Source organism: Stegostoma tigrinum, chromosome 1 (assembly GCF_030684315.1).
Source record: "Stegostoma tigrinum isolate sSteTig4 chromosome 1, sSteTig4.hap1, whole genome shotgun sequence".
NCBI lineage: Eukaryota > Metazoa > Chordata > Chondrichthyes > Orectolobiformes > Stegostomatidae > Stegostoma > Stegostoma tigrinum.
The window spans coordinates 103,491,800-103,780,157 of record NC_081354.1 but is presented as its reverse complement, the minus strand read 5'-3'; the positions used below and the strand labels follow the sequence as shown (position 1 = coordinate 103,780,157).

The following is a 288,358-nucleotide window of genomic DNA, read 5'->3' as shown; positions in this document are numbered from 1 at the left end:
CATGGTTGTTTAACTATTGTCATGTAACCCCAGCAGTAGCAAGATGTTTAGGGATCTTTGAGTTCTTGGTGAATGGGTTTTTCTCTTCTTTGCTTTATTACTGGGTCTGCTTTGAGAGATATGGAGGGAAAAAAATAGCCTTTCATCTTCTTTCTTTATGCTCTGTACGAGAATCTATTACCTGAAATATAGTCCCTTTGTTTTTTCTAACGTGGCTTCATTGTTTTTCCAAGTTGCATACCTGCAGGTGACTCTCATCCCAGTAGGTGGAAATTCCAGAAAGGTCTGAATTAAACAGGAAATACAAATTTGAATAAAACCAGTTTCAGTCATTTTGATAATATGTCAATTTCATTCAATCTGTCTTTTTTAAAAATTCATACATGGGATGTGGACATTGCTGATTGACCAGCATTTATTGCCCAAACCTAACTGCCCTTGAAAAAGTGTTGGTGAGCTGTCTTCTTGAACTGTTGCAGCCTACATGCTATAGGTTGATCCACAATGCCATTATAGAGAGAATTCCAGGATTTTGATCCAGAGATGGTGAAGGAATGACAATAAATTTCCAAGATAGGATGGTGACTGTCTCAGAGGGGAACTTGCAAGTGATCGTGTTCCCATGTGTCTGCTACCCTCATCCTTACAGATGAAAGTGATCATTGAAGGGCCGAATGGCCTCCTCCTGCTTCTCTCTTCACGTTGGAAGGTGCATCCAGATATCCTCTGTGAATTTCGGCAGCGCATCTTGTAGATAGTACACACTGCTACCACTGAGCTTCAGTGGTAGAGGAAGTGGATGCTTGTGATGCAGTGTCAATCAAGTAGACTGTTTTGTTCTGGAAGGTGTCAAGCAGTGTTGGGGCTGTACTCATTCAGGCAAGCGGGGAGTATCTCATCACAGTCCTGACTTGTGCCTTATAGATGGGGAGCAAGCTTTGGATCCTCAGGAGGTGAGTTACCCATTCCTGTATTCCCAGCTTCTGACCTGTTCTTGGAGCTATCGTGTTTATGTGGCGAGTCCAGTGGAGTTTCAGGTCAATGGTAACTCCAAAGTTGTTGATGCCATGGGATTCAGTGATGGTAACACCATTGCATGTCAAGGAGCAGTGGTTAAGTTGTCTATCATTGGTGATGGTCATTGCCTGACACTAGTGTGGCACAAATATTATTTTCCACTTGTCAATCCAAGCCTGAATATTGTTGCATTTGAACATGGGCTGGTTCGGCATCTGAAGAGTTGTGAATGGTGCTTATCATTGTGCAATCATCAGCGAACATCCCCACTTCTGACCTTAAGAAGTTATTGATGGTTTCTTTAGCTCAACACAGCCTGGTCAGCTGATCACTGTATCTGTGCCTCTTAATTAGTGCTTTTCACTTCTTAAATCAATTTTAGCCCATGAAAAGACTCCTGTTTTGAAATGTAATAGTCTATTTTTTATCCAAATCAAAACAGCCTATGGCAGGAATCATACTTGTGATTCTCTGATTTTTATTTGGTTGCATATGTGACCACCATTGTAAAGACCGTTTTGAAAATTCTATATTTCTTTCTGTTATAAGATTCGAACAGATAAAGTAGCTCATATTGAACAGCAAAGTCCCGCATTACTTTCCAGACTGCACAACATACTCAGGTTAGTCAGGGGAGCCAATGGTTATGTCAAAATTGCTCTTTGAGCTCTAAGATTAAGGAGGGAAAGATTGTCCTTGCTTTCTGATCCTTTGTCACTGTCTAGGACGTGTTGTGAGCAGGTCATCTGTATGAATGTCAGGTAATGATCATGCTGAGCTTGTCTGTATTACTCCAGTGACAGAGTAACTGTGGTAATCAGTAGCTGTTCAGGTTTAGAAATGGATGAGATGTGGCTCAGATACCTGAAAGCTGATGTGCCACATCTAAGAATCAATGTCTGCAGCAAAGAAAAAATATTGGGGTGGGGGGGCATGGTAACAGGGGACTGGTGGTGATGGTGGAGAGGACCAGGTTTATTAGCAAAAAAAAATTCCAGTATTTAATGGAAAAAAAAACAATTTCTCATCATTATCTCAACATTTGCACATTCATTACATGTATTGAGATTCTCCCAGCAGAAATTCTCTTGCACTGTGTCTTAAAATATTTTGTTCATATTTTACACAAATTTGGTATTTTAACATGGAGGATTATTCATCAATATTGGAATGATGAACTGCACTAAATTAATATAAATTATCATAGAATCCCTAAAGAGTGGAAAAAGGCCATTCAGCCCAGCAAGTCCACATAGCTCCTCCAAAGAGAATCCCACCCAGACCCATTCCCCTGCATAACCCACCCAACCTAAACATCCCTGGACACTATAGCATGGCCTAACCCACCTAACCTGCACATCTTTGGACTCTGGGGCAAACCTGTGCAGACACAGGGAGAACATGCAAACTCCACACAGATAGTTACTCAAGGCTAGCATTGAGCCCAGCTTCCTGGTGCTGCGAAGCAGCAGTGCTAACCATTGAGCCACTGATATGATATAACTTTATTAAGCAAGCTATTTTCACACTCTATCAGGTTACTCTGTCTTTTTTTTTACACTGTATAGTTCACATATAGACATATATAGTTGTAATGCCATGATTTTTCAATGTGGATAGTTTTCTAGCTGGTTGTTAGCCGTATTCTTATTATAGTTAATGTTCGGACTGCCAAGTTTTCCGCAATATATTTTACAATAATTTTCTTGTTTCATGAAGGAGGTTTAAGTGAGAAAAGCGGTCAGCGCAGTTTCTAATGTATTGTTAACATATTGACAACAGTAGCATGCCCTCAACATTACAGATCAAATAAAATTACATTTGACTTGAATGGGCATTTTTTTAAAGAATGAGTATATGTCACACTGTATAAATGATTGATTTTTTTGTATATAGACAGACCACATAACTATAACCAGATACAATTATTCACAACCAGTCATAAATGTGAGTGAAATAAAAATGTTTTGCTGCAAAATAAATGGGATGTGAAGATTTGCTCATGCTTTAGTTGTTATAGGAAACGCAGTCTGCTGAAGGCAAGTGCAGACAGTGGGAGTTGATACTTTTTCTATTAATATTTGTCATTAATGCTGAACAGTCACTTAACAAAAGGCAATATTTAGTGAGTTTATCTGTCAGTGGTACAAAAAATTACAATATCGAAAATGAAGTAAAATGCACATTTTAAAAATATGTCATGTTTAGAAGGTATTGTGAGGATGATACAACTTTAAAATAGGAAAATCAGATAGATGTTGGATAGAAAATAATTGGATTGTGAAATAAATACAGAGTGCAAGCAAAGAATTATCTCTCAAACATTAAAACAAAATAAATTACTTTTAATTTTGAGACTCTTTTCTAACACTAACGACTGTGATACTCTAGTTTTTCTGAACGGTTTGGTGAGCTATTGAACTCAACTGAATAGTTAATCACAATACTCAACTTGGAAAATGAAATGTGAGAGACCACTACTTCACATGGTCATTGCGAAAAAGCACACCTTACGAGGGGTAGGTGATGGCCTAGTGGTATTATTATTCAACTATTAATCCACGAAACCCACCTAATGCTCTGTGGATAACAAAGTGTGAAGCTGGATGAACACGACAGGCCAAGCAGCATCTCAGGAGCACAAAAGCTGACGTTTCAGGCCTAGGCCCTTCATCAGAGAGGAAGGGTCTAGGCCCGAAACGTCAGCTTTTGTGCTCCTGAGATGCTGCTTGGCCTGCTGTGTTCATCCAGCTTCACACTTTGTTATCTTGGATTCTCCAGCACCTGCAGTTCCCATTATCACTAATGCTCTGTGGACTAGGTTTTGAATCCCCACACAGCAGATGGTGGAATTTGAATTCAATTTTAAAAAATCTGGCATTAAAATCTACTGATCACCATGAAATCATTGTCAAAAAAACCCATATTATTCACTAATGTCCTTCAGGAATGGAGACCTGCCATCCTCATCTGGTCTGGCCTACATGTGATTCCAGATACTCAGAAATGTGCTTGGCTCTCAATTACTCTCTGAAATGGCCTAGTAAGACATTCAGTCATACCAATCATGACGCAGTCTCAAAGAAATGAAACTGGACAAATTATGGTATCATCCTATGCACCAGAAAAGACAACGATGGAATCAGCCCTGCAAGCGATGGCCACTCTTACCGATACTGTCATGGAAAAATGCAACTACAGCTGACAGATTGATAAAGATGTGATCAAGTATGTTTTTCCCTCTAGTTCGTTCCCTCACCACCTGCTGCAGACACAGTTCAGCAGAAGTCCTCCTCAATAACGTCTGGGGTCTCAGTGCCAAAATTGGGAGAGCTGTCTCACACACTGATCAAGCAACAGCCTGACATAATCATACTCACTGAATCATACCTTAAAAGGCAATGTTCCAGACATCACCATCACCGTCCCTGGATATGCTCTGTCCCATTTGCAGGACAGACCCAGCAGAGGGGGCGGCACCGTGGTATACAGTCAGAGGGTGTTGCACCGGGAGTCCTCAACATTGACTCTGGACCCCATGGGGTCCATGGCTTCGGGTTAAACATGGGCAAGGAAACCTCCTGCTGATTACCACATGCTGTGCCCCCTCAGCTGATGAATCAGTACTCCTCAATGTTGAACAATACTTAGAGGAAGCACCGAGGGTGGCAAGGGCACAAAATGTACTGCGGGTGAGGGATTTCAATGTCCACCACCAAGAATAGTGCAACAGCAGTACTACTGATTGAGCTGGTTGGGTCCTAAAGGACATAGCTGCTAGGCAGTGTCTGCGGCAGGAGGTGAGGGAACCAACAAGAGGGAAAAACATAATTGAACCAATCCTTACTAATCTGTCAGCTGCAGTTGCATCTGTCCATGGCAGTATCAGTAAGAGTGACCATTGCACAGTCCTTGTGGAGACGAAGTCCCACCTTCAGATTGAGAACAACCTCCATCGTTTTGTGTGGCACCATGACTGTGCTAAATGGGACAGACTTCACATATATCTAGCAACTCAAGGCTGGGCATCCATGAGGTGCTGTGGGTCTTCACCAGCAGCAGAATTGTATCCAGTGCAATCTGTAATCTCAAGGCCCAGCATATCCCCCACTCAACCATTACCATCAAGCCAGGGGATCAACACTGGTTCAATGAAGTGTGCAAGAGGACATGCCAGGAGCAGCACCAGACATACCTGAAGATGAGATATCACTCTGGTGAAGCCACCAAACAGGACTACTTGCACGCCAAACAGAGAAAGCAGCATGTGAGAGACAGAGCTAGGTGATCCCACAGACAACGGATCAGATCTAAGCTCTGCAGTCTGCCATATCCAGTTGTGAATGGTGGTGGACAATTAAACAACTCACTGGAGGAGGAGGCTCCACAAAGGTTTTCAGCCAGAAGTGCCGAGTGAATGGTCCATATTGGCCTCCTCCAGTGGTCCCCAGTATTACAGATATCAGTCTTCAGTTAACTTGATTCACTCCATATGACGCCAAGAAATGGTTGGAGACACTGGATACTGCAAAGGCTATGGGTCCTGACAACATTCCAGCAATAGTACTGAAGACTTGTGCTCCAGAACTTGCCGCTCCCTTAACCAAGCTGTTCCAGTACAGTTACAGTTCTGGTATCTACCCAATAGTGTGGAAAATGGCCCAAGTACATAATGTATAGTAAAAGCAGGTCAAATCCAATCCAGCCAATTACCGCTCCATCAGTCTGCTCTTGCTCATCAGTAAAATGATGGAGGGTGTCACCAACAGTGCTATCAAGCAGCACCTGCTCAACGATAACCTGCTCAGAGACGCCCAGTTTGGGTTCTGCCAGGGCCACTCAGCTCCTGACCTCATTACAGCCTTGGTTCAAATATGGACAAAAGAGCTGAATTCCAGAGGTGAGGTGCAAGTGACAACCCTTGCTATCAAGGCTGTATTCAAACAAGTGTGGCATCAAGGAGCCCCAACAGAACTGGAATCAGTGGGAATCAGGAGACAAACGCTCCGGTGGTTGGAGTCATACCTGACACATTGGACGATGGTCATGATTGTTGGATGTCAATCATCTCAGCTCCAAGACAGCCTGCAAGAGTTCCTCAGGGTAGTGTATTCAGCCCCAACCATCTTCAGCAGTTTCATCATTGACCTTCCCTCCATCATAAGGTCAGAATTGGGGATGTTCCTCAATGAGTGTTCCATGTTCAGCAGCATCCGCAGCTCCTCAGATACTGAAACAGTCCATGTTCACATGCAACAAGGCCTAGACAATCTTGCTGACAAGTAACAAGTAACATTCATGCCACACAGATGCCAGGCTATGATCATCACCAATAAGAGACAATGTAACCGCTGTCCCTTGACATACAATGGTGGTAGCACTGAAACACCCACTCTCAATATCCTGGGGGTTGTCATTGACCAGAAGCTGAACTGGACTCACCACATTAACACAGGAGCTGTAAGAGCAGGTTAGAAGCTAGGAATACTGCAGCAAATAACTCACCTTTTGACTCTTTAAAGCCTGTCTGCCATGTGCAAGGCACAAGTCAGGAGTGTGATGGAATACTCCCCACTTGCCTGGATGAGTGCGGCACCAACAACACACAAGAAGCTTGACATCATCCAGAAAAAAGCAGCCTGCTTGATTACCACTAAATCCACAAGCATTCACTCCCTCTACCACAGATGCTCAGTAGCAGCAGTGTGTACTATCTACAAGATGCACTGCAGAAATTCACCAAAGATTGTAGGACAGCACCTTTCAAATTCATGACCATCTCCATCTAGAAGGACAAGGATAGCAGATACATGGGAACACCACCACCTTCAAGTTCCCCTCCAAGCCACTCACCACGTTGATTTAGAAATATATTGCTGATCCTTCATTGTCACTGTGTCAAAATCCTGGGATTCCCTCCCTAAAGGCATTGTGGGTCAACCCACAGCAGGTGGGGGAGTGCAGCAGTTCAAGAAGGCAGCTCACCACCACCTTCTCAGGGGCAACTAGGGACGGGCAAGAAATGCTGTCCAGCCAGTGACACTCACATCCCACAAATGAATAGAAAATAAAAACTGTTGACAGAATGACTGTCTAGTGAAGGATTCTTTGTAAGTTGGAATGGGAGCAAATAATCCCATGATCAATGTGTATCATACCGCACGTAGAAGAAAGTGCACCAGGAAATATCTGACAGGAAACAAATTCCCAAGAAAAGTAGCAACGCTAGCATTGTGGAAATTCCAACTGTATAATGCACAATAATTTTCTCAGAGCTGCCCACACTACAGGTTGCCACTAGCATTCACATAATGTAACATCAGCAGACATCAGCCTTGCATTGTGTACAGCACTTGATATTTGTTGCACCTCAGTGAATAGAAAATGTAAGTTGTTTTTGTTGTTGTCTTTCATGTGATGCGGGTGTCAGTGACAAAGCTAACAATTGTTATCCATTCCTAATTGCCCTTGAAGTGAGTGGCTTACTGGGTTGTCTCAGAAGACGGTTAAGAGTTAATGCACCATTGACTCGTAAAGAAAACAATGGGAGTTTCCAACTTGCTTCAATTTAACCTGACTCCTACTGCATTGTCTCCAAATAAAGAGCTCTTCAATCAAAGCCTGCTATGTTTGTTCTACATTACTGATGGTTATCACTGTCCTCCATATCCTTTTCCTGTGGCTTAGCTTACTGTGGCTCATACAAAATCCCAGAGGATACCAAATATTAGGACCATTACGTGAGTAAATATTCATTTGGATTGCCTTTGCTGATAGCTGAATTTATGTTTGCTGTCATCTGTTGTCTGAGTTTTTGGCTATCAAGCCTATGATAACTTTGAACATGGGAAAGAAATGGATGATGAAGGTCCTTCTCATCTCAGTTCTAAAAGATCGTCTCTTCACTCTGAGGATGTACCCTCATGTCCTCGTCTCTCCTAAAAAACGGACTAAGTTAGAGACTCAAACTGACCACATGGACTCCCACCCACTTGGCAACCCCTACTGGACAAACATATGTCCCTTCCTGATGCACCCGATGCATTTTACAATTGGTTCAGAGGCAATTCAGTGAAATAATAGATAGCCTCAGGTGCACCTATTCCCTAATTCACCACTGCAGACATCAGATTGGCTTTCCTGAGGGTGAACCCACAGAAAGCAACTGGCCCAGATGGAATACCTGGCCATGTACTCACTTCCTGTGTAGATCAGCGGGCAGGACTATTCACTGACATTTTTAATCTCTTGCTAGGATCTGAAGTCGCCACCTGCTTCAAGAAGACCACCGTCATCCCGGTAAAGAAAATACAAAGCACCGTGCCACAATGACTACTGCTCATTGGCTCTGACCTCCATAATTATGAAGTGCTTTTAGAGCTTAGCCATGGCTCATATCAACTCTAGCCTCCCAGACTGCCTCAATCCCTTGCAATTTGCTTATCGACACGACAGATACACAGCATCTCCCTGGCCCTATACTCATTTCTGGAACATCTGGATAATAAGGATACCAATGTCAGGCTTCTCCCATTGACCACAGCCCTGCCTTCAACACTATAATCCCAACCAAACTAATCTCCAAATTCCAAGATAATAAAATGTGAGGCTAGATGAACACAGCAGGCCAAGCAGCATCTCAGGAGCACAAAAGCTGACATTTCGGGCCTAGACGCTTCATCAGAGAGGGAGATGGGGAGAGGGAACTGGAATAAATAGGGAGAGAGGGGGAGGAGGACCGAAGATGGAGAGTAAAGAAGATAGGTGGAGAGGGTGTAGGTGGGGAGGTAGGGAGGGGATAGGTCAGTCCAAGGAAGACGGACAGGTCAAGGAGGTGGGATGAGGTTAGTAGGTAGCTGGGGGTGCGGCTTGGGGTGGGAGGAAGGGATGGGTGAGAGGAAGAACCGGTTAGGGAGGCAGAGACAGGTTGGACTGGTTTTGGGATGCAGTGGGTGGGGGGGAAGAGCTGGGCTGGTTGTGTGGTGCAGTGGGGGGAGGGGACGAACTGGGCTGGTTTAGGGATGCAGTAGGGGAAGGGGAGATTTTGAAACTGGTGAAGTCCACATTGATACCATATGGCTGCAGGGTTCCCAGGCGGAATATGAGTTGCTGTTCCTGCAACCTTCGGGTGGCATCATTGTGGCAGTGCAGGAGGCCCATGATGGACATGTCATCTAGAGAATGGGAGGGGGAGTGGAAATGGTTTGCGACTGGGAGGTGCAGTTGTTTGTTGCGAACTGAGCGGAGGTGTTCTGCAAAGCGGTCCCCAAGCCTCCGCTTGGTTTCCCCAATGTAGAGGAAGCCGCACCGGGTACAGTGGATGCAGTATACCACATTGGCAGATGTGCAGGTGAACCTCCGCTTAATGTGGAATGTCATCTTGGGGCCTGGGATGGGGGTGAGGGAGGAGGTCTGGGGACAAGTGTAGCATTTCCTGCGGTTGCAGGGGAAGGTGCCGGGTGTGGTGGGGTTGGAGGGCAGTGTGGAGCGAACAAGGGAGTCACGGAGAGAGTGATCTCTCCGGAAAGCAGACAGGGGAGGGGATGGAAAAATGTCGTGGGTGGTGGGGTCGGATTGTAAATGGCGGAAGTGTCGGAGGATGATGCGTTGTATCCGGAGGTTGGTAGGGTGGTGTGTGAGAATTGTGTGAGAAGTATTGTTTTGCATGCAATACAGACCAAATGTAATATGTAAAACAATACTTTTCACTGTATATGGGTACTTATGATGATAATAAATAAAATCAACTCAAGTCAAAATACAAGTGGAAAAATCTTCACTACATCCCCTGTATCCAGGCCTCTCTATATTCTGTAAAATTCAATCAGATCCCCATCCTTCTAAATTGCATTATGTGCAGACCCAGAATCCTCAACCACTCCTCATACGACAAGTCATCATTCCCAGACTCATTCTTGTGAACTTCCTGTGGACTTCTTCCAAGGTCAGCACATCCTTCCCTAAATAAGGTGACAAAAGCTGCTCACAATATTCCAATTTTGGGATGACCAGAGCTTTACACAGCTTCAGCATCACAAAGTTAAAAAAAAAAATCAAGGAAATGTGGATGCTGGAAATCAGAACGAAAAACGGAAATTGCTGGGAAAACACATTAGGTCTGGTAGCATCAGTGGAGAGAAAACAGAATTAACATATTGGTTCCAGTGACGCTTTTACGTAACTGACTGTGGTAAGGAGCAGGTTGTCCCTAACACTGTGTGTTCTTATCACAGCCTGCCATGTGGCACCATGTTTTGGGCCTTCTGGAAATCCAAATGGATCACGTCCACCAGCTCTCCTTTGTCTAACTTGCAAATTATTGCCTTGAATAATCCTAACTGATTTGTCAGGCATAACCTCCCTTTGACGAAGTTGTATTGAATCAGTCCTATTTTTACCATGCACTTCCAAATATATCATTAGAGTGGTCAGCACTAAGACTGACAGATTGAAGATTATGATATTTAATCCTCCTTCTCATCGCTTACTTTCTTGTCATCTCACACTGTCTTCAGATTAGCAAGGTGCAGATGTTTGAAGCAAGCACGTCTTCTTTACTCCAACTCCCTGATCATTAACAAACTAATATAGGACAATAGATAAATGGAACTGGAGTTGGTCATTTAGCCCATTCAGTATGCTTTGCCATTCAATATGAGCATGGCTGATCATCCAGATCAGTACCTTTCTCTATTTAGCTACTCAAGAATGGTCATGGAGAACTGGTGGGTGGCTAATGTTGTTCCTCTATTCAAGAAGGGAAATAGGAATAATCAGGACTGGTGAATCTCACATTAGTGGTTGGAAAGCTATTGGAGAGAATTCTTAGGGATAGGATTTACGCACATTTGGAAAAGCATGGCCTATTTAGGGACAGTCAGTGCAGTGTTGTGCAGGGCAGATCATGTCTTAGTAACTAGATTGGATTTTTCGAGGAGGTGACAAAGGTGATCAATGATGGCAGAGCTGTGGATGTTGTTTACTTGGATTGTAGTAAGGCTTTTGACAAGGTCCCTCATGGTAGGGTCATCCAGAAGATTAAGATGCATGGGATCCGTGGTAACTTGACTGTGTGGATTCAGAATTGGCATGAACATAGAAGACAGAGGGTAGTAGTGAAAGGGTGTTTTTCAGGTTAGAGGTCCGTGACTAGTGGTGTTCAGCAGGGATCAGTTTGTGATATGTACAAATAACTTGGATGAAGATGAAGATGTAGATGGGTGGATTAGTAAATTTGCAGATGATACAAAGATTGATGGAGTTGTGGATAGTATAGAAGATTGTCAAAGGATACAGTGGGATATAGATCAGCTGTAGATATGGGCAGAGAAATGGTATATGGATTTTAACCTGGGTAAGTGTGCAATGCTGCATTTTGGGAGATCAAATGTTAAGGAAAAGTATACAGTTAATAGCAGGACTCTGAACATCATTGATGGATCTTGGGGTTCAAGTCCATAGCTGCCCGAAAGTGGCCACAGGGTGGTAAAGAAGGCATATGGCATACTTGCCTTTATTGGTTAGGAAATTGAGTACAAAAGTATTAAAAAGAGACTTAATTAGATTGTGTTTAGGTTATAGTAGAATACCATGTTCAATTCTGGTCACCACATTACTGGAAGGATGTGGATGCTTTGGAAAGGGTGCAGAAGAGTTTTACCAAAATGCTGCCTGGATTGGAGGGTATGAGTTATAAGAAGAGGCCAGAAAAAACTTGGGTTGCTTTCTCTTGACCAGTGAAGGCTGAGGGGAGACTTGATAGGAGTCTATAAAATTGTGAACTACATAGATAACGTTGACCATCAGAATCTTTACCCCACAGTTGAAATGTCTAATATCTGGAGGGATGCATTTAAGGCTAGAGGGTGAAAGTTCAAAGGAGAAGTGAGGGGCAAGTCATTTGCACAGAGAGTGATAGGGGTCTGGAACGCGCTGCCTGGGGTGATGATGGAGGCAGATACAATATGGGCATTTAAGGGACTTTTAGATAAGCACATAATTTTAGATAAGCACATAAGCACCCAGCAGATGTTATCTATCTAGACTTTCAAAAGGCCTTTGATACAGAGCCTCCCGGGAGGCTGCTGAGCCAGGTGAGGGCCCATGGTGTTCGAGGTGAGCTACTGGCTTGGATTGAGGATTAGCTGTCTGACAGAAGGCAGGGAGTTGGGATAAAAGGCTCTTTTTCGGAATGGCAACCGGTGACGAGTGGTGTCCCGCAGGGTTCAGTGTTGGGGCCACAGCTGTTCACCTTATATATTAATGATCTGGATGAAGGGACTGGGGGCATTCTGACGAAGTTTGCCGATGATACGAAGATAGGTGGATAGGCAGGTAGTACTGAGGAGGTGGGGAAGCTGCAGAAAGATTTAGACAGTTTAGGAGAGTGGTCCAGGAAATGGCTGATGAAATTCAATGTAAGTAAATGTGAGGTTTTGCACTTTGGAAAAAAGAATACAGGCATGGACTATTTTCTAAACGGTGAGAAAATTCACAAATCAGAAGTGCAAATCAGGAGTGTTGGTCCAGGATTCTCTAAAGGTTAACTTGCAGTTAGAGTCCGTTATTAAGAAAGCAAATGTAATGTTGTCGTTTATCTCAAGTGGGTTGGAATATAAAAGCAGGGATGTGCTTCTGAGGCTTTATAAGGCTCTAGGTAGGCCCCATTTAGAATACTGTGTCCAATTTTGGGCCCCACACCTCAGGAAGGACATACTAGCCCTGGAGCGTGTCCAGCGGAGATTCACATGGATGATCCCTGGAATGGTAGGTTTAACGTATGATGAATGGCTAAGGATCCTGGGATTGTACTCATTAGAGTTTAGAAGGTTGAGGGGAGATCTAATAGAAACTTACAAGATAATGTATGGTTTAGAAGGGGTGGATGCTAGGAAGTTGTTTCCGTTAGGCAGGGAGACTAGAACCCACGGGCACAATCTTAAAATTATAGGGGGTAAATTTAAAACAGAAATGAGACGACATTTCTTCAGCCAGAGAGTGGTGGGCTTGTGGAATTCATTGCCGCAGAGTGCAGTGGAGGCCAGGACGTTGGATGCCTTCAAGGCAGAGTTCAACAAATTCTTGATCTCAGAAGGAATCAAGTGCTACGGGGAGAGTGCAGGGAAGTGGAGTTGAAATGCCCATCAGCCATGATTTAAATGGTGGAGTGGACTTGATGGGCTGAATGGCCTTACTTCTGCTCCTATGTCTTATGGTCTTATAATTATACAAGAAATGGAGGGAAATGGACCAAGAGCAGGCAGAAGGGATTAATTTAATTTGGCATCGTGTTCGGCATAACATCATGGGCTGAAAGGCCGTTCCTGTGCTGTAAAGGTCTATGTTCTATGTTTTATGTCCTAATGAGTGATGAACCAAACTTAATAGGTAACATATATGTGTGTGAACATTTATCAAATAGTGATCAATACATCTTCAAGTTCAATGTCACATTTGGAAGCATAAAGCAAGAAGCAGTTACTAGAGTTTAGATTTAAGTAAGGCTGAATTTAATGAGAAAAGACAGAGAATTATAAACTGGGAAAGTCTGTTTGTGGATGAAAGAGTTGAAGAACAGTGGAGAAGTTTAAAGCAACATTTAATGTAACAGAGAAACATTTTATACCCATGTGAGGGCACAGCTCCATTTCATTAAAAAAAATGCCATGGACAACCAGGAAACAGGTTCAACACCAAACTTCGAAAAAATAGTGCAAAAGAAACAGCACTGGCCCTGTCAAATGGAAAAGTCACAAACACCAACAAAGCCACATAAACAGCTTATAAGAACTACAGTAAGATATCATGAAAGGAAACTTGCAAGCATCATCAAAATCAACAAGAAGAAATTTTATAGTGATCTAAAAGGAAGCCAGGTGGTCAGGAGCAATGATAATGGGAACTGCAGATGCTGGAGATTTCCAAGATAATAAAATGTCAGGCTGGATGAACACAGCAGGCCAAGCAGCATCTCAGGAGCACAAAAGCTGACGTTTCAGGCCTAGACCCTTCATCAGAGAGGGAGATGGGGAGAGGGTTCTGGAATAAATAGGGAGAGAGGGGGAGGCGGACCGAAGATGGAGAGAAAAGAAGATAGGTGGAGAGTACAGTACAGGTGGGGAGGTAGGGAGGGGATAGGTCAGTCCAGGGAGGATGGACAGATCAAGGAGGTGGGATGAGGTTAGTAGGTAGGAGATGGAGGTGCGGCTTGGGTTGGGAGGATGGGATGGGTGAGAGGAAGAACAGGTTAGGCAGGCAGAGACAGGTTGGACTGGTTTTGGGATGCAGTGGGTCGGGGGGAAGAGCTGGGCTGGTTGTGTGGTGCAGTGGGGGGTGGGGACAAACTGGGCTGGTTTTGGGATGCGGTGGGGGAAGGGGAGATTTTGAAGCTGGTGAAGTCCACATTGATACAATTGGGCTGCAGGGTTCCCAAGCGGAATATGAGTTGCTGTTCCTGCAACGTTCGGGTGGCATCATTGTGGCACTGCAGGAGGCCCATGATGGACATGTCATGTAAAGAATGGGAGGGGGAGTGGAAATGGTTTGTGACTGGGAGGTGCAGTTATTTATTGCGAACCGAGCTGAGGTGTTCTGCAAAGCGGTCTCCAAGCCTCCGCTTGGTTTCCCCAATGTAGAGGAAGCCACACTGGGTACAGTGGATGCAGTATACCACATTGGCAGATGTGCAGGTGAACCTCTGCTTAATATGGAAAGTCATCTTGGGGCCTGGGATAGGGGTGTGGGAGGAGGTGTGGGGGCAAGTGTAGCATTTCCTGCAGTTGCAGGGGAAGGTGCCGGGTGTGGTGGGGCTGGAGGGCAGTGTGGAGTGAACAAGGGAGTCACAGAGAGAGTGGTCTCTCCGGAAAGCAGACAAGGGTGGGGATGGAAATATGTCTTGGGTGGTGGGGTCGGATTGTAGATGGCGGAAGTGTCGGAGGATGATGCGTTGTATCCGGAGGTTGGTGGGGTGGTGTGTGAGAGCGAGGGGGATCCTCTTTGGGCGGTTGTGGCGGCGGTGGAGTGTGAGGGATGTGTTGCGGGAAATGCGGGAGACGCAGTCAAGGGAGCAATGCTGGCCAACCACAGGTTGAAAGTAAGGGTTTTGTCAATGACCATGTGGAATGGCAGGCATTTTGAACAATTACTTTGCCTCAGGATTTCCAGTAGAAAGGGATGAGAGCTTTCCCAAAGCCCTGGAGAAAATTATAGTGGATTGAGGCCAGGTACTGAATAAAATTGACATAAGTAAAACATTGAAAAAGTGGAAATTCATGGAAATAAGGGGTGACATATCCCCAGGACTTGAGTAGTTTTCATCTAAGAGTATTAAAGGAAGTAGGGAAGCACACATACTAATTTTAATCTTTCAGAGTTTCCTAGATACAGGAGTCAAAACTATAGCAGATGGAGTTCAATGGAGGCAAATATGAGGTTATCCATTTCAGAGTGCAAAGAATAGATCAGGGTACTATTTTTCCCAAACCCTTACCTCTTATCCTGCAATTCATTTCCATTTAAACAATCATCTAATGTCCTCTTGAATGCTTTAACTGGACTTCCGGGTTGAATCAACTCCAACACAATTTCAGGCAGTGCATTTCATACCTAACTACTTATTGAGTAAAATTTTATTTCTCACATCTCGTTTAATTCTACAGTAAAGCACTTTAAAAATCTTCATATTCTTGATCTATTTACAAGTTTCTCCATACCTACTCTGTCCATTTCATTCATGATTTAGAAAACTGTAATTAAATCTCCTCTTCATCCCCAATGAAAACAGTTCCAACCTCTACAACCTTTCCTTGGACATGAAGTTTCTTATCTCTTAAATCATTCTCATAAATCTTTTCTGCACCATCTGCAATCTGTTCACATTCTTTCAAGGTTGTGGTATACAGAACAGTACACAATTCTTCAGCTGGGTCCAATGAGTGTATTTTACCAGTTTGGCATAAAATCCTTGTTGTAGTACTTTATGCTCCTATTAAGAAAGCTGAGGACACTGTATGCCTTATCAACTCCAGCCAATCGCACACTCATTTATAATGATTTACGCACAAATACACACGGACATCTGCTCCTGCACACTTTTCAGAGTAGTTCCTTTTATTTCATCACAAACTTTACCACACTGAACTTCATTTACTGCTTATCAGCCCATTCCCATTCCTTAGATAACTCATCTTTATCCATGTAATTAATAATTTTATCCCAAATTTATTGTTTCTAAAACTTAAACTAACTAATCTGTAATTGTTGGGATAATCCTGACAATTTCTTTTATCAACGTTGTAATGTTTGTAATTCTCTTGTCCTCTGGCACCAATCTAAGCCCAAGTAATACTGAAAGATTATCGTGCCTCTGCAAGTTCTAGCCTCACCTCCTTTAATTTTCTTGGATGCATCTTATCTGGCCTTTTCAACTCAAAGTAACAACAGTTTAAAAAAAATCTACTTTATTAACAATTTTGAAACCTTCCAAGACTGAGTTCCCTCCTTTGTCACCATAGCCTGGGTAACATTTGCTTTCATTGTAAAAACAGGTACAAATATAGAATACTCTGTCCTTTGTGATGGCTGCCGGTCATTTTTTTCTCATACCCAAGAATATGGAGGTGTTTGGCACCAAATTAGCGCTGAGGTTTGCACAGGTAACATAACCTCTCCAGATGGCCGAATGCCAAGCGATAACAACATTGGATTGCAAATGTTTTCACATCCATTACAGCATAAGCGGAAACCAACCAATACCTGTGTGCTGCAGAAGAAGTGAAGTCTAAATTTATCCAAGTTCATCTCTCTGAAAATGACAGCATTCATCCTCCCACCACTGCCATCCACAGTTGTCCAAGCTGCTCTTGCCCTGGTCAGATGGTGCAGTCAAAGTCAGGTATTGTAAGCCGAGAGTGTATTCTAAAAGGTATCATTTCTTTGCTGCAAGTATAGCTACTGAGCATATACAAAGGGAGCTCTGTAATTGTGGTGTCAGATCACATGGAACTAGAGTTTTGTTATTTGCTGTACTCTGAATCTTATTCGGATGCCTCTCTATATTTATTATTACTTGTTGGGGTTTTCCTCTACCTATGAGTGAGTTCCAACTTTGGTGTTTTTCATCAAAACTCTTTTGTTGAATTTATAATACACTGAACATTTCAATATAAGTACATCTCCCTCGTACAGGTGAGCCCATTTTCCTTATCAGATTCTTTTACATGATGCCTAATGTCATTATCTTATCATGCTACATGTCATTATGCTCTACACCTCCCCTAAGTATAACCTCAACATTTTCATAATGCTCCTAAACTATTCTCTGTAATTATTTATACTCCCACTAACTCTATCTAAAGCCCAAACTTCACAGGTTAAGCCTTTGTGGTGTTTTCGCACCTCTGCCATGTCTTGTTTGTACTATTGTTGACCAAAAGTGATGGTCTCCAAATAAATTACTGAATTAATGACTTCCTTAGCCTTTTTGACATTTTCCACCAACTTTCATGGCAAAATTCAAACTAGATTCATACTGAAAACAACAAATACTGGAGATCACAGCCGGTCAGGCAGCTTTCATGGAGAGAGAACAACCTAACATTTTGAGTCTAGACGACTCTTCATCAGAGCTGAAGTCCACTTTGATGATAATGCCATTAGGGCCTCGCCTGACATTTGTTCTTGCAGGCTACCAACATTTGAACTTAATAAAAATAAAAAGGACTGCAGATACTGTAAATCGGAACAAAAACTGAAGTTGCTGGAAAAGTTCAGCAGGTTTGGCAGCATCTGTGAAGAAAAATCAGAGTTAACGCTTTGAGCCCAGTGATCCAGTTTGGAGGAAGGGTCGTCAGACCCAAAACATTAACTCTGATTTTTTTTTCACACATGCTGCCAGACCTGCAGAACTTTTCCAGCAACTTCTGTTTTTCTTCAACGCTTGAATTTTTAAAATTTACCCTGAAATATTTTGAATGAGAAGGGGATGTGGTTGTTCAGTTTGTTTGACAACTGTGCCATCAGGCTGCCAATCTTTGACCAATATCTTTTGAGAAGATTACCTCAGAGTTCAATGGGACGTTGATCAGATAGACCAATGGGACAAGTAGTGGCAGATGGACTTTAATTTAGATAAATGTGAGGTGCTGTATTTTAGAAAGGTAAATTAGAGCAGGACTTATACACTTAATGGTAAGGTCCTGGGGAGTGTGGCTGATCAAAGACACATTGAAGTGAAATTGGAGTCATAGGTAGACAGGATAGTGAAGAAGGCATTAGGCATGGTTTGTGGCAGCATGGTGACTCAGTGATTAGCACTATTGCCTCACAGCACCAGGACCCAGGTTAGATTCCATCCTCGGGGAACAATCTGTGTGGAGTTTTCGCATTCTCTTCATGTCTGCATGGGCTTCCTCGGATTACTCTGGTTTCCTCCCACAGTCCAAAAGATGTGCACATTAGATGGATCGGCTACGCTAAATTGCCCATAGTGTCTAGGGTGGGAAACGCAGAGATAGGGCAGGAGATGGCTCGAGGCGGGATGCCCTTCAGAGGATTGGCGTGGACACAATGGGCCGAATGGCCTGCTTCAACATTGTAAAGATTCTGGTCTCCCTGTCACAGGAAGGATGTTGTGAAACTTGAAAGAATTCAGAAAAGATTTACAAGGATGTTGCCAGGGCTGGAGGGTTTCAGCGATAGACAAAGGCTGAATAGGCTGGGGCTATTTTCCGTGGAATGCCGGAGTCTGAGAGGTGGCCCAATAGAGGTTTATAAAATTATGAGGGACATGAATAGGGTGTCCCTGGGGTGAGTGAGTACAGAACTAGAGATATAGGTTTAAGATGGAGAGAGGAAAGATTTAAAAGGGACCTAAGAAGCTATTTTTTCACACAGGCTGTGACGTGTGTATGGAATGAGCTACCAGAGGAAGTGATGGAGACTAGTACAAATACAACGTTTAAAAGTCATCTGGATGTGTATATGAATAAGAAGTGTTTAGAGGGATAAAGGTCAAATGCTGGCAAATGGTACTAGATTAATTAAGGATATTTGGTTGGCCTGGACGAGTTGGGCTAATGGGTCTGTTTCCATCCTGTGCAGCCGAATGACTCTATGCCTCTATGACCTGGTAGTGATGCTGTTAAAGTCTTTATGCTATGCATAGGACTGTTTGAGTTCTTCTGCTTTTCTTTTTCATCATTCTCCATACTTCTTCATGGTCCCCTGGCGTAATATTCAATTTTAGGTTCTGCTTCAACAATGGAACGTGAGTTTTCCATCTTTGGCCCTTAAGCCACTCCGTTGGTAAGAATCTACACATATGGTTGTCAGTTTATAATTCAGCAAGACTAAATCCCAATCAGCATTCTTGTGGTCTTAGATTTCAAGGCTGAGACACGCAGATTTTTAATCAGTAAGGGAATCAAAGTTTATGGGGAAAAGGTGGGAAAGTAGAGAGGAGAATGATCAGATCAGGAATGATCTCATTGAATGACGGAGCAGACTTACTGGGCCAGATAGCTTACTTCTTCACCAAGGTTTTATGGATTTAAGGCATTTGAATGATTGTCAATTCTCTAGATCTCTCAATTAGCCTGTAGATGAAGAGGAGATCCAATAACTTAATCAATTTTATGTCTTCTACAAACTTCTTGAAGTCTTCATTTACGAATGGTGGGTCATTGTCCAAGACAATTTCAGCTGGAGAAGCATGAACTGAAAAAGTATGATTTAATGCTTTTATCAGCGTTTTGGTTGTCCTGGTGACACCACCTTGAATAATAATAAAATTCGCGAAGAACTGTCCAAAAAACTAGATGGTCATAAAGATTTTGTTGGTGATTGACTATTAATTGTACATTTACGACATGTCAATGTAAAAACTTCAAATGCTTGAGAAATTCAAGGTCACCACAGTTTGCTGAGCACTATATCTATACTTCACTATTGCCAAGAAATCACGTGGGTTCCATGACGAATCTTCTCCCCCATAATGTCCCTGTCCTGGGTATTACTAACTCATGATTGAATATGAGAAGATCGTCCTTTATCATTAGACTTTTTCTCTGCTATAGGCTTTTATTTCTACTTTCCCTGGTCAATTAGGCCACTGCGGATTATCAATAACTCAATGTAATTCAAACAATGGAATCTACCCAAATGGCCAGGCCAGGCAGCATCAGAGGAGCAGGAAATCTGCTGTTTGACCCGAAACATCAACTTTCCTGTCCCAGTGATGCTGCCTGGCTGCTGTGCTTCTCCAGCTCCACACCGTTATTTTAGTACACACAACAAAATTTTGTTAAGATCACAAATTCAGCTGGTAAATAGTTTATATTACCATATCAAATTCTGTTTTAAACAAAACTTCAGCTTTACCAGAGTCACTGTGACAGTTCAGTCCATTACTGCTGTGTTTCAAAGCATGATGTAAACACATGCACGTGCTTTCAGCAAAGCAAAGGAAAATATAACTTAAAAGCTGGTGACCTTTCTAATCATTAAGACAACACCAGACTTCATAAGGTAACAAAATGTGAAGCTGGATGAACACAGCAGGCCAAGCAGCATCTCAGGAGCACAAAAGCTGACGTTTTGGGCCTAGACCCACCAGACTTCATAAGTTTCCTTCTCATATTTCATAACTTCATTTAACTTTATTCTGGCTAACCTAGCAAATTTTAGGCCAACAGCTACATTGCCCATGATATTTCTGTAAAAATTTATTGTACAGATTATATTTTGCTCGGACTTCTTTACAATATTTCCTTCTTTCGGATCATTCCATGTCTTCCTTTTTGTGATTTTTTTGTTTTTTGTAGTTTCTTTCACAGAAGTTTAGAGTATGTTGAATAATTTACACCTTTGAAATAAGTGCTAACTCTCGGGTTGCTTCTAGATCAGTCATGGCTCTAGATATTGTGCTTGCCATCATCTGAGTTTTGCCTCTTTTTATTCTTCTATGAGAATTTGATACTGCTGACAGAGCTAGCATTTGCTGTCTATTCCCATAAACTCTTGAACTGAGTAGCTTGCTAGAGAAAAGTGAAAAATCATGAATTATTGTGGATTGGAATCATATCCAAGCCAAATGTAGGGATGGCAGAATTCCTTCCCTAGATGATATTAGTGAAACAGATGAGATTTTACAACAATCATTGTTTATTTGCATTAACATTGAGTCTAGCATAATATTTCCACATAAAACGAAAAGAACTGCAAATGTTGGAAATCAGAAATAAAAACAAAAACTGCTGGAAAAGCTGAACAGGTTTGGTAGCATCTGTGGGCAGAAATCAGAGTTAACATTTTGGGTGCAGTGTCCCTTCTTCAGAGCATGTTTTTGTTTCTGATGACAATTCCACATTTATCTTTATTAATTAAATGCAAATTCTGTCAGCTGACACAGTGGGATTTGAACCTATGCCTTCAGATATAAATTAGACCTCTGGATTACTTTTCCAATGATAGCACTGATACTCCATCATTAAGGGTGAGGGTATATGTGAAGCCTCTTCCTGTTAGTTGTTTGCTGGTCTGCCATCATTCTTAACTGGGTATGAAAGAACTACAGAGCTTGGAGCTAATCTGTTGGTTGTGGGATATCTTATATCTGTCTTGAGCTTGCTGCTTCTGCTGCTTAGCTAGGAAGTAGTTACGTGTTGTAACTTTATCACGTTGACAGCTCATCTTTAAATATGTGTGGAGCAGCTTCTGGCACTTTTGAATCAGCATATGTAAGATGCTAAAGGCGATTGACAAAGTCAACACAGAGAGGCCATTACCTATTGTGAGCTAACTAAGGGATGACGCTGAGATTATATGTCACTCCTACCTGTACTGCCATGGACAGACACATCTGAGACATGTGGGTTGGTGAGGATAAGGTCAAATAAGTTTTCCCTGCTGTTGCTCTCTCCACTACCTATCGCAGATGCAGTCTTGCAGTTATTTCTTTTAGGCTGCTACCAGCTAAATCTATAATGGCACTACTAAGCCACTCTAAAAGTGGCAAATTCTCGCTCCAGAGAATATCCTGTGCTCTTGTTACCTTTAGTAATTCCTTCAAGTGTTGTTCAACACAAAGGAGTACTGGTTCATCTGCCAAAGGTGTGTGGTAATCAACAAGAGGTTTTCTTGTCCATTGTTAACCTAATGCCATGAGACCTCAATCTTGAGGACTTCAAGACAACTGCCTTCTAACTGTTCACCACTTTGCTGCTACATCTGCTGGGCTTGTCCTGTCATTGGGACAGGACATATCCAGGGATGGTGATTGTGATGCCCAGGACATTGTCTATAAGGCACGATTCTGTAAGTATGGCTTTATCAAACAGTTGCTTGCTTTGATTTGTAGAACAGCTCTCATAGTTTGGTACTAGTCCTTAGATATTAGTAAGGCTGACTTTGCAGTGGTGACTGGGCTTGGTTTTTAGTGCATTGCTTGCCAGTGTCGCACACTAGAAGAGATCAAACAAAGTTTGACTTTAAGACAGTGCAGAATAATGAGATATCTGCTGTTGGAACTTACATTTAGAATGTACTTGAACCTTTTGCAATCACCAGATGGTGCCACTGAATTGTAACTAGTTACTAGGTTTGATTCTTCAGCAATGATTAACTTCATCAAAAATAATATGTGATTTCTCAACACTGGGGACTAATTAGCCAATCTGTTTTACCTCATAAAATATCTGAACAATTAATTTAAAAATATAACTATTGAAAATTGAAATAGCTCCAAACAGCATAAATTAACAGTAACCAGTAAAATTTACTTGTGGTGATATAAGCAGATGAATATCTTGTGTTTGTGTAACATTCCTCTGCTCACCACTTTAAATGGCTCAACATCAATTAAAATAAAGAACAGAAGATTGTCATTAAACCACTTTGTGTTCATCTGTCTCAGTCAAACTTTACATTTGTGGCATCTATTAGCTCATAGGCAAAATTAATTTTATAAGTGCTGGATGTAACTTCTGAGTTATTTTTAGTATCCTGGTAAATTAATTTACATAAATTAAACTCAGAGCTATTTTGAAATAGGCAGTCTTACCATTGAGAGCAAAGTAGCAGAAGGAATAGATTCATATAGTACAGAAACAGAACTTTTGGTCCAGCTGTCCATGTCAACCAATTTTCCCAAACTAGACTCGTCAAACTTGTATGCATTTGGCCCATATCCCTCTAAACCTTTCCTAATCATGTCTCTGTCCAACTATGAATAAATCTCTGTAAATTACTTGTGATACCACAGGCAGTATGTTGCCAAGGGATTTTTAAAGAATTGTTTTTTTGAAATGATCAATAATCAAGGTTGACTGTTGCCAAATTAAACTCAGAGTAAATTTGAATTCTAGTTTCATTAACTATCCTTGGCAGAGTCAAGACGTTGATTTTGTTTTATGTTTGCTGTGTCAGATCTTTACTGCAATGATGTTCCAAACTAAGCACAAGAAAAATTTAGTTTAAAACTGAAACAACAGAGGAGAAACATCAGTTTGATCTCTTATAGATACTGTCTGTGGTTAAATCAACTATTACTTAAATTTAAGATAACAAAGTGTAAAGCTGGGCGAGCACAGCAGGCCAAGCAGGAAGGCTGACATTTCTGCCCGAGACCCTTCTTCAGAAAAGGAGGAGGGGAAGGGGGTTCTGAAATAAATAGGGAGACGGGGGGAGGCGGATAGAAGATGGATAGAGGAGATAGTGGAGAGGAGACAGACAGGTCAAAGATGCGGAGACAGAGCCAGTAAAGGTGAGTGTAGGTGGGGAGGTAGGGAGGGGATAAATCAGTCCAGGGAGGATGGACAGGTCAAGGGGGTGGGATGAGGATAGTAGGCAGGAGATGGGGTTGGTACCATAGGGTTAGGGTTAGGGTAAGTGTTAGGGTTAAGGTTAGGTTGGGGTTAGGGTTAGGGTTAGGCTAATCCTAACCCTAACCTACTAACCTCATCCTGCCCCCTTGACCTGTCTGTCCTCCCTGGACTGACATACCTCATCCCTAACTCCCCACCTATACTCACCTTCACTGGCTCCATCCCTACCTCTTTGACATGTCCGTCTCCTCTCCACTTATCTTCTTCTCTATCCATCTTCTAACCGCCTCCCCCCTCTCTCTATTTATTTCAGAATTCCCTTCCTGTCCCCCATTCCTGAAGAAGGACTTAGGCCTGAAACGTCTGCTTTCCTGCTCCTCTGACGCTGCTTGGCCTGTTGTGTTCATCCAGCTCTATATCTTGTTATTGCAGATTCTCCAGGATCTGCTGTTCCTACTATCTCTGAAACTATTGTTTAAATTTAGTCTGCAAGATAATTTGAACAGATTGTTACAACTGAGACTGAGTACTTTCCTGATTCTGTATGCTCACTGGTCACAAGAAATCTTGAATTTAAAATAAAGGTGATATTGCCAATTATATTTTGGTTTACTGTACAGCTGGTTTGTGAAGCAGAGCAATGCCGCACAGTTTGGGTAAAATTCCCATACCTGCTAAGCTTACATGAGAGAATCTCCTTTTCACCCTCCCCTCATCTGAGATGTGGTAATCCTCAGGTTAAACCACTACCAGTTATCTCTCCATAATGAGAGAGTAGGCCACCCTATGGCACAGTAGGATTATGGTGAATTTACCTCCTTTGTACTGTGCACAGCTCAATAGCAGAAGCAAGCCCATGAGGTTCCTAAAGTATAGAGTTAGTAAGTAGTTTATTGCAAAGAAAACTGAGAGTTCAGGAAAGAAAATATTCTTCAACTTGTCCAAATGTTGGTCTGCAGTTCTGAAGAAGAGACAACTAGGTCATTAACTTTGAGTTTTTCTCACCACCTGCTGGGTTTTTTGAGTACTTTGATTTTATTTCAGATATCCATCATCCATGGTATCTTGTTTTTTTTTAGTTTTAATTGAGAGCAAAGAATGCAAGCAAAATTGGAGTCATTGGACATCAAGGAGAAACCCACCTGCTAGATGGACTTATATGTAGCATAAAGGAGATTGTGGTTGTTAAAAATCAATCATTTCACTCCAGGGCATCTCAGCAGGAGTTCCTCATGGTGTATGGTTCTTACCTAACCTGTCTTCTGTCGCAGGTTGGGCTTGAATCTGGGTATTCTGGTTCAGATGTAGGGACACAGCCACAGTACCATAAAAGCCCTTAAAATTTCCTCAAAGTATTTTGGCACAGACAGTAGACAATTCCTTTCCCTGACTGGCCTGTTCAAAGATGTTATAACACACCTTTGTGCCAGGTGGGACTTGAATCTAGGTCACTTGGCCTAAAGATGGGAACATGACAATTATACCATGAGAGTTCCACCTCACATACAGAGGACATAGTTTCTAACCAGCCTGGTCAGATATATTATGACACACCTTTGGGTCAGGTGGGACTTCAACCTGGGCCACCTGATCCAGACATAGGGACACTGCTGCTGCACCACAAGACCCCTTCCAATTCCTCAGGCCATTGTTTCACCACATCACCATGTTAACCATGGTATTCCTCGGGCAGTATCCTGGGCCCAGCCATCTCCAGCTGCTTCATCATTGATCATCCTTGAACATAATGTCAAAAGTGGAGACATTGGCTGATGGTTGCACAATATTCATATCCTTCATGGCTCCTCAGATACGAAAGCAGTCCAGTCATTGGAAATGAACTCCAAGGTCCCCATATTAGTTTAAAGATCATAATGTCTAGACCATTAGACCTAAAAACCAAAACCATAACAGAAACAAGCCCTTTAGCCCACCATGTGCCACAGCATGATACCTTTCTAAAGTAAAAACTTTTCAGCTGTGTATAAATCTTTTCCCTGGCAATCCATATATCTACAAAGATATCTCTTAAATGTTGCTATTGTGTCCACCTTCACCACCTCCTCTGGCAGCACCTTCCAGATACTTATCACCCTCTGTGTAAAAAACCTTTCTCTCACATTCTCTTTAACTTACCCATTTTTACCTTAGACTTATGCTCCCTAGTATTTGTCATTTCTACCCTGGGAAAAAAAAACTCCAACTATCCATACCTCTCATAATTTTGTAAACTCCCACCAGGTTGTCTCTCATCCTTCGATGTCATGAAAACAAACCAAATTCATTCAATCTCTCCTCACAGGTAATACCTTTCAAACCAGGCAACATTCTGTACCCTCTGCAAAGCTTCCACATCCTTCAGATAATGTGGCGACCAGAATTGTACACAATATACTTAATGTGGCAAATTAAAGTTCAATGCAGCTTCAATATGACTTGCCAACTCTATGCTTTGACCAACAAAGTCAAGAATTCCATATGCTTCCTGAACAACCTTTTCCACTTGTGTTAGCACTTTCAGGGAACTGTGGATCTGTCCATCTGGTTCCCTCTGTATGTTGGTGCTACCAAGGGTTCTGCCATTTGGTGCATATTGCTCTCCTGCATTAGATCTTCCAAAATATATCATATTGTATTTGTCCAGATTTGACTCTATCTACCATTCCTCTGCTAAGTCTTTGGCCTATCAATATCCTGCTGTATTCTCTGGAAATCTCATCATTATCCACAGCTTCACCAATCCTTGTGTCATCTGCAAATTTATCAATCAGGCCACTTACATTCTCCTCCAAATCATGTATATATTACAAATAAAAGGAATCCCAACACTGATCCCTGCCAAATACCACTGGTCACAGATCTCCACTCCTACTACCCCTACTGCTAGTTTCTATCTCCTATGACTAAGCCAAGTCCATATCCATCTTACCAACTCACCAAGGATCCTGAACAGGTTTGGTAGCATCTATGGATGTAGCCTTGACTAGTTCATGCTTTTCTAAATGACCAGGTATGCTGTTATGCATTGGTAATACTATCTCAATCAAGCCGAGAATGAACAAACTAAATATGCTTAAGTTAGCATAGGGGACAGGAATAAACCAAATTTAAAGAAAGGGCAATTATTTACAAGATCAAGCTACCCAAACTTATAGCCTCTGAGCATATATCTTTAACAAATCAAACATACATACTAGAAACTGTGGCTTGATGAGACGAACTTACTCATCATAGTTTGTGATGCATGAAACTTTCCTGGGCTTTATGGCTAAAATGCCATTGGACGATATGACAGAAACATTGGAGTCAGCCCATATACTGATTGTCTCGGATTGAAGTGAAGCCAAATTTTAAGGCAATGCAGGAAAAGTTGAAATGAGGTTTACCGAAGAGCTGGCGTTTGCGTATAAAATAATTTTCAGTAAATTAAATTGGCAATTCATTGTACAACATAACTGAGCAACAAGAATAGAGACTTATCAATAATTGGGGTCACAAGACTAAAGTCAAGAAGATTCATGTCAAAATTTTTATTTGCGACTATATCTGGGATTATTTATTTGCTACCATATCTGGGATTGTTCAAAGACAGATATAGTTTATTTTGCAACTGTTGAAATCCTGTCAATACCCAATAAGCATAATGTCTAGTCATCAAGCCACCGTTATAAATGAGACACGTAGCAACTTTATCAGGCCAGGGAGCTCATTATACTCAATAGTCTGTTAGATCTGTCTTGGATATTTCTCTTGTGATTCTCTCTAAAGCATTGTGGTTCCACTGCTGCAATTTGCTATTTTATGCCTAAGGCCAAGGCCATCAAAACTCTTTTCTTAGAGCTTTCTAGGCTTCAATTTAACTGCTGACAATGACAACAAATAAAGTTCTAGCTAAAAATAAATGTCAAATCAGGATTTAATAAAATAGTCACTGATTACAGCTTTCGGTAAGACAGTGATTGCAGTTAGTATTACTGCAGTGATGAAGTACAGAACCAAAGTTGAATGCAAAAGGACCGTTTCATATTATAGGGCACTACTGTAATGGCAGTAGCACGGCATTATTTTATTATCTCTTTAGGATGGAGAGTCAGACATGTCAATGGAACAAAAGCAATGCTTTAAGCTATAACATGAACAGAAGTAAGCCATTCAACCCATTGAGCCACCTCCACAATGAGATTGTACTGAACTGGAAATCCTCAACTCCACATTCCTGCCTTTCTCTACCTACCTTGATTCCCCTACTGATTAAAAATCTGTCTATCTCTGCCTTGTTTAAATTTGAAGACCTAGCCTCAACAGCCCTCTTTGGGAAAGAATTCCACAGATTCACAACCCTCTAAGAGAGAGAAAAAAACTTCCTCATCTTTCGTAAATGTGCGATCCCTTTTCCTGATATCTGCCCTTTGGCCTTAGACTTGCCTATGAGTGGGGCCTTTCTGCAACTAGTCTATCATGTCCCCTAAGAACCTTGTATGTTTCAATAAGGTCACCTTTCATTTTCCATTTTACAACAAGTGCAGACCCAATCTACTCAACTTCTCCTCTTAAATCAGTCCCTGCAAACCAGGTATCAGTTTAATGAACCTTCTCTGCCCTTCCTTAGACAGGGGGCTCAAAATTTTCACAGTATTCCAGCTGTGGTCTGACTAGCATGTTGTATAAGTGAAACATTCCTATTTTTAAAAGACATAGGTTGGAAACTTCTCAAGCCTGGAAGAGCTGGGTTATGGTGAGAAAGAGCCGCCGAGATGTTGAGTGAGGCCTTTCTCCACATCAAGACCAACAAATTACCATTTCCACTCAAATCCCAAATGTCAAGACAAGATTCACTTCAGTGGTTGGTGAGAGGACTACCAGCAGGGTTATCACTCATTATTACCCTCTTTACTATGAATCTCATCTCATTAATATGCACGTTTCCATTCTCCTACTGGATAAAGTCTAGATACAAAGAATTTGAGACATTGAAGTCAGATCAGGTGACACATGCTTTGCTGTTCTAGACCTCTGTTGTGGACATCTGGCACCAACATCTCCAAACACACACCGGGTACTGGCTGCATGATTCTCACATCCACAGACATTGGCATCCAGCCTCACCACATCATCACAGCACAGCTCCGTCCACTTACAGTATAATTTTGTCATTCAATACTGTACTTTGGAGTGCATCGGTACTTCTCATTGAAATACACCAACAGGATGTTTTGCATGCAGGAACAAGCATCACACACTACACCTCAGGGCTGCTCACTTGCTGTCTTAGAACACAATTCCTTGTACCTACCTTGATACTCACACCATTGCCTTCTCTTGCCCTTGCCTTTTTTTTTCATTTTGACACCCTCTTGTAGTCTTTAAAGGGAAACAGTACATGTATCTTGAGTTGACTTTTAGTGCAGACACAGAGCAAACATGCCACATGCGTGTAATGACTCATAAGGTCTAACTGGAAAGGAGCATCACATTGTTGAGCACCAAAATAGAACCACTACTCTCAGCATTAATAGGTCAGTCGCAGCCCAGGACAGACAGTTTTACAGACTCATCCATGGGTCTGTTTCATTAATTTTTTGATATCAAAGTGTATGGTTACACACATCCGCATTTCTTTCTCATCAGCAAACACTGGGGCATTTTCTTTTTGTTCTTCAACTATTAACCAATGCCAATACATCACCCATGCAGTCAATTGTATACTTAACAAGCAAAGCCTGTTAAGGGCAATGCAATACATCAGGCTGTAGGTGACAGACATGGTGGTCAATGATCCTTTGAATGCAGAGACTGGTGGGATGGATAGTGAGGACAAGCACAATCTAATCATTGTTATCGGAAAGAGCGCAAGCTTTGAGAGAAGAAGTGCAGGAAATGGATCAGACACAGCTGAGGGTTTTGTCAATCATGGTGGCAGAATCCTTGGTTGAGTATATAAAATGATATTTCAGGGGTACCCCGGTGGAAGGTGGCATCATTGCAACAAATCAGAAATGGAAAAACCAGGAGAATGGAATGGAGTCCTTGCAGAAAGCAATGTATGAGAAAGTGTAATTAAGACAACTGTGGGAGTCAGTGGTACACCCCAAATTGTTAAGTTCCAGGGTGTGGATGAATGAGCTTACTTCCCTTCTTTATCCATCCAGCCCCTCAGTTCATTGCAATAAGTTTAATATAAAAATTGATTCTTTCCCTTGTGGGTACCTTTCTCCTGGATTCAAATAAATTTATGTTTTAAACAGAACCAATTTAACTTGGCTTTTTTGAATTAACAAAAGGAGTAAGTGAGAAGAAATTGTAAACAAATAAATACAAAGATTAGAAATAAGAAAGTGAGTCCAAAAGGATGTTCATAAAAACTGATCAGTCTCTGAATTGATTGTGAAGAATAGAATGTTGAACGTTGCAGTGCAGGTTACTGGTAACACTGACATTGTAGGTGAACAGTAGCCTTCAGAATCCTTAGATTTGTAATTGATATTCAGGCATTCGGAAGCCTTTCAACAATGATTGCATTCCAGCATTCAGGGTGAGAGGGAGTCTTTAGTTAACCTGTTTCATTTCTAATTGGTTTTCAGCACTCAAGAGTTAGAAAGCCTCTTTACCTTCAATGCAAGGGCAACTAGGGAATAGCTGTATGACTGTGACAGCATGTTAATACTCAGACCGAGGCAGTTGCACACAAGAACATTCAGTCCCACTAGTCCATGGCAGTAGAGTTGAAACCATTCTTTCAACACGTGTCCATGTGTATTCTTAAAAGGGAAAAGCACAAAATAAATCTACAATTTGGAGCATAATCCAGAGAAGGCAGTTTGCTGTTGTCCAGGGAGTTGTCAACTTGTCATTATCTTTGTGGTTGCAAAAAAATCACAGTCAAGACAGTCTGAAGATTTTTTGACATTTTAAGTGTCATAACCCAAATATCTCACTCTCTGGACAGCTTAAATTGCATCTACAAACATTTTTGACTATATCATTCATTTTTCTAACAAATAAATTTCCGAATTACATGCCAAAACTGTCCCCAGTCCTTTGGCATTCTGACCCATTGTCTTAACATTGGCATCCTGCTTGGAGAATAATTCAGATCCTGCCACCTTGAGCTTTAAGCTTTCTAGTAGTGGAATCTTATACATCTCTTCACACAATGAGGATTGGGGGTAAAGGATTTAGGATAGAGATGAGGAGATATTTGTTCATCCAAAGAGTGGTGAGCCCGTGGAATTCATTGCCACCGGAAGTAGTTGATGCCAAAACATTAAATGTGTTCAAGAAGTGATTGATGTAGCATTTGGGGTGAATCAGATCAAAGGTGATGGGGGAAAGAAGGATTAGGCTATTGAGTCAGATGATTCGCTATGATCATGATGAATGGCGGAGTGGTCTTGAAGGGCTGAATGGCGTCCTCCTGTTCCTATCTTCTGTGCTTCTATGTTTTAGATCTAAGTATAACCTGCTTGCGCCATTCTCATTCAACACTCATAAACGAACAACAAGATTGCCGATGTCTTTTCAGCTAAAGAACACAATTTTATTTTACACAAAAGAAAGGTTAAACAACTTATATGTATGTACATGTTATATATAAATATGAACAAATTAGAAATATCTTAAGATAAAAAGCAAAAAAAAATCTTGTCCCAAAATTCACATCTTACATTCACTTAATCCCAGTATCATTCCTATCTTAACGTTTTTGTCAAATGACTCTTTTGAGTAAAAACTGAAAGAACTGTGAATGCTGTAAATCAGCAACAAAACTGTCTAAGGAGTTCTTCTCCTTCGATAGTTGAAGCAGCTTAAAACATTTTTTCAGCTCTGGTACCCTGAAAGCCTTAAACCTTCTGGAGATTTCTCACAGCCTGGAGACTGCTACAAACTAACCTCTAACGATCTGCAATTTGTACAAACTATAAAACTGCCTTTCTGCAAGGAAAACTTCCTCAACCTATTAGTGACCACCTGTTACTGTATAATGAAAAAATCCAACTTTATAAACATTCAAGATGGATTGGCAAATGAACCACTCAAAATCAAAAGGATCCATCATGCAATATACAAATAAGGTCTAATGATGTCATTGGGTCTGCATTGCAATTTTAATGCAAGTCGTGGCAAAAAAAAACAAACATCTTAACATTTTCCACTAGCCTGAACATTATGAGAAGCCCCTCAACAGTTTGATGATCAAGTCTTTTAATATGAGTCACAAGCTTTCTTGGAAAAGCTGTTAGTTCATTGCTCAGAATGATTTTCTGACTTTTGTTATTAAAAGTCAAGTTCATAGAACTGAAAGCTAGAATCTATTTTTTCAACACTTTCAAATCCACATTCTCAAATAATCGCAATACAATACAAACCTATGTCCCACTGGTGAAGGTAGTTCAGCCTCTTATAGCACAGAAACCAAGTTTCTTTGAATGACTCCACAACAATTGACGCCTCTGCAAACCCCAACCATGGGTTTTGTGTTAGCTAGGAGGCCTCTTCTGCATATCAGCTGGCAAGACAACTTCCTACTAATTATTCTCAGTTTAGAGGACTTGCATGGTGTATCTCAAAGTGTGACATTTGTAATTTCACTCTGTGACATGTTTTTAACACCAATTTAAACTACAAGCTTTCGGTATCTTTCCCATTCCTCTTTACCTCTGCTGTCTCAGGCTGAAACAGACTGCTTGCAATATCAATGTCCCACTTGATATCAAGGTAGCCTTCCAACCCCAGGCCGATCGGCTAAAACATATCCTCTCTTAAGGCCTTTTCATCTTCCCAGGGACTTCTCTTAATGTTCAGGCTTGTAGAAAATGTTAAGATGTTTGTTTTTTTTTGCCACAGCTTGCATTAAAATTGCAATGCAGACCCAATGACATCATTAGACCTTATTTGTATATTGCATGATGGATCCTTTTGGTTTTGAGTGGTTCATTTGCCAATCCATCCAGAAGTTGCATAATAATTGTGGGACAAAATTGATTTCAAAAATTGCATAAATTTAATTGGTTTCATTTTCTGGATGAGAATGTTTAAAATCACTCCCATTGTTTAGAACAACCTTCTGTAACAGAATCAAATGAGAGAATATTTGTGTAAGAGCCTTATGATAAAACTTGTTTGCCAACGTTAGCAATGGACAAATAAGGGCAACATCTTTGTGTTCTATTCTTGCAGTCTCAATGTATAGGCACAATAGAACCTATAATATAGTAGAATCACCCACTTCCCATATCACTAATTGTGTATATATCTATATTTATATGTATAGATAGATATAGATATACATTTGACATCTATTGTTTGCTTGAGACTCTTTGTATGCAAATAGGATTGGATCTTACAATGAGGTAGGGAACAAGCTCCCTAGGGCACATTCATAATTTAATACAACTGCCATGTGCTGATTTGCAATACTTACTACAAATATTTGGAATAGGAAATAAAAGAGGTGGTGTGTTTTTAATAAGATTCAGCATCCTTGGGCTTGGCACCCCATAGCTGGTGTCCATTCATCACATATTTTCTAACCACTTGGTGATAATGGAAACCCGCAGCTATCAACTTCAAACTTCCAAAATATCATGAGTCATGCTAAAGGATCAAAATATTGTGCAACTGAGTAGGTTGCAAATTTCTATAATGTTAAGCTCATTTATGCATAGACAGCCATGTCTGTTCACATGGTTTCTTAGCAATTGACAATTTCATCTGTAAGCACAGTATACCATCCACATTGACGGCTCTGCCTTCTTTTTCTACCATTCAGTTCAATGATGGTCCTTTACTTTCTGATTGCTTTTCATACGTTGAGTTCTAAAGGCACCAGAATTTTTTTTGACTCAACAGCGACTCAACAAGAATGATTATCTTGTCTTCTGACAGCACTTGGGTTCATCAGCCTCTTTGGTATTCCGATCGGGATAAAATAGAGGTAGACAATGTCAGAATATTGTTCAGCTTCAAGCTACATTTTAGCCTGATTTGTAATCTGTTGCCAAAATTTCCCCGCTTGTCTACTTACAAGCCTGCCTCTGCCTTCATCAATAACTGAAATCCCTGTTGTTGTCTTCATAACCTCACTTATTTTTTATGTTTCATTGGATATGAACCAGCATTTGTTGCTCATTTCTAATTGCCTTTGACAATAGTCTACCTCATGGCTTCCCATTTCCACCATAAGTCAAAAACTGCAATATTTCCCTTTCTGCACAAGGTCTTATATCCCTTTATCCCAGTCCTTAGCAAGTTTCACACTGTGCGCAAATCACTTCACAATCCTTATTTTCCTTTCTATCCATAGTTTTGCTCTATTCTATCTGAAAAATCTTTTCTGTTGGTACACGCCTTTAAGAAAGTTTCATTCCTCTAACACTAGATTATTGTTATAGCACTGAAGGCTCTCCTCCCCCACCTTGTAAATTTTGGTCATCTTTCCGAATAATGCTTCCTTTTTCACTGAGTTCAAATTTAGATACGTTTTATGACCATTTTAGATACATGGTCATTATCGAGAAATCTCTTTCCAACAATAATATCACCTGATGGTCTGCCAGTGACACAATATTTCAAATGTAGAATTTATCCTTTTTTTAACTAAGAAACTGCCTGGGCAGATATTCTTTTTGAACAGTGAGAAACACAATGTAGACAGAAATTCATCACAGCACTATGTAGTGCCCAGAGCATGTTTCTTTGGCTAGAATGAAACACACACTCCTGATTCAAAGGAATACATGTCACTGAATGGAATACAAACAATAAGCTACACTTTGTCATGGGTTAATTCTTAGAGTTTCCAGATAGATGCTGCTGAAACTTAAGCAACAAAAGCTATGCTATTTCCCAGCAAAACAAAAGCCTTGCATTTATACAGCATCTGTCATGACCCCAGGATTTCACAATGTGCTCCACAGCCAAAGAAATACATTTAAAGTGTAGCCACACTGTTATAATGTTAGGAGCATCACAGCTGATGCTTGCACAGCAGACAAATGGCAATGTACCACTGACCAGATGATGGGTATCTTCAGTAAAAACAAAATAATGCAAATATTGGAATCTGAAATAAAATCAGACTGTACTCACTTATAGACAGGAAAATGAGTTAAAGCTAAAGGGTGGTTGTGGTATGAGGACTGTTCAGGCCTCATTTCCAAGAAAGAGCAGAGATCATTCAGACCATTGTAATGTGGAATGAACGTGAAGAGAGGTCACACATCTGTGGTGAAGAGGGACCACCTGAGCCAAGAAACTAGAAATTATGAAATTGTCATAAGGGTCGAAAGAATCAGAAACATTCACCCTGCCTTCATCTGCTTCTCACTCCCACTCTGACCCCTGACTCATACACCCGCTACACACACACAAATGGTCTTGTTTGCATAGGCTGCCCTAAGTAGACCCGATCTGTTTTTCACTATTCACACTAAGTATTAACAGCTAGTCTGCACCTATATCTATATCCATCCTCTATTACCGTTAGCTCTGCCTTTATCATTTTCTCGAGGCATTCTTTCATTTGTCCCAATTGCTCCTCTCTCCCTGTGTCAAGAGTGTAGAGGCCCTCATTTTTCAGCCCTTTTCAGTTTGATGATGAAGATTCATATCAGTCTTGAAATTTAATGTTTGGGGATCACACATGACTTGGGAGATTTTTAAACTGTGAAGAGGACAGCGTAGAACTTCAAAAAGTCGGAGATTAGTGGTATAGGTACCTCGGTAGAAAATGAAGTTCAGTGCAGAGAAACGTGCAATGATTTTGGTACATGGAGAACGTAGAAAGATAGTATACAATGAAGGTTACTATTCCAAAGACGTGCACAACTATAGAGAACTGGATTTGCATGTACATGAAAACTAAAAGTTCAGGACAGACAGAGAGAGCTGTTAATAATGAATATGCTATTCTCGGTTTCATAAATTGGCATTGAATACAAGAGCAGGAGGGTTCTGATAAAATTTTACTGTCACTGTTTAGACTTTAGCTGAAGCATTGCGTAGAGTGTTTTTATATATATACTCCTAGACGCAGCTATCATTAGTTGGGCTAGAATTTATATAGTTGCTAGTGAGAAAGTGCTGGGGAGCTGCCTAATTCATACTTTGCAGTCCATATGCTGTTGGCAAACTCACAGTGTGGTCAGAGGGTAAATTCCAGCATTTAGACCCGGCAACAAAGAATGAATGGTAAAATAATTCCAAGTCAGGATAATTAGTAACTTAAAGGGAAACTTGCAGCTAACAGTGTTCCCATTTATCTGATGGTACTGGTTATGAGTTTGAAAGATGTTGCTTAAAGTTCTTTGATGGACATCTGTGGTACTTCTTACGTGGCAGACACTGCTGCTAATGATGATCAATGGTGGAGGACATGGATATTTATGGATGTGGTGCCAGTCAGGTGGGCTACCTTTTCCTGCATGGTGTCAAACTTACTGAGTGTCGTTGGAGTTGAACTCAACCAGGTAAGTGGCAAATATCCTAGCACATTCCTGACTTGTGCCTTGTTGATGGTGGACAGGCTTTGGAAAATCAGGGGATGAATTCCTTGCAGCAGTCTTCCTAGCTTTTGACCTGCTTTTGTGATCCATTGTATCTATATGGCTAGTCTAGTTCAGTTTTGAGTCAATGGTAACCTCCAGGGTATTGATAGCATGGAATTCAGTGATAGCATTGAAATTGAATATCAAGAAGCAATGGTTAGATTGTGTCTTGTTGGAGATGGCCATTGCCTGGCATGTACATAGCCTGAATGTTACTGCCATTTTTCATTCAAACTGAGATATCGTCCAGGTCTTGCTGAATTTGGATATCACTGCTTCAGTAACTGAACAGTTGTGAATGGTGCTGAATGTTGCACATCACTTGCAATCATCCCCTCATCCGACCTTTTGATGGAGGGTAAGTCATTAATGAAGCGACTAAAGATGGTTAGGCCCAGCATACAATCTGTGTTGCCACGGTGAATGAGTTGGAGACAGTGCAGAAGAGGTTTATGATAATGATTCTAGTGATGAGACACTTCAGTTATGAAGGAAGATTGGAGAAGTTGGTACTGGTTTTCTCAGAGAAGAAAATGCTAAGGTGGCATTTGATCGTTTTGAAGTTTCCAAGATCATGAGGGGATAGAGCACACAGGGAGAAACATTTCCCATTTATAAACTAATCGGACACAAGAGAATATAGAAAATGTTTCACAAAGGAAGCAAATGTGAAGTGAGACAAAAAAAAACTTTTCCATCCAGCTAATAGTTAAGGTATAGAGTGTAGCATTTGGAATTGTGCTGGAGGCAAGTCCAATCGAGATACTCAAGAGAGTATTGGATAATCATATTTAAAAAACAACATATAGGGATACTTGACAAAGACAAGAGATTAGTACTAAGTCAAAATGCTCAGAGAGCCAGTGCAAGAATTCTAGGCAGATTAATCTCCTCTTACACCATAAAACTTCTGTGATTTTGTTCAATCTATTATTTTTCTGTAAATATACAACTGGATATCCAATCTATAATGAAGTTTCTGCTATTTATGATTCCGCCTACTGGGCTATATAACCTTAAGGTGTGTACCCCGATTTCATGTCAATTTAGATTAATAAATGTTCCTTGCTCAAAAACACAAACTTTGCAACTGCTGTTTTGAGAGACTATAATGCATGTACCAACTGCCAGAAATAAAGCATTCCAGCCATCAGCTTCTGTATTGTGCTGCAATCGCTTTTCACTTCAGTTCAAAAATGCAACCTTTTTTTAAATAAAAGCCGTCTTAGAAATTTACTTTACCTTGAAAAAGACATGTGCTTATCGAATGGAAAGCAGCTCTGTTTTGGCTAACTGTAGTGAATTGCCTATTTAGAAATTTGTACAGCAGTTTGTATTAACAAAAGCTGATGCTAAAGTGTGAGAAATTCTTCCTTTTCTTTAATTTGTTGTGTCTAAAACTGTTTTCCAGTTGGTTTTCAATTAGTTATCCAACAAATTACCACCAAGATATTGGAGTTTGTTGCAGTTAATTATTAGTATGGAGTGAGTTCACCTCCAGTATGGTGTTTTATCTGATGTGGCAGAGCCTATGTTATCTCCCATAACATAAAACATGAGCAAAGAACAAAGAACAAAGAAAATTACAGCACAGGAATAGGCCCTTCGGCCCTCCAAGCCTGCGCCGATCGAGATCCTCTGTCTAAATTGTCATCTATTTTCTAAGGGTCTGTGTCCATTTGCTCTCCACCCATCCATGTACCTGTCCAAATATATCTTAAAAGATGCTAACGTGTCTGCGTCTACCACCTCCGCTGGCAACGCATTTCCAGGCACCCACCACCCTCTGTGTAAAGAACTTTCCACGCATATCTCCCTTAAACTTTCCTCCTCTCACTTTGAACTCATGACCCCTAGTAATTGAGTCCCCCACTCTGGGAAAAAGCTTCTTGCTATCCACCCTGTCTATACCCCTCATGATTTTGTAGACCTCAATCATGTCCCCCCTCAATCTCTGTCTTTCCAATGAAAATAATCCTAATCTACTCAACCTCTCTTCATAGCTGGCACCCTCCATACCAGGCAACATCCTGGTGAACCTCCTCTGCACCTGCTCCAAAGCATCCACATCCTTTTGGTAATGTGGCGACCAGAAGTCATGGTTGAAGTTACTTGCAGAATCCAACTGAGATTTATTACAAAACTCTTATGTACAAACATTATATTTGCCAGGCTTAAAAGTGTCTGGTTTAACATTATGCAGGTAGTTTACAATGGAGGAACATTCTTCTCCAAAAACATCATGCTTCAGGTGAAAGTGATAATGGGAACTGCAGATGCTGGAGAATCCAGGATAACAACGTATGGAGCTGGACGAACACAGCAGGCCAAGCAGCATCTCAGGAGCACAAAAGCTGACATTTCGGGCCTAGACCCTTCTCTGATGAAGGGCCTAGGCCCGAAACATCAGATTTTGTGCTCCTGAGATGCTGCTTGGCCTGCTGTATTCATCCAGCTCCACATTTTGTTACCATGCTTCAGGTGAATATGCCTTTGTGGGTAAAAAAGTCTAAGTTTTTAATTTGTACAAACCTAATTCAATCTAAACTACAAACTGGGAGATTCTGCATAGTGGCAGTGTCTGTGAAGAGAGAGCAAAATGAATGTTTCAAGTCCAATGTGACTTTCCTTCAGTGCTCTGCATGACAGGATTAGAAATGAGGTTCTGCTGAAAGAATTTGAACCGTTGGGGAAAAATTTTAAAAAAAAGGAACCTCCAGGGTATTAGTCTCAGGATAAATTCCTGAATCATGGACAACTGGAACAGAGTAAATGAAGTGAAGGTTTTAAAAGTGTTGCTCAAAGGTTAGTGTGGGAGGGATGGGTATCAGTTCATGAGACATGGGTACCAATCTGGGGGTGGGGGTTGCTGTTCTAGGAAAATAGGCTTCACATGAACCATGCTAGGACCAATGCCCTGGAAATTTGAATTACTAAGGCTGCAGAAAGGTCTTTTAACTAACCAGAGTTGGGGAGGTTTTCATCGAAGGAATATCTAGGCTTAGAAACCTAAAGGATATGGTAGCATTGCAGGCAGTTACACAGATAATGATATCTTGTGTGAGACAGGAAGGGACCGACTGTGCGATCATGAAACAGAAAAATGGCAAAAAGGGTTAAGTGTGAAAAAAAAGTGACAAAAAAGGGCAAAATTATTGGCTTGTTGTTTACATGTGCATAGCACATAACTAAGGGTAGTTACAAAGAAGCAAGGTCAGAGCTGGCTGGAATAGACTGGGAAAGGAGCTTAACAGAACATATATTTGATGTAAAATGGCAGAAGTTTAAGAAAATAATTTATGCTCACAATAAAGATATGTCCCAGTGACAAAGAGTGGTTCTGCAAAGGGAGTGAATTGACCATGGGTAACCAAAGAAGTTAAGGATGGTGTCAAATTGAACGAGCAAGAACACAACATGGTAAAGATTAACCAGAAACAGGAGGATTGGGCAAGTTTTAAAATCCAGCAAAATATGATGAAAAAAAATGATAAGCGTAAATTAGGAAGTTACATAAAACTGTTAGTAAGACTTTCTTCAGATACATAAAGAAAGAGAGAGGTTGAAATCAACATAGGCACCGTAGATAATGAAGCAGGGGTTATAATAACAGGGAGCCAGGAAATGTCAGAGGAGCTGAATAAATAATTTGCATCAGCTTTTATATTAGAGGACTTTAATAGCATTCCAAAAATACTGAATAATCTAGGACAAAAAGTGAGGTGGAAACAAATGGAATAACGTCTGCTTGAGGATTAGGTGACCTAATGAGGTGTAGAGCTAATAAGTGTTCTGGACCTGTTGGGTTGCATTGTAGGGTATGAAAGAAGTAGCTACAGAGATAGTGAATGTACTGATAGCATTCTTCTGTGATCATTCAAATTCTGGAACAGTCTCAGAGGATTAGAAATTTGTCAACGTAACACTCTTATTCAACAAGAAAGGGGAGCGAAACTGCAAGTAATTATGGGCCAGAGATAGTAAGAAATGCCGATGCTGGAGTCTGAGATAACAAGATGTGGAGCTGGGGGTAGCTGAAGCCAGTAAAGGTGAGCGTAGGTGGGGAATTGGGATGGCGGTTGCCCAGTGTGGAGGGAGAGGTGGGTAGGTGGGAGGGAAGATGGACAGGTTAAGGAAGCAGGGATGAAGCTGGTAGAGTTGAGTGTCGGTAGGAAGTGGGAATGGGAGTTGGTCAGTGAGGTGTGAGGAGCAGATGGGGGGAGAGAAGTCAGGCAGGTCAAGGAGATGGGGATGAAAGCGGGCACTGGTCTTGGGATGAGGTCGGAGGGTGGGGAGATTTTGAAGCTCATAAATTCCATGTTGAGACCATTGGGTTGAAGGGTTCCAAGGTGGAATATGAGGTGCTGTTCCTCCAGTTTTTGGGTGGCATCATTGTGACACTGGAGGAGGCCCAGGATGGACATGAAGCCCAGGGAGTGGGAGGAGGAGTGGAAGTGGTCGCGACTGGCAGGTGCAGTCATTTGTCACGAACCGAGCATAGGCGTTCCACAAAGCGATCTCTGAGCCTTTGCTTGGTTTCCCTGATGTAGAGGAGCCCACATCGGGAACAGCAGATACAATATACCACAATAGCAGATGTGCAAGTGAACATCTATTTAATGTGGAAGGTTTTCTTGGGGCCTAAGACGGAGGTGAAGGGGGGGTGTGACCAGCCCCCATCCCAACTCCCTAGCTACGCTCACCTTTACTGGTTTCATCCCCACTTCCTATTCACCAATCTGCTTCTCCATTCACCTTCTATCATTGCCTCCCCCTCTCTCTATTTATTTCAGAGGCCCCTTCCCCTCCCCCATTTCTGAAGAAGGGTCCAGACCCGAAATGTCAGCTCCACACCTTGTTAGCCATAGGCCAGTTAGTTTAACATCTAATATTGGGAAAGTGTTGAAGTCTATTCTAAAGATGTAATAACAGAGCATTTAGAAATGCGTAAAATAATCAAGCAGAGTCTGTATGGCATCATGAAGGAGAAATCATGCCTGATAAATTCATTAGAATTCTTTGAATAGTTTACAAGCAGGATAGATAAAAGGGAATCAGCAGATGTGATGACTTGGATTTCCAAAAGGCATTCAAAAAGGTAACATACACGAGGCTTCTTAACAAGATAGGAGCCTATGGTGTCAGAAGTAGTATATTTTCACGTTTATTGCATTGGTTAACTAATAGAAATCAGAGTGTTGGGATAAAAGGGGTATTTTGAGGACGGCAACCTGTAACTAGTGGAAAGAATGGGAACCAATGCTGAGACCACAATTATTAATAACTTGGATGAGGAAGTGAATGTACTATAACTATATCTTTACTCAGAGAGTAGTAAGGGAATGGAACGCTTTGCCTGCAACGGTAGTAGATCTGCCAACTTTAGGTACATTTAAGTCGTCATTAGACAAGCATATGGACGTACATGGAATAGTGTAGGTTAGACGGGCTTGAGATCGGTATGACAGGTCGGCACAACATCGAGGGCCGAAGGGCCTGTACTGTGCTGTAATGTTCTATGTTCTATGTTCTATAAATCTCTTCACATTCTCTCTTATGGGTTCATATTGTTTCAACTGTGTGACTTCCAAAACTTTACTCAATCCAGCTGTGGTCTAACAAATGTCTTGTAAAAATTCAGTTAAATATCCCTTGCACTTGCGCGCTATGCTGCTATTAATAAAGCAAAGGATTGCACTTATTGGCATTTTCAGTGATACATCTACAGGATGGCAGTGTCTGTGAAAGCAAAAACAATAAGTATTTTCACATTATAACAAAGTGTGAAGCTGGATGAACACAGCAGGCCAAGCAGCATCTCAGGAGCACAAAAGCTAACGTTTTGGGCCTAGACCCTTCATCAGAGAGGGGGATAGGGAGAGAGTTCTGGAATACATAGGGAGAGAGGGGGAGGCGGACCGAAGATGGAGAGAAAAGAAGATAGGTGGAGAGGAGAGTATAGGTGGGGCGGTAGGGAGGGGATAGGTCAGTCCAGGGAAGATGGACAGGTCAAGGAGGTGGGATGAGGTTAGTAGGTAGGAAATGGAGCTGTGGCTTGAGGTGGGAGGAGGGGATAGGTAGGAGGAAGAGCAGGTTAGGGAGGCGGGGATGAGCTGGGCTGGTTTTGGGATGCGGTGGGGGAAGGGGAGATTTTGAAGCTGGTGAAGTCCACATTGATACAATTGGGCTGCAGGGTTCCCGAGCGGAATATGAGTTGCTGTTCCTGCAACCTTCGGGTGGCATCATTGTGGCATTGCAGGAGGCCCAGGATGGACATGTTGTCTAAGGAATGGGAGGGGGAGTTAAAATGGTTTGCGACTGGGAGGTGCAGTTGTTTATTGTGAACCAAGCGGAGGTGTTCTGCAAAGCGCTCCCCAAGCCTCTGCTTGGTTTCCCCAATGTAAAGGAAGCCACAATGGGTACAGTGGATACAGTATACCACATTAGCAGATGTGTGCAGGTGAACATCTACTTGATATGGAACGTCACCTTGGGGCCTGGGATAGGGGTGAGGGAGGAGGTGTGGGGGCAAGTGTAGCATTTCCTGCAGTTGCAGGGGAAGGTGCCGGGTGTGGTGGGGTTGGAGGGGAGTGTGGAGCGAACAAGGGAGTCACGGAGAGAGTGGTCTCTCTGGAAAGCAGATAAGGGTGGGGATGGCAAAATGTTTTATTTTGGAACAAACTATCTGCAAAAATTGACCTTCTCAAAAACTGAAGTTGTGGAGAAATACAGTTTAAATATGCCGTGCTACCTTTCTTCTTGTTAGAAGAAATAAAAAGTATTTATAAATACGCTATTAGAGAACTTGAAGCTCCTCCAGGTTAAAGAAACAGCAGCTCTGGCATTCAGAGGTGTAATGTTGTAAACTGTTGTTGATCTCTCTTAAGTGGCAACCCTCTGCTGATCTGAAAGTCAACATCACTAATTAACGATATTCTTTGAGATAAATTGTTATATTTAGAAACTTCCTATTGTCACAACCACAACAGGGCTTTGCAGAGTGGTCCATGAGCTGGAAATTTATAGAGCTGATTTAGTATTTTTATGCGTGTGTTCCAATTTAGAAAGTGAAGCTTTGTCTTAAACAAGGGTAATTTGTGATATAGTTATTGCTAAAAGTTAAGAAGTTTAAAGTGTGAGACAGTTATTCACTGTAATGCAATTGCAAAGATTAAAAGATGATACATTAAAAGATACCTAGGCAGGCTGAGAATGAGATCACAAAGTGTAGAGCTGGATGAACACAGCAGGCCAAGCAGCATCTTAGGAGCACAAAAGCTGACATTTCGGGCCTAGACGCTTCATCAGATAAGGGGGAGGCGGAGAGGGTTCTGAAATAAATAGGGAGAGAGAGGGGAGGTGATCGAAGATCAACAGAGGAGAAGGTAGGTGGAGAGGAGACAGACAAGTTACAAGACTTGCAGTGGGGGAGAGATCCCCTGAGGTTTGACCGGAGGGAGGAGGGTAACTTCTTCAGGTTAGGCATCCCTAGAAGAGGCCTTGCAGTGAGGTTAAAATTGTATCAGAGATAATGAGAACTGCAGATGCTGGAGAATCCGAGATAACAAAGTGTAGAGCTGGATGAGCACAGCAGGCCAAGCAGCATCTCAGGAGCACAAAAGCTGATGTTTCGGGCCGAGACCCTTCATCAGAAAAGGGGGATGGGGAGAGGATTCTGAAATAAATAGGGAGAGAGGCGGAGGCAGATCGAAGATGGATAGAGGAGAAGATAGGTGGAGAGGAGACAGACAAGTTACAAGAGACTTGCAGTGGTAGAGAGATCCCCTGAGGTTTGACCGGAGGGAGGAGGGTAACTTCTTCAGGTTAGGAATCTCTGCGAATGAGATCAATCTATTCTCAGTATATTAATGAATTAAAGGCTGCTCTGCCTGAACTGAATAGGGTTGTAAGTTGGAAGTCTAAATTCAACAGCTGTGAGAGCTTTCATAGTTGAGTGATTTGTGGTTTTCGCACAAATAGACTGAGCAGAACAGGTTCTAGAGGTCTTCCTTATTTTGCTTCTATAGCACATATGGCACAAATTACCCTTGGTTCTTGGTGGCCTGGTTGCACACAGCAAGCCATCGCTGGTTTGCGGTTTCCCCTTAGCTGAGAACCCTCATTCTAGTCATTTCTCTCAGAACACTTCTTGGTTTTATCTTTCAAAAATGATGTCTCAGTCTGTCTTACAAAACTCACAGTGGCTGCTATAGGAATTCTGATGTATCATTGTCCCACAGAGCAAAGTAAATTACACAACAAATCCCTATCAGGGTCCTTCCAGTTTCTTGTTTGTTTTCCGAGCCTTTAAATTCTGGCATCTTGAAGGGGATTTATTGTGTTGTCCATGGATTAATTGAATTCTAAATATCTACTGTTGTTGCTGATGCTGTGATGACACATCACTCTATCTGCCTTTCTGGCTGAAGTATATTGAAAACACACAATCCCACAGACTCTTTAGAACCACCTTTTTAAGCTCCTTGCACCCATTTAAAGAGAGATTAGTTTTGTTGGTAAAATATATTGTATGCATTTGGGTAAGGGACAGCTAGGCATTTATGTAGCTATACTGGATTTTAAGAGTTGGCATAGAGCCAAGCATCATTTGTGTCATAGCTCGCTTTTTACTGCAAAATATCAGTAGCGTTAACTTCAAGGCACACAGCCAAAAACACAGAATTATTAATGTGCTGAGGGAGGCTATTCAGCCTGTTTACCAAATACCAAGTCCCTGCCTTTTTTCCATATCCTTGCACACTATTACCATCCAAAAAAAACCAACACTGTCTTAAATTCCTCAACTGAACCTGCCTCCACCACATTTCCAGGCATTGCATTCCATGTCTAAATGGAACACAATCTGAAAAAAACTTCTGACAATGCCCTTGTTTGGTATGCGCATCATTTTAAATCTGTGCCTAGTTCATTAAGCCTCACATGAGCAGTTGTGGGACAGTTGGACATAGCCAGAGGAAGCATGGTTTCTGGGATTTTGGAGCAGAGTGGGAATTTGGTGCAGGAAGAAGAGGGGCTTTTTGCTTTCTTTGTGGTTTGTAATTTGCAATGACTATTCTATAATAACAAGGACTAGGAAATAGGACCCTGGAGTAATTGATGTTAATTGATATTATACATTTTCCAGAAGATTTAATTTAAAGAGCCAAGTCATGACATGAGAGTTCAAACCAGTGGTGTGCTCTTCGTGCTTTTTATGGGAAGCTCGGAATATTTCCAGTGCCCAGGACAAGTATATGTGCAGGAAGTGTCCCCAGCAGCAGCTCCAGGAAGCTTGGATTTTGAAGATGACAAGGTAGCTTGGGACACTGCAGAGCTTTGGTGAGATGGAGAGTATCTTGGATAGCACCTATAAAGAAATTGTCACACTGCAGGCTAAGACTTCACAGGCAGAATGGAAATAGGTGACTGCCAGGCAGTGCAAGAGGACCTAGGCAGTTAGTGCATGAGTTTCCTGTGGCTATTCCCCTGTAAAAACAGTTGTACCACTTTGGATACTGTCATTGAGTCTTCTCAATGGAAAGCAACAACAGCCAAATTCATTGCTTCCATGGTTGGTTCTGCTGCACAGTGTACCAGGGCATCATGGGGGCTGAGTCCTGGGGCAATGAGTGGCTGAGGGAGCTCTACGGCAGGAAGCGGCTTCAATGGGCTCCGGAGCGGTGGTAGCGTTTTTGGAGGAGGCTGCTGAGTCGGTTGGCTGACCTGTGAGGTCTGGAGTGGGGCTCTCATTTTCCATGTGGAGTAGGCCTGCAACAGCAGCATGGCACGGAATGGTGTAGCCCGGAGAAGGACACTCCTGGCAGCATGGCGTGGACTGGAAAGCTCAGAGCAGGGCTTTTGAGGCGGTGAAGCTATGAAGAAGAAAGCTGGACTCTCTTTAAGTTATCTTTCTTTATTTTATTCTGTAAATGGCATTCGTGTATGGTGCAGACCTTTCACTGCATTTTATTTTGAATGTACATGACAATAAAGAATATTAGAATCAATTCAGGGGAGGAGTAAAAGTTATGGGAATGCATGGGTAAAGGGGATTAAACTGTAAGGGGAATAGCACAGGCATTTTTATGGCTGCAAACAAGAATCCAGGTTGGTATGTTGACTTAATGGTGGTAGGATCAAGGGTATCCCAGAGCAGTGACTGCACATTCTTGGTGGGAGTGGTGATGGGTGGTGCGTTGGAACAACTAGTGGTCAAGGTACACATTGGCACAGATGGTATTGTTTTAAAAAAGAATACAAATTGAAAAGTAGGATCTGAGATGTACTGATCTCAGGATTACTATCAGTGCCATGTGCTAGACAGATTAGAAATAACAGAATGTATTGGATGAACACATGGCTAAAGAGATAGTGTGAGGAGGAGGGTTTCAGATTCCTGGGGCATTGGGACCAGTTCCAGGTGAAGCGGGACCAGTAAGAACTGGGTGGGTTACATCCAGGTAGGAGCAGGACTGATGTCTTAGGATAGTTTGATTCGAGTGTTGAGGGAGGCATTAAACTACAAGGGCAGTGGGATGGGAACCTATATACAGAATCAGAGGAAAGGAATCAAGGACAAGGACAGAAAGACATACAGGAGAACAAGAAAAGTACCCTGTTAACTTGGTGATTACCCCTGAGTGCTCCCCAGTGGTGATTTCAGGCAGCCCTCTGATTGTTCTCACTGTTTCAGTACGCCCTAACTGTGTCAGTTGATAGAATAGCCCTCCAAGAAACAGATAGCAAAAAGAAAGATCTTTCTCTTCCCACTGATAAAGCAAAAACTTGCAGCAGGTTGAGCTACATAGGTCCATATTAATGCTAAAATCTTAGCAAAGATCAAGATCAGGCTAATTGGTCTACAGTTTCACATCATCTGCCTCTCTCCCTTCTTAAAGAGAGTTGTTATATTAGCTATTTTTCAGTTCACTGGGACCTGACCTGATTTCAATGATTCCGGAAAGATCAATGCTTCTAAGATCTCCTCAGTTCTCTGTTTCAGAACTCTGGAGTGTAGTCACAGAGTCATGTAGGTCCATATAGGCATTGATCAATACAACATGGAAACAAGCCCTTTGGCCTAAACCTGTCCATGCTGACCATCATGCCCACTCAGCTAGTTCTAATTGACAGCATTTGGTCCATATCCCTGTAAGACCTTTCAACCCATGTTTCTATCCAAATTCTTTCTTTAATGTTGCTATTGCACCTGCCTCAACTGCTTTCTCTGGCAGCCCATTCCATATATGGACCATTCCCTGCATGAAGAAGTTGCCCTTCAGGTAGTCCTCAAATCTTTCCCCTCTCTCCTTAAACCTATGCCCTCTTGTTTTCAACTGCCCATTCCTGGGAAAAAGACTTCATATTTATCCTATCTATGTCCTTCATGATTTCATGCACCTCAATAAGGTCACCTCTCCTTCTCCTACATTCCAAGGAATAAAGTCCTATCCTAGCTAACCTCTCCCAATACTCAGGCCTACTAGTCCTGTAAATTTCCTCATAAATCTTCTTTGCACACTTTCCAGTTTAATAAAATCTTTCCTGTAACAGGTTGATCAAAACTGTATGCAATACTCCAAGTGTGGCCTCACTAATGGCTTATACAACTACAACATAACATACCAATGCCTCGACCAATGAAGGATAGCATGTTAAATGTCTTCTTCACCAACCTGTGTGCCTGTAACACCATTTTCAATGAAGTATGTACTTGCACTCCTAAGTCCCTCTGTTCCACAACACTCCTCAGGATCTTAACATTTACTGTAAAGGTCCTACCATGGTTTGACTTTTCAAAGTGTAAAACCTTGCACTTATCTGTATTGAATTGCATTTACCAATCCTTAGCCCACTTCCCCTACTGATCAAGATCCCTCTGTAATTTTTGATAATGTTCCTTGATATCAATTATACTTCCTAATTTTGTAACATCTGCAAACTTACTACTTATGCCTTGTACATTTGCATCCAGATTATTTATGTAAATAACAAATAACAAAGGTCCCAGCACCGGCCCCTGTGGTACACCACTAGCCACAGGCCTCCAGTCTAAGAAATAAACTTCAACTATCACCCTCTGCTTCCTACCATGAGCCAGTTTTGAATCCAATTAGCTTGCTCTCCCTGGATCCCATGCGACCTAAGCTTCATGACTAGCCTTCTGTGCAGGGCTTTGTCAAAGGCCTGACTAAAGTTTATATAGACAATATCCACTGCTCTAACTTCATCTAACCTCTTGAAGAGAATGGTTAAAGAAAGAGTAGGGCCGATCAGGGATAGCATAGGGAACTTGTGTGTGGAGTCTGAGGAGGTAGGGTAAGCCCTAAATGAGGTTTTTGCTTCTGTCTTTACGAAAGAAACGATCTTTGTATTGAATGAAACATTTGAAGAGCAGGTGTGCATGCTGGAATGGATAGAGATAGAGGAAGCTGATGTGCTGAAAATCTTGTCAAACATTAAGATTGACAAGTCGCCAGGCCCGGACCAGATTTGTCCTCCGTTGCTTTGGGAAACGAGAAATGCAATTGCTTTGCCACTTGCAAAGATCTTTGCATCCTCACTCTCCACTGGAGTCGTACCTGAGTACTGGAGAGAGGCAAATGTAATTCCTCTCTTCCAGAAAGGAAATAGGGAAATCCCCGGCAATTACAGACCAGTAAGTCTCACGTTTGTTGTCTGCAAGGTGTTAGAAAGGATTCTGAGGGATAGGATTTATGACCATCTGGAAGAGTATGGCTTGATTAAATGCAGTCAACATGGCTTTGTGAGGGGCAGGTCATGCCTCTCAAACCTTATCGAGTTCTTTGAGGATGTGACTAGAAAAGTTGATGAGGGTTGAGCTGTGGATGTGGTGTATATGGACTTCAGTAAGGCATTTGATAAGGTTCCCCATGGTAGGCTCATTCAGAAGGTCAGGAAGAATGGGATACAGGGGAACTTAGCTGTCTGGATACAGAATTGGCTGGCCAACAGAAGGCAGCGAGTGGTAGTAGAAGGAAAATATTCTGCCTGGAAGTCAGTGGTGAGTGGTGTTCCACAGGGCTCTGTCCTTGGGCCTCTACTGTTTGTAATTTTTATTAATGACTTGGATGAGGGGATTGAAGGATGGGTCAGCAAGTTTGCAGACGACATGAAGGTTGGAGGTGTCATTGACATTATAGAGGGCTGTTGTAGGCTGCAGTGGGACATTGACAGGATGCAGAGATGGGCTGAGAGGTGGCAGATGGAGTTCAACCTGGACAAATGCGAGGTGATGCATTTTGGAAGGTCGAATTTGAAAGCTGAGTACAGGATTAAGGATAGGATTCTTGGCAGTGTGGAGGAACAGAGGGGTCTTGGTGTGCAGACACATAGATCCCTTAAAATGGCCACCCAAGTGGACAGGGTTGTTAAGAAAGCATGTGGTGTTTTGGCTTTCATTAACAGGGGGATTGAGTTTCAGAGTCGTGAGATCTTGTTGCAGCTTTATAAAACTTTGGTTAGACCGCACTTGGAATACTGCGTCCAGTTCTGGTCACCCTATTATAGGAAAGATGTGGATGCTTTGGAGAGGATTCAGAGGAGGTTTACCAGGATGCTGCCTGGACTGGAGGGCTTATCTTATGAAGAGAGGTTGACTGAGCTCGGACTCTTTTCATTGGAGAAAAGGAGGAGGAGAGGTGACCTAATTGAGGTATACAAGATAATGAGAGGCATAGATAGAGTTGATAGCCAGAGACTATTTCCCAGGGCAGAAAAGGCTAACACGAGGCGTCATAGTTTTAAGCTGGTTGGAGGAAAGTATAGAGGGGATGTCAGAGGCGGGTTCTTTATACAGAGAGTTGTGAGAGCATGGAATGCGTTGCCAGCAGCAGCTGTGGAAGCAAGGTCATTGGGGACATTGATGAGGGTTGAGCTGTGGATATGGTGTATATGGACTTCAGCAAGGCATTTGATAAGGTTCCCCATGGTAGGCTCATTCAGAAGGTCCAGAGGAATGGGATACCGGGGAACTTAGTTGTCTGGATACAGAATTGGCTGGCCAACAGAAGACAGCGAGTGGTAGTAGAAGGAAAATATTCTGCCTGGAAGTCAGTGGTGAGTGGTGTTCCACAGGGCTCTGTCCTTGGGCCTCTACTGTTTGTAATTTTTATTAATGACTTGGATGAGGGGATTGAAGGATGGGTCAGCAAGTTTGCAGACGACACAAAGCTGAGGAAACATAGAGGAACCTCTGGGCAAAGTGGGTGCATTAATACTGATGTAAAGGGACTCAGATGAAATGGGGGACAGTTAAAGGTCTTCAGAGCTACAGAGAAATCTCATAAAAGAGAACATGCACAATGAGCAAATATTATGGATGCAACTTGCAATTCCCTCACAGAGGGAAATTGTTAGAGAAGGTTTTTAGACACAGGATTTACCCACATTTTAGAGATAGTCAGCACTGATCTTTGTGGAACATCACTGGTCACAAACCTCCAGTCAGACAAACACCACTCCACCACTACCTTCTCTTTTCGATGGCCAAGCACATTTTGTATTTAACTTGCCAACTCACCATAGAACCCATGTGACTTAATCTTGCTCAAGTTTTTTTTGAGGATGTAACAAAGACAATTGTCGATGATTGTTGGATGTTGTCTACATGAACTTTACGAAAGCACATGACAAAGTCCCTCCTGGTAGGCAGGCCTGGAAGATTAAGTCACATGGGTTCTATGGTGAGTTGGCAAGTTAAATACAATATGTGTTTGGCCATAGAAAAGAGAAGGTAGTGGTGGAGTGGTGTTTTTCTGACTGGAGGTTTGTGACCAGCAATGTTCCACAAAGATCAGTGCTGGGACCCCTGTTGTTTATAATATATAGAAATGATTTGAAAGAAATTGTAGATGGTTTATTAGGAAGTTTGCAGACAACATGAAAATTGGAGGAGTTCCGCATAGTGAGGAATGTTATCAAAGGATACAGTAAGACCTAGATCAGTTAGAAAGTTGGCTGAGGAAATAGCAGCTGGAGTTTAATTCAGACAAATGTGATGAAATGCATCTCAGGAGGTCAAATACAAGAGAAAAGTATACAATAAAAGGTAGGATATTTAATAGCATTGATATAAAGAGTGATCCTGGAGTGAAAGTCCATAACTCCCTGAAAATGGTAACACAAGTGGATAAGGTGGTAAAGAAGGTGTACGGCATGCTTGCCTTCATCGGTCAGGGCATTGAATATAAAAACTGAAAAGTCATTTTGCAGCTGATACCATGCTCTCAACTTTAAGATGGGTCCTTGAGTAGAAGGATGTGTGCAGGCCAGGACCTGGCCCATTTCCTGGACATGCTCTTTACCCTCAAAGGTGTCGCTGTAATTTGCAGGACCTTGGCAGCAATCTTCAAAGTTAAGCTTATAGGATCTCTGACATATAAGGCTACCTGTCATCAAAGACTCCATTGCTGGTGGGAGATGAGCAATCCTTGATGATTTGCAACATTTTACATCCTTGGGATGTATCTCTCATCAGGGTCAGTCTTGATAAAACTAAAACTACAGTATATGTTGTAACAGTGTAAGTTAAAACATATTGACAATAGTGATTGGTTATTTACATTGATGTAGCATCAAAGCTGGATATGTGCTCTCAGTATGTTTTCTTCTTCCTCTCCCTTCCACTAGGGCTAGATGTTACAGGGGCTGTGTTGTTTGGTTGGCCCTGTTAACTTGGAAAACGTAGTGATTATCCCTGAGTGCCTTCCAGCATTGATCTCCAGCAGCCCTCTGAGTGTTCTTATTGTTTCAGTACGCCCTAACTGTGCCAATTGATAGAATAGCCCTTGAAGAAGCAAGTAGCAAAAAGAAAGATCTTTCTCTCTCCCCGATAAAGAAAAACTTACAACAGGATGAACTAAGTAGATGTCATTTAGTAAAGAATCTTTCGAGAACTTGAGAATTTTCCAAAAATCACCACTGTAACTTCCTCATGAACTCTGAAAATTGAACTGGTTCTTCTAATTGACTCTTATATAAACTAAACTCTGATATAAAGATCTCCCATTGATTCGACAGCTGTCAGGAGCATTCTCAAGGACAGGAAATCAATTGGACTAAGAGGTTTGGGAGATAGCAAGAACCTCAGAGATGCTGGAGTCAGAGTTGATACCATGTGGAGCTGGGGGAACACAGCAAGTCAGGCAGCATCAGAGGTTCTGATGAAGGCTATAAACCTGAAATGTTGACTTTCCTGCTCTTCTGATGCTGCCTGACCTGCTGTGCTCATCCAGCTCTCAATGGTTTTGGACAAAGAGATCTGCCTTCCTTTTATCCTTTGTGTATGTGCTGTAAGCCCAATCAGGTGTTTTTCTCATTCGCCTTCCATTTAAAATCTACAATATCTCAGAAGATTTGTATCCTCTAGTCAGTCATGTGTATGCAAATGTTTCAGATTAAGAGGATATACGCTGATCCTCATTTACCATGGATCCCTGTACTCACCAGGGTGGCCCCCATCATGGCAGATTGTGCAGTACTTTTGGGTGATAGATAGGTTATCCTCACCCATGAGTTTTCTGCAATTTTACTGATAGCCTGATTCCTCACAGGTAATGAGGATATGGGATGGTTTAATTCAGAGTAATAGCTTAGTTGTTCACCAGTTTTACCACTTACTGTATGAATGCATTTGTTTATAATAAATGAGTTATTTTTGAGCTAATTACAGAAGCCCAATGAACATTTCTTTCATTACGGGTTGTGCAAAACAAAACAAATTGACAATTGTATTGAAGTCAAAGTTTCTCCTCCATCTAGGGTCTTTGAAAGTGGATAGCCAAGCTGTAAATGGGGAAGGAAAGAAAATGAGATATTTAGTTTTATTATTGGAGCACTGGAAAAATAAATGCATGGAATAGTGAACAGCCTGTGTTAATACCTTGTTGGTGTTCTTTTGGAGTAATATATTGATGCTGGGCACCACCGTCTAAAATTAAGTCATGACCTTCAAGTGGATACAGAAGTGATTGGTCAAGATGAGGTTTTGAGAGGCCAAATAATGAGAAGCAATATTTCCCTTGTCAAGTGGTTTACAACCCAAAGGTCATAGCTTTAAGTATAATTGGTGCAAGAGTTAAAGAGAACAGATGAAATGTTTTTCTGTAAAGAGCATTCTGTGTGAGAATTTTGCCCATCCCTGCAGGAGGGCTTGCAGGTGTGATTCCACGAAAAAGGGGACCTAACCTGAATGCCTGCAGGTAACAATGTTGGGTTTTGGGTGAAAGGTATCAGGGGAGGAGCGTTACCCCCTTGAAAGACACTCTCTTTCAATCAAAAGCTCCCTGCCATACTCCTGAAATTCCAGCAATTCTCATTCCAGAGCCCTGAATACTCTAGCCCGTTAACCCCTCACAGTGACCTGCAAGCCTGACTTCATCAATAACCAAACACCCTTCTCAATTTTCCTTGCATCCAGTTTCAACGATGAACAATGTTTGGGAGTGGATGCAGCTCTATCAATGGACATCACTCCTAGTGCTGCTGTTGTAACAGAAGAGCTGTCAGTAATCCAATTGACTGGCGGTTCTTGGAGGTCTAGCCTGTCACCATCCACAGGAATGTGATGGAATACTCCCCACTTGCATGAGTGTAACACTCAGGAAGCTTGACACTATCCAAGGCAAATTGGCACCACATCCACAAACATTTGCACCCTCCATCACTGATGCTCAGTAGCAGCAGTGTCTACTAGCTACAGAATGCAGTACAGAAATTAACTAGGGGTCCTCAGATTGAACTTTCCAAACTCATGCCCAGTGCCATCTATAAGGAGATAACAAAGTGTGGAGCTGGATGAACACAGCAGGCCAAGCAGCATCTGAGGTGCACTGTTGCTTGGTCTGCTGTGTTCATCCAGCTCCATACTTTGTTATCTCGGATTCTCCAGCATCTGCAGTTCCCATTATCTCTGACACAATCTATAAGGATTAGGGCAGCAGATACAAGGGAAGACTACAAGCTGCAAGCTCCACACCCCCTCCCCACCCCCCACCCCTCCCAAGCCACTTACCATCCTGACTTGGAAATGTATCACCGTTCCTTCAGTGTCATTAGGTCAAATCATGGAATTGCCTAATTAAACAGCATGGCAGGTGTTCCGACAACAAACAGATCGTCACCACTTTCTTAAGGGCAACTAGGGATGGGCAAAACATGCCCTCATCTCCTGAATATATGGGGAAAGGTTCAATTTAAAAGGGGCTAGATGGAAAATTTACAGATAAAGGTGCAAAGGTATGAAAGTGAAAGGGAGGTATAGAAGGATCTTGGGTAATGGAGGTAGGAGACATACAGGCAGAGACAGAGAGCAGAGTCACAGTGATGGGAAAGGCAGGGAAGAATGGGAACTTATTTTGAGAGTGGGGAATTGGATTTGAAAATGCTGTGAGCTCCTGAGGGTTAAGGAACTGGTGAAATTAATAAAAGGCAATGAAAAGCTAAGGTTGGGCTTGGGGATCTGGGTGGGTCTAGAGGGGAGATTATGTATGTCAGGGGAAATTGTGGCTGGGGCCACAGTTACAGGGGCAGATTGGAGCATAAAAAAGGAACACCAGAAGAAAGGAAGTGACTGCTTCCAATGATGTTTGCTTCTACACTAGTTGGTCAAGAAATATTATTCCAAGTTATAGTTGGATTTTTAACCCTCATTACAGCAGGAGCAGCACCAGGCATGCAGTAAACACAGCATTGCTGGTTCACATGACAATTCTTATTATGGAGGGTGCGTGGTAGAAAAGTTACCTGTCAACACGTGGCGGGCAAAAGATTCAATTTCTAAATATCCATTTTAGGCTAATTGACAGGAATTTTCCAGTTAACGCCCAGATTAGACCATACAACCATAAGATATAGGAGCAGAAGTAGGCCATTCAGCCCACTGAGTCTTTTCTGTCATTCAATGAGATCATGGCAAATCTAATAATCCTCATCTCCACTTTCCTGTCTTTACCCCATCACCTTTGATTCATTTATTGATTAAAAATCTATTGATCTCAGCTTTGAGTGTGTGTGATGACCCAGCCTCAACAGCCCTCTGTGCTAAAGAATTCCACAGACTCACTCCCCTGTTAGAGAAGAAGTTTCTCCTCATCACTACTTTCAATGTACCACCCCTTATTCTGAGATTAAGCCTTCTAGTCCTAGACTCTTCCACAAGGGGAAACAACCTTTCCATGTCTACCCTGTCAAGTCCTCTTCAAATAAAATTTTTATTGCAGAAGACGGTTTGGATCCATCAACTGCTGTGCCATGGCTCCAACACAATCCCACTGCAACACTCTGTTAGCACTCTGCAGGTTGCTGCTGGCAACAAAAGAGAGTTTTGCATCCAGGAAGTGGACTCTCAATGGTAGGCCAGGAGGTCAACGCTCCAGATTGTGTAAGAGGGTCTCTCTGCGAGCCTGGATACAGAAGCAGTCAGCGTTTGTCCTGTGTCAGGGTTCTCTGATAATCCCACCCACAGCAGTCGCCTGGTTGCAAAAAGCTATTTTATATTTATACTCTGAAAAGATTGGACAGAGGTGCTTCCATCTCGAAAGATCCTTTCCATCACTCATCTGCCTGCAGTTGTTTTCAAGTTAGGAGGCCTTTGATTGGCACTCCATCTTTAAGGCCCAAAATGTCGTCTGTAATTGGACATTGAACAGCCCACTGGGTGTTAATCTGTCACTGGGGGAAGACATACTGAGCGACTAATGGCACGTATGTGCGTTCTCTGAGCCCTGTCTGATTTGACAGGCCTGGTCCTTCAGGGAAAATCCTGATCCTGAAAGTTGACTCAGCAGACCGCCATCTACAGGAGACATGCTGCATTTGCGATCAAATAACCATAAGGGTTATTCAATAAATCACAGAGGTTGCAAAGTCCAAATGTGGCAATATAATGCACGAAATATAAGTCAGGATTAAAGATGCATCAAAGGGAAGTTAAGATGAAAAGTACAGATAGGATTAAGGGAGACCAACAACAAAAAAAAGAACTTCTAAAAAATCAGATCATGAGTACTATTTAATTCTCTAGTAAAGAGGCTCCACATGGAAAATTAAACTTTCAAGGTGAGAAAGCTTTTTCCTAAATTAAGTATAGCTTATTGTCTCATCAGCTACAATGATAACAGATACATGAGAACACCATCACCTGCAAGTTCCCTCTAAGCCACACACCTTCTGACTTGGAAATATATAATTGTTCCTTCTCTTCATTGAGAAAAAAACTTGGAACTCCTTACCTATTGTGAGTCTCCCTACAGCACATGGACCACTATGGTTCAAGAAAGCAGCTCATCACTACTTTTTTGAGACCAACTAGGGGTTGTCAATAAATGCTTGCTCAGTGGGCAGCACAACATTCCGTGAATGGATAACAAACAAAACTATAAAATGCTTCAGTCTCAACTGTTCCCAGCTCAGTATAGGGCATATTGTGTGTCTAACTATCCCAGGTTTCTAGTGCTACAGTTATTTTAATCCCAAGGCTATCAGCAAGCATTGCAAAAGTGCACCTTGTAGGTGACTGGTGTTACATAAAACATTTTGGATATCCATATTTAAATATGAATGTGCATATGCTGAAAATTCTGTCAAATTTCCTCCATTAGAATAGTGAGCACTGATAGTATTGCTAGCGTTCTCATTGCAAATTCTGAACCAACATTAGTTACCTGTGAGAACCAAAAGAACTGCAGATGCTGTAAATCAGGAACAAAAACAAAGTTGCTGGAAAAGCTCAGCAGGTCTGGCAGCATCTGTGGAGGAGAAAACAGAGTTAACATTTCAGGTCCGGTGACCCTTCCTCAGAACGGTTAGTTACCTGTTTAGTTACCTGTGAGCAGATTTGACACAGGCTTTTGGGAATGCAAAGCAGGGAAAATGAAAGGTGAATGTCGAGACAAAAGAAATGGGAATAATGCAAGTTCTCCTCCCTCAAAAGATAATGAATAACAATTCTGTCAGTAAAATAATGGCCACGTTTGGCATCAAGTGCTGAGTTTAAAGTTATATCGAGATAAGCATAATGTAGGCTATGGGTTTGGTAAAGCTTTTCCATTGTTTCTCAGGAATTAAACAACTTGAAGAACCAGTGCAAGATATTCATTTTCTTAAACATATGCTGTAACGGTTCCTTTGCTTTGAGATTTCCAAGTTTTCTAAATTACTTGTGAATTGAGGTCATTTTACCAATGCTGAATTACACCATACAAAGAAACCTTTACTTCATTGTCCTTGTTTAGAGGTAAACTGAGGCTTAACACAATTCTTTGTAGTTTACCAGGAAACCATATCCCCAAATTGAACTTCATTGTTTTTTTAAAATTTTCTTTAATTTTGTTATTTAAGTATGTTAATAAGTTATCATTTGTCCTCAAATAATGTTTTCAAATATGTGTATCTATCTTTAAAACATCAAATAACTTCAGAATTATTTATAGTTTAGAGCATACAAGCTGAACACTAATTCAGTTGCATGACAAATAGATTTAGCACGCAACTGCTTCCAATGAATGGATTCAATCCTTGTTATCACAAAGGAACAGAAATATTCTAAATCACAAGAAATCAGTGCAGCATTTCTGCACTGCTGCCTTATTTATTGGATTGGCAATATTCAGATCAAAATTCCTAACATACCTCTTTTTGCCCAACTTCTCCACATGTAAATAAACGGATTATTGATCAGGCTATTATTTTCTGTGCATTCCTTTCAATAAATTCAAAGAAACAACCTAACCACATTCTACTTAAAGGGAAAGGAAGTTCTAGAGTTTGGAGGAGATGGCTTGAGTTGAACACTTTTGTTCCAAATGTTTCCCAATATTTCTTTTATTAGTGTCATTGACTAGACCAGCATTTTTTAGCAATCTCTAATTGCTTTTAGTGAATCATTGTTAATCTGGGCTATGGGTACATGCACAGAACTGTTAGGAAGGGATTTTCATCCAGCAACAGTGAGGGAACAGTGATATAGTTTGAAGTCAGAATGGCGTGTGGCTTGAAGAGGAATATGCAGGTTGTGACGGTGCTTCCAATAATTGTTGCCTTTGTACTTCTAGGTGTTGGAGGTTGCAGATTTGGGTGGCGCTGTTCAAGGGGTCTTGATGAATTTCTACAGTACACCAGCAGGTGGAACACTGTGCTGTCACTTTGTGCCAGTGGTAAAGGGTGATGGATTGGATGATATTCAAGTGGAATTAATTGTCCTCGATAGTACCATGGTTCTTAATTGTTACTAGAACCAAAGCAAAATGGCAGATAAGGTCTGGCGTGTTAGAAGTTGACTTATTAATCCTAGAGCTCCCAATCTCCAATCTGATCTTCTACTCAAGCTGACCTCATTAAATTACAGGTTAATTGGAACCCCCAGGATGTTGATAGTGGAGGATTCAGTGATAGTAATGTCAAAAATGTTGAGTGAATGATTCATCTCAGCCTTTTCCTGATGTCGCCAGCATTTCAGACACCAATCTGACTCATTTACTGCAGCTTTAATAACTGGCTGAAGGCACTGGACACAGGAACAGGAATGGACCCTGACAGTATTCCTGTAATAGTACAGAAGATTTGTCCCACAGAAGACGTTATACACCCCTTGACAAGCTTTTCCAGCTGAGCTACAACACTCAACAATGTGGAAAATGTTCTATTTCCGAAAAGCAGAACAAATCTAACCCAACTAACGACTGCCCCATCAGTCTTCTCCTAATTTCAGCAAAGGTATTTTTGCCAATGCCAACTGTATGATTGTATGATTCTAAGATGGAAGGAACTGCTGATAATGTTATAAAGTAGTACTTGCTCAGGAATAGCTCATGCATTAGCTGGAGGTATAGCAGTGCATCCATGAGGCTGAGAGCAGCATGGATAGAATATTTTTACATGTGGTCATTCTTAACTGAAGTGTAGTCGGAGAAGGAATGGCTGACCCTCAGTCAGAAGCAGGCAAGCAGCAGGACACAGGAAAGCCCCAGAAAGCATTGCTCTCAAGAACAGTTTGTCTGTGTTGGAAACTGGTGAAAGTAACAATTCCTCTGGGGAGTGTAACTGGAGTCCAGTTGCACAAGAGGAGACAACACACAGAGGAAGAGTGATAGCAGTAAAAGAATAAATAGTGATGGGTGCAGCCAGGTATCAAAAGGTTTTCGATTCCCAGGTCACTGGGTTCATTTCCGCGCATGGTGGGACCTGTACAAATCTGACAGGTTGTACCTGAACTGGAAAAAACCTGTCAGGAAATTTGATAGTGTTGTCAGTCAGAATTTAAACTAATTTAATTGGGTGGTGAGATAAATAGGAGACATTCAGTAGGGAGAGATGCACAAACAAGTATGGAAAAAAATCAAGTCAGGAAATTTGATAGTGCTGTCGGTGGGAGTTTAAACTAATTTAGTAGGGTGTGTGGGATAAATAGTAGACATTCAGTACAGAGAGATGCACAGACAAATATAGAAAAAAAAAACAAATCGGTCTGGAAAGCAGATGGCATTTGGTTAAGTTAAGGCACAAAGAGCATGCCAAGGTTGGATGGCATTTATTCTATTGCAATAAGTCTTGGGAGTAAGACAGATAAGTTGAGGGTCCTTATTAACACATGGAAACATAGTATCATTACTATCACAGACACATGTTTGGGGGAGGGGCAGGACTGACAATTCAATATTTCAGAACATTGAATCTTCAGACAAGATTGGGTTGGGGAGGTTGTTGAAGAGGAGGTGGTGTCATACAATTTATTAAAGAGTCGATTACTGCAATAATGAGAAATGATATCTTTGGGAGTTCCTCAACTGAGACTATATGGATAAAACTTAAATTTAAAAGGAGGCTATCACACTATCAGGAGTGAATTATAGATACCCAAACAGTCACGGAGAGATAAAAGGATAGAATTTTTTTTAAATGGATGGTATCTCTGGTTGGACCGGTAGTAATTACCCATCTCTAGTTGCTGTTTGGAAGGTGGCGGTGAGCTGCATTCTTGAGCCGCTGTAGTTCATGTGGTGTAGTTGGATCCAAAATATTATTAAGAAGGGAATTCCAGGATTTTGACCCAACAATACAGAAGCAGTATATTTCCAAGACTGAATCATAAGTGGCTTAGAGTTCCCTTTTATCAGCTATCTGACAAAAGAGGGGTCAGTGCTGTTCCTGATTGAGGAAATAAACTGGGCAAGTGGTGGGAGCGTCAATGAGGGGACATTTCAGTGATACTGACCAAAACTGAGTCAGATTTAAAGTAGTTATGGAAAAGGACAAATATGAACTGAAAGTAAACATTATGAATGGAGGAGAGGCTAATTTTAATAAACTGAGACAAGACCTCACCAAAATGGACTGGGAGTAGTTAACAATAGGAAAATCTTTATCAGAGAGAATCATTCCAAAATGAAATAATGAGAGTGCAGGGACATGTTCCTGTAAAGGTGAAGTGTGCTACTAACAAATCCTGAGAACTCTGGATGTCAAGAAATGTACATAATTGGTTAAGGAATAAAGAGGTTCTTACAGCTGATACTGAGGGCTCAAATGAACAGTACTTGTACAGGAGTATAGAAAGTGCACAGTTACTTAAAAAAAATCAGAAAAGCAAAATGGGAAGAAATACTGGCAGATAAAATAAAGGAAAATCCAAATCTTTAAGTATATTAGAGGCAATAAGATAATAAGGGAAAAGGTGAGATATCTTCAGGATCAAAATGATAATCTATGTGGAGCCAGAAGATGTAAATTGAGCTTTAAATCAGTATTTGCATCACTATCCCCTAAAGAGAAAAATGATGTAGACATAGAAATAAGAGAAAGAGTCTGTGATATACTTGAACAAATTAGCAGAGGAGTTTGAGTAAGATTCAAGTTGAATAAGCCCTGAAGCCAAGGTGACATGTAACTTCACCTGAAATGTTGTTTTAGGCTGGAAACTTGACAATATTTAGCAAGTATATGTCTCAGCAACCGAACCTCTATTGCACATGAGGTTACGGATCATGTGCTGGGAAGTGAGGTTACTGTAGATTTAGACTTGGTGAATGGGGCAAACACATTGGGCCAAATGGCCTCTTGTTGTATTATGAACCTTTATGATATGCTGCTTGTGATGTCTGGTATCCAACTCGTCCTGTGTTATAGCTTCATCAGGTTGGCACTTCAAGTTGTTATAGCTGGCACTCCTCTTAGTATGCCCTTCTGTACACGTCAGTGGACCAGGGTTAATCTCCCAGCTTGACGGCAATGGTAGAGTGGGGAATCTGAAAAGCCTTGAGGTTACAGATTATGGCTAAATGCAATTCTGCTGCTGAGGGCTCACACTGCTCCATAGATTTGGGTTAAAAGGCTTTTCTTTAAAAAATGCATTTATTACTCTACTAATTAGGCTTATTTAAGTACACCCATTTCTTATTATCTACAAGGGAGACATAATGGAACTACAGGTATCTAATACGTGCAACAAAAGGAAAACGTCATTCAATGAATTGAACAATACAAATAATATGTTTAATATTCGTACAGCAATGAAAACGCGACCAGAAATAAATAACAAAAGAAAAGAAAGACACCAACATGTAAGTTCTGTAATAACAGTTAACACATCCGCTATCTTTGTTCTCCTCTTCTGCTGTTTCTCTATCTTCCCTGTCAAGGGAGGCTGTGAAAATACAGGCATTTAATTATTCATAGGGAGTGTACATAGACAGAATTTAAATGACTGATCCCTCTAACTTGAAGTGTTTTATACTAGCGTTAAGTGCCGTAAATCAGATTATAAAGTATGTTAAAAAGCGCCGTCTCACTTCATGGATTTGCATGTTTTCCACATTGGGTTACCGTTTTTATGAATTTACTGTCCAGTTAGATCATTGTCGTTCATTCTTCCTTCACAAGACAAAATCAGAGTTCCATCATAACTAGCAGCGCAAACACGGACAAATACATAAACAGAATAATAATGTGATAAAACTTATAAATGTTAACAAATCATTTTAGTAAAACTAATGTATCCATTCAATTTGTCTACAACCTGCAAATGAAAACATACGATGGCTCATTAAATATAATAGAAGAATCACGACATTATAAGCAAAGGAGGTGACAGCTGCAACAGAAACGACTAAAGGGCCCCCGGACGATTGTTCGGAAAATCGGAAAGGGAGCGATCAGGTTAGGGAACGGAGAAAATACTAAAACGATCAGATTAAGATCCTCGTATATGTCGTGTGTTTGCGGATAACCAGTCAAGCCCCCAAAAGCAGAAGCACATTTCATGAGAGGATCGCATATTGTAGTTACATTTAAGAAACATCGATGATGAGCATGAAACTGCAAAACCCAGCATCCAGCTGCACAACGGCAGCACTAGTGCCAAGAGATAATTAAAGAAATATTCATACTTATCTAACTTGCAACGTGAAAGTGGCAAAAGGGCGATGAATGCTGAAATTGCTCACATGGGCTTGGTGTGGCTGAGGGGTGGGGGTTGGAATCTGATTTGCTCGCGGAGGTGGTTGGTGAAAGAAGGAAGCTGTGTTTTTGGGGATGGACGCGCGTTCAGCCGGCGTGCGTGGGTTTCTGCGGTTGGCAACTGTGGTTAGGTGCGCTGGTAGCTAATGTGGGTGGGTGTGTTTAATCGGGGTGTGTGAAGTGTGGCAGGATATGTATAAATGGAGTGTGTGCTTTGTGTGGGTGTGTGTAACTGGAGCGGGTGGTGTGTTTAACATGGTATGTTTATTTGGGCTGGGAGTGTTTAATTGACGTGGATGTTTTGTGGGTGGGTTTAACGGTGTGTATGTAACTGAATGAGTGATATGCGGGTGTGTGTTTCACTGGTTTGGTGATGTGTGTCTGTATAACTGTGGTCTGTGTATGTATGATTGGAGTGTGTGGCTTGTGCGTGTATAACTGGAGTGTGGCTGTGTGGGTGTTTAACTGGAGTGGAGTGGGTGTGTCTGTGTCAATAGGGTGAGTGGTGAGCCTGTGTATAACTAGGTAGGGATGTGGTGTGTGTATAATTGGGATGGATGATGAGTATGTGTATAATGTGTTTAACTGGGGTGGGAGGATATACATGTAACTAGGCTGGGTGCATTTGCACTTCTGACAGTGCTGGACTGTGTGTGTGTGTGTGTGTGTGTGTGTGTGTGTATAACTTTTTAAACATTCATTTGTGGAATATGGGCTTCATTGGCTGGCCAGCATTTCTTGCCCATCTCTAGTTGCCCTTGAGAAGGTGGTAGAGAACTGTCTTCTTGAACCACACAGTCCTCCTGCTGTAGGTTGACCCACAATGCTATTAGGGAGGGAATTCCAGGACTTTGACCCAGCAATAGTGAAGGAATAGTGATATATTTCTGAATTTCCAAGGAATTGTGGCTTGGAGGGAAATTTGGAGGTGGTGATGTTCCCATAGGTCTGCTATCCTTGTCCTTCTAGATGGAAGTGGTCACAAGTATTGAAGGTTCTGTCTGAGGGTCTTTGGTGAATTTCTGCAGTGCATCTTGTGGATAGCACACACTGCTGCTACTGACCATTGGTGGTGGAGGGAGTGGATGCTTGTGGGTGTAGCGCCAATTGAGCGGGCTGCTTTGCCCTGGATGGCATCAAGCTTCTTGAGTGTTCTGGGGGCTGCACTCATCCAGGCATGTGGGGAGTATTCCATCACACTCCTGACTTGTGCCTTGTAGATGGTGGACAGGCGTTGAGGAGTCAGGAGGGTGAATTCCTTGCTGCAGTATTCCTATCTTCTGACCTGCTCTTGTAGCCACTGTATTTATGTGATGAGTCCAGTTGAGTTTCTGGTTGATGATAACCTCCAGGATGTTGATAGTGGGGTATTCAGTGATGGTAGCACCATTGAATGTCAAGTGCTGGTGATTAGATTATCTGCTATTGGTGCTGGTCATAGCCTGGCATTTGTTTGGCTCAAATGTCACTTGCCACTTGTCAGCCCAAGCCTGGATATTGTCCAGATCTTGTTGTGTTTGAACATGGACTGCTTCAGTACCTGAGGAATCACAAATGGTGCTGAACATTGTGCAATCATCGACAAACATCGCTACTTCTGACCTGAGGATGGAGGGAAGGTCATTGATGAAGCAGCTGAAGATGGTTGGGTCTAGGGCACTAACCTAAGGAATTCCTGCAGAGATGTCCTGGAGCTGAGATGATTGACCTCCAACAACCACCATCACCTTCCTAAGTGTCAGGTATGACTCCGACCACCAGAGAGTTTGCCCCCTGATACCCATTGATTCCAGCTTTGTTAGGGAATGTATCTGTGTGTCTGTGTGTGTAATAACTGGAGTGTGTCTCCGTGTGTAATGACTGGATGCATCTGTGTATGACTGCAGTGTGTGTATAACTGGAGTGTGTCCGTGTGTATAATTGGAGTATGTGTGTGCATAACTGGGAGTGTGTCTGTGTATGTGTATAACTGGAGTGTGTGTGTGTAACTGGGAGTGTATATGTATAACTGGAGTGTGCCTGTGCGTATATTGGGAGTCTGTGTGTGTATAACTGGAGAGTGCGTGTGTATTTGTAATTGCAGTGTTTCTGTGTGTGTGTGTATGACTGGAGTCTCTCTTGTGTGTATATATAACTGGAGTCGGTGTGGCTGTATAACTAGAGTCTGTGTGTGTAACTGGAGTGTAGCACTGGAGAATGTAACTGCAGTGTGTGTGTGTACGTGTGTGTGGCTTTCGAATGGCCCGGGAGCGGTGTCCCGGAGCCGTCCCTGCAGCAATTGGATCCAGGTTAAAGAGAAGGGGACGGTCAGCACCCGGGGGCAACCATGGCTCAGCATTAATTAACGGTGCCGGAGGTGGTGTCAGTGTAGAGAGGCGCGCCCCCGAGTGCGCGCGGCCCCGAGCCGGCCCAGTGCGCGTACTTGTGTATTGCCCGCTACCGCTGCAGCATCGCACTCGGAGCAAGGCAACTTTCCGGGCTCAGGGCTGCTTCTCTCCTCCTCCTCCGGCAGCAGGCTAAGTGCAGGAGCCCAGCAGTTCAGCGGGATCCCCGGGTCCCTGTCCCCCTCCCTCCCCCCTGAACTCCCCCACCCCCAATCCTCTCACCCATACCCCCCGCCCCCTCCCGCACCTCCCTCGGGTACCCAGGTAAGAGTTGCGAGCGCTGGCAGCAAACACTCTGTGCTTCTCTCACTGAGGAATCCCGAAAGGATGGGGCGGGGGTTGGGGGTGCTGGGCTTTGGGGGTAACCATTTCACCCTGCGCCGTGCGCTCGCCCCTTGCACACTTTGGCTCGTCTTTTGAGGTAAATAACCTGCAGACTGCAACCATTCTTAGCTCTTGCATCGTACCCTGTGTACGATTTGCAAACCCAGGCTCCCAGATTTACAATAAGATAAATATTTCAATGCAGGATTCAAATTGTCCTAAAGTCTCTAATATTCCAACGGCTACCAGTTGTCTAAAATACAGAGATACTTCGAAAAATCATTTTCTGCATGCGTATATCTATATATATATAAACGCTAATACATCTGATTTTAAAATGTACGCTTTCTAATTATCCCGAATGCATCATTTCGCTGATAGAGAATAAAAAAACTACAGTACTTTATGGATCATTTTATAAAATGGGCTTTGTCACATCAATTAGCATTAGGTGCTGAAGTCAGTGAAAGCTAACGAGCACGATTCCGACACTTGTAGAGGCTTACGTAGAATTACTGCTTCCCTTATTCTTTAGATGTGCTGTTTAACTTTTTTATTTTAAAGGAGCAGCGATGAAGAGAAATCTGACCATGAACAAATTTCTGCCTTCAGCGCTTCTTAGTCTGGCGTTGGTGGTCTCCTGGTTGGCAGGGTGAGTAGGAGAGTGATGCATTTAAATGTTTTTCATCTATGGCTTCATGCTAACCTTTTGTAAACTTCGGTTGTGCCAAAAGCGATGAAAGGTGCCAAACAAATTTAAGCAATTGTCAACCTTAAATCTATGAAATATACTTTGTGTGTTTCCACCGTACGCACTTCAATCAAAAACTGAAATAACTATTTTGTTTAAAACGTATATTCTGTTTATCGGACCTGAAGGCTTTTCTCAGTCCAGTGTTTTAACTTTTGGGCAGGGATAGAAAAATGTCAACGTCAGGATATAAGACCGGCTAAACATAGTTGTAATATGTTTTAAATAAAAGCTGCTGATAGAGTTATCCAAAATGACACTAAAATCTGAAAAGTAAGGAGTTGGCTGTAGTTTTCTGAATGACAGAATTACACGTTTATTGCACAGAGGAAATGGTCAGAAATGGACAGTAGCATGTCTTTGTATGAAAAAAAACATTAATCATACATAAGCTAAAATGTAACTGTTAATTCTAATGTACTGTATTAGCGTGCAAGTGACAGTACATTTAACTGTTCATGTTTCAACAAGACTTAAAAAAATTAAGGGCTTCAAGGCAAACACTTCTGCTTGTAGCTTCTAAATTGAAATGTTACTAATGTCAAAATATAAATAAATCTTGTGGTTATTTCATGTCAGTGGAGAAATGTAATATTAAATTGATCCAAAGTTGCTATGTATTTCAGTATTAATAACTATGGTTTAGTGAAAATAATCATGTTTATTTTCACCTCTGCTCAGAGAAATGAAATGCTGCTACTCAGTCAAAACCTCTAGGTGGTGTCAGCAGACAGCTTCAGCAAGGAAACCTGTTATAGCTGCTTGAATGAGCAGAGTTTATGTTAAAATTGTGAAAACTGGCTGTTTGATTATTGGTATTTTAAAAAAATACTAAAGGGAAAATTGTTTGAATTTACCCGTGGAACACTGCATTAATATTTTAGATGATATACTGCTTATTGGAACCTATTTGAGATTGTACTGGAATGACTGTGACACTACCAGTTATTGTTGATGTTCTGACAGAGCCTGTACAAGATGGGTACTAGATAAGCAAGGTTAGTCAAGTCAATTATTAAGTTAATTTTTAAAATTCTTTAACAAAATACATCAAATAACTAAAAAAAATCAAAATCTGTGCTAAAATATGATTGCTTAATTACCCTCACAAACAATCTCGAAATCACTATGTTATGATTAACAGTGGAGAAATTCATGTTTATGTGCAAACTATGTGGGAATATTTCCTGCAAAATCAAAGTTGTTGCTTTAGGAATATAAGGAAGAGTAAATTCTCAGTTCAAATAAACTTTTAAGAATTACTATTTTCCTTTGATTTGAATAGGACATATTTTGTTTAATACACTGAGAATATTTCTATCAATGAAATAATAATGACCTAGCTGACCATTTTTTTGACATGCAATCAGGCCGGTTTATCCCATTTTAAACCTACAGAGAATCCATGAACACTGTCAGAGAGGCTAATTCAGTTTTATTTCTACTTGTATTTGTTTCCCATGATTTCATATTTCCCTGATTTGTTCCAAACAAATTTTTGGAATTTTCAGGTTAATAACAACTGACCTTGGTCTGGTCATTTCATTAATGGATGAATTCTGAATTGGGGATCTAAACTCAGTTAATACATGGAGTTTGGGAAATTTTCGAAATTTAGGTGCACATTGGAACTGTGCATCTGGGCTATGAGGCTCTGTGGAATGTACCTAAACTTGAACATTTCTGCAAAGTAAATTGAAATGAGTATTATATGTTTTACAAAATGATGATTATATTTATAATTGTTATTGCTAATTGACATTCTATTTAGTTATCCAAATATAATTCAGGGAAAAGTATAATTCAGAATATCAGGTATGTCATGTATTGTAGTCACTTATATATTTTCTCTATAACTTTATAAATAATTCACACACCAGCTGTGGAATTGTGAAATAAAAATAGAAAATGCTCTTAATGCATGGCAGGCCAATCCATGTCTGCATTTGAAAGACAGGTTAATTCTTTGCTTGGGATGCTGTGTCAGAACTGACGCAAAGGAATCATGCCTGATTTCTCACAGTGGCAGGCTTATTGATATACTTGCATATCACAATTAGCAGCTGGAATTACTGGTGACATTTAAGTCTGTTAAATGTGCATCAGAATAAGTTTGTGTTGAGAGGTTTCATTTGCAATTATTGTTGTATTTATTTTAAATAAGGTGTGTGTCAGTGCTTCAGCTGTATTGAATGGCATGTTATTTTGCCATGATGAGTAACATGATTGAGTTTAGTAATTTTCAAAAAATTCATGGAATATAAGTCCATAGTAGTTACAATAAAAGACAAAGTAATAATAATAATAGACAACAATAATCAAATGTGTTTTATATAAAAATCAAATATTTGTCTTGTCAAACTCTGCAATAGTCATTCAGGTTTGACATAAGGCATCCACCCCCCTGAAACTGTGGGTGAAACAAGCCTGTGCTTTGGCACCCATTGAGCTATGCCAAGCAGTACATTCTGTTCTTTCTGCCTTTAGAGTAGATGTTTTACTAACAACTTTAAAAAATATATGTATTCAACATGGTCAATCTAAATAATATGTTAGAAACATTCCACAAACGTTCAGCATTGTAATATTTTGCGAGGTAGTCCTTTTTTTACATGCAAAAGATTCAGCGTAGAATTAGAATCTTAAATATACAAAAGGAATCCTTTCATATAGTGCAATCAGCTTAATAAGAACAGTGTAAAAATATAAAATGCCAGTTAAATTAATTGTTGACTTATACAGTTTTAACTTTAAATGGACAGAGGTATGACTAGTAGCCATGTATCAAAAATAGTTATTGTCACATATTGGTCAATGGTATTTTCTGGAAGTCATGCACCCACTATTGAATGTCACTGAGCAATGAGAAGAGACTAATGCTATTAAGTTTGTCTGACATCTGGTGCCCTTCTTTCAATCTGGCTTTGAAATAAATCATTTCCTTTGGTGCATCGATAGGTGATGAACCACAAGTACTGAAAGTCAAAGCAAATTCTCATTTGTCAAGATGATTACATTCACTGGTGACTATTTATATAATCAGATTACTCTGAGCTCTTTTATCAAAAGAAATAGGCGCCAGCAATATCAGTGTATTAATGTTTCAAATGTGACTTGGAAGTGTGTTATAAATGCAGTTAATATAAAACAAAAATGGTTGCATTTAAGTAACAAGCTTACCCCGTTACTCTGAGTTGATTTCTTTTTGCGCTTGTCACGATATGAAAAATTTCAGATGAGTTTATAAACCAGTCTATTGATTTGTAGTTTTCATTTAAAAATATAGACTTCTGATATGATCCTAAACCCCAGAAAAACAGTATAATTAAAATAGAGGTCAACGTGTTGAGTCATCATAAATGACTGGGTCCAATTACAAATTGAAAAATATTAAATGCTAGTTTTGAAATGCCAGTCAAATATTCCAAACCTTGTTCAAAAAAGTTGCATTTGCCATATTCACCGAAGAAAAAAGCTCTGGATATAATTCACAACCAAATGGACCCGGGTTTTCTTGCTAATTCTTATTAGCCCTAACCACATCCTGAAATGTCGAATGCTTTGATTATTACGTTGCAGAAGTTACAGTGTTGGTCACTTTGTGCTAGTTTGAAAACAAACAATATCAAATGAAAGCCACAATGCAATAATGTTTGTTTAAAATAAATCAGAGATTTACCATCCTGTAAATGTTGAATGTCTGCCAGTGAATTATAATAATCTGTGATGAAGATAAATCACTTGAGTTTAGTTATAAATTTATAGTATGATTTAAAGTACATGATTTGATTATTATCTCATAAGCACCTGAAGAGAAAAAATATTACAGTTACGGGGTAAATGGGGAGTGGGACAAATTGAGTTGTTTTCACAGAGCTTTGGCACGGACGGCACTGGCCAAATGGTATCCTTCTGCACTACGCTGCTTCTGTACTGTAACTGTTCTTCACCAACAGGCATCCAGTACTTTTTGGTGAATATATTCATTTGGAAATGTTCTGAAATAATACCCAGATTGTATGGTACATCTGTAGAACATAGAAAATCCATTCGCTGATGATCCATGTATTTAAACATTATGCTTGCTGGTTCAGCAATTTCAAGAAAAACCAAAGAACATATGAACAATAATTGTAATGATGTTAGAGCCCAATCTTCATTCCATGCAGTCTGGTTGGACATTCTCCTCATCCAAGAGCTGTCAAAAGTGTGAACATAAGTGATTAGATCATTAAAAGTGTGCTTCCAAATGTAAATTAGGTATCAATCAAAAGCTGACAGATATAACAACCACGTAAATATAGTGAATGTGGAAGATAACTTTATGAAGGAGATGCACACAAAACCTCTGAATATAATGAAACATAGGCTTCCATGACCAATTGTTGATACAGCATCAGATCAAATATAATGGGTCCTGTTGTATGAAAGGCAAGAGTGCATGGCACACTATTCTATATTGTCATTATTTGCGGAAGAATTGGTGTCTTCGAGTAGCAGTATTGTTTTGAGGACAGTAATGACCCCGAGCCTTCAATACTTTCATGAGTTGTTTAATCAAAGAACACCCTAAAAATATACAAGGCATAGTTTGAAAAAGATAATTCTGCGTTGGTTTGATAAGTAGTTGATTTTTTTTCCTCTTTTGAAGTTCTAAGGGGTGACTGAATCCATTTGTCTGACTCTAGAGTTGCCTTGTAATATTGATAAGATAAAGCTAAATGAGGAAATGGAAGAAAGTAAAAATGACTTTAAATTTGCTATGAAAACTTGTATTCAAGATTGTTTGGCATTATGTCGATTAGTACATAAGCTATTGGTGTTTGGCATTATTTTATAGAAGTTTGTAAGAAATAAACAAACTGAACATATAATGCATGTTTAATAACATAGATATAATTCATGTGCTTTTGTTTGCATTATTAAGTTTCTAAAATTATTGATAGCAGTACTGTGTTTCAATATTTCAGAATTTGTTTTCTTGGTTATGCATTTTCATCATTATTGCCAAGATATTACTGTGAAAGTTATTGGGATTTCATTGTCCACTTATTCCTTCCTGAGTGTTTCCAAATTGACTATATAGCAGTCTCAAGCACCTAACGATACAAAATGAATTATGACATGCATTCACAATTCACTAATTCATTAAGGGCATTTTTTTATGATAGTGGGTCAGGTAAATTTATTGCCTCATTTTTCTCTTCAAATAATTATTTTTAAAATAAAATCTTTGCTTACTGTCTCAAATTATTCCAGTAGGTTAATTTTACAATTCATAAAGTGTACAACAGTTTTGTTGTATAATGAACTTCGCTTTGCTGCACCTTGTGTGCAGATAATCTAATAAATACCATCAGTATGAAACAGAAATTGGCTAGTTGAGAAGTATCATTATTCTTCATCTGTTTTCTTATTAAAGGAATCAAACAGCTGCATCATTTTCTGGTCTTTTGTCTTTTTAAAACTCTGCCAGATTTTCCACTGGTATTCAGTAGAATGTACAACGTGCTCACTTTACTCTTGAATAGAATGCATTCCATGCATGAAGGGAAAAAAAGACTGAAATGGAAATGCAGGTTGTACATTTCTTTAACCTCCAATTTAACTCTGCATTCTTGGACTACAAGCTTTACTTTCATTTCTTTTTCTTTTGTCTTAGCTTATTCTTTTATGATGAACTCAGCAGGGTAATGGAAAAATGGCTTCCTGTCACATCTGTAATTTTAAAAAAAATTCTGTTTCTTGTATTTTTGAGCATCCTGCAAGTATTTGAAAACATTTCTGAAAGTATCAGATTGATTTTTGCATTAATTAAAGGTCTTGAATTTATATAGGCATCTTTTAGTGGGTTAGGAAGTCTCAAAGCATTTAAATACCCAATAAACTACATTTGAACTGTAACCACTGCCAGACATAAAGTGGATCACTTGCCAGCGGTAGAGCACAACTGATTTTCATTACTTTGAAATCACAGGTTGGGCAAGTGGAAAAATGAATCATACTTATTAATAATGGCTGATATCAATAAAGCTAATTGTCCATATTGCGGGTAATGATGGCATGACATAATTGTCATATTCACCAACATTACTTAAGTTAAAGTGACAAAACTTCTGGAATTCAAAGAATACACAGAATAACATGGAAATTCAGAAATTACTCTCCCTAATTTCATGATTCCTAAGGGGGTGTGCAGGTGAGTCATTCCTAGGCTATAATCAATGGGGTAATCAATTGAATTCACTAAAAAACAGTTGAAAAAGTGACATTGTTGAGAGTGTGCATGATTCAGTCCACATTTGGGTTTTTAATGGTATACTGATTTCGAAGTAGGTACTGAACACCCTCAATAGCGTCCTGAGAGGCTACTTTTATATTTGTGGAATGTCAAAGTTTTCCATAATGGTAAAACAAATCCACATTTTAAACTCTTTTTGTTAAAGTTTGTTCATCTTTATTTCAGCTTCTAACATAATCATTGTTCATTCAGAAATCTGAAAATTTAGATTTAACTGTGAAAGACTTTGGGTGCTTTTCATTTCGTGCATTGCTGTTTGTGAGTATCTACCTGTTTGCTGACATCACTGCTGCATGCCAAGATGATCCTTGACCTGGCATCAGCTTTGAACTTCCATTGGGAATGTAGGAAAACAAATCCACATTTTAAACTCTTTTTGTTAAAGTTTGTTCATCTTTATTTCAGCTTCTTACATAATCATTGTTCATTCAGAAATCTGAAAATTTAGATTTAACTGTGAAAGACTTTGGGTGCTTTTCATTTCATGCATTGCTGTTTGTGAGTATCTACCTGTTTGCTGACATCACTGCTGCATGCCAAGATGATCCTTGACCTGGCATCAGCTTTGAACTTCCATTGGGAATGTAGGAAATCATGCCACAGAAATCATGGGATTTTTGTTGGCAGCTGTGTGTGCTTGTATATGCTTCTTTTTATAATATGTGGTAATATTCACCAGGTGCCTTTTTTTCAAATTTTCATTTGTTTGGGTGATCTGCTTAATTATATTTTTAATTAAACATTCTTTTTGTTTAGAGACTAGTGTTAAATATCTATGTGCAATCCATTTTCCTCTGAGCAGAAAAATGCATTTATTCAACAAGTTTGCCCTTCTTCTGGTTTTCATATTGAGTGCTATAGTTTAGCTATAGTTTATTACAAACTTTCCAGATGCTATTTTGAACACCAGCATGCATCAAGTGTAACTTTTATTGAAAGTGCTGCTTTCTTTCAAGTAAGAAACGTGATTTTGAATGCGCCAAAGAATCAGTTCCTGTCCTAATGTTGTTCTGGTAAAATCCCATGTCAAATTGTCTTTTGAAACGCTTTTGTTGGAAACCCTGACACTGCTTCATGGTCATTCACCCCAACTGGCTAAACCAAGTTGAACACTTTTTTGTCCTGGTGAATACCAAGTGATAGAAAGTGATTTACAAAACCAAGAGTTGAAATTGGTGAGCGCTTTAAAGTACAACCTGATTTAAACCTATTTTCAGGAGATTTTCTTAAATAATTGGTTGACTTTTTAATGACTATGAAAAATGAGTACCACATGACTACATAATTGTGCTACAACTGATCATTGATACTTAAGAATATTTTTAAGTGCTTTCAAAATAAATTTTTACATCAACGTTGCAACATACTCCTGAGAAGCCAGCACTCTATTTAAAATACCATTGAAAATTGTGACGTAGTTATCAAACAACCAAATTGATTATTATCTCATCAAGCGTGCTTTATAAATTTCTCAACAGTTTCAAAATAAACAAAGTACTGGGAATTTGAACTGACTTCAGAATGATGGAACTTGAGCGGTTGAATGTATGTAAAATACAGGGTTATTACCTATAGTTTATTGCGAACTTCCACAGTCTTTTGAATAATGAATTGAAAGATAATTATTTCAAATGAAGTGTTTAGTTTTTGGTGAGTTAAGAGTATATCTAGGATATTTTGCTAGTGCTTTTCAGTGAGTTTACCTGCCTGTTTTGGCTGAGTCTGGAACAAATATCAATGCTTGAGAGAGACCTTTGGAAGTCTTAATGGGGAAATGTTCTGGAAATATTCTAACCATTTTATCCAGCAGTGAGTTGTTCCAAAATGTATAGGTGTCGATTTGTGTTTTTGGTTTTAACATTTCCATTGCTTGAATAACACTTACAGCTGAGTATTTATTTATTGTTGTCAGTGGACCAGCTTCAGAGGTTTAAAATTCCACTTGCAGAATTGCAATGACTGCATGTGCACGTTTTATCGATAATTAGTGATTTACTTCAGACAACTACAATGCCTTAAAATGGTACGATCAATCATAGCTGAAATGTTATGTGTGGATCAGCCTCTCTCTGTTATAACATGATCTTATAGTTTCTGATCAAGCTTGAATCACAGATGCGTGAGATGGCAAAGGGGAGGAAGGCTGTTAGAATAGCAGAAAAATAGAAACACCTCTTTGTTTTTCTGAGCGGTTCTTAAACATTTCTATCTAACCAGCCCCTGATTATGTTTACTGAGAGTGAGATTGGATCCATTAGATGTGTTTGACTGATAGTTCAGGATTAATCAATGTTAACTGATTTATTTTAGTTGCCATTTATAGAATAGATTAATAATTCTTCAGAGATGATAGGTGGTGTGTGAGCCTACTTCCACTGCTCACTGAATCATGATGATTCAGTGCATATTATGCATTTTATTAAAAATGACTTTTTGTCACAGCTGGTAATTGCTTTATGTTTGTGTAATAGTTCATGTCTATACTGTGAGACTAAGTTTTTCTTTAGAGTACAGGAAGGTGTGAAATGTAAATGTCAATAGATTTGTGAGTATTTATAATTGGCTTCCAGAAGCATTTTCTTTCAACAGTCTGATGATACATAAAATCTTTGTCATTCAAGATCGTAAGTGCTTTTCAATCATCATTTTCCCTGTAATGCAGCAAAACCTGGACTGTGTATCAATGGCACAAAAAAATCCCAGACAACCACAGATACCACCAACAGTGCTTCCCTGCTCTCTCTGGATTCAATGAGAGGGCCACCAAGCAAATGCTATTGCATATTTTTCTTGAAGCCAGATCCATAAACATTCAGGCAAAACTCCTGCAAAATCATCTATGTTGGAGGACAAAGGAAAGACATTCTGAATATGTCCTTGAAGCATAACAGCATTGATATTGATGACTGACTGACTGGGAGGAGTTTGCTACCAGTCACTTAAAATGATGGCACCTCATCCAACATGCTGCATCATATTTTGAGTCCAAACACCTTTTAATAACAAGGCAAAGAGGTGGCAGAGAAGAAAATAAAAGGAAGCAAATCCTGCACTCTAGATCCCACTGCCTTGGGGGATGTCCTTTGCTATGTGTTCAATGAAGTGTGTGTCAGGAATTGACCCTGTTCACATGAAGATCTCTGTCTACAAACCCTGACTAGATATCAAGCTTGAGTTGTTGGACAGATGACAAATAAAACACTGTGCAGGATTTTAAATAATATATTACTTAGTTTGGCATCTAAGTAGTTTTGCAAACAAATAAGCCAATGTAAGTATCTGACTTGCATTACAACTTTTCATATACTGTTTACATTTTGCAGCACAGGTAGTAACGGAGGTTTATATAACTGCAGTTATATCTTATGCCCCAGAAGAGCTATAATATTGAAATAGTCAGCATGGTTTTCAGATACTAGAACTTCTTAGGAAACAGTAATTGACAACTGATTGGCAAAGTGCACTGGACAGCAACCTGATTTAAACCCACAGCGACATGGTCCATTTCAAGGACTAGCCTTGACTTAAACTGCCAGGACTTCCTGACAGAAGGGATAGTCTTCTGCTGTGACTACTCCCTGAAGACTTTGAGACCTGGCTGCATGCTTACTGGCTATGTAATATGTTTGCTGCATAAGCTGCTGGCCCATGGTAAAAGTATGGGATTAACATTGGCCACTGCCACATACAGCAAGATGTACCCTGCCCCATTTGACTGAGCACTGCTGACCAGCAAGGATGTGTGACTGTGCTGATTGGCACAGCAAGGCAAAGCATGCAAGCTTGTATGTAGGCACTTATTGAGTGACTACTTAAAACAAGTCAGCAGGCCCAAGATGCCACCTGGTCATATCCTTCAGCTGGGTGCCTGCCCATGCAAGCAGTGAGTCCATTTCATGCGTTTTCAATGTTAGTTGCTGCAATCTGCAATGAGGTAATCTAATCATGGTCATTTAATAAATTGTCTATGAATTCAGGTACTGAACTCTTCTGTTGATTCTTGCTCTTTCAAAAATTTTACCTGTTCTGGGAATGAAGTAACTAGCTAAGATTTGCAGAACTTAATGAATATTTTCTTTTAACCATGTGCCTTTATGTGCTGTATCATCAACTTATAGTCCCAATTGAATAGAAAAGTGAATTTGCTTGCTAGCTTTCTGACTTTAGTATTTAATTTGGATGCATCTCTGCATCTTGTGAATTGTTTTCTCCAAGATGTTGAATTCTGTGTTCTATTTGCCCCATCTCTCAAATTCTTGGAAGTGTAATTTCAGCTGCCGTGTCTTCCTAAAGTGAATATTTATTTTGTTTCAAAGGCATTTAATTTGACCAGCTGAAATGCAGATACCTTGTTCTGTTGTATCAAAAGCTTTTCCTGTGCTTTTGTGGCTAAAATGGGCAGCTTCTGTCTTCTGTGACTAAGGTGAAGTATTTCTGCCTTCCTCAAATCTCTTTTTTAGATTCATTATGCAATGTGTGGCCTGTTTCTTTAGGCAATTTTCCCTAGATAATTCTCTCCCATTTTGTTGTACCACAATCAATCCCCATTGCTTTTACAGATATTTCCTGGTTGAAACCCACTGCGTGTCATTTAAATAAATGCTTGCCGCCTTTCATGTGGCTTTAAGTAATGGATCACCCACCTTTTCTGAAGCCTCAGTAGCTTCCGAAATATTTCTTGTATTACACTTTGTTTGCTCCAGTTTCAAATTTGCTCTTTATCCTTTATTTCTGGTTTGCCATTTTCCAAAGTCCACAGCTTTGTTTTAAATAGCTTTTGTAGCCCTTGATTTTCTTTTTGTACAGCAATGCCACATGGTGTCCACTCTCTGTGGTGGAGGCACCTCCTAATTTTGTAAGTACACTGATTTCTTCTTGCTTTACTAGCCAGTGTTTGCCTTTTACTTGGGGAAAAAAGTTTTTCCTTTGTCTGTCAGGGATTTCAACTTTCCTCAGAGAGCCTTCAAAATCTGTTTGCTCTCAACATGGGACTGTCCCTTTGATACATGATGAAATCTTTAACCATCTAGGCACGAATCATCATCCAGCTCGTGAAGTGTCTAGGTAATATTTGCTTCTGCTCTTCTCTTACTAGGTCTGAAATTCCTTCCACCAGTAACTGTAGATTCTGCCTTGTAGATTCTTACCACAAGGTTCTCCCCTTTCAGGGTTGTTGAAGGCTCCCATGCTTTCAGCTGCTGTCTATTTGTGTGAGCTGCCTTCTTAAAGCTGTGACTGGAGAAAGTTTCAGCCTTGCCCTGCTTCATATCTAGTTGTAAGTCAACGTGAGGTTGGCGCAGTGTTGTATGATGGATCCTCATTCACCTTGATGGAAGTGCATCTGGCAGATTTGTTCTCACGATCCTCTTTCCTGGCAAATCTAGTGTGTGGAGGAAAACCACTTGCGGGGGTTTAAAGAGAAGAGGCAGTAGTTCTAAGCAAGACGTGGGTAACGGCATGCTAGCAACTAGGTGCAAAATACATTGTCACGAATGACATTGCTACAGATGATGGTCATGATCTTGTTTGACAGAATGCAGTATCAAGAAGCCTGAGTAAAGTTTAAAATTCTTAGGAATGGTTGTGGTCCATAGTGGTGGGTGCTAGAAACCTGCATCTGTAAATTAAGAAAGATGAAGATGTTTACAGTAATAAGGCCATCTTTAGCCACTTCGGTTAATGATCTTCCTTCCATGATAGGACTAGAATTGAGGATGCTTGCCGATGACTGCAGAAATATTCAGTTGTGCCAATAACTCCACACATGGCGAGGCAATATGCTAAAACCGGGGCCAAACTTTGGACTGGACTGGTGGGTAGGAAGAAACAGCCTGACTCTTGTGCACCATGAATGTGATCATCTATATTCAGAGAAAATGTGACTGTTTCTCTTTGACACTCATCGGGATTAATGTCACTGGACCAACCCCCTACAGGACCCTAACACCATGGAAACCCATTCTTCCCCATGTTGAGGCAATCTTTGTTTTTGCTCAATTTTCAAAATCATTTAAAGAATTATTTCAAGCGCATGCTACAGTGACAATGAAACTCCTGTTTAAGAGGTACACGATGGATTTATGGAATACAGGTTAGTTTTATCTGGTGCTAGCCATTGATTTTGGCTCTTCTGATGAAGTGTGGAGACTGAAACATTTACAGCCCCAAACTACCAGCAACAGAAAAAATGTGTTTTGCCTGCAACATATTGAACTGCCCCAGATTTATTGCACATTCAGACTAATTTTTGAGGGCTAGCAAATTTAATCCCAGTTAGTCTTTAAAACCATTGCCAAACTTGCCTGTTTCTGTGAATAATCCTTAATTTATGCGATTTTAACTGATCAAAGTCAAAATACAGGCATGGTATATGATGTAGTTTTCTGAATTCATTGTTGCCGGAATATAATTGTCATTATGGTACTTTTGCACTTCGGGTACTTAGATTTTCACATAATACTTGTCATTTAAGGTTTTTTTTATTAAACTTTGTACTTAACAGCAGTGTAATAAATTTGCTCATGAAGCTTTAATGAAGCTCATTTTAGAGATCTGGACATAGAGATAGGGAAGAATGGAAGGCCTGGTATTTTTACAATATACCTTATGCAGCCAATTAAGTACCTCTGAAATATAATCATTTGTTGTCATGTAGGGTACACGATGGCCAATTTGTACACATCAAGGTTCCAAAAACAGCAGGGAAATTAATGATCAGATAATCTATTTTAGTGGTGTTGGTTGAGAGATAAATGTTGTGTAAAACACCAGGAAACTACTCTGTTGCTTCAAGTAGTCCTACAGCATCTGTTTGAGCCAGCTGCGAGGGCAGACGGGGGATTTGGGTTGACATCTCATCTGACAAGTACAATATATAGGCTTTAGTGAGTGTGGAGCTTGAACCCATAACCTTCAGACTGGACAATGAATGCTGCTGTTAACATAGTGATTGTACCAAGGCCACAAATACAGTGGTCTAAGTGCTGACAAGTAAATTGACAACTACAAGGTGGCAACAATATCGTCAGCAGACTATCTTCTTTCTCATTGGTAGTCCCTCAAGGCTGAGGATGCTTTTCTTCCATTCTAGAGTTGTTTGACCTGAGGTGACAAAATAGTCCAATATTGGATGTGCACACCTTGCCACTCGTGGGGCAGTGGTTGTTGAAGAGATGGGTGGGACGCTTGGGCTATTGCATGCTCCTTCCACCATGTTTGGCCTCTGCTTGGACCAGACTAAGATGCTCAGTGGTGGCTGGCCTACCTTTAAATCCATCCACTATAAAGACTATTATGAGGAGACTCGGTTTCTTTACCCGAGTCAGGAAACTTGAAGACTGGTTCGTCAAAAATGACCCGGAGATCCAGAAGCTAGATCTCCTAGCTTCTTAATGTTCCTGAACTGAAAACCCAACCAAACCTCGAAGGAACGAAAGTGAGACTACAGACAAATGAAGGTTGATGTCCAACAAAAGCCTGCAACCTGGTGTGCAGAAAGTTTGAAATTCAGCAACTAACCAACAGCCATGATGTACGTGGATTCTTCAGCAAAGCTTAGACTGTCTATGACTCAAGTAGCAAAGGACTTACCTCAGAGACTTAAGATGGATTGGCGATCATCAAGGTCAGAGGCGTAGTCAGCAGTAAACAAAGTAAACTTTGAGGATCTCTTCAACAAAGACTCAATCCTCGAAATGTATTCCCCAACCAACATGCTACATGCCACCATCAAACCTGACCCTAAAATGCGATTGAAAAGACCATCCAACACATGAGAACCAGCAAGACTGCTGGTACAACTGGAATTCCCACCAAAATACTGGAATATGGAGTGAAGCACTCTTGGCACATCCATCTCCCTTACCTGGAAGGAGGAGATAATAGTGATGGCCGTAATTGTGGTCAGTGTCAAGAAAGGAAATAAGACCAATCATAGCAACAACAGCAGGCTTTCCCTATAGTTCGCCATGGTGAAGGTCAGTGCAGAATCATCCTCGATCACCTTTTCCCAGTGACCTCCTGCCGGACTCAGGATTCTGTTCAAGTACAGGCATAGTGGACATTATAATCACAGCAAGACAAGCTCATGAAAAGTGGAAAGTCCTGTATGACCATTTTTTTTAACCGCATGGCCTTCTTGGACTTCATAAAAGCCTTAACTGGGAGAGATTATGGATTGTTCTTCTCAAATTTGGTTGCCTGCAGAAATTTGCCATCATTCTCTGCCCACTGCACAGTAACGTGCAAGCCAACAGATCCGCCACAGACCCAGTGCCTGCAAACTGGGGTCAAGCAAGTTGTGTCAGCAACACTCTTCTCCATCTTCCTTGCTGCCACACTTTACACTGCATTCCTTAAGCTTTCTGCTGGAATGGAGCTTCTGTAACTGGACTAAAGGAAACTGTTCAATCTGTATCATCTCCAATCCCAAACCAAAAACACCCCAAACTTTTGTCCACAAGTGTCAGTATGCAGACAGTTTCTGTACATGCACACTTGGGTAGAGTTCTGAACCATCATCAAAGCAGTCTGAAGGGAATGAGACAATGGGCCTTAGGATAAGCATCTGCAATCAAAATGCCAATCAACTCAGAGCCCATGACTAAACAGATTTCAGAGGAAATGAACATTGTAAATAGTAAATTAACTAGTCCTAGTATTAAGGGAAGAAATTGTATCAAATTGGCACATTTTTGGACACTTAGGAAACTCATTAAAATGAGTTTTAATAATTTGCTGTCATTTTTTTAAAGAAATTACCAGGATGAGCCTATCACAATAGACTTTGTTGCTTTAAAAAGATACATTTGCCGAAGTATTTTATCTTGCACATGAGCAATTTGCAAGGAAATATCAAAGTGATGCGACATTTATTCTGTAATCCAGAGTGCATGCAAAATTATGCTGACAACCAATCTGGGATTGTCAGTTAGGTGTGCAGGGGGAGAGTGGGGTTAAAAAACTCATCAGCCATGATTGAATGATGGTACAGACTGGCTGGACTGGATGGCGTAATTTCTGCTCCTGCGTCTACTGATTTTACAGTATACCCTTCAACATCTCTACCAATCAACACTCTTATCTCCTCTTGAACAGTATAAGTTGTTTTCCCTTTTCTTTGGTATTTCTTGTGAATTGTCATGATGAGTGCAAAATTAACTGCTTCGACTGCACATGCGTTTATTTGGCAGTATCCAAGTTCTATATCACTCATTGATTGCTTGTAAACTTTGATTGCTTGTATTTTCAGTGGGTCTTTGAGAAGATATTGTCATACATCTGGCAGAATCATGTTGTGTCATTGGAATAAAGCTGTAATAGATTAAGAATTTGCTACACTTCCACAGGGTGTTATTCGTGGCTGTGGATCTGCTTAAAGGCAGACACCATGATATCCCGCAGGGAGTGTTACTTTTTGCAAATGGTTAACTAAATTAGGAGAATGGGTCTGCAGATGAAGCAAAATTGTATACTTATTGGGAGTGTGAAAAAAATTCACTGCAAACACATCTACATGTATGAAGAGAGGAGGTCAAATTTAAGGATTTATTTTTACCCCTGCATTTATTATGCATTTGGGTAGAACCTACAGCAAAGTAACTATTAATAGTGGTGGCAGAGTTTGCCATCGACAAGATCCCTTTGCCAGAACCTTCGAAACCTGTGACTTCTACCACCTAGAAGCACAAGTACAGCAGATGTGTAGGTGCACCACCAGTTCCAAGTTTCCCTGTAAGCCAGATGCCATCCTGACATGGAACTATATCACCATATCTTCACTATTGCTGGGTCAGAATCCTGAAAATCCTTTTCTGACAGCGCTGTGGATATACATACACTCCATTGACGGCATTACCTCAAGTTCAGGAAGGCAGCTGCCGATAACATTCTCAAGACTGCTTAGGGATGGGAAATAAATGCTGGCCCAGACAGCAATGCCTACACCCCATAAACAAATTGAAAAATATATATGAAGCACAACATCCTTCCTTTGTACAGTAAAGACCAATCCCTAGATTGTAGATGACCAATCAAGTCCCTTAATAGGAACATAAAAATTATGTGTGTAAGATTTTATGTGGTAGTTTCCCAGATTAAACTAGACTTACAAAATTAATTGTTGCCTTGTACCAGGAGTGCTAGTATTCTGTAAGCTTTCAGTAGAAAACTAGAACAATTTGGCCACACTCTCCTGTTGTAGTGTTTAATTGCTGAAAGGATGTGTGGGAAATTTTCCAGATTTTCCTCCCTTGGTTTTGGTTTTTATCTTTGTTTTTATCTTACCAAGGAGATTATATTGCTGCAGTTGGGCAGTGGGTGTCTAGTGCTCAGGGGACAGAGGGAAAACAAGTCAAAAGCTATCATTGAGCTGCACCCTCAGAGCTTGAAACACGATGTAAGTAACTGATAAGCTGTGTTACAACAACTCTCAGAGACTTTTCATAGTCTCTTGCCCAAAACTACCCAAATTGAAGAAAGGAGTCAACTGTTTAGGCACTTGTGGATGACACAGTTGGAGGCCAACGCTCAAAATATTCATACATCCCATTCACCTGCCTCTCAAATACCACCTTTCCCACCTGTTGTAGAGATTATGAATCCAGTATTGGACTGTCAAGGCATCTCAGGACCCATTACACTGGAGTGGATAAGGCCTTTTCCTGTTTCTCATTCTCATCTTTGAGTGAATCTTGTAAATGAAGTATCAATGCACTGAAGGAATGGTTGACGTTCAGTCATTGGGAATGAAAAGAATGAGCACAAATGGGATATTAAGTTATAACTGACATCTTTATAAAAATTGAGATAAATCAAACATTCACATTTGCAGATAAATGAAATGCTGAGGCGATGAATTGGAGTATCATATTGATTAACACTACTCTTGTACTTAAAACAAAAGCTTGCTGGAAGACAACTGGTGAACCTCTTTTTGAAAGGCTGTGCTAGCACACATGAGCAGGACAAATAATGCCTGTAGGGATGTACCTAAAAGCTTGCAATGAGCACAAGATGACGTGGTATGTATATATCAATCATCTATCCTGTGCTCTGTACCTGTATTGTATGACATCAGCATCTACAAATAAGAGTCAGATGCTTCGTAGATCAGATAACATAACTTTCAAATGACTAATGTCCTCCATCACTGATAAGAGTTCATTTGTTCTCTTTACAGAAATGGAGAATCTAATGGCCACCAAGAGGAGCGTTCACAAACTATCATCACTGTCACTCGCATTAATCAGCAACCTGGATGCAGATAATTTAACCGATTTAATTAGGAAGTAGCACAGGGTGAAATACAGATGGTCTTATCATTAGCTACTGGTCAGCTTTCAGCAGCAGACTCAGTGTGTCCGATTTCCTTCATCACTATCCTACAACTGCAGAGCTGTCAGAACTTGCTTTCCAACAAAGAATGATAGAAAGTGTGGACTATGTTGGGCAGGTATATTTCTTCTCATTCCTGTACCAGTTTAAAATTTGAGCAAATAATTTTTTTCACTTCAGCCTGGAGCATGGAGGAGGAACAACACAACTTTAATGGTAGCCTCGTTTATAGAAGTCATAGGTAAAGATCTGCATGAATACTTCCACAGCTGCGGTGGATATCTCTTGAAGATCTCTCAACATTAATCAGACTTAACATGCCGGATCAACATCTGGTTAATCAGTGACTGGAGTACAGCGAACATTGGGATATCAGCACATACCTGAAAGGTCCTTAATTTCCTGCTGCACAAGATGATTTCCAAAGGCTGTTGTGCTTTTGCTGTGCTATGTCATTCACTTTGGAGTGATGACAAGTTTAGAAAATTCTGCAGGCTGACTTGACAACTGAAGATGAGAGCATTATTTTCTTATGGGCCTGAAGTTCTTAGCTGCTGCTGCAGATTTAAGGCCAGAAACAGATGTTAGATTGGTACAAATATCTCAAGGCCAGATTCAAGTTGGGTTGCAGCTGATATCATGTTAGTAGTGGAATGTGGCTGCAATTTCTGCAATTTTACAACAGCTTTTTGTCTTTGTGGACACTTAGACTTTGTTGGCTTGTTCTTTGGTAACTTGCTTACAGTAATTCAGAAATAGTACTTTTTGCATTGCATAAATCTGCTCTTACCTGCAAGTCAATGATTCTTTTTAATAGTGAATACTTAATTTATGCACATATTGGTCTTCTGTTTCACCAATACTTATTTGACTTTTTGCACCAGTGTCAAATTGACAATGTTACCTAAAGTTAGAGTGTTCACAACTGTAATATTAATATAGTTAGTTAGATTGCAATGAAAATGCTGGTAGCTCATGTTGTGACCATTGCAGTAGGTTGTCATGTGGAAAATAGGCTCAGGAAAGGCTGTATGCAGATCTGTGTTGCTGTTTTGACAAGTTCTGTTATTCGCTGCAGACTAATTTGATTTTCTTCGCTGAAATAAATGTAGGATATTGCAGGGGTGTATTTCTGTAGGAGTTCTCCCATTTGTGTTGTTCTAACTTTGGCATTAGAGCTATATGAAATCTCAGAAAAGATATGAAACAACATATTTGGACTGCAGGACCATTACAGAAATGAACTCTCAATCAGCACAAAGCATTTTTGCTATTTGGCCATTTTATTGTGATTTTGTACAAACTGATCAGCATTTTACATAATCATTTTGTGAGGACATTATGAACAGATCAAAGGTAATGACCCATATGGTTTCAACAGCTATTTACGTGCCTCTCCAATTCATCAGGCCCAGTAACTCTGAAAGCCATTTAGCTTTTTGGCTGAAACAAAAACAGAAATTGCTGGAAAAGCACAGCAAGTCTGGCAGCAGTTATGGAGAGAAATCAGGGTTAATGGGTCAGGTCCAGTGAGGGACCATTCAGTGAAATGTTATTTAGATGTGAAGCATGTTCAGATGCTCAGCACCACACTTTATCACTACAGCCTTCAGTCAGACATGAATGAAGTGAATTCCAGAAGTGAAGTGAGAATACGTACCCTTCTGTAAAAGACATGCACATCAGGAGTTGTACCCAGCACAACAGAAGATAAATTTGGTTGTTGGAGGCCAATCATATCAGCCCCAAGACATCACAGCAAGAGCTAGTGTCCTGAGCCTAACCATCTTCATCTGAATCATCAGTACCATTGCTCATTTTATAAGGTCAGAGCTAGGAATATTTATGGCTAGTTCAGTGTTCAGCACTGTCCACAACTCCTCAGTTCTGGAACAGTCTGCGGCCACTTGAGCAGACTGTGAACAACATTCATTCTTGAGCTGATATTTTGAAAGAAACATTTACACCACACAAATTTCAGACCATATAGAATAAGATACTATCTGACTATCTCTACTTGACATTCAGTAGCATTACCATTGCTGATTTCTGCATGATCACATCCTGGAGGCTACCATGGACCAGAAACTAAACTGGACAAACCACATAAGCTGTTCGAGGCTAGAAATTATATGGTGACCGACATGCCTTCTGACTCCAAGACTGTCCACCATTTGAAAGGCACAATTCAAGAGGAATGGAATACACTCCACTTTCGAGTGAATGCCTATCCAATAATACTCAAAAATGTTTCCTTCATCCAGGACAAAGCTTCTGTTTCAGCAGCACCCCATGTGCCAGCTTTAAGTATTCACTCCGATCGCCACTGGCACATAATGTCAACAGTGCATAACATGTACAAGATGCGCTGTAAACAGCCCACCGAGTCTCCTTTTGGTAGCACCTTCTCGTGAGTGGTCTCTACTAATTCAAAGAGCAAGGGTAGTAGTGTCATGGAACACCACCATCTGCATCTTCCCTTTTGAAGGAATACACAATCCTGCTTTGGAACTATTTCACTGTTCCTTCACTGTTGCTAGCTCAAAATTATGAAATTTCCTGTTTAACAGAACTTTGGGTTTACCTACACCACATAGCTTGTGGTGTTTCGGAAGGCACTCACTAATTTCTTTTTGAGTACAATTTGTCATGGATAGTAAATGCTGATTGTCCTCGTGATGCCCATCTTCCCTGAATGAATTTAAAACCAAAAAGGATCATTTTTAACAAGTGATAGCCAATAGATATTTTAAGAATGTCTTTAGCTGTTGAAAGATAAAACATCATCCTGTTAGTGAATTTGTTTCAATTTGGCTACTTATTTGATAAATTATTCAATATCTTATCTAAATTATCTCTTTCATGAGGAAGTTAGAGTCAGCTGAAAGATAAATGTTACTCTGGACTCGATTTCCAGAGATAGTTACTGAGATCTACGGTATTGCAGAATATATTTTTATGTATGTAAAGAATAGTTTAGATACCACAACTTAATATTATGAGGATGGAGCACAAGAAGATATTGCTGAGTCCAAAATACTATGTTCAAAAGAGGTCACTTTTTAAATGGTTTAAACAAACCCACAAATATTTTCAAAAAACACAAATTGAAAAATCTTAAGCACTTTGTTATTGTTGGAAAGGGGGAAGACAACCTCAAGTCCCAGATTTGTGAGAATTTTCACAGAAGAGTGATTCTACTTTTCTTTAAAAGAATTTTTGTCTATTTGGTAGATGTCAGAGGCTGATTGGGAGATCTTCATTGATTGAGGGTAATATTCTTATTGAACATTTAAACTGACTCTACACGGCCATGTTTCCTCTGAAATTCTGGCCGCTAAACCCATAACAAGAGCTGCAAATGCTAGAGTCGCAGATAACACATGGCCTGCTGTGTTTTTCCAAACCCCTGGGCAGATAGCTGGATCTAGAAAGGAATCACTTGATATTTAAGTACTAGATCCAGTGTCCTATTTAAGTAAACTGCTATTGATTTTTTCGGCCACCTCACCCATCCTTTGGGCCTTTCCCCCTGACTTCTTGAGAAGTCGCCTCCTGTGCTCATCTCTACTTCACCTCCCACATAATCATTGAGTCTCCTTTATCCTTCTTGGTAGAAACCAAGCTCATGTTTCCAGGACATGAACCTGCTATTCCGGGCCATTAGTCCTGTTATATTGCCATCTGCACAGTGCTATGACCTGGGTGAAAGTCAGACTGAATCTCAGCTAGATTTGTACCTGCCACAATAGTAAGTTTCTTCAGGATGACCTGAGTGAAGGGTTTTTCTCCTATGGACTGAAGTGAAATACCTCCCTGTTGTTGCTACAGTAACACCAATCATAGCATCGTGAAAATTGTTTGTAACCTTCATTCCAAACGTATGAGAGGAAATCGTGGAAGACCACTATTGTGTCTTGGCCTATTAAAATTCCATAATTTTCTGAAGTGTTGCCTCCATTCATCTACTTAATGGCGGGTTGACCTCGTCAACAAAATAAGAGAAGTCACGCTCTTTAGGACTGGTCACTGAGCAGGCTGGCTCAGGACCGTGGGTTTATGGTAGTCAGCCTTCAAACTGCTGTAGTGCTTCAACCATCTGCTTGTAATAAGCAAGGGCGACTTATTGGCCAACGCAATAGCCTAGAGCCTTTCCTGGAGGATCAGTATATAGATATAGTTGAACAAAAGCATTTTTTGAGTTATGGGAGTCTACATATAGTCGTAATTCTTCACTGTTGCTTTCTACAATCTCTTTTGCAAGACACACAGCTCTCTTTGAACATTTGCTTTTTAGGTTTGAGACCCCAGTCTCTGTTGGAGTTGGCTGTGATTCCATACAGGTTCTTTGCAGCTTGCCAGATTTGGTGACGTTTCCTTCAATTTTTTCATCAAATGAATACTGATACAATTGTTTCTTTAGCAAAGGTGTAGTGTTTTCTGTTTCAGTGACAATGTGTGGAAAGTTTTCTCCTCCTTGGAAATGGTAAGAAGATAAATAAGTGGATGAATTTGCACTGGAGAGAAATTCACCCTCTTCTCACCATGCCTGCAATCGATTGCTGGATGAGAAGATCCATTGGGATCATGATTGCATGTACTGAAAATATTTTTAAACAGTTTGTTCAGAAACGTTATGAGTCAGGTCTTGGTCAGGTGGGACTTGAACCTGGACCACCCAGGGAACTAATGTGGTTGACTTTAAGGATGATCACTACTTTCTTAGGTATGCTTTGCAGGGCAAGATGCTCAAAGATTTTAAAGCACATACAGTCGTAATTCTTCACTGTTGCTTTCTACAATCTCTTTTGCAAGACACACAGCTCTCTTTGAACATTTGCTTTTTAGGTGTCAGACCCCAGTCTCTGTTGGAGTTGGCTGTGATTCCATACAGGTTTTAAATTAGTCGATAGCTAGATACAAGTGTGAGTTGGCAATGATTTTTGACACACACCACACCTTCATGAGTGAATTTGAGCTAACGATTGTCATATTGAACTGGGTCAGCCAGGCATAAGCGCAGGAAGCAAGTTGTTTCTAAAATTCTGGAGCAGTGTTGTCAATGGGAAGACAGTGGTGAAATGGAAAAGTCACTGGTCTAACAACGCAACCCCAGGCTATGTTCTGAGGAACAGGTTTGAATACCACCAAAGCAGACGGTGAAAATTTAATACAATAAACAAGTTTTGGGATTAAAAAGCTTGCTTAAAGGTGATGGTTGTCAACTGCTATAAAAAAGCCATCTTGTTCACTAGCATCCTTTTTAGGAAAGGAAATTTATCATCCTCACCTGGCTGGGCCTACATATGACTCCAGATCCACAGCAATGTGGCTGACTATTAATGGTTCTCTGGGCAATTAGGGATGAGTAATAAATGCTAGCATAGCCAGTATTTCCCATTAACCACCAACAAACATGTTTTAAAAATCTGTTGTTTTGCCATATATCAAGCTCCTTAATGGATGTTGAAAGTACACATATTTCTGCTTGCAGGTATTGTCTTTCAGTTCATTATACGTTTGTTTTCTAAATGAGTCCTTGCTACTCAGAGCTGATGACTAGCAGTTGGGTTCAGGGTGACTCATGGGTGATGGTGACTCAGACTCCTGACCTTGAACTAGTGCAAGTGAAACTGACTCCTGTTGTTTCTTAGCATCTGGTGCAACACAAAGCATTCAGAGATGCTGAGGAGGTATCCTATGCATTAGAGTTACCCGATGACTTGTACACCTTTAGGAGCCTGGGGTTCTCTGTAAAAGCACGGGGCATAGATGCTAACCACAAGGGTTGGCTGTGCAAGCTACTTAGTCAATAGTACATTAGAACATAGAACATAGAAAGTACAGCACAGTACAGGCCCTTCGGCCCACGATGTTGTGCTGTGGAATAATCCTAATCCAAAAATAAAATAGCCTAACCCACATTCCCCTCAATTCACTGCTGTCCATGTGCATGTCCAGCAGTCGCTTAAATGTCACTAATGACTCCGCTTCCACGTCTACCACTGACAAACTATTCCATGCGCTCACAACTCTCTGGGTGATGAACCTCCCTCTGACGTCTCCTCTATACCTTCCTCCTAACATCTTAAAACTATGACCCCTCGTGGCTGTCAATCCTGCCCTGGAGAAAGGTCCCTGGCTATCGACTCTATCCATGCCGTTCATTACCTTGTACACCTCGATCAGGTCACCTCTCTTTCTCCTTCTCTCTAGAGAGAAAAGTCCGAGCTCAGTCAACATCTCCTCATAAGACAAGCCCTCCAGGTCCATGCAGCATCCTGGTAAACCTCCTTTGCACCCTCTCCAAAGCCGCCACATCTTTCCTATAATAGGGCGACCAGAACTGGACACAATATTCCAAGTGTGGTCTCACCAGGGTTTTGTAGAGCTGCAGCAAAACCTCGCGGCTCTTAAACTCGATCCCCCTGTTAATGAAAGCCAAAACACCATATGCTTTCTTAACAACCTTATCCACCTGGGTGGCAAGTTTGAGGGAGCTATGCACTTGAATACCAAGATCCCGCTGTTCCTCCACACTGCCGAGAATCCTGCCTTTAATCCTATATTCAGCATTTAAGTTTGACCTTCCAAAATGCATCACTTCGCATTTATCCGGGTTGAACTCCATCTGCCATTTCTCAGCCCAGCTCTGCATACTGTCAATGTTTCGCTGAAGCCTGCAATAGCCCTCAATAGTATCAACGGCACCTCCACCTTTGTGTTATCAGCAAACATACTAACCCACCTCTCAACCGCCTCATCCAAGTCATTTATAAGAACTACAAAGAGCAGAGGCCGAAGAACAGAGCCCAGCGGGACACCACTCAGCACTGAGCTCCAGGCAGAATACTTACCATCTAGAACCACTCTCTGCCTCCTGTCAGCCAACCAATTCTGAATCGAGACAGCCAAATCACCCTGTATCCCATACCTCCTGACTTTATGAATGAGCCTGCCGTGGGGAACCTTATTAAATGCCTTGCTGAAGTCCATGTACACCACATCCACTGCTTGACCCTCATCAACCTGTCTCGTGACCTCCTCAAAGAACTCAATAAGATTTGTAAGGCATGACCTGCCCCTCACAAAGCCATGCTGACTCCCTTTAATCACGCTATGATTTTCCAAATAGTCATAAATCCTATCCCTCAGAATTCTTTCGAAAATCTTGCTGACCACAGACATAAGACTGACTGGTTTGTAATTTCCAGGAATTTCCCTATTCCCTTTCTTGAAAAGAGGAACAACATTTGCTCCCTCCAATCTTCTGGCAAGACTTCCGTGGAGACTGAGGAAGCAAAGATCTTCGCCAGTGGCTTAGCAACCTCCTTTCTCGCTTCCCGGACCAACCTAGGATAAATCTGGTCTGGCCCTGGGAACTTATCAATGTTAATGTTTGCCAAAATTTCCAGCACATCAACTTCCTCAATCTCGATCTGTTCAAGCCTGTTTTCCCTGCTCCTCAAAGTTCTCATTCACAACAAGGTCCCTTTCCTTAGTGAAAACTGAAGCAAAAAAACACATTTAGGGCTTCCCCTATTTGCTCAGACTCCATGCACAAGTTCCCTATGCTATCCCTGATCAGCCCTACGTTCTCCCTTATCATTCTCTTTTTCCTCACGTATGAGTAAAATGCCTTCGTGGTCTCCCTAATCCTTCCTGCCAAGCCTTTCTCGTGCCCCCTCCTGGCCCTCCACAGTCCACTTTTGAGCTCCTTCCAAGCAAGCCTGTAATCCTCTAAAGCTGTGCTAGACCCTTGCTTCCTCCACCTTACCTAAGCTGCCTTTTTCTTTTTGACGAGAAGCACCCCTGTTCCTGTCATCCAAGGCTCCTTAATCTTACCCCTTCTTACCTGTCTCAGAGGAACAAATTTATGCATCACTCGCAACAACTGCTCCTTAAACAGTCTCCACATGTCTGTTGTGCCCTTTCTGTGGAACAATTGCTCCCAATCTGTACTTCCTAACTCCTGCCTGATAGCGTCATAGTTTCCTTTTCCCCAGTTAAATATCTTCCCCTGGTAGCTGCTCCTTTCGCTTTCCATGGCTATGGTAAATGTGAGGCTGTTGTGGTCACTGTCGCCAAAGTGTTCTCCCACCACAAGATCTGACACCTGTCCTGGCTCATTGCTGAGCACCAAATCCAAAATGGCCTCTCCCCTCGTCGGCCTGTCCACATACTGAGTAAGGAAACCCTCCTGAACACACCTGACAAAAATGGCTCCATCCAAACCATCTGCACTAAGGAGGTTCCAATCTATATTGAGAAAGTTGAAGTCACCCATAACAACAACCCTGCTCCGTTTGTACTTTTCAACAATCTGCTGGCCTATGAGTTATTCGATCTCCCTACTGCTATTTGGGGGTCTGTAGAAAACCCCCAGTGAGGTGACTGCTCCCTTGCTGTTCCTAACTTCCACCCATGCTGACTCAGTCAACAAACCTTCCTCGGCAACCTCAGCCCATACCACCTCAGTAGACGAGTCCTCATCAAAAGTTCTTTCAGCCTCTGTTATACTAACCTTGACTAACAAAGCCACACCTCCCCCTCTTTTACCACCTTACCTGACCTTAATGTAAGATCTAAACCCTGGAACCTGCAACATCCATTCCTGACCCTGCTCTATCCATGTCTCCGAAATGGCCACAACATCAATGTCCCAGGTACCTATCCAAGCTGCAAGCTCACCTACCTTATTCCGGATATTCCTGGCATTAAAGTGGACACACTTCAATCCAGCTTGCTGTCTGCCAGCACACTCCTGTGACAGTGAGGTCCTGTCCATGTCCTCCCTCCTCTCATCCTCCTGGGTACTAGGACTACACCTCAGTTTCCCATCCCCCTTCTGAGCTAGTTTAAATACACCCGAATAGCACTCGCAAGTTTCCCACCCAGGATATTAGTGCCCCTCTGGTTCAAGTGGAGACCTGTTTGTAGAGGTCCCACCTTCCCCAGAATGAGCCCCAATTGTCCATGTATTGGGGCACATTGTGCAAGGTTTCCCTGTGTTTTAGTTAGTCTGCATTATGGAGATTTCATTGCACTTTCCTTACTCTGGCCTTTGCCTTCAACTCATCAGTAATGATGGCCTGTGTTGCCAAAAAGACTCAAGATGAGATACTGTGCTCGCTGATGATGATCATAAAGGGAACTGATCCAAACCGGTCAAGCCAGTATTCCCAACCCAATCCAGCTGAATGGAGTGATCCACCCGCCACCCCTTACTTGGAAATGTGTCAGGCTGAGGTTGTTTCTGGAGGCCCTGTTGATCTCTGTCTGTTACAGCTCTTCTGCGCCTTTGTGTTCTAAGATTTTGAGGTTGGCCTGCACAATGCCTGCTTGACTTAGTCCCTGTTGCAGTTATACCAGCAGAGAGCGTGGTGCTTAGAAACCACTTGTCAATGGAAATTAGGTCTTCTAATTAGGATTTGGCAGGATACCCAAATGTCTGGTGATATTGATGGTGGGTAGGAAGATGGTGCTTCCTTAATTGGACCCAAGGCCTTTCAGGACTCCCATTCTCACTCACACATGCCCAACTCCTTGGCAGCTTGGTATCCAGTGAGATGCCCAAGAATTCATTCAAATCTTGCCTCTGTGTTTGACCAACAAGTCTCTGAGGTGGAACTTCTTATTCCTGAGAGAGAAAGCATTTTTCCTCATCTCTGTCCTGAAAGGGTGGCCACCAGCTTTAAAACCGTGCCTCTTATTCGTGGATAACTCCCTCAAGAGAAAACATCTTTTCCACATCCACCTTCTCAAGACCATTCAGAATCTTGTACCTATATTCCTTTAGGAACCCCGTGTTCTGTATAAAAATGTGGGCCATAGATGGTAGCCACAAGGGATGGCTGTGCAAGCAGCTTAGTCAATAGTACATTGTGCAAGTCATGTCTTACTGTTCTGCACTTCAGACTGAATGATAGCAATGTACCCAGATGTCTTGTATTTTGCAACATATCTTTTCATCTAATCTTTCTAAATAACAAATATATTTCAATTTTATGTCGTCTCAATCTTAATTTGTTAGAATCACAACAGATTGAGTTCAGTTAGATTCTGTTGTGATGCTTCAATGCCTTAATATGTAGCCTTCACTGTTTAATTTCTTTGAATCCTCTTCAAGTTCTTCATAATAGTGTTAATACTAAACACAGCAAATCCAAATTGGCATCACAGACATTCTAAAATAAAATTATTTATTCAGATTATATTTCTTATATTTTTAAAAGTAGACCAATTTTTTTCTCTCTAATTAGGATAAAATTGTAAAATTGTATAAAAGTGTATTGCAAATAATTTGCACTAATGCTGTTCTTCTACCTTATCTACATAACAAGAAGCATAAATTAGATATGCCAATGTCATAAAAATGAATCCTTTCACAAATTTCATTATATGCTCCTGTTATGACAGAATTAAAGCCTTTGATGGAATGGGCAGAGTTCATGGTACTGTATAAAGCTGTAGTTATTGGCAACAGGAGATTTAAACAGCACGGGCACAGCATAAAAATATTTGTTTGGAAGAAAAGAGCAAGAACAGGAGGCATTTGTGGGAACTGAAATATGAAGGAGGAGAAGGCAGATCTTTAAATCTTGGTATTGTCCAGGGTATAAGACACTGTGCACACTGTAACTCCTATAACGTTTAGAAAAACAAGTGTGTTTGTTGCTATCACAACTAACAGCAGAAATTGCTGGGAATACCCAGCAGGTCTGGCAGGATCTGTGGCGAGAAAAGGATTGTTTATGTTTTGAGTTGAATGTGACTCCTCCTTGTGTATCTTTTGTTCAGCAAACATACGGGATTGATTTTTATCCATCGTGATTCGTGGAAATTAAGTGGCTAACAGTTCCGATCTTATTAGATAGTGTTCTGCTTGGATCATGCAATTAGCCCGTCTTATGAATGGGTAACATACAGAAAGGTCCTATTGTTGTTTGAAACTAGCGCTTCAGTTCTACCTCCAGCTTGAGTGGAAAGTTACTGCCGCTTCGGTGTGATAAAGACTCACATGAGAGATAATTGTGTAAAATCATTTGTAGATTAGTGATAGCTTGAAATTGAAATTGGTTATCAGGCAAGAAATAGAAAGTAGGTTTAAAGGGATCTTGTTCAAAGTAGAAAACGGTGAAAGTGAGATACCAAAGGGACCAGTGTCTGGGCCCCAGCTATTCCAGTAATGTTCAACAATTTGGATGAAGGAGTCAAATGTAATTTTTCCACGTTTGTGAATGACACAAAACTAGGTGTAATTGCGAGGAGAAACTGTATTGCATGAAGAGAGCTGGGTGTTCTACGGTACCAGTCACTGAAAGCATGCAGATACATCAAGCAACTGGCTGGTCTTTGTTGCACGAGGGTTTGAGGCCAAGAATGAGAATGTCTTACGACAGCTATACAGGGCCTTAGTGAGTCCACACCGAGAGTATTGTTTGTAGCTTTGTTTTGCGTGCCAAAGAACAAGTATAAATGACATAAGAGATTGTAATGATGGCTCACCAGACTGATTCCTTGAATGGCAGGTTAGTCATATGAGGAGAGATTGGGGTAATTGTATGTGCCCTCATGTAGTTTAGAAGAATGAGCGGGTATCTAACTGAACTGTATAGAAGTCTGACAGGGATGGGCAGAGCAAGGGCTCACAGTCTCAGGATACGTAGATCAATCTGGACTGAAAGTTCCAAAGACTATATGTGTTAAGGAGTAAAGGGACAGTGCAGGTTGGTATTGAGGTGAAAGATCAGCCATTATCATGTCGACTGGTAGAGCAGGCTTGATGGCCCAAATGGCCTACTCCTGGTCCGATTTTCTATGTTTCTAAGCATGAGTCGAACTCTAGGCAGAAAAAAACTCGGAGTACAGTATGCCGTTCAAAACAAGTATTTTACTTTTCTTATTATCCTAGAAAGAGGTGCGGAAGTGTTTCCTGTTGGTGACACGTTAATGAAGCCCAGCAATTAAATATGAGTAGCCTCATTCTGAAAAATGAATTTCATCCAGAAACCAGCTGACAGTTACATACGTTGGATATAAGAACTGAAGTACACCATCCAGCCTGAATAATCAGTGCTGATGGTAATGCACTACTTGAACCTGCTCCTATCTTTCCTCATCTAAATCTGCCGTTATAACCCTGTGTTGACCGATTTCCCCCTATCAACCTGTCTAGCTTCCTTCTAAATCTATCTGCATTATTTTCTGATTCAACCACTGTCTGTATTAATCAGTACTTACCACCCTGAGTAAAGAAATGTCTTCTGAATGTAACGTTGGATTTCTTGTTGATTGTCATATATTGATGGCCCCTCTTCTCTCAGATGAAACATTCTCTCCCTATTCACTCTCCATCAAAACCTTTCATCACTTTAAGCGCCCCTTATTAGGTTACCTCTCAGACTTCTTACTTTTGCAAGAGTACAGATCTGTTCATGAGCAGAAACAGAATATGCTGGAAAAGCTCAGCAGGTCTGGCATGGCGAGCCAGAGTTAACGTTTTGGGCTTGGTGACCCTTCCTGGAAACTCATTTTTTGAGGAAGGGTCACTAGTCACTGGACCCAAAACATTAACTCTGATTTTTCTTCACAGATGCTGCCAGACCTGCTGAGCTTTTCGAGCAATATTTGTTTTAGTTCCTGATTTGTAGCATCTGCAGTTCTTTCGGTTTTTATTAAAGGTCTGTTCGTCCCCTCCTGATAACACAAATTACTATTTTTCAAGAGATAACAAGGTGTAGAGCAGGCCAAGCAGCATCGTAGGAGCAGGAAAGCTAATGTTTCAGGGAAGGGAAACGTCAGCTTTCCTGCTGCTATGATACTGCTTGGCCTGCTGTGTTCATCCAGCTCTATACCTTGTTATCTTAGATTCTCCAGCATCTGCAATTCCTACTACTACTATTTTTCCGAGTCTGTCCCTCCAGGAACCAAATTTAATACTTGGATTTTTTTAAAAAATGGCTATGACAAACTGTTGCGCATTATTCAGGCATTGAGTTTTGCTCCTCGATTGGGAGGGCAATGTTGGAACACTTTGGTGTGAGCAAACCCAACCAGGGAAGAAATGCCCCAAAACTTCAGATTTAGTTCTGGGCTGAGGGTGGATTTCCTGGGAGTCCTGGCTGATCATCCCAGAAACATGGCACAAGCGGTAGACTGCACAGATGACCTATGTGGAAGGTCTGTCTTCGTGCTGTGGCTATGTCCAAAATTTTAAAAGACCCTCCTTCCTTATGTCTATGCCAATTTATGCCCTTCTTTGCAGCCAACCTCAAGGCCCCTCAAACCTTCTATGCCGGCTAATGACCCTCCAAGCCAACCACTCCTTTTCATATAAAACCTTTTAGTAGCTCTTTTATAGCATCTGCTAACTTTATAGCATTCCCACCCATTCACTGTCATGTTACCTTCAACCTTCCTTGCCCACGCAACCATTATCGACTTTGGGCACACCACAGAACCCAAAATGAGCTCAAGTAACATAGAGAAGTAAGTGCCTATTCCAGGGTCATAAAAATCAAACTCACTACATTTGCATTCCTTCAACAACAGAAACTATTTTTTTAGGAAAAAAAATGAGCATTTCATTAAATAAAAAGCAAAATACTGAGAATGCTGGAAATCTGAAATATAAACAAAGTGTTTAAGAAACTGAGCACAGCAGATCAGGTAGCACATTGTTTCATCTTGTGCTATGTAAGCATATTGATAGTGTACTAAATGCAGTGAGAAAGTGAAAAGTTCACCTGAATCTGGGATTTCACACTGTGCTTGTTCCAATTTTAATAAAATAGCTGACAGCCATTCACTGGTTCATTTCTCAGGGTAATACATTGACCAATCAGAGTCAACTTGCTGGTTTAAAATGTAAACAGAGCCTGACTGTTAGTTATCAATCAGAATTAATGGTTACATCTTCCATAGCAATGCTCCTACCAGTCAGAGTCCACTTGCCAACCAGTCAGCACTGTCATGCAGCATAAATGTTCATTTTCCTCTTGAATTGGTATTCTTGCAAAATGTCCTGATGAATGCAAGATGAACAACTTAAAAAAAATGTTTTCTTTTTCAACAATACTCATGTGCGAAGATAATTTTTAACTGTGCTTAGTGGAAAGGAGTTGCCGCTGAATCCCCTTTGATGTATTTGTGACAATCTAAGTTCCTAGTTTGGGACTCGCCCGTAAGTGAAAACACTACTCCTACCTACAATCTGTCAAATCTTTTTATAATCTGAAAGATCTGTATCAGGTATGTTCTCTCAGGTCACCCATCAGTGCTCTCTCTTTTCATAGGGAACAGAGCCGCAACCTGTTCAAACTCTCAGACTGTTCTAGTAAATCACTTTATACCTGATTCATTGTTTATCTATCCTTTGTATGATATGGAGCCTAGAACTGTTCATATACTGTAGATGTTGTCTCACCCAAATTCTGTACAAGTTCAACATAACTAATCAGCCTTTCACTTTTAATCCACTAGACATGAGCCTCAGCACTTTGTTTGCCATTTAATAGCTTTACTACTTTGCATCATTACATTTACTTCCCTATAATCTGTACCAGCAGATTCCCCCTGTTACTCTGTTCCAGTTATGTGCTTATTTTTGAAGTATTTCTTTATTCTGATTTGATTTCTTTGTTCTGACCAAAATGTACTGCCTTGCATTTATCTATATTGAAGTTATTTTGCCAATTACACTTCATTCAAGTTTATTCATGTCTTCCTGTGTTTTAGTGAAGCCTCCTCCTATCACCTAATTTAGTGCCTGCACAGTTTGAAATTGTACTTCTAATTCATGGGTCCAGTTGTTGATGTAAATGGCAAATGTAAATATTCATGTAAACAGAGATTCCAGCAACAATTTTTGTGTTATCACTTGATGCCTGTGTGTGAAAATGCCTTCAACAACCCTCTCCTCCCCACTCTATTTTTTGTTGTCACTCTTTATCATTTCATATGATGTGGAAGTGGCGAATGAGGTCATTTATTTTATTGTTCATCCTTAATTACAGTCAAAGTTGGGTGAAGAGTGCAGCTCAGCTCTGTCTCTTAAGATCCAGTTTCCAATGTTTAGCATGTGGTTTGTTACATCTTGAAGTTTCTCTGAGTTGCCACCTCATTTTCTGCCATCTGAAGTTTCTCCTGCTGTGCTCTCCTGTGTTCTTCTGGTGAGAAATGGAAGTGCATAGATATCTCAAGGCATTGTATTGCTGATGGTGATTGGATATATAGGGATGAATGACGCTATGGAAGGATTTGAACACAAGTATGAGAATTGTACAATAATGGCTTAACATCAGTGGCATTCCATGTTGGTCAGCAAGCACAGAGATGATTATGAATAGGACTTGACACAGCTAAGGAATTTTGAGCGATCTTTGTTTTACGGAGTAAAGAATGTGGTAGTATATTGGAACAGGGTATCGACTTGAATAAGGGTTTCAGCAACTGATCAGCTGAGACAGTGTGAGATGGGGCAGTATTGCTGTCACAGAAACAGGTCGTAGTGATAGTATGGATATGCAATTAGCAGCTGATCGCACGATTTTTTATGTTAAACTACCATGTTAATAGCTTCAAACTGTCCCTATTCGGGGAGGGTGGGGCTGATAGTAGGGTATGGAGATGATAGCTCTTTCATTTCCAATGTTTAATTGTGGAAACCTTCTGCTCACCCAACACTGGATGTTGGAAAAGCAGTTTAATAATTTTGTGACATTAAATGTGGTGAGAAAGGTGGCAGTGAGATTGAGCTAAGTGCTATTAATACACAAGTGGAAATTGAAATTGTGGCTTTTAATTGATTTTAACCGGTGCAGTGTGTAGATGAGGCAGAACATATTGGAAGGTGTCCTTGGTACAAACCTCAAGTTTTAGCTCCACAAATGCTGTCCAGTGGTCACTGCTGTCAGGACTATCATTGACATATCTCCAATAGTTAGATTGGTGAAGGTACAGTCTAGTCAGTTTTTCTTCCTTATTATTTCCCTCAGCTGCTAAGAGCCCAGTCTAGCCGGTAGCACCTAACCATTTTAGTTGTAGTGGTGCTAAAGAGCCACATATGGTGATAGAAGTTAGAGTCCTCCAACCAGTGCGTATTTCGTGCTTTTGCAATTGTCATTACTTCTTCCAAATGATGATCATGATGCAGGAATAGTGATTCCTCATTTAAGGGATGGTGGTAGTTACTAATCAGCAGAAGGTTTCCTTAGAAATAGTAGGAACTGCAGATGCTGGAGAATCTGAGATAACAAGGTATAGAGCTGGATGAACACAGCAGGCCAAGCAGCATCATAGGAGCAGGAATCCTGACGTTTCGGGCCACGACCCCTCTTCAGCAGGGTTTAGGCCCAAAACATCAGCTTTCCTGCTTCTGCTTGGCCTGCTGTGTTCATCCAGCTTCACACTTTGTTATATCAGAAGGTTGCCTTAGTCATGTTTGACTTGTTAACATGAACTTCCATGGGTTATGAGGCACTGTTGCGGACTGGAGTTCTGCCTCCTTGACTGTGTACTATTGACATTCCACATTTGGTGGATCTGTCTTACCACTGAGATGGTGATAAAAACGCTGGGATGTTTGCTGATAGATGTATTTTTATGTATTTGACCATGTCAGATTTTACATGACTGGCGTGAGATACCACTTTTTACAATTTAGAATCCCAAGACATTAGTGGGGGCCACTTTGCAGGGACGATTGGGCTGCACACAACTATTAACCAGCCGTTAACATCTCATTTAGGCACATTGATTGATATTTTAACTGCACAGTTTGGTTTTTGAACCATGAAATATTTTTGTATTTCAATCTCTGCAGCCTTTCACCCTTTTTAGTTGTGAAACCAGAACAGAAATTACTGAAAGTTGCAGAATTCTGTAGAAGGTCACTAGACTCAAAACAGTAATTTTGCTTTCCCTCCAAAGGTGTTGTGACATCTGCTGAGTTTTTCGAGCAATTTTTGCTTTTTCTGTTTCAGATCTTCAGCATCCACAGTTATTTGTTTTATTTTCCTCAATTCTGATGAAAGATCACAAACTTGAAACATTAACCATGTTTCCCATCACAGATGAAGAGTAAGAGGTAATTTAATTGAAGCGTACATGATCTTGAGTAAAATAAAACAGAATTGCGGATGCTGGAGATCTGAAATAAAAACAGAAATTGCTGGAGAAACTCAGCAGGCCTGACAGCATCTGTGGAGAGAAAGCAGAATTAATGTTTCAAATCCAGTGACCCTTCATCAGAGTCTAATGAAGGGTTACTGATATTGAAATGTTAACTCTGCTTTCTCCCCACAGATGCTGCCAAATCTACTGAGTTTCTTTTTCTGGTTTCATTATGATCTCGACTAGCCTTGTACAGGGTGGACGTAGAAAGGATAGAACATAGAACGTAGAACAGTGCAGCACAGTACATGCCCTTCGACCCAAGATGTTTTGCCCACCTATTATCCTACCAAGATCAAACTACCCTGCATATCCTCCATTTTACTATCCTCCGTGTGCCTATCCAAGAGTCACTTAAAAGTCTCTAAAGTACCTGACTCCACTACCCCTGCCGGCAGTGCGTTCCACACACCCACCACTCTCTGTGTAAAGAACCTATCTCTGACATCTCCTCTATACCTTCCTCTAATCAACTTAAAATTATGCCCCCGCATAATAGTCATTTCTGCCTTGGGAGAAGGTCCCAGGTTATCCTCTCTATCTATGCCTGTCATCATCTTGTAAACGTCTATTAAGTCACCTCTCATTCTTCTTAACTCCAATGAAGAAAGCCCTAGCTCTCTCAACCGTTTCTCATAAGACCAGCCCTCCAGTCCAAATGTTTCTTCTTGTGGGAGAATCTAGTATGAGGGGCCACTGTTTAAAAATAAGATGCCATCCATTTAAAATGGAGATGAGGAGATTTTGTTTTCTGTGAGGATTGTGAGTCTCTTCCTGAAAAGATGGTGGGCACAGAAGGTAAAAGGTTATCCAAGGTAAGTACGAATGTGGTTCTATTCAGAGAGCCATGATCTTATCAATGGCATTGGAAGTTTGAAAGGCTTAATTGACTATTCCTGCTCCAAACTTATATATTCAAATGTATGAATGTGGTATTTTACAACTTGATAACCCAATGATTTCCATATAGACATCTCATTTAGGTTTATCACTAGTATATTGCTCCACTGTTTTCGAGGTAGCTGGATAAGTAAGATTGTTAAAGCAGCATATGGGACTTTCTGTGTTAGAAGTAGAATTGTAGAGATTGAAATCAACCAAATCCTGTTTAAACTTTACAATCAATGATTCAATCTCAGTTGGACACTTGCGCTGGTGTGAATGTCCTGGAGAAGTTGCAGAGGATTACTAGAATTAGACCAAGGATAATGGTACGTTAGTTACTTGGAGACACTAAAGAATCTGCGATTGTTCTCTTTTCAACATAAAGAGATTTAATTGGAGCATTGAAAATTATGAAGGGTTTTGATACAGTCAGCAGAAGATGGCATAGGTTTAAGGTAATAGGCAAAACAACCAAGTGAGTTAGACAAATGTTAACTCTGATTTATGAACTGGAATACACCGCCTGAAGGAGTGCTCAGTCAGAAGTCTCATGACACTAGGTTATAGTCCAGCATGTTTATTTGAAATCACAAGCTGACAAAGGAGCAGTGCTATGAAAGCTTGTGATCTCAAATAAACATGTTGGGCTATAACCTGGTATTGTGTGACTCAATAGAGCCATTTCAACTTGGTGCTGAGTTCAACCACGCCACATTTTCCATGAAGCAAGGCCTTGATCCACAGTACAAAAACCTTAAGGGTAGGACTTACCATGCATTGTTAAACAAAAAGTTAAAGATAATATCAAATTTAATGTAGAGCATACAATTGTGCAAAAATGAGTGGTCGTTCAGTGGATAGGGGAAAATTAAAAATAAAATAAAAGAATGACTAAAAGTTAATAATGAATGAACAATTAGAGCATGATAAAGCTATCTAGAAATACAAAAACAAATAACAAGATTTACTTAAACAAATAAGAGTTAATGAAGTGAATATTGCTCCTAGAGAAAGCACGTGTGGGAATTAATGGAAAGTGGGATGAATTGAACGGTTAGTTTGCTTTGGCCTGGGTTAAAGAAGATACACGTAATGACCCAGAAATAGTTGTAAACCAGGAAATGGAAGAATAGGGTAAACGAAAGAAAATTTCAATCACCAGAGAGTTTGATCCCATCAGAACAATTTGTTGCAGCTGTTGGCTGACAAGTTTCCAAATTCTGATGAAACTTTAAAGAAGTGCTTTGTCAGAAAGTTGAGATGTTGGTTTTAGTTTCCAAAATTTCCCAGATTCAGAGAGGGTTCTATTGGATTGGAAAATAGCAAATGTGACTCCTTCATTCAATGATAGAGGGAGACACAGCGAGAAGCTACAGGCGAGATAGCTTAACATCTGATATAGGGAAGATGCAAGGAGCTAATATTAAGGACATTTAAGGGTACTTAGTGAAGCTCAAAGTATCAAGCAGAGTCAATAAGGCTCTGTAAAAAAAGAAATGATCTTTAACCATATTCTTTGAAGAAATAATGTGTGCTGTGGATAAAGTAAAATAAGTAGATGTACTTTACATAGATTTCTGGATGGAATATGATAAGGCATCACATCAAAGGATTTTGTGGAAATAATAACACATGGTTTAGCAGTAATGCATTGGCTATCTAATGGGAAACAGAGGGCAGTTATAAATGGGTGATTTTATACTTGGCAAAATGTGGTGAGTTGTGTGCCACAGGGACGGTGTTAGGGCCTTAACCTTTCACAATTTATGTAAGTAACTTGGGATGAAGTGACCTGAGGTGTAATTGCTACATTTGCTGATGGCACAAGGATGGGTAGAAATGTAAACTATGAAGAGATCTTGAAGCTACAAAGGGATGTGGATAGGTTAAGTGAATGGCAAAAACTCTAGCACTGAAGAATAATCTTGGACAAAATACAAATGTACATTTTCACAGGAAGATTAAAAAGAAACCTATTATCTGAATGGTGTGAGATTGTGTGAACTGAATTGCAAAAGTTTAACATGAGGTCAAGTGAGTAATTAGAAAAGCATACAGATTTATTTATTGCAAATGGAATTGAGCGCAAAATGAAAGAAGTTATCATTAAGTTATTTGGAGCATTGGCGAGACCATATTTTCAATATTGTATGCAATTTTGTCTCCTCAAATAGGAAAGGATGTAAATGTGTTAGAATCAGTGCAGGAACGATTTACTGGATTATTACCTGGAATGAGAAGGTTGCAGCATGAGGGAAGGCAAGTGTTAAGAGTTTGGAGCGGTAAGAGGAGCCTGATCTTCAAAATGTGTCGGCTCCCTGAGGGATATTTCCTGTTGAGGATGGATCTAGAATTAGAGTTTGAGAACAGACATAAGGCACATTTATTAGAAATATCTTGAATATTTGGAACCCTCTTAAAAAGTGGTGAACACAGTTTGTTGAGGGTAGTGGCCTGTGGATTCTTGTTATGGCAGAGAGGCTAACAGGGCTGAGTAGCCTTCTCCTACTTCTAATTTACAATGTTTCATTCTTTTCTTCTGTGCACATCTTCATTGTCCGTGCAAGGCATCCAAAAGTCACTGTTTGCTGCGTGGAAATCATGTATCGTTATCCTCAGATTGTTTGAATCAGTGATATTTGTTGCTCCAGGGCTATTTGATTTCACTAAATCTTTAGTAACAGTGTCCATCAATCACAGTGAGCTTAGAAAGACATACTAAGATGACAACAGGTCATTTTATGGACTCATGTTTTTAAGATGCTAATTTTGGTCCAGTGACAGCCATTGCAAGTGCCAACCCATGTAAAGCCACCCACTAACATGGCCCATTGTAGCCCCCATGCCAATTTTAGTGCTACCTCATGACAGCCCATCAAATACTCCAGTCCCTATACCCACTGTGACAACTTGTGCACTACCCACCATGGACCTCAGGAGCAATGGAGAAATAAAATTAAGCAATAAACTAAAACAATTATTAGAACTTTCATCATAATTAAATCATTGAAGCCCACTCAAAAAATTTACATCTCCAGTCATTATTCCCTTAGAAAAACAAATTCCTATTTATAATCCCATTGCAAAGACATTGATCCACACAAAACAAACATCCTTTACTAGCCTCATTGAGATGTCACTCAGACTGTGAATTTAGAGCCCTCCTTGTTCTCCTCTGGCTAAAATAATTAAAAAGCCGGGAAAGCAGCAAGCATTCGTAAAGAGCCTTTCAACAATGTCTACAGCTATTGTAACTTGTAGAACATGGTTTACTGCAGATTGTGAATAATCTCTTTATCTTGACTAGTGTTTAATTGTTCAAGTATCAATCACATCACGTACTAAGTTTGTGTCCCTGATTTCTGCCAGACTAGAAGAGAATGATGGATGCCCTGTTACTAATTGTTCCATTCTTGGGTCTTTTCTTCATTTTTAATGAAAGATTTGTATTTATAAAGTGATCTTCACATCTTGAGGACATCCTAATAGTACCTCATAGCTGCTGAAATATTTTTGAAGTGTGGCCACTGTTGTTGGAGTTACAGCAGCTAGACAGCACGCTACAGACTCCCACAAACAGAAAGAAGTTTCTAGAAGTACTCAGCAGGTTAAGAAGTATCTGTGGGGAGACAAGAAGAGTTCAGAAACGTGACTAGAATCAGAGATCCTGTTCAGCGATGATCATTGAAGATTGTATGTTAAGCGCTAAACCTGAGAGACCTGTTCTTTGAAATAACGACATGAGGTCTTTCTTGTTCACCTGTGAGGAGTTGGGGCCACAGTGAAAGGATGGGACCTCTGATAGGGCAGTGCTCCTTGAGTACTGCATCAGAATATCAGCTAAGAATTTACATATTGAGTTGGATTAGAATTCAAAACATCCAGAGCCAGACATGACAATGTAATAACTTGGTCATTACTGTTGATAGTTACAGCTGTCACACCTTTGGTTATTCTCTTGAACACATTAACTCTTTGAACTTGTACATCCCATGAACTGTCATCCTTACCCGGTCTGGTCCACATGTGACTGTGGACCCACAGCGATGTGGTTGACTCTTAGCTGCCTTCTAGCCAATTAGGATGGGCAATAAATGCTAGCCTGGCCAACAATCCCCGCATCCTTTGAATGCATAGAAAAAGTGTTATTTTCAAGCTCATTGGCATTGACAAGCTTTTAGATTTTTATTTGAAGGGCTGAGAATTTGAATAATGTCATGGCTTGAATGTCTATGAATCTTCTCTGTCTTTCATGAACAGTTTTGTTGACTGAGGTTGTGGACTTGCTTGCCGAGCCTTTGTTTTGCTTGCAGACGCTTCATCACTCTGCCAGTTAACATCGCCAGTGTGCCTCCGGTGAGGCGTGGCTGTTCTGTTCCGCTTGTTATTTATATGCCTCAGTTTAATGGGGTGGTTGGCATCACTTGGCAACCACTGTGAAACAGAACCAGAAGTGATGCCAGCCACCCTCATTCACAACCCAAACTAAAATCGTCTCCAAAACGTTATGTTTTGTCTATTCCTGAAATAAGTAACTTTGACACTGCAATTTAAGACTTCCTACAAAGAAAGTGGGGATTGTGTGAACTCGGCACTAATTTCAAATGACCCACCTGAGTTTTGTTTTCCCTCAGGTAAGTTAGGCCCCATCTCCCCTACTAGCAAAATGGGATTAATTGGAAATGAGAAAACGGCATTTGAGCCTGGACCCTTGCCATCATTCTCCATGACTCTGCAAAAATCAGGACAGAAGTGTGGAGGTTTGCCATTTGCCATTACATATTAGGAATCTGGGTGCATGCTGTTGGCAATTATCTATCCATTAAAATGTAGATAGACGCAACATTAGGCAGCATCTGATCAATGTTTGCAATGTATGATTCCTGTGGATGTGTTGAAATTTTAAGGTTCTTTTTCATGTTTGAACTATCTCTCGTATACTATTAATGAGTAATAGGTTGGAGTACAAGAATGTAGAAGTCGTATTGCAGTTCAACTACAGTTGGAGTACAGGTACTTGTGCTGTAACATGTGCATCTTTAACACAAATTGGCTGTAATGCAATTGATGAATACTAGACACTTTTGGATTACACGAATTTTCTGCTGTACAGGTATAGCAATTTTCTAAAGCAATTTCCTTATAAAATGATTTTCTACAGTGATTTCCTATAGCGCAAGGTCACACAAGAGCACAACTATCGTGTTTGTAGGAGAACTACCTCTGTATTATGAACAGATCTGGGCATCAGAGCTTCGGAAGGATATATTGGCCTTGGAGAGAGCACAATGTACATTTACAAGAATGATGCCTGGACTTTAGGGGTTATGTGGAGAGATTGTACAAATTAGGCCTGTTTTCTCTAGAACTTAGAAGGTTGATGGGTGATCTGATTGAAATTTTCAAAGTATTAATAGGAAAACAAAGTTTACCTTTGCCTGTCCGATTTCCACTGCTTGTGGATTCTAGGACGAAGGGCCATAGTCTGTGAATTAAAGCCTTTTCATTCAGGAGAGATGTTACAAAGCACTTCTACACACAAAGGGTGTTTGGAACTCTTCCATAGCACTTGATGCTGGATGAGTTGTTAATTTTAGATTGATACATTTTTATTAATCCAAGGGCATTAACGGTTATGGGCCAAAGGCAGGTATATGGAGTTAGGCCATGCATCAGCTCTGGTCTCATTGAAGGTGGATCAGGATCAAATGACGTAATGGCCTACTCATGTTCCAATGTTCGTATGTTTCCTGTGTATTTTGGGAAATAATATGATATGCTTTCATATAAAATTCCAATGTGCTATTAAAACCCAATATTTTTGACAACATGAAGTCATCCTCATATAGTAGAGCAAGTATTCTGCAACTATTCCTTTTTCAAACATAGTTTGATACATTACTCGGAGGGCTTTCTGAAATTTCATGAATTCAACAAAATGCTGAGCTTCTGGGGTATAAAGTGATACACAGAAAGGGTCATGGGCCAGTGGTCAAAGTGAAATTGTTGTGCTGGATTCCTTTCCTGTTTTCCTACATTTCTTAGAAATTGGTTTACTGAACCCTGATGACTCCTTGATTGTTTTTGGACATATTTGTGAGGATACTGCAGGATACAAAGACATTGGCTGCAAACACAATCTTCCTCCAATTTCAGACAAACTAAACCTGCTTTAGGTTTGGTTCCTACTTCTGTATTTGGATGCTGTTTCAGTACCTCTTGAATTCCTGACAGATGAAGAAAAGACGCGTCATCTGCTGGCTACTCCCTCGCTCATCTCTATCTTTCAGTTACATCTCTCCATTGCATTTTTTTTTTGCATTTTTTGATCCTGTCGGTCAACGCTTCTCTGACCAGTCCCTCGGTTCCTTTTTAAAACATTCCAAATCTCTTATTCTAAACATAATTCTTCTTCCACACAGTACAGTGTTAAAATCAAGACTCAACACATAGCCTTCTACTTTAATTTATTCTTTCAAAGGACCTCAAATTCTGCTTCTGAATTTTCATTATTGAATCTCAAACTTGAATCCAGTTAGTCATGACTTGCTGCTACGTATCTTTATTTTTCAATGTTGGCTGTTTTCCTTTAATTGGCTGTTCAGTTTGATTTCTCAATCAAAAAAAATTATACCATGGTTCTGAGGAGCTACATTTTATACTGTACAGGATCCAATTAATGGTTAATTTTGCAAAAAAAGTGTACTTTCATACCAAAGGGCAATCACTTCTAAGTTGTTTACTTGAGACATAAATCTGCTTTGAGTTGTCTAGTGCAAAATCTAGCTGTAGTTTTCTGATCAAACCTGCTGTTGAACCTCCCCAGAGTGTGTTGTAATAATGAGTTAGATTTCATGCAATTTGACATAGAGGGGCACTTCGGATTTTAGAGAGACTTTTCTTTTCCAAAATACAAGATTGTTTTTATCTGTTCTTCTCCTGTTCCACATGCATTGGTTTCCATTATGTGACAAACATCAGAAGAGTCTTTCTTTGGGAACTTTAATCCTTGTAACGTGAGCAGTACCTTGCACATTAATATTCCCCCCTGCCACCCCCATAAATTCTCAGACTTCAAGTTACTTTAAGATTCCTATATTATGCGTAATATTAGCCAAACATGTATTGTCATGTAGCTATCTACTACTTGTAGCAAGCTAAGTTCTCAGATTTAGTTATCTTAGCTGTAGAAAGAGAAAATGACTTATAATATTCCCTGAGAGATAATGGGAACTGCAGATGCTGGAGAATCAGAGATAACAAAGTGTGGAGCTGGATGAACACAACAGGCCAAGCAGCATCTTAGGAGCACAAAAGATGCTGCTTGGCCTGCTGTGTTCATCCAGCTCCACACTTTGCCATAACATTCTTCGTCTCACACCTTTGAAGCTACTGTGTGGAAACTTGCATGAAACATTCACTCACTAAATTTCCAATACTTAGGCTGTTCTCTCCTCCATTCCTTGAATTTTTGTTTTACTGATATAAAAGAAACTTCCAAGGTAATTAAAATGTTTTCTGGAGAGCGCTATGCTTAAAAACTGAACTTCGAGACAACCATTCATAGTCCATTTCTGTCTGAGCCTGAAATTCTTCATAAAATTAAATTTATGAATCATGTTATGACTGGAGAATACTTTGATTTTCACTTGATTGTATAAGTGAGAAATAGCGAAAGGTCACCTCCAAGTCTTACTTCAACGAACTATGTCAAATATTTATTTCATCATTTGGTAGTGTAGAACTTGAGTCATTGTATACATAAAAACTAAACAAACAAACATGCATGTATGTGATCTGCATGACATCTGAATGAGGCAGAAGAACTGCAAAATTAAAAGTATGATCATCATATCTAGAGACAAATTTGATATGCTTTGATATTCATAAAACATTGTGATGTAAGCAGTATGGATGTATAAAATGTTGTATTTAAAAGTTGTTGTAGTTACAACAAGATTAAATTCAAGGATGATAAAGCATAGTCAGTTGAAGCTCATTCCTCTTTCACAAAGTTCTGAGTGTCAACTGTTTCCACAGAAATGGGATTTTGTCTGCATTAGTTACATTTCAACGCATACAGTGATGTTTCTGCTTCTAAAATTCGGCAATTATATAATTAGGTATGGAATTCTATTCTTCCTTCAGATTCCATTTACTGAAATTAATCTTGCACCAATTTTAGATGTACTAAACCTGATGCACTGATAAGTGAAACTTGTCTCTGCTACTTCCTCATCCCACCAAGCACAAATTAAAAATGCATCACAACATTCTACACAAATGCATAAAAAACAATATTGCTCTATCTTTAAGCCCAGAATCCAGTGCATTGCCTCACTGTAATTCTCTCTACTCTCTTGTAGGCCTTCTTCTGTATTTCGCAACAATTCAGTTTATTTTCAAGTCCTATATTTTTCCTTGCTGAATCTCATTACATTAAATACTACTTGCACTGTCAGTTAACCTTCTGCACTCATCTAGAACCTTTTGTTTGTGTTTACTTTTCTGTTTTCTATTGAATGAATTACTCCTCCCCACAAATTGATATAATTTGCAAACATGAACAGCTTTTTTCTGACCCCAGCATCACATCATTAGTCCATGCTGTATGCAACAATACTCTCAACATCAGCCTGCTAATGTTCTATTGCCATTTCAGTACAGGCCCAGTCCCAAATGTTCTTTGCTTTTTCTGCTTAATTAATTTTCAAAGATTTTCAGAAACTTGCTTCTTATTCTGTACCTTCCTAAATTTTCAATAAATGATTTATGACATCAAAAGCCACCCACTTCCTCAAATTTCTATTCTCAACAGAAGTTCTTGTAATATCCCAAAAATGCTCATTTATTCGACAACTGCTTCCTCCTGTGGATTCACAATGAGTCTCCCTCATTATCCTATAACTGTTTTCAGCATTTCATTGTCCTCTCTTTGACACTTTCTAACACTTTACTCACAACAGACTAAAGTCATGGATTTATAGTTTTCCATATTTACTCTACAATACCTTTTCGAGCAAATTACATTCCTATAATCTACCATTTTGTCTTATTCATTCAGTTATTTATCCAAAGAGGGACTTCATCATCTTGCAAAGAAGAGAAAATCACTTTAACAGAAAGGCCAATAATCTGAGCTGTACATCAATTCTTCTTATAGAATAGACTATTGGTTTTGTTGAGGTTGGTTAGCTCCCCGAGCTGGTTCATTGTTCCACAGACGTATCGTTACCATGCTGAGTAACAGCCTCCGATATAGTGTCGGTGTGTTTTCCCACCTGGTTTTTAAACTCTGGGGTCCGTTGAACTGGATTGCCTCACTTCCAGCTTTCCTTCATAGTGGGGGAAATATGGGGTGTATATACAACACACTGCAGCAACAAAGATCTATGCCAAGAGGAAGATTTTCAAGCGTCATGGATATCCAAAAAACTGGGTCAGAACATGCCTACACGAACAACATCAGGAAGATATTACACGCCCCAACACACTCATTGCACTACCCTACATCAGGAACACATCGGAATTAACCACAAGACTCCTATGACCGCTGGGCATCAGAGTGGCACTCAAGCCCACATGAACTCTGCGACAACTGTGCACCCGAACTAAAGACCCACTCCTGCCAAGGACAGGACCAATGTCATCTACAAGATCCCCTGCAGAGACAGCGCGAAACACTACATCGGACAAACAGTGAGGAAACCAACAACAAGAGTACATGAACACAAACTGGCTACAAAAAGGCACGACCAATATGCACTCATCTCAATCCACATGGACAAGGAGCACCACGACTTCGACTGGGACAACACCAAGATCCCGGGACAGGCTAGGCAGAGACAAGCATAGGAATTCCAAGAAGCTTGGCACTCCATGACAAAAGCCTTTAATAAACACATAGAACTTGACTGCATAAATACTTGACTACGAAGGAAAACCGGAAGTGAGGCAATCCAGCTCAACGGACTCCAGAATTTAAAAACCAGGCGGGAAAACACACTGACGCTTCATCGGAGGCTGCACCGAAGATGTTATCCAGCGTGGTAACGAAACATCTGCAAAACAACAAACCAGCTCGGCAAGCCAAACAACCTCAACACCCACAGCCGGAGCTAGAAATCAACTCCAAAACCTTACGGAATATTGGTTATTAGAGAAAAGGGGAGCAAAAGGGGAAGTAATATGGCTAAAGGCCAATAAGCCCCGTGGACATGTTGCATCCAAAGATATTTAAAGAAATAGCGCTTTACCTACACTTCACTCAATCCAGCCTACTGCATTTGCAGCTCGCAATGTAGTCTGTTCTACAATGGGCAAGTGAAGCGTAGATTGGTTGACTGTTATGCAGAACACCTATGTTCTGCCACATAAAAGACTCTGAGCTTCTGGTTGTTTGCCACATCAATGCACCACTTTGTTCCCTGGTCAGCATCTCTGTCTCAGGCTTGCTGAGTGCCCCAGTGAAATTCATTTTCCACGTGGGAACTTTACAGCCTTCAGGGCTCAATATTGAGTTCACCAACTTAAGGGCTTGAGCACCTTCCCCATGCTCTCCCCCATTCTCACACACCAGACCTTGGTTTGAGGGGAGGCAGTGGCCTAGTAGTATTATCATTGGATTGTTAATCCAGAGACCTAGATAATGTTCTGGGGATCCAGTTTCAAATCCCACTGCACAGATGGTAGAATTTGAATAAAATATCTGGAATTAAGAATCTATTAGTGCCCATGAATGCATTGTTGATTGTTGGAAAAACCCACCTGATTCACTATTGTCCTTTAGAAAAGGAAATGCTGTCCTTATCTGGTCTGGCCTACATATGAGTCCAAACCCAGAACAATATGGTTGACTCTGAACTGCCCTCTGGGCAATTAGAGATGGACGAGAAATGCTACCTAGCCAATGACACCCTCATCCCTTTAATGAATAGAGGAAATAAATCACTTGAACTGCTTCCATATGCAACACATTGTTAGCCACCAGTAGTCCCCATTAGCAACTATTCATTCTTGTAGGCTGAGCGTTACCCACTTCTTTATCTACCCAGTTGTCCTCTCTCTTTGAGCTCTATCTCTACCTTTCGCTTATTCCTTATCCCCTCCCCCAACTGTCTTTGGAATAAAAGACAGCTTTTTCCCGGCTATCATCAGTTCTGAGGAAGGATCAGTGGACACAAAATGTTAACATTGATTGTCTCCATAGATGCTGGCAGACAGGAAATGTGGGTATGGAGGGACAGAATAGTGAAGTTGATAATTATCAAGTCAGCCATGTTCTCCTTGAATGGAGGGGAATGGACGAGGGGCAGGATATCAGGAAGAATATCAGCAGAGGAATCTGATGGCCTGAAAGACAAATTTGTGCTTCGTTTGTTATTGTCTAGTCATAGCATTTCTTCATCTGTATCAATGACCGAGACTTGGATGTACATGGTACAATTTCCAAACTTACAGGTGACGCATATTGACGAAGTATTGTTCCAGATCTTCCAGTGCCTGGATAGACAGAGACCAGGCATATGACCAGATATGTGTAAGAACTCGAGACCCTATGGATGTTCAGCTACATTGACTCAGTGGGAATTGCCTGAGAGGCTCGAACTTCGAATGGACAATTGTCATGGTTTCCAGAACTCTGTTAAAAAAGTCTTTGACTCTGAATCGAACAAAACCCTCTGTGCACCAACTTTCTGAGTTGTATTTTTTAAAAAACATGCAGCTGTTCAGGCATGTTATGACCTAGCTTTAGGGTAGGTGGGACTTGAATTCAGACCTTCTGGCCCAGGGGTAGGGACATGATGACTGCACCACAAAGTATGTGATGTAATATTGATATTTGCTAATCAACCAGTTCAGAAGTATTATTACACCCCTCCAAGGCAGGTGGAACCTGAACCCAAGCCTCCTGATCCAGAGGTAGGGACATGACTGTATCATAAAATATGTGAGACAATGTTAACTCCTGAGAGTTATTTTAAACACCTGCATGTTTTACTTACAACATGCGGATGGGGTTTAATTTAGTCTCTTGAGGTAATTTTGCATTCGTTTTGCTGTCTAAGTTATGTTTCATTGGCTTGAGGTTGCTTATGCCATTTTGAGGATAGAAAAATTGCATGAATTAGGGGACAAATTGCACACCACCTTACCTTTTATGTTCTCAGCTCCAAAATATAGATATCATTACTGAAGGATCATTTTAAATAGAAGCATTATGTTAGCATTTAACATTCAGTCTCTTGAAACCCTTTGCAGGTGTTTTAAGGATGAGAGTGAGATGACACTGCACTTTCCTGTGGTTCTTGGTTTGTTCCTGCATTTTTGATGGGTATTTTTAGTCTTTTTTTCAGCTACTGCAATGCTTTTTATTCATTGTCTGCTGCAAAAACTGGTTTGACTTTCACTGCAAAGTCTGAACACTGTTAGTCCCTGCAAATAAAGCTGGTTCTGCTTGAAATAACTCCACGGAGGCTGGTATCCCTTCACTAAGACACCCTTTATTTACATGCAGAGTCCTTGATACTAATCCAGCTCCCACAGAGTCAGCTCTCAGAGAATCAGGATGCCTGACACTCCTGTTCTTATCTGTCAGCCTAGGCTCCCCGATTGGACCAGGTTAACAGCCCCAAACAAGGAACTCCTATTCAGTCTGGCTCACGTAGCTGACCCTATTACAGTCACTACATCCCTTCCCTTCTGAATCTGAAGACGTAAGCTGGTTCTTCTTTTTCTTTTGAAGCTCAACCTGGAGTGTTTTAGCACCAGGTTAGGTTCCTCAAACTCTGCCTGTGATACAGGTGACATGTAATGCACAGTAGCTCATCTCTTTGCACTGGAGTGTCTCAGAAGAAATTCATTCTCTATCTTCTGGCAACAACGTGTCAAGTTTACAATATTCACTGTGTCCATCTCAGGTTCTAAGGTATCTTCAAAGCTTGACAGAAAGGGAGAACCCATGGGTTCCAGAACAGTCAGAAAGGCCGCCGAGGAGCCAGGCACATTTTGCATTCGTGCTGTGTGTGAGTTTGCAGGCTGCACATGGTCCATGGGCTTGCTCAGGACCGTAACACCTACCCAAACATTTAACATCAGTGGACTTGACCTTGCATCAATGATAACTCTTATCCTTGCATGGCCATTCCCTTGACTCCTACACCAAATTTTGTTCCCTGAAGTAAACTGACTTTCTCTCTTAGTAGAGTTTTGTGTGGCATTGGCATTCCTGAAGCCAGTTCACCCTCTCTCTCTCCAGGTCTGGGACGATCACCTGGTGTGGAGTCTTCTCTCCAATAGCAACTCTGCTGGAGCTGTCCCTGTAGTTGCATGAGGGATGCTCCTGAAATCCAATAAGAACTGGGATGTTTTTGCTTTCATGAAGCTGTAGGCTGTTCCTTTAAGCCTACCTTCAAAATTTGGACTGTTCTTTTTGCCAGACTGTTGGATGATGGATGGTATGGAGCCATCCTTATGGGTCAAATCCCATTTGACTTTCGGAAATACTCAAGTTCTCTACCAGTAAACAATGGCCCATTGTCAGTGATCAACATTTCCAGGAGTCCAGGTATTGCAAAAGATGCATGCACGTTTTCTATCTTTGTCACTATGTTTGACAAATGAACTCTAGCACATCCAACCACTTTGAATGGGCACCCTCAATGACTAAGAACATTTGGCCCACGGAAGGACCTGCAGAGTTGATGTTTAATCGAGTTCAGGGTTTTCCCAGCCATTGCCACAAATGTGGGGGAGCTGCTGGTGGTACTTTTTTGTACTTGTTGGCACTCTGGGCATTGCCCCACCGATGCAGCAATGCCTGCACTCTGCCCTGGCCACCAGACATAACATTTTAACAATATCTTCATTTTGGAAACCCCTGGATGACCCTGGTGGAGTTCAGTCAGAACCTGGCAGCAATCTTTGCTCGGAACAAGCACTCATTCTCCTTGTAGTAATAAGGGATCCTCTACTGTAATTTGGCCTCTCTTTGTCAAAAAGATTTCACTTCTGATTGTGATGGCTCTTTGGATTCCCCCCTCACCAGCAGCTGTCTCAGCTTTGCCAGGACTGGATCTTTCTGTGACCAAATTTGATATTGTTAGCTGTGACTGCAAGTGCATCCAGAAACTTTAAAATCATTTCAGACTTTTCCAGTGGTGATAACACCCATGAGTGTATCTGCCAATGGGAGGTGGCTCAATGCATCCACATTTACTACTTAGCCTCGTGGATGGTGTTCCAACTTGTAATTATACGCACTTAGTATTAGAGCCCACTGCTGAATTTGGCATGAAGCTATGGGTGGCACTTCCCTGTCCTCTTTTAAGTAGCCCTAGCAGGAGTTTGTAGCCCATTATTATGACAAAATTACATCTGTAAAGACATTGGTGTAACTTCCTGACTCCAAATATGACCGCCAAGCCTTCTTGGTGTATCTAGGCGTATTTACACATTACATTAGCCAGAGCTCTAGATGCATACACTATTGGGCATCCCTTTCCATTGGACCACATATGAGTGAAGACTACCCTGATGCCATATGGGGAGGCATTGCTTGTCAATACCAGATCTCAGTTGGGAACATGATGGTCAACACCTTAGAGGATGATAGCTGTTTCTTCACTTCCCTGAAAGCTATGGCTTGGCTGCGAAGCCATTTCCAAGGCTGACCCTTTTTTAGGAGTTGATGCAAAGGTGCCAGGATGGAGGCATGTATGAATTGTCGATAATAGTTCATCAGCCTAAGGGAAAGACCGATGCTCTGGTACAGACACGGGAGCTGGGGCACGTTTGAGATTCCTCACTTGATCTTCCAATGGGTGTAACTTGGCCTTGTTGACTATGACTCAGGAATCCAAGTAGGTCACTTGGAGTGCATGGAACACAAATTGTTTCCCTTGTAAAGAGTATTCCTGCCCGGGGGAAATGCCTCAGGGCTATGTTCGTTTTTAAGTGCGCTTCATTGCTCTACCTTGTTGTTAGCATGTCATCTGGATAAATGGTGATCTGGGGTAGACCTTATACAATGTTTGCCATCATCTGCTGAAAAATCGCACAGGTTGACAGTACCCCCTTATAGGTGTTAAGTGTAGCATACTTCTGGCAATCCTCATCTAACTGCAATTGCAAATACACATGGCTCATGCCCAGCTTTATGAAGGACAGCCACCCCTTCCAGCTTTGCATATAAATCATCTATGCTAAGGATGGGGTATTTATTCAGCTACAAGAAGTAGTTTTCTATTTGTCTAAAATCCCCATAAAGGTGAGCTGACCTGTCGGGATTCACCGTTGGCATGACTGGTGCTGCCCATTCTGCAGACTGTACTGGTTTGATGATGCCTTCACTTTCCAGCCTGTTGATTTCTGTCTCTACTTTTCCCATAAGAAAAATGACACGGGGAGTGGGTGCGGGGCGGGGGGGGGGGGGGGGGGGGGGTGCGAGGATGCAGGGGTGGGCTTGAAGAATCGTGTAATTGCTTCATCGTCAACGTGCCAAGTGGCCTTGTCTCCTTTGATTGTCCAAGACCTTCCTGAAAAACGTATTTCATTAGGACTTCACTTTAGTACCATTTTCCAATCGAAAAATGCTGAGCCAATCTCGGTGAATCTCTCTCAACCAATTCAGCCTCAATAGCTTTGGGCCCGAGCCTTTCACTACAATCGGCGGTGATTGAACCAGCTGCTTCTCAGAAGAAACCGGGACCAAAATTGTATCCTTAATCTGTAGAGGTTCCCAGTCCAGCTGAGGTTCTGTGGAAACTAAAGAGTTGGAGTCCAGAGCGAATTTTGTTAAAGACTGTGCCATATCATCACTGAAATGGCCGTGCTGGTATTGACCTCCAATAGAGCTGGGAGACCATTTAACCAGGCATTTATTTTGATTGGTTCTGATTTGGATGTTGCTAAGCAACTTTACTGTTCCAAACCAGATGGTGATGAACTTTCCAGGGTGTGTGCTGTCCTGGATATCCGTCTATGAGTTCACTTATTCAATTCAGGCCCATTGGGACTCTTTTGCCGCCTTGAGTCTGCATAGCTGCAGCAACTGCAATGACTTGCTGGCCCGGATCCTGAAGGAAATTTTAACTTATTAACGGAGGCTTGGCTTTATTTTTGAGGTTTTTCTCTGGGCTGACCTAGAGTCCCTCTATTCAGGATATGTCCTGTATGTAGTTGCCTTCACTCGAATGGTGTTTCCTCAGGTCAGTCAGACTGGTGAGGATATCCTCTTCCATTGGAATACCCTGCAACTCATGCTGCCGTTGCCACATTTTCCAATAATAAAGCCGGTTGTAGCACCTGTTTGAAGTCCAGTTGGGCTTCAGCTAGTGGGCTCTTTTGCTTAGTTATCCCTGCATCACTACCTTGTTTGCGGCAGTTAACATAATATCTACCTGGAACTTAAATCCCTTTTTGAGCTCCTTCAGATTAACCAAGAGCAGTGTACTGCTGATGCTTGGTTTACCAAGACTAATGGTTTTGCCAGTTGTTTGGTAAATCACTACCAATAACACAAATGCATTCTATACGCCTTTTGGATGCAAAATGTAAAGAATCAGAGAGGGTATCACAGCTACAGAAGCGTCCATTGTCGAGGAAGATCTGCCTACTGAGTCAGTATGGGTGGAAATTAGGAACAGCAAGGGAGTAGTCACCTCGTTAGGGGTTTACTACAGGCCCCCCAATAGCAGCAGGGAGATTGAAGAAAGCATAGGTCAGCAGATTTTGGAAAAGTGTGGACGCAGTAGGGTTGTTGTAATGGGTGCCTTTAACTTTCCTAATATTGATTGGAACCTCCTTCGAGCAGAAGATTTGAATGGAGCTGTTTTTGTAAGGTGTGTTCAGGAGGGTTTCCTAACGCAGTACGTTGACAGGCCGACGAGGGGAGGCGCCATTCTAGACTTGGTGCTCAGAAACGAGCCGGGGCAGGTATCAGATCTGGTGGTGGGAGAGCATTTTGGTGATAGTGACCATAACTGCCTCACATTCTACATAGCTATGGAGAAGGAGAGGATTAGGCAAAATGGGAGGATATTTAATTGGGGAAGAGGAAACTATGATACGATTAGACATGAGTTAGGAACAATGGACTGGGAGCAATTGTTCCATGGTAAGGGCACTATAGACATGTGGAGACTGTTTAAGGAACAGTTGTTGCGAGTGATGAGTAAATATGTCCCTCTGAGACAGGCAAGAAGGGGTAAGATAAAGGAACCTTGGATGACGAGAGCGGTGGAGCTTCTTGTGAAAAGGAAGAAGGTAGCTTACATAAGGTGGAGGAAGCTAGGGTCAAGTTCAGCTAGAGAGGATTACACGCAGGCAAGGAATGAGCTCAAAAATGGTCTGAGGAGAGCCAGGAGGGGGCACGAGAAAGGCTTGGCAGAACGGATTAGGGAGAACACAAAGGCATTTTACACTTACGTGAGGAATAAGAGAATGGTCAAAGAAAGAGTAGGGCCAATCAGGGATAGCTAGGGAACTTGTGTGTGGAGTCTGAGGAGGTAGGGGAAGCCCTAAATGAGTTTTTTGCTTCTGTCTTTACGAAAGAAACGAACTTTGTAGTGAATGAAACCTTTGAAGAGCAGGTGTGCATGCTGGAATGGATAGAGATAGAGGAAGCTGATGTGCTGAAAATTTTGTCAAATATTAAGATTGACAAGTCGCCAGGCCTGGACCAGATTTGTCCTCGGCTGCTTTGGGAAGCGAGAAATGCAATTGCTTCGCCACTTGCGAGGATCTTTCCATCCTCGCTCTCCACTGGAGTCGTACCTGAGGACTGGAGAGAGGCAAATGTAATTCCTCTCTTCAAGAAAGGAAATAGGGAAATCCCCGGCAATCACAGATCAGTAAGTCTCACGTCTGTCATCTGCAAGGTGTTAGAAAGGATTCTGAGGGATAGGATTTATGACCATCTGGAAGAGCATGGCTTGATCAAATGCAGTCAACATGGCTTTGTGAGGGGCAGGTCATGCCTCACAAACCTTATCGAGTTCTCTGAGGATGTGACTAGAAAAGTTGATGAGTGTCGAGCTGTGGATGTGGTGTATATGGACTTCAGTAAGGCATTTGATAAGGTTCCCCATGGTAGGCTCATTCAGAAGATCAGGAGGAATGGGATACAGGGGAACTTAGCTGTCTGGATACAGAATTGGCTGGCCAACAGAAGGCAGCGAGTGGTAGTAGAAGGAAAATATTCTGCCTGGAAGTCAGTGGTGAGTGGTGTTCCACAGGGCTCTGTCCTTGGGCCTCTACTGTTTGTAATTTTTATTAATGACTTGGATGAGGGGATTGAAGGATGGGTCAGCAAGTTTGCAGATGACACGAAGGTTGGAGGTGTCGTTGACAGTATAGAGGGCTGTTGTAGGCTGCAGTGGGACATTGACAGGATGCAGAGATGGGCTGAGAGGTGGCAGATGGAGTTCAACCTGGACAAATGGGAGGTGATGCATTTTGGAAGGTCGAATTTGAAAGCTGAGTACAGGATTAAGGATAGGATTCTTGGCAGTGTGGAGGAACAGAGGGGTCTTGGTGTGCAGATACATAGATCCCTTAAAATGGCCACCCAAGTGGACAGGGTTGTTAAGAAAGCATATGGTGTTTTGGCTTTCATTAACAGGGGGATTGAGTTTAAGAGTCGTGAGATCTTGTTGCAGCTTTATAAAACTTTGGTTAGACCGCACTTGGAATACTGCATCCAGCTCTGGTCGCCCTATTATAGGAAAGATGTGGATGCTTTGGAGAGGGTTCAGAGGAGGTTTACCAGGATGCTGCCTGGACTGGAGGGCTTATCTTATGAAGAGAGGTTGACTGAGCTCGGACTTTTTTCATTGGAGAAAAGGAGGAGGAGAGGTGACCTAATTGAGGTATACAAGATAATGAGAGGCATAGATAGAGTTGATAGCCAGAGACTATTTCCCAGGCAGAAATGGCTAACACGAGGGGTCATAGTTTTAAGCTGGTTGGAGAAAAGTATAGAGGGGATGTCAGAGGCGGGTCCTTTCTCTGAGAGTTGTGAGAGCATGGAATGCGTTGCCAGCAGCAGTTGTGGAAGCAAGGTCATTGGGGTCATTTAAGACACTGCTGGTCATGCATATGGTCACAGAAATTTGAGGGTGCATACATGAGGATCAATGGTTGGCACAACATCATGGGCTGAAGGGTCTGTTCTGTGCTCTACTGTTCTATGTTCTATGTTCTATGTTCTATGTAATACTGGTCCATTTCAAAAAGGTTGTGACTTCATGGTCGGAAGTGATTCTAATTTATAAACGTACAGTTGATATGGAAATATTATACAGTTTCATCATTAGTGTCCTTAAGTCCTTCTAATACCATAGTCAGCCTTGTCACCAATACTTAATAGAATATTAATTGTTGATGTATGAATCTTTGGGGACTTTTGAACTAAGATAATAAAATGTGAGGCTGGATGAACATTCCCATTATCACTGCTTTTGAACTATAGATTTTATGCTCAGAGGAAATCCATGAATCAGAACTGAAAGACTGTGTACAAGGCTCACATTTCTCTCTGGATGTAAACAAACGCATGGAATGAAATAAACAGGCTGAACCAAAACTTGAGTTCTTCTGATTAGGTTGCGGTGACCTATTGTAAAGCCTTGAAAAGTGATCCAAAATGAAATGCTTCATTATTATATTCTTTGAACTATCAGATGGAACAGCAGGGTCAGGCAGGTCCTGAAGAGGATGCTAATAATGATTATAATGTCAACCACTTTCCGTCTTTACTACAGTTCTAGCCAGGAAGACAAATCCTACACTGTGTAGGGAACAAGTATTTTAATTAAAATTCAAAGTCACCTCAGCTGCAGCAATACTTAACAAGTGTCATTGAATCTCATGAACACCGTTATCTTCTGCTTCATTTCTGTTAATCACCCATGACTTTCTGACCCTGGTGAAAGTGCTACCCACTGATCCATGGCTGATCCCTGTAATGTACTTAGAGTATTTCAAATGGGAAGCCAGCAGTGACTGCATAGTCGTTGAGGTTAGGATGTTATGAAGGACCAAGCTACCAGACAAGATTAGTTGAGGGGATTGTAGGGTTGCAGAAAAGAGGCATGGCGTGGGTGTGAGCGAGGGATGGGAAGAATTCCGAGGACAGGGAGACACATTGAGCCCGATGTCTATTTTTCATTACTGGAGCTGAGAGAGACACATCAGTCACTGTGCATGAAAAACTATTGTAAGCATTCATTTGCTACAGTAAGGTACCCAATACAGATAAATCCTTCATGCAGTTTTAATTATTTAACAATGCTTAATGCATTTTTTAACCCTTGAGTATCAGCTTTACTACTGCTGTGATCCCCATTTAGACTGCTATCTAATAATATGGTTTTGTTTTAGCATGGTTTTCATAATGGGAACTTGTTCAAATACTGCTGCTAACTATAACCTCAGTTTTTGTTGTACCATGGGTGTTCAGCCTCAACAGCCTGAATGGACTGGTCCTGTTCTTGGTATCCACATTCCAGTCTGTCTTGCCCAGATATTGAAATATTGTAACTTGCCAAATTGAGGGGTGACGTCTCCCCTGGTGCTGCTGATGGGATAGCGATGGATTCCTCGTTTCCGCACGTGGAATGGTAATGATTCCTAGTCACTCCTGTTGGGATAGGGATCCATTCCTGGCCATTCCTTCTTCCTATCACGAGTCAGGGGCATTTTTCTGCAGCTGCCCTTGGCTCTTCCATTGGTAATTCCAGTGACAGTCAGTAGTAGCAGTGTATACTATCTACCCGATACTGCAGAAGATCAATAAAGATCCTCACAGTTTCTTGAAAATCCACAACCACTTCCATCTAGAAGAACAAAGGCAGGTACACTTTTAGCAGTCTGATCAACTTATTCAGCCATCTTCATTGATTTCTGTATCTGAAATCCACTCATATGTACGTGTTATACTCCCAGCCTTGGTTTGTCTCTCTATTCTTGCGTCCTCTTTAAAATTATACTGTTTAGTTTTATGTGACTTCCTCTAATTTTCCTTAAATCTATTACTTCATACTTTTATCATTGCATTTCACCCAAAATGTGTCTCACTATTTCAGCAGTTTGTCTTCATCGTCCTGAAGTCTGTTATTATCCTCATTATGTTCTGAGCTGTGAGATGGTTAATAAATAGCAACAAATTGTAGGCAACCTTGTGACGAGCATTGTTAATTGGTTGAAAGGTTGGAGACAGACACAGGTACAAAGAATCCAATCATTGGCTGTAGGTTTTAATATGAGGTGAGATTCTTAGGTTGGAAATGGGTATGTCCTGACAATGGCACCACCAATTATTGTGCCAGTTTCCCATTCTCATTGATGAAGCAGATAAAGGTTTGGGATGTTAGATAGCCTTCATGCATAATGATATGACTGATCAGTTTGAAAAATCTTCATGACACAGCTCTACCGCATCCTTTTTTTTTTCCAATTGCTTTTTGATTTTGAATACTAGGACATCCTGAATCCCCAGCTCCAAACTGTCTGACATGACCCAATCCATAACAGGCACACTGAATACTAATTTACACAAGTAAACAACTTAAAGTTGATGGGACATGTACATGTCATCTCCAAGACAGTCAATTTCTTACTGCCCTTTCCAAGCCCCAGGAATTGTTTTTGTTAAAGACTGGTTTAGTTTTCTGACATTTTCAGAGGAGGGAGTGGTCTCAATTTTTCATAACCGGAACTATTTGCATATACTTTCAGCTTAATCTGCTCAGATAGTGGTTACTTCCAGGGGTCTTTTTCCCTACATATTTAAATGCTTGTGTTGCTAAAGCATGTAAGGCTAAAGGTAAAGGAATGGAGAATGGGATTAGGATAGCTAGTTGGTTGTTTTTGTCTAGTGCAGACTCAGTGGGCTAAATGGTCTCTTTCTGTGCTGTAGATCTCTGTAGACCTCTGTAACTCTATAAATGGAGGATGAGCTGTCACACGGTTTCCTCAGGGTGGATTGAAGAGTCACTTCATGACGCAGTCAATTTTTAATGGCTTTCGATTCAATTATGAGCTTTCCCGATAAATTTTTGTCTGGAATTTTTACTCGTGGGTTTTGAGAATATTTTATTATGATTTCATCTTGTTTGCTTGATTTGACTAGCAATATTTTAGATGCATTACTGTTATACATTTGGAATAGCCTTTGGCACAAGCAAAGGTCCTTTGGTACAGGTCATATAGTATATTGGTAATTGAATGGGAAGGTGATGGCCTAGTGGTATTATCACTGGACTATTAATCCAGAAATCCAGACAGTGTTCTTGGGACAGGTATTCGAATTCCATCATGGCAACTGGTGGAAATTGAATCCAATTAAAAAAAGGTCTGGAATTAAGAGTGTAATAATGACCATGAATCCCTTGTCGATTCTCAGAAAAACCCATCTGGTTCACTAATGCCCTTTATAGAAGCAAATCTGTCATTCTTACTTGCTCACAACAATATGGTTAACTCTAAACTGCCATCTGGGGCAATTAGGGATGGGCAGTAACTGCTGACCTGGCCAAAAACACCCTCATCCCATGAAAATAAAAAAAAACTAATAGGACAGATGTTGCAACATTTTCAATGGCTACCTAAATATGCTTTCATACTGGAATGTTTAGGTGATCTGGTGCCTTGGCAAATATTGTGAAGTTCATCCTCATATATTTGACCAGTAAAAAGCATAACTAATACATAATTATCTACCTATGGGATATTGTTCTTACTCAAGATGGTGTTGGAGAAATACTACAATATTGAGCAACATCAGCCACTTCGCTGCCCACTAAACTGAATGGAGAATCCATCGGAAGGGACTGATATATCTGTTGTACATCTGGAATCATTAAGGCCTTGTTTCTGTTCGAGCCTAATCAATCCATTTAATTTTGAGCTACAAGACCTCTAGCTATGGCCATACATTAAAGATTTTGTGTCTAGTAATGCCATTCTCCCAATTCTCAAATTTCTGTTGAAATCACTACTCCACGTTATTCTTTGCTGAATCTCTGCTGAATATTCTTGTTAATGAGCAGAGCTGGCATTTTTTTGACTGTGCCGTTTGGACACGTTGTTATTGTGGAGTTCTTTGGAGGATGGATGGATTTCATAATCAAAGATAGGTTACCTTTGGTTGATGATTATTAAACTTAGTGCTTATTAAACTGTCAACTTTGAGCCTAAGGTTTTTAATTAATTGATATTTAAGTCCCTGCTAACTTCCAGGAAATCATCTTCAACCAGGCTCAATAAAGTTCAAACGTTTATATTCTGTTGGGTAGCCTGATCTATTCTTATTACCTGCAAGGTTCATTATATTCCTGAAGACCTGCAGTTTTATTTTGACCTGTGCTTCATGTCCAGTTCTGTTCAACTATGTGTGACCGCCAGCCTTCACCAACCACATTAGTTTGAAGGTCAGTCTATTCTCATTCATCTATGTAGCTTTTTATTTGAACTATATTAAAGTTACATCATTATAAGTCCTTCCTTTCTCATAACTGAGTTTCTGAAGAGCAGTTTTCAACTTTGTCCTCCTGATGTGGAGTTTCATCTGCTGGAAATGTGAAAATTCAAGTACGTTCTTTGCATAATCTTAATTTTATAAATGTCTTGAAAATTGTACATATGGCACATGTATTCATTTGTGATGTAAGTTCCTCAGAAACAAGATTCCTAACACATAGCAAAATCAGAAAACTTTATTCCTGGATAATTTGATAAATCCATTGTTACTGTTTTAATCAGGAGAATGTTTCATGCTCACCATCAATTGGAAGAGGATTGTTGATTTCATGTTGGCTGCACAGAAAGTGTCTTGTTTTTACTGTTCACTGAGCTCAGGATTTTAGAAAGTCCTCACACTTATTTGTGTCTTGTGGTAATTTGGTACTGAGCAACTCACAGTGTAATCGTTAATTCTTTGCTGTTGCTATTTAACCACAAAGAAGTCCCAGAGGTCCAGCCACATCCTAGCTTTCACTGACACTGCTTATCAGCTCTTACATATCTCATGCTGTTACATTCGGCAAGTCAGGGCTCATTCAGGTACTCGGCAGCAGGTACTCGATTTTAGGACTCTTAGCAACAAAAGTTTTCATCAGCCTAGGATAGGCTGCATTTACACACGATGGCTTTTGCAGTAACTTGATTTTCCTATCTAGGCCTCCATTCCACATAACTTGGTGTGATGGATAGCATGTGATGAATGCAAATAATGAAAAGACTGCGCTTGGAGATAGCAAGAACTGACGATGCTGGAGTCAGAGACGATACAGTCTGGAGCTGGAGGAACACAGCAGGTCAAACAGCATCAGTGGAACAGGAGAGTCGACGTTCACCAGTCCTTATGAAGGGTCTAGGCCTGAAATGTTGACTGTCCTGTTCCTCTGATGCTGCCTGACTGTCTGTGTTCCTCCAGCTCCATACTGTGTAGAAAAAGCGTGTGCTTACTGTTAGGATAGAATTTTCAATGTTCTTTGAATGCTAGCATTATTTACAAATTCCAATTTCTCTCAGCCACCCTTTCTGGATTTCTTTCTGAGTTGGTTAGGTATTGTTGGGTAAGATTAGTAGACACAGCTCTAAGTGAACAGATTTCAAACATGAGCCTTGGGAAATACGCAGGTTGTCAGCTGCATGCGTAGTAAGCAGTCAGTGCGAAAGCAAATTATTCCAGGTGTCCGGCATATAATATTTTTAAAACTAACCAAGGCTCAGCAAGTTTTTTTATGGTGTGCAAAGGATTATCATTTAAATAACAAAAGAATATATAACAGGATAGGTAAGCTCAATTTACAATTTCTTATTTGGGTGGACAGTTTATTTTTTTACATGTTAACTTGAGCCTTTGTGAGCTTACTTCTGTTTGTAATCCTTCAAGATTGCTTCTGGATTCCTCTTCTGTTATTGTTTTCATTCTTTCTGTAGCTACTGTATCATCTGTTATCTTCCTACACCTTGCTAATTGGTCAATTTAAGGAATAGCCCATGCACATTCAGTTGCATCTTCCCTGACAGTAATATTTTATACTGCTGTACTATTCTGGGGTATCATTTCTAATACTCCTTCTGCTTTTTGCCTCAACAAAAGAGGTGGGAGAGATTCTGTGAATAAAATGTAAGGTTGAAGTTGTTGTACTTTACAACCACACATGGGTTAACAGAACTAGATCAGTGGTAGATGACAACCGTGGAAGATGTTTGATGGAACGGAGCGGACAAAGAAGAAAGTAATGATGAATTGATTATGGTGTCCATTTTGAATGACTTAAATCCCAGGTTCCAAAGATACCTTACTTTGAAGGCGCGTACATTTCAGGACAAGTCCAGTGAATCATATTTATGCCCTATGCTTTCAATCATTGAGTAATATAATAGACATTATAAATGAATGGAATTAACATCTGGGCTGGTAGAGGCAGTTCTGGCATACTATGGTAATTTGGATCAGCTGAATTTAAAACAATTTGAAATTCAGCTCAACACATTTGATAGCATCTATGGAGAAAAAGCAGACTGAACATTTTGAATCCAGTGTCTCTTCTCCAGCAATTTCTGTTTTTGTTCCAGATCTTCAGCATCCATAATTCTTTGTTTTATTGAAATTTGGCTCAATGTTCAAGGTTGACATTGGCTGGAATTTTAAAGGTCATTTGGAATTGGCTTGGAAGCACGTGTAAAATTGGAATAGTAGATGGCAGACCAGAAAGTTATGATGACAATATTACTAAATGTATCATTGGATCTGTCAAATTCTATAGGCTGGGAGAACAGAAATTGTGTGCTAAAGTCAACAAGTTTTTTTTTGACTATAATTGGCAAATACAGTATTAAAAAAACTTCGGTCGGTATTAAAGACAGTTTTATCTTCTGAGCTTGCCATATGACAGAGGCAAATCTTCTAAAAATTGGTATTGTTGAAGTGCCACTTTAGTTATTTATTGGGGAATAATGTTAAGAGGTCCGCTTTAAGAATATTGGGCATTGTAAATCTTAATAAGTGGTAACATTTTTAGTGCTTAGAACAGATTTTATTGTCACTGGCAGATGTCAGTTCAGATTGTTCGGCATTTTTGAATGAAATTAGGTTGGCGCATTATTCTAAATACACATATTGACACAGATTCTGTGCATCCTTTTGAGGAATATTGATTCTCCTCTGTAATTGGCACAGGATATATTAGCTTCTCCCTGAATGTGCCAGAACTGGTGGGACCCATCAAAGGAGACTGAGTGCTGTATGATTAAATATTTCAGAGACTTAAACAATTTCATTCAGAAGAGTGAAAAGCTAGTAGATTGAAGGTTGCATCCCTGCATATGAAATGGACTGTGCAACTGGATTAGAAAGAAAAAAAAAGGAAACAGAAATATGGAAATAATCTCTCAGGACAGATAAGCATTAACAAAATACAAATTCACTTTGAAATAACCAGTATTTTTAAGCAATATTTGTAGAGTAGCACATGAAGGATACCTGGAACAACAATAGGTTAAATTTTACGGTCCAAATCTTTGCCTAATCAGGTCAAGTCAGGGCTCATTCAGGTACTCAGCAGTAGGTACTCGATTTTAGGACTCTTAGCAACAAAAGTTTTCATCAGCCTAGGATAAGCATGCAGTTAGTGAGCTGACACTCTACACTTGTAACTTGACTAGTTCTGTTTCAGGGTAGGCATTTCATAGCCCTACTGCAATTTTCATGGAGTCAGGGCTGCCTGTCAGAAGAATATTGAAGCATCAACTAGATTTGGTAACCTTTTGAAAGATAAGTTTAGCTGACGCAGCATGCCCCCCTATGCATCCTTCATGGTCACCACACCTTCACCAGGATTATTTCTCTAGTATGCATTAGGCGCAGAACCAACGGCAAGAAATGGTGAGAGGAAAAAAATAACAAATCTGCTTTTTCCCTATAATCCTATAAAAGTGTCAGTGGATAGGGGCATTCTAATATCTGTAACAGATGCTTAACCCACCTCACTCCTCTTAATTTTCAAAGAAATGAGCAGACATTGACAAAAAAGAATAATTTATTACTACCTCATAAAAATGTTAATCAAGTGAAGTCAACACTCGCAGTTTGTCTCAGTAGTCTCCGACTGAGCTTATGTTTTTTTAGCGAGTCTTGAGGCTCAACCAAGCATTCACAACAAATCCCTCTGGATGGTCTAATAGCAGAAACAGATGGCTAGACATATTGTTCTTCATTAGAAAAAACCTGAAGGAAAAGTTCAGAGAAATATAGGAATTGAGAAAGCAAAAGGCCTCCTCCACAGTGTCCTGAAGACTGGTGCCATTGAACTGTTTCTCCAGTGTACCTTTCCACCTGTGATACAATTTTGTTTTGGCTCTGTCTGGTCCAGTAAGACTACTGGTGACTGTAGAGAATTTTGATGAGGGTTAGAGTTTTAACTGGGGAGGTTAATATGTCGACAGCTCATAGTCATTTCTCTGTGGTTAGAATCTATTCATTTCTACTAAATAGTATCGCTTGTTATGTGTGGTAATCTAGACCATGTTTTCTGATAATCTGAATCTGACAACCAGGTAAACTAGGGACTTTTGGGAAAGAAAAACTGAATTTTACATTAAAAGGCTGCATAAGGGAATAGAACCCTGGAGCAACTATGCTGCATCCCATTTGATATAAATACCACAGCATGGGTGGAATTTACAGTTTGGAAAGAACCCGGGAATGAAAGAGACTCAACATATGGACATAAATACATAAAGAAAATAGATTCACCACATTATAAGAAGGATGTGGAAGCTTTGGAAAGGGTGCAGAGGAGATTTACTAGGAATTTGCCTGGTATGGAGGGAAGGTCTTATGAGAAAAGGCTGAGGGACTTGAGGCTGTTTTCATTAGAGAGAAGAAGGTTGAGAGGTGACTTAATTGAAACACATAAAATAATCAGAGGGTTAGATAGGGTGGATAAGGAGAGCCTTTTTCCTAGGATGGTGACGGCGAGCACGAGGGGGCATAGCTTTAAATTGAGGGGTGAAAGATATAGGACAGATGTCAGAGGTGGTTTCTTTACTCAGAGAGTAGTAAGGGAATGGAACGCTTTGCCTGCAACGGTTGTAGATTTGCCAACTTTAGGTACATTTAAGTTGTCATTGGGTAAGCATATGGACGTACATGGAATAGTGTAGATTAGATGGGCTGGAGATCGGTATGACAGGTCGTCACAACATCGAGCGTCGAAGGGCCTGTACTGTGCTGTAATGTTCTATGTTCTATGATAGTGTAATATAATTATCTGTAGGAGGCTGAGACAAGATTACCATTTGCTGTTGTATTTAGCATGAGATAGAATAAAGAAGTGTTACTTTGAAGTATAACTGAAGACCATCCTTGAATTGATTTTGCCTCACCCAGTTCCAAACATAAAACTAATTGTGTGGCAAACAAGCGCACAAGAAATATTTTGAAGCTGGTTAAGTCATTGTACAATCATGCTTGACTCTCATGTTGTGATTTTCAGAAGCTAACTCTGTGTGACTAATTTGTTCTGTGGGTGGTGCTGTTCTGGGGAATAACACATGTTTATGATTTCATTATGAATATGAACCAAGTAGTGATCTCTTGATGTTTTAATTTTTATTATGTGTTGTATTAATTTTGACTAGAGGGATATTATTCTTGTCACATAACTCCTAACGTTTATATTTGTGGTAGCAGGGTTTTATTTGCATATAAATCATTAGTTAAACATGTATATTTTTTGTGTTTGACCACAGGTAATACTGGTCAGATTTTGAATTTTAATGTTTGCACTTTGTTTCAGAAGAGGGGAGCCTGGCTCAGTGGAAGATGAAGCAAGGGACAACATTACTATTTTTACAAGAATTCTTGACAGACTCTTGGACGGCTATGACAATCGGTTGAGACCAGGATTAGGAGGTGAGTAATTGAAAAGTATTTGTGGAATTTAACATTTTGTTGTATTTAGAAAAGTTACCTTACTCTGAACAAGGTATTTGTGCCTTCCTGAAAAAGAATGATATAAATTTAAGATGGCACTGGGATGGTGTTGCAGTAAACAAGTGAAACAGTACAATTTACTTGATTTAATCTGGTTTAATTTGTCAGTGATCCTTATAGATTGGGGAATGACTCAGAGCAGCACTTAACTTATCTGGAGCCTCATGTGGTGATTCTACCATTCCAATATGGAAAACATAGTTTTGGAAAGCGCAGATTTACTTTCAAAGCTGACAAACTTTGTCAAAATCTGAAGTGGAACAATTCATGTAGAGACTGCACCCTGACTGAAGAAAAAAAATCAGCAACATCAGTAATAACAACTTAAATTTAAATAGGACCTTTAACATAGAACATGTTCCTAAGCAGATGTATAATTAGGGCACATAGGACAGGAATGAAGCATTAGAAGTGTCGAACAGAAAGAAGCTTGCTGAAATAAATAGTCCTTGAAGATGTCAAGAAAAGAAAAAATGAGTTGAAAAGTTGTAGGGGTTTTCAGAAAGATTTCTAGAGGTTGGTGACTTGAAAGACCTACATAGGCCCAGAATTAGAAGACCAGCAATTTTAGGTTTTCAGTGAATGGGGAGGATTTAAAGCGTTTTAGGTCATTACCAAGATTGGCAACAATTGGATAGGTAAAAGCAATGGACAGTTGACTGAGCTGGAGAATGGAGAAGAGATGCTGGAGAGAAATGGTATAGTTGACAAGGTAAAAGACAACAGCAAAGTTGGCACAATAAATATTATTGCATTGTGACGTTTTTTCAATTGTAACTTTAACCCAGCTATTTTTTCATGAAATTGGTGAAGTGGAAGCCTGATTTCAGAGATTCAAAGTGGAGTTGTGGGTTGGTTGAGTACAGATTTTGAAGGCACTAAATTGTTTAGGGATTGTAGCGAGGTTGGGAGGTTGGAGATTTGATGCTAATATTTCAAGGGTAGAGGAGTTGCGTCTTATTTTTTGAGGAAGTGTTGTTGATTTCAGTTTTGAAAGATAAGAAATTAAACCATTCACAATTTGTGGGGGCAGAATTGCAAGATACATGGTATGTACTTGACTGTGAATGGAAACAAGTGTAAGAGGCTATGAATCTCATAAATAACATTAGATTGGTTATGGTGAGATGAGAAAGAAAATCAAAGACAAAGGAGGCGAGATGGAATTTGATATCATCAAGGAAAAAGTCATTCAGTGCAAAGGTTGAGGTTCAAAGGAGCGGGTTATCTGAGGGACAGCTTGGTGAGGTTTGAATGGCTGCAGGTAACAGTGCAAAACAGATGAGTGGTTGAAGCAATGTGTGATGCTGTATGATTACTATGTATCAGAGGAGGAGGAGAGATCCAGAGAGGTCCAAGGTCACACCATGATCAAGATTATACCACCACTCTGTCAGCTTGGCTGGCCTACATGTTAGAAAGCTGTTTAGGATGACTTCCATAAGGTGTCAAATGTTTACTGCCTTTTCGGCAATTTTCAACTAAATTCATGACATTAATATTGCCACTTACATAAAGTTGATGATAGAAACCCTGCAACATGGAAGCAAGCCATTCAACCCATCTAATCCACACCAACCCTCTGAAGAGCATCCCACACCCCTAACCTGCCCCTGTAACTGCACGTTTCCTGTGGCTAATCCTCCTGGATTGCACATCCCTGGACGGTATGAGCAATTCAGCATGGCCAATCCCATTAACCTGCAATCTTCAGACTTTGGGCAGAAACCAGAGAACATCCAAAGGAAGCCCATCCAGACATGAAGAAAATGTCCAAACTTCACATCGACAGCTGCCCGAGGGTGGAATGGAACCTGGGGCCCTGGTACTGTGAGGCACCGGTGCTAACCACCGAGCCGCCAAGCCACTGTGCCACCCTGTTAGTGATGATGGAGGCATTTTTGTGACAATGCAAATGGTCTTGTGGGAACTACAAAGAGGAGTATTGATTGTGGATCCATCTGAAGTGTTCGGGGGCCGTGCTGGTGCAGTGAGCAAGATGACTTGTAAGTTGCAGAAGTTGGCTGAGTGAAGGCATTGCTGAAGTTGTCGAAAGAGGAGGAAGGAGCAGTAAGACTGTTTGCTTCTAAGGAGGCTGCAGTTCTTCCTTCAGTAAACAGTTTGGAAAATGTCAAGAGAAGTGCAGTGGAAAATTAAGAGTTTATTAAAGGAGGATTCACACCTGCAAGTATGGCATGAACAGAAAGGCAGAGGATGCATTATGAAAAACAGAATATTTCTTCAGTGACTTTGCCAGTTTTGTCTGCTGTTTTTGAAAAGATGTCTGAAAATAAAGATTGACACAACAATGAGCTTGGCCATTGTCCTAGGGAGAGCTACAGGAAACTTTTTATGAATGAGACAGTATATCATCAGTCAACTGTGAATATTTGCAGTCACAGTACAGACAAACATTTTGGGAGAGAAACTGTATATGACGAATGTCTACGAAAGTGACAAGTGGCTGGCAAATAGAATCAAGAACAGAAAAACAAATCAGGATAAATGGCATCTTCAAATACTACTTTTTTACGATTTTTACGATGGAACCAAGTTGTATATGCACATAAGATGGAAAATTATTTATAAATTATACAACCACACAAGATAACAAGTAAATCTGACTAAATTTGCATCATAAAATTGGTCTTAATGTGTTTAAAACATTAGTGTGTTAAGTGGTAAGTTACAGTAAATAAGTGCTTATTAAAATGTTAAATGTAGCTCATTTTGTGTTTAGATTTATTGAGAGGATGATAGAATTGTGTGACATATAGCAATGTGCACACACTGGACATGGCAGCACGGTGGCTCAGTGGTTAGCACTGCAGCCTCACAGCGTCGGGAACCCGGGTTCAATTCCAGCCTCGGGCAACTGTCTGTATGGAGCTTGCACATTCTTCCCATGTCTGTGTGGGTTTCCACTGGGTGCTCCGGTTTTCTTTCACAGTCCAAAGGTGTGCAGGCTAGGTGGATCGGCCATGCTGAATTGCCCGTAATGTTCAGGGGTGTGTGGGTTATAGGGGGATGGGTCTGGGTGGGATGCCCCAAGGGGCGGTGTGGACTTGTTGGGCCGAAGGGCCTGTTTCCACACTGTAGGGAATCTAATCTAATCTAATCTAATTTGGTGATTACACCTCCAATTTGCTGGCCTGACAGTATGGTTAAAGTTGCATAATTTGTGACAGTGAATTTATCTGGATTAAAGGCGATAGACTCTTTAAAATGTGCAGATAAAAATTCTTGATCTGTGCTCTGAGAATGCATTGACAAAGAAATTGCTGGAAAGTTTTGACAGAACTATCGTACAAAAATAGAGTTATACCTTTTTACCTTTTTATCCTGAGCTGAAAAGTCATTTATAACTGACTTATAGCAGTTTTACACTGAAATTTTGCTGCATGAATATTTCATTAATCATTTGCACTGCCCTTGACTTTTGCATGAGGTGAAATCACTTGATAGTTCTATACCAGACAGAAACCCATAAAGTATACATTCCTGCATTTGCTACTGTTTACCTAAAAGGTTCAGCTGTAACAGAAGCCAAGACAAATGGTGGAATCTTTTCAGGCTCTGAACATTGTGGTCCATGACAAGATTTCTGACAGAAGTCTGATGAGGCCTATCTTGTCATCAGAAACGACTCACTGCAACTTCTGTCTATCTGCTGGGCGGCAACGTAAATTTCATCTGGCCAGTGATGAGTTGTCAAGCATGCTATAGATTCATACAGCTGTACAGCACAGAAACAGACCCTTTGGTGCAAGTCTTCCATGCCAACCAGATGCCCTGAATTAATCGAGCCCTATTTGCCAGCATTTGGCCCATATCCCTCTAAACCTTTCCTATTCACTTACCCATCCAGATGACTTTTAACTGTTGTAATTGTACCAGCCTGCACCACTTCCTCTGGCAGCTTATTCCATAATATACCACCCTCTGCATGAAAAAGTTTCCCCGAGGTCCCTTTTATGTCTTTCCCCTGTCATCTTAAACCTCTAGTTTTGGACTCTCCCACTCCAGGGAAAAGACATTGTCTAATTTACCTTACCTATTCCCCTCGTGGTTTCATAAACCTCTATACGGTCACCCCTCAGCCTCTGACACTCCAGGGAAAATAGCCCCAGCCTACTCATCCTCTCCCAATAGCTCAAACCCTCTGACCTTGGCAACATCCTTGTAAATCTTTTCTGAACCCTTTCAAGTTTCACGGCATCCTTCCTGAAGCAGGGAGACCAGAATTGCAAGCACACGCAACCACATAGAAAGCAATATCTATTTCAAGCCCACCAACTCCCACACCTACCAGGAATACACCTCCTCCCACCCACCTTCCTGCAAAAATTTCACCCCCTATTCCCAATTCCTTCGCCTCTGCAGCATCTGCTCCCAGGATGAGGCATTCTACTCCCGTACATCTCAGATGTCCTTGTTTTTCAAGGACCGCAACCTCCCTCCCGCAGTGGTCGAGAATGCCCTTGACCGTGTCTCCTGTAATTCCCACAACTCATCCCTCACACCCCGTCCCCATAATAACCACCAAAACAAAATCCCCCTCATCCTCACGTAGCACCCCACCAACTTCCGGAAACAACGCATCATCCTCCGACACTTCCGCCATCTACAATCCGATCCCACCACCAAAGACATTTTTCCCTCCACACCCTTATCTGCTTTCCGGAGGGACCACTCTCTCCGTGACTCCCTTGTCCGCTCCACACTCCTCACCAGCCCCACCACACCCGGCACTTTTCCCTGCAACTACAGGAAGTACTACCCCTGCCCCCACACCCCACCGCTCACCCCCATCCCAGGCCCCAAGAAGACTTTCCACATCAAGCAGATGTTCACCTGCACATCTAATAATGTGGTATACTGCATCCGCTGTACCCATTGTGGCCTCCTCCACATCGGAGAAACCAAGCGGAGGTTTGGGGACTGCTTGGCAGAACACCTACGCTCGGTTTGCAAAAAAACAACTGCATCTCCCAGTCGTGAACCATTTTAACACCCCCTCCCATTCCTCAGACGACATGTCCATCCTGGGCTTCCTGCAGTGCCATAATGATGCTACCCGCAGGTTGCAGGAACAGCATCTCCTATTCCGCTTGGGAACCCTGCAGCCCAATGGTATCAATGTGGATTTCACCAGCTTCAAAATCTCCTCTTCCCCCACTGCATCCCAAACCAGCCCAGCTCGTCCCTGCCTCCCTAACCTGTTCTTCCTCTCACCTATCCCCTCCTCCCACCTCAAGCCGCACCTCCATTTCCTACCTACTAACCTCATCTCGCTCCCTTGACCTGTCCATACTCCCCGGACTAACCTATCCTCTCCCTACTTCCCTACCTACACTGATCTGTACTGGCTCCATTCCTGTCTCTTTAACTTGTCTGTCTCCACTCCACCTATCTTCTCCTCTATCCATCTTCGATCTGCCTCCCTCTCTCTCTCTATTTATTTCAGAACCCTCTCCCTTCCCCCATTTCTGATGAAGGATTTAGGCATGAAACATCAGCTTTTCTGCTCCTAAGACGCTGCTTGGCCTGCTGTGTTCATCCAGCTCTACACTTTGTTATCTCACCAATGTCCTGTACAGCCACAACATGACCTCCAAATTCCTTTACTCAATGCACAGATCAATAAAGCATATCAAACACCATTTTCACTATCCTATCGACCTGCTGCTCTGCTTTCAAGGTACTTTGAAACTGCACTCCGAGGCCTCTTTGTTCAGCAGCACTCCCTAGGACCTTATCATTAAGTGTATATGTCCTGCCCAGCTTTGCCTTTCCAAAATGCAACACCACACATTTATGTAAGTTAAATTCTAACTGCCACTGGTCGGATCTGATCAAGATCCTGTTTTAGTCTGAGGTAACCTTCTTTGCCGTCCACTAAACCTCCAATTTTGGTGTCATCTGCAAACTTACTAACCAAACCTCCTATGTTCAAATCCAAATCATTTATATAAATAATGAAAAGCAGTAGATCCAGCACCGATCTTTTTGACACACCGCTGGCCTCAGGCCACCAGTCTGACAAGCAAGCCTCCACCACCACCGCCTTCCTTCTTCTTTTGAGCCAGTTCCGTATCCGCATGGCTATTTCTCCCTCTATTCCATGTGATGTAACCTCAGCTACCAGTCTACCATGAGGAACCTTGTCAACCGCTTTACTGAAGTCCACTACTTTGTCCTCATCAATCCTCTTTGCTACTCCTTCAGAAAACTCGATCAAATTAGTGAGAGATGATTTCCTACGCACAAAGCCATGTTGACTATCCCTAATCAGTCCTTACCTTTCCAAATGTATGTAAATTCTGTCCCTCAGGATTCTCTCCTTCAACTTGCCCACCACCGATGCCAGACTCAGCAGTCTGTAGTTCCCTGGCTTTTCCTTAACATCTTTCTTAAATAGGAGCACCACATTGGCCAACCTCCAGTCTTCAGGCACCTCGCCTGTGGTGATGCACATATCTCAGTAAGGGACCCAGCAATCACTCTACCAGCTTCCTCTAGTGTTCTAGGGTACTGCTGATCAGGTTCTGGGGATTTATCCACATAAAAGAGGGGGATTATTATTTGTTACATGTCTTATTACTGGGCCAACTCACTTCATTACTAATCAGCTTCTTATTTTCTAAAATACAATTCTTGATATGGAAATCACAGCAAATAACTGGAAACCTCAATCCACTGCCAGTTCCGAAGGATCTCTGTACAATAGAATAGCAATTTATTGTTCCTTGTATTTAGTAAGGCGTGCATATGTCACCACAATTTGGCACCATATTAATAACAGATATCACAGAAAGTATTAATTGAGACAAAGTTAGGACAATGTTCATTTATTGTTCCCTCCATGGAAATATGGGTTTATGGAGTGGCAATGGGATGCTCCTGCTGAAGCCGCCCCTGAGGTCATCAAAGCAAGGATTTCCAGACTGGACCTACCACGAGGCCAACACTGAAGCCAACACTGAATCTGTTGCATCATCGCCATTGCAAGGAGGGACAGACGGGACCCACCAAGCCACCACTGTCAAAGCCATTGCCATTTTGGTTGCTGCCCAAAGCCATCATGGCCATGAGGAATGAACCGGATCCATCATGACACAACTGCTACAGCCACCACTGAAACTGCCACACCGTCACCAGGAGGAATGGACCAGACCCACTGATGATGAAGCCTTCAATAAAACCCTGATCACTATGGCCACAAGGAACGGACATCCAGATCTAACCGTGCTGCCGGCACTTTAGCAGGCCCGCATAATCACCACCTTCCTCCATTACAACTGCAGAAAGGAAGGTGAACTTTGATACAAAAGAGGAATTAAGAAGTGAAGAAACAAAACCAAAAGAAAACCCACAAAGAAGAAAGCGGCCAACCAGTTGAGTGGGAGCATATGGGCACAGAGCCCAAACACTTCTGATCCTGGTACTAACATGGCAGACACACTCCGTAGGCACCAGTCACATGCATGTGGACAATGGTATCTCACAAACCCCAGCCTGCAAGAACCGTCACGGCACATCTCCAATCCACTCACAGTTCACGTCTGCGCTTCAGTGTTGCACTTCAGGCTGCACCACTAACTATCATTGGGTGTGCTCAGGGTGACACACCCTGTCACACCCTGTTCATGGACAGAACTAGGATGAATCTCTGGGCTGTTCAGTTGCTCTGTTAGTGCTTCTGACTTTGAACTTATTTGGATTCTTGCTGCATCATTGCCTTGCATTGCCTTTTTGCCCTTTGCCCTCTAAGGCAGAGAGAGACCAAGCTCACAATACTGCTGTATTGCCAAGCCATTTAGCACAAGTCTAAAGCCACTCAACTTGTCGTGGTTGTCAGCAGGCTTCAGTCAAATCAAGGCAGATAGCCCTTGGTCAAGAGGTCCCAATGCAGGAATCCAGGGCTGCTTCTGATACCAGTCCAAGGACTGGGATGCAGTCAGTCAGCCGCCTGAGGCAGTCAAAGTCAGGATTTTGTTTTGGCTAAGGAGCTAAATGGTGGGCAGACTACCACCCATCTTGACTGTTTCTGCCCTAATATGGGCTGATTTCATCCCAGAACGAGAGATAGGCAGGTATCACAGGAGATGTCCTGAGCAAGTGAATAGGTATTGCAGAGGGCTTGCGTGGTCAGTGGTGCTGGGATTGAGGTAGGTGACAGTGAATGGAGAAGGTTTAGCAGGCACTGGGGAGAAATTGGCTGAGCATTAACCTTGGTGGAAGGTGGGTATAGTGGCAGAGAACAAGTACATGTAAGGTGTCAGAAGATCAGGTGGTGGTACTTATGCTGGTGGAATGGAGAAAGTCATTCTCATTTCTACGTTGCTGGCTATGCTTCCAGAGAAATGATACTGCACTGGAGCACATAGTAACGTCAGACCAGGCTGGTATGTTCTGGTGTAGTGTTCTTTGCCATACCTGGGGCAAATCCGTGCAACAACTCATCCAGCAGGACATCCTGCACCCTGCCCGCAATGCTGGGAGTAGGCTCCCCTTCTCTGCCATGTTAGGAATCACGCAAGACAGCTTCGGACTGACCGTGTTTATCCAGGTGCACAATGGACCTTTAAAGATGGTGCTGGCCCTAGAAATGCCAGTCAAATTGGGGATATCTTGGCAGTGGCACAATGTTTCGAGAATGCCACATGTTAATGAGACGAGTTTCGTAAGATATGGTGAGAAAACCTGCTAGGCCCTATAATGAATATCCTCCAAAGAACTGAAATACAACTAACGCTTAGGAAACAAAACAAGTAACAAAACACAGCCCACAATTTCTAGTGGTATTCAGTTATTTCTTTTGTGATCTGCATTGTATTTTTCAAATCATTGTACACTTTTGTAGCATTGGAATCTACTATATGAAGTTGAAAAACTTCTTTCTTAAATATCATGCCTTAAAGTAGGAATTACTTTTGTATTATATAAATGTGTAAGTTTCTGGTAAGGACCATTTGTTGCCCATGCTAAGTTGCCTTTGAGCTGATGGGCTCTGGCTCTGTAAATCATTTGGAGGACTATGAAGAGTTAGAAACATTGGTGTGGTTATGGAGTGATATGGAGATCTATCTGGGTCAGGAAGGCCAAACTCCTTCCGTGAAGAATATTAGTAGTGCAAATAGCTAAGTAGCAGTTTTTGTGATAATTGTTTTACAATACTGACCATGAGACCAGTTTTATTTTTAATTCCAGATTTTAATGATTTCAAATTTCACCATCTGACACTGACATTCAAACTTATGTTCCCAGAAACATGGGCTTGTGTCTCTAAATTACTCATCTTGTAACATTATCACAGTGCATTGGCTCCTCCAGAATGATGGCTTGATGTTAAAATGTGGTAGTTTTAAATACATCAACAAGATAATGGGGGATTTAAAGTAAGGAGATTATGTATGCATTTTTCAGGCACCAACTGTTTATGCTAATTTCCACGTGTTGTATTGCAGTTTTCATGTTTCTACTTGAATTTTAACATGATTTCTTTGTAAGTACATCTGAGGAGATTTCAGGCACTAAGCTTTGATGCAAGAAGATAAACCTAATATTGTGTTCCGCAACAATTTTTCTAGAAACATCGCATGAAGAATACAAAGTAACACATTTAAAAACTTCACAGGCAAAGATGAAAGAATGGGCAGAAAACATGCTCCATCCAGAACATCTCTTGTTTGAAACAAAGTGTTTGTGTCATAATTAGGGTTTCCACTGAGCTTCTTTATCCAAATTTAACTGATAAGAGCATTGTTCCATTGCCCATAATTCCATACATCCAAATCATGCCTGGTTAACATATAGGGCTAAAGCTGTTTTGGCACAGTGGTAATGTCCCTATGTCATAGGCCTGTCGGTCCAGGTTCAAGACCCATTTTGCTCCAGAGATATTATAACATGCCTGAATAGTTTGATTAGAAATAAATATAGTACATCTACAGCATATTCATTGTGCACTTTTACAATGTGAATCTCTGCAAGTGAAATTCAGTAGTTCATGGACTGTAGTGAGGACAAAAATAATGCAGTAATGAAAGCAGATTTATAGTGGACTCCTACATTCCAGAATTGTATTCAGAGGGATAGCAGTACCTCATTCCTTTCTGAGAATGATATATGGTGTGGGTGGGGGTGGAATGGGACTTTTAAATACCAAATAACATATAATGCTGAAGAGGTATCAGCCATTGATATAATCCATTTGTTGTAATAATGCCAAATGTTGCTATTCAGTTTTAAAGGTGCCCCAGCTACATTAAAAGCTTATGATTCAAGGCATGGCTAATGTGCCAAATTGTGTAAGTCCCCTATTTCTAAGACTAAAATTTCTGGGAATGACTGGCTTTTATCAAAACAAAATGTGTCCAACTTGTGTAAATTAGTTGTACCTCTATCAGATTTGTTATGAGACCAGGCAAAGGTGGCATCATTGTTGCAGTGCCAAGCAGCCTTTGAAAAGCTGAATGCAGTCCTACTAAATGAAACATGTTTGTTTCCCTGAATTTATGAAACCTTTTAAGATAGTGAGGTTTTTGACTTGCTTGCCGAGCTGGCTTGTTTTTGTTCAGACGTTTTGTTATCATGCTAGGTAACACCATCAGTGAGGCCTCCAATGAAGCAGTGTCGTTCTACTCTACTTGGAATTTATACTGTCTGGTGGTGAGTACTGTCATTGCCGGTTTTGATCTGGATGGGCTTATATATGGGGTCCAATTCTATATGCTGGTTGAATCCATTAGGAAATCAACAAACGTGTAGAATTGGACCCCATATACAAACCCATACAGATCAAAACCAAAAATGGCATACTCACTGCAACAGACCAGACAGTATAAATTCCAAGCAGAGTAGAATGACATTGCTTCATCGAGGCTCCAATGCTGATGTCACCTAGCATGGTGATGAAACGTCTGAACGAGAACAAACCAGCTCAGCAAGCAAGCCAACAACCCCACCCACAACCCGAGCTACAAATCTTTGCTAAAACTTTTAAGATGGTGTTTGGTGCTAGTAACTTGGAGGTTGGTGCAGTTTTATTGCAAGATGATGAATTGGGAATGAAGAAGGCAGTGGGGTACTTTTCTAAAGAAGAGTTACTCCAGAATGGAAAAAGAGATTTAGGGATTATTATTATTGAATGTTCGACATTTTGATGTCCGTCCAATAAGGCTGCAAAGAAATACTGATGCAGTTGTACCATGATCCCCTATTTTTTATAGAAAAAATTGAGACTTAAAATGCAAAATTGCTCCAAAACAAATATTGAACCAGAGACAGGGACTCAACAAAATTAAAATGAGTATCAATAACAAAGAAATTAAGGGCACCGCAGAATGCCAGAACCCCAGGACCAGATGAGTTTCAAGCCGGAGCTTTTAAAGCAGAAGGTGATAACATTGTAGACGGCTTAACTATAATCTTCCAATTTCCTCTTATCATTCTGCTGTTTAATACATATGTAAGAGGAAAATTGGAGAATTCTACATCCGTTGGCCTTGATCTGCTGGTGGGAATAACTCAAATATGTAAATTAAGGATAGAGGTTCTGCACACATTGAATATTTTCAAAGAGCATCATTGTGGATTTAAGAAGGTGAGGGCATGCCTGATGAATTAGATTTTTGAGGTGGTAACTAAAGTACTGGTCAGAGGAATGTTGATAGATGTTATTTGTCTGTTCCTTTAGAAGGCGTTCGATAAAGTCCTTCCAAAGACAGTTACTTAATGTTGAAACCCATTCAATCAAAGACAAGCTATTCACCTGGTTAAGAAATTAGCTGAACAGCGAGAGGCAGAGAATAAGGTTGATGAACAGGTGATCTATTTGTCAGGTATGACTAATGATATTCCACGAGAATCTCTGTTGGCACTGTAACTATTCACAATCTTAACTCATAACTGAAATAATGAGACAGAGAGCCATGCGCCCAGATTTGCTGATGATGAAATGATAGGCAGCAATGTAAATACTATGGATACGTGTATAACGCTACAAAGGGGATATTGTTTTGAACAAATGGACAAAATTTATAAACTAATCATCATAATCTGTGAGTAATCTGGTAATTGTGAGTTTAATTCATTTTGGAGCTACTGAAAGAAAACTTTCTAAATGCGAGATAGCCAAAAATATTAGTGATCTGAGCAGTCTTAGAGGTCCAGGTACATTAAGAAGTACCTCTTTGAGTAAAATAAAAACCAAAATGGATGATAAGATGAAATCTAAGACTGATAGCTTTTAACTATCCACAGGTATTAAGGGATATGGCACCAATGTCCCACATTATATCAAATATGATCCCAGGCCATTGATCAAACATCGGCTTACTGAATGATTTAATGGGCTTGGGGGCCAGAATAGTCTATTTTTGTTCCGATTCTGTAAGGAGCCTCAAGCTTTAATGTCCTTTCAATAATGAGTTGCCATATTTACACTTGATACTTTTCAAAGTATTCTTGCTTATAAAATGTATTATTATCTCTGCTATTAGTCAGAAGTGCTCTGTTTGCAAAAGTCAAAATACTGTTGGCCTTTCGGTGGCTTTATTTATCTACATTCATGTTTTATGTAAGTGTGACCACTAAATTCATTAATAGTATTCCATTCAGTTTATACGCCCATTTCTTGTTTATCTTTCCAAAATACACAATAAGACAGAAGCAGAAGTAAGTTTTCAGCCGTCAATATGCTAACCAACCCATCCTCAAAAGTCATTTTTGGTACAGAGTTCTTCTGATTCACTACCCTTTATGATAACAATTCTTTCTCATCTCTGAAGGGTGATCCCTAACTCTGAGATTTTTATCATTTTGTCATCGATTCTGATACAAGGAGAAACTCCCTCTTGGCATCAGAAAAGTCATACATCTGTAATTTAATTGCTTCTGCCACTTACCTGGTCTTCCATTAACTTGTCTAGTAAAACACTCTTGACTGCTATCCAAAGCTTCTACTTTTGTGTCATCAGGAAATATTAGTATCAGATCCCAATTGCAAAGTCTAAATCATCTCTATGCACCAGCAACAAAAGTGGACTCATTGCTTATCTCTCAGGTACATTACTGAAAGCTTTCTTTAATTTGAGCAACTCCTTTAAGCCTTAATTTTCTTTTCAGTAGTTTCTGTCTGCTGTATTCCATTTCCTCTTGTATTGTATCCAGACTTGTTAGGAAGTCTCTTGTGAGACACACTATTAAATAATATTCTCTTTATCCTCTGGAGTCATTTGTCTGTTCATCCTAGCACTTCAAAAAGACCTGTTAAATTTTTCAAATGTAATTTCGCTTAATACATTCTGCACAAGTCGTCCACAGCTACAACCCCACCAATTTCTTAATTCCTTTCTTCAGTAAATTGTATTGCCAAACTGATGGTAGACGAATTGAGTTTGAGTTTACTCTGTTAAATTTATTCATTAAGGCCTATGAGCCACAGAAATATACAGCACACAGACAACCAGAGGTCAATAGGCTTATCTTGCCTGTGTCTGCAATTTGAAAGAACCCCACTGCCCTGCTTTTTCCCAAAAGTCTGTTGAATTTCCCCTTTCAAGTACATTCTCGACATCTAAATTGAGATATTACCTTTCCAAAATTATTCTTGAACCTGTTTCCATCCCCCTGCCATACCAGCATTCTGCATAAAATAATTATCTCATTTAGCCCTCTGTTCCTTTGTCTGTATCCTCTAGTTGCTGACACTTATGTCAGTTGGAACAGCTAATCATTATTTGCTGCACATAAATACTTTATTTCATTCATGGACGTGAATACTGTCCAATCTGATTGCCCTGGGTTTGGTGGTGGTCCCAAGTCAGGGTGCATTTACTGTGTTTTTTTTTCTAGATGGCAGAGATTGGGAGTTTGGAGCAGGACATCCAAGGAGATATAGTGTATTTATTTGATATACACTCAATCAGACAAGTGGAGAGTATTGAATCAAACTCCCGATTTGTGCCTCATGAATGCTGAACAGGTTTTGGGGAATTATTTACCTCAAATCCTAGTCACTGATGTATTCTTGGTGCCACAGTACTTACACAGCTAGCCCTTTTCAATTTCTGGTCACTGCTAACCCCAGGTTCTTGATAGTGAGGGCGATGGTAATGCAAAGGAACCTCAAGAGGTGGTGGTTAGATTCTCTCTTGGAGATAGTCAGTCCCTGCATGTTGTTCAATGCTTGTAGATATGGACTGCTTCAGTATCTGGGGGTTGATGATATTGACACATGCAGTTATCAGTGACTGTTCCAAGGATAGTCCATGTGTTGCAAACAGATTCCTTTCTGGAGCCGATTCGCAATGCAGGACAATGGAAAGCAACCATTCGTTAATATCAGAAATGTTCATACACTGAGTCTTTAAATTATAATCCATGTGTGGGATCATGTTCATAAGTCAGGTATTCATAATTTTAAACTGAGCCTGGATTTTCTGAGTCGTGGAAAACCCTTGCCTCAGTCAAAATGGTGTTGGGACTTGGGATGTGGAAGTTGTACTCCCATTTCTGACCGATCCCAACTTTCCTGGGTGCTGAAGAGAATAAGGACACAAAACAGTTCCCTCATTGTTTGTTTTAATCCACTCTGGGACTTGGACATTGCAGGCTAACCAACATTTTATTGCCTGTCCTAGTTACCCTTCAGAAGAATGTGGTGAGCTGCATTCTTAAAATGCTGCAGTTGACATCCTTTTGGTTGACCCATAATGCCCTTGTTTCTGTGTTAGAGTCATGGGTTGGTGACTGATTTCCGCAAGCCAAATCTTGCTATCCACCGTCTGCCCCCACCACCTCAATTTTCAACCTTCAACCTCTGAATCTAACCTTAAACCTATGCCTCCAACTCTTCCCCAACTGACTCCATTAGTCAGCAACCTGACAAGTTCAGGCCTGATCTGACTAACCATCCTATCACTCTGTCATGTTAGTCTCCTGCCATTCTATCCACCTACCACTCCACCACCCTGTCCTCCTACCTAGAAGGCAAACTAAACCATTCCCCAGTCACCTTACCTGTGCTTACTCATTAATATATTGAAAAAGCTGCTCATATGTCTACTGGCAATCTTGAAGTATGAACGGGGATCTAATTTCAACTACATTCTATGTTTCTGAGAGGTCAGGATTGGTGTTACAGCCAGAAATACAGTGATCCTTCATTATGTAACTGTTTCTTTATATCAGTGAATCTTTATGGACTGAATCAAATTGGCTGAAGACTGGTATCTGTGAAGCTGGGGACCACTGAAGGAGGCCGCGATGGATCATCCACTCGGCACTTTTGGCTGAACATTGCTACAAATGCTTCAGCCTTATCTTTTGTACTGACGTGCTAGGCTCTTTCATCATTGAGGTCAAGGATATTTGTGGAGCCTTCTCCTCCAGTGAGTTCTGTAATTGTCCACCACCATTCACAACAGACAAAGCAGGAACATGAGCATAGATTTGATCTGTTGCTTATGGAAACACATAGCTGTGTCTGTCACTTGCTGCAAGTTGCCCTGTTTGGTGGCTTCACCAGGTTGGCACCTTATGTTCAGGTATGCCTGGTGCTGCTCCTGGCATGCCCTCCTGCACTGTCCATTAAACCAGGGTTGATTTCCCGTCTCAATGGTAATGGTTGAGTGGGGGATATGCCAGGCCATGAGCTTGCAGATTGTGCTGAGTACAATTCTGCTGCTGTTGATGTTTCAGTGTCTTGTGGATACCCAGCCTTGAGTTGTGAGATCTGTTTGAAGTCTGTCACATCTGGCACAGTTATAATGTCTCACAGCACAATGGAGGTAATTCTGAACATGAAGGTGGAGCTTTGTCTCCACAAGGACTATGCAGTGGTCACGCTTTTTTGAATGGATGTATGGACCCGTAGCAAACAGATTTGTAAAGGCAACGTTAGGTAAATTTTACCTTCTCATTATTTCCCTGACTATCTCCACAGACCCAATCCAGTAGCAGTGTCTTTGGGACCTGACCGGCTCAATCAGTAGTGTTGTAGCTGAGCCTTTGCTGGTGGTGGACATTGAAATCCCCACCCAGACTACATTTTGTGCCTTTGACATCCTCAGTGCTTCCTGTAAGTGTTGTTCAACAAGGAAGAGTACCGATTCATCAGCTGAGGGAGGACGGTGTGTGGTAACGAGCAGGGTGTTTCTTTGCCCATGCTTAACCTGAAGCCATGAGATGTCATGGGATCCTGAGTCAATGTTGAGGACTCCTAGATCAACACCCTCCCGACTGTATACCACTGTGCTATCGCCTCTGCTGGGTCTGTCCTAGAACATAGAACATAGAACATAGAACAGTACAGCACAGAACAGGCCCTTCAGCCCACAATGTTGTGCCGACCATTGATCCTCATGTATGCACCCTCAAATTTCTGTGACCATATACATATCCAACAGTCTCTTAAATGACCCCAATGACCTTGCTTCCACAACTGCTGCTGGCAACGCATTCCATGCTCTCACAACTCTCTGCGTAAAGAACCTGCCTCTGACATCCCCTCTATACTTTCCACCAACCAGCTTAAAACTATGACCCCTCGTGCTAGCCATTTCTGCCCTGGGAAATAGTCTCTGGCTATCAACTCTATCCATGCCTCTCATTATCTTGTATACCTCAATTAGGTCACCTCTCCTCCTCCTTTTCTCCAATGAAAAGAGACCGAGCTCAGTCAACCTCTCTTCATAAGATAAGCCCTCCAGTCCAGGCAGCATCCTGGTAAACCTCCTCTGAACCCTCTCCAAAGCATCCACATCTTTCCTATAATAGGGCGCCCAGAACTGGACGCAGTATTCCAAGTGCGGTCTAACCAAAGTTTTATAGAGCTGCAACAAGATCTCACGACTCTTAACCTGTTGGTGAGCACACTATCCAGGGATAGTGATGTGGTGCCTGGGACATTGGCATTTATGTCCTTGTCTAGACCATGAATATACCTCAGAAAAAGTCCCAGTTCTCATCTTTGTAGAACACCACTGTGCATTTCCTTCCAATCTGAAAAACATCTGTTCACTGCACTCTGTTTTCTGTCATTTTGCTAATCTTGATCTGAAACTGCTATTACCACCCATGATCCCAAGGGATTCCGTGTTGTAAATGAAACTATTATGCAGGAGTTTACGAAATGCTATTTACACAATATCAACTGTGCTAATGAACCCGTGTTGTTTTTTCAAATAACTCAGATTTTGCCAAATCACTGAATGGTCACAGCCCAGAAGAAGATTGTTCAGCCAAACATGCCCGTACTGGGTCTCCAAAGGTGCAACTTACTTAACAGTGTCACTCCTAAAACTTTGCACTTTCTTCCTCAGCAGATAATTATCCAATTCTGTCTGAATTCAACCTGCCTTCACAAGGCTCTTGGATAGTGCATTCTAAATTCCACCCTCTCTCTTCATGAGAAAAAAAAGTTTCCCCTTATATCGCCATTCGTTCTTTTGCCAATCAGCTTATATGTGTGCTGCCTTGTTCTTGATCTTTCTACTAATGGCAACTTCTTCCCTCCCTCTATGTCCACATCCCTCATTGACTAAATGCCTCTATCAAATCTCTTTTCAACCTTCTCTTCGCTGAGAAGAACAGTCCTGTCTCTCCAATTGAATTTCTTCAATTCAGGAATCACTCTTGTGAATTCTTTTCCTGCCTGATGTCTTCTCATCCATTGTGGGACCCAGAACTGGACAGAGGGCTCTCTCTGATGAAGGGTCTAGGCCCGAAACGTCAGCTTTTGTGCTCCTGAGATGCTGCTGGGCCTGCTGTGTTCATCCAGCTTCACATTTTATTATCAGAGGACACTATTGAAGTCTTGCCATTAATTTTCACAATAAACTCTTGCTTTTTCACTGAATTCCTCCATTGATAAAGACAATAACACTGTCTGGTGCATTAAGGACATTTTCAATTTGTTCTTTTTTGACCAGAATTTCGTCAAAAATGATATGTTTTTAACAAATCCAGACTGACTGTCATGTTCTTCCGAGTGAAAAGTATTTTCCTGTCTGTGACCTCAAAGATAATTGTCTTTATCACTTTCTACTTTGTTTTAAACACAATTCTCCAATTCTCTGGCATCTCTCCTTTAGCTAAGTATGATTGAAAGATTGCGTGCAGAGCCTCTGTGATTTTCCTCTTCACTTCCCTTAGTAAATGCAAATGCAACCCATCCAGACTGTGTGACTTTCCTACTTAAAGCACTGCAAAACCTTTCAAATATCCCCTCTTTATCTACTTTTAATTGATTTGTTTTTTCTAACCATGCCTTCTTTACATGATATGGGAAGCCTTTTCGGCAGAATTGTTACTTCGGCTATTGTTTCTATCCCAGCGAATTTTCAAATCCGAGGGAGATAGTTTTGGGGTCAAATCTTCTGCTGTTTCCTATCTGATTTTCTTTAATAGTTTAGAGTGCATGCCAGCAAACATTTAAAGTTTAGCTTATCTTTACAGAATGGATTCCGTTTCCACTGTTATCTCAGGTAGTTATTCTATATACATTGTCACATCTGCATGCTCATTCCAAGATATTTTGTGTCAGTTTCCAAATTATTTAATTAATGCCTTAGCTTTCACAAGCACATTCTATCTTTCATCCCTGAGTTATTCATACTCCCAATGCTTTCTGTGTAAAAAAAATTATAAACAACTTCCTGTTTTCATTTATGTTCTCTATCAATACATTTGAATTTGATTTTAGCTTTTATAATTTCCCTTTCTTTTATGCTGTTATGTTTCCATAATTTCATATTTTTAAATCTCTATTTATTCATGGAAGTATATCATTTATGCACATATTGGAAATATATTATTACTCAATTCACATTATATTTGAAGATTCACTTGTCCCAGTTGTTAGCTTTTCTGTCGAGTTTATTATTTCATTCTTATTTCATTGAAGTTGCAGGTTTTCACATAAATATTCTTAATTTTAATGTTCATTCTTTTTACAGCAAGCCTAATTATATTGTAACTTCTGCTTTCTATTCTCATATAATGGTATTATGTACTTTATTGCCTAAACCTAATCAGCAATCATTTATCTAGATCATGGGAAGTATCATTTCAGTGTGGCAAGGTTTCACAGTAATATTACACACCCTGACATCCTGGCTACTGGATCAGGTAACTGACATCTCTACCCACTCCTTTTTCCTAAGCTGCTGGATGGAAACCCCTTCTTTCACAATCGCCAGATTTAACTCCCCTTTTGCTTGCTCCAGACCCGGCTGGTCATTCCCTCACTCTGGAATCGAACCTCATCTTCCTCCTTGAACCGAGCTGAACCCTCCTTGCCACTTCAGACCTAAGCCTTTTTTTACCCTCAGTCAGCAACTGAACCCTCCCTTCTCCAATTCTGTAATGATTGTCATGTGGTTAGCCAGCTGATCCTCATAGAATGTGAGTTCCCTGATTGAGACTATTAATCTGGTCACTCTATAAACTAATCAAGAATTCTAGCATGCTATTATAACATTATATTATGGTCACTCTTCCCCATGGAGCCTCACACAACTGGATAGTGAATTAGTCCTTTCTGACTATGCATTACCTGGTCTAGGATGGCCAGTTCTGTAGTTGGTTACTCAATACGTAGATCGAGAAAACCATTCCATTCATACTCCAGGAATTTCTCCTCTGGTATTGTTACTGATTTGACTTGCCCAATCTGCATGCATATTAAAATGTCACACAATTACAACTACACCTTTTATTGCTTGCATTTATAGTTTTCTGGTTAATGCCTTCGCCAACATTACCATCTGCATATCACCTACACTGTCATTTTTTGCCACTTGGTGCCATTAAGCTCTAACCGTACAGATTCCCTTCTTTTGAGCTAATATCCTTTCTCTTTTTTTTTTCTCTTTAACCAGTAATGCAATACCATCTTTTTTTTTGTGTACTCTAAAAACTACGTACCCCCAGACATTTAGTTCTCATACCTGGTCAGAATGCAATGATGTCTCTGTGATCCCAACTATATCATACCCATTCTTAGCTATTTATGTGACTAATTCATCCACTTTGTTGCAAAGTTCCACATATTAAGACACAAGGCCTTAAGGTTTGTATTTTTAATGTTCTTAGTCAGTTCACATTATTTTGTGTTGTCGCCCTTTTTGATATTTGCTGTTGAATTGTCGGTGTATCAGTTTTCTTATTTCCCATTCTGCCTTTGATTTTTCCCTTGTTTCTGTTTCTGCTGTCTCCTTGTAAAGGTTCCTATCCCACCGCCATTTTAGTTTAAACCCTTGCCAACCACATTAGCAAACATTTCTCAGATTGCTTCACTGTGATGCTGCTTCAGGACACTCTTTTCTTCTATTTGTGATCTGAATCATAGATGAGTAATCAAGGTCCCTTGTAGATATTTTTAAACAGCTTTTTCAGACATGTTATGACGCATCTCTGGAATGAAGCAAACTTAAACCAAAGCCTTCTGGCCTCGTTGTAGGGCACTGTAACTGCACCAAAAATGCTTTGTGTTCTATAAAATTGGCGTTTTTTTCCAAAGAATTGGATTCAGAGTTGCTTCATTTCAATTTAGACCTGTGCTTTTTATTACTAGCCAAAGAATGTTACAATGGGCTATCCTCATAAAAGTATGATTTGCTTGAGCTGCACAGCATTGCCTGAGGTTTTAATGTGTTATTGTTTCGAGACATGGGCTTAGTTCAACAAGGACTGAAATAGCAAATGTTAGAAGCATGAAAGAACAAAATATCTGCACTATTCATTTTTAATGGATCTGGCTTGAAGTTGAATTGTGATGATTGTCCCTGAATAAACTGTGATTGGACGTAATACAGTTTGCAAAAGGGAATCAGAAGGCTGGATCATTTCTGTTATACTCAGAACTCCACTGCGTATTATGTTGGGCTTTGAGTACAAACACTGGAGCTAAAACTGAACAAAAAATGACTTTTTGGGGTTAGAGGGGGATCCCACATCTGACCTTGGACACCAGAACCCAATTCCCTGGAGAACTCGCTTGCTGAGGGAGGCTTTTTAAAATGCTTAATATTTTTCAAAAATATTTAGTTCCTGTGACAGTCTGCATTCCAGTTCTACTTCTCAGATACAGCCAATGTACTGGAACTAAAATCTAAGCTGATGCTTTAGTGCCACACTTTAGGGAGTGCTTCAGAGGCAACAGTGCTGGCTTTGGAAAGATATATTGATTCAATACTTTGTTTACATGATCAGATAAATGAAAGACTCCTGTGGAACAATTCAGGAAATAGATGAGTTGTCCATGGTCTTGTGCTTGATATTTTTCCCTCAACCAATATCGCAGCAACAGTTTATCACATTAGAACCTTGCTAGGCAGCTGTGTATCAAGCAATATATTAGTGACTGGAATTCGAAAATACTCTTTCATTTACAAACTGCTTTGGAATGTCCTGAAGTTGGAAAAGGTGTCATAAAAATGCAAGATTTCCTTACATTTTAACAGCCTCTGATGATCTGGCCAGCTACTAAAATGCTTGATACAGAATCCTGTATCTTCTTTTGCTCTTGGTTTTGTTTGGGATGTCCGGTAGCCTTGATTCTTAATTGACTCCGTAAATGTTTCAGTTTGAGTCTGGATCCTGACCAATCTGGGTATGAGCCTAAATGTTTTGTGACTGAAGATCATTGGAAGGACTGTGGATTTTCTTCCCACTGTTCTAAACAGTAGTGCTGCATTAGCAGGGATTATGTGCCCAGGGATCCAGGGACGTTAAGATTTCAAAGGCATTTCTGTGAGCCAGCGAAGTGGAAGACAATTTTGAAGTACGGTTAATGTATCATGATTTTGGTTCCTTTGCTCTTCTGATTTGCACACCTGTTGACTTATGGAAATTCTCATTCCTTTTCATCCCTATTGTCCAGCTTTCCCAGTTGCCATGCAGGTAAATAAAGTCTACCAGGTTAGCATAAATTCTAAACCAGGCTGTGGTTCTGTACAATCCTTGCAAGCGCAGTTCTGAGACTTTGTTCACAATACCTTGTAAATAATACGAAGGAAAATTCTACAGGATTTACACAACAAAATGGAATTTCCTAATACTAAACCATGAATGCTGATTGCTTGGTGTTACAGATGCTTACAATAGATGCCTTGGTGAGTAATATATCCCTGGAAGGCACAAAAACTAAGAGACTGATCTCTATTCAGTTTAATTCTTTATCATAATTGATTAGTGCAGCTTGTTGAGAAGGAAACAGACTTGATGAATAGAAATGCAATATCAACCTCTGATAGGGACAATATCAAATTATATCTCCAGAGTATTCTAGTAACCCTAAAGCATAACAAAACATAATTTAAAACAAAACAGTTGTTACAGACAATTTCTATCCAAAGCAAAGAACAATCTGCATGATATTACTTTATTCATAATTCAACAAGCTGACCCGTGATCAGTAACTTTGATGATAATAAATGGTTGTTTTCAGGTAAAAGCACAGTGACTAAATGGGAGAAAACAATCATTTTTTGACTCAAAGACCTGCTGTATTTAGTATTTTTGAGGTAATCTTTAAACAAAATGAATAAATGAAGTGAACTGAATTATAATCTCATACTAATTTTCTATAACTTTGTGAAAAGTTGAATAAAGCACTGAGTTCAAAATCCCTGCCCACAAGAGAAATATAAACCTGCCTGCTGCATCATGCTCCAGAGCATCCAGCTTAATTGACCATATTTTGGGAAAGTAGCACAATACACTAGCTGTTCACAAAACTGATCAGCAACTTATCACTAATTGAAGGTATAGTATGACACGAGGTTGCAAAATAAAAGTGGAGTAAAATATACACTTACCTGAATCATTTTTAGCAGCGAGAGACTTAGAAGAGCATTCGGGCGTACTATTACAATTTTAAGAGAAAAAAAGAAACGTGATAAAGTGTTTATAAAACAAACTCAAGAGGATACATAGTCAAAAAATAAAACTCCAGACATTTTTATAACGGCTTGTGAGACCACAGATTTCACAATGTGCATGTCAGATCGTATACAGGCCAATACTCTGGTTCAAAAGACAATTTCCCTGAGTTATAAAGAGCGCAGAAAAGAGGGTAAAGACTGTTCCCAGATATAAAAGGGAAGGCTCGAGAATGCTTTGTGGTCCAGCGAAAAGCAATCTAAGGAGGACTCATCAAGACTTATCAAATAATAAGTGGCTTAGATTAAGTCATCGCAAGTTATTTCAAGTTTGGGTCTTAACAAATAATAATGATAGGTAATAAGAAAAATACATTTTTCTAGAAATGATACACATTTGCAAATCTACCAAATTATGTAATAGAGACAACAGCACTGATATAATTCAAAACGTAATGAGATGGCATGATGGGGTAAGAAATATAGTAGAGAGATGAGTTTCAATGAAATGATTGAATTTTCACTCTTGGTGCTTCCTTAATTCACATCACTTGGCAATAATCCAACTTGCAACTCGTTCAGTGAGGCAGCACTTTGAATGGCCTTCTACCTAGTATGGATAATTTGATAAACAATGTTGTATACATAGGGTTCAGGAATATGCAGTAGAGTCTTTGAACTCTGCTGTGATGTGACATTAACATCTGCTAAAAGGTTGGAATTAGAGTAGCTTAGGTCAGTGATGATTACCGCAAGAGCCTTGTGTATATTGTGTAATACAGAATCACAGAAGTGTTACATTGCATTCAGTCTATCTTGACAGCCTACAGGCTCCTCAATCAAGCATAATAACTTAATTCCCCCTCCCCACCTTAAATTCTTTTCTTAATATATTGCTTCCATTAATCATTCAATAGCCTTTAGAATGCGTCAATCGACTCTACTACCACCCTGCTTCCAGGTAGTGTATTCCAGACCACTGGTCGTGAGAAAATACATCCTTATGAGTGGGAACAGTTTCTTCCTGTCTGCTGTATCTAGAGGGCTCGTGATTTTGAAAACCTTTATCAGAACTCCTTGTAGCCGCCTTCTTTCTAAGGAAATCAGCTCTGAGCTCTCCACTCTGTCCTCAAAGTTTCCCCTGGAAAATTCTTGTAAATATCATCTCCAATACATTCATTTTCTTTCTATAATGTGGCACCCAGAACTGTACACCATATGACAGCTGAGGTCTAACAAGTGATTTGTAGAAGCTCAGTATCACCTCCCTTCCCTTGTACACTATGTCCCTATTATGAAAGCCCTGGATACTGTATACCTTTACTAATTTCTGTCTCCATTGTTCCACCACCTCCAGTACTCTTATGTATATATAAACCCAAGTCCCACCATTCCTGCGCACCCTTTCATATTGTATTCCCTGTTTAAGGTTTTGGAGTCGATTTGAAGCTCAGGTTGTTGGTGTTGAGGTTGGTTGGCTCACCGAGCTGGTTTCTTGTTTCGCAGACGTTTCCTTACCATGCTGGATAAGATCCTCAGTGCAGCCTCCGCTGAAGTGTCAGTGTGTTTTACTGCCTGTTTTTTAAACTCTGGGGTCAATTGAGATGGAGTGTATCCCCTATTTTATACCATCTGTCCACTCTCCAGTTCACAGTGCTTCCATGTTTTGTAGCATTTGCACATCTTGAAATTGTCCCCTACACACCATGGTTACAGGTCAGGAAAAGCAAGGTTCACAAAATCAAACCTTAGGAACTCCACTGCAGACCTTCTTTTAGCCCAAAAACCATTCATTAACAAGTACCCTTGGTTCAAATCAATCAACCAACTTTGTACCGTTTTATTAAAGAGAAAAAAAACTGCTGATGTGAAGATCCAACGTAGACAAACAGGAGGCTGGAAGAACACAGCAAGCCAGGCAGCATTGGAGGAAAAGATAAGTCACTGTTTCGGGGGGTGGTGCTGCTGCTGATGAACGTGGAGGTAGGGATGTAGTGGAATGGTGGTGATAGGCGGATACTGGTAGTAGTTACAACCTGTTTGGTCAATGGGAGGGACGAATCTGGTGGTGGCTGGTGGGGAGGGTCAGAAGGTGAAATAGAAGGGAGGAGGCGGGTCTATGAAGAGAGCCAGGGATGGGTGGGAAGGTTATATGAAATCAGAGAAATGTTGAGTCTTCCAGGCTGTAAGTGTCTGTGAACAGGCTGTTATGTTTACTTTAGTGATGGAAAGGGATAGGTGTATACCACTGGGCAAGAGTTATAGGTGGGGGAAAGGCAATTATGATGAGATTAGGCAAGATTTAGGGAGCATAGGATGGGGAAGGAAACTGCAGGGGATGGGCACATTAGAAATGTAGAGCTTATTCAAGGAAAAACTCCTTTGTGTCCTAGATAAGTATGTACCTGTCAGGCAGGGAGGAAGCTGTAGAGTGCGGGAGCCATGGTTTACGAAGGAGGTGGAATCTCTGGTCAAGAGGAAGAAGAAGGCTTATGTTAGCATGAGATGTGAAGGCTCAGTTAGGGTACTTGAGGGCTACGAGGTAGCCAGGAAAGACCTAAAGAGAGAGCTCTGAAGAGCCAGGAGGAGACATGAGAAGTTGTTGGCTGATAGGATCAGGGTAAAACCTAAGGCCTTCTCTAGGTATTTAAGGAATAAAAGAATGACGAAAGTAAGATTAGGGCCAATCAAGGATAGTAGTGGTAAGTTGTCTGTGGAGTCAGAGGAGATAGGGGAAGCACTAAATGAATATTTTTCAACAGTATTCACTCTAGAAAACGACAATGTTGTCGAGGAGAATACTGAGATACAGGCTACTAGACTAGGTGGGATTGAGGTTCACAAGGAAGAGGTATTAGAAATCCTATCGAGGGTGAAGATAGATAAGTCCCCTTGGCCGGCTGGGATTTATCCTAGGATCCTCTGGGAAGCCAGGGAGGAGATTGCTGAGCCTTTGGCATTGATCTTTAACTCGTCATTGTCTACACGAATAGTGCCAGACGACTGGAGGATAGCAAATGTGGTTCCCCTGTACAAGAAGGGGAGTAGAGACAACCCTGGTAATTATAGACCAGTGAGCCTTACCTCAGTTGTTGGTAAAGTGTTGGAAAAGGTTATTAGGGATAGGATTTTTAATCATCTAGAAAAGAATAAATTGATTAGCGATAGTCAGCACAGTTTTGTGAAGGGAAGGTCGTGCCTCACAAACCTTATTGAGTTCTTTGAGAAGATGACCAAACAGGTAGATGAGAGTAAACCAGTTGATGTGGTGTATATGGATTTCAGCAAGGCGTTCGATAAGGTTCCCCACAGTAGGCTATTGTACAAAATGCGGAGGATTGGAATTGTGGGAGATATAGCAATTTGGATCAGAAATTGGCTTGCTGAAAGAAGACAGAGGGTGGTAGTTGATGGGAAATGTTCATCCTGGAGACCAATTACTGGTGGTGTACCGCAAGTGTCGGTGTTGGGTCCACTGCTGTTTGTCATTTTTATAAATGACCTGGATGAGGGCATAGAAGGATGGGTTAGTAAATTTGCAGATGACACTAAGATCGGTGGAGTTGTGGATAGTGACGAAGGATGCTGTAGGTTGCAGAAAGACATAGATAAGCTGCAGAGCTGGTCTAAGAGGTGGCAAATGGAGTTTAATGCAGACAAGTGTGAGATGATGCACTTTGGTAGGAATAACCGGAAGGCAAGGTACAGGGCTAATGGTAAGATTCTTAGTAGTGTAGATTAGCAGAGAGATCTCGGTGTCCATGTACACAGATCATTGAAAGTTGCCACCCAGGTTGACAGGGCTGTTAAGAAGGCATACAGTGTTTTAGCTTTTATTAATAGAGGGATCGAGTTCCGGAACCAAGAGGTTATGCTGCAGCTGTACAAAACTCTGGTGCGGCCACGCTTGGAGTATTGCGTACAGTTCTGGTCACTGCATTATAAGAAGGAAGCTTTAGAAAGTGTGCAGAGGAGATTTACTAGGATATTGCCTGGTATGGAGGGAAGGTCTTACGAGGAAAGGCTGAGGGACTTGAGTCTGTTTTCATTAGAGAGAAGAAGGTTGAGAGGTGACTTAATTGAAACATAAAATAATCAGAGGGTTAAATAGGGTGGATAGGGAGAGCCTTTTTCCTAGGATGGTGACGGCGAGCACGAGGGGGCATAGCTTTAAATTGAGGGGTGAAAGATATAGGACAGATGTCAGAGGTAGTTTCTTTACTCAGAGAGTAGTAAGGGAATGGAATGCTTTGCCTGCAACGGTAGTAGATTTGCCAACTTTAGGTACATTTAAGTCGTCATTGGATAAGCACATGGACGTACATGGAATAGTGTAGGTTAGATGGGCTTGAGATCGGTATGACAGGTCGGCACAACATCGTGGGCCGAAGGGCCTGTACTGTGATGTAATGTTCTATGTTCTATGTTCTATGAACTGTCACCAGAAATGGAAATGGAGAGGTCAAGAAGAGGGAGGGAGGTGTCTGAGATAGACCAAGTGAATTTGAGGTCAGGGTGGAAGTTGTTAACGAAGTCGATAAACTACTCCAGTTCAGCCTGGGTGCAAGATGCAGCACCGAACCCTAACCCTAACCCTATCACAGTCATCGATGTAACAGCAGAAGAGTTGGGAAACAACTTCCCTTTCTTGAGCCCTCTGTTTCCATTTCTGGTGACAGTTTATGGACTGACATTTACTATAAACCCACAGACTCCCATAGCCAACTGGACTACACCTCCTCCCACCCTGTATCTTGCAAAAACTGCATTCCATTTTCCTAGTTCCGCTGTCTCCATTGCACCTGCTCCGATGAGGAGACGTTCCACTCTTAAGCATCCCAGATGTCTGCCTTTTTCCAACAATGCTCTTTTCCCCCCTCTGTCATGCAGACAGCCATCCACCACGCCTCCTCCATTCCCTGCTCCACAGCTCTTAACCACCACCCCTGCCAAACATCATAAAGATGGGGTCCCCCATGTCCTTACTTTCAACCCCACCAGCCTTCACATCCAACATATCATCCTCAATAGTTCCACCAACTGTAATCAAACCCCACCACCCGGAGCATTTTTCATTCCCCGCCCCTCCCTGCCTTCTGTCAGGACCATTCTCTTCACCACTCCTTAGTTCGCACCACATTACCCGCCAACCACTCCTACCGCCCCCCCCCCCCCCGCCCCATACATTCCCCTGTAACCGTAAAAGATGCAACACCTGCCCACACACCACTTCCCTCACCTCCACCCAGGGCCCTAAACAGTCCTTCCAGCTGAGACAGAGCTTCAAATGCATCATCTCCAACCTTGTCTATTGCATCTGGTGCTCCTGATGTGGTCTTCTCTATGTCAGTGAGACCAAACGTAGACTTGGTGATCGTTTTGCCGAGCATCTTCACCTGGCCCTATCACCACCATTCCACTACCACCCCTCCCCTGCTCTTTCTTTAACTGCAGCTCCAGATCCAGATCCTACCCCCACATCCAGTCCTGATGAAGAGTAATACTCGAAACATTGACTACTCCATTCCTCCAGAAGCTGCCTGGCTTGTACTGTTTCGTACTGTACAGAGAAACATGTTGAGGTGTGGACTGAGCTCATTTAGCTTGGCCAAACTAAATACCTGTTCTAAATAAACACGACAGGGATAAAGGAAATTATATAACTTTCATAAATAAAGCAACCTGAACCCTAATTATAAGTTCACAACTCAAACAAAAAGCTACTTTTCTATTATGTGTCTATTTCAGAGTAAAACTATTTTAATTTAGGTAGCATCGTAACAAAAATACTTAAAATGCTAATTTAAAAATTTAGCCAGCAAACAGACTGTAATTTCCTTGACAATATATATTAAAAAAAATTAAAATTTACCGGGGAATGTTGCTGGGACTGGAGAGAGACGCTGGATAGACTGGGACTTTTTTCACTGGAGCATAGAAAGTTGAGACGTGGCCTTATATATGTTTATAAAAAAATGAGGGGTAGAGATTAGGTGAATTGCAAAGGTTTTTCCCTAGGGTGGGGCATTTCAAGATGAGGGGAAATATTTTTAAAGTGAGAGGAGAAAGATTTAAAAAAGACGTGAGAGGCAACTTTTTTTTTACACAGAGTGGTTTGTGTATGGATTGACCTTCCAGAGGAAGTGGTGGATGCAGATACCGTTACACAACATTCAAAAGACATTCAGATAAGTATGTGAATAAGAAATGTTTGGAAGGATATGGACCAAGTGGGACTCTTTTAGTTTAGGATTATTGTTGGGGTGGACTGGTTGGACCAAAGAGTCTGCTTCTGTGCTGTATGATTGTTTGACTCCATATGATCTCGTCAGTGATATTAGAATAAGGATATCTGTGCCATTGTATCTCTGTACATTGCTTGCATGGGACACATTAATGTATGATTAACAATAATGCCCTTGTGGGAATCCGCTCTTCAAGACTTTCTGGAAACATCCGTCATTGCCTTACATATTCCAATACATTAATTAACATCTAATGCTGCGCATTTCTGAACAAAGTACTGTTGTATGGCCCCCCCACAGCAGTTTTTAAATGTTGTTTTTGACAGAATGGGGCATCGCTGGCAAAGGGCGAGCGTTTGTTCTCCATTCCAAATTGCTGGAACTGAAATTTAAAATGAAGTAGATTAAACTGAATGAATATGCTGCGGTGAGTGAGTGCTATGACAGCAAGTTCAGAGCCCAGAGATGCAACCTCGCTCAGTCCATGATCTGAGTGTATGTCCCTGAGGGCAGGGTGTTCTTGCAGCAACGTTGTGATGATAGTTGATGGTGCAGCATGGAGTACAGAAGCACCCTGCAAATAGATTGGAAATGTGCCATGAGGGTCCTGGGAGGATGGCACATGTCTGATGCCAGTGTCCATGGATGTGGAGCGGCAGTGACTAGTGACCATGGAAAGTGCCCCTGAAATGCTGGTGACGAGCTGAATCTACTTTTCTGTCTTTCCCTTGTTGAGATTTCCAACCTGAACGTGTTTACAAGACATGCAGTATGGGAGGCTGAATGTTACTGAGGTGGATAAGGCTTTTAACTGTGTGTTTAATAAGTGATAATCGCCCTGCATTAACAAGAATGTTGCCACACACCATTTGTGAAAAGAGTAAAAGCTGTTGCAAGTTGCACCTGATATCGAGACCAGCCTTGTCACACTTATTGCCCCAAGTCTCCCACAAATCTAGCCATAGCCCATGTCATTCAGACCCTTATAAGATTTTGCCTGTGGTTCTTTTTGATGTAAGCATTTAACTTGCCAAATCAATATGTGTAGAAAACTAGAGTAGTATTATACAATGACACACCTATTACTTTTGTAGAACCAGCACTGTAAGCTGGAAATGTTATACTTACTGTAGGGTGTAATGTGTTACGATGTTCAATTATATATGACAGACATCTCTATCAAAATTACCAGGCTATTTTTTATTTCATCAGAAAGAATAACAGAAGTCAAGACAGACATCTACGTAACAAGTTTTGGGCCTGTATCAGACACAGACATGGTATGTGCAAATATATTTTTGGAATTAAAAAAGGTTAATTGCTCTGTTTTTCTAATACACATCATTGTGGTAATAATAAAGGACTATTTTAATTGATGCAGTTATGGGCTGGATTTTGTGTTTAGTGATGAACCAATGTTCTTGCTGCTGCTCTTGAAGAAAACTGCCTGCCCATGCCTCAAGATCTCTGTAACATGGATTCCCATTGCATGATGGTGGTTTAAAGGGGATCTTCCAATGTTCAGCAATTGCGGTAGCAGTAAGCAAGATGAGCAGCCAATCGCACTGAAGTATACTAACACACGGCAAATTTGTTAAATGCACTGCTTATGCCTCACTTTAAACTTGCATTTTCAAATAACAAAATAAGTGATAATATTTAGATTAGGCTAAAGCAAAAATACATAAATGTGACTTTTTTTCCACATAATGGCGAAAATGGTCTTTCTGCAAGTAGCTTCTCCAAGGCTACTAGGGGTGCGCAGCAGTAATTATGAACTTACAGACTGTTAAAATTCCCATTGCTCCTTGTTCAACAAAATGTAATCTTTCCAAAAGATTTTGCAGGAAGACAAACAGAGAAAAAATGTATAAGTTTTCTTTAATTCAGTGCCTGCTAAGCTTTGCCCTCAGGTTTAGTATAAGGGTTAGGGGAATTCTCGACAATCTGTAATCTGTGGAAGCATGGAACTACAGAATCATTGAATCATAGAATGGTTACAACACAGAAGTAAACCAAGATAATGAAATGTGAGGCTGGATGAACACAGCAGGCCCAGCAGCATCTCAGGAGCACAAATGCTGACGTTTCGGGCCTAGACCCTTCATCAGAGAGGGGGATGGGGTGAGGGTTCTGGAATAAATAGGGAGAGAGGGGGAGGCGGACGGAAGATGGAGAGAAAAGAAGACAGGTGGAGAGGAGAGTATAGGTGGGGAGGTAGGGAGGGGATAGGTCAGTCCAGGGAAGACGGACAGGTCAAGGAGGTGGGATGAGGTTGGTAGGTAGGAGATGGAGGTGCGGCTTGGGATGGGAGGATGGGATGGGTGAGAGGAAGAACAGGTTAGGGAGGCAGAGACAGGTTGGACTGGTTTTGGGATGCACTGGGTGGAGGGGAAGAGCTGGGCTGGTTGTGTGGTGCAGTGGGGGGAGGGGATGGACTGGGCTGGTTTTGGGATGCGGTGGGGGAAGGGGAGATTTTAAAGCTGGTGAAGTCCACATTGATACCGTTGGGCCGCAGGGTTCCCAAGCGGAATATGAGTTGCTGTTCCTGCAACCTTCGGGTGGCATCATTGTGGCACTGCAGGAGGCCCAAGATGGACATGTCATCTAAAGAATGGGAGGGGGAGTGGAAATGGTTTGCGACTGGGAGGTGCAGTTGTTTATTGCGAACCGAGCAGAGGTGCTCTGCAAAGCGGTCCCCAAGCCTCCGCTTGGTTTCCCCAATGTAGAGGAAGCCACACCGGGTACAGTGGATGCAGTATACCACATTGGCAGATGTGCAGTTGAACCTCTGCTTAATGTGGAAAATCATCTTGGGGCCTGGGATAGGGGTGAGGGAGGAGGTGTGGGGGCAAGTGTAGCATTTCCTGCGGTTGCAGGGGAAGGTGCCGGGTGTGGTGGGGTTGGAGGGGAGTGTGGAGCGAACAAGGGAGTCACGGAGAGAGTGGTCTCTCCTGAAAGCAGACAGGAGTGGGGATGGAAAAATGTCTTGGGTGGTGGGGTCGGATTATAGATGGCGGAAGTGTCGGAGGAAACCATCCAGCTTACCATGTATGTGCTACCTCTCTGCAATATCAACGTTATGAGCCTTACTCCCAAATCTTTCTCTAGAACTCTGTAAACCTTTTCCTTTCAGATAGGGATGGTATTCTCTTTTGAAGGTCTAAATTGAATCTGCCTTGACCACACTCTTTGGGAGGTGCATTCCAGATCCTTAAGCCTTGCTGCTTGAAAAGTTTTCTTCTTTCTCTCATGTCACTGTTGCTTATTTTGCCAACTGCCTTGAATCAGTGTCATCTGGTTCCAGATCCTTCCATAGCTGTCTATCAACCCTGTCCATATGCCTGTTAATCTCTTTTTCTCTAAGGCAGACAACCCCAGATCCAGGTGACTGAAGTTTCTCTGCCCCACCGCTATTCTTGTGAATCTTTTCTGCATCCTGTTTAATGATTTCACATCCTCGGTGAAGTGGGATATGCAGAACAGAGTGCATTACACCAGTTGAGGCCAAGAGAGCATTTTATGCAGGTTTAAATGTAAGTTCCTCACTTTTGTACTTTGCGTCCATTATTGTAAAGCCCAGGACCCATATACCTAAGTAATTGCTTTCTAAAGCTATTCTGCTACTTCTAATGATTTCTACACATCTATCTCTAGGTCCCTCTGCTCCTGAACCCTTCTTAAGTCTCATACCTTTTGTTTTATATTGCCTCTCCTCATTCTTCCTACAGGAATAAATCACTGAACATTTCCCAGTATTAAATTTCTTTTGTCACTTAACCACCCAGCCCACAAGACTGTATATTCCACTGTGCAATTGAAGATTTATCTCTTCATGGTTCACAGGAGCTATGAGCACAGAGGGTAGCGAACTGCGATGGAACCCAGACAAAGGTAAGTCCAGAGTCTTGTCATATCCTGCCATCTCTGGAGTGGGACTGGGCTGCAACAGGGCTGTGACAAAGGGGAAATTTGGTGCTTGGAGAGGAGGGGCATGGAAACATCACAATGAGGGGAAAGATGCCTATGAAGGACAGATAGAGCCTGAAAAGAAGTCCCCTGCCCTTTTCAATGCCAGCTTTCATCTGGACACTTGGTTCCAGCCTGTTTCATCATGTTGCATCCAAGTGGAGGTGAGAGTCAGGTCATGCACAGGGAAGCAGACCTACCAGTGCATATCTCACTGCATCGGGGTCAGGAGAGGCCATGTAGTGCCAAGAATATCCCACATGCATGACTTAAAATCTCACAACTATCTCTCCTCCTTCTGCCCCACCCTAAAGGTCCATAAAATACTGCAGGTTATTTCTACAAGAATCTGCACTGATGAGGGAAACAGAAAGGTCTGTAGTTACCAGATTTATCCTCACACCTTTTCTAGAACAGGGCTAATGTGTTTAATTCTCCAGTCATTGGCCTCATCCTTATATCTGAGGAGAATTAAAAGAAGATTGACTCAGACATCTGTAATTTCCTCTTTTATGCCACCCATTATTCTTGGCTGCATTTCTTCTGATCCTGGTGATTTATCAAATTTAGGGCACCAAGTCAAGGTGATTGGCAAAAGCACCATGAGGAAGAGTATTTGAATGCACTGAGTGGTTACGAGCTGAAGTGCAGCGTCTGAGAATGTAGTAGAAACAGACAAAATTGTGAATGTTCTTTGAAAGAGAAATGCAGCAGAATGGGGTTTGTGGAGTTGCAGAGAGCCAGCACAGACAGGCTTCCCCTTTCAACATGACTCGGGTAGAAACTTCTACATTGCTGACTGCCAATAGAACATCTTTATTTAACATGTCAGCCATACCTCCATGTGGATTTTATGTTCATATTGACCCCACATCTTTTACCACCATTCCTATATGCCTATGGAGAGGTCTGAATTCTATTTTGTATTATTTGCCAGTCTTTTTTCATACTCTCTCTGAGCCTCTTGTATCTGTTCCTTTTTTGAGATCCCCTCTGAACTGTCAGCTTTCATCTTGGTTTTCAATTGTGCTTTCTATTTACCGTATCACACATATCCCTTTTCTGTTCTTCACCTCAGTCTCTATTTCTTTCAACATCCAGGGAACTCACCTTTGTTTATTTTGTGCACAGTGTCAAAGAGTGCAGCATCAGCAGTAAATGGTAGCAGTAGATATAATTTGAAAGAGAACCTTGCAAACTGGATACTGCTGTGCAAGGACCTAACTTGGTTATGTTATAGCATCTGTAATTGCCAGGAACAGTGTTACAGAATTGTTACACCTCACTAGGATAACTCGGTACAAATCAAAGATAACAAAGGATGAAGCTGGATGAACACAGCAGGCCAAGCAGCATCTGTGCTCCTGAGATGCTGCTTGGCCTGCTGTGTTCGTCCATCTTCACGCTTTGTTATCTTGGATTCTCCAGCGTCTGCAATTCCCATTATCATCAGTACAAATCAAGCCCACTTTTCCCAGTGTAGTCACAGCAGTTACAGATCATGTGTAAGAACAGAAATTTCTCAACTAACCTAGCTTCTTAGAGTTAGGTCGACAGAAATCATAGACCAAGATTCTGTTCTTAACAAGAATTACTATTTATTACAATAAATAGATTCTAACTGTAAAATAAATAATTATGAATTGTCAACATGCAACTCTACTCATTAAAACTCTAATCCCTTATAAAATCCCGCAATGCACGCATGCAGATACACATAGACAGGCAAAAATAATTGGCATTGTAAGTTGACAGAAAATCTGGAGAGGCTGTTCAATGGTCCCTGTCGACAGAATTCACTGAGATGATCCTTTTGGCTTGCCGGGACTTGATGGTCCTCATTCCCTCCTTTCTGGGTGCTTTCATTTGCTTGCAGGAGGAGCAGAACAATGGGTTCACAACTTGTAAAATCTTAATGATCAAAAGCTAAAATTTACAATGAGAGGTGAAGGAAAATAAACTGACTTTCTTCAGCCTTCAGTGCTTGTTTACTGTCAAGAAATGGATGCCACCTTTTCTTCCAGGAGTCTGAAGTTTTCCGGCTATATTATTCGCACCCACAAGATGTTCAGCTACCCTAGAGCCAATCCTGTAGCTATTGGCAGGCAGAAGGACTTCATCAACAACAGCTGTCTACAACTCCACAGACCCATCAGCTTCTGTTGCCAGCCAAATTTTCCTTTGTACGCACCCTTGGCGCTGGTCCTGTTCTCAGTTCAGTCCACAATCAAAGGTATAGAAGGACATATAACTGGAGTTCAGATTTTTGGAAGGGTATAAAGTTAAAGGGATTCTTCTGGAAAGCAGCAAGACATTTAATCAGTTCTGCTGTCACTGCCTTTATTTCAGCACTGCAACATTTAGCAGCCAGCTGCATAGTGCACAAGCGCAAGATTGAGGAAATGTGATAGTACTGTTCAGACTAACAGCAACAACAGATGACAGATTTATTGAGTGGCACAAGAGAAACAGGGATTTACCCCCTGCATTAATCTAAATATCTGGGAACCTCTGCTGTGTTTGGTGCCCTAAAAATTTCCTTATGAGCACCCTTATGTGGAACTAGCATTGTTCTTATAGAAGAGGTGGAGGCAGGCTATTGCTCTTTCTGCTCATGCCTCAGGATGACCTTGGTAGCTATTGTCTAGCTGCCCGAGACTTGCAGGGCCTTGGCTGCTGGTGGGAACCTGCAGAAGTGCAGGGTCATCTATGGACATGGCAATGTGGGATGCAGGATTTACTGGTAGAGAGTCTGAGGAGTGACTGTCCACACCTTAAGAGATACCTAGAAGTTGAAGGTCCTTCATATCTATTGCATAGCACGTAGCTGAGAAGGAGATAGCAGGAACTGCTGATGCTGGAGCCTGAGATAACAATGTGTGGAGCTGGAGGATTACAGGAGGCCAGGCAGCAGAGGAGCAGGAAAGCTGACATTTCTGTCTGGACCCTTCTTCAGAAATTCCAGACTTGAAATGTTAACTTTCTTGCTCCTCTGATGCCGCTTGGCTTGCTGTGTTCCTCCAGCTCCACACGTTGTTAGCGGAGAAGGAGTAGGGAAGAGTGGAAACTCCAGGGGCTTTTCTATCTCTTGCCCTGCCCTTACTGCATTGACCTCATGGACAAGGCAGTGATATCCTCTTGCGTCTCTGGCACTCATTGACAAAAAGGTTGCCAGTCACTCAGTTGAGGAAGCTACGCTTCAGAGTGCATGATACTCCTTAGACATCATAGCACTCATGACCTGGATGGACTCCTCCATTATCTGAAAATGACAGTCCACTAGAGTTGCTTCACATGTCAGCCCAGCCACCCAATGTACTGTGTTATTAATCTGGGGCTCAGCCGCCAACATTCAGTGACCAGGGCTGTTGAGATTGTGACCTTGAGTTTGATTGCATGTATATGAACATTTGTTTGGTGGCTGATACATTGAGCTACAGTAGAGTTTAGGGTGTGGTGGGTAGAAGGTATGTGTTAAGGGTGGCCTCTGTTTGCTTCAGAGCCCTCTCTGTCCCTTGGTAAAGAATCTGTCCCAGTGGACATTCCCAATAGATAATGCTCTGAGAAACAGTTACTGGACCTGAAACATTGACTCTGATGTTTTCTTCACACTTGCTGCCAGACCTGCTGAGCTTTTCCACCAACTTCTGTTTTTGTACCTGTTTCACAGCATCCACAGTTCTTCTGGTTTTTATTTAGTCCCAGTAGAAGTTGATTACGGCACTTGGGTTGAAGTTTTCAAAAGGTATATGGGAAAAGCGAGAACAGGCCATTGAGTTGGATGATCAGCCATGATTAAAATGAAAGATGCAGCAGGCTAGAGGGGCCAAATGGCCTCTTTCTGCTCTTTTTTTAAAGGTTTTTATATTCAGGCAGCTAGCTGTAGCTGCCTTCCATTGAGTCGAGCTCATCTGAAACAGGGTTAGATAATCTTTAACAGGAGTACCCCAGCGGCAATATGTTATATAAGCAGCCAGGCCCTCATCGGGCCACTGCTGTGCCCCTTCAAATGAGGAGATAGCACCATCTTTGAGTGCGGCGTTCTTGACTAGAATGAGCATATTCAGATCAGAAACTGCTTTCTGGTGCTCAATAAAACAGGCCTTAATATATCTTTAGCTTAAAATGCTTAAAAATAGATTAACTGTAGAGCTCATGATAATGCTTTATTCAAATATAACAACCAAAACACCTATTAAGCTTATGATTTAGCTTTATTATGCAAAACACATTATAAACCGTCAAGAATAGTTGAAAAGAATAAATTAGTCAATGGCATTAACGTACTACATTATTGATAAAATGATTAACTGAAACTGATTACACCAAATGTGACAGATTTTCTCAACATTTTAAAATCATTATTTCTTGTAAATATATGACATATGTTTAATAGTACCAAACTCTTTAGAAATATTTCCACCTGAAGTTTTGCATTGTGAGTGAATTTATGTGCTCTTTAATTATTTTAATCAAACAAATTAAACACCCAGAAAACTGCTATGGGTTTTCTTCAGGGATTGGATGAGTCACAACCATAACAGCATCGAATATGCTCAGATAGAATGTACACATGTTAATATCTTCTCCATCTGGTGTTTAACCATATCCTGAGGGGCCCTGCCTGAATTCAAAATGAGTCTCCAACTTTTGATATTAAGTATGGATGCTATGAATAAAGCTGTTTTGAGCATCAAGCTATAGTGAGCTTTCCCCATGGGTTGTCAGCATGATTTCCATTGTGAAGCGATTATCCTTTGTAGCCTGATTTGTTACCAGAGCACGAATGCCCATTCTTTTATAGGTCACTTTTAATTTTCAACACTCTCCCTGCCTATGGTACTGGCAAGAATGGAGCTTAAAATAGAGGCTGTGCCAGTTTGGCATGCCGCCACACCCTAACTAGCCATACTTCCGGCTTCCGAGTGCCATCAGGTCTGTGATGTCCTTGTCGCCTACAGCTGAGAGCATCATGAATATTCAAATACTTGTGCTGGCACTCTGACCCATGATCAGATGTATTTTTAATTCTTTCATGGGGCGATGTGAGTGTTACTGGCAAATTCCATTCCATAAAGGACACTAGTGAAAGATCAATGATAGATGCAGTTAAAGCTGGCCAGCAAGTATCTATGAGGCCCAAGTCAGGAGTGTGCTGGATCCACTTGCCGGGATGAGTGCAGTTCCAAAAGCACTCAAGAAGCTTGACGCCATCCAGGAAATAGCAGTCTGCTTGGATTGACATCCCATCCATGACCTTCAGCACTCACTCTGTCTGACATGCTGTAGCAGCATTGTATGCCTTCTACAAGTTGCAGTGCAACAACTCACCCAAGCTGCTTCGACAACACCTCAAAACCATGATCTCTACCATCTAGAAGGGCAAGTTTAACAGATACGTGGTAACATTGCCACTTCCCAGTTTCCCTCCGAGCTACTCACTATCCTAATTTAGAACTGTACCACTCTCCCCTCCCTGTTACTAGATCAAAATTCCGGAACTCTTTCCTTAACAGCACTGTTGGTGTGTCTATCTCCCAAGGACTGGAGTGGTTGAAGAGGCACATCACCATCACCATCTCAAGGGTAGTTAGGGATGGACAATAAATGTTGGTCCCATGAATGAATGATAGTTGAAAAATGCTGGCAAGTTGAGATGTGCCTACCACTCATTTGTTTGTTCAACTTTCTTCTGTTGCCTTAGGTTTAAATTGGAGCTTTAGTCTCTCTTCATCAGTTGGAGAGAATTTAGGACTGTTGCTTTGGTGATCTCTGTCACATTCACGGAGTCCAGCTAGTGCGGTGAGATGTGCGCGTTCATAACATTTTGATAAAGCAGTAACCCTCATGTATCTTCATTTTCAGCTTCATTTACAAGCAAACAACTTGATCAGAATGTGATTATGGAGCAAGACCCTGACAGTAATTGTGATAGAAATTTACTACACCTTTGTACTAATCTGTGACTTCACCATCCATTCTGAATAACAAAGGTGGTCCTCACTAAATCGATTGCAACAAGCTCTTATCCAGAGTTGTGTTGAATAGGGATTGTTACATTGCATTGCATTGGAACTAGTTCAGAAAATGTTCTCTAGATTATTTACAGAAATGAAAGGCACATTTTATGAGGTGAGGATGAGCAGTTTAGGCCTACACTGGCTAAAGTTTAGAAGAACGATTGGGAATCTGATTAAGGAAAATAATATGATGAAACAGATGGACAAAGAATACGTAATGCTGCAGTAAGTCACTGACCGAGTGCAGAATGTTACACGGCCTTTCAGTAAAGCTCAGAGAAATTTGGGAGCATAGAGCTCAAGTATTAATACCTTTAACACTGTCATGTGGTTGAAATTAGAGCTAACAAACACTTGAGAATTTTTCTTTTTTCCCCAGTATTGAGCAACAGATGTGTGACCATCATAGTTTGGTGAGTGACCAGTAGACTCTGTTTCAGATGATTGTGCAGATTTAATCTTAAATATTTTGAATAGCACATGGGCTGTGGTTGTTGAAGAATGTAGCTCACTACCACCTCCTCAAAGGCAACAATGGATGGGCAATAAATGCTGACCAGCCAGTGATGTCTAGGCTCTGCAGGTGAATTAAAGCAAATCTGGTTTGAAATCTTTGAGCTGTCAGCTGACACCTCATTGTAACACGCTGCCACAACAGATGAAACAGAAATAGGCTCATCATCATGTTGTCTGAAAAAGAGAGAAAATGAATATATTTTATGCGTGAGATTTAGTACGCACCGCAGGTGGAACGTAACATATGTGAGCAGCTGCCACACGCTGGTTGGAGAGCTGGCATGAATCCAGTGCCACTTCCCTCTGGAAGGCCTGAAGTAGTAAAAAGCAGTTTGGTAGAGTTGGGTATCCCACACAATTAAGCCCACTGTAGGCTGAAAATCCCACCCACGAGAGGTGCATGTCAAACATTGGCTGGCAGCTCTCCAGCTCCAGCAGTGCCATTAGCTGTGCCAGTACATCATGTGAGACAGCCTTTTGGCTATTGCTGGAACTCCAGGTGGTGGGGACTGTGAGTGGAATCGGGAAAAGACTGAGGTAGGGTTAGAATGGAGAAGGGTCAGAACCAGGAGCAGGAACAGATAGGTGACTTTCTATGGGAGCCTTCCTTTGGATGTTGAACATAGCAGATTTCAGAAAGAGGAATCACACTGCTAAACTGCAGGCAAACACAAGGCTGCGCATGGCAAGCTTCCTTCCTGCTGCTGATTGAATCCCAAAGGCAATGAGATGAGGACCATAACTAGCCCTTAAACTGATATCATGGAATCATAAAATTTTACAATACATAAGAAGGCCATTCCACTCATCGTGTATGTACTGACACCAGAAAGAGCTATCTCGGTAGCTCTCTAAATACATCACTTTCAAATGTATGTTTGAGTCCAAAATGGTAGTCAGGTAGAAAGATGGCTCTCTATGCCTCCTGTTATGTTAGTTGATTGATTTCAGACTGGGTGAATGGTCTGCCTTTAAGACTGGTTAGTTGACATGATAACATGTGATGTTCCAGTCTAAAGGTCCTTGTCTCACCTTCATAGCCCCGTGCGATGGAGTTAGTGCAGTATCTAGTAATTTACTCAGTCCTGTGTAGTGTTATAGCCATATCATGTAGCCATAATATTAGTAAGCATGGAAGTTAGGCAATGTGTAAGTTTGAGATGTTAACAGTAAATAGTTAGCATTATGAATAAACTCCAAGATGCCTGTAGCAACAAGAACCCAAATTTTGTAGTATATGTTACATGGGCTAGCATATACTGTAGGGCTGTAGGACCATATCGTACTCACAGTGGTGTTTGACTAAGAAACCATGTCATGAACCATCCAGAGTTTGAATGGGGTAACATGGCAAGATCCCAACCTAGTACCCTTTTACAAATAGTCCCTCTCTGTCTCCAAACTTGCCTTCGGGTGAGATAAGTGTCGTGGAATTCTGTCTTGCATGTTGGACATTGGGTGGAAGTTAATGTTTGCCCCAGAGTGGACTGGGAGACGGGATTGGGGGATCAGGGTGTTGGTGGTGCAGTTGGTGAATAATAGGGCAAGAACGATCAGGTTGATTAAGCCATCAACCTGAGATCTTGTCTCAGTTAAAGCCAAGATGGGAATAATCAAAAACAGCCTTCCTGCCTGAAGTTCAACTAAGCGTCAATCATTGGTGTCTGGGGCCCTCACCACATAGACCCATTAGCAGGTACTCACTAGCATGTACTCTTGCAGTCCCGTTTGAACAGTTGTCCCTCCACCTAACAGAAGGGCCCACCAATAGCAATAGATGGACCCGTGGAAAGACACCTGTTTTCCCTCTACATACACACCACCTCCTCCCACCCATTCTGTGCCCTCCCTTACCAGCCCTAGCCGTTTTGCACCCACCTACCTGCATTCTGAGCTCCGACAGTAATTCCCATTCTCCGATCTCCTGCTGTACCAGGAGTGGCACTGTTCCTGGAGGCACCTTTGGTACTGGAGAGTTGGCAACATTTGACTGGTAGCTTTCACTTAACGGAGCCTGTTCTACGGGAGAAATTCCTGTGGGATATTCCCCCTGCCGGAGCCAGAAATTCTGCTGGCAGCCAGCAGACTACCTGGTGAAGATTTAATCCTGCCTGGATTTTCAAAACTACTCACAACTAAGTTGCCGCCAAGCATCCATCAGACCTTTGGGCCCACTACCTGACAAATAAATTCTGCCCATCGTGTTTGGTCATTTGGCCACGATCAGTGGGTCAACCAACAAAAAATCTGTAAGGTTTTAACTAACTGGAAGAGAATGAAAGTTTAATTTGTTTTAGTCCCTGAGGGAAGAAGAAAAAAATGTAATTTAGGATGTCAACTAATATGATCTCGTCAATATAAAGTGTTCAAAATCAATGGAGGCCTGGCATCTTACTAGGAAAACATCACAGTGATCAATTATTAATGTCACTTTGAGCCAGCCTTTTTAAATTAAGGAAGACTTATCAATGCAGCAGAAATTAAACTGGCCTCACTTTTAGTCTCAGAATGAGCTCCACGTATGAATTGCTCACAGTTGATTTGAGAAATTGGAAGCCAACAACCATCTTCAAAACGAGGGGCCGAACTTGCTGCTGACGTAGTTTTCACTGCACAAAAGGCAATTTTGACAATATTCACTTTTCCTCCCAGTTCCGTACTGTATGTTCCTCTGACCCATTTGAGGGCCCAAAATGCCCGAGGGGGAGTTTTATGGAGGCCACTGGCTGGAGAGCTAACAAGAGACCTCTATTGCTTATGTTGGAATAGGCCTGTTGGATTACGAGACAGTCAGGCAATTAACAGGCCATCCATGGGCCTTGCACAGGCTCAGGACCCCAGCAGTGGGACATGCCGCCCGTCAAGAGCTGATGGGAAATCAAAGGCTGACAGCTCTGTTCCTTGGTAGCCCCACCAGGGAGGCAGACACTGCTGTGAAGATGCAGAGGTGCAGATTCGATGAGAAAGCCAGGCTAGAAATGAAGTTTGAGAGACCACAAGCAACCCTTGCATATTTTCTTGTAACATGTGACAGGCTGACCTGCTTTAGCACCAGTGGTATCAATACAAAGCCAGCCAGGAGGTAAGAGTTCGCAACAGGGCTGCACCTTCCCACATGGATAGTAAATGGCTTGGATCCTCATCCACCATAGCCTGATGGATTAATACCTGTGCCGCGGGAAACTTCCAGCAGTGATGCCAGAGCTCCGCAGTAGACTAGCTTAAAAGCTGGAGGAGTTTGTACAAGTTCTGTCGGCTGTTCTACCACCTGGTGCAGGAGTTGCTGGCTACCACCATGAAAAGGATAGCAGCTGCTCAGCGCCTGTCAGATAAATGCTCAAACTCCATCATCATGGCCAAGGGTTCTCAGTGTCAAAGTCAGGCAAAGTAGGCACCTCCCCCCCCCATCTCACCCCACTGTCAGTGACTGATACCATGGTCTGCTGCAGCTCAGGATGAGGAGGGTGAACCTGCCCTGGTTGGGGAGACCCTCTGCGGGTTGGGGACCACTTGGCCCAGAGTACTGTCACCAAAGTCATTGCAGTCACCAGGCGGGGCAGTCACCAAGCCGTGTCTACCCTCGCTGAGGGTGTCAGGCAGCATCTAAAAACTGTGGTAAGTGAAGAAAGAAGACATTTTCAGGACACTTGAGTAGCGTGGCAGTTTGTTATATGTATCTGATCTGCACACATGTTGTAAGGTTTGCTGTAGTCCCATTATGTGATTAATTGCTGACATGGTTGTTTGAAGTGGAATGGGTGGAGCATCTCCCTACATCAGAAGGAGATGCTGGTGTTTCAGTGGTGGACATTTCATTGTATTGTATCATCAGCAAAGCACGTGCATAAAATGTTGCAATGGCCCAGTGAAGGCCCAGCCAAGGCTCCTCAGGTTGATTCCAGGGATAATGACTTATTGTCACAGAGAGGATACTAAGCCTGGGATCACCACATTCTGAACAGTACAGACACAACTTGTGTAAGCTTTAGAGAAATTTGGCTGGGCTCTGCAGGTAATGAGAAGGAAAGACCTTTCCCATGATCCATGTCTCCATAACCATGCAGAGTTTTTTTTTCAGAATAAGAGTTCAACAGTCCACTGCTGAGATACTAAAGACTTTGTTATCTCTGGGAGGGCTGAGAGGGAACTCTTTAGATTTGTCCCACCTGTAGTTGTGGAATCACATTCATTATGGAATCGCAGCAATTGTAACTTACCACCAAGGAACCTAGTGCGTTCTCCTCAGCTCTAGTGACAGTGAGAACAAGATGACAAGCCACAGCAAAGATGTAGAGGAATGGGGGGACCATGATCCAAGGTCTTTCGTCCTCATCTGACCGCTGTTTACTTGAAGCAAGGCTGTGGTCACAGGAATATACGCTGTGATGCAAATGCAGCTTTCTATGCAGTTTAGGGTGTTTCAACCCCTGGAAATGCTTGTCAAGTATATCACAGCTTTTTCATTTCAACCTCAGATAAACGAGCAATCTTCCGTCCATTTTTTATCCACACAACTAATCGGCATTCGGAAAACTTTGGTGATTTTAATCCTAGTGATTCTATACATTAAAACCAATAATTAACTATATAACTAAGCTGTCAAAATATAACCACATCTTCACTTGCATATAGTGTATAATCACCACCGAAGAGATATTTTCAAAAACTCCTTTTCAGTTTCATTTGGTAATTATACTTGGAATTGCTTTCTTAATGTAAATTATTAAATTTCAAATGATCTTTTTGTAAGGTAGACTGCTGTGATCCTCAGATTAAGGTTATAACATATTTAGCATGTAGAATATATGATATATTCATAGAAAGTTGGTGAATCTAGAGTTCTAAGGGTTAATTAAGAGTTAATTTTTATTTAATATCTAATTATTTTAAGTTAATTTAGCAAAAAACTACAGATTTCTCTTTAGAAGTTAAGTTTCATTCTGCCAATAAAAAACAAGTGGATACAATCTCAAAGCCAGAAGGGCCAGGTTCAAATCCACCCTGCCCCTGGGTGTATAGAACATGTCTAAACAAGTTGATTAAAATAGCGACACACTCTCTGTCAGGGTTTTTATGCCACAGCGATATCTCAGGACTAGAAGATTTGGGTTCAATCTCTACCTGTCACTGACATTTCATAATGTATAACCATGGTTGTTTAAAAGTAACGATAGGGTCCCCAGGAGCTAGTTATTGAGATGATTGGCTTTATATCAGTTGTTTTTTTAGGGGAGCATGAGAGCAGCTTCCCTCAACGCTGTTTTGATCTGAACTGGGTCTTTTTCTACACAAGGAAGTTTGCCAAATCACTACTAATATTTTACCAGAAATCCATCAGTTCTGGAGAAGTGTCACTTAATTGGTAAACTGCCAATGTACCACCCTTATTCAAAAAGGAAGGAAGATTTCAAAAAAAAGCATGCACCAATAGGCCAGTTAGTTTAACATCTGTCATTGGGAAAATGTTAGATTCTATTTGAAAGGGTGAAATAGCAGAATGTTTAGAAATGTGTAATCTGATCAAGCAGAGTCAACACATTTTCATAAAGTGAAAATCGTGTTTAACAAATTAGAATTATTTGAGGAGATGACAAGCAAGATAGACAAAGGATACCTATTAGATATAATATATGTGGATTTCCAAAAGGCATTCAGTAAGGTACCACCCATAGGCTTCTCAATAAGATAAGAGAACATGATAGTGGATATGGTTTATTAGCATGGATAGAGGATTTGCCAACTGACAGAAGACAGAGAGTTAGAACAAAGGGACATTTTCAGAATGGCAACCTGTAAATATTACAGTATTATGTGGATCAGTACTGGGGGCACAATTATTACAATACATATTAATGACTTGTATGAGGGAAATGAATATATTATCCTCAGTTTTGGAATGACACAAAATTGGTGGGAAGAGTTTACAGAGAATATAGACATTAAGAGTATAGGCAAATCCAGGCCGATTGTATATAATGTGATAAAGATTGTGGTTAGGCATTTTGGCAGTAAAAATAGAAGAGTGGAATATTATTTCAATGGAGAAAGCCTACAGGAAGCTGCAGCATAAGTCACAAAGAGCCAGCACTCAAATTCAGCAGATAGTAGGGAAGCCAAGTGAATTGATGGTCTTTATTTGAAAAAGGGAATGGAGGAGAAAAATAGAGAAATCTTGCTAAAGCTGTACAAGACCGTAGTAAGACCATACCTTAAATATAAAGAGGGACTCGCTTAAGAGGAATGATGTAATCAGTGGAGCCATAGTCTTTAAAGTTTAGAAGAATGAAACATATTGAACCATATAAAGGAATGTGACAGAATAGATTTAGAAAAATTATTCCTCCTCTTGCAGAGTCTAAGACCAGAATCTAATCTAAGATCAGCCCATAAGAGACGGAAGTTTCTTCACTCAGAGGGTATCTGTGGAATTCTTTACCAAAGACGGCCATTGGGATTGGTTCTTAACTATATTCAAGGCTGAGATAGACAGGTAGTTTATCAGTAAAGGAATTAAGGGTTATGGAGAAAAGGCAGGGAAGTGAAGTTGAGGATTATCAGGCCAACCATGATCTCATTGAATGGCAGAGCTGAGTCAGTAGGCTGAATAGCCGACTTCATCTCCTGTGCCTTATAATCTGAAGAGAGGAAGGAGGTGCCTCTTTCTTTCTCTACTTTTTAACCTCCATGATCCTCTTACTTTGGTATAGGGAAGAATCTAATCGGTGGTCAGCTGGTAAATTGTTCCACTTGTTTAGTTGTGATAAATAACTCTAAAAGTTATGCTTTGACACATCCGGCCACACCCAAGTGGGTTGGAAATCCTGCCGCATGTGGGCAGTCCTGAATCACTGTGTGATCCAGCTGAATATATTGACAGCAAGTGTCAAGAGCTGCACAAGCAACTTGAATGGTGATTCACTGTTGGACATGTGCAAGGCAGAGAACTATGTGGATTTCACATTGATGGAGGTGGTCATTCCTCAGGTTACAGAGGGAAAGGGTATTTGCCAGGCTGCCTAAGATAACCAGGTCAGTCATAAAGGAGACATCTGATGTAACCTACTAGCTACTCATGTCTTCCATTTTGGATTCCTGTGAAGGTGATAGCTCCTCAGTGGAGTGCAACCAGGACCATTTCTGTGGCACCATGAGTGACTCGGCTGTACAGGTTGGCTGGAAAACCAAAACTGTTAGGAGCTTCCATAGTTACAGGCTTGATCAGGTGTTCCTGTGGCAAGAAATGTAACGCTCAATTGGTATCCTCCCTCTCTGGCAGCTATGTTAAGGATTTGATGGAGCAGCTACAGATCATTATGATCGGGGAGGGAGACCAACCAGCGAGAGTTGTCCATGTTGGTGCCAATGACATAGGCAGGACTGTCCAATGAAGAGGATTCAGGCAAACTGGGCCTGAATTCTCTCGCACTTCACTGAATGAGAGATGATCTCATTGACACCTATAAAATACACAAAGAAACAGACAGTATAGCTGCTGGAAAGATGTTTCTGCTGATTTGGTAGTCTAGAATCAAAGAACAATTTCAATCTAAGGGGAAAGGCACTGAGATGAAGAGACATTTGTTTATTCAGAGTGGTAGAATCTTTGGGATTGTCAAATCTAGAATGCTTGCAAAACTCCACTATTGAGTATGCCTAAAGTGGAGATTAATGTACTTCTAAATACCAATGACTTAAATGGTAGGGAGATAATGTGAGGAAAAAGACGTTAGAGTGTATCGGCCATGATTGTATTGGATAGTGGAGCAGACTCAATGCAATGAATGACCTCATCCTGAGTTTTTAATATTATCTAACTTATCCACTAATCAAATGTTTGTAATTCCGTCAATGCTGATTGAGATTTATTTATCAGGAAATAATTTAAATTTTCAACAAAAGTACAGATTTAATTGGCTTATGGCTTTTCTTGATTTGAAGTTGCCTCTTGATGTTATAACAGTAGAACCTGCTTCCTATTTACCACTTCTGTTTTCTTATCCGGCATGAGATGATGCGATAAAATGCTTATTTCATGGCAAATCAGTCTTTTAAAAAATACCACCGCAAGTAGATTTTTTTAAAAGCTAAGATTTTAGTTTAAAAAGTTTTTACATTTCTTCCTTCACTTCAAATCAATTTGCCCATCTTTACTTTTCAAGCCTGCCAAATGAATTCATACAATAATTTATTTGAAAAATTTAATTGAAAAATATGATCTATTAGGAATTACTTTAGTAATTAAAAAACTAAACCATGATTTTTTTTAAAGGACAATGTGTAATTTTGTTTGATTTAATTGATAAGGGATTAAATCAGAGTAGCTGATTTTATGAACATCAGCATTTTTATAATTAACTATTAAGTCATTAGAAAACACTTGATAGACATATAGGTAAATGAGTTATAAATGACAAAATAGTACAGTTGAGGTTAGACCCATCATTAATGTGCTGCTTCAGATCATTATATCATTTCCTGTGAGATGGCTGGTAGCACATTTGTGCAATGGGTAGTAAATAGTTGCTGTTAAAGCTAGGTGGGGAGGGATGGAACGGTTTTCCTGTTTTCCCACTCCCCATTTGGTTATGGCAGAGTTTCTGAATTTCAAAAGAATGCTGGATTGCCAATTTATTTTGCATTTGACTTTGTGCAGTTTGTAGGTATTAAGCTGGGCAGATAGCCATGCTACTGACTTCATTCTATTGCTAAACCCCATCTATTTAAAGATGTTAAATGTAAAACAAATTTGAATACAACCCACATCCTATAGATGGATGCAAATACACCCAACCATCAAGCATGTAATAAAGAAATACATCTCTACAGATTAATAGAGATTAAAGTTAGCCAAACAAGATGTAGACATCTTGTGTAATAAAGTCAGCTGATGCATCAGGGGGTTTTGGTTTACAGTGAAGCTTTTCCGTTAGAGGTGGTATATGCCCCTTTTTCCGAAATTACTATTGTACGAAGCCCAATGAAATTTAACCAGTAAGTCTGCCTGCTACAGGAATGTATATTTGCTCAGTAAAACAGGGTTCAGCACTTGTGAGGGAGACAAAGAAAAATGCTCATTATGGTAGCATGTGTGTTCCCTACCCAGATCCATCTCCAGCAGTGCAAGAAAATGTTGCATCATGTGAACTCTCTCCAAGCTGGTTTTATGTCCTCATGGCTTCTCTTTAGCCATGAAGTGATTGCCAAGTTGATTAATTTTTAACAAACAAAAGCAGAAAATGCTATCGAAATTCAGAAGTTCTGGAAGCATTGTGGACAGAAAACAGAGTTGGCATTTTGAGTCCATGACCCTTCTTCAGTAAAGCTTCTATTTTCTGCAGTAATCTTTGATGTGGACTTTGTCACATTCCACCTAGAACACTGAGTACAGTTCATTATTTAGTTCTCCATAACACATTACTTTCTCAAAGAACTTCAGTAGTTTGGTTGAATATGATTTCATTTTCACCAAGTCATACTGATTGCTTAATTATCATAAACTTATCTAAGTTAAGTCTTTAATGGCTGTAAACACCTAGCCTTCGACAGATATTAATCCAACTGGCTTGAAGTTCCCTGCTTTCTTTCTTCCTTACTTTTTGAATAAATGAGTTACATTTGCTATGTTCCAATCTAAAGGACTCCTTCCTGAATATAGAAAATTTTGGAAAATTAAAAACCAAGCATTAACTCTCTTACTAGTAACCCTGAGTGTAATCCACCTGGGCCTGAAAATCTGTAAATTTGCAGCTCCAATAGTTTGATCAATGCCCTGATTATGGTAAGTTATCTAGACTTCCTTCATTGCTTCCATTTCCTGATTTCCAGCAATATCTGAGATATTATTTGTGTCTGCTATTGTAAAGGCTGGGGTAAACTACCTGCTACATTCATCTGCTTTCTCTTTATTTTGTCTTATTAATTTTCATAATTCTCATTCAGTAGCTCAGCTACTCACTTTGTTAATGCTTTTTAATATCCAAAAAAGCAACGTAGGTTTCTATATTTCTGGCCAGCTTTTTCTTGTACTTTAAATTTCTCCTACTTGAGTTATTTTTCATCTTCTGTGCATGTGACTGGCTGGCCAGCATTTCTTGCCCGTCCCTAGTTGCCCTTGAGAAGTTGGTGGTGAGCTGCCTTCCTGAGCCATTGCTGCCCATCAGCTGTGGGTTGACCCGCAATGCCATTAGGGAGGGAATTTGAGGATTTTAACACAGCAACAGTGAACGAACTCCGAGGGTGGCACGGTGGCTTGGTGGTTAGCATTGGTGCATCACAGCACTAGCAGCGTGGATTCGATCCACCCTCAGGCAACTGAATGCGTGGAGTTTGCACATTCTCCCCGTGTCTGCGGGAGTTTCTTCCAGGTGCTCTGATTTTCTCCCACAGTTCAAAGATGTGCAGGTTAGATGGATTGGCTGTGATACATTGCCCATAGTGTTCAGGGCTGTGTAGATTAGGTGGGTTACAGGGAAATGGGTCCGGGTGGGATGCTGTGAGGGTCAGTGTGGACTTGTTGGGCCAAAGGCCCAGTTTCCACACTGTAGGGATTTATGATTCAATGATGATATTTCCAAGTCAGGATAGTGAGTGGCTTGGAGGGGACCCTGAAGGTTTTGGTGTTCCCATATGTCTGCCACCCTTGTCCCGAAGTGGTCATGATCATGGAAGGTGCTGTCTGAGATCTTTGGTGAACTTCTGCATCTTATAGATAGTACACACTGCTGCTATCGAGCATCGGTGGTGGAGGGAGTGGATGCTTGTGGCTGCAAGGCCAATCATGGTGGGCTACTTTGTCCTGAATGGTATCAAGATTCTTGAGAGTTGTTGGGGCTGCACTGATCCAGGCAAGTGGGGAGTAGACCATCACACTCCTGACTTGTGTCTTGTAGATGGTGGACAGGCTTTGGAGTATCAGGAGGTGAATTATTCACCATAGTATTCCGAGCAACTGACCTGCTTTGGTAGTCATTGCATTTATGTGGTCAGTCCAATTGCCTTGTTACTGTTCTTTGTGTAATTATGGTTTTTACTTTCAAATTGATACTATCTTCTAATTTTTTTAGTTAGAAGCTAACTAGTCAGTGCTTCCCAAAATATCGCAGGAAATGTTTTCAAATGCATCTCTGTTGAGCTATCTCTTAACCTAATTTGGTTGTCCACTTTAGTGATCTGTTTTCATGCCCTCATAAATGCCCTTATTTAAATTTAAAATATTAATCTTTGATGATTCCTTTCCTACAAAATGAATTTAAAATTCAATTCTATTATGATTGTTGCTGCCATATTTCACTATGTGGTCATGGATTGTATAATGCCAGGTCAGAAAACCATCCTGAAAACTCTTCATCTAGGCTTTCTATGTATAGATTTATATCCACCATGACTACCGCAGTAACTTTCTTGTACGCTTCCAATATTGCTTCTTTTACTCTTGTATTTACTCTTGGGGGCCTGTATACACAAGAGACATTTTGCCTTTATCATCCTTAACTCTATCCAAACCACTTCTGCATGCTGGGATTCCTGAACTTGGGTCATGACTCTATAATGCTAAATCCATAATGAATTAATAAAGCATTCCCTCCATCTTTTTTCCTCAGTCCCAGCTCCCCGTCCTTCCTAAATGTCATGTACCCTTCAATGTTCAGAGCTCAGTATACACCATTCTGCAGCCATGTCTCTGTGCTGCGTATCAGATTGTAGGTAATTTTTTTCAATTTGCTTTGAATTTTCTATCAGCTCATCTGTTTTGTTTTGAATGTTATGGCATTTGAAGCACAAAGCCTTTACTTTTCTCCATTTTTTGTGTAATCTCTAGCCTTATCTATTGGTTTTCTATTAGTTTTGTTCCATCTATCCCTTTCAACACAGCCTGTTTATTATTTCTCATATGCATATCCTTTTCTACACCTTTGATTGACCACATCTTGTCAAACTTGAACCCTTGCCTGTTTAAAACTCTCCTCTCTGGTTATGTGGCTCACTAGAAAACCAGCTCCAGCATGTTCAGATGTGGACCATCCCAAAACTATGGTCATTCTTTGCTGAGTATTGGTGCTAGAGCCCCATGAACCAGAAACTGCTTCTACACCAGTCATTGAAGTATTAGCTTTGATTTTGCTTTGGTACAATGCCAGTTACATGTGGCTCAGGTAATAACCCAGGATTATTATGTTTGAGGTTCTGCTTAATTTATGATAGAATCCCTCCAGTGTGAAAACAGACCCTGTAGCCTAACAAGTCCACGCTGACACTCGGAGCATCCCACTCAGACCCATCCCCCTATAATCCACCAAAGCTACACATCCCTGAACACTATGGGCAATTTAGCATGGCCAACCCACTTAGCCTGCACATCTTTGTGCTGTGGGAGGAAACTGGAGCACCTTGAGAAAACCCACTCAGACACGCGGAGAATGTGCAAACTTCACACAGACAGTTGCCCGAGGGTAGAATTGAACCTGGGCCCCTGGTGCTGTGAGGCAGCAGTGCTAACCACTGAGCCACCGTGCTGCTCGCAAGTTTATTTTGTCATTCCTCATACTGAGTATCTAGAACCTCTTTTATGGTCCTGCCTATATAAGTACCAGTCTCATGGGCCACAACAACCAAATTATTTGCCTTCCATTATAAACTCCTCTCCGGTCCTGAACGCTGGAGCAACAGGGACTCCATGGGTTGGAGTCATACCTAGCCCAAAAGTATGTTGAAAGTGAGTCATCTCAGTTCCAGGACAGCTCTGCAGGAGCTCCTCAGGGCAGTCGACCATCTTCAGCAGCTTCATCAATGGTCTTCCCTGCATCATAAGGTCAGAAGTGTAAATGTTCACAGATGACTGAAGTGTTCAGCACCATTCATGCCTGCTCAGGTACCAAAGCAGTCAATGTCCAAAATCTACACAACATCCTGGCAAGTAATATTTTTGCAAGCAATGACTCAATCAAATAACTGACAATCTAACCAATTGTCTTTAATATTCAATGGTGTTACCACCGTTCAATTCACTGCTATTAACATTCTGAGTAAAAACTGAAGGCACTGCGGATGCTGTAACTCAGAGACAAAACCAAAAGTTGCTAGGAAAGCCTAGTGAGTCTGGCAGCATCTGTGAAGAAAAAAAATCAGAGTTAACGTTTCGGGTCAGGAAAAGGAAAGGTCACCGGACCCGAAACGTTAACTGCGTTTTTTTTCTTCACAGATGCTGCCAGACCTGCTGAGGATTTCCAGCAACTTCTGCTTTTGATCAAGATTCTGAAGTTTACCATTGACTAGAAGGTGAACTGTAAAATCCATACAAATACAGTAGCAAGAAGAACAGGTCAGAGACAAGGAGAATGACCTCTGATACACGGGAACATCACTGCCTGCAATTTCCCCACCATGCCACGCACCATCCTGACTTCAGACAATGTTGCTGTTTCTTCAGAGTTGCTAGGCCAAATTTCTGATACTCTCATTTAACATTTGGGTGTATCTAAACCCCAAGGTTTGCATACGTCAAGATACCACCATCTTCTCCCGGATGATTAGTGATTTATTAAATTCTGGCCTAGCCAGTGACATCCACTTCCCACCACTGATTTTTTTTTAAGGAAAGGGGAGCATCTGCAATCTGGAGTTAGTCAGTGAAATGAAAGTTATTGATCCAAAATCGCTTTCTTAATCTGTAATTTCCAGGTAGTAGTCATTCTCGCATGGAACAGTTGAAATTGGTTGGCATATGTGCCTCATTTCATGTCTTCATATATACTGGTAGTTGTACACTGAGTAAAACTGGTAGGCTATTTGGAGAAACTCGTGTAAAACTGAATTTGTTGGTGAAGTGAGAGGTTGATGATGGGACAATGTCACAAGTTCTTGCTTCTTATCTCCCAGTATGTAAGACAGCCACCTGAAAACCCGAGAGTTGTAGAGCCTGTTGAGTAATTAAGTCAGTCTGCTCATGGTGAGTTGAATGGCGTACTTTCCTCCCCCTTCTTCTCCTAATTTGTTATTGTTAGACCTTTTGAGAGTAGAACGTAACTGAGTATGGAAATCTGCTGGCACTGTAACAGCTTACTTGGTAGTCTCAATACTAAGAGAAAGGCAAACAGAGTGGGAAGTGACCATTAGTTTGACAATTAAATGGGTTAGAGTTAATGGGAACTGCAGATGCTGGAGAATCCAAGATAACAAAGTGTGAAGCTGGATGAACATAGCAGGCCAAGCAGCATCTTAGGAGCACAAAAGCTGACATTTCGGGCCTAGACCCTTCACCCGAGAGGGGGGATCCGAGAGGGGGGATCCCCTCTCTGATGAAGGGTCTAGGCCCGAAACGTCAGCTTTTGTGCTCCTAAGATGCTGCTTGACCTGCTGTATTCATCCAGCTCCACACTTTGTTAATTAAATGGGTTAATTGGCCACCAACTTGAATGCCCTTTTACATGGCTCTTCTTTTTGAAAAGAGGCCTAGTAAAATACAGATTGGAGCAGCAATCCAGTCAGACCGTCATCCAGGCAGGAATTTTGACCAACATCAAAGAGCAGGATAGGATTGAATGAGGACCAAAAGAAAGCAAACACCTAGTAAATGACATCAGAGATAATGGGAACTGCAGATGCTGGAGATTCCAAGATAATAAAATGTGAGGCTGGATGAACACAACAGGCCGAGCAGCATCTCAGGAGCACAAAAGCTGACGTTTCGGGCCTAGACCCTTCATCAGAGAGGGGGATGGGGGGAGGGAAGTGGAATAAATAGGGAGAGAGGGGGAGGCGGACCGAAGATGGAGAGTAAAGAAGATAGGTGGAGAGAGTGTAGGTGGGGAGGTAGGGAGGGGATAGGTCAGTCCAGGGAAGACGGACAGGCCAAGGAGGTGGGATGAGGTTAGTAGGTAGCGGGGGGTGCGGCTTGGGGTGGGAGGAAGGGATGGGTGAGAGGAAGAACCGGTTAGGGAGGCAGAGACAGGTTGGACTGGTTTTGGGATGCAGTGGGTGGGGGGGAAGAGCTGGGCTGGTTGTGTGGTGCAGTGGGGGGAGGGGACGAACTGGGCTGGTTGAGGGATGCATTAGGGGAAGGGGAGATTTTGAAACTGGTGAAGTCCACATTGATACCATATGGCTGCAGGGTTCCCAGGCGGAATATGAGTTGCTGTTCCTGCAACCTTCGGGTGGCATCATTGTGGCACTGCAGGAGGCCCATGATGGACATGTCATCAAGAGAATGGGAGGGGGAGTGGAAATGGTTTGCGACTGGGAGGTGCAGTTGTTTTTTGCGAACTGAGCGGAGGTGTTCTGCAAAGCGGTCCCCAAGCCTCCGCTTGGTTTCCCCAATGTAGAGGAAGCCGCACCGGGTACAGTGGATGCAGTATACCACATTGGCAGATGTGCAGGTGAACCTCTGCTTGATGTGGAATGTCATCTTGGGGCCTGGGATGGGGGTGAGGGAGGAGGTGTGGGGACAAGTGTAGCATTTCCTGCGGTTGCAGGGGAAGGTGCCGGGTGTGGTGGGGTTGGAGGGCAGTGTGGAGCGAACAAGGGAGTCACGGCCTGCTGTGTTCATCCAGCCTCACATTTTATTACCTAGTAAATGACATTGTGAAGCATGGGTTAAACAAATGTACATAGCTGACAATCTGAAAGAAATTTGTAAAACTGCAAACATCGTAAATGAGCAACCTCTACTTCAGTATATTCTTTTACGGTTTAATTTTCATCCTGACCATTTTTCAAGCTTTGATATAAGACAGGATTATTTCAAAGATGCACTGGTGGAACAATGCGCGTATTGTTTAGCAATAGCTGACCGAACTGCATTGGGCTCAGGTAGAACTTAGATTTAACATGCTTTGCAATATTTGCAGCAGTTGCTTTGAGGTTTCAATTTTTTCGCAGAATAGAAGAGGAGGTTCTTTTGTCTGGCATCACTGTGAATGGCAATTATAGGTTCTGGCAAAACTGCAGGAATAAAATTGGTTTTTCAGTGAAGTTTTGGGAATTTTGCTAGGAAAGCAGAGAGCTTAGGCTTACCTGTGATGTGGAAGGGACAGCCTCGTAATTTGGATTGCAAATTTCACAGAGATCTCTGTAAGTATTAATTGCAATATTTTCTACATTAATCCTATACTTGTGTATTTTTGCTGATTGTAGCAACTGCAGCATCACTTCTTGGCCATTAGCAAGGTACACCTAGCTGGGCTGTAATACAAGTGCCAACTCAATCCTGTGACAGCAGGGTCACAATGTGTGTGTTCACTGGCACTGACACATTCTTTACACCTTAGCCCTTCTCCACCAGCACCTACTGTCTGGCTGGTTGCAGGAGTGTGCATCTGAGGGGCTCCCCAACAGTGACTGTGGCAGAGAGGTACAACATAACAAGACTTCACTGCGGACTGCTTCTCTAAATCTTCCAGGCATGTTGCACTGTTTGCTACAGATGCTGTGTGCTGGCAGGAACATGGGGGTAACTTGGCCCAGCTGCTAGACCAATGTACCAACACTGCCATAGGGTTAGATGCACACGCCCTTGACTGAGGACTGCTGGACAGTACAGCCACTTCCCTGATTGTCTGACTGTGCCAATTGCCATTGCAGGGCAAAGCATAGCAGGGCAAGGGAAGGTATACATGCTGAAGACATTCCTTTAGGCACTGGTTAAACTCGTGTTGAGACAACAGCATGCAGCTCTGGCAGGAAACTGCATTTCCTTCCCTTGTGTGATATCTGTACCTGATGCAGCTCCTACATTGCTGGTTGACAGTGTGCCCTGCCAGACCAGTCTGCCCATGCAGACTGATGCAGTGTCAATTGAGGATGCCAGAATGGTGGTGATGATTCCCCGAAATTGGAACATCGTGTGTAGCGGAAGGGTATATGCACCTGGTGCTGGGCTGGAGGGCATCATGCCCTGGTCAACAGTTTGTTCACGGGCAAGATGGAAGTCTTTTGGAGAAAGCAGTGAGTTAAACCCACCATGTTTTCCAGGTGGCTAGTTTGTGTGATGCATTTGTTAAGATCACAACCCGTGATGTGTTGGGCTGTTAATGAAGCATTTAACAAGTGATAATGAGCATTAATGTGAACTTGCTACTCCCTAATGAGAATCTTACCATGCTGCTTTGAGTAAAGTGAATGAGATGCAATGGGATGAACCTGATGTTAAGATGGTTGTCACCGATTGTTTCTCTCGATTCTGCCAGAAAGTGAAGCAGAAATTTAGGGGCTGTGTACTTTTTTTCTTTATACAGCTTGCTTTAGAATGCCCCACAAATCGTGGAGTTAGACCATACAGAAGCAGACCCATAAGTTCAAATTGTCCATGCTGACCATGTTTCCGAAACTATAATAGTCCCATTTGCCTGCATTTGACACCTATCCCTTCAAGCTGTTCATATTCATGCACCTGTCCAAATGTCTTTTAAATTTTGTGACTGTACCTGCATCTACCACTTTCTCTTGCAGTTCATTACACACTCGAACCACCTTCTGTATGAAAAAGTCGTGCCTCAGTTTCTTCCTAAATCTTTCTACTCTCACTTTAAAAATATGTCCCCTAGTTTTGAACTCCCCCCCCCACCCCCCGCCCAGCCGAGGGAAAAGACCTTTGCTATTCACCTTATCGATGCCTCTCATGATTTTATAAATATCTATAAGGTCACACCTCTGCCTCCTACGCTTCAGTGAAATAGGTCCTAGCTAATCCAGCATCTCCTTATAAATCAAACCCTCCGTTCCCGGCAACATCCTGGTAAATCTTTTCTCCAACTTAGTAATACCATTCCTATTGCAGGGCAACAAGAACTGTACACACTAATCCAAAAGTGGCCTTAGCCACGTACTGTACAACCTAAACCTGACATCCCAACTCTTATACTGAATGGTTTATGCAATGATGGCAAGTATGCCAAATGCCTTTTTAACCACCCTGTCTACCTGTGACAGAGCTTTAAAAGAACACTGTGCCTGAAGCCCCTCGGCCTCCCTGTTCGACAGCACTATCCAGGGCTCTATCAGTAACTGTATAAGACCTCTCCTTGTTTGTTTTGAAAAAGTGCAATACCTTGCATTTATCCAAATTAAACACCACCTGCCACTTCTCAGCCCATCAGCCCCATTGGTTAAGATCCCTTTGAAATCTTAGATAACCTTCTTCACTAATTATCGTACCACCAATTTTAGTGTCATTTGCCAATTTACTAACCATGCCTCCGAACTTCCAATCCAGAAAGTTTCTGTAAATGACAAACAGCAGTGAACCTAGTACAAATCCTTGCGAAACACCGCTGGCCACAAGCCTCCAGTCCGAAAACAGCCCTCCACTACCACCTTCAGTCTCCTGCTGTCAGACTAATTTTGATTCACATTGGCAATCTCTGCCTGAATCCCATGTGAACTAACATTACTAATTAGTCTACTGCCCTTATTATTTGATCTGGCCACATCTGCAATTTCAAAGAATTACAGTATTTAGGAGCATATGCACAGATGAACAAGAGTAGGCTCTTCCTTAGAGCCAGTGCTGCATTCAATTAGATTTCAGTTGGATCATATCTGATCTGCATCTCAACCTATCTTGATTCTGTGAAGCTTCAGTGACCTTCCTTAACAAAACTCAGTAAATGGGTTTGCAATTTTAAATTGACAAAGCCTCAAAATCTTTTCATTTTGACTTTTCACTGTCTTTTATGTGAAGACATGCTTCCTGACATCAACCATGAATGACCCAGCTCAAATTTTAATTTAATGTCCCTTGCCTGCACTGCCACATCAGAAGAAATAGTTTGACTGAAATAGTGTCCTCTCACTCAACTTCATTCCTCATCCTAAACACCTGTTTAGATTTCCCCTAAATCTTCTACATTTCAGGGAATATGAGCCTGAGAGACATCATGGGCTGAGTTTTTATTCAGGTGTCAGGAACCAGACATGGAGGCTCATTCTAGATGCTGACCTTGCACAACATGCTTTAAGCGTGACCAGTGCTAATTTCAAAATGTCAACAATCAAACCCTTTGAGTGAGTTCACTATCTAATCAGCGAATGGCAGGGTGGATTCCAAATGCTGAAGGCCAATGGGAAACTCTCCATCACTCAAGGTCTTAACAACGTGAGGGAGCAGACAGCAAGCTAGGAAGTAACCATTTACTAACCATGCTTCCTCACTTCCAATCCAGAAAGTTTCTGTAAATGACAAACAGCAGTGAACCTAACACTGATCCTTGTGAAACACTGCTGGTCACAAGCCTCCAGTCTGAAAAACAGCCCTCCACTACCACCTTCAGTAATGTTAGTTCACATGGGATTCAGGCAGAGCTTGTCAAGGTGAATCAAAATTAGTCAGACAGCAGGAGACTGAAGATGGTGCAGCTGGGAAGTATTTTCTGTTTTAAAATTCAGTGGACTTCCTGTTCATGATTCTTGGAATATCCAGGTTAGTATGGAAACAAGACCTTAATTAAATCCAGTTTGCTTCAATTGCTGACCCAACTGTATGCTGCCTTCTTTTGAAATAGTTTGGAATGGGGATCACACTGCGGTACAGACCAGAAGGCTGGCGACGAAAAGCTGTGTTCATCTTTAATTTGCACCTTTTGAAAACAAATCCAGTTTCAGTCATCATGTTCTGCAAATTTGGAGTGTATGTTCATTATCTGTGCTCTCCGCCACCGCCCCGCCCCGCCCCAACCTATTCCCTATCCAAGACAGTAGGCTTCCTTTAATGCATGTGCTTTCATTTAAGTCTCTTATGTGAAATTTGGTAAAAACGTCTTTTGGAAATCCTCATATCTAGCATCTCCCACCGTATGTTAGTTATCAAATAAAAAATTAAGTAGGTTTCTTAGACATCATGTACCAGTTACGGATCCATGCTAGCTCTCCAATTGGTTCTCCTTTGTTCAGTGCTCAGTCCTTAATAATTGATGTTAGTTGCCTCCACACAATGGACTAATTGCCTATAATTTCCCTGATTATCTCTCTGATGTTTCTTAAATAGTGGAGTGATTTTGGCAATTTTACTATCTGAGAGGACAGTTCTTGAATCGGAAAATTTGTCTGCATCCCTGGTCTCTCTGTTTATCTGCATCCTTAACAATTTACTAACTGAATGTTATCTTGCATTCCTTGTCTTTTTATTGAAAAATATTGACTCATTAAGTTGCATCTGCCATCCATCTTCCTGCTCCCAAACCTACAGGAGTTTTCAGCTGGATGAATAATGAGAATGCAGCAGATAGTAAAGACTTTCCATAAATAGTTGGATAATGTTTTCTTACAAAGTTTGTAATGAACAAGGCAAGCATATAAAAGGTACGGTATTATTGTAGAGAGGTAGTTGGGAGATAGATCAGAAATAAATATAAAGACAAGAAACATTGGAGGCAACAAAGTGAGCAGGCTCCAACACTTGGCCTAATTTTGTTGATTGTATATAGAGATTTGGAGATATCAGAAATATGGAAGAATGAAATGAGACATTTTAAAGTATGATTCTCACACAGTGTTAGTAGGATATGGCAGGATAATGGGATATTTTTCAAGTAACTGTTGAGACAAAGACTTACACATTATAAAATAATCTTTTAGAGACGTACAGTGCAGAAACAGACTTTTTGGACCAACCAGTCCATGCCGAACATAATCCCAAACTAAACTAGTCCCACCTGTCTGTTCCTGGCCCCAATCCCTCCAAACCTTTCCTATTCATGTACTTATCCAAATGTCTTCTAAACATTGTAATTGTAATTGGGACCCACCACTTCTGCTGGAAGTTCATTCCATGCACAAACCACCCTCTGTGTAAACAATTTGGCCCTCATGCCTTTTTAAATCTCTCTCCTCTCACCTTAAAAATGTGTCCCCTAGTCTTGAAGGCCCTCATCCTCGGGAAAAGACAACCACCAATAACTTTATCTAGACTCCTCATTATTTTATAAAATTTTATATGGTTGCCTCTCGACCTCCTGCACTCCAGTGGAAAAAAGTCCCAGCCTATCCTACTTTTCTTTATAACTCAAACCTTCCATACCCAGCAACATCCTGGTCGCTCTCTTCTGAACCCTCTCCAGCTTAATAATATCCTTCCTATAACTGGGTGACTCGAACTGGACACAGTATTGGAGAAGAGGCCTCACCAACGTCTTTTACAGCCTCAGCATGACTTCCCAACTCCTGTACTCAAAAGACTGAGCAATGAAGGCAAGTGTGCCAAATGCCTTTTTAACCCATCTATATGTTACGCAAACTTCAAAGAATTATGTACCTGAACCCCAGGGTTCCTCTGTCCTACAACACTACCCGAGGCCCTACCATTAATTGCATTAGTCCTACCCTTGTTTGTTGTACCAAAATGCAATAGTTTGCATTTAGCCAGATTTGAACTCCGTCTGCCATTTTTCAGCCCATTGACCCATATGATCAAAAGCCCAATGTAACCTGAGAAAGTTTTCTTCACTGTCTATAGCTTTAGTGTTCATCCACAAATTTACTAACCATGCCTTCTATGTTCTCATCCAAATCATTAATATAAATGACAAGCAGAAGAGGACCCAGAACCTATCCCTATGAAACAGCACTGGTGACAGGCCATTTTAACATGATTTAAGTACATGGAAATACACATGGAATAGATGACAACATATGGTTGAAAGAAGTTAGTTCCAGTTGAGCAGTTGGAACAGGTTCCTGCACAATGAGCTGAATGCTTTCTTAGCTGTACTCTTCGAATTCAAATTCATTTTGTGTCTGTCTTTGCGAACCCTGTATTTTTCAAAATTAAAAGCCTTGGTGGCCCCTTTTGATTAATTCTTGATTTAATTCCTTTCTTCAGTTCTTGGTGACATTTTTTAAGTGTAGGTGCTGACAATTCATCTTGATTTATTAGTTTAAAAATAAATTGGTGTTTACTGACACAAATTGAATTTAAAAATTATTGACCATTAAAAATGCTCAAACTTTCCTACCTATGAAAGCTAATAACCATTAGTCTTGTAGAGGTATAACGTGAAGGGAACCAAATCAACGCAACCAAAATTAATACAAAATGTGGCCAGCCACATGGTACATGTTCAAGGTCTAGACCATGACGCATGGCATGAAACATTCACCAAGATCAAAGACTTTACTCATTCTGCTAATGGTCTACTAGTTTGCCTGCTGGCAATGTAATCTCCAGCATTTTGGATTTGGAAGGCAGAAGGTTAGAATTTGTTGGTAAAAATGATCATGGGGAACAAGAGTGTTGTGGTCCCTTTCAGTGCTTGTGCTTTTGTCTGTGCTTGGAATTTTTATAAGTGCAGGTGCGCAGAGAGTGCCCAAACACAAACATTTTGTATAGAACGGCCAGGCAGCAATTTTTCCAAGACAACAGGCTTGAATTTGGCCAACTAATTTAAAACAAGCACATAGATACAAAAAGTCAATTGAATTTGAATCTGATGGTGTTGACAACCCGAAACCAAACATCTTATAAGAATTTGATTACGTCATAACAAGTATATAAGACCAAGGCATTTGGAAAATCAGGGAGTGCCAACTGCTATCTGAAAAAGATGGCATTCAGCTGCAGCCTAAAGAAGTTCAAGCCTGGCTCTCTCAAATTCTGTAAGCTCTGCAAAAACACCCATCAAAAGTAACACAACAGTTTATGTTAAAGACCTCCCTGACGAAATTGCAGAGAAACCCTTCAAACAGCAGACTTGGCAAAAGAAAGGCATTTGCAGCAGAGAGTTCCAGAAGACACACAGTCTATGCGAATTTGGAGAGATTAAGTTTTAATTTATTATTGTTTTATTAATCGGGTTTATTTAAGTGGGATTTGTGTTTATTTTGACGGTATCCCAGTAGAATTTTAACCGGTTAGGAAGTAGTTAGTGGTATAAAGGGGAATTGTTGTTTTGTTAGTAATTCTGTTAGGTCTTCATTGTTGTGTTAAATAAATACATTGTTTCTTGTTACTTATAAAGTGAAGACCAGGGATTTTCTTTCTTTTAATTGCATTTTTAATAGATTATGAGGAGAAAGGCAAGCTTCTCTGGGTTTTAAGGGATAATTATTAAAAGGGAACATCTACTCCCGTCAGAAAAGATTGGGGCTTGTGTTTTGGTTTAACTATCGGGGGTTTCAACTGTTCCCCTTCCCGTAACATATGGCAGTGGAGTACGTCTTCAACTTGATGCCAGTCATTTCAGAAACAAAAAAAAATTAAGTTTTATTGCTAAGCATGGCAGTAGCAAAAGGACCATTTTCGTAACTTTGGATAATACACAACATGCAGCCTTTGTATGCCCAGATTTTGGAAAGCATACAAAATTAATTGGAAATGCATAGCTTTTCTCCTTTATATTGCCGATTGGTGTTGGCAATGTGAATATTGCATTGATGCTGCTAACAGCAAATCATCAAGGCAAATAAATTATTAGCAATCATTACCAGTGCTTTATGTTCAGCCCACGTAAGGGGAGCAAAACAAATGAATTGGAAATTTAAAGTCAGGCTCATTATATTGGATTTCAATTGTTTTGATTGACTTCCTGCTTACTACTGAAAGCACTAACATTGTCACATCACTGCAACATCAATCCACAAATCTATGTAATTTGCTGTGTTTGAATATAACTGTACTAATAAGTCATAAAATTAATTTTATGAAGGCATAGATAAACAATAATTATTTCAATAGCTATTTAATTGATAAATTGATACTTACATTTCACAGTAGCTTGTATGACTTTCTTTTAAATCTGAAACTTGTGTCTGCAGTTCAGGCAATGGGTTTTATTGACAATTATAATACCTGTTCTATCCTTTGGTATGATTGCTTATTTTCTGCAGTAAATTCTTGCAGGGGATTTCCTATTTCTCAGAATTGCCTTTAAGACAGAGACACAGCCATGACAAAATAGCCTTGATCATTTAATCTGTGCTTACTGCTAACAAAGCTCCATATCATAATTCGTTACTACATCCTGCAGGTTAGCAATGACCAGAGACTGGACAAGCCATATGGATACAGTGGCTGCAACAGCAGGTCAGATGCTGGGAATACAGCAGCAAGTGATTCACCTCCTGACTCCCCTAAACCTGTCCACCATCTACAAGGCACCAATCAGGAGTGTGATGGAATATTCCTCACTTGAGTGCAGCTCCAACAACATTCAAGAAGCCTGGCACCATCCGCGACAAAGTAGCCCACTTGATTGGCGCCACACCCACAGCACCCAATCCCTCCAAAATTCAGTAGCAGTGTGTACTAGCTACAAAAGGCACAGCAGAAATTCACAGGAGCTCCTTAGACAGCATTTTCCAAACCATAACGCCGACCATCTTGAAGGGCAAGGGCAGCCGATACATGGGAACACTGTCACCTTCAAGTTTCCCTCCAGAGAACTTGGAAATGTATCACTGTTCCAGTGTTGCTAGGAGTAAAACGTGAAAATACGACCCCCCCCCCCCCGCCGCCACCCCACACCCCACACCATTGGCTTTGTAGGGCTACCTACAGCACATGGACTGCAAGGATTCAGAAGGAAGCTCACCCTCTCCTTCTCAAGGGCAACTAGGGATGGGCAATAAATGTTGGGCCAGTGACACTTACATTCAACAAGTGAATGCAAAAAGGCAGCTCACAAAATTATCCTTTAAGTATGAAGGGATACAATTTCTGTTGAACATTTCTACAGTTATTCTAGTAATTTTGCTTCACAAAGGTATTCATCGATGAAATAAAATATTGCAGGAAAGAGAATTTGTGGGAGAAAGGGGCTGTATTTTGGGATTAGTGCTAACATGTACCTTTCTGGAACTTATGCCACTAAGCCACAGAAGCGAGCAAGAAATTTTAGGACACAAATCATGTACCCATGAGGAGATCTCTCAAAGCCGCAACAGATTATTCAATCGGTCAGAGATCAAGACTGGATTCCTCCCTCCTGAAAAAGGATTAAGAAAATGTGTTATTGATTATCTGTCCGAGGAGTCCATTAAAAATATTAAAAATACCACTTGACAGAAATGCTTGGCAGTTGATTCTAAGGTCTGGGGCTCACAACCATCCTTTGGTGATCAGATGCCTCTCTAGTGTCATGAATACTGGAACTCAGTTCCTGGCCTTGCTCATATCTACACAAGTGGGCTTGTTGGGTGCAAGCTGAGGCTTTTCCTGGACATATGACCCTGCTGAATCCTTAAGTCGAAGCCAAGAACGGTTCAACTGACGTCTCAGTCCAACCTGCTAATGCTTCTCACATATTCACAATTGACATATTACCAAATTAAAACTCCTGCATCTTCTACCCCTTTTCAAAAACAAATGTACAATAAACCTGTTCAGTATTAAAAAGGGATTATTCCTTCCATGATACCCTGGTCCACATCTCAGTCACCTCCCTTTCCGACAGCACCTTTACATGAAAGCACAGGGGATATCAGATCTGCCTTCTCACCACACAAGGCTCCAAACACTTATTCTAAGTGAAGCAGTGATTTACTTATATTTTTTTCAAATTAGTCTGTAGTATTTCTGGCTGATGATGTGATCTTCTCTTCATTGGGGAAATCAAGCACAGACATGAAGACTGCTTTGTAGAACGCCTTTTTTCAATCTGCAGGCACGAGCCTAAGCTTCCATTTACTTGTCATTTCAATTATCTGCCTTACTTGAACTCTGAGCTTTCTGGCATTGATATGCCTTGTTGTTCCAAGGCAATGCAAGTACGCTTGAGGAAAAGCACTTTGCCTTTACATTCAGCACTTTACAGCATTATGTAGTCAATATTCAATTGAGTTATTTTAGATCATAATTTTTGTCTGTATTGATTTTATGTATTTTAGTTTTGCTTTTCCTCTCCCTCCAGTTTCTTTGTTAAATCTCTTTACTTTGCATTCAGAGAGGCGCTGTCCTACAGTTTGCAACTTTGTAGGACATATTTTCTTTCCTTACCTGTCCTATCACTATTCCTTTTGGTTTTCTACCATGGCATGCTTTGCCATTTAATCTCTATATCCTAATCACAGATACTTCTTTTTGTCTGCATTTCCCCCACTGAAAGTTGCTGAAAGTCTAACTTGTTTCTAACTTGTGATGAAAGCTCCCAAACTGTTTTTTTTTTCACTCTTTACTAATGTGCCCAGACTTTCTATGTATTTCCAAGGTTTTCCACTTTTGTTTCAGATTTCCGGAATCCAATTTTTTTGTTTCTTTGGGATGATCATACTTTTATATGCAAATAGATAAAACTGCCTGTCGTTAAGAGACATAGTTCTTTTTCTGAATTGGATTTATATTTCTATGGTGCACATAAAATATTTGATAACTGGTTGTGAGTTTGCTCGCTGAGCTGGAAGGTTAGTTTTTGGACGTTTCGTCACCATTCTAGGTAACATCATCAGTGAGCCTCCGACCAAGCGCTGGTGTTATGTCCCGCTTTCTATTTATCTGGTTAGGTTTCCTTGGGTTGGTGATGTCATTTCCTGTTCTTTTTCTCAGGGGATGGTAGATTGGCTCCAAGTCAATGTGTTTGTTGATGGAGTTCCGGTTGGAATGCCATGCTTCTAGGAATTCTCGTGCATGTCTCTGTTTGGCTTGTCCTAGGATGGATGTGTTGTCCCAATCAAAGTGGTGTCCTTCCTCATCTGTATGTAAGGATACGAGTGATAGTGGGACATGTCGTTTTGTGGCTAGTTGATGTTCATGTATCCTGGTGGCTAGCTTTCTGCCAGTTTGTCCAATGTAGTGTTTGTCACAGTTCTTGCAAGGTATGTTGTAGGTGACGTTCGTTATATTTGTTGTCTGTATAGGGTCTTTTAAGTTCATTAGCTGCTGTTTTAGTGTGTTGGTGGGTTTGTGGGCTACCCTGATGCCAAGGGGTCCGAGTAGAACCCACCAACACACTAAAACAGCAGCTAATGAACTTAAAAGACCCTATACAGACAACAAATAAAACGAACGTCATCTACAAAATACCTTGCAAGAACTGTGACAAACACTACATTGGACAAACTGGCAGAAAGCTAGCCACCAGGATACATGAACATCAACTAGCCACAAAACGACATGTCCCACTATCACTCGTATCCTTACAGACAGATAATGAAGGACACCACTTTGATTGGGACAACACATCCATCCTAGGACAAGCCAAACAGAGACATGCACGAGAATTCCTAGAAGCATGGCATTCCAACCGGAATTTCATCAACAAACACATTGACTTCGAGCCAATCTACCATCCCCTGAGAAAAAGAACAGGAAATGACATCACCAACCCAAGGAAACCTAACTAGATAAATAGAAAGCGGGACATAACACCAGCGCTTGGTCGGAGGCTCACTGATGATGTTACCTAGAATGGTGACGAAACGTCTGAAAACTAACCTTCCAGCTCAGCGAGCAAACTCACATCCAGAACCTCAATCTGAGCTACAAACCTTCTCAAAACTCGCTATTTGATAACTTTAGCACACATTTGACGTAAACAGATTTATTTCAAGAGATAGTAGGAGCTGCCAATGCTGGAGAATCTGAGATAACACGGTGTGAAGCTGGATGAACATAGTAGGCCAAGCAGCTTCAGAGGAGCAAGAAAGCTGATGTTTCAGGTTGAGACCCTTCTTCAGAAGAGTCTCAACCCGAAACGTCAGCTTTCCTGCTCCTCTGATGCTGCTTGGCCTGCTGTGTTCATCCAGCTCTGCACAGATTTATTTCAAGCATTGCTTTGTTCATTTTTCATCCCAAGGAAATGTAACAGGGATAATAGTCTACATTTCTACACATTGTAATTAGAAAAGGTCAAAAGTCTAATTTTGCTAAGCAAGTTCAGCTGAATAAATTATGATGTATGTGACAATAAATGTCATTGACCATCAATGTGGTAAATCAAATTGACCCTATTTTGCAGATAATTACAGCAAAAACTTATAGTGTTATGAATTATAATTGTAAAAGCATCATTGCAATATAATGATAGGCAGGTTTGTAATGTTTATTATGATTTTTTGATAGAAATAGTGTGCAAGGATGTGTGTAAAATGTAAGATATTGGCACTATGTAATGATGGTTGTTTCAATGTCTAGTGTAGGGACGATGGGCCAAATAGCCTCCTTCTGCACCATAAACACTTCTGTGATTGTTTGTTTGTTGCAATTGCAACATTCTCATTAGTCACATGCTACATTCACAGCTGTTTGAATGTTCTTTCACCCGATGTGGGCATCAGAATTTGTTGCCCAACGGTAATTGTCCTCGAAGGTGGCAGCGAACTCCAGTCCAGCTGGTGTAGGTGCACTGTTAGGCATGGAGTTCAAGTTTTGACCAAACGGCAGTGAAGGAGCAGTGATATGCTTCTGAGTCAGGATGGTGTGTAGCCGAGGTGTTCGATGTTACAGGTTTGGAAGGTGTCGTTAGATGAGTGGAATTCTGAAGAGTACCTTGGAGATAGTATATTGCAACTACTACACGTTAGAACTAACTTGTTCCTTTGGGAATAAGTTACTTGCCTCAGAATTCCCAGCATCTGAAATATTGTTGTAGTTCTGGAATTTTTATGGCTGGTTCAGTTCAGCTTCTGACCAATGGTAATAATTTAGTCCTTCTGGTTAAAGGTGATTATAACTATTTCATTCTTGTCTTTCACAAGGATTTGAGGGGCTCCCCCACCATTGAGGATAAAGATGTTTGTTGAGCCTCCGCATCCTCGTAGTGAACAATTAAACAGCTAACATTCACCACTGGATATAGAAGGAGTACACAGCTAAACCTGATCTGTTGATTGTAAGGTTGCATAGCTGTACCTGTTACATTTTTGTGGCAAATCATATGTTGGAGCTTCATCAGGTTGATACCTCACAGGCTGCTCCTCACAATCCTCCCTGTATACTTCCTTGAAGCAGGGTTGATCTCCCAGCTTGATGATAGTAACAGAATAAGATTTATACCAGACCATGAGGTTAAAGATTGTAGTTGAATGCAGTGCTGTTGTTATTGGACCACAGCTCCTCATGGTTAGATAGTTTTGAGTTCTCCATGTGTTCTGACTCTATCCATTTAACATAATGGTAGAGCGGCATAACACAGCAGAGGGTGTTCTTAATTTGAAGATGGGAGCGTGTGCTGATGTTCTCTACCTATTCCGTGGTTCTTACCAATTCTGTCACAAACAGATGTATCCACAACGGTTAGTTTGAGGACAAGGCATGATAGGATTATAGGCAATTCAGCCATTCTGGTCAGTAGTGGGAGTGCAGAAAAGGTTTACCAGATTGACTTGGGGGTGGGGGGTTTTGGCGGAGTATGTTGAACAAATGAGAAGACTATGGATTTCTTAGTCCTCTATTCATTGAGGTTTAGGTGAATGAGAGGGCATTTCATTGAAGTATATAAAATTCTGAGTGGGCTGGATAGACTAGATGAAGGAACAGTGTTTTCCCTGGCCTCGAGCAAGGCGCCATGATCTCAGTGGCAGTGGGACATTTTGAATTAGGAAAAGGAGAAATACCTTCACTCAGAAGATAGTGAACACATAGAATTCTTTACCACAGATGGCTACAGAACCATAATGATTAATGTTTTTAAAGATATACATATATTTCTAGATGCAAAAGGTGTCAGTGGTTTTGGGGGCGTGGTGTTGGGATTAAGACTTTGAGATAGAGGATCAGCCATGATCCTGTTAATGAGTCAGAAAGGCCCAAGATGATGGTTCCATCATCTTGACAATGGATATTGTCATCTGAATCAAAATATATTCAGTGCCTTGCCACCATGAACACTTCCTCCAAGATCATCAGGTGGGGAAAGAGGTTCAGTAATAATCAGTATGATGTTTCCTTGTCCATTTTAAACTGAAGTTATGAGATTTCATTTGTTCCAGAGATAGTGTTAATAATTCATAATGCAACTCTCTCCAAGTTATATCCCGATTTACCACCTCCTCCATTTGGGGCTGTCCTTCCAGTGGAACAGGATTTATGACAATGGAGCATGGGACATTGGATGTAAGGTTTTGTAGATTCTGTGAGTGTGGCTATGACCTGGATTTTGTTCCCAAGTCAGGAGTGCAGACTGCGAATCCAAACTGAAAGAAATTGCCTCAAGAGTTGGGATCTTGCATTCCAAAGAGGCCAGTTTCTTGGGGATATTAAGAACTGCAGATACTGGAGAATTTAAGATAACAAGATGTGGAGCTGGATGAACACAGCAGGCCAAGCAGCATCAGAAGAGCAAGAAAGCTGATGTTCCGGGCCTAGACCCTTCATCAGAAATGGGGGAGGGGAAGAGGGTTCTGAAATAAATAGGGAGAGAGGGGGAGGCGGATCGGAGCTGGATAGAGGAGAATATAGGTGGAGAGGAGGTAGACAGGTCAAAGAGGCGGGGATGGAGCCAGTAAAGGTAAGTGTAAGTGGGGAGGTAGGGAGGAGGCAAATTAGTCCAGGGAGCACGGACAGGTCGGGGGCGGGGTGCGGGATGAGGTTAGTACATAGGAAATGGGGGTAGACCTTGAGGTGGGAGGAAGGGATAGGTAAGAGCATGAACAGGTTAGGGAGGCAGGGACGAACTGGGCTGGTTTTGGGATGCAGTTGGGGTAGGAGAGATTTTGAAGCTTGTGAAATCAACATTGATACCATTGGGCTGCAGGATTCCCAAACGGAATATGAGTTGCTGTTCCTGCAACCTTCGGGTGGCATCGTTGTGGCACTGCAGGAGGCCCAGGATGGACATGTCATCTAAGGAATGGGAGGGGGAGTTGAAATGGTTCACGACTGGGAGGTGCAGTTGTTTATTGTGAACCGAGCGGAGGTGTTCTGCAGAGCAGTCCCCACCCTCCGCTTTGTTTCCCCGGTGTAGAGGAAGCCACAATGGGGACAGCAGATGCAGTATAACGCATTGGCAGATGTGCATGTAAACATCTGCTGGGTGTGGAAAGCCTTCTTGGGGCCTGGGAGGGGGTGAGGGAGGAAATGTGGGGACAGGTGTAGCACTTCCTGTATTTGCAGGGAAAAGTGCCAGGTGTGGTGGGGCTGGAGGGGAGTATGGTGCAGACAGGGGAGTCACAGAGAGAGTGGTCCCTCCGGAAAGCAGACAAGGGTGGGGAGGGAAATATATCTTTGCCAGTGGGGTCAGATTGCAGATGGCAGAAGTGTCGGAGGATGATGCATTGGATCCGGAGGTTGGGGGGGTGGTATGTGAGGATGAGGGGGGTTCTCTTTTCGCGGTTATTGCAGGGGGGCGGTGGTGTGAGGGATGAGTTGCGGGAAATGCAGGAGACACAGTCGAGGGCGTTCTCGACCACTTGCAGTGCTTGAAAAATGAGGACATCTGGGATGTATGGGAGTGGAATGCGTCATCCTGGGAGCAGATGTGGTGGAGGCGAAGGAATTGGGAATAGGGGATGGCATTTTTGCATGAAGGTGGGTGGGAGGATGTGTATTGTAGGTAGCTGTGGGAGTCAGTGGGCTTGAAATGGATATCGGTTTCTAGGTGGTTGCCGAAGATGGAGACAGAGAGGTCCAGGAAGGTGAGGGAGGTGTTAGAAGTAGCCCAGGTATTCTGGTTGAGTGACAGCAGATGGGTGCAGAGGCTGCCAAATGCAGGGTTAGGCTGATTTTTGGCCCCCTCTACCATTATCACAGCAACAGAGAGGGCTTGACATCATTTCAAAAATCCAGGCCTAAGGCAGGTTGTTGCCTTAATCAGCCTGTCGGACACCTTTCACATTAGCACATTGGACATTAGCACATTCAGCTGTTAGTAAGGAGGGCTTTGCAGTGCTGAATGTGCTGTTGTCATTTTGTAATTGATGCAAAGCATTCTTTTCAGTTTTATTCCTTTTCATCTTATGCATAGTAGCATAACTTAGTAACTTGGTAAGGTCATTTCAGAGGTCAGTTAAAAGTCAGTATTGCTGCTTTGGGCCTGGAGTCATACGTAGGCCAGACAAGGTAAGGGTAACAGATTTCCCTTCTGAAAAGAATTTTAATGAACCAGATGGGATTTTACCACAATTGTTGATTGATTCATGGTAACTTTGTTGAGACTTGCTTTCAATTTTACGTATTTACTATTCAATTGTAATTTTAATTAATTGATTGATTATGAATTCATTTGAACTTCTGTCCACAGAGCATTAACCTGTAGTTTACCTATTCAGTGTCATTACTTACGTACCATTGTCTTTCCCAAATATTGAAGCAGATATACATCAAGAAACAGGAATGTGCGGAATTATAGTGATCTTTAATGTTCAAGGTATAATACTACTGATTGCTATTTGTAAGATGAATAAACTTACAATAAATAAGTTATAGGAAAACAGTTGTGCCCTGTTCACTGTAATTCTGATCAAAAACATTATGGAGAGATTTTAAGAACTGTTTAATAATGCTGAAGTTTCAAAAGTGATGGAAGTACTAAATTTGAATTGTGTGAACAGTGACATATGATGTTCATGAGTGGAGGGTTCCTAGTTACGAGCTGCACTCTCAGATTCTTCCCATCTAAGTAAAATATTTCCACAATATGAAGAATGATTTCTTAAGGTATTATCAGAAAACAGAAAGAAAATGAGGATTTGATCCTGGTTTACCACCATGTGGTGAAAATGTAACTGCATTAATTTTTAATGAATGAGATGTATCTACTGTTCTAATAAACTGATTGATGTTAACAGGAATACACAATCGATGTGTTCTTTCGACAAAGTTGGAAAGATGAAAGACTAAAATTTAAGGGTCCAATGAACATTCTTCGATTGAACAACCTGATGGCCAGTAAGATATGGACACCAGACACATTCTTTTATAATGGCAAGAAGTCAGTGGCACATAACATGACCATGCCAAACAAACTGCTACGAATCCAAGATGATGGGAAGCTTCTATACACGATGAGGTAAAATGTCCAATATTTAAAAGCTGCAATAACTAATTATGCAACTCCTCCATTTTGTCAGCCAGTGTTCAATACCCCTGCCCTGACGCTAGTGTTCATGAAGACATGCATATGCAGAGGTGGAAACTAAAACTTGTAAATAACTAAAATATCAGTCTAATCTGATGTCAGCCTACAATGGCCAGGTAGCTTGTTGATCCTTCCAAAACCTGATTTTGGATTACATTAGATTAGATTCCCTACAGTGTGGAAACAGGCCCTTCAGCCCAACAAGTCACACCGCCCCTTGGGGCATCCCACCCTGACCCATCCCCCTCTAACCCACACAACCCTGAACACTATGGGCAACTTTAGCATGGCCGATCCACTTAGCCTGCACATCTTTGGACTGTGGGAGGAAACCGGAGAACCCGGAGCAAATCCACACAGACACGGGGAGAATGTGCAAACTCCGCACAGGCAGTTGCCTGAGGCTGGAATTGAACCCGGGTCCCTGGCACTGTGAGGCTGTAGTACTAACCACTGAGCCACAGTGGATTGTTTCAAAAGTCTTTTAACTGCAGCACAGGTCATTGCCATAGCCCTGAAAATGGTATGAATCATGTTTACTCACTGTTAGCTCATAATTGCAATTATTTGTGTACGAAATTCACATACACTACGGGTAAAAATGCAGAGGTAGTAGGAACTGCCGATGCTCGAGAATCTGAGATAACAAGGTATAGAGCTGAATGAACACAGCAGGCCACGCGGCATCAGAGCAACAGAAAAACTGATGTTTTGGGTCGAGACCCTTCTTCCGAAGAATGCAACCATGGCCATGTGTGGCACTCCAATGGTGAAACTGGAAAAGTGCATCTTTTCTGCTGTCTACTTTTTTGTTCATTTTTTCACTGTTACAATGGGAATTTAAAACAACAGAGGCATGTGTATGTGTGCGCCATGAGTGATTATTAGCAAGAAAACCTCACAGCACATAAACTTGTTATCAGTTGGCAATGTAGCATGAAAGTGAGGACTATAAAAAAGCACCCTGAACAAACAGGGAGACTCTGCAGCATGGCCGCAACTTTCCAGTCCAATTTCATTGCTATGGCAGAAGATGTTTTGACAAGGAGAAGCGGGTGTGTCTGTTTTATGAACGTAGATTTTTCTTGTAATTGATACATTTTATATTGATTTCACTTTATTCGGATATGCATTATCATTATTTGTTAAAACTAACTGAATCAAAGAGATAAATATACAACATGCCTCATGATTGGCATCCAACATTGGTGATGGGGGCCTGGGAATATTCCTTTATGTGGAAGAAGTGTGGTTCTTTTTTGCAGTAATTGAGTATTTATATTAGAGTTCAATGTTGCAGTTGCTACTCTCTGAGACGTAGCTAAACTTGCTGACTCAGCTGATTATCCCTTCTTTGCATCGTAAAGAAAATTATCGACATCACTCTCAGTAGGAAGAGTTGAAATGTTATGGGTGAATTGAAAGCCTGTAAGGACTCTCCCAAGCAACAGCCCAAAATGCACACACATTTTAGTGTTACTGAGCCAGCCCATTATGTCTGACATGTTCTTACGTTTCCTCGTCCCATCCCCATCCCCAACCTTTGTATTTCCTTAGATTCCTCTTCCATGCTTACAACTTCCTCCACAATCTCTTCACTGTTGACTTGCCTTGCTGGCCCTGAGCCTTTGTGTACGCTGCCATTCTCCTGCTCTCCTCCCTAGTCACGCAGAGTCCAACCAGGAAAATTGCTGGTCTCAGTCAAACTGCGCTAAGCTGTGTCTATGTCACTTTTAAATAAATGTGAATGAGGTGGCAAGAGCTTCTCATGTGTGGCTCACTGTATCAGGAACATAAGACATAGTTACAAACAATGCCATATGGAGCTGGGGGGACACAGCACACCAGGCAGCATCAGAGGGGTAGGAAAGTTGACATTTCAGGATGGGACTCTCATTTCTGAAGAAGGGTCCCGACCCAAAACGTCAACTTTCCTGCTCCTCTGATGCTGCCTGGCCTGCTGTGTTCCTCCAACTCCATATGGTGCTGACTCTGACTCCAGCATCTGCAGTTCTTGCTATCTCTGAGGCAGAGTTATAATGTGTTTTAATGGGCGTTCATGGAATGCAAGTATGTTACAAGAAAGAAAGTGTTGATAGATATCATGAGGCCTGAACCACTACAAACTAAACCCTGAGCTAATGTCTAAGTTTGAAGCTCCATTGGGAAAACATCCTGTCACTGTCATCACATGTCCCAGACTTGCAGACCCCATTATCACTCTGAGGCCCTCATCAATGTAAAGGCAAAGAAGATTCATAAGAGTATAAAAGACATAGAAGCTAAGCAGCTACATGCACCCATCTTACAAATCTGGGCCTTTCGTTCCTTTTATTCATCCATTTAAATCTGTAGCCCTAGAAGTTGTTCTGACAGCTTTGAGAGCTAAGGCCCAGTATGCTGTACAGCAAGAATTCAACTATTCCAGTTAGATAGGCAACATCCACCTTTTATGAATAAGGACAAAAAAATGCGTTGTTTACCAATGGCCAGAACTGTTGATGTCTTTTTGTCAAATGCAGTTAAAACTTTTCAAACACCGCAATCCCCTCCATGGCAAGGCCGAAACGTAACGGAGCTGAATGTGCTGTCAGAGATATTATTTAAGGGAACTATTTTCTGCTGCTCCTGTTGCCACTGGCCGTCATGTCCACCCTCCTCCTCAACCACCAAATACCCAACTCTAATGCTGGATGCGACCTGTGGATCTACTTACCTTAGGACTGATGTGAAGTTACTAGGAGCCTGAGCTCCGACTCACTGACCATCACTTTACTTTGCCTGCCATTTTCAAGGACTTATGTCAGCACTCTTCAGCACTTTTAAAATTGCACCATTTTAGTTTTTCTGCCTCTAAATTTCAATTCATAAAATAAATCGCATCACACTGTCTTATGTTTAATTTCACCTGCCACGTACCTTCCCATTTCACTATTCAGCCTGTTACTATCCTTCTCACTGTTTACTACACTTCTAAGTTTTGCACTAGTTGCAGTGAAAGTGTTTATTTTGTTTTGAAGTCAAATTAAGTTGTGTGAAATTATTCATTTACACAGGAACATGGAAAAATGTGAAGAGCATCAAAATGTTTTTCTATCAAAGTTGGCACACTAATTTATTTTATTTTTAGCTTCGTCATTTAAAAAATACAAAGTACAAGTGGTCTGCAATTGAAGAGTTACAAAGTTGAAACAGTTGGGTGATGCATTTATATTTTATTGATGTCACCTCATGCTGCTGTGACGGATTGATTAATTGTCATTCTCCAAGTACAGTAAGATCACTTTATGCATAACAGGGATCATATGAGCCTGAAGAAGCCAACTCTTCAATATATCTATTAATATTAGCAAAAGCTGTAAAACAAAAGTTCTACGAGTTCAAGTTGCCCTATTCTTCTATTGAAAATGTCAATTACAACAGGTTGTGAACTGTGAGATTTAGAAATGATACAATTTGATAATGAACTGAATTATGGATTTAAATTTTTGAAATAGGAGATGGAGTAGGCCCCCAAGCCTGCTCCATCATTCATATACACTCAGGGCTGATTGTTGCTTTAACTCAAGTTTCTCACCTTCCTCAATAATCCACAATAATCATAACCTAAAGATTCATCCTGTTGCAGATCAAAACTCTATTCAATTCAGTCTTGGATATATATTCACAGGCCAAGTATCCCCTGCACTTTGAGATGGAGATTTACAAAGATTAATAATCCTCTCAGAGAGAAAGAAAACCTCTTCATCTCTTCCATAAGTGAGGGACCCCTTGTTTTTAAGCGGTGCCCCCATCCTAGATTCCCTTACAAGAAGAAACATTCTCAGCACTTACCCTGTCAATGCTATTTTGAACCTGATGTTTGAGTTAGATAATGTCTCATTTCCATAAATTGAGCAGAGGCCCAAACTACTGAATATTTCTTCATAAGATAGCCCGTTCATCCTAGGGATCAACCTAGTGAATTTCTCTGGACAGATTCCAATGGAAGGGTATCAGAGTGGTATACAGTAATCTAACTGCAATTTAACTAATGCTCATGACAGTTTTCATAAAACCTCTTGCTCTTAATCTCCATTTCCTTTACAACAAAGATACTCATGACATGGCATGCTATGTAACGGTAGTACTTTTAGCTAGTCACTGAATGTGTGTTCTCACAGGCTTACTGTCCAAGCAGAATGTCCAATGCATTTGGAGGATTTTCCAATGGATGCACATGCTTGTCCCTTGAAATTTGGGAGCTGTGAGTACTGAAATTTGTAAATGATGTTGCTTTTTGATGATATTTGTATCATGATTTTGAGCCTACTGATATATTATGTGTGTTTTATAATTTAGTAATTAAGCTGAAACTAAATGCAGTATATTAACAGAGATGCTTATCCATCTAAAGTAAACACCTCTGGTAGTATTCATAAGAAGTCTTGTATCCTGTTTTAAGTGTTTTATATTAAATCCATCAAATATAATTTCAAACCTATTGTATTCTGCACAATTTATTATTATATCGCAATATTCTCAAAATCAACAAAAAGGAGAATTTAGAGGTACAAAAAATAAGCAGCCAGTTTGTTAATCATTCAGTTTACACTATCGCAAAAGATCTACTTTATACTTTACGAGTTCTCAGTTTAGGATTGCCTCTTACAGCTCTGTAATTGTTAACAGCAATTCTCAGAGTACTTTGTGTACCTGATGTAAGACTCATGACTTATTCTAGTTTCTACAACAGCAGATGCCAGGCAAATAGCATTTCTAAAAATTCAAATATTATCTAACTCTTTCTCCCTCCCTCCAACTCTTTCTTTCTCACCTCTTTATTTTGTTCTTTATTTCTCCCACCCTTCCTTCTCTCTTTCTCCCTCACTGCTTTCTCCCCTTTTCGTTTCTTCTTTCTCCTTACCTTGCTTCCCACCTTCCCCTCCCTATTTCTGTTTCCCACCTTCCTTCCTTGCTCATTATCCCTACCCTCCCTCCCCCTTCTTTCTTTGCTTTCTTCCTTTTCTCCCTCCATCCCCTCCCCTTCCCTTGTTCATCCTTCCCTCTGTCTTGCTCTTCATTGCTCCCTCCCATCTTCTTTCGTTTTCTCCCTCCTTCCTTCCCTTCCTCCTTTTCCCTCCCCATTTCTCAGCCCACCCACCTATTTTCTCTCTCACTTTCTGTTCCCACTTTTAAAAATATATTTAACTGTATTTTCCCATGGTTGATTGTGTAATTGGACCTCGGCATGTAGGTAGTTGTAGGGTTTCTGTCAAATAATCTGGCATTTTCTGCTGTAGAGTTTTGTTTTGACAACCTGAGGTCCCTTTGGTTTTCCATCTGGGAGCACTCACTCAACAGGAGGCTTCAGCCTCAGGCAGGTCACCTAATTTTACACAAGGGAATGTGTAGTGGAGGGAGGGCAAGGAGTCTGATCCATGACACTGACTGCGGTGTGCCACACCATGGCATGGGGAACTAGGGAAGATGCCAAGGGAGGTTGCCCTTACCTACTTCCTGTTGATGGTCTTCATGAAGCCTGGGAAATCTAAGCAGCAGTAAATAACTCAGCAAAACATGTTAAACTTAAGGTCGCCAATCTCATTAAAATAATTAAATGGTTAACTCGCCTCTTGTGAGCAGGTTGACTGTTCCTCCCATGTCATCCTCTATTAAACACCAAGATAAGCAGGTCAGGTCAGGCTTTAAGTGTTTAAGGTTGTAACATCTTACACAAAACCCTTAGGTTTTTGTGGCTAAGATTCAACCCTGCAAATCTCTGCCTTGTTTCTGGACTTCCAACCATTAAATGGACCATTTTTTCAGGAATATAAGTGTAGCCCAATGAGCTTACTGTTCTGGCTTTATTTTCTGTGCCAACTGATCTCAACCGTGATCAGCAGCTGTGGAAAGTCTCTGGAAGTTTTCTATACTTCTGAACCAGTAAAAGCAGACAATAAAATGAATCACCACAGCTGTTCTTCTGAATGCTGACCTGTGGAATTATCTTACCCCCAATTTGTTAAGTCCTGATAGTTCCCCAGGACCCACTTCTTTGTCTTTACTGAGTGCTGCGAATTGCTGTAAAAAGATTTGCGGATATACTGGTGGGTATACCCACAATGAGCTTTTAGCAGTCAAACTGACAAACTTGCATTGGTCTGGCTGGGGATTTACAGAGGTCAAAACTGTGGGAATGTCCAGAAGCCAGCTTAAATCTGCCAAATTCCAGGATTACTTCAGATGAGTTTGACTGGTTCCATCTGCCCTCGTCGGGAGAAGGGACTTAGCAAGATAATTATGTTAATCACTCAGTTCTTGCCATATTTCAAGCTGCATTCAAATTTTGAGAATGTGTGTTAACATCCCCAAAATGTTCTCAGTACAGATGTGACAACTGCAACTTGGAGACAGTCAGGATTGCAGATGCTGGAAGTCAGAGTCAATAGATGTGGGGCTGGAAGAGCACAGGAGGTCAGACAGCATCTGAAGAGCAGGAAGGCTAATGTTTCAAGCCAAAATCTTCTCAGATGCGGTCTGGCCTACAGTGTTTTTCCAGCTCCACATCTATAGCCAACCGCATCTGTACAGTACCCCTACCAGCACTGACAGTGACATCATTCATCTCATTTGCTCATATCTATTGTGCTTCTTTGAGTGCTGCCATGTTGTTTACTGGCAGTGTTTCACAAAGTGTTCATGCACAGAGCATGTGTGCATGCACACAACTTCCACGTACACACAATGTAAACCTGTTAGAGGTGTCTGGAGAGACAGCCTCAAATTTAATGCAGCATCAATGGGTTTCTGAAGGGTTTTTTGAAACTAAGGTGAAGACTGAATGACAATTGATAGTGCTTATTTGAAGGTCAGGTGAACATAGTATGAAATATTGATTGTTTCCAGACAATTTTTTATCTATAGCAACTTTTTTATAAAGCATATTTAACATAGTCAAATAGCCAAAGGTACATTCAATACAGAATTATCAAACAGAATTTGACATTTAACCACAAAAGGAGATATTTGGGCAGATGCAAAAGCGTCTTAACGGAGGAAAAAGTAGAATTGGAGTGTCTCAGACAGGGAATTCCCGAGATAGTGAAGGTAGCTGTTGAATGGTGCAGTGATTAATTGGAAGTGCTCACTGCATATTACTCATGTGAAGTATCTCCTGTATAGTGCCTTGGTGAGACCATGTTTAGACTATTGTATGTAGTTTTGGCCTCCTTCTCAAAGTGTGCAGCAATGGTGAGGCTGGATGAACACAGCAGGCCCAGCAGTATCTCAGGAGCACAAAAGCTGACATTTCAGGCCTAGACCCTTCGTCAGAGAGGGGGATGGGGTGAGGGTTCTGGAATAAATAGGGAGAGAGGGGGAGGCAGACCGAAGATGGAGAGTAAAGAAGATAGGTGGAGAGGAGAGTATAGGTGGGGAGGTAGGGAGGGGTTAGGTCAGTCCAGGGAGGATGGACAGGTCAAGGAGGTGGGATGAGGTTAGTAGGTAGGAGATGGAGGTGCGGCTTGGGGTGGGAGGAAGGGATGGGTGAGAGGAAGAACAGGTTAGGGAAGCAGAGACAGGTTGGACTGGTTTTGGGATGCAGTGGGTGGAGGGGAAGAGCTGGGCTGGTTGTGTGGTGCAGTGGGGGGAGGGGATGAACTGGGCTGGTTTTGGGATGCGGTAGGGGAAGGAGAGATTTTGAAGCTGGTGAAGTCCACATTGATACCATTGGGCTGCAGGGTTCCCAAGCGGAATATGAGTTGCTGTTCCTGCAACCTTCGGGTGGCATCATTGTGGCACTGCAGAAGGCCCATGATGGACATGCCATCGAAAGAGTGGGAGGGGGTGTGGAAATGGTTTGCGACTGGGAGGTGCAGTTGTTTATTGCGAACCGAGCGGAGGTGTTCTGCAAAGCGGTCCCCAAGCTTCCGCTTGGTTTCCCCAATGTAGAGGAAGCCACACCGGGTACAATGGATGCAGTATACCACATTGGCAGATGTGCAGGTGAACCTCTGCTTAATATGGAAAGTCATCTTGGGGCCTGGGATGGGGGTGAGGGAGGAGGTGTGGGGGCAAGTGTAGCATTTCCTGCGGTTGCAGGTGAAGGTGCTGGATGTGGTGGGGTTGGAGGGCAGTGTGGAGCGAACAAGGGAGTCACGGAGAGAGTGGTCTCTCTGGAAAGCAGACAAGGGTGGGGATGGAAAAATGTCTTGGGTGGTGGAGTCGGATTGTAGATGGTGGAAGTGTCGGAGGATGATACTTGCAGCAATGGTTCACCAGTCTGGCTTCAGGGTTTATAAGTTTGGTGTATGAGGTGAGAGTGGGTCAAGTAGACCTATATTCACTGGTATTTAAAAAAATGAGAGGGGATCCCATTGAAGTCAGTAAAAGCTTGACAGGACTGTACAGACTGACTGCAGGGATGATGTTATCCTTGATTGGGAGAGTCTAATTAAGAGGGCCATGGTCTCAGGATATGGGGTAGATCGCTTTGGACTCTGATGAGGAGACATGTCTTCACCTACAGGGTGGTGAACCTGTGGAAGTTTCAAACACTGAAGACTGTGGAAATTGATTATATTTAAGAAAGAAATACGTAAATTGTTTCTTAAAGAATAAAGGTCTCCATGTGAATGGGATCAGAGTGGGTATGTGGCACTGAAGTAGATGATCAATCATGACCATGTTGAATGGACTTTACTAAAAGCATTTGACAAGGTCCCTCATAGCTGACTGGTCCAGAATATTGAGTCACATGGAATCCCTGGTGATTTGGCAAGTTGAATGCAAATTTGGCTTTGTCATGGACAGAGGATAGTTATAGAGGTGTGCTATTCTGTCAGGAAGCCTGTGACCAACTGTGTTCTGCAAGGATTAACCCTGGGATCTCTGTTGTTTATAACATGCATAAATGACTTGGATGAAAATATAGTTGGTCTGAATACATAAGCTGGCAGATGACACAGAGTTGGTGGAGTTGTGAATAGTGATGAACATTGTCAAAGGATACAGTAGGATATAGACCAGTTGCAAAGTTGGTCAGAGAAATGGCATTTTAGAAGATCAAATGTGAGAGGAAAGTATGCAGTAAATGGCAGGACCCTGAGGAGCATTGACATACAGAAGAATCTTGGGATGCAAGTCAATAGCTCCCTGAAAGTGTCATCACCAGTGGATAAGGAGATAAAGAAGGTATATGGTACATTTGACTTCATTGGTCGGGGCATTGAGTTTAAAATTAGCGAGTCATGTTGCAGCGGTATAAAACTTTAGTTAGGCCACATTGGGAGTACTGTGCGTAGTTTTGGTTGCCACACTGTAGGAAGGATATGGAGACTTTGGAGAGGGTCCTAGAGAGGTTTATCAGAGGTTGCCCTGGATTGGAATGCATTAACTATAAGGAGAGATTGGACAAGAGATTGTGTTGTTTTCACAAGAGTGTTGGAGGTAGAGGAATGACCTGACAGAGGTATATAGAAATATGAGAGGCATGGATAGGCCAGATAATCAAGAGTCTTTTTACGAGGGTGGAAATGTCAAATTTGAGGGGCATTGGTTAAATGTGAGAGGAGTAAAGTTTAAAAGAGATGTGCAAGGTAATTGTTTTTTACACAGAGGGTGGTAGATGCCTGGAACACACAGGGAGGTGGGAAATTGAATATAATAGCACAGTTTAAAAGGTTTTTAGACAGACATGTGAACAAGCATGAAATAAAGGATACGGACCACGTCGGGGTGGCACGGTGGCTCAGTGGTTAGCATTGCTGCCTCACAGCATCAGGGACCCGGTTTCGATTCCACCCTTGGATGACAACGTGTGGAGTTTGTGCATTCCTTTCCTGTCTGTGTGGATTTCCTACGGGTGCTCCAGTTTCCTCCCACAGGTCAGAGATGCGCAGGGTAGGTGGATTGGTCATGGGGAATGTAAGGCTACAGTGATAGGGTTGGGGGTAGGTCTGGGTGGGATGGTGTTTGGAGGGTTGTGTGGATTTGTTGGGCTGAATGGCCTGCTTCCACACTGTAGGGATTCTGTACGCAGTAGATGTGATAGTTTGAAATAGTACCATGGTTGTCACAGATGTGGTGGGGTGAAGGGCCTGTTCCCTTTGCTGTACAATTCTGTCTTCTATCAGATGTTTGCCAAGATCAGCTTTGCAGCAGTGAGAGTCAGTCGAATGGCACGGCTGCTCAGGTTTGAATGACTGGCTGGCTTTCCACGGTTCCCACTCCTGCCAATCCACACACCTCTGGATTAGCTAAGTATATTTTTAACCTGCATCAAGATGCAGTATGTGAAAAAGAAGGATTGCTGTGCTATATTCCAGTCCATTTACCATGATGTTTTCATCCAAGCTACCCAATGTCTTTCAATCTGCAAACAGACTTGAAAGATGGTGGTTCAGAGATGAAGGATCACTTTAAAACTAAGCTGATGACATCTGTAAGAAACTCAAGCAATGAAGCCCGAAGGGATATAATAACAAGATAACTACCAGCTGTGTCACTGAGCAAGCACTTCCCTCATATGAGACTACAAAGCTTTACTGTTCCTTTTCCTACTGCTCCCACACTGGGAGAGCTGGTTTGGTTTCAGCACAGCTAGAGCCTGCCCACTCAGATCTGACTGCTGTGTTACTGTTGGTTGATGAACTATAGCTTTTAGATTTCCAGAGGGCAGTGGCAAAGACTGTTCTGGTTGAATCAGTCCTTAGAGAGAAGGCAGTGTGTTGGCTAAAGACTGATAGGGAATGTTCTTATAGTGGAATCCCCACTGCTATGTTCAGTTTTGCAGTCATCCTTCCCATGGGCTAGGCATCTTTCATGCGTACCACTGCGCTGAGCTGCTGCTATGGAGGTGATGTGCCATGGTGGTCATGGCCCACCAGAGTGTATTTGATTGCCTTCACTTATGCTGCACAGATCCAGCCAGAGTACCCATGGAAAAACGGTCCTCGCAGTGCTGTTGCTGTGAATCCAATCAGGCTTGAGATGAACTCTTTCGGGCTGTCTGCAAACATAAACAGCATTCAGGGAAAGCTGTCAGTGCATCAGAAATTTCCTGCTGGCCCTCACTGATGATGGTTTTCACTGACCATCTTAGGATTGAGCACTTTGTGTCCTGCTGAGCAGGGCTTTGGAAGGAGCATCTGCCGTCCAACACACACTCACCACACAACTGGCTGCTGTTGGTGCTGTGTGAGCTGTGAATCACTGGGTGAAGGTCTGGCTACCACCTAACTGGATCTGGGGAAGTATGAGTCTCCGTATTAGTACACGACAAGCCTAAGTGCTGTGATGGTGCACCCACAGGAGAAATAAACTACTAGAAGAATTCCTCACCTTCATGCGACTGCAACTATTGCTGAATACACAAAAGCCTTGGCAGAGAGAAAAAAATGAAGTAGTTTTGGCAAGTTAAGAATGTTGGAACTTACCATGGTGAAGATAATCACCAGTTAATCAGTATGTTATGCGACATACAGATTGATTAAATTTAATTGATAGTTGGTACTTTGCATATTGTCTTCGCAGATGACCAAGGATACTGAAATGCTATTAGTCTCCTCACTTCTTCATCTGAAGTTTAAGTATGAAATGTTTTTGTAGTGTTCTGTGATTTCTTCTGCACCGGATTGGCTTTTTAAATACGCAAGTTCAGAATGTGCCAGTTTGGTCAGCATCATGTCTGCTACTGTATATTTAACACCGAAACGAAAGGTCATAATACAATGAGGTGATTCGTGGAAATGACTATCTGACACATTGAAAACCCTTCCAGGTTGGTCTCTGACCAAGAGACTAACCCCTACACTGAACGAATCTCCAAGTTGATATCAGAGTCAAACATTCTGACAAGCTTTTTATTTGTATAAAAGGTTTGAAATTACGTATTTTGAGCAAAATACGGTGTCAAAAAGAACATAAAGTCATGTTGCAGGAAGAATGTAAGTGATGAACACCAAAGCAGCATTTGACTGACTATTACAGGAAGGAACCTCAGCAAAACATCCAATTGGTCAGTAGAAATTCATCAGAGATGAGATGCTACAGAAGCAGACTACAGTGTCAAAAAGAACATAAAGTCATGTTGCAGGAAGAATGTAAGTGATGAACACCAAAGCAGCATTTGACTGACTATTACAGGAAGGAACCTCAGCAAAACATCCAACTGGTCAGTAGAAATTCATCAGAGATGAGATGCTACAGAAGCAGACTGCAGAAGATAGTGATTAAGATTTAAAAAGTCAAGTCATTCCAACTTCATAGAAACATCTTCGACTCAAGCTTCATCAGCTGTAATCTTGCACAGGCCAGAGGCAGGTATTTCACTGACTGTTGCAACTCCATTCACAAATCTACAATAATGATGCAATCCCTGTCAGCAGATTGCAGACCATGATAACATGCAGGTTTGAAAAGACAAGTGGCAGGTAACAACGCATAATTACCAGCTAATGACCAGCTTTCAGAAGTAACAGCCTAGCATTTCTTCTTGACTGTCAGTGTCATTTCTGACTCGAAGCTTAATTCAGCCACATTGAGATGGGTAGTACAGCAGAAGAGCCTGATGCTGAGCAGTTGGGAATGTGTGGATGAATTCTTGATCTCTCACATCCTGGCTCCAATCTCCAAGGCTCTAGCCTATAATGACATTGTAACTATTTACTTGGATGTATGTGCTTGCACGTGTGAGGCAATCCTGGAGAAAACATTCAGTTGACCAGGGGCTTTTATTAGCTGATTCAAAGCCTACTTTGAATGTACCACTTCATCCCTGGTACATTTAATGTCTGCAGTACGAATAATGCAAAGATGCACTTCAACAACTTAACAAAATAATCCATTGTATTTCTCTCCCCCCAACCCCCCTCTCTCTCTCTCTCTCTCTATATATATATATATATATTACCAGAAAGGACAAGTGCAGCCATGTTGTGGGAACAGCACCCACTTCAAATAACTCATTGTTCTGAAGGTTTACAACACGTCAGGGCAAAATACTATACCACTTCCTTAAGATTTTAGAGATGGACAATGAATATGGTTTAGCCAGCATTGTTGGAATACCATGATGTAGTAAAAAACAACTTCCAATGCCTAACACTTGGAGCAATATGTGTATTTCAACAGTATTTACCTTTGCTTTTAAAGGCATTGCAAAGGGCAAAATTCAGGTGGTTTTGAATCTGGGTGTGTTCTAAAATTTGAAGAAACAGTGAATAATGATTTGTTGCTGACATTTTATTCTGATTACAGAATAAACATGTCGAACTGCAGCTGCTCCTGTTTCTCGATCAACCTGGCTTACAGGCAACACATGGCTTGTGGGGTCACTGCTGTCAGGATTATAAACAAGAGTGACTATCCAATCAGGATAAGGTGGACAGTGGATTCAGCCAATCAATTAGTTTCACTGTCTTCAGGTTTTGAACTGTTTTCCATCCAAGAGCAAGCACTGTTTCTGTCTGAAGCCTGGCAAATATGACTGCTAGAGACCATCTTTGACAAGTGTTTGGCTTTGAAGCAATAGGTTTTGTGAATAGAAATAAGACAAGAGTTAATATTTCACTGATTTGCTCCAAATCCACAGTGATGTTAGAAGTCTTCATAGACACTCGCCAACATATTTGCATTTTCAGAAGAACAGTCCCAACATACTATTTATTATGCAATCCGAATTTGCACGTTGAGTCCCCTTTCCACACTCGCACCTCTCATAACTTTATTCTGCATTTCCTCCAGGGTTTCAGTCATTCACAAAGTCTAACAGAACCATGAAGATTTGTCAAAAAGCGAGCAGTAATTTAGCCCATTAAGTTTGTGCCAGCACCGTTGCACTATGAGAAGGATTGAACACTTTGTTAGTTAGTTAATTAGTTCTGTACCTTTAAGATATTTATGTAACACCATGACATGTGGCGTTGTGGTGTAAAAGGTACTAACCTTGCCTTCAGACACTTTATAACAGAGCCCGCATTGTCAGTCAGTCAGCTATATCTATGTCATGTAAAGTCACATCCGTCATCACAGAAGCCAGATTGTGCATAAGCCTATGATATTATTGCAGGAAAAGTAGTTAATAAACTGCAAGACATGTTTCATCATGAACCCAACTCTCTATATGTTGTGTGAATTAACATATGGAAAATCATGCAGCACGTCATCAATCTTCGAAAAATCCAACATTGATGCCACTACTCGCTGTTCTTATTTCAGCCGTGTGTTTTCCTCTCCTTAATATGTTTATCCAATTTTGCTTTGAACAATGAAATTGTCTATGCTTAAACATTTCATACGACAAAGATATTGCATGTTCCAAGAAAACATATGCTGAGAGGTAAATTATTATTGCAATCCACTGTTCCCAGCTACTGCTATTCTTGGAGGGGTAGCAGAAAAATACACCAGACCTGCCCACCTTGTGCCAAGAATGTTTAATTTCACATTTGACTCTCTTCCAATGTGAAACAGTTTATTCTATAGCAACATCTTTTCATCACTTCTTCACTTGACGCACCCCTAGCAGCTTTCTGTGTAGTATTGCATCTACCACCTACTTCTCCCTCTCTCGCCCGCCCCCTCATCCCTACCCCACAATGCCAAATTAGTAACTATATTGGCTCAACCGGCAAACAGTAATATATAAGTTGGCTGAACCCAGTGAATGTGAATATTGTGGTCAGGCCTGACACTGAAGTTAGTGATGAAAGGATTTCCATTACATTCAAACCTCCAATATGTTTTGATGCATTCCACATGAAAGCAGTTCAAGAAAAAAATTGAGGTCATTGACATCTGTAGCAGTGAACTAAATGTCTAATGTTTTATATTTATTTTGCCTTACAAATCACAACAGTGACAAGGTAGTGACACCATTCTTGTCTGTATTATGGTGTTGTCTGGAGCAGAAATAAAGATTGATCTCCTTAACTGTTTTCTTAGGGAATTATGTCTTGTACCTGTACTGAAAATCACCAGCCCATAAGATTGTAATATAATTCATGCTGTTCTTGCCATTTTCTGTGAGTTTTTCGATTTACCCCGAGTCTTCCCTAAGATTGTTGCTCATTGATATGTGACGGCAATGATTTTTAAATCTTGCAGTTTTATAATTCCTGTTGCCAATGATGATCTATCACTCAGAAAAACTCACAAATACTCTAAATGATGCAGCTTCTTAAATTCATGTGCAGTCATCTGATTATGAAACTACAGTTCACAAAGATATTCATTATTTATGAGACGCTCTTCATGTACAAAAGAAGCAACAAAAGCAGATGTGTACACAGGAATAAATCATTCTACAGCCCAATAGAACTCTAATGGCAGTCATTTCCTGTTAGTCATAGTGCCCATCAACAGGGAAACAGACCCTTCGGCCCAACTCGCCCACGCTGACCAGGTTGCTTGAACCAATCTAGTCCCATTTGCCTTCATTTGCTCCTTATCCTTCTAAACCTTTCCTATCCATGTACCTATTCAAATGGCTTGTAATATTGTCATTGTAGCAACCTCTACCACTTTCTCCAGCTCATTCCATATGCACACCACCCTCGATGTGAAAAAGTTACCCCCATGTCACTTTTAAATCTTTCCCCTTTCATCTTAAACCTCTGCCGTCTAGTTTTGAACACTACTATCCTGGAGAAAAGACCTTGGCTACTCACCTTATCTACAAACCTCATGAATTTATAAATCTCAAAAAGGTCACTCCTCAATCTCCGACATTCTAGGGATAAGAGTCCCAGCCTGTCTAACCTCTCTTATAACTCAAACCTTTCAGTTTCGGTAACATGCTTGTAAATCGTTTTTGCTCTCTTTTCAGTTTAGCCACACCCTTCCTGTAGCAGGGCGAGCAAAATTGTATGTAGAACTCCAAATGTGGCCTTCCCAATGTTTTATACAGCCATGACATGATATCCCAACTCATGTATACACTGCTCTAAATGATGAAGACAAGCATGCCGAATGCCTTCTTCACCATCCTGTCAACCTGTGACACCACTTTTAAACAGCTATATACTCACACACCTTGGCATCTCTATTTGTCAACACTCCCCAGGGCCTTGCTATTAACTGTGTAAGTCCTGCCCTGGTATGTCTTGTCAAAATGCAACACCTTAATGCACTTATCAACATCGAACTCCACCCACCATTACCCAGTCCACTGGCCCAGTTGATCAAGATCCTATTGTACTCTTAGATAACATTTATCAATTTAGGTGTCATCTGCAAACTTAGTCATCATTCCTCCTATATTCTCATCCAAATCATTGACAAAAATGATAATTAACAATGGACATAGCACTAATCCTTCTAACACACCGCTGGTCACAGGCCTCCCTGAATTGCAACCCTCTACCACCACTCTCTGTCTGCTACCATCAAGCACATTTTGCATCCAGTTGGCTAACTCCTCATGGATCCCGTGTGATCTAACCTTACTAGCCCATCTACCAAGTGGAAATTTGTTGAAGGCCTAGCTAAAGACCATGCAGAGAATGTCTACCACTCTACCTTCTTCTGTTTCCTTGGTCACATATTCAAAGAACTCAATCAAATTTGCAAGACACAATGTCCTACACAGAAAGCCATGCTGGCTATCCTTAATCAGTGCTTGCCTTTCCAAATGCCTGTGGATCCCATCCTTCAGAATTCTCTCCAGCAACTTAACCACCAATGACGTTATGCTCACCAGTCGGCAGTTCCTTGGCTTTTCCTTGCAGCTTTTCTTAAATAATGGCACAACATCAGCCACCCTTCAGTCATCCAGCACCTCAACTGTGGCTGTTTCATTCCTTGCTTTCCAGAATGGCCAGGAACACACTCGTGGAGCCATAGATTCAGACAGCATAGATACAGACCCTTCGGTTCAACTCATCCACGCTGACCAGACATCCCAATCCCACCTTTTGCCAGCATTTGACCCATATACATCTAAACCCTTCCTATCATAAACCCACCCAACTGCCTTGTAAATGTTTTAATTGTACAGACGTCCATCACTTTGCAGTTCAAGCTACATACTAACCACTTGCTGTGTAAAAAAAAATTCTTTCCTTTAAAGTATCTAAATCCCACAGCTTCCAAAAACCATTCCTGTCCCTGAGTTACCCAAGTCTCTGTAATAGCCACAATATTGTAGTTCCAAGTACTGACCCATGCTGTAAGTTCATCCGCCTTCTTTCTGATACTTCTAGAATTGAAGTACACACACTTCAAACCATCTCTGTGTCCACAATTACGTTCCATCAACTGCATTTCTTTATTAACAACCTCACGCCATGTTGTTTCAGAGATAGTAGGAACTGCAGATGCTGGAGAATCTGAGATCACAAGGTGTACAGCTGGATGAACACAGCAGGCCAAGCAGCATCAGAGGAGCAGGAAAGCCGACTTTTCGGGCCTAGTCCCTTCTTCAGAAATGTCAGCTTTCCTACTCCGATGATGCTGCTTGGCCTGCTGTGTTCATCCAGCTCTACACCTTGTGATCTCACTCCCTGTTGTGCCTCTTGGAAGGCTGAATACCTCATCCTCAGAATTACAAATCTGGTTCCCCACCCCCTGCCAATCTAGTTTAAACCATCCCATATAGCTCGAGCAAACGTCCCTGTCAGGATACTTGTGCACTTCTGGTTCAGATACAACACGTCCTTCCTGTACAGGTCCCACCTTCCCCAGAATGTGCTCTAATTATCTACGTAATGGAAGCCCTCCCTCCTACACCAGCCCTGTAGTCGCGTGTTTAGCTGCACTCTCTCCCTATTTCTTACCACATTATCACGTGGTACTGGTAGTAATCCAGACATAACTACCCTGTTTGTCCTGGACTTCAGCTTCCAACCTAACTCCCTGTACTCGTTTTTCACATTCGCAGTCCTTTTTCTACCTATGTCATTGGTACCATGACTGCTGGTTGCTCACCCTCCCCCTTAAGGATCCTGAAAGCACGATCCGAGAAGTCATGGACCCTGGCACCTGGAAGGCAACATACCATCCGTTCATCTCATTTGTATCCACAGAACCACCTGTCTGTGCCTCTTCCTTATGAATCCCCCACTACAATTGCTCTCCTGTTCTCCCCACTTCCCCTCTGTACCACAGGGTCAGGCTCAGTGCCAGAGACCTTCCCGCTATGGCCTTCCCCTGGTAGGCTGTCCCCCCCCAACAGTATCCAATATGGTATACTTGTTATTGAGGGGGATGGCCACAGGGGATCCCTGCACTGTCTGCCCATTCCCTTTCCCCTTCCTGACAGTCGCCCATCTACCTTTTTCCTGTACCTTGGGTGCGACCACCTCCTTATAACTCTTCCCTATCACCGCCTCTGCCTCCCGAATGCTCCGGAGTTCATTCAGCTCCAGCTCCAGTTCCCTAACATGGTCTGTGAGGAGCTGGAGTTGGTGAAGACAGAGGGGACACCAGCAGTGACCCTTACCTCGCACATCCTGCAAGAGGAGCATGCAACTGCCCTAGCTTCCATTCCCTCTACTCTCGATTCCCAGAAGAATAAAAAAAAAGCCTTACCTTAGCGACACTCCACGTAGACTTTTATTTTTGGTTGGAGCAGGATGGGTGGGAGACAGTCTGCATGTAGTGTTTCGGATTTAGCCAATGCCCGAATATATTAGTTCATTTCTCAGCTTGCGCCCTGACCACTTCCACTGCTGAAAGCAACAAAGAAAAGCTACAGGGAAAACAGATAAAAGGCTGTGATCTGGTACAATTTAATACCATTAACAGACTAAATACATCGACAAGTGAGTGATCCTCCACGGGACCAGAGTGGCTCCTCGAAAAGTAAAAATCAACTCAGCTGGCACTTCGACGGCCACTGGGATAGTCTGGGCACTCACTCACTCAGATCATGGATCCCATTCCAGCAGCTAAGGCAGTGTACTCACAGTGGCCGAGGACTTGCTCAGCTTTTGAAGGAAGTGGTATCCAGGACAATAGACTCTGGACCCCCATCCCCTGTATATTCTGCACGCCTCGATGGAATCGTTGGCTGCAACTGTTCCACGTGGAGGCTGCTGAGCATCCGCTGCTTTATGTTCTTGGCCCTAGGTTTGCTAGCACACCCGCTCCTCTTCTCCTGCATGTCCATTGCATTGCAGCATCGACAATGCTAACTCCTGCTCTGGTTGAGCCTGTCAGTCACATTTAACAAGGAACCTGTCTGGGGACCATACAAAACAGAATAGGTCCTTCGCATCACTCACAATTGGCAGCTTTGCACATTGCATCATAGAGTGGAGCACATGGACCAAGAAGGTCTTCCGCATGGCATTTTAACATTAAGCAGTCATGTTGCAAAGAGACGGTAGGAGATTATAAAGGTCATGTTGCCATAATCCTACCAGACCATAGGGCTGCTCACTCATTAGACAGACAGAGAGAGAAACAACTCAAGTTAGTTTAAACTGAGGGTCACCGCACCTCAGACGACAGGAAAGGTTGAGAAGGAGGCTCTTTCAATGGTAGCCTCAGCCCCAGTGTAGGGAGCAAACCTACGCTGTTGAAATCATTCTACATTGCAAACCAAACATCGAGCCAGCTGAGCTAACCAACCCACAGGCAATTGTCGGTGCTATATGAACATTGAGACCTTATACTCCCAGCTCCACATCACTGAAGAAAGACATAGTGGCACATGGAAGCATTTTGCAGACTGCTCACAGTTCAAGGTGAGAGGAATCAGTTCCATGCCCCTGTGCAGCCTGTGATATGTTCCATGAGCTTTGTGGGATGCTCTTTGGCAGAGCAGTGTGGACTTGATGGGCTGAATGGCCTGCATCCCACATTGAAGGGATTCTAAGATTCTACTGTGCTTTGCAGTCTGTTAGTGCTTCTTTTAAGGTTGCCTGTGTTTAATTCAGTTTCAAAGAATTAGACCCAAGCAACCTTATCTTCAGTCTATAGTGACCAATGACATGACAAGGATTGCTTGTGACCAGGGTTTGTAACTCCCACATAGTTGTACACTGCGTGTGTTGGACACACATTATGACATGGTTACAGATGATTTCACCCTGTAATCTGCTCGTGCAATGGAGTTGCCCTTTGTAGTGCTTCCTGTCACTAAGGGGTTGAGCCTGCGTTTTGGCCCATTTAAAAAAGAAACTCTGACTCGCCCTATTCTGGATGTGGCAGCAATTGTTTTCCAGTGAGATAGCAAGAACTGCAGAACTGGAGTCAGAGATAACACAGTGTGGAGCTGGAGGAACACAGCAGGCCAAGCAGCATCAGAGGAGCAGGAATGTTGCCTTTTTAGGTCGGGACCTTCTTTAGAAAGTTGTTTTCCAACGCTAAGTTATCTTATCTCCTGAGCTCAGTCACTATCATTCAGTCCAGTCCACCATCCTGATGCACACCCTGCCGCCATCATGGCCAAGGCCATTGTGGTGACTGCCCTTAACTCTCCTCCTGTAACATCTCATGCACCCCCGTGCATTAAATGCTCCCCCACACTCACGTGTCAAACTTCTTCCCATCACTGTCCATATTCCCTCAGCATCCCAGGTTACTGACTCCGATCCCCAGTATTAAGTCCTCGTCCACCTCGCCCTATCCTGACTTGAAGTTCACTGAGCTGACCTCCAGGAATGACTGTGGCCAACTGTCCCCTGGCCAACAGTCCTGACAGATCACTGACCAGACCCCCAGATACTCTCTGACCAGTACCCACACTGTATGCACTGGACCTACTGGACTAGCTATAGTCCACTTCATTTGGACCCTAGGAACTTTCTGCACAAAAGTGTCGATAGTCAATTCTCCTCCATCATGAAGCCTCCAAATTAGTACAGAAAGTTAGAGAATTCAACCAGTTTTGAATCTATTGAGGTACAACTTACTGAGGAATATTTAGAGTATTAAAAACTGACTTGAACTGTTGGTTGGCTGTTAAGCTCATATCCCAACTCACTATCCACTCCCCTGTGTACAAGCAGCTCAACTTCCTATAGCTACTAGACCCATGATAACCACAACCTCCCTCTACCCAACATCATTCTACCTCCGCCCAGGATCCAAATCCTCCAGCTATCAGCTTGACCCAATTGACCCAACACACACTAGCTGCCACCTTGAGGCTTCCCCTCCCTGGATATGTAATTTACACTCCACTGCTATCCTGAAACCAACCCAGACCTAACTCTATCTTGTAGCTCCACATTTTCACAGTCAACACTCACCTTAGCAGATACTCACACCACTGACTGATCCAATTTCCCCCACCTCCCAAGCCTGTCCCATCCTGAGCAGTCCATCACTGGCACTTGAACCGCCTGGCACCCTGACCCCTTAACCACCTGACACCCTCCCCCTACCCACACAAAAACTTACTTTTGCACAAAAACTGTCAAAGTGCTTGATTAAAAACCAAAAGAGCGGTGGATGCTGTAAATCAGGAATAAAAACAGAAATTGCTGGAGAAGTTCAGCAAGCCTGGCAGCCTCTGAGTAGAGAAATTGGAGTTCATGTTTTGGGTCCAGTGACCCTTCCTCAGAACGTGCTTGATTGTGTTGCTGTGCATTGAAGTCACAGACTGCTGTCACAAACATGCTCACTTCTGCAGATGGGATTGTAACTTCCACCAAGATTATCCCAACTGCTGGATTCCTGGACAGGATCACGACAGAAGGCCCCTGGCCAGGAATCTCGAGTACGGAAAATATTTTCAATTAAGTGGGTAAGTTTCAAACTGATCAGGGATGAAAATGAGATTTCTGACCCTGATTGGAATATCTGAGCCTGTGTTTTTATTTCGAATGGTTTCCTGGTGAAACTCTGGTGTCAGTTATTTTAATTAGCCAGCAAAATGTAATAGAAATCTACTGTCCTCTGTGTTGCCTGTTAAAGTAGTTACTGTAAGCAGAACACACTGCTCCTGGGTCTTTAATATGGGCCTGGACTTTGTTGTAAGCTGGAGAAGAGCAGCTTTTCCCCATTCTCCTTGTGTCATATAACCACAGATTTTAACAGGCTGTAAATGCTTCTTGCCATCCAGCTTCAGTATGAATTTGGCATTCTCTACTTGGCGTCTCAGTGGAGTTTGTGAGCAACAGAAGCTTCCCTATCAAACAGGTCGGGGAATCTTCACTGAGGCACTTCGATAGTAAGCAGGAAATAAACAAAAAACAGGAAATCTAAATTCAACTTAAATTATCATATGGAGAGTGAAATAAAGCTTGGGACATAAATGAGAATCATTATAGTAATATGGCAATAACAGGAATGCCCTGGCATGGGAAGGATGTTATTAAACTAGAAAGGATGCAAAAAAGATTTACAATGATGTTACCAAAGTTTGAGTTAGAAGGAGAGTCTGGATAGGCTGGGACCTTTATTCCCTGGAAATCAGTTGCTGAGTTTTGACCTTAAAGAGGTTTATCAAATCACAAGGGGAATGGTCAAGATAAGTAGCCAAGGTCTTGCCTCCAGGTTAGGGAGTCCAAAACTAGAGGGCAGTGGTTTATGGAGAGAAGAGAAAGATTTAAAAGGGACCTGAGGGGCAACTTTTTCACACAGAGGATGGTGCATTTATCGAATGAGCAGACAGAGTTAATGATAGACGCACAACATTTAAAAGCTGTTTGGACAGGTGCACGGATAGAAAAGGTTTAGAGAATATGGGCTGAATGCAGGCAAATGGGACTCGTTCAGTTTAGAAAGCTAGTCAGCATGTACGAGTTGGACTGAAGGGTGTGTTTCTGTGCTGTATGACTCTGACTGTAAGAATAATGAGAACTTAAAGATAATTTTGCTTTTAAAAAGCCTGTAACAATTTTCCTCTGAGAGAATAGACTCCATACTGATAAAATTTTGCAAATGCTCAGAACCAAAAAGGTTGTTCCTCATTATGTATCTTTAATTAGTTGCCTTTGATGCCATTATCAACTGAGTTAATCCTGAATGAACAATAATTTATTCACAAATCTCAGTGTGAGACTGGCGAGTACTAACCTAAATTAACCGTATTATTGATTTCTATGCATATTCCATTACTAAGAAACTGTAAAGGTGCACCCTCTTGAGAAGCACGGTGCTACCGACAGCAGTTTCAGAAGCTTTGCCGTTGTTAATTCAGCAAAATCCAAACCAACATCTGTTTTATGCGTGTGTTTGTGAGAAGGCACTTTAGGCGTAAACATTGAAGAATGATGGTGATTCTCCCAACTGCTGTTCAATATGCTGGGTTCTATCCTGCTGTTTTCAGAAATGGAGACTTCCAAAGTAAGCCCCATTTACTTATAAAAGCTTTGAGATGTTGACTCACATCTAATGATAAGCAAGTGAACACAGCATGCAATTTTATTACCCCTGGCTTCATATCTCTGGTTAAACTGTATATCAGTTGTGCTTTCCAGGGACAAGTGATGAATACACAGATTGGTATCTTAGCCAACGGCAATAATCTCTATCCTGCTTGATCATGTTCTCTTTCATTGTATCTGTAGATGCATATACAAGCACAGAGGTGAATTACAACTGGACCAATGAACCAGCAAAATCTGTGGTCGTTGCAGAAGATGGCTCTCGTCTGAATCAGTATGATTTACTCGGACAAACTGTGGGTGAAGAGCTTGTCCAGTCTAGTACAGGTTTGTGAAAAACAATTTAGCTGACAGTTTTTTTGCATGTTCATTTGGCATGAAAATGGTTGCACTAAAATGATCTGATCCTGTGATAACCTTTTGGGAGTAACATTCTGGTCTAGATTGTGTGCCTGTTTTGGGTTGCAGGTTAACTTTGTACTAAGCCATGAGAGTAGGAATTTGTAATGAAAGCTGACTACCCCTTTGTGGACACTCTTGTAAATTCCACTAGGTCCTTCATCTGCCCTCCGCACGTGGTGATATCACATTTGGAGACAGTACCATGAAACTGAAATAACCATCTACCACCAACCCTCTGCGAAAAACAAAGTAACCTTTTTGTAAGGACCTGGGAAGGGGAGGCAATGACCTAGTGGTATTATCACTGGACTGTTAATCCATAGACCTCGATAGCATTTTGGGAACATTAGTTCGAATCCTGCCACAGCAGATGGTGGAATTTGAATTCAGTTGAAATATCTGGAATTAAGAACCTCATGAAGACCATGAACCCATTGTCGATTGTTGGAAAACCCATCTGGTTCACTAATGTCCTTGAGGGAAGAAAACTTCCAAACTTATCTGGTCTGGCCTACATGTGACTCCAGACCCGCAGCAATGTGGATGACTCTAAACTGCCCTCTGGGCAATTAGAGATGGGCAATAAATGCTGCCTGGTCAGTGATGCTTTCATCCCGTGAATGAGTAAGGAAATAAAAACATGAATTTTGGAAAGCTGTTAATTCAATGAAATTGGAAACTCTGGTCATTTGGATTGTGTTAGGCCAACTTACATTCATACCCTGACAGGGAGAAATGGTGCATCTGTGAAATATTGGTACATCTCTGTGGTGCTTTTAATGGCTTGGGTTTTAATAGTTACCCTGGGGTGAGAATCAGCATAGGCAGTTGAGCAGCTACAAATTTTTACTCACTGTTCCTCCTGTAGGTAAGAAAAACTCTTCAATTCCTAGGCACCTGTTTGTAGTTCATTCTTTGAAATTGTTATTCATAAGCTGCCAAACTGTGGCAATTTATCATTGTTTTTGTCTTGATTTTAAGGTCAGCTATCTGGGATGATTATCTTTAACAGTGTGTCAAATCCAAATGTGGTCTAAAATTTTCAGATCAGTATTAAAGCAGAAGCCTATTGCTGAGCATTAGTGAGATTTTCTTAGAGAAATTAAAGTGATTTTGTTCTCCATTTGTTCTAGTAACTAGTGGGAAATGAAATAATAAATGTTAACCCTACTAATTTCTGTGAATAAATGAAAACAGAAATTGCTTTAAAAGCTCAGCAGGCCTGGCAATATCTGTGGAGAGAAATCACAGTTAACATTTCAGGTCGAGTGATCTCTCTCAGAACTGTTCTGAGGAAGGGTCACTTGACCCAAAATGTTAACTCTGATTTCTCTCTACAGATGCTACCAAACCTACTGAGCACTTCCAGCAATCTGTCTTTTTGTTTCTGATTTACAGCATCTGCAGTTCTTTTGGTTTTTAATTTCTGTGCATGTGTGTGTTTATCACATTCTGTTGGAGCACCTTGAAGATGTTTACAAATGCTTTGTTAATCATTACTCTTGATCACAAATATCCCCGCCAGACTTGAGAATGCTAGGTTTCTTCAGAAAACATAATTTTTCAGAATATGAATCACCCTTCCAAGTGGACTTTTGCTGGCAATTAATCCCAGAGGGAGATCTGCTGTGATTTTTGAAGATTGGAACTTGTTAGTATTAGAAAAAAGGGTGACCCAGGGCAGTTCGCCAGCTCTACATCCCACCAGTTTTTGGCCTCAACTGCTTTCTGTAGCAGAAAAAAATTACATTTGGTGACCACTCATCCCATCACAAACATTTCTATCCCTTCCTGGATATCCAATTTGCTAGCAGTCTTGCCGTTCGGCTGTTTGTGGGCAACTCAACATATAAAATTGGACAAGTCAAAAGTAGGCACACCATCAACTTGTACTAACTTCATCTTTCTGTTCCGTAAAAAATCCTCCCATTTATTTACAAATCTGAGTGCAATCACTCACATTTCACAAGATCAGAGATAAATATTAGAAAATGGCATTAATGAGACACTCAGTGAGAACTGCACTTTTTTTTGTGTGGTGTTTTGGCGTGATGTTTAGTTACATTGTCACGTTTCCTGCTCTTGTGACATTGACATAACTTGATAGTCACAGTTTTGTATGGGACAGCTGTGGCCCAAGTCAGGACAAGTTGTTGGGCTGTTGGGGGGAGTAGGGCAATGCTACTCTAGTGGGCTCAAGACCCAAGGCCATGTTCTTTTTCTTTAAAGTGGCACTTTAACGTCTCCTGCAGTCTGTTCTTTCCCCACCTCCCCAAGACACCCTGCCTTTCTGGTGCATGATAGGAGGCTGCTAAGATTCCCCTGAATGTCTCCTGCTGGTCACAGGTGGGAGGAACAGCCTTCAATTGAATGTTTTGTTGGTTCAATTGAGCTGTGGGCAGCTGGACACTCTGCTACCTTGTCCACTGCTGGCTACATTGTACCCAAATGGCCTACACTTGACCTATTTCTTCCATCTTTTAACATGTTAGCCTGTGCTTTCCTATCCATCCCAAAGGCTCTGTCAATTCCAACTTCAGCCACATCTGATTGCTGTCGAGAAATTTATACTTTAGGTCACCAAAAAGAAGTCTGAAAATAAGACATGATGTTAATGGCAATTATTTATCCAACTACTGAACAACCATAAAAAGAAGATCTTTATCTTAAGCAACATCAATAAACATGTTCAATCCAGTCCATGCCCGGTTCAGTCTGATTAAATCTGAATGGTTCCGATATAGAACTGCATTTGCAAAGTGTCTGACCTGTAGTGTGAATATAGGCAAATATCAGAGCAACACCTGGCACCGGCACAAAATGAAGCAAAGTTTAGATATTTAGAGATCAGTAGCGTTGAAAATGCAGAGGGTTGAAGGCAGCTTTAAAAGTTTTGGTATTATGTAGTGATTCAGCCACATTCTGAGAGTTTCATGGGAGTGAGTCTCACTCAACTTCACCTTACTGTGGCTCGTCCTCTCACCTATCCCCTCCTCCCAGGAGGGGATCAAGCCACACCTCCATTTCCTACCTACTAACCTCATTCCGCCCCCTTGACCTGTCCATCCTCCCCGGACTGACCTATCCCCTCCCTATATCCCCACCTATACACTCCTCTCCACCTATCTTCTCCTCTATCCATCTTCAATCCGCCTCCCCCCTCTCCCTATTTATTTCAGAACCCTCTCCCCCTCCTCCTTTTCTGATCAAGGGCCTAGGCCCAAAATATCAGCTTTTGTGCTCCTGAGATGCTGCTTGGCCTGCTGTGTTCATCCAGCTCCACACTTTGTTATCTCGAATTCTCCAGCATCTGCAGTTCCCATTATATCTCACCTTACTGTGGCGTCTGTTTGAAATTTCACATTTGATTCAACCCCACGTTTAGCATTGTTACAAAAGGTTTCTAACCGCACCAACAAACAAAATCTGAGCCATAACATAAAACAATAACTTTTAAAGCTGCCTTTAACCTTCCTGCATTTTCAATACCATTAATCACTAAATAACCATGTAAAATACTAACTTACGGACCACTAAACCTATTGAAATGATAAGTGGTGTTCACTTTCAGCCAATGCAATCAATTATCTTTTACTAAATTAAGTTTATTGGAGGCCAGTTGTCAAAATTGAGAAATGTACATGAAGAGCTGAACAGATTTTTGACAGAAGAGTCATGTAGTTTTGGAGATCTTGAATTTATGTATTGTTGTGAGGACAGTAAGAAGAGGGTGGATAGCTTGGGACTTCATTTCCCTGGAGCTTCGGAAGCTGAGGGGTGATCTGATAAAGATTTATAAAAATCATGAGGGACATAGATAAAGTGAATAGCCAGGGCCTTTCCCCCAAAGTAGGGAAGTCCAAAACTAGAGGGCATAGGTTTAAAATGAGAGGAGCTAGATTTAAATGTGACCTAAGGGGCAACATTTTCATACAGTGGATGGTGTGTATGTACAAAACGAGATACTGGGGGAAGTGATAGAGGTGAGTACAATTACAACATTTAGAAGATATTTGGATAGGTACATAGATAGGAAAGGTTTAGAGGAACGTGGGCCAAATGCAGGCAAATGGAACTAGTTCAACTGAGGAAACGTTGTTGGCATGAATGAAGGGTCTGAAGGGTCTGTTTCCATGCTCTGTGACTCTATGACTCTAAAACTGAGCTATTTCGTTAAGGCTGGAAGAAATAGGGAAAGAGTAGGCCAATTGGGCTCACTCATTAAGATCATGGTTGATCAGGTAGTGGCCTTAACTTCACTAAACTCCTGTATCTTAAAACGTTTGACTGTCTTGTTAATCAAGCATCTATCTATCTTAGTCATGAATATGTCAAATTACCCGACTTCCAGTTTCCAAAGGTTAATGACCCTCTGAGTGAAAAAAAAATCCTCTACATCTCCATCTTAAACAGCAGACCCTTTATTCTGAAACTATGCTTCTTAGGTATAGATTTCCTTCAGCATGGCTCATCTCAAGTTGCCTCAACATTTTATATGTTTCAATAAGGTCACCATATTTTGCTTCATCTGTCTTATTTTTGCTTACGCACTCAAACAGTCTACATACGTTTGCAAACTCTTTGTATTACTTTAAAACATGTTCTCACCATCCTATCTGCCACAGATACATCTGCCCATGAAAGTATTGCTATGAGTGACAATTGAACAGACCTTGTGGAGACAAAGTCCTCCCTTCACACTGAAAATCCCTCTGACATATTGGGCAGCAATATCACCATGAAATGGGATACACTCAGAACACACAAAGTAGCTCATGAGACACCGTGAGCCTTAGCAGCACTAAAATTGTATTCAGTCATCATTGTGCAAACTCATGACCTGGCATAGACCCCACTCCACTGCTATCATCACACCAGGAGATGAACCCTTATTCAACGAAGGGATGCCAGGTGCAGCACCGGGCACATCTAAAACTGAGGTGTCAACCTGGCGAACCAAGATATAGAACTACAGCCATGTTAAATACTGGAAGCAGTATATAATAGAGATATGTAATCCCAAGACCAATGATCAGATAGAGTTCTGGAGTTTTTCTGCATTTAATTGTACACAGTAATATACAATCAATTTACCAGAGCAGCAGCTCCAAAATCATCTCCATCCTCAGTGATTGGAGAGCCTTGCATAACAGTGTAAAGCTCAAGGCAGGAAATACTTACAATAATCCTCAACCACTACAGCTGTATAAATGATGCATCTTAACCACTTCCAGAATCTCCCCAGCATCATTGATGCCAGCCAACTCAGTTCACCACATATGATATCAAGAAACAGTTGACGACACTGGATACTACAAATTCTATGGGCCCAACAACACTCCAGCAATGATACCAAAGATGTCTTCTCTAGAATTAGCTGTGTTCATGCCCAAGCTGTTCAAGTTTAGCTACAAAACAGGCATCTATCTGATAATGTGGAAACTTGCCTGGGTATGACCTTTACATGAAAAGCACAGATACAGTGAGGCTTATAACTGTCTCATCAGTCTATTCTCAGTCATCAGTAAAACAATAAAAGGTGTTAGCGACAGTGTTATCAAGTGAAAGTTAGCCAGCAATATTCTGGGCTCACTATTGTTCAGATAGCCCCTGGCAAGGGAATCTCTATACACACTTGGTCCAAACATACACAACATTCAACATTTTTGTTGAATGACTTTTGCACCCTGGAGCAGACTTACAAAGATGTGATAGAGCTGCTTTCAATAAAGCATAAATAGCACAGTGTGGGAGGAGTTAATAGGTAGAAGTAGTATTGAAGTAGATTTGAAGAGAAAAGCATATGTCGATGGTCTCTTAACAATATAACAATAAACAAAATGAATCTGCTCTATAAAAATCAAAGAACTGCAGATGCTAAAATTCAGAAACAAAAACAGAAGTTGCTGGCGAAGCTGAGCAGATCAATGGAGACAAATCAGAGTTAACATTTTGAGAAATGGTCACTGGACCTGAAATGTTAACTCTGAATCTGTTATGTCTCAGATTGCCATCTATAGATGTTTATAGTGTCAACACACAATAAACAGAGCTGTTCAAAAGCTTAAGCCTGAAGACAGTTCATCACCATTCCTTCTCTTTAACCAGTCTGTCCTAAACCCAAATTCTCTGGTGTGGATCCAAAACTGCATAACAAAAGTCTGCATTCTAGAGATGAGGGAAGAAGACTGCCTTTGGCATCAAGGCAGTATGTGACTGAGTGCAGCATCATTGAGGGGAAGCAATGACCTGGTGGTATTATCGCTGGACTGTTAATCCAGAGACCCAGATAACGTTCTGGGGAGTCGGATTCGAATCTGCCATGGCAGATGGTGGAATTTGAATTCAATTAAAATCTGTTATTAAGAATCTAATGATGACCGTGAATCCATTGTCAAATGTTGGAAAAACCCATCTGGTTCACCAATATCCTTTAGGGAAGGAAACTGCCATTCTTACCTGGTCTGGCTTGCATGAGACTTCAAACCCACAGCAACATGGTTGACCCTTAGCTTCCCACTGGGCAGTTAGGGGCGGGCAATAAATGCTACTTAGCCAGTGGTACCCTCATCCCATGAATGAATAAAGGATCAAGGAAGCCTAGTCAAACTGATGTTAATAGAAATTGAGAGCAAAAAGCCTCCACTGATTGGGTAATACTTAGCACAAAGAAAGATTATTGTGGTTGTTGGAGCCAATTATCTCAGTCTCAGAGCACCACTGCATGAGTTTCTTAGAATAGTTTTCAAGGCCCAACCATCTTCAGTTGCTTAACAATGATGGATAACGTCCATCATAAGACAAAAGTGGGATGTTCATGATTGCTTAACATTCAGTTCCATTCACATTTCTGCAGCAAGACTTGGCAAACATCCAAGCTTGGGCTGATAAGTGACATGTAGCATTCACACCATAAAGGGGTAACCATCTAACCAAATTCCAATCATCCCCCATGAATGTCCGACCATCAATATCTCAGGGGTGCCATTTACTGGAAATTTAATCAACAGCCATATAGGTAATAAGGCTGCGGGAGCAGGTTATGGGGCATTAAACACATTAGTCATCACTTCATAGAAGGAGCACAGTAAGGCTATTAAGGTTCAAGGTGCTACCTGGTTTCTTAATAAATCACAGCCATATTTTATAAGTTTATCTTGGTAATTTATTCGGTATTTAGGGCAACAATAACCCATTTTAAAAAGGAGAAAGTATTATGAGTTTTATAAATTGACATATGAACCTTTATAAAGTTTTGGTTTGGCCTTGACGGGTAAACTGTCTTCATTCCTGAGCGCTACTTTTTAAGAGGAATGTGCTGGCTTTTGGAAGGGTACAAAGCGAATGATCGGAATGATTCCAGTGATGATGGACTTCAGTTATGAGAATAGATTGGAGAAGCTGTGCTTGTTCTCCTTGGAGGAGAAGTTTAAAAGAAGACTTGAAAGATGTGTTCAGAATCACAAGGGGTTTAAACAGAGTCGGTATTAATAAAAACTGTCTCAGTTTCATAACCAGAAGCACACAAATTGAAATTATTCACAAAAGGATTGGGGAATGGTACTAGCTGAGTTGACTTTGCAGAAGGATATGATAGGCCAAATGGCCTTCCATGCTTTAACCAGCTTATGATTCTGTGTTTCAATATTTTGAGATTTTGGCTTCAGGAACCTCTTATTCAAATTATTGTGCAAGTAGTGATTTGTGCAACTGTAAACTTATCAGGAAGTCAGTAGTAGACAACATCAATGAGAAGTTGGCTCAAAGCTACAATCTGAGCCTCAGCATCCCTGGTTTTACATTAACTTATAGGCAAGTAGGTTAACATCCTGTCCAGATGAGAAATTGAGCCTGGTTTATGCGGCCTGGCAACACCCGCCGCTGCCGCCCCCCCCCCCCCCCCCCCCCAACCCAACCTCTGTTCGTTTAAAAGTTAGGGACAGGTTGCACTGCAGCGAGTATCTGACCACTGGACGTTAAAGTAACTCAGAATGGGACCTGTACCCTATCATGGAGGAAATACCACTTACAAGAGCTGTCAGCCTGTAAACTGACTGGCTGTTCTGTAGTCTCAGTGATATCACTGAGAAGAATAACCTGACCAGACAGTTAAAAACCCAGTAATACTTCAAAATGAATGTTCTGGGCATGCTGGACATCCATTCTGAAGGATACAAGGTAGTAAAACAGTGTTTTGCATGCCATTTGCAAATTTTACTGGCACTTCCTTCTGGAATTGCTTTAACTATAGGTAGCCCACCATGCTGAGGAACTATAAAGTCAGACATGCAGTAGAGGGGGGAAGTTATGATGTCCTAGGCTTTGCTTGGTGCAGGATGACGAATAAGTGAGGTGAAGTGAGGGAGTGGTTCTGTAGGGCAGGGTTCTGGGTGGGTGTTATACATGTAGGAGTGGGGAAATATGCGGTATATGTTGTGGTTGCGTCCACCAGTACCAACTGACATACCTAGGGTATATTCTGTGCTCCAAACCCTCTTAACTATATTGGTCTAAGTTATTGACATCAATTGTGGAAGGATTCCCACATGGAGACTTCGGCAGAAGCGAAGCTCAGTCTTGTTGAGCAGAATAGATCTATTACATAGTACTTAATGGCCAGTTGCATTACATTTGAGTTGTATGATAGTCTCCAGTGAAATCTAAGATTAGAGTGAATTCTTATTGCTGATGTAATGTACAAACTAATCCTATAAAGGTATTCTAAATAGATATTATGTTCAGCTGAAAACAAGCTTGGTACCGTGCTCCTGCTGCTGTAAGTTATTGCAGAAGTAGGTAAGTGACAGGCTCAATGCCGCTTGCATCAGTTGTACACCAATACTGCCTGCTGGCCCACTCCTGGGATGGGTACTTAAAAATGAAGCCATGGTATTTGTACATGGATTTAAACCACACCTTACAGGCCAAAAGTGTGTGGTCAGCATGTCGCCTTTAACTTAATTCTGGTAGTTCCACTTTAAATAATTTTCTGATTACACAGGTCTAATGGCGCATCTTATCTAAAATTCAAATTTAATAAGTTCAATGTAGTTTGAATCTCCTTAACATTTTTCTTGTATGTCAACCCAAAAAAAACTACAGGGAATAGCACTGATACTTTATGTAATTTAGGTTTACAATGTTTATAAAGATTATTTTGAATATATTGATTAATAGGATTAGTGTAATCGTTTTCACTGCAAACCCACTTTTCGTTGGTGTTTCATTTCAGGTGAATACAAAGTTATGACAACGTATTTTCACCTGAAGAGAAAAATTGGCTACTTTGTGATCCAGACCTACCTGCCGTGTATCATGACTGTCATTCTTTCACAAGTGTCATTTTGGTTGAATAGAGAATCAGTGCCTGCAAGGACTGTCTTTGGTGAGTACATTTAACACACTACTGAAATACTTAGAAGCTAACTTACAGATGTGTTAGAGAACTCCAGAGATAATATTGAACCAACTGGAATAAATATTTTCTAACATTTTCATTGGGATATTTAGTTCCTAATGCCTTTTCACTTGAGATAAATAAGCCAAAAAGGAATTGGTTTTGCAAGATCATTTGCATAATCTCATATGTGTTTGAAGAGTGTTTTCACTGTTGCAGCCTTTTTGTTTTTAAGATATATGGCATAAGCAAATATATAAATGACCACTAAAGTGTGCCAATTAGTTCAGAGCTGACAGAAAATGTAATTCTTAAACATCATGTTCATGTTGTATTGGTGCACCATGTGTCATATCACAACAAGCTCATCTTTGTAAATGGCCGGTTTTTAGTTAATAACAGAGGGCAACGTGAGGCTTTGTTGATGATTCCTATAAGATAATAACATTGATCTGAAAGATTATGCAACTTTACTATGTTTAGTACAGGTTTGCTGTGGATGAAATTACCATGTCCAATCTTACGGGAAAGCTTACAGGAGAATATTACAGGGACAGTTTTCTGGATTTCTTTAAAATATGGGGCAGAGCTTTTGCCACTCCACTTCCCAGTGAGAGAGCGTACTGGATTGCCCACAGTCAGCATATTACATGCTGGCAGGCAGGTGACGGTGAGTATTTCATCCTATCAGAAGCCTGGACACTGCCAACCTGGGTCAACAGGCTCCGGAATCCTAAAGTGCATTGGTTGAAGCTGTGCCCTCTGGGTTTCAAGGTGCTAAGGTAAATCTTTATGTTTTTCTTGTGAGGCAGATGCCAGGGAGAGAAGGGAGTCAGGGCAGATGGAAGCAGTTTGTTATGTTTCTGACATTGACTGTCATTGATTGTTTCAAAATTGGGACAATTGGAGACCCTACCATCCTGTCAAGTTGATCGAAACATAGAGAATGCTGGAGAAACTCAACAGGACCGGCAGAAACAGAACTAATGTTTCAAGACCACTGAGTAATGGAAGATTAAGAGAATGGAAGTGGGAAAAATGAAGACAATATGTAGCAACACAGATTTATTAGGTCAGAGTCAACTACAACATCCAAAAGAGAGCCAGATGAATTGATCACCAGCTTCACGATCAAACTTCCTGAATAGCCAGAGGAAGTCATCAATGTAAGTAGAAGCTAGATCGTGAGAAGAGGGATCCAGGGGTTCCAAATAGGATTAAGGCCTGGATCCTCAAAGATCTGGACATTGGCTTTAAAATGTAAGTAATGGTGTCTTTGTTCTGCTAGCTATAGAGGCATCTATGTTTTATGTGAGGTAAATTTGTGGTAATTTTTCTTAGATTGTATGGCAAAGGAAAACATTGGGATTGGACCATCACATTTACAATATTAACTCCACAATTTTGCATCTCTAAAGCTGCTTTGAAAGATAATTTACAACCCACAGAGGAAGTTGAATGTTAATTTTCTAACACTTGACTTTTAAAACTCATTTTATAGCTTTGAAAGCAGTTAGAAGCCATAGATGTGCAAGAAAACCATTCTTTAGTGTTGCAATTTTACAGTTATGATTCCACAAATTCAATTAGAGGAGAATTACAAGATGTTACAATGTGAATAAAATGTTTAAAAGCAGCCATATGTATTTAAGTATGAAAGATTGTGTTTATAAATCTGTTGTAGAAAGGGATGGATATGTTGAATTCTGGAAATGTAGTTTGTACAATGCGCTTAAGACTTCAAACCACCATTGACAAGTACCACACGGCAGACAATCAGGGATTAAGGGCTATAGAATTCTGTGTAACAAAGCAAACAAGGAAGAAGCTGAGGGAGGCAGTTAAAAGACTATTTCTCAGAGTCATTGAAAGTGAGAAATGGTACCCCACCAGCGGGTTCCGTTCTGGAACTGCTTCTATTCACTGTGTAAAGAAATTACTTGGGATGTGAGAGGCATCCAGATTTGCAGAGATAATGGGAACTGCAGATGCTGGAGAATCCAAGATAACGAAGTGTGAAGCTGGATGAACACAGTAGGCCAAGCAGCATCTCAGGAGCACAGATTTGCAGATACAGGCAAAGTGGAAGGCATTGTAAATAATTCTGATAGCCAATCAATGCTACAAGGGAATATTGGTAAAGTTACAGACTGGGCAATAGAGTGACATATGGATTTCGAAGTCCTTACTTCTGATGTTTTACATTTTGCAAAAGAAGTGTTTTATTTTGAATTGGAAACTTTGAGTGACAGGGAAGAGCAAATGAATCCGTGGTTCAGTTTTTAAGACATTAAAAGAAGCTCCAGTGAAAAATAACATAAAGAAAGTTAATACAGTAGAGATGTTCTGGCTAAATATTAGTATAATGGTCAAAAAGTAATGAGGAATCAATATTAAATCTGGGTCAGACGACAGTTGGATGCTTGAAGAGTGAAGTCACCTGTGCCAATATTGTTTCCCTGGCTTACTGCCAATGTTTGCCTGGTTTTGCTCATGTAAAATTCTTCCAAACGTTTTTCTACATTAATGGTACTAAGTAAACAGAAAGGCATTTTTCTTACGCATAATATAGAACATTGAGAAAATATTACACCTTTATGCTATAATGCTACTCTATCTGGAGAACTCAAAATACAAAGAATGCTTGATTCAGTTTCTATTGGGTTTAATAACTTTTTTATGAAAATTGCAAAGAGATGGGAAAGAATAAATGGTAAGAGATAATTTCCTATGGTTGTGAGCTCACGACCAAGGGGAAGTAGATGTGACTGAAAATAGAAGGGTGGGAGTGGGCGTTTAATGTCCAGTGGGTGGCCTGCTGGCATGCCTCTTCCTACATCACAGTTATACCTCTTAGTGATGGTGGCATATATCCACTTTAAGAAGCCCATGCTAAGGGCAAAGCCCAGCAGGGATGCTGCATGGGCTTGTGCCAGATGCGAGTGGGATCTTCTTCCTTAACAGCCCCCATCCCATTCCCTAGCAAACCAGAGATTCAGTGAAGGTCCCCACTCACAAGATTTTACCTGGATTCACAGAATTGTTACAGTGCAGAAGGAAGCCATTCAGCCCATCATGTCCGTGCCAACTCTCCAAATGAATATGCCACTTAATGCGATTCTCCTGCTTCCTCCCTGGGACTTTGTTCACTGTTTCCTTTTGAATAATTTTCTTTTGAGTGCCTTAAATTTAGAGAGCTAGATGGCACATTAGCAAATTATCCAACTCCTTCTTGAAAACTGTCAATACTTTGGCCTCATGTGCTTTCTGTGGCGGAGAATTCCACAGGCTCACTACTCTCTGGGTGATGACATTTTCCCAGTCTCAGTGCTAAAGGGTTTATCCATATCCTTAAACTGGAACCCTTGTCCTGAACTCTTCAGCCATCAGGAATGTCCTTCCTGCATGTATACTCTCTAGTCCTACTAGAGTTTTAGAGGTTTCAATGAGATCCTCCTCACTCTTCTGAATTCCAGTGAGCTAAAGTCTTAACCAATCCACTTTCTCTTTGTATGTCTTCCTGCAATCGGAGGAATGCACTTCCTCCATAGCATCAGAATATCTTTCCTCACATAAGGAGACCAAAACCTCACAGTATTCCACAGCCTCACCAAGGCCCTTCCCAACTGCAGCAACACATCTCTGCTCCTGTACTTGAATCCCTCTCACTAGGATGGCCAATATACTATTTACCTTCATCACCACCAGCTGCACCTGCACCAACAAATGGTGTGTAAGAACACCCAGGTCTCATCGTACTCTGCCCTTTCCTAATCTATTGCTATTCAGTTAATAATCTGCCTTCCTGTGTTTTTTTACCAATTTTGAATGACCTTATATTTATCCACATTAAGCTGCATCTGCCACGCATTTGCCCACTCATCCAAATTCTCCAAATCACACCGCCCCAAAGATTATTCAAGCAACTGTCTGACAAAGTCAGACTCAGCAAATTGTTTCCTTCAATCCCAGACTTCTCCATCAACATCCATAGGCAACTCCTGACCAAGAGGCAGGATGGAACCGTTACTGATACCATTTGAAGGAAAAAAAAACAATAAGCTTTCAGCAGAGACAATCTTAAGTAAAGTCTGCATTTTGGAAAGTTTGTGGTAATACTGCAGACTGTTTTTGGAAATGATTTTAAGTGTTGGTGGATTTGAGAGGGAGTGTTGAGGATTTTGTGACTTGTCCCAGAAAAATACTACAACAGTGATAAGGCCAGTTGATGCAGACTGTCTGTGTCTGCCACACGATAGAATAGTGGAGCAGAGAGTAAAGAGAGAAATAGTCCTACACAGAGGGAGGTGAAGAAGGACATAGTGATGGAGCCTCTAGGTTTCCGTCACTTCGGTGGGCTATCTGAGAGCTCTATTCAGTCACTTGTTCCCTTGTGACTGGTGCTTCACGACCTTAGTAATTGGACTGGAGGACACAGTGCAAGGCAAATCTGCACACCGCTTTGGTCACAATAATCGGCCACCACGGTTGCAGCATTTGGAGCGTGATTTTGCTGATTTTCACTGCAGCACTGACATACTAGCTGTTTTGTGTCTATACTGCAGTAGAAGCTTCAATAATAGATATCAAACCCAGTAATTTGGACTCATGTAAATGTTGCTCTGAGTTGGTCATAATCTCTACAGTATTCAGCACTGAGTTCTGCATGATGGTCTCTGTCATATTGAAGCTGAATTCTACTTGCTTCTGGACACTGTCAAGCATGCCTCAAAATGCATCAAACATTTCAGTGTTCTTGGTCCTCATCTTTCAGCTCTATATCACCCAATCAAAGTCCCAATCTCCCAAAGATAGAATTGTACCCGTGTCCTTAGTGCTGTGAGGTAGCAGTCCTAACCACTGAGCTACTGTGCAGCCCAATTTTGTTTGCAGATCTTGACTCTACACTGCTGTCTAAAGGTCACACAGCAGCAGAAGCTGTGCTTGTGTCTGCCAGCACCAGATCGAGTGATGGCGCTTCAGAAACGTGTCATTGCTCTTGCCTTTCCTTCTGTGACGATTGTGGCAGAAGAGACAGGAATTCTCAGTATTTGATCAGATAAAGAATCAATTCTAAATGCCCATACAACCAAAGTAAGGAGGGAAAGATGGCTCCTTTGCTCTTATTCTTAATATAAAAATGGCCAGCAGTAATTATATAAAAGAGAAAGGATTTACATTAGAAATACTGAAAATTAAAACAAAGTGTTGAAATGGAAAATTTTTCTGAATCTGTTGTGGTAAGGGTATGGTTCTTGTTTGGTATAATTACATGCAGCATTTTTAATAAAATGTGAAATGTTATCCTCAGAGTGAGTGAATACATCAATAAACTAGAATGAAAACTCATTCTCCATTTTTATCAGACTCTTGCTGTAATTTGTGATCTAGTGACACATTTTACTTTGCATGAATGTCAAGAAGTAATGCATGTTGCTATTAAAACACTGATCAGTTTTTATTTAACAAAATGTGGAGCTGGATGAACACAGCAGGCCAAGCAGCATCTCAGGACCGCAAAAGCTGACGTTTCGGGCCTAGACCCTTCATCAGTTTTTATTTATCTGGTTCCATTTCTGTGAACTATTATTTTTCTAATTCAAAGCTTCATTATTCCCTTTGATTATATGTTGATATGTGCCATTGTAACCAGTTCAGCCTTAATGCCTGAATAATAAATAGTAATCTCAGTGCACCAGGGACAGTTTAAGTAGTTTACATTTAGCAATGAATGTGTGGAACCACAGGACATGGGCGAGGTCCTCAATGAATATTTCTCCTCTGTGTTAACCGTGGAGAAAGATATGAAGACTGAGGAACTTAGGGAAGTTAGTGGCAATATCTTGGGGACAGTCCATATCACGTTTGAGTAGGTGTTGGAAGTGCTAGAATTCATGAAGGTAGATAAATCTCCTGGTCCTGACCAGATATATCCAATAACCCTGAAGAAGTTGCAGGAGTGCTGGCTGATATATTTGTATCATCGTTAGCCATGGGTGAGGTCCTGGAAGGTTGGAGGGTAGCAAATGTTGTGCCCTAATTCAAGAAGAGCTGCAAAGACAAACCTGGGAATCATAGACCAGTAGGCTTAACTTCTGTGGTAGGTAAGTTACTTGAGAAGATTCTAAGGGTTAAGGTACACATGCATTTGGAAAGACAGGGTTTGATTAGGAGTAGTCAATGTGGCTTTGTGCATTTGGAGATCATGCCTCACAAATTTGTTGGAGTTCTTTGATGAAGTGATCAGGAAGATTGATAAGGGAAGGGCAGTAGATGTAGTCTATATGTATTTTAATAAGGCCTTAGATACACAATGGGCTTGATGGTACGAAGCAGAGATTAATACTGGAAGGATGCTTGTCAAACTGGAGGCCTGTGACTAGTTGTGTGCCTCAGGGATCAGTATTGGTCCCATTGCAGTTTGTTATCCATATCAATGATTTGGAAGAGAATGTACAAGGCATGATTAGTAAGGTTATCAGAAATTGCAGCTGGATCTTGATCAGCTGGGGAAGTGGGCTGAGAAATGGCAAATGGAGTTTAATATAGATAAATGTGAAGTGTTGCATTTTGGAAAGTCAAATCAGAGTTGGAGTTTCATGGTGAATAGTAGGGCCATATGGAGTGTAGCAGAACAGATGCACCTTGGAGTTCAGGTGCACGGTTCTCTAAAAGTGGAATCACAGGTAGACGGGGCAGTGCAGAAATCTTTTGGCACACTGGCCTTCATCAGCCAGGGCACTGAGTACAGAAGTTAGGAAGTTATGTTGCAGTTTACAGGATGTTGGGGAGGCCGCACTTGGAGTATTGTGTTCAGTTTTGTCACCTTGTTATAGGAAGGATGTTTTTAAAGTCGAAAGAGTTCAGAAGAAATTTACAAGGATGCTGCTAGGACTCAAGGGAGAGGTTGGACAAGCTGGGACATTTTTTCTTTAGAGCATAAGAGACTGAAAGGTGATCTTATAGAAATGTATAGGAACATGAGAGTCATGGGTAGGGTGAATGCACTCAGTTTTTTTCCCAGGGTTGGGGAATTGAAGGCTAGGGGGCATCAGTTTAAGGCAATAAGGGAAAGAATAGATGAGGACCTGGGGGGCAACTTTTTTTAAACAGAGGGGAGCACACATATGGAATGAGCTGCCAGTGGAAGTGATTGAGATGGGTACACTATCAACATTTAAAAAGCATTTGGACGAATACATGGATAGGAAAACTTTAGAAGGCTATAGACCAAGTGCATGGATATGGGGTTAGCGTGGATGGACATTTTGGTCAGCATGGACCAGTTTGGGCCGAAGGTCCTGTCTCCACACTTTTAGGACTCAATGATTCTATAATGTTAGATGCCAGCAATGTGCAATCTTTCTGACTTTCTCCCACAGTGATTCTAGTGGAATGTATGATGAACAATGGGATTTAAACAGAGCCTTGGAAAGGTTTAAACACTGAGGTCCTTCCTCACTTTTGTTCATGTCCTAGCCTCTACCAGTGGCACAAGTGGAAGCAGGGCTGAGAGCAAACATTCCCACCATCTGGCTTCCTACGACTCCAGATTGGGTGCCACAGTGGTTAGCACTGTGACCCAGGTTCAGTTCCAGCCTTGGGTGGCCACCTGTGTGGAGTTTGCACATTCTCCCTGTGTTTGTGTGGGTTTTTGCCAGGTGCTCTAGTTTCTTCCCACAGCCCAAAGGTGTGCAGATTAGGTGGATTAGCCATGCTAAATTGCCCTGTAGTGTCCTGGGATGTACAAGTTAGGTGGGTTCATGATGGTAAATGCGAGGTTGCAGGAATAGTTTGGATCTAGATGCAGAGCTGTTTGGAGAGTTAGTGCAGACTGAAGGGTCCAAATGGCCTCTTTCTTCACTGTAAGTGTTCCAAATTAGTCCGAGAGGAAAGAAATAGAAATACCAATTTGTCATTCACACCAAACAGAAAGCTCTTGGGGGCTCCAGAATTGGCACCTGCAAATACCAAAGTTTTTTTCTGGATATTATTCAGCTCCTTTGAAATAGAGCAGACCTGCCGTCTTTCCAAGGAATAGAATAGAATAGTCATTTATTCTCACCTGTATTTTTTATTTTAAAAAAGTAGTGAAAAGTGCTTAAGTCACTATACCGTGGTACCCATATTAATAACAGAGGCATAGATAAGAAAAGAAATTTAAATTCAAGAAAAAGCCCAATTCACTAGTTCAATTCACAGCTCCTGGGTTTGGGAAAAGACAGTACTGCTGCAAGACCGCCACACCAGGCAGCTGGGACTCCAGGTCGCAGCACTCTGCGGAAGCTGCCCCAAGAACCAGTCTTGCTGCTGATCCCAGGGAGGAAGATGTCACAAAAACTGCCCAAAGGAATCCCAGACTGCTGGCTTCTGGGCCGAAACAATCTCAAAGCCGAAGCTGCTGCAGATCCGACCAGGAGAATCTCGGGCTGTGCTGCCAAAGCAGACTGCGGCACACCCGCATTAGCCATGAGAAACTGCCATCGTCACCACAGCAACTGCCCAAAACAACCCTCCTGCACTATGCTGACCTCACCTCTGCCAATATAGCAGCCAATACAGGGTCCCTCCGCCAGCCACCTCCTCGACACTAATTGCCAGGGTCCCCCGCTCTGGGCTCACCAGCCACTGCCACGCTCCGGACCCCAACAAAGCCGCCTTCTTACCAACTTCTTCCAAAAAAAATGAAACATCAAGAAGAAAAAAAGAAATTAAGTGAGAGGGAAAAAAGAAAAGTGGACAGAGTGGATGAGCTCTGGGCACAGGAGCTCGGATGTTGCCTACTCCACCGCTGCCATCTTGCAAGAATAGGAATGCGAATGTGGTTGGCAGAATGGGGTTTGCATTGGCAGATTTTCAGAATCCACATTATTTCATCGATTTGCCAGCCTCTGGAAGCAGGCACATACCCTTCATGGTTCAGATACTCACTGCAAATGTACAAATTCTGATCTAGTAAGCAATGGAGATTTCAGACACATGCCCGCCAGCTCTTACACTAAACTCCCTCAACAAAACCTAAAAAAAATCCTGGAGCTTTTCATTAGGCCAATTCTAATGTCAGGAAAGGCTTGGCAGGTGGAAGCAAATTATTTCCTATAGTTGAGAACCAAGAACATGAGATTGTGGATAGAGGATTGAATTTTAAAATTTAGGTCAGAGATCAAGAGAAATTTCCTCAGAAATGGGTGGCTGTGGAATTTATTTCACAGATTAGCCAGGCCCAGTGGGTGAAGTCAGAGGGCTTTATGAGAGCAGGATGGAAAATTCTAATTAGAATTATTTGCTTGTGTGGAAGGTAAACACTGGCAGATATTGCTTGCGTCAAATGGCCTGTTTCCATATTATAACGCGTCTGCATTTTTATGGTTTCTGGTGACTATGATTTTGTAAATATAACTGTAATTTTGTCATTGGATAAACACATTTGCTTATTGTATAATTGATGTGGAATAAATTAATGACCTTTCTTATATCTTTAAGTTACTTAAAATAGCAGGCAATTCTCTTGAAATACTCAGCCTGAAATAAGAAGCCAGAGAAAATTGAGAGAGGATGATAAATATACAGAGTCAATTTCCTACATTTTAACTTGAATTGATGAAAACATAAGATCACTCTGTACTGATTAACAATCATTATTCCTATGCGCAGGAACAAAGTGGAATACCTACAACAGTGTCAGGAATCCTAGCCTGGATATAACTAAGAATTTGGACTTGTTGTGGTGCCCTCCAAACTAATGAAAGTAGTGAAAGGATCACAGCAAATTAGTCTGACAAGTTTCCTAGGATTCTATGAACAAGCTGCACATGACACCCAGACAACAAAGTGTGAAGCTGGATGAACACAGCAGGCCAAGCAGCATCTCAGGAGTACAAAAGCTGATGTTTCGAGCCTAGACCCTTCATCAGTGAGGGGGATGGGGAGAGGGTTCTGGCATAAATAGGGAGAGAGGGGGAGGTGGTCCGAAGATGGAGAGAAAAGAAGATAGGTGGAGAGGAGAGTATAGGTGGAGAGGTAGGGAGGGGATAGGTCAGTCCAGGGAAGACGGACAGGTCAAGGAGGTGGGATGAGGTTAGTAGGTAGGAAATGGACGTGTGGCTTGAGGTGGAAGGAAGGGATGGGTGAGAGGTAGAACAGGTTAGGGAGGCAGAGACAGGCTGGGCTTGTTTTGGGATGCAGTAGGGGGAGGGGATGAGCTGGGCTGGTTTTGTGATGCAGTGGGGGGAGGGGAAGAACTGGGCTAGTTTTGGGATGCACTGGGGGAAGGGGAGATTTTGAAGCTTGTGAACTCCACATTGATTCCATTGGGCTGCAGGGTTCCCAAGCGGAATATGAGTTGCTGTTCCTGCAACCTTCGGGTGGCATCATTGTGGCACTGCAGGAGGCCCATGATGGACATGTCGTCTAAGGGATGGGAGGGAGAGTTAAAATGGTTCACGACTGGGAGGTGCAGTTGTTTGTTGTGAACCGAGTGGAGGTGTTCTGCAAAGCCCTCTGCTTGGTTTCCCCAATGTAGAGGAAGCCACACCACCCAGAAGCAGCTTTCCATTCATGCTGGGTGGCAGAGGTGGGAGTACAATTTGAATGACATAAAAATCAACCAACCCAAACACTGATAAATAATAACATAAGAGTTGGCACAGGCAGGAAGGCATTCCAGTCTTGGGCCAGGGCATGCACCATCTTTTTGGCTGCTTTACCTGTGTGGATCATGTGGTCTAGGTTAAAACCTACCGAAGAGCTTCAGGAGATGAGATTGAATAAGTTCTTAAGGGGATCATTAAGATGATTTGGAGATTTGTAACAGAGGGAACACCAGAGAGAGAGAAGCATTAGATTTAAGCGATCTCAATGAGAAGAACAAATCATAGGAAGTTTGAGAAAGTGAATGAAGGTAGAAGAGGGAGATAAAGACATGTTGAGGTGGAAAGGGATTATAAGAGAGACAGAGACAAGGAAACAAAAGCCTTGTCATTACGCCCCAATTTCGTTTCGAATCAATAAATTCCCCTTCACTGTTTCCATATACTTTTCTTGTTGGCAGAGGAGGGGTGAGATGAAATGTGCTTTCATTGAGAGCTTTAATTTTAGCTCTAGTAGTGGGGGAGCTCTGATGTGAGTTTTACTTCTGTTTGGAATGCGGGAGTCTGGAGCTTGTGAGTTGACTTTCCTTACCATCTTTGCCTCAATGGAGCTTTTTTTTACAGTTTAACTTCGCTCCCAGGGTTATATGCTCGTTTGCTGGTCAAGTGCTGGTGATTTACACTTATTTACACGTATTTACACTTATTTTCACATTTTGTGCCATAGGGTGTTAGGAATTTAGATGATATTTCATCCTCCCCATTTTCCAAAGGGGAGAAAGGCAGGTAATGAAAATGTCTCACTATCCCTGTCTCCCAGTTTTAGCATCCAACTTGGGCATAATAGCTACTTTACTGGCTGGGAACTTTACTAAACCTGACTGGTTCACTTTTTTTAAAAAAGTACGAAGGGCAGATTTTTGAGGAAAAGGGATGTCATTTTGCTGAGAAAATAGAAGAATTGTCCCTTCAGTCAGAAATCTAAAAGTGGCATCAGGCAAAAGTCTTGAGGATCTTGGTGCTGAACTGTATGGATGATGTCAGTCCAGAGCTCACCATCATACACAGATTCAAAACGTGGATACAATTTCTGTCAAAGAATGCTCTTGCAACAGGGCATCTGAATTGAGGTAGGACTGTACAAATGAGGCACAACGCACAAAGAGGGATTTTGTTACCAATTTACTGCACCACTCCCAGTTCGGAGGTTGGGTGAAAATAAAAATCCCAATTTTAGTTCCTGTTACGTTATGAAAACTAGAAGGATAGAGCTGTTAAAATAAAATCCTCTCAATAATCAATCTGACTAACGCATATTTAAATTACAGACACTCAGTGCTCTCTTTAAATATGCAGGCTGGAATATTTTAAATCAGGATGGGATACAGGGCTTCCCTTTCGTACTAAACTTGCTGACAGATGCCTAGAAAACCAGAAGAGGTGCCAGAAAATATAAATATTTTTAACTGCAACTTTCCTTATGGGCTTTTAAGAGCAACAGCATTTCACTCCAGACTTAAAAACATTGGGTAAAAACTGAAAAAGCTGCGGATGCTGTAAATCAAGAACAAAAACAGAAGTTGCTGGAAAAACTCAGCAGGTCTGGCAGAATCTGTTAAGAAAGGTGACAGTTAACATTTTGAGGAAGGGTCACCAGACCCAAGATGTTAACTGTGATTTTTCCACCTCATATGCTGCCTGACCTGCTGAACTTTTCCAGAAACTTCTGTTTTTGTCTAAAAAATATTGGGCTTGCTTGTCCTGGGTTTTGGTTCACACCGCCACCCCGATCATGCTCACTCAACAGTACTTATCTGTCTCAAGGAAGTATTTCTATGGGAGCCGGTGCCTGGGTAACAATGGCCCACGTGGTAAAATCCATCCAAACCTCCAGGTTTCACTTTGTCTTCCTCCTAGCTGCCACACACTGCAGTAACATACTACATTAATATCAAGTCCCAAGAGTTGAATTGACAACAACATTTTATTTATTTTGTAGGAAGTATGGGTCTTTGAAATTGATGGTGTCACATCAGATGAACAAAAGCTCTAGGTCTGCTGCTGAGGTGCCTTTCATTACAAAAGCTCTCTCCTTTATGACAATGCACAATCAGCCATTTTGTTCCTGCAGTAGTAAGACAACAATCAAAAGGTGACAATCCCAACACGGAGAGAAGATATTGCGGTGGTAGTTTCTTGACCCAGTAATCCAGAATTCTGGCTAATGTTCTGGCATGAATCCCACCATGACAAACACTGGAATTCTAATTCAATAAAATGTGGAAAGAAAAATTAATCTAATGGCAACCATGAAATAATTGTTGACTGCCATAAATGCCCATCCAGTTCATAATGTCCTTCACAGAAAAAAAATCAGTCCTTATCTGGTCTGGCCTACGTGCAATGCAATTGACTGATAACCAGCCTCTGAAATGGCTCGACAGCCAATCTGTTCAAGGGTAACTAAGAATGGGTTGCAAACACCAGCCTCATCAGAAATGCCCACATCCTAATCATGAATTTACACTAAAGCAGATGCATCACAAATGGACTGGCACACGCGTTTCAGGAGTGGGCTGGCTTTGCCATTTTAGGCTGTCCGATGAGATTCAAAAGGAATCAGAAGGAATGAGATAGTATCACATTATGGGATGACTGGAGTGACTGGCAGTGGTGGAAACATAATGTGATAGGAGTTACTGAAGTGAGTGAGGCAGTGAGCAGAAGAGGATAATTGATGGAAGTGAAGTGAGCCTGACAGGGTATGATTAACAAAACAGAGTGAAAGGAAGGTGCACTGCAGGTTTCAGGTCTTTTTTAACCTTATCATTTGATTGAAACGTTTGTTGTATTATGTTCTTGAGCTCTCAATGATGATCCAGTTCTTGGGTTCCTCTGCCGTTGTCAGCCGCACACCTTCTGGTGTGGAAGTGAGTTATTTGTGTTCAGTGCTAGGGAGGAGTCATACAGCACAGAAACGAGCCCTTCGGCCAACTCGTCCATACCGACCAGGTTGCCTAAACTGAACTAGTCCCATTTACCTGCATTTTGCCCATATCTCTGCAAACCTTTCCTATCCACACACCTGTCGAAATGTCTTTTAAATTTTGTAGTTGTACCTATCTTTACCGTTCCTGTGGCAGCTTTTTCCATGTCTGCACTACCCTAAATGTGAAAAAGTTGCCTGATCCCGTTTAAATATTTCCCCACTCACCTTAAACCTATACCTTCTAATTTTGGACTCTCCTACCCCAGGGAAAAGATGTTGGCTATTCAAATTACCTATGGCCCACATGATTTTATAAACCTCAATCATGTCCCCGCCCCTCAGCCTGCTGTGCTCGAGAGAAAACAATCCAAGCCTATCTAGTCTCTACTTACAGCTCAATTTCTCCATCCCAGGCTACACCCTGGTGAACCTTCTCTGTATCCCCTCAAGTGTTATCACATCCTTCCTGTGGTGAGATGACCAGAACTACACACAATACTCTAGCTGTGGCCTGGCCAATGCTCGGTACAACTCCAACATTACCATTCTGAAGAAGGGTCACTGGACTCAAAAGGTTAACTCTGATTTCTCTTCCCAGATACAATCTGACCTGCTGAGATTTTCCAGCAATTTCTGTTTTTGGTTCTGATTTCTAACATCTGCAGTTCTTTCAGTTTTCTTTCCAACATTATCTCCTTGCTGTTATACTCTATGCCATGACTGTTGAAAGCAAGTGTCCGATATTCCTTGATAACCCATCCTATTCATGAGCTTTGCTGACATCTCGAATTGATCTGAATTAAACTCCATCTCCCATTCTTTGGCTCATTGGCCCAGTTGATCAAGATCCAGTTGTGCTCTTAGACAACCTTCTTCACTGTCCCCTATACCACCAATTTTGGTGTCTTCCACAAACTTAACAACTGCGCCTCCTATATTCTGTTCCAAATCATTTATATAAATGATGAACAACAGTGGATCCAGCACCGATCCTTGTGGTACAACGCTGATCACAGGCCTCCAATCTGAAAAACAGCCCTATACCAACATCCTCTGAAAGAGGCCATCCCCTGCTCATATTATACTGACGAGAATGTCCAGAAAAGTCTGCTGGGAACAGCTTAAGCATCTTGGAATAGTCTTCACTTTCTTTGAGATCATCAATTTTCTTTTTGTATTGCACAGTTATGTCAACTTCAATAATCTTCCTCCACTGTTTCTAAAGTATGTGTTAAGGTAGCTGAAGGGAAATTGAGGCATCTGCATCCCTGTTTAATTGAGCCTCAAAACCCTGAAGTAACATGATAGTCACAGAATCACAGAAGTGTTACACTGCAGAAGGAGGCATTTCAGTCCATCTTGCCTGCAGTGGCTCATTAAATGAGCATCACTATTGAGTGCTAATCTCCTCTCCCTTATAATGAGCAATGCAAAATTGACAAGGCCCACAAGATCTGCAATGTTGCAGAATTATCACCCAGTATCAATTTCTGCTCCATTCGCACTTCCCGGTTAATAGTGATGTTATTGTTGTTAATTCCACTGATCCCTAACAATGTAGAATAGAAATCGGGCATTTATAATGCCACGTACAGGCATAAAGATTACTGCACTTAATGTATTTTTAATAATAAAGGAATTTTAATGTATAATAAAAATTATGGAATAGTTACATAAATGGAAATTTTATTCCATTGATGGCATTCATTGAGATTAAAATCTTAATGTAATTTGGGCTGATGAAATAACATCATTCATTGCCATTGACAGATGTAAATATATTTGGAGTAAACAGCATTGACCGAAAGTAGTTGGAAGGATCATGTTGTATACGATAGAAAGAACTTTGGGTAATCAGGCTGACAATTTCAGTCAGTATTGTTACTGTTTTAATTAATGGCACAACCATGGCGTTCAGTGTTGCTCAACTGAAATCATCTCAATTTATTCTTAACTAAACCTATTGGTGTTACTGTAGCCAATTAGTATTTGTTAATGTCATATTTATATTTCTTTCTTAATGCAACAAAATCTAACTCAGCAAAAACAAATGTGAATATATTGTCTAATTGAGTCACGAAAAACAGAATTGAGTGTTGGTTACTAAAGCTAAAAAATTTGTTAGGTATATTTCATGTCTTAGTTCTTGTCACTGGGGAATCAAAAGCACAGATGCCCTGCTGCTGATGATTTATTTTATCTGTGATTGGCTCCCTGTGTTAACTTATACATGTAATTCATACATGCTAGGCAGCATGATGGACAGCCTTGTGGCTCAGTGGTTAGCACTGCTGCCTCACAACTCCAGGGGCCCGGGATTGATTCCACCCTTGGGCAACTGTCTGTGTGGAGTTTGCGCATTCTGCCTGTGTCTGCGTGGGTCCCCTCTGGTGTTCTGGTTTCCTCCCACAGTCTGAAAGATGCGCAGGTTAGGCGGGTTGACCATGCTAAATTGCCCGTAGTGTCCAGGGATGTGCATGCTGGGTGGATTAGCCATGGGATATTGCAGGGTTACAAGGGTAGGGGAGCAGGGCTGTTTGGAGGGATGGCATGGACTTGAAGGGCTGAATGACCTGTTTCCAGACTGTAGGAATTTTATGTAACTATGATGATTAGTGTAATAGTTTCTCACATCTAAAATGTATTAAATTCATTTATAGCGTGTGTGTATTAATTGGTGTTTGACCAGCTTAATTTAATCTTTTGTTAAACAAATACCTAAATAATGATTTTAATGTTAATATTCCTGACAAAAGATCATCGGGTAAGAAGAAAAAAATATTACGTGTGTGTAGTATGCCTTCTGCATGATTTTTATCATGTTCCCACTTATCAATTTGTTAAAATAACAATGATAATCTTTATCTCAGGTATCAATCTAAGAATAACTATAGCTGGGTTAACAATATACTTTTTGAGCAAGTTGCCTGATAAATTAGACATTAGAGAAGTTAGTTGTTGTTGCGAAGTTTTTTAACCAAATTAATTTCTTCATTGTAATTAACTGATATTGTAAGTTATCTTGCTGTACTCCTACCCATACTGTTCCAGTACCACTACCACACTGGCATCTACCCATCAATGTGTAAACCAACGAAGATAGGGTCTGTACACAAAAAAAAGGATAACTTCACCGCAGACTGAGGCACCCCCTCAGTCTACACTGGATCATCAGTAAACTGATGGAAGAGGTGATCAAAAGTGCTATCATGCAGCACCTGCTTAGTGGTAACCTTGTCACTGACACCCAGTTTGAATTTCACCAGGGCCATTCAGATCCTGACCTCATTACAACCTCAGTTAAACATGGACAAAAGAGCTGCAGTCGAGAGGTGAGTTGAGAATGGTTGGCCTTGTCATTTACTCTACATTTGACCAAGTTTAGCATCAAGGAACCCTAACAAAACTAGCCATTGCAATCCTGGGGGAATGCTCAACACTGGTTTGAGTCATCCTTGGCACATAGGAAGGTAGCTGTGGTTGTTGGACATCAATCATCTCAGCTCCAGGACACCCCTGCAGGTCTTGCTCAGGTTAATGTCCTAGGCCCGAACATCTTCAGCTGCTTCATCAATGACCTTGCCTCCATCTATAAGGTCAGAAGTGGGGATGTTCACTGATGAATGCATAATGTTCAATATCATTCATGACTCCTCAGATACCAAAATATTCAATGTCCAATGCAGCAAGGCTTGGACAATATCCAGGCCTGGAGTAACAAATGACAGTTTCATTTCATTTTCTTGTGGTATACATGCCTGGAAGTCACCAGCTCAAACTTGTAAAATCTAATGTCATCGCTTGACAAACAATGGCATTACCATCGCTGAATCCCCCATTCTCAAAATCCTTGGGTCATCTTTGATTAGAAACACAGTGGCTACGAGAGCAGGTCAGAGGCTAGGAATACTAAGGCAAGTAACTTATGTCCCTGACTCCCCAAACCCGTCCACCATCCACAAAGCACAAGTCAGAAGTGTCAAGGAATACTCCCACTTGCCTGGATGGGTGCAGCTCCAACAACACTGAAGAAGCTTGACACCATCCAGGACAAAACAGTCTGCTTGATCAGAACCAATGTTGCCACGAAGCTTGTATGCGCAGACACGCAACAGCCTGAAATCTGCCATGCAGGCCTTGTTACATTTAAGCATTGTACAAACATGCCACACAAATATCAAATAAAAGAGTTGTGTATTTAATACATTGGTTGCACAAAGCAAGACAATAGCAAAAGGATATTGATCGAAACTTAATCTTAAGATTGATTGGAACAAGTTGTAGCATGCATAGTATAGGAAAATCAGTGAGTGTAGCAGACATAACTCTGTAGTATTGCATTTCACACAGAATAGAATTACCCTGTCAGCTTCGTCTGAATGGAGGAATATAGATCAGCCTCCCAAATCAGAGGGTGTCAACAATAATATATGAATATTCATATACAACATGGCTGAGACACAGGAAGCAGACTGTAATAGTACAGGGATAGTAGGGTGAACTGCAGATACTGGAGAATCTGAGATAAAAAGGCACAGAACTGGATGAACACAGCAGGCCAAGTAGCATTAGAGGAGCAGGAAGGCTGATGTTTCTCTCAGCCTGAAACTTCAGCCTTCCTGCTGCTCTGATGCTGCTTGGCCTTGCTCTGTTCATCCAGCTGTATGCCTTTCTATCTGTAATAGTACAGGAATACTTTTGTAATTGGAAACCTGTTTCCAGTGAGGTTCTGCAGGGCTCAGTGCTGGGGCCCTTACTGTCTGTAGCATACATTAATGATTTTGGATCATGGAATCTCCTCAGTGCAGAAAGACGTCATTCGGCCCATTTAGCCTGCACCAATCCTCCAAAGAGCATCCCACCCAATCCTTGACCCCCGCCCAATCCCAGACCTTCATGCATCTCTGTAATGCTACGTTTCCCATGACTAACCTATCTAGTCTGTGCATCTCTGGACACTACAGGGCAATTTAACATGATCAGTCCACCTAACCTGCACATCTTTGGACTGTGGGAGGAAACCAATGAAGAAACCCACGCAGACACGAGGAAAATGTGCAAACTCCACACAGGCAGTCGCCTGAGTGAGGAATGAAACCTAGGTCCCTAGCGCTGTAAGACAGCACTGTGTCACCGTGCTGTCCACATCCCCTACATTTAATTCCAAATTAATTGTCGGGGATATGATCAAGAAATTTACCGATGACATGAAAATTGGTCGATCGGTAAATAGTGAGGAGGATAGCTGCCAGCTACAGGAGGATATTATGGTCCAGTATGGTGAGTAGTGCAGTGGCCAATGGAATTCACCCCACGAAAGTGAAAGATAGTACACTTGGGACAGTTAACGCTTTAAGACATTACGCAATGAACAGTAGGACCCTGGAAAGTACTGAAGATTAGAGGGAGCACAGTGTGCATGTCCACAGATCCCTGAATGAAGCAGGGCAATTACATATGGTGGTTAGAAAGGCATATGGGATGCTTGTCTTCAATAGCTGAGGCATGGAATACGAGTGCAGGGATGTTATTGCTGGAACTGTATAAAATGCTGGTACCACATTATGAGGGGCATAGGAAGGCAGCGTTTCCATTAGCAAAGGGATCAAGTCAAGTGTGTTCATCTACCTCTACACCTTGTTATCACCAGACTATAAGGCTGCTCTCTCATTAGAGAGACAACTGATAGTGATTTAACCTGAAGGCTCCATACCTCAGGCAAGAGGAGAAAGGTTGAGAAGGAGAGTCCTTTGTAGTAACCTTAGCTGGTGTGGGGATTAAACCTATGCTGATGGCAACTCAGCACTTTGCAAACCAACCATCCAGCCAACTGAGCTAAACCAACTCCCGCAGATGGGTCAATAACTGGGGACATAAATTTAAGTAAGATGCTGAAGGCTAAGATGACAGTTGAGGAGAAAACTCTTGTGATCAGTGGGTTTTGGGTGTCTGATATTCACTGTCTGATAGGGTGGTTGAGTCAGAAACACATTTAAGCAGTATTTAAATACTCAATTGCATTGCCATAACCTACAGGCTAAAGGCCACTAACCCTATTGCAAAATAGGGTTAGTGTAGTTGGAGCTTAGAAGGTAGGAACAGGAGAAGGTCGTTTGACATCTCAAGCCTATTCCATCATTCAATATGACAGTAATCCCCCAACATATTCCAGCTCCCACCCCCAACAATATCCCTTGATCCTTTTAGCCAATAGAGCTATATCGACCTCTTTCTTGAAAATACATGTTTTGGCCTCAACTACTTTCTATGGTAGCGAATTCCACAAGCTCGCCATTCTGTTTTCTAGAGAAACATATATCCTGAGGAGTACGCTTATCACAGTTTGGGAGCTCCTGCCAACATCAGAAACTTCAGTCTGTAAAAGTGAGTTTGCAAGAAGGCAGCTGGTTAAAAGGCCTGAAACTGCTGGCACACTTGGGAAGCCCACAACAACCTCCATTTTGGTTTTGTTTGCATAAAATTCACAGGCAGTTGCTGTGAGGTTTTTGTCTTGCACCTTCCTCATTTTCATATACCTAAAAGAAAATGAAGCTATTTGAAACAGGGGCTACCAATGGAAGTGGTGGATGATGACTGCTGTTAGAAGCCCAGAGAACGTGTTGAGAAGAGGTAGGTAGGGCCATCTCACTACAACTGCTATCATAAAACGAGCAGTTGAATTGATAAACTGTGCTTGAGATGCATTGACATCTCGAATCACTCTTCAATACGCACCAGGCTGGCTATCAGCAGTGTTAATGGTCTACCGTACCTTGTGCAACATCATATAGCTGGGAGTACTGGTGGTGTACAACTCACTTTAGATGAAGAGGAGGAATAGAAGAAACAACCGAAAGAAGGGGATTGAGATGTTTTGACAGCACATTGACTAAAATTGGGCCCTTGAAGACAGAAATGGGTGAATTTATTATGGGGAACAAGGAAATGGCAGAAGAGTTGAATAGGTACTTTGGATCTGTCTTCACTAGGGAAGACACAAGCAGTCTCCCAGATATAATAGTGGCTGAAGGACCGAGGGTAATGGATGAGCTGAAGGGAATTTATATTAGGCAGGAAATGGTGTTGGATAGACTATTAGGTCTGAATGCTGATACGTCCCCGGGACCTGATGGTCTGCATCCCAGGGTACTTAAGGAGGTGGCTCTAGAAATCATGGATACATTGGTAATTATTTTCCAATATTCTATAGATTCAGGATTAGTTCCTGCGGATTGGAGGGTGGCTAATGTTTTCCCACTTTTCAAGAAAGGAGGGAGAGAGAAAACAGGGAATTATAGACCGGTTAGCCTGACGTCAGTGGTGGGAAAGGTGCTGGAGTCAATTCTAAAAGATGAATTTACAAATCATTTGGATAGCAGTAAGAGGATAGGTCAGAGTCAGCATGGATTTATGAAAGGGAAATTGTGCTTGACAAATCTTCTGGAATTTTTTGAGGATGTAACTATGAAGATGGACAAAGGAGAGCCAGTGGATGTAGTATACCTGGACTTTCAGAAAGCCTTTGATAAAGCCCCACAAAGGAGATTAGTGAGCAAAATTAGGGCACATGGTATTGGGGGCAAAATACTGACTTGGATTGAAAATTGGCTGGCTGACAGGAAGCAAAGAGTAGTGATAAATGGGTCCCTTTCGGAATGGCAGGCAGTGACCAGTGGGGTACTACAAGGTTCGGTGCTGGGACCACAGCTATTTACAATATACATTAATGATATAGATGAAGGCATCAAAAGTAATATTAGCAAATTTGCTGATGACACAAAGCTGGGTGGCAGGGTGAAATGTGAGGAAGATGTTATGAGAATACAGGGAGACTTGGACAGGCTAGGTGAGTGGACGGATGCATGACAGATGCAGTCTAATGTGGATAAATGTGTGGTTATCCACTTTGGTGGCAAGAACAGGAAGGCAGATTATTATCTAAATGGAGTCAAGTTAGGTAAAGGGGAAATACAACGACATCTAGGTGTTCTTGTACATCAGTCAATGAAAGCAAGCATGCAAGCACAACAGGCAGTGAAGAAGGCTAATGGCATGTTGGCCTTCATAACAAGAGGAATTGAGTATAGGAGCAAAGAGGTCCTTCTGCAGCTGTACAGGGCCCTGGTGAGACTGTACCTGGAGCATTGTGTGCATTTTTGGTCTCCAAATTTGAGGAAGGACATTCTGGCTATTGAGGGAGTGCAGCGTAAGTTCACGAGGTCAATTCCCAGAATGGCGGGACTATCATGTTGAAAGATTGGAGCGACTGGGCTTGTATACACTTGAGTTTAGAAGGATGAGAGGGGATCTGATTGAGACGTGTAAGATTATTAAGGGATTGGACAATCTGGAGGCAGGAAGCATGTTTCCACTGATGGGGGAGTCCAGAACCAGAGGACACAGTTTAACAATAAGGGGTAGGCCATTTAGAACAGTGTTGAGGAGAAACTTCTTCACCCAGAGAGTGGTGGATATATGGAATACTCTGCCCCAGAAGGCAGTGGAGGCCAAGTCTGTGGATACTTTCAAGAAAGAGATGGAGAGAACTCTTACAGATAGTGGAATCAAGGGTTATGGGGATAAGGCAGGAACAGGATACTGATTGTGGATGATCAGCCATGATAATGAATGGTGGTGCTGGCTCGAAGGGCCAAATGGCCTACTCCTGCACCTATTGTCTATTGTCTATTGCCTAGGACAGCTTTTTTCAAGCACAGCTCACTTCAAGCAGTGCACAAGTCTGGGAGCAAAGTTCTGAACACATTTGCCTTCCCAACAACCTCCATGTGCTGCAACACAAAGCAATTTCACTATCAACAGTGTGGCCCTTTCACACGACCTATTTTATCGTGAACCCTTACTATGAACAAACAGTAGGCCACTGGCCAGATGGCACAAAAATGTTGATACAGAAAAATGAAATCAGCAAGTTTTAATCATACAAAATAGTTGATAAAAAAATTAACACCATTACACAATTCCTTGTTTTATCTCTGCTGTATAGTGTTGACCATTGTTCAGTTTGTAACACTCTCCCTTGGAAATCAGATTGCTAGGAATCTTATTCAGGATTTGCGCTATGCTAACACTGTAATGCAGTGCTGGGAGAGTGCTGCACTGTCAAAGGTGCTATCTTTCAATCTGTCTGTAGCACATAAAAGATCTCATGGAATTCAAAGAATAGGAGGGAATTTTCCCAGTAGCCTTCATTCTAAACTACTGCACAGGCTTTCTGATCCTCTACGCACCCCAGTCCATTTGCTGATCCTGTTCCCAACTTTGACCTCTAATTTCAGAAGTTGCTGCCAGCTACAATGAAAGGAAAAATACAAAATTAGAGAGAACTCAGATGCTTGGAGTTGTTAGAAAAGCAACATCAGAAAGACTGATTATCTGGTTATTATCACAGAGGTGCATGTGAAATATTACAGAGTGCAAATTGGCTTCAGCATTTCTGGTAATAAAAGAGTGACTAGAATTCAGAAATAGTTAATTGACTGTAATGGTGTCAGAAGGTGCTCATGAAAGGCATGGTTTGGATGGAGCTCTATTTTGTCTTGTTTTTCCTATAATATGGTATCCTTTTACCACTTCAGGAATGTCCATCGTGATCAATGTCCTTGGGGTTTTGAAAACCCTGTAGAGTCCACTTCTGTTCTGACAGCTTATAGGTGGCTCGGTGGCACTGTGGTTAGCACTGCTGCCTCACAGCGCCAGGGACCCGGGTTTGATTCCACCCTCAGGTCACTGTCTGTGTGGAGTTTGCATGTTCTGCTTGAATCTGTATGGATTTCTGCTGGGTGCTTTGGTTTCCTCCCACAGTCCAAAGATTTGCAGGCTGGGTGAATTGGCTGTGCTAAATTGCTCGTTGTGTCCAGAGATGTTTAGTTTAGGTGTGTTAGCCGTGGGAATACAGGGAAAAGATAGGGGATGGGTCTAGGTGACATGCTGTTTGGAAGGTCAGTGTGGACTCATTGTGTCAAATGGCCTGTTTCCACACTGTAGAGGTTCTATGAGGACAATGTGCAAGTTGCAAACAACCAATCAAGGATTCTCTCTTCAAATACCACGTAAAGAACCAGTGCAAATTTAAACTAATTGCCAATTACTTCCAAATTAATTATATTTTTATGCACTCGTAATTTCAGGCTTTAAAGGCTTCAAATCACAAATACGTAACGAGGACTTCCACACCATTTTAGAAGTTAATCAATCAAATGTTTACATTTCTTGACATGAAACATTTAAAAAATTAGACATTATTAAATATTGTTAGACAGGTAGGTAATGGATTTATTGAAATATCATCGTGGCAGCACATGCCAAGTTGTGGTGACGATACAAATAAAACAAACAATAATTCATAGCATAGTCATAGACAATCATTAAAATGAAAATAAAACATAACATAATAAAAGGCTCACTCAATTATAATCATTGAAATTAAATAGCTCGGCATTTTTAATTGATTTCATTGGCATATAGTTTCAGGTTGAGTTTGTCAAATTCTCAGTAACTTATATTTGTGGATCTTATAAACTAAGTGACTGGGTTAGTGGAGAATGGGTTCATCTAAACCTTATTCACAGATTGATGTTTGTTAAACAAAATCTGTTAAAAGTGAAGTTATTCTTTAGAATGATGTATCAGACTTCTTCAATATTTGGAAATAATCTGTCTGATAGTAATTAACTTTAAAAACAGGGTAATGTTGTAAAGTTAATTATGCCTACTAAAAACATCATTTTCCAACACTCCTGGAGTTTCTGTCAGTTTTTTTTTCTTACTGTGGCAGGCTGACCAGTTTTCATGATGCAGTGACTGTAAGCTATGCCCTAACTGCCTGCGGTTTTTTATGTGAACTAGGCTGTGCTATTGCCTCACTCCAGACTATGCCGAAGGGTCTAGGCCCGAAACGTCAGCCTTTGTGCTCCTGAGATGCTGCTTGGCCTGTTGTGTTCATCCAGCCTCACATTTTATTATCTTGGAATTCTCCAGCATCTGCAGTTCCCATTATCTCTGATCTCTATGCCAGGAGGGAATCTACCCTTTTTTTACCACCATTGAGATTTTTTTCACAGCGAGTGCAGTCATTGTACTGCTGACTGCAAAATTCCATGCCATTTAGTGGCATGTGTCAATCCTGCAACTAGGAACTGGAATACAGTGGCCTGAAGTGACACCAGTCTTGGGAGGTTGGAGTTGCTGAGGTTTGAATTCCTTGCCTGTGCACATGGGAGATTGTCAATTTACTCTGTGGGTTATTTGGGATCAATTCACATCTATACAGCAATTCTTTGGGGCTCCAACAAAAGTTAACATTATGATAATATAGATGCAATTTCAGTTCCAACATCTTATTCTGAACAGGAATATTTTGGTTATAAAAAAGTAAAGCTGCCATAGTCCACTCTCTCATGAGAGAGGGAGAGACAGCTGGTGTGGTTTAACATTGAGGACCATTAGACCTCAGGTGAGGGAAGAGGTGAAGCAGGAGAGTCCTTCACCATTCTTAGCCAATGTAGAACTTGAACCCATTCTTGTAACTATCACTCTGCATTGTCCAGCTGCACTGCCCAGCCAGCCAAGCTAACTGACTCCACGTATTATGGCTACAAGCTCCACTACAAGCTAGCGCATACAGTCCAGGTGACAAACCTCAGTACTGCACAAAGGAAACCGTGTTTCATTGTATGGTGCTACCTTTCACATGAAATGCCTGTCTAATGCATGAAAACCATCCTCATAGAATTATTTGAAGAAGAGCAGGATGATGTCTTACTCAAGATTTTCCCTCAACCAGCCGTAACAATTTTGATTTGCTGGTTATGAAATGTTGCCTTTTGCAAATTCACAGTGAAATTTGCTCCAGGTCAACAATACATCATGTGAAAATTAATCCATTGCACTTGCTTTGGGTGTCTTCACAATCCAACAAGGTGTATTATTCATGCATATTGTTTCCTATGCTTAAAGCAATAATTAGATTGACAATTGAAATAATCTTGTTTACTATCATATTTTGTGCATTATTAATAAGTGTGATTACGCTTGAGTCTTAACGTGAGGCATTCAGTGTCCCATGCTGAACAATCCTGACGAATATTTGAAAAATCATCGTAATATTTTACTCATTATTAAATCAGGAATGTTTATCTTCTTCGGAAGTGCTTTGACCCATCAGATCACTTGTCCATTCCAAAGTTTATTTGTTCCACTGAAACCAGTGGAATGAAATCAGGTGTGCTCAGTCGAAAAATTGTTATGCAAGAAGAATATTCTTTTAAAAAGTAGTTAACCTCATATAAAGCTCTCTCATTATATTTGCTAGTTTTTTTGGTAATAAATATGGTGGGTTTGTTCTGCGCATGTAAACAGAAATATAAACTAAGGTTTCTTCAGGCTTATCTTCTTCCTTTTAGGGATTTTATGTGCCCCATATGGGTCTATTTTCAGTTCTGAGGAAATATGTAAAATAACATAGAACATTACAGCACAGTACAGGCCCTTCGGCCCTTGATATTGTGCCGACCTGTCATACTGATCTCAAGCCCATCTAACCTACACTATTCCATGTACATCCATATGCTTGTCCAATGACGACTTAAATGTACCTAAAGTTGGCAAATCTACTACCGTTTCAGGCAAAGCGTTCCATTCCCTTACTACTCTCTGAGTAAAGAAACCACCTCTGACATCTGTCCTATATCTTTCACCCCTCAATTTAAAGCTATGCCCCCTCGTGCCCGCCGTCACCATCCTAGGAAAAAGGCTCTCCCTATCCACCCTATCTAACCCTCTGATTATTATATATGTTTCAATTAAGTCACCTCTCAACCTTCTTCTCCCTAATGAAAACAGACTCAAGTCCCTCAGCCTTTCCTCGTAAGACCTTCCCTCCATACCAGGCAACATCCTACTAAATCTCCTCTGCACCCTTTCCAAAGCTTCCACATCCTTCTTATAATGCGGTGACCAGAACTGTACACAATACTCCAAGTGCGGCCGCACCGGAGTTTTGTACAGCTTCACCATAACCTCTTGGTTCCGGAACTCGATCCCTCTATTAATAAAAGCTAAAACACTGTATGCCTTCTTAACAGCCCTGTCAACCTGGGTGGCAACTTTCAAGGATCTGTGTACATGGACACCGAGATCTCTCTGCTCATCTACACTGCTAAGAATCCTACCATTAGCCCTGTACTTTGCCTTCTGGTTACTCCTACCAAAGTGCATCACCTCACACTTGTCTGCATTAAACTCCATTTGCCACCTCTCAGCCCAGCTCTGCAGCTTATCTATGTCTCTCTGCAACCTACAGCATCCTTCGTCACTATCCACAACTCCACCAACCTCAGTGTCGTCTGCAAATTTACTAGCCCATCCTTCTAAACCCTCATCCAGGTCATTTTTAAAAATGACAAACAGCAGTGGACCCAACACCGACCCTTGCGGTACACCACTAGTAACTGGTCTCCAGGATGAACATTTCCCATCAACTACCACCCTCTGACTTCTTTCAGCAAGCCAATTTCCGATCCAAACTGTTATATCTCCCACAATTCCATTCCTCCGCATTTTGTACAATAGCCTACTGTGGGGAACCTTATCGAACGTCTTGCTGAAATCCATATACACCACATCAACCGGTTTACTCTCATCTACCTGTTTGGTCACCTTCTCAAAGAACTCAATAAGGTTTGCGAGGCACGACCTTCCCTTCACAAAACCGTGCTGACTGTCCCTAATCAATTTATTCTTTTCTAGGTGATTATAAATCCTATCCCTTATACCAACACTTTACCAACAACTGAGGTAAGGCTCACTGGTCTATAACAACTGAGGTAAGGCTCACTGGTCTATAAAAATAGAGTAAAATAGAACCAGTGCCCAGTCCATCATCTTCCCACCCGGCCCTGAATGGCCCTTCATAAAATAGATTGAAAGTATGAAAATCAGCAGCCTGTCTGCCTTATTTAAATCAATACTTAAATGTGCAGGTGAGACTGGGGGTGATATTTTCAAGTGGGCACCTCTGTGTACCTGAGACATCCCTCACCACCAGATGATAGTGCACCCTTGCCTTCCGCCCTACCTGGACATTAAAACTTACCCCACCCAGGCCCACACCTAGCCTTTCCATGATGCTTGAACCTTTCATGCTCAGTTCTCCCCAATTTACTTAGCTCAGGGACCTACTGGGACTGGCCTGGTTGCAACCACTAAGTTCTTGATGCTGCTGGGAGTTTTGGCCAATTGGATTGACCAGCCGTTCCAGAGGATAGTATCTCTTGCCATTGAGGAAGAGACTTCCCACTCGGCACCAAATGTAGCCCAGTCACAGCATGATGTGGCTGAGGGGCAGGCTTTGTCAGGTCTAACCTGTGACTTCCTTTCTGTCCAGGGCACCTGTAACATTCTGCTACTGGATTCTGATTGTCTGCTGAAGCTGCTGGGTATATGTAAGAAATGTTGCAGCCACTATATTCATTCTAATATTCTCAGATAAAATGAGACTCTTCTTGTTATAGTTGCATGGTAAAGTCACATCTGTTTGTAAATGTCATGTACTTATTATTGTAGGCTCTTATTGTGGAGCACCTGGAGTATCCATTATTTTTATTTTGTTTAAATCAAATGAGAATGGGCTCCGATGATTTTGTAAGTGCATACCAAAATGAGCAGCTGTTTCAACTGATTAGCAGTGTTTTCCATTAACAATTGTGAAAGATTAGTTCGGAGGAGGTGATGGCCTAGTGGCATTGTTGCTGGGCTATTAATCCAAAGATCCCAGGAATGGTTTGGGGACCTGGGTTCGATCCTGCCAGAGCAGATGGTGGAATTTGAATTTTAAAAATGTCTGGAGTCTAATATGACTGCAGATCCATTCATTAATGCCGCTGAGGGAAGGAAACTGCCATCCTTACCTTGACTGGTTTACATGTGACTCCAGATCCAGAACAATGCAGTTAACTCTTAAATGTCCTCTGGGCAATTTGGAATGGGCAATAAATGCTGGTTTAGCCAGGGACACTCTAATTATATGAATGAATTTAAAAAATGTCATTCACATGCTTATGTTCTAATTTCCATAAAGAATGGGAATAAGGGTAAAAAGTGGCTGAACTGGAAGGATTACAGTTCTGTCTAGTCAGAAAATATAGAGGTGTTAATTTCACAAGGCTGAACACAACGTTACCTTTCCTGTGTAATTATAGAGGAGCACCTCCTTTATAAACTCAAAGATATTGTAACTCAATAAAAAGCTTGAAATGAAATTGAATGTGACAGCTTTAAGTTAGTTCAGAACAAGTTCAGGACTGATCTCAAGAAGCAATTCTTCACATGTAGAATGACTAATGGCCTCTCGGTGGGAGCTGGTGACAGAAAACAATGTGGAATTACTCTCAAACTATTTTGGAATGGGGAGCAGGGAATATGTTGGGTATGTGCTACATTTAGAAAGTTTAGCTGTATGCATTGAACAGACACCATTGTGTATGCTTATTGTGATAAGAGAGTCTTCCATTTCTCTCGGAAGCTGATCCATTTGCTTTTCTGTGTGCTCCATCTTCTAACTCCTGCTGTTGCTCTTTGATTATTTCTACCTATTGTTCTCCTAGTTCTATGTCTCTTTTGATGGGCCTGATTTTGCTTCAGTAGAGCATCTAATGATATCTTTGCATGCCCTTGCATGCTTCAGTTCAAATGAGGTTTTCCACAATCGCATTCATCTTCAGCCAAAACGACCGAGTGGGTAATCCACATTTGGCCTCCTTTTGGAGATCCCAGCATCACAGATGTCAGTCTTCAATCAATTCATTCATCGCACGTGAAATTCCGCAGGCATTAGTTACAACTAAGGCTGCAGGCCCTAGTAAAAGACACAATTCAAGTTATTCGGCAGCTGTCATAACACTGGCATTGGCATAATAAGGTAAAAGATTGCCCAGATGGAGCCCATCCTCAAACCAGAGACCAAATCTAATTATCACCCTCAGAGTGAGAATAAATCAGCAGAAAACTACTGGAAGGCATTGTTGTCAGTGCTGTGAAATGGTACATGTATAGCTGCTTCCCAATGCTCAGTTTGCTTACTACCAGCATCACACATGATGTGACGTCATTACAGAATTGGTCTAAACAAAGACAGAAGAGCTGAATTACAGGTAAGAGTGACTGAGAGTGTCCTTGACATCAAGACTTGCAGTCAACCGAGTGTGGCATCAAGGAGCTCAAGCAAAATCTAAGACAGTGGGAAGTAAAGGGAAACCCTGAGTGGTTGGAGTCATATTAACACATGGGAGGATGTTTGTGGTTGTTACAAGACAATCATCTTCAGTTGCTTCCTCAATGATCTTCGGTCTGGAATCTAATCTTTCTTAAAAATCTGATGTTAGTAATATCTCTCCAGCTGCAAAACCTGAAAATTGCAATAAAGTAGGTGAATTGATGGGTTGCTGCCCAGAAAACGTTGCCTTGTGTATGGAAGCTGCTAAACATGCGGTCAGTGTAAAGATCTTTGCATACTTGTTAGATTTTCTCTGATGGAGGTATTGGTTAACAGGTGGACGGGAGTCAATGACAGCGCATGAATGGCTCTGCTACTCCATTACAAAAGCATATCTGATGTTACAGCAGAGTGTAATCCTGTTTCCTAAATTTGTAGTTCATCGCTGACATCATAAAACATGAAATCATAACGGGGGGAGGTAATGGCCTGGTGATAGTATTGCTGGAACAAAAACAAATTTGCTGGAAAAGCTCAGCAGGTCTGGCAGCATCTTTGAAAGAAAAAAAGAGTTAACATTTCAGGCCCTTCCTCAGAACTGTTGATGGCTGGGAAAATGTCAGTTCATATGCAGAAACTAGTGAGGTGTGTGGGCGAGGGAGTAAACAATGAGACAGAGCCCAAAGAGAGAGAAAGACAGTTGGTCAGACAAATGAGTTGCTAACAATCAGGCTGGGAGGGTGAATAGTTGTTAATGGGGACTGTTAGTGACTAACAACAGGGGGTGTGTCGTGGCAGACTATGTGGTAACAAGGTCTGGTGTGTGGGGTGGGGGGCTGGGACATGGGAGAGTTTAGGCCCTAAAATTATTGAACTCTGTATTGAGTCTGGAGGGCTGTAGGGCCCCCAAGTGGAAAATGAGGTGTTCTTCTCCCAGCTTTCGTTGGGCTTCACTGGAACACTGCAGCAAGCTGGAGTCAGAGATGTTGGCCAGGGAGCAGGATGGTGCATTGAAGTGGCAGGCAACAGGTAGTTCAGGGTCTTTTTTGTGAGCATAACATAGATGTTCTGCAAAGTAGTCGCCAAGTCGACGCTTCGTTTCCTCAATGTCGAGGAGACCACATTGTTTACAGCAAATGCAGTAGACTAGATTCTCAGAAGTGCAGGTGCAGTGTTGCTTCATCTGGAAGGTATGTTTGGGCCCTTGGATACTAGGGAGGGAGGAGGTAAATGGACAGGTGTTGCACCTTCACCGGTTACAGGGGTAATTCAGGTCTTTGCTCCAGGAAGAAGCAGAGAGCCCCAAGACCTTCCTGGTGGGGAATGGACGTGTAAAGGGATTGCTTGTCCATAGTAAAGTGGAAGCAGCTGGAACCAGCAAACTGGACGTTTTGAAACTGGCGTAAGGCGTCAGAGGAGCCCAGGCCTGAAATGTCAGCCTTTCTGCTCCTCTGATGTTGCTTGGCCTGCTGCGTTCATCAGATCTGCACCTTGTTATCTCAGATTCTCAAGCATCTGTGGTTCCTGCTGACTCATGGATGTATGTGGGTAGGAATTGGACCGGGGGAGCGAAGACTAAGTCATGGTAGGAAGAGTTGAGTTCTGTGGGGCAGGAGGAGGCTGAAACAATGGGTCTGCCCAGACAGCCCTATTTGTGCATTTTTGGGAGGAGGTAGAAATGAGCTGCCTGGGGCCAGGGGACTGTTATCTTGGAAGCAGAGGAGGAGAGATCATCGGATGAAATGAAATCAGTTACTATAGTGGATACAATGGCCTGATGTGCCATGGTGTGGTCATGGTCCAGGGGAAGATAGGAGGAGGTATCTGAGAGTTGGCGCTCAGCCTCTGCAAGGTAGAGATCAATACGCCAGACTGCAACTGCACTACCCTTATTAGCAGGGTATTATTGCTGGACTGTTATTCCAGAGACATTCTGGGGACTTGGATTTAAATCCCGTCATGGCAGATGGTGGAATTTGAATCCAAAGAAAATCTGGAATTAAGAATCTAAGGAAACTATTAATCTGTTGTTGATTGCCAGCAAATACTCGTCTGGCTCACTAACACCCTTTGTGGAAGGAAACTGCCATCCTTACCTAGTCTAGCCTACATGTGACTCCGGACCCATGGCAGTGTGGTTGACTCTTATTTGCCGTCTGGACAATAAATGCTGACCCCTCCTGTGATACCCTCATCCCATGAATGGAAGAAAAAAGACGATAGTCTCATGAATGTTCTCGCTTGTTCTTATTGCAGCAATTGCTATTTCATACATTTACCTAGCTCTCAAGGCTACAATGCTATATGAGATTTAACATTGTGGACCTTGTATCACATGACTATAAGTACCGAGACCCACAGTCTTGCTACATTATAAAGAAGATTATTCATATTTCATTCAATAGTTGCTTATGCTGAGCACAAAATATCCACTCACTCCACCACTGATGCTCAGTAGCAGCAGTGTGTACTGTCTACAAGATGCACTACAGACATTCACCAAACATCCTCAGACACCTTCTAAACCCACCTCCACTTTCATCTAGAAAGACAAGGGAAGCAAATATATTGGAACACATTCAAGTTTCTCTCCAAGCCACTCACCATCCTGACTTGGAAATTTATCGCCTTCCCTTCACTGTCGGGGTCAAAATGCTAGGATTCCCTCCCTTAATGGCGTTGCGGGTCAAACCATAGCAGGAGGACTGTTCACGAAGGAGTTCAAAAAGGCAGCTCACCACCACCTTATCAAGGGAAACTAGGGACAAGCAACAAATGCTGGCCAGCCAGTGACACCCACATTCCACAAAATGAATAAAGAAAACCGAAAAATCTTGTGGAAGACCAAATGCCTGTCCTATGTGCATGCTTAGCCTATTTGACTACTTCTAAGAACTGTGTGCAAACTGTCTTTGGCAAGAATGCTGATAAATTCCTGAATATCTGTTGAAGGCTCCAGCATGGACTTGGTAGGTTAAATCTGCAGTACCTGATGGATAGGTGAGGCAGTCAGGTCCAGCTAGATGGCTGGCACCAACAAGGGCTGAGGCTGAGAGTGAGGCAGGGTTGTAGCTATGCTATCATCCCAATCAGGATCTGACTCTTCCATGGTGCCTTATCTGTTTTCATGGGCTGCATCTCATTACTCCTGTGGTTCTGGGCTGAGGCAGAGTGCAGAACCGCTAAGATGCTCACAAAGGTCCTTTCAACACTATTATTCTGACTTTGCAATGCTGTTAGATTTTAACAAAGGTGTTGAGTTGCCACCCAAGGTTCCATCAGTGAGGGGCCAGTGCAGCGATCATAAAGTTGACCATTTGCGTCACCATTGACTGTATGGCCTGCAAGTTGTGCACAAATTTTTCCTGTCATTTAGAAATGGACTGCTGCAGTTCAAGAAGATAATTGACCACAATATTCTCAAGGTCACTTGAATCATCGGCCCTGCCAGCAATGCTTGAATCCTATGAAAAGAATAAAGATATCTTCTCTGGGCAGAAGTTGCCTGGAAGGCTGCCGAGTGAAATCAGGCCTTTTCTGTTGTACAGAACAGTTTTCTACATCAGGCTGTGTCGTTGAAGTCTTTGGCTGTTCTCTCCTTGCCATCGGGTGAGGATACTACATTGTCCTCCAACAGGCTTCCACACTGTAAGGATTCTGTGGATTCTATGGCTCTCAAAGGTAAGAGATGGACAGTGGTTACCAGTCCTAGGTTAAACAGAGTCACCTGAGTTACTATGAAAAGCCATTATGCTTCCTCATATGTCATATGTAAGAGTCAGTTTTCATCTGAGAATGCAAAGAGGCGAAGCAGACATAAACACATCAAGGCCTACCCCACAAGCTGTCAAGAATTCATGCTGCGAACAGACACCCTGCCCACATCATCTCAGGCTTTCTGTTTCGGAAGGGGCAGACTCTGATGCTGGCTCTCGCCCTGCTCTGACAGCCTGGTGCCAGTTATTTTGTCCCTGCTTATTCTGCAAAATAAAGTGATATGAGTTAAAGTTATCCACATCATGCATTTTGAGAATGTGGGGGCAAACACAGGTGTTGCTTCTGTGGCACAGATAAGAGTGTGAGGAGATCACAGTGAGGAATCTGGAAGGTGCAATATGCTGCAATAAGAGCAGAAGGAGATTACCACTTCTGGTCCGGCATTGTTACTGCTGGTGTGCCCCAAGAGTCTGTTTTTGTCTCCTTTTTTCGTTGAGCTCATATCCCTCTTGCAAAATCTTTCAAAACCACAGCATCTGTTTTCACTTTAGTTAGGTGTCGCTCCACTCCAACTCACCATCACCTGTCTTAACTCCCTCACTTACTCTAGTTTATGATATTGTTTATTTGATATCCAGTACTGGATGGAATTCCATGCTGTTAAAAATCGAATGGACTGAAGCTTCACCACAAGCAATTGAAGCCATATATTTGCTTCTCCAGTCACCAGCTCTAGTCCCCTGTCTGTGACTGAGCCAGCCTGCTTGCAACTGTGGTGTCCTGTTTAATTTCAGGATGAGCTTTCGATCATCCCTCCACAACATCATCCAGACTGCCTGTTTCCAGAAATCAGCTGCCCTCATCCCAACTTACACCAGGTCCCATTCACCTTTTGTGCTCACTGATCAACATTAATTAATTCCTGTAGATTCAGTTGTGCCTAACTGTAATCTCTTCCAGCCGTCAACCCTGTGAGATATCTGCTCTCTGGCCTTTTGAGCATCCTCCATTTTAATGTATTTTGAGGACGGGCCACTCAACCCGAAACGTTAATTCTTGATTTCTCTCCACAGATGCTGCCAGACTTGCTGAGCTTTTCCAGCAATTTCTGTTTTTGTTCTGATTTCTAGCATTCACTGTTCTTCTGTTTTTTCATTCTCAATTTTAATTGGCAGCTGTGCCTTCAGCTTCTTCAGCTCTAAGCTCTAGATTCCTTTCCTAAACTCTTTATCTTACTGCCTCGAGCTTGCTTTTTAAATTTACTCTGAAAGCCCACCTCTTTGGCCAAGCTTTTGATCATCTGTTTTGTTACCTCTTCACTGTCTCTCAAGAAATTGCCAAATATATTTCCAGTTAAATCAGTGATATTTGCATCATAATCTGCCAATGTTTTATCAATGATTTCCCTTACATAATAAGGTCAGAAATGTGGCCGTTCTCTGAATCAATGTTCGCTTTCATTTGTAACATTTTTCAATAATAAATTGGCAAGAAGTGGTAGTAATCAAAGAACACAGAATTTAATTGGTAAAAGCACCAAAGGGAAAATGAAAATTTTTTTTATGCATTGCCTGAAAGGGTAGTGGAACTAGATTCAGTAGTAAAATTGAAAAGGGAATTGAATGCATACTCAATGTAAAATGTTGCATGTCAATGGAGAAAGACCAGGGAAGTGACTAATTTGTTCATTCTTTCAAAGGCCCATCACGTCATTGTACTGCACAGTTATATCTTAGTGTAAATGACTAGTATACCCAATTTTGAGTGTTGCGCCATACATGGCCATTATAATAGGATGTATGCCACACAGTTTATACGCCATAATGCCTTAAAACGTGCGTTGGTTTGAGTGGTTTGATGCAGCTGGAACACTTAAAGTTATTTACCTGCCTGTTAAGGAACTGAGACTTGTTTATTTTGGTTATCTCAATATCCTCATTCAACACTCAGGGTAATTGAGTGTTGAGGTTTAACCTCTGCCAGTGGTTACTTTCAGGATGCATGGGTAGCTGAAAGGAGTTTGTCAACACATTGTCCTACATTTTGAATGTTTTATGACACTTTTCCAGTGAACACAGAACTATAATATATATGCCAACACTTATAGAATGTACAGAAAGTCCAGGGTGTCTTTTGATATCAGCCGTCATGTTTGGACAATGCCATTGGGTATTTGGGCCAATCATGGAATCTATATCACCACAGTCTGGGAGTGTGCCGTGGCCAGTTCTTCAAGTCCAGTGCAACCAATCAGCAGATTTGTGGTGAGGCGCTTGGGGAGCTCACAGAGACCGTACAGGTGTGTGGTCAGTCATCATTCAGGGCTGTCTTTCCAAGTCAGTGAGCAGGGTAACCATAGCCAATCAGAGGTCTAGTCATTGAAAGTCATGGGGGCTATCAGAGGTCAGTGCTATGGTGGGGACACTGAGGATGTCAATTTCAGAACAAAAATACAAAAGAACTGTGGAGGCAGTAAACCAGAAACAAAGTTCTGAGGAAGGGTCATTTAACCCAAAATATTAACTCTGATTTATCTCCATGGATGCTGCCAGACTTTCTGAGCTTTTCCAGCAATTTTTCTTTTGTTTTAAGTGAACTTCAGTGTTTGGAGGTGCAACACGGACATGCAGAAGGATGATAATTGTGGAAGGGGAGGCAACTCCGTGTGGAAGGGTGGGTGACGATGGCGCGAGGAAGAGCAATGAGTACTGCAGGAAGGAGTGTCGTCAATGGTCACCACCACTATGGCTTTAATGTGGGAAAACCCATGTTTGGCATAACTAAGCTGTGCATCAGGCTCAAAGGTTAACGAGGAAAGAACGTGCAGTTGATAGTTGAGTGGGAACATTGGAAGATCAAAGCTGAAGGAGTTGACAAGGAAGGGAAGGCCAAAAAGAACATGAAGGTTTGTCGATGGACTTAGACTGTGAAGCTGAGCCAGTGACTTACTCCGTCAAGCATGGCCCAAGTTGCCTTCCAATTTCAACTGAATTGTAAATGTGCAACTAAAATAGAAAATGCTGCCGCTACGGCTGGAGTGAGCTAAGTAAGTATTTTGATTTCATGGAGGGAGCAGGATCTACTTGTGCGTGATGTGAAGCCCTTCAAGGGATGATGGTATTAAATCAGCTGCTGACACAGAACAGGTTAAAGACATCTGTTATCACATAATTCTCTGTAGAGACCTCATGCATTGACCATCTGTCTCAACTATAAGCATCTTGACCATATCAGACAATGTTAGAAATTGCTCCTAACAGTGGCTATGAAACACAGGTAAGGTGAGGCAAGCTGTAAAGATTCACCTTAGTTGCAAAAATCACAATCAGCTTCCAAGGTTCTAAAGCCTGCATAAAGTGCAAGAGCTGCTCATTTCTCATCTTGGTCGATAAGATTTTCACACCAATATTCTGTTTGCATTGTTGCATTTCTTGGGTGCTGTCTGGGTTGGAGCGAGCGGACAAATTCTCATTATAGCTGCCATACGTACAATCTCCAACTGAATATGTGTCAAAAGTCCTGAGCAGCATACATCCGAATCAGGTCAATGGTCTGTAACAATGCGCAGAATTTCCAGTCATACATGCCCTCATGATACAGGAGAGTCACAGTTGCTTGTCTTCATTGGAATCCCATACAGATAAGAGAAAGAAACATTGGCACTACACTCTAGTTAGAGACAATAGTCAGATTGTCTTGTCATGAGTGTAGTGTATCTGAAAGGTAATACATTCTTTTGTCGGGGTCAACAAGGATTATAAGATGGCTCTTTCCCATCACATTTCAATATCGTGGGTTGATTATAGCACTGGACAGAGAGAAGACACTGCTTAATCCTTGGATTCATTGCCCTGGACAACTGGAGGACGTAAAAAGACTACATGGTAGACCATGAGGATTCATGAGAGCTGCAGCATTATACAGAGTAAGAAAATGATGTTTTTCAGAAGGTACGACACCTTTGACATCTCACAGTGCCGTAGTATTAGTCAGAGTAATACAGGCAGGACCTTTTTATTATCCCCATTTATTGGAATTGAGTTGTATGTTCAACTGTTTTGATATTGCAAAAGTCACATCAAATGTGTAATTTCAACTGTAAGTACAGCTTGAATAATAATATGAAAAATAACAATAAAATAATTAATGAATGATAATAAAAATTAAGGTGGCAAACTGATGGAAGTTTTCATAACATCTGACGCTTCCCCTTTCAATCATGAGAATATTTCATGCTAGTTTGGGTGCTATGGAAAGGATTGCTAAATTCAGACAGGGAGTGCGCTAAGGACGGATTAACTTCCTACTTTCATTCTTGTAGACGCAGCAAAAATGACAATTGCTGACAGCTGATGATGAAAAGTGAACATGACAGTGTATTTACAATGATGTTTCACCCATGTGCACTCAGAATGATGTCTTTCGCCTTTCCCACTCACTGTGTCTCAGTCCAGTCTCTATGTCTGCAACTGAGTCAGAGAGACCTGACCTAAAATAGAGCCGGCTTCTTTTTTTTCAGATAGATGACCTGATTCGGATGTTGCTGCTCAGGCCTTTTGACACATATTCAGTTGGAGATTGCACGCATGGCAGCTATAATGAGAATAATGAGAGTGGGGAACTCTGTGGCTACACGGCACAGCCATGCTGAGTGTCCTCCCTCGATGTATTTTCACCTTTAGGTTGAGCTCCCACAGGTTTGGGGATAGAAAGCTGGATAAAAGTGAAGGGGCTGGACAGTTCTGGATTGTTGTGAGAGCAGACTTCTAGGTGGTTTGAATGTGGTTCCTCCTTCAGCTAACACCACGTTATCTCCTTGACAGTATGGCCAATCTGAAGTGGCATCTAGGTCCCTCATTCCCCCTGGATGGTGCAGGGGTGTAGGGGAGCTGGTGATCCCTCCAGGGAATCTGTGCCTTTGTCCTCAAAAGCAGATGAGCTGATGTCCTAAGGGTTTATTCTCTTAATGCAGCAACAATGCAGATGTGATGCCTGCAAGAGAGAGAAAGAGTTATGAAGTAGAAATAGAAGTTTGGGCATGTTAAGAGTGCATTTCATTATGGTGGTAATGGGAGAGCACTAGCTCTTGACACTCATTGACATTACCATCACTTAACCCCCTTTTATCAACATCCTGGCAGTTACTATTAACCAGAAACTCAGCTGGACTAGCCACATAAATACAATGGCTACAGTGGCAGAGCAGGCTTGAGTGGCTGAATTGCCTACTCCTGCTCCTAGTTCTTATGTGTGTTCTTATGTAAGAAGAGGTCAGAGGTTAGGAATCCTGCAGGGAGTAGGTCACCCTCTGTCTCCCGAAGCATGTGTGTGATGGAATACTTGCCTGGGTGAATGCAGCTCCATCAACACGCAAGAAGTACATCCAAGAAAAATCAGCCCATTTGATTGGCACCACACCCACAACTTTCAGTCCCTCCACCACCAACACTCGGTACCAGCAGCGTCTACTACCTACAAGAAATTAATCAAATTCATCAAAGATCCTCAGACAGCACCTTCCAAACCCATGGCCACTTTCATCTAGAAGGGCAAGGGCAGCAGGCACATGGGGACACCAGCACCTCCAAGTTCCCTTCTAAGCCACCCACCAATCTGACTTGGAAATGTCACCTTTCCTTCACTGTTGCTGGGTCAAAATCATGGATTTCAATCCCTAATGACATTGTGGGTCTAGTTACAATACATGGACTGCAATTTTTCGAGAAGGCAGCTCACCATCATCTTTGGAATTACAATGAGAGATGGGCCATAAATATTGGCCAGGTAAACAACAAGTGAAAAAAGCAATTTAAGGAAGGGCAATGATTCTTGATTTCCAGGATTTGGAAGTGTTGGCATTGCCACATGAACAGACATGGACCTCTGTACCAAAGCAAGATTCTCTCCTTCCTCACCATAGCATGCGAGGAGAATGAAAGTTAGACACCTCACCACCCATCCTCATCTTTACTTCCTACTGGTTACCATTTTCTCCTGAAATAACTCAAAGGGAGGGACAGAGTGAGATGAAAGTCTGGCTCAACAGTTAACGTTTATGTCATTCAATGAAAGATAGTGGGGTATCTTAAGTGTGGGAGTAAGAAGAGCAGAAGGCGTGCAGAGAAAGTAGACTGGGATATTGAGATGGGTGAGTGAAATTGAGGGAAGATGCTGCATGTAATAGTGGGAGAGGTAGACCAGGAGCCAATGGCAGCGCTAGAGTGAGTTACCCCAGAGGAGATGTGGCACGTTCCTTGCAGTGTCCAGAAAGTCATAAAATTACTTCTTGCACTGTCGGGTGTTGCTTTGGGCCATGGTTACCACATTAGCCCTCCAGATAACTTCAGTCCAAGCTGCTATCTTGGTCTCCTCTGGTGTTCCTGACGAAAGGGGTTGGCCCTCCTTGCCACCATCCAGTTGACTAGGACCTCCAGGTTCCTGTCAGCAAATGAGGATGCCAACCTGTTTCTGCTGGCGGTTTCCAGAACAGTTCGTCAAGCACTGTGACTGTAAAAGGTAGTTTGGGGCTTGCACTGATTGACCTGGTACACGTGAGGTTTACTATGGTGCCGGTGGCTAGGATTCCAGAAGGTCCTGGCGATGGTGAGCACTTCTGCTGCTAGTGAACACAAGGTGGTGGGACAGCAGCACCATTGAGGCATGGGTGTACCCAGTGAGGTGAGCTGTGAATTGTGTGAGATAACTTGCTGGAGCTCATAGAGACAAACCCTGTACAAAGCTCTCTGAAATTAATAGTTTTGGTAAAATTCAGTCCCTGGTTCTCCCATGGTCATCACAATGGAGAATTGAGATAGCCAAATGTAGATTGTGTGGGTTCAGGTGGTCAATGACAATTGATTTTTCTGCAAAAAAAAGTGTTCTGCATTTTGTGAATCAACTTGTATCTCTACGAAGCAACAAAAACTGGTCCATTGATTTATTTTCCTGATTTTACCCATGTAATGTTATCCCGCATCACCCCACCCTGATTCAGAAATCACCATCAGATTAACATTAGGGTTACTTTTGAGTCAGCTGCTGGGTTAACCTTGCTCCATCCTGAATAAATATTAATTCGATCATATTAATATGCTTCTTTTATACAATTACCTTTGTCTTTTGGAATTTCCATGAGTAGTCAAGCCAAGTGCAGGGGAAAAAAAGAAACAACCATTCTCTGCAAAACTAGAAAAGAAGCAATTTAATGATAAAGAAAAATATTAACATGCTTAGGAACCGATCAGGTTATGTAAAATCCAAAAGAGAATACTATTATTGTCCTAATATGTGACTAGCATTACACATGAACATAAAAAGTTTATTAAAAAGACAGGAGCTGCAAATCGGGCCCTTGTGAACGCCACCTCCAGTTTTTTGTCTAAAGAGGCCACATATTAAATAATCTTGGAAAAATATCCTCTGAATATGCACAGCAACAAAACATGCAAAGTGTTGTAGAAAAACACACCTACTTGTCACAAAATAAATAATCGTGTGCATTTTTGTTTCTAGCAATCATTGGGTATTGTTTGTTGCTTGGTCCAAAAAATAAATATATATATGAGAAGTTTGCACAGGATATTTTGCACGGTACAGACTTGTTTTTGTCATACAAGTGTAGAATTTTCTGATACTACTTTATATCTTTCTGCAGGAGTTACAACAGTGCTTACAATGACAACTCTGAGCATCAGCGCTCGAAACTCGCTCCCTAAAGTTGCATATGCAACTGCCATGGATTGGTTTATTGCTGTCTGCTATGCCTTTGTGTTCTCTGCATTAATAGAATTTGCCACGGTGAATTATTTTACAAAACGAGGCTGGGCTTGGGATGGCAAAAGTGTTGTGAATGATAAGGTAAGGCATTCTTTCAGCTACATTTAATCGAATCTCAATTTGCGAACCATGACAGTGTAGCAGATTCATTGTCTATGCTTTTGGAACATAAGTTCACCATACAATCTAGTGCAAAACAATGCAGTAAATGACGATCCCAGATTGAATGTGCTGAGTTTGCTGAGATTATCAATTGAGAAACACAACTATAGCAATAGTAACCTCAAAAACATAGTCCGAATTTCCATCCTGATCACTCCCAAGTGATTGCATTGATATGTGAGACATTGGGTGATATCAGTTAAGGTCATAAGATAAAGCAGTAGATCTAGGTCATTTGGCCCATGTGGTCTCTCTGCCATTTGGTCATGTCTGATATGTTTGTCAACACCATTTCTTGCCTTCTTCCCATAACCCTTGATCCTTTTATTAATAAAGAGTCTATATCTGTCTTAGATACACTCAATAACTTGGCCTCCACAGCCGTCTGTGTCAATGCATTCCACAGATTGACCAACTTCTAGCTGAAGAAATTCCTTCTCATCTCAGTTTCAAAGGATTGTCCCATTACTCTGAGATTGTGCTCTCAGATCCAAGTCTCTCCTGCCAATGAGGTATCCCCTCATCTTTCTCAACACCATCAAATACAGACCAGAGCCCTCAAACACTCCTCATCTGAAAAGCCTTTCAGCCACAGTGGACCCAGCACTGATCCTTTTGGCACACCACTGGTCACAGGCCTCCAGTCCAAAAAACAATCCTCCACCATCACCCACTGTCTCCTACCTTCAAGCCAATTCTGTATACAAATGGATACCATGTGATCTAACCTTGCCAATGAGTCTACCATGCGGAACCTTGTCAAACACCTTACTGAAATCCATATAGACAATGTCCACTGCTTTGCCTTCATCAATCATATTTGTCACTTCTTCAAAAAACTCAATCAAGTTAGTGAGATAACAAGGTGTAGAGCTGGATGAACACAGCAGGCCAAGCAGCATCAGAGGAGCAGGAAAGCTGCGATTTCGGGTCTGGTCCCTTCTTCAGAAAATAAAAATCAAGTTAGTGAGACTTTCCCAAGCACAAAGCCATGTTGGCTATTCCCAATAAGCCCTTGCTTTTCCAAATACACATAAATCCCGTCCCTCAGAATCCAGTCCAACAATGTATCCACCACTGACATCAGGCTCACCGCTATATAGTTCCCTGGCTTTTCCTTCCTACTCCTCTCAAATAAAAGCACCACTTTAGCCATCCTCCAGTCTTCCAGCACCTCACCCTAGGCCATTGTATCTGCTAATATTTTAGCAAGGGGCCCAACAATGACTCCCCTAGCTTCCCACAAAGTTTTGGGATACATCTAAACAGGCTCCCCTTTGCGATTCATCAGGACTCTGCTCCCAGCATGATTCAGGTGGAACCTGTCCCATCAGAACAGCTTCTTCCTTCCCAAGTACTGACACCAATGTCTCTTGAATTCAAACCCATTTGTTCCCCACCAATCTTTGAGCCACATGTTTACCTCTTTAATCTTGTTCACCCTGTGCCAATTAGCTTGTGGTTTAGGTAGTAATTTGCAGATTATTACCTTTTCAGTTCTGGTGTTTAATTTAGCCTCGAGCTGCTCATATTCCCTCAGCAGAAGCTCTTTCCTTTTTCTACTGCTATCATTGGTACCTGCATGGACCACAACAAATGGATCTTTCCCCTCTCGCGGGAAGTTCCTCTGCAGCCCAGTTGAGATATCCTGAACCCAGCCATCACCTAGAGACTAAATTATGAGGTGCCTTAACGGACTACTTTAATCATTCATATTTGTATGCAAGAACAAAACTTGACAAAGAGGACTCCTGCCCAGGTGTTTGTATTCTGCAAATGCAATGATCCTTTACTTTCAAGAGTAAGTTGAGTCTTTGCCAGTCATTCGTTGAAAATGTGCAGTTGGAACATTTGGGCTTATGTTAGTCTTTGGCATTAACACAAAATGGACAGTAACAATTTTCCAAGTTTATACCTCATTCAGTTGTCTTTCGCAAGAGAGAGTTGTGTGGAGAACAAAACAGACTTCTCACTCACTGTCTCTCATTTTGTGCTGCCGTCCATTACTAATTTTGAGCTCTTTACTTTTAATTTATTTTAAATATCAATAGATCAATAAAATTATGTGGATTGTAATTTATTATGACTACATTCACAGAGGTTGAGCCTGACTACCTGAATCAAATTGCTCCACTCAATCATAAACTCCTGGAGGGCTACAAGATTTTCACTCATCTAAATTGTATCCTCATCACCTTCAAAAAATGAACTTAACTGTCAGTCAAGATTCAATAGATATGTTTATGACAGTGTATTTACAGAGTACGTACTTCAAATAAAATTTGAAGAACATGTTAGAAGCGCCGTATAAATGTAATACTACTCTTCAAAAAAAAACCCACAATAAAGGGAAACATGAAACAGCAACTTCTAAGAAAGCAATGGTACAAATCTTTTTTTTTGTGACTCCTCATTTCTTTGTCTGTTAGAACTAGGTAAGCATAGAAAATTAAAAGCTTTAGGGGTGGGATGTTGGGGAGAATCCAACCTGATCATTTATTGTTCTCGAAAATGGGCACTAATAATTCAGCAACTTTTTACATCATGCTCTCAACTTTTATCCTTATTCACTTCATTAAATGGCCCATAAATGTCAAATAGATCCAGTAAGGCAAAAAATGGCAATATCTTGTATTGGAAATTAAATTTATTAGAACAGTACGTTAGTGAGTCTGCTCATCTGGCACAGCAGCAGCGTCCCTACACCTTACACCAGGAGGCCTAGGTTCAAGTTCTTGCTCTGGCAACATATGATGAAATTTCTGAATAGGTTGATTTGACAAGATCTGGCAGTAGGAAATCCTTTTCTTGACTTTGAGTTGAAATGTCATTTTGGTGTTTTATTCTGTATCCAAATACTCTTCATTTGACGTGGGAATCCATAGTAGCCTTAGGACTTGGGGTTTTAATCGTTTTTAAATTCACCATATAGGGCTGCTGTCTCGTTAGATGGTGATGCTTCTATTAAAGACATATTTGAAACACTATTACAACAGCTGTAATAGTATGATGATATGATCTAATAAATATCTGTTGGTCATCAAACACTTTTCTGCTGGGAGGCAGAGCATCATTTTCAGGAATTGACTGTAATGCAAAAATAAACACAGAGGGGCCTGCTGAGACAGATGTTTGCTATTTATGTGTAATGAAATAATATTTAATATCTCTGTTAATGTTTTGCATGATGTTTCAATGATGTTTTAAAACATGGATACATGTGACCTCTCGAGATTCTCCTGATTTTGTGCAATAACTTTGATGCGAGAGTGATGAAGCTCAAAATAAATAGCATGAATGACCTTTCCACACCTGCAGAACTGCCTGGCACATGGGACACATTACTTTTCTGTTGCTGAGACTTGATACGTTAGCACATTCATGTTATATTACCAGCTGCAAATTTTATCATGTGACAATTGCATGCATTTCAGATCCTGGTGGCACACTCTGATGGATCAATTGGAAAGTCATTAAGTCTCTAAGTTTTACATAACCAACCGCCCCACCCCTCCCACCAGTTAGCGTTTCCATTGTGGGGGTGATGTTTTGTCTATTCATTCATGGGATGTGAACGTCACTGGCCAGGCCTGCATTTATTGCCCATCACTAATTGCCCAGAGGACAGTTTAGAGTCAATGACATTGCTGTGGGCCTGGAGTCACATGTAGGCCAGACCCAGTAAGGATGGCAATTTCCTTCCCTAAAGGACATTAATGAACCAGAAGGGTTTTTTTGACACATGACATTGGATTCAAGATCATCATTAGACTCTTAATTCCTGATTTTTACTGAACTCAAATTCTACCATCTGCAGTGGCAGGATTCAAACCTTGGTCCCAGATCATTACTAGAGTACCTGGATTAACAGTCTAACGGTAATACCACTAGGACATCAGCACCCCCAAAAGTTCCTGAGAAAGCATTATTTCTCACTTTAGCGTAATAGGTCTTATGGTTTCCTTTATCCAGAGTTAGCTGGAAGCAGACAACCTTTGTGTCTGTTTCAGCTGGAATGTCTAAACAATACAGGGGGGTCAGAAGTTTCTAGAAATACAATCATGTAATCAGCCTCAGTCAGGATCTGGCAATGTTATCCATTTTTAAAAGAAAGAATGTAAACATGGAAGAGAATGTGGTTTTCTTTGGGATCTTTCTTCATGTTTTCTGGCCAAAACTCTTGTCAGAGGCATGCAGACCATTACATTGATATGAGCCATTTGTGCCAGCATCATTCAAGTATCATGTTGGGAATGGGATCTTTTAATGCTTCAAAGTCAGCATCATTCCAGGTGATTAGAGGACAGTCTTTACCAGATGCATATGGTAATAACAATGATCTGAAAGGCTGAATATTATATATCTGCACCCACAGGTCTGAGCCTTTTTATGCATGATACCTGCATCCATTCATAAGCATTTCCATTGTGAGGGACCCTGTGGATATCCATCTCCCGTGGCAGCATTATCCCTTCCATGAGATGAACACATTTTTGGATCTATTCATACATTTTTCTGTTGCTACCATTTTAATTTAATTCAAATTTTTGATTTTTCCAGATATTCTGTCTTTCCTTTTGCTTTACGAAGCTTACTTTAGTAAACAAAATAAATTGACAAAAGAACCACAAGTATTTTGAAGAACATATTTTTAACGCAATGAGTTGTAATAACCTGGATTGAATGCCTGATGAAAGGCTGATGCAGTAACAACTTTGGAATTGAAATTGGCAGGTCTATGCACAAAAGCAGAGAACGGGATACCCATTTCAAAGAGCCACAATGGGTTAAACAGCAGTGTATTGTGCAGTCTCATTCTCTGATCCTGCAGAAAGAAGAATAAATCAATGAATACTTTTCATTTACTTCCACAGAAGAAAGACAAGGCTTCTGTCATGAAGAAAAATAATGCTTATGCAGTGGCAGTTGCCAATTACGCACCAAACATCACCAAGGACTCAGCACTACCAACAATTGCAAAGAGTGCAGCTGCAGAGCCAAAAGAAGCCAAACCAGAGACCAAGCCCCAAGAGGCCAAGAAAACATTTAACAGCGTAAGCAAAATTGACAGAATGTCCAGGATAATGTTCCCTGTTTTATTTGGAACTTTCAATTTAGTGTACTGGGCCACATATTTAAACAGAGAAACTGTTGTTAAAGAGATGAGTGATGGCGCAGCAAAGTAATCATTGATGCATTTTAAGGCAAGTGGAATTTCTAAAGGGTAAGAATGCCAAATGCAACCTGTAATTGCTAATCTATGTACTTTGGTATGTTTATAGAAATAAGCCTTTATTTTGTCATGATTCATACACAGAAGAGTTGCAAAGTCCACATGATCCACAACATGATTTGGAAAATGAATTATACTGCGATCTCAATGAAAGGACAATTGAAACAAGATATTAGGCATTAGAAGGATGCGGAATAAGATGTGGAATGGGTTGTGATGATGAGTGGGTCATTTTTGATTTGAATACCCGTGGGATTAACCTGGCAAAACAGACGATTCATTCATTGTAGATTGCACAACATTTGCTTCATGGAAAATAATTGAATGCAAATAAGGTGTGATCTATAGTGGTTGACCAATCACTACCGGGTTGCCAACTGGCTGTAAAATTGAAATTCACCTAATGGTGAAAACTTGGGTTCATACATTCAAAGTTTGTACCACACAACTGTTTGCAAGGTTTTGCATTGCAGATACTTAAAATCAAAAAAGAGTTCATATGTTAGCACTTATTGGTTGAAAAAAATTATTAGGTTGCACTTCTGTCATTTTTTATTGTAAGACCACATGCTATATGAAAGTGTTGATGATTACAGTAGTACTTAGTGATTTTTAATTTCTTCAGTCTAGTACACAACTGACATCGGTTCTAGTGCAAAACTTTTACTTGTAAAAAGAAATGTTTCTTATATACTGCGAGAGATAATTAATGTTTAAATAAACACAAGAATTAGGTTTCTCAACAAGATTTCATAACACAACTTTAATGTTTATTTTATTGTATTTCTTCAACATTTGTTTTGTGCTGCCATTTTGGTTTTAATGTTAAATATGACGCATGTGATTTGGGGATTTGCATGATGATACTGGTGCTGAGGTCACAGAGCACATTGTGTGACTTACCCAACAATGGCATCATACAATGCACAGACAAAGTGCCTCAGTAACCACATTAACAAATCTGAAATCCATTTTATCTCCTGAACCAACTTTAACAATGCAGAACCTTGAGGGATACAATAAAGAAAAATGAACTCAAAGCTGTGTTTGATAGATTTTCTTGTATAAAGTCAACGTTTTGAGTTTTAAAAAAAAATGCACTGAAGTGCCATGATTGCATATTGAGGAAATGAAGACATTTTCTTCTGGAATTATTTAAGGTTCAATGGGGTAAATGCATTTTCTTTTAAAGATCATGACTGTATATAGTTGTCAATATCTTTAAGTATTTTAATGAAATGGACCAAATGGATTAATGTTAGCAACAGCAAGCTGCTCTTAAATTTTCACAGGATTTCTTATTGCTGATGTATTTATTTAAGATGAGAAATACCCAATTTCAACTTGTGCTGGAATTTGGAGATGACTAGGCGGAAGCAGGTAGCAAACCATCTGCACGCCTCCCCTTCCTCCCCAGCCACTCCCAGGAAATATTAACTTTAGAGTCTCATTTGCAGAGGAAATAAAATTGCTGCTGAATAGGAGTCAAAACTGGTGGAAGTTCAGATTCTGCCAAGGACTCAAGGAATCTGATTCAAACAGAATGGGTGATGAGAAGACCAGTCAGTCACAAATTTTTTGTGTGTGTGCTGAGTGTGTGTGTGCGCCTGTATGTGTGAGAGAGAGTGTGGTTGTGTGTGTTGAGTGTGTGTAAGTGTGTGTGTGTGAGGGAGAGAGAGTGTGGGTGTATGTGTGCATGTATTGTGTGTGTGTGTGTGAATGTGTGTGTGTGTGGAGTGTTGAGTGTGAGTGTGTGTGTGAGAGAGAGAGTGAGTGAGAGAGTGTGTGTATGTGTGTGTGCTGAGTGTTGAGTGTGTGTGTGTCTGTGTGTTGTGTGTGTGTGTGTTGACTGTGTGCGAGTGTGGATGGCTGAGTGTGTGTGTTGAATATGTGTGTGAGAGAGAGTGTGTGTTTGTATGTGCGCTGAGTGTGTGTGTGTTAGGTGTGAGTGTGTGAGTGTTGTGTGTTGGGTGTGAGTGTGTGTGTGTTGGGTATGCATGTAGGAGCTGAAATTTGCCTTGTCAAGATAAGCCATAAAGAATCTTTAAAAACTAATGGAATAATTAGTGACTTACAGCTCCTGTGGGTCGAATAATGCTGGTGCCAGATTCCTCACCAGGAATATTTGGACTTCTGTTCCTTGGCTTGCATTTCAACGCCACACAAGCTCACTTACAGACTTTGCGCTGCCAGATTTTTCTGACAGGTTGGATACTGTATAGAGCTTGGTCTTCCACAGTACAAACTATATATGCATTGGATTGTTGCAGTTGTAATATTGTGCTGCTATTAATCCCCATTTTTTCAAGGACAATACCTGAATTCAGACAAGTAAAAGTTGTGGACTGTGGGCATACATCAGGCCTGTAGCACAAGAACAGCTCGACCACCCCGCAATCCTAAGCAAACACCTCTACAGATGTGATAATGGGAACTGCAGATGCTGGAGAATCCAAGATAATAAAATGTGAGGCTGGATGAACACAGCAGGCCCAGCAGCATCTCAGGAGCACAAAAGCTGACGTTTCGGGCCTAGACCCTTCATCAGAGAGGGGGATGGGGTGAGGGTTATGGAATAAATAGGGAGAGAGGGGGAGGCGGACCAAAGATGGAGAGAAAAGAAGATAGGTGGAGAGGAGAGTATAGGTGGGGAGGTAGGGAGGGGATAGGTCAGCCCAGGGAAGATGGACAGGTCAAGGAGGTAGGATGAGGTTAGTAGGTAGGAGCCGACGCCGACGGAACCCCGCCACGGCCGACGACCTCATCGCTCCGCCCACAACTTCCACAGCCAGCAACCCCAGAGAACACAGTCACACTGAACCCTGCTGCATCTTCACCATCCCCCCAGACCTCCCACTAACTGAGGACGAATGGTCAGTCCTTAGTAAGGGGCTCACCTTTGTCCCCCAACAACCATACATCAACGAATACCAGTCACGATTGGACATAGAACAGTTTTTCCACCGCCTTCGCCTCCACGCCTACTTCTTCAACCGGGAGCCTAACCCTCCCTCCACTGACCCCTTCACCCGCTTCCAACACAAGTCCTCCTCCTGGACACCACCCCCAGGCCTCTTACCCTCCCTTGACTCTTCATCTCTAACTGCCGTCGAGACATTAACCGCCTCAACCTCTCCACCCCTCTCACCCACTCCAACCTCTCCCCCGCAGAACGGGCAGCCCTCCGCTCCAACCCCAACCTCACCATCAAACCCGCAGTGAAGGGTGGCGCAGTGGTAGTATGGCACACTGATCTCTACATCGCCGAGGCCAGATGCCAACTCTCCGACACCACCTCCTACTGCCCCCTCGATCATGACCCCACACCCGAGCACCAAACCATCATCTCCAACACCATTCATGACCTCATCACCTCAGGGGACCTCCCACCCACAGCCTCCAACCTCATTGTTCCCCAACCCCGCACGGCCCGTTTCTAACTCCTTCCCAAAATCCACAAACCTGCCTGCCCTGGTCGACCCATCGTCTCAGCCTGCTCCTGCCCCACCGAACTCATCTCCACCTATCTGGACTCCATTTTCTCCCCTTTGGTCCAGGAACTCCCCACCTACGTCTGTGATACCACCCATGCCCTCCACCTCCTCCAGGACTTCCAATTCCCTGGCCCCCAACACCTCATTTTCACCATGGACGTCCAGTCCCTATACACCTGCGTTCCGCATGCAGATGGCCTCAAGGCCCTCCGCTTCTTCCTGTCCTGCAGGCCCGACCAGTCCCCCTCCACCGACACCCTCATCCGCCTAGCCGAACTCGTCCTCACCCTCAACAACTTCTCTTTCGATTCCTCCCACTTCCTACAGACTAAGGGGGTGGCCATGGGCACCCACATGGGCCCCAGCTATGCCTGCCTCTTTGTAGGTTACGTGGAACAGTCCCTCTTCCGCACCTACACAGGCCTCAAACCCCACCTCTTCCTCCGTTACATTGATGACTGTATCGGTGCCGCCTCTTGCTCCCCAGCCGAGCTCGAACAGTTCATCCACTTCACCAACACCTTCCACCCCAACTTTCAGTTCACCTGGGCCATCTCCAGCACATCCCTCACCTCCCTGGATCTCGCAGTCTCCACCTCAGGCAACCAGCTTGTAACTGATGTCCATTTCAAGCCCACCAACTCCCACAGCTACCTAGAATACACCTCCTCCCACCCACCCTCCTGTAAAAATTCCATTCCCTATTCCCAATTCCTCCGCCTCCGCCGCATCTGCTCCCACGATGAGGCATTCCACTCCCGCACATCCCAGATGTCCAAGTTCTTCAAGGACTGCAACTTTCCCACAACAGTGGTCAAGAACACCCTTGACCGTGTCTCCCTCATTTCCCACAACACATCCCTCACTCCCCGCCCCCGCCACAACCGCCCAAAGAGGATCCCCCTCGTTCTCACACACCACCCCACCAACCTCCAGATACAACGCATCATCCTCCGACACTTCCGCCATCTACAATCCGACACCACCACCCAAGACATTTTTCCATCCCCACCCCTGTCTGCTTTCCGGAGAGACCACTCTCTCCGTGACTCCCTTGTTCGCTCCACACTGCCCTCCAACCCCACCTCACCCGGCACCTTCCCCTACAAGCAGGAAATGCTATAATTGCCCCCACACCTCCTCCCACACCCCTATCCCAGGCTCCAAGATGACTTTCCATATTAAGCAGAGGTTCACCTGCACATCTGCCAATGTGGTATACTGCATCCACTGTACCTGGTGTGACGTCCTCTCCATTGGGGAAACCAAGCGGAGGCTTGGGGACCGCTTTGCAGAACACCTCCGCTCGGTTCGCAATAAACAACTGCACCCCCCAGTTGCAAATCATTTCCATTCCCCCTCCCATTCTTTAGATGACATGTCCATCATGGGCCTCCTGCAGTGCCACAATGATGCCACCCGAAGGTTGCAGGAACAGCAACTCATATTCCGCTTGGGAACCCTGCAGCCCAATGGTATCAATGTGGACTTCACCAGCTTCAAAATCTCCCCTTCC

The 288,358-nt window shown here is 41.6% G+C and overlaps 1 protein-coding gene across 10 annotated transcripts; it reads left to right on the top strand.

Moving 5' to 3' along the window:
• Positions 1 to 62,895: 62,895 nt before the first annotated feature.
• On the top strand, positions 62,896 to 285,819 carry LOC125458109 (gamma-aminobutyric acid receptor subunit alpha-2). Of its 10 annotated transcripts, none has more exons than XM_048543026.2 (10): positions 62,896 to 62,985; positions 66,127 to 66,214; positions 130,820 to 130,935; positions 161,366 to 161,433; positions 203,302 to 203,522; positions 207,755 to 207,837; positions 227,036 to 227,179; positions 236,487 to 236,639; positions 277,832 to 278,034; positions 282,990 to 285,819. In XM_048543026.2, the coding sequence occupies exons 2-10, from the start codon at positions 66,135 to 66,137 to the stop codon at positions 283,299 to 283,301; spliced, it is 1,380 nt and encodes a 459-aa protein (XP_048398983.1). In that variant the 5' UTR covers positions 62,896 to 62,985; positions 66,127 to 66,134; the 3' UTR covers positions 283,302 to 285,819. The 10 variants fall into 10 exon arrangements, with proteins under 10 accessions (XP_048398983.1, XP_048398985.1, XP_048398990.1 ...); XM_048543028.2 differs by lacking the exon at positions 62,896 to 62,985 and adding an exon at positions 63,087 to 63,112; XM_048543033.2 differs by lacking the exon at positions 62,896 to 62,985 and adding an exon at positions 63,895 to 64,596.
• Positions 285,820 to 288,358: the final 2,539 nt, after the last annotated feature.

Bases quoted from the DNA above. Each gene is read 5' to 3' on its own strand.
- LOC125458109 (XM_048543026.2), top strand. From the start codon at position 66,135: ATGAAGAGAAATCTGACCATGAACAAATTTCTGCCTTCAGCGCTTCTT. The intron at 130,936-161,365 runs GTGAGTAATTGA...TTATTTCATCAG, and splicing joins GTTGAGACCAGGATTAGGAG to AAAGAATAACAGAAGTCAAG. The intron at 236,640-277,831 runs GTGAGTACATTT...ATCTTTCTGCAG, and splicing joins GCCTGCAAGGACTGTCTTTG to GAGTTACAACAGTGCTTACA.